This window comes from Acartia tonsa, chromosome 12, assembly GCF_053477335.1.
Source record: "Acartia tonsa isolate MP-2025a chromosome 12, ASM5347733v1, whole genome shotgun sequence".
NCBI lineage: Eukaryota > Metazoa > Arthropoda > Copepoda > Calanoida > Acartiidae > Acartia > Acartia tonsa.
Window position 1 is genome coordinate 13,549,404 of NC_137271.1, and position 288,358 is coordinate 13,837,761.

Here is a 288,358-nt window from a genome sequence, read left to right on the forward strand (position 1 = left end):
ATAAATGGGCGAACGCAGCGCTTTTCAACAAAAAAAGTGTTTGAAAAGCACAGCTACTCTATAACTGAGGGACAATATAGGCCTTATCAAACAAATTTAGAGAATTACATATCCTTGTTTATCATTACTGTTTTTAAAAATTTAAATGCCCTACCTCACTTCCAAAAATGTAAGTTGAGCCTATAAGAATAAGCACAGTTAATTTTATATTAGCTTTGATAGTGATACTAATAAATTAATAATTAGAGTTGCAATTAAGGACCTAAATTAAAGCAAGGGCATTTATTATTTTTATCAACGTATTTAAGATGAAATAATCCCAGTGGTATTTCTAAAAGGATAAGACAATGGATGATAAATTGATGTACATCCCCAATGATTTTACACAAAATTTCCCATACTGTACAAATACAATTAGTGGTTAAAAAGTTTGGACACAATGAATCGACAAATAAAAAATTAAATAAGTCTCCAAAGAGTTAAGCCAAGAAAACAACATCATGAAACTTTGGAGACTAGTATAATATACAGCCTAATGTCCCCTCCCTTCCTGAAATTCATGCATACAATTTTTGTTTACAACTATCTCGAATCTATTGACAACATAAATTTAAGAAAAATACCCAAATTAAGAAAATTTTCACCCCACCCAATTTGCCAAAATTTGTTAAAATATGCAAAATTATTTTTATATTGCAAATTATTTAAATAGATATAAAAGAAACTAGAATAGTTATTTTAGTATTTTGGAAATATTTTCCCGTAATTTCAATATTACGAAAATGCGATATATATATATATATTTATTGTTGTATTTTTGGGCAAAAATGTACGAATTAATGTATAAACAAGGATGACAACATCCATAAGAAGCGATTAACAAAAATAAATGAAAGCATTTAGAAGGAGAAAAAGAAAGAGAAAGAAAAACATACGATTACGAATTAAAATAATTAGGTCTATATCTTTTGTTGTATAATTAATATACTGACAAATCTTTAATAGTAGCTGTGGCTCAAAACTTTGGGTACTTTTATTAAATTATGTTTTGTTGATTCCAAACTATGAGTATTAAACTTTACAACCAATAAATTGAATCTAAAAAAAGGGGAAATTTTGTTAATCATTGGTGATGGAAATCCTTTTAATGTTCATTGTCCAATCCTAAGCTGATCCTATAAGGAATTAAACTTATCTTTAAAAAATATATCTATTCTTTTAAATCTATTTAAAATTTGTATTTTTTAAGTGGGTGTATTAGAAGGAAAGGTCTAATTTATGTCTTTTTTTAAATAGGAGTGTTAATAAACACCTTAACCCTTTAATATTTATTTTTAAAAGCGAAGCTTTTCTATAATTAGGGTCGGTCCGTCAGTACGTCCGTCACAGAGAGTTAGCTCTTTTCATTAATTTAAACAGGTTAGAATTGTCCTATCGATTCCAAACTTTGAATGATGATTCCTATAGTAGTTAGGTACAATTTAGAAAGCGTAGCAACTCTTTAAACAATACCAGAATGTCCGTAGGTCCATTTTAAACATGTCGATTTTTAACTTTTTTGACAACATTTTTTTGTATGTTAAAATTATCCGATTCTTCTGATTTTGTGAAAACTGATTCCTATTACAACAAGGTAAATGTTATAAGCAAAGCATCTCTATAAACAAGTCCCAAAAATGTAAGTATGTCCTTAAACAGTACCATCTATTTATGCAGTTTTGCAACAAATTTTCTTAAAACATTGTTTGTACTGATGAATTAATATTCTGCTAATTCAGTTCTGACAATCTACAAGTGTTAATGTTCGTTTGTCCTTCTATTTCAGAGCTTCGCTTTTATGGCTGTTGTCATCCTTGTTTGTTCTTAAATCAGCTTAAAAACCTAAATCTGATTTTCTTTTAATTATTTTCCATTATGTATGGCTACGAAACCGACTAATATTCGCTGGATTACTGAAAAAACATCGTATTAAAGACAATTTTTCCACGAATATTAAAAAAAAATCATAAAATTTATAACAGTTTTGGTTTGCATTTGGGCTAACAATTTGCCTGCAGATTTTAAGTACTTAGACAATGAACAATAAATTGGTTTACACCTTAATTAATAAACATAATAATTAGCCCTTTTGTAGATCAAAATAACAGGAAGAAAAATTTAAAAACTGAAGAAATTTACATTAATTATTATTAACAGGAACCTTTTAAATTAAACTTTTATGATATTTGGAAACTATTTTCTCTTAAATATTGCTAATATTAATCCCTGTCACCCTGGTTTTCACAAATTGTTATCTTTTCTGGAAAATTTATTAATAATGAAAGGTCCAATTTTCTACCATGATTTGGAATTTTTGTAAATTTTTTTTCAAAGATAATGGGAAAAAAGAGAAAGAAGAACAATATGATGTGTGTCTATGGTTGTGTGTGTGCGTGTGTATCGAAGGATCTCATTAATTACTGAACCGATATGGTTCTCCTTTGTAGTGTAGCTTCTCATGGATCTAGGGAAGCCTGAAGGTTTAAATTAAATTGGGGGCAGTACCACCATCCTCCCAGGAAAATCGACACTAGAACAAACGAAAAAAAAACTAAAAAAATAGAATCATAGAAAGTAAGAAAAGTTTCTAAAAAATCATAAAAATGAGGGATTATCTATCTCTTTTTAATTTTTTTTTATGACGTAACATAGCAGTTTTTTGAGACACTTTGTCCATCTATACTTCAAAAAAGAGAAAACAAAGTAAAAGTAAAAAATAGATAGAGAAAAAGAAGAAAAAGCTAAAAATGAGATAATTATCCCCACCCCATATAGAAAAGAATGGGGGAGAGAGCTAATTGATTTTAATCATGAGTAAAGATTTTTATCACTACAGGGGGCAAAAAATAGGAGAACAAGGATGACAACATCCAAAAAGCGAAGGCATCAGTACAAACAATAATGTTAATAAATTTGTTGCAAAACTGCATAAATAGATGATACTGTTTAAGGACATACTTACATTTTTGGGAATTGTTTATAGAGATGCTTTGCTTTTAACATTGTACCTTGTTGTAATAGGAATCAGTTTAAGTTTGGAATCGATAGGACAATTCTAACCTGTTTAAATTAACGAAAAGAGCTAACTCTCTGTGACGGACGGACGGACGTACGGACGGAAGGACGTACGGATGGACCGACCCTAATTATAGAAAAGCTTCACTTTTAAAAATTATCAATAGAAATGCTAAAAGGGAGGGACATTGGCCTGTTTATTATTTTAGTCCTCAATGTTTTATAAAAGCTCAACTAATTTTGGGACATTATAGAATTTTGATTGGTTGGTTCATTAGGGTGAGTTTCCAAACGTTTCAACCACTAATCGTAATCTACAGAAGAGGTAATTTTGTGTATGAGATGATTGGGATGTACATAAATTTATCAGTCATTGTCTTATCCCTAGATCCCTGTATATAAATGCTACCCAAACAACAAATTTTAAAGTTTTATTGATTCTCCTCAATTAGGGTTTGTATGTATCTCTTTTGTCAGTCCTTCCCTAGAAACACACACACACATATATATATATATATATATATATATAATATATATGTAGAGTGCAAAAAACTGTTTTAAAATGCAATAATACTTATTTATCACATTGTGTTTAGTTTTCGGATATTAAAATGAGAACTGGTTTTAATCTTATAATTTTATTTTGATATTCATGGAAAATTGTTTTAGTACTTTGTTATACATGATTTTTTAGTTTGACTGAGAACTGATTTTAATCCAGCGGATATTAAATGGTTTCGAAGCCATACTGGTAAAAAACTTTAATAATTCATTAATGGATTTTTCTCGTATTCATTCGAATCCGGTGGATAGAAACCGGTTCTTATCCATACGAAAAAACTATGTCTAGCATCGAATTATATCCAGCTTTCTACGAATATAAAAATGTACAATCATAAGATTAAAACCAGTTTTTTTAGCCGGTGCCTTCGGCACCTCGGGGCTAAAAAACTAGTTTTAATTAATCTCATAATTGTACATTCTATATCCGCGGAAAGCCGTTTATAATACAATGCGAGAAATAACTATTATTCCCTTTCTGTTTTTAGCATAATTTAAAGGGTTTATGTCTACTATAAAAGTGGTGATGGCTGACAATATATACTTGTGTTGACATAATAACGACACAATTTGTTGATTGCGCACACCGCTCTTATTCGTTAGGGGGGCGTTGGGAGGGAAAGTTTTCATACCAGAATTATCAACCTCCTTTCGCACGCTCATTATCCCTAAAACTGCGTGTATGCGCTAGCCTTTAAAAGCCGTAAAGATTCGTTAAAGAAAATTGATGAAATCTTGTCGAAGATTTTTAGATCATTAGCTTTTCGATACCATTCATTAATTGTAAAAAGGATAAATATCTAGTTATTTCTCGCATCGTATTATAAACGGCTTTCCGCGGATATAGAATGTACAATTGTAAGATTAAAACCAGTTTTTTTTAGCCCCGAGTAGCCGAAGGCACGGGCTAAAAACTGGTTTTAATCTTATGATTGTACATTTTTATACTCGTAGAAAGCTGGATATAATAAGATGCTAGAATAGTTTTTTTGTATGGATGAGAACCGGTTCCTATCCACTGGATTTGAATCAATACGAGAATAATAGTTATCACATCCGCATACATCAAAATGAAATTTATAAGATTAAAACCAGTTTTTTTTTATTTTTATTTTATTATTTGTGGAAAAAGTTTCCAAACGTTTTAACCAATAAATGAGGACTAAAGTAGCAACCTAAATTTCTCATGTCATAATATCCAGGTATATTATATCTATTCCTACTTGAAATCTTTTTTTCTCCTTGTCTACTATTTTTACAAATCTTTCAACAAAAGTTTAAAGTATGTCTATCTTACCAGTTCTGCCATTTGTTATTTTCAGCAGCTCTTAGGGCTCAGCAGCTGCATCATACTAATGCTGTAGGCTTGCAGCTATTATAAGGGGTACCATGGCTGCATTATAATTGGGTTAGCGCCAAAAACACCGGATGATATCCGCTGCAAGCAAAAGGTTATCTACAGCCGCATCCTAGAAGGTATATTATCAAAAATTCCGCAAATGCGCCGCACTATTATTTAGCAGTTGCCGCACCCTGCCCAACTTCCTTGACCAATGTTTCGTGTTTTGCACATTCGTTATGCTAAATTATCAAATACTACTTTCTACCACGGGGATGGGGTACTGGATATATAATTACTTGTATCCCCTCCCTTCCTACTTGATTAACGTACTGGCCAATAAATGATGTCCATGTTAGCAATCCAAACTAAAGACAATTTTTCTCTTTCTCATAATATCCATATATATTATATATCCATTGATGGGGGTAAAAAACATAATAAGATTTTAGTTTGTTCCTAGTATTGGCTGTGCCTCTAGAGGCGTCTAGGGAAACTTCAAAGAGAGAGGGGAATGCGAACCCACCATCTTAAATATAAAATAGTAATTTTAGTTATAAAATTATCAAATATTTTTTTTTTTTTTTTGGGGGGGGGGAGGAAGTTTTTTCAGGGTTGATTTCTCTTATCCCAACATAGATAAAAAAAAACATCTTACGACCAATTGCGATGCATTAGTGAATACGTACAAACTTACGCTATAAAGAGTAGCTAGGATTTTAAAAAGAAATGAAATTAAACCTACAGAAAAAAGTAATTTAAAAGAAATGAAATTAATATATAGAGCCCAATTACAAAACATAAGATCTTTAAAAATCCTAATATTTTAGCTAGCACAGCTACTCTATGATTAGGTACTATATGTATGCAAAGAGAGAAGGGACAATGGGCTGTTTATCACACTAGTTCCTAAAGTTTTATAACAACTTTTTCTTATTTGTTTGCTTAAGAACTTTGGGGACTTTAGTGAATTTTGATTGGTTGATTCCTTAAGTTGAGTGTTTAGACGTTTCGACCACCAATTTTAATCTGCAGTAATTTTGTGTATAATTATTGAGGATGTTCTTTGATTGTTCGGCCATTTTCTTATCCCTGGTATGTACGTCCGTCTCTTTTTTATCTTGGTTTTCTCAGCTGTTTCAAAGATAGACTACACAAACTTGTACAAAGATTCTTAGCATCTGCTTGGCCTTATTTTATTTTTAGGAGCTTCGTTATTTCTAGATGTTGTCATACTTACTTGTTTATTAATGAATTTAAAGATTTCCATTTTGACAACTTATTGAGCGATGTTATATTCAGCGATTGATTGATAATACCTATCAAAATATTGGTTGCTTGTTATTATCTGGGTTACAAATGGATGAATTTAAACTTGTTATGTAAAAATTAAGTAACTTAATTGCATATTACTCATTAACAGATCATAAAATTAAATTGCTTTTATTACAGAAAAGAGAATAAGTATTCTAATAAAAATACTAAAGCAGTACAGAATAGTTATTTATCGCATCGTGTTATAAACAGCTTTTGTGGATATTAAAATGAAAAACTATAATATTTAGACCAGTTATGTTGGTCTCGAGGGGTAGATGACCAGGGCTAACAAAACTGGTTTTAATATTATGGCTTTTATTTTAATATTCGTGAAAAATTTCTGTAATACAATGTTATGTATTTTTATTCAGTTTGGCTAAGAATCGGTTCTAATCCAGCGGGTATTAATCGGTTTCGGAGCTATACTGAAAAAAGTATATATTAAAGATTTTCAAAATAAATTGATATGTAAAAAGAACTTGATTACATTTAGGACTACCTAGATAACCAATACTTTGATTGTAATATATAGGTCAAGGCATCTGATTTGCTATTACAGTTAAAGTAACGCACCTAACAAAGCAGCAGTATTTGATCACTGAGAAATATTTTTGAATCCAACTTTTTTCTGTCAACTAGAGGTTTCAACAAAGGCTAGAAAGCACCGCGTCAGCCACCCGTAAGCCTAAAAGAACACAGCCTTTTACAGTTTTAAAATCAGATGAAAGTCTAAAACTAACCATAATATACAATCCCTCTATTCAAAACAAATATCAAAGCATTTAAACGGGTTAAAATTTGAGGCTTAGTCGCGGCTGACGCATGGCTGCCGAGCCCTGATTCTAACTACTCATTAATTTAGTTGAAATCTTGTTTTTATCCTGTTCAACTAATTGTTAAGCAGAAAAATTATCCATGTCCAAATTTTTTCTCGAATTATGACCTTAATAAATTATTAATTAGTTTTTATGGCAGAGAAATTTTGTAGAAAAAAGAGATAGAGAAAAAAAGAGAGGTAGAGAGAAAAAAAGACAGAGAAAGAGCGAGGTAGCTAGCTAGATAGATAGATAGAGAGAGAGAAACAGAGAGAAAAGAGAGAGAAAGATGGGTAGATAAAGAGAAAGATAGATAGAGAGAGAGAGAGAGAGAGAGAGAGAGAGAGAGAGAGAGAGAGAGAGAGAGAGAGAGAGAGAGAGAGAGAGAGAAAGTGAGAGAAATTATAAATAATTAGAAGTCTTTTAAATTATAGAGTAGCTTCGCTTCTAAAAACAGGTAAAACTTCAACTACAATATGCGCGCCTTTTTTTAGACATCTTATATTTCATTTCTAATTTTTGTAGAATTATTTCAGAGAATATTTTGAATAAATTTGCAGAAATCTCAAGTTTAGAATTTGTAATATTTAAATTTTGATGGTTTATCTCATTTTCACAGATTTTATAGGTCAGGATTTTCTCATAAACTATAAATAATGGTGTTACCACGTTGTATGTAAAATTGCTATTTTAGAATCCAGGGATGTTAAAGGATAAGACAATGTACAATTAAATTATATACATATACACCACCAAGTATGACTAACAAAATTATTGCTTCTGTATATTATAAATATTGGTTGAAAAGTTAGGATACTCCTAGTTTGTACCAAACATTAAAATTTTATAGACATTCTCAAATTTCCACAAAAAAGTTCCACAAAATAACCTAAAACATGCAGGGCCTATTATGAAGCTCTCATTAAAGCTAGAATCTGAATAATCCAAAATTCTAATTCAAATGAGACACGATGTTCATACATCGATATGTTTATAGTTTAAGATCTGACAAACTGCATATTTGATAAAAGCTTCGTATGGCATTGTGTAGGTTTTCCATAATTATTTTGAAGAAGGATAAACTTTGATAAACCTTATACAGTCCGTCCTTATTTACCCTATCCCCCCCTAAAAAAAATAATTTATTGAATCAAACTTTATTAGTAGCTAATTCAAGGGGGTGTATCTTAAACCAAAAGTAGCGAATTTAATAGCGTGTAAAAGGAAGGTTTATCTTACCAAAAAAAGTTATATACCCTCCTACACTCAAAATTTTCAAATGCACTACGCAAACTCCTGTGCACACCACTAAGCTAATCTGATTGAGAAAAATTGTTGCTATGAAATTATTAAGATATCTGAAGGAACACCAAATAATAAAGAATAAATTGGGCTACGTTATAGAGCAGGAACTTGGGAAAACTATTCTGAAAAAATCCTCACATAATTTTTCTGCCAAGATCATTAAGATTATCCAAAAAAAAATTCTTAAATTTACTATTTACCTCCTCCCATTCCTTCAAACTCACTCACAAAATTATTAACAAACTACCAAAAAATTTTGTAAAGGAGTTGGTCTAAATAAAATCATGTACCTACAAAAAGTTTCTGACAGACAAACGAACATTTGGATATGTAAAAGTAGCTACACCATACTTAAAATGATTTGACTAGGATGAAAGCAATGAAAAATGAAATATTGTTCCTTAGAATAAAAAATTCAAAAAGCAGTGAATAAAAAAGTTAACACAAAATAAAACTTTTTGGTTATTTAGAACAATATGTAGTGCATTTTTGTATAGAAAAACTCTTTTATCTTATATTGGTCAATCAAAAATACGACCAAAGTTATTATGACTAAGTTCTAAAAACAATTTTTTGAACATTTAAACAATTTTTTATTTCTATTTTAGCATTCTCTCATAGTCCAGGATTTTATTTGCCTTTGTTTTAAAAGAGGTGGAGGGTGAATACCTCCCAACCTTTTTTTGGGGGGAGGATTGGTTATTTTTTCTCATGTTTATTGGAGAGGCCTAAACCTTTCCTGAACCAATGTAAAACATGACTGAAAAAAATAGTGCAATAGTCAGTCTAGACATTTACATTGCAATATCTTAATGTAAAGGCAACATATTTATCGACATCATTCATACTTATAGGAAAGTTCTACAATTTTATTTCAATCAGAAGCTGATGGCAATCCTTACAAAAAAAAATTTTGTTAGTGATTTTATTTTTGGGTTACATAAATGTGAAAAGCCCTGCTTGGTTAATGCCCCACACTGTTACAGCATGACCAGGTTAGAGCTTTCCATTGAGGCTGATAAACAGTGTTACTGTTTATTACAAGAAACAATGTTTTTAATCTTTTAATTTTTATTTACTATCTGAGGAAAATTGTCTTTACTGTAATAAGATAAGTATATTTTTTAAAGTTTTCATATTCTCAATATATATTGGTTTTACAAATCCATTTTACTGGCAGTAAGTTAAAATTGTTTATAAAAATTCTAAGCTAAAATATTCATAAACAAAACAGTAATTCAACTTTACAAAGATTACTTTGTATCTGCCATAAATGTTGCAAAATTGTTTGCAAATTGATAGATTTGTGGGTGGAGGTTGGTTATATTTTTACAATACTTCACACCCACTGTGTAAAAAGAAACAATTTTCTAGAAGAATGAGTTTTCAAGACAAAAAGTGGAGCAAATTGTGTGGTATAAATTTTTTTACACCATGCAAAGTGTTAAATTGGTTCAAGCAAAATTTGTTAAAAACAAAGCTTTTCTATAATTAGGATCGGTACGTCCGTCTGTACTTCCGTCTGTCGGAGATAGATAGCTTTTTTGTTAATTTAGGCATGATAGAATTGTCCTATTGATTTCAAACTTTGCATGGTGATTTCTGTAGTAGTTAGGTACAATTTAGAAAGCGTGGCAACTCTATAATCATTACCAGAATGTTGGTACGTCCATTTTAAACATGTTGATTTTTCTACTTTTTTAACAACAATTTTTATGTGATCTAATCATCCGTTTGATCTGTTTTTTGGTATATTGATTCCTGGGACAACAAAGTACAATATTATAAGCAAAGCAACTCTATAATCAAGTTCTAAAAATGTAAGTATGTCCATAAACATTATCCTGTATCAAGCAGTTTTTCAACAAATTTACTTACAATTTTGCTTCGACTCTTATGCTTTTATATTCTGATTTTCAGTTCTGAAATTATACAAGTGTTAATGTCTGTTTGTCCTACCGTTTCAGTACTTCGCTTTTATGGATGTTGTCAACCTTGTTGCTGCAGATTTTTTTTATTAAAAGTGAGCAAAATAAGATTCCTTTTTTGTCAGGAAAATACAAATCATATTTGATCATTAGAAATATTATAATAAATCAATAATCATGTGTAGAGAGTTAAAACCATTATTGTACTTTCTTTATTATATTCAAGGTTTTGCAAATACTTTGACTATAAATTATCTTAGCTGGATCTTTAAATCATTTTCGTGGTGAGCCAGATCGGGGTCAGCCGAACCCCTCGGCTCACATCGATCTGGCTCACCACTAAAATGATTTAAAGATTCAGCTCTTAATTTGATTAAGGACTTTCCAGTGTGGCTTCCAAACTGATTAATATCCACTGGATTAGAACTGGTTCTCAGCCATACTGAAAAATCTTGAATTGTATCGTATTACAGACAATTTTCTAAGAATAAAACTATAAAACTAATACTTTTAAATGCTCAGGGATAACAAAACTGGTTTTAATCTAATAATTTGTATTTTTAAATCTGCGAAAAGCTGTCTATAATACATAAAATAAATAACTATTTCTGATTATGTACTTAAAAAACCTAACAATTAAACTAATTTGTGCATTAACTTATATCCCAGGACGGAATTAATACCATAAAAAAACCTAGTTTTTACCACTTTTATGGTAAAATTTTACCAGCCTATACGATTTAAAAGGTGGTAAAATTTTACCGTAATCGTGGTAAAAACACTTTTGGTGGTACTCTGTGACGCTTTTTACCAGCGATTTTTACCACAATTATCGGTAAAATTTTACCAGATTTCCGGTAAAATATTACCATTTTAGGACGCAAATTTATACCAGATTTTGACCAATTTTTACCACTTTTTTGGTAAAATTTACCGCAAATTTCTGGTAGATTTTACCGAAAAAGTGGTAAAACTGTTCAACACCTGGTAATATTTTTGCCCTAAACTGGTAAAATTTTACCAGAAATAGGGTAAATATGGTAAAAATTTACCAATAATTGTGGTAAAAACGGGTGGTAAAAATCACGAGAAAGTGGTAAAAAACGACCTTAATTATAGAAAAACCTCGCTTGTACACAAAACGCAAAAATAAAAAAAAATTGTTTTCATTATTATCTTTATTGATTGAAACAACACTTAAACATATTTTTCTTGATTCTACTGCTCTGGCCGCGAAAACTGTTGCGCAACCTCCTGGATTTGCTGGGCACCGGCCCCATTCGACCTCGGTATCACTGATATTCAACCTGGAATAAAATTGCTCATTAGTTAATTAGATAATTACAGGGATATAAAGGGATAAGACAATGGCTGATAAATTGATGTTCATCTCTAATGATGATACACATCGTTACCCCTTCTGTAGATTACAATAAGTGATTGAAATGTTAGGACACTCAACTTAATGAACCAACCAATAAAAAATCAATAAAAGTACCCAAGGTTGTTAGGCCAAAGAATAAGAAAATGTTATTTGAAAACTTTGGGGGCTAGTGTAATTTACAGCCCAATGTCCCATCCCTCCCTACTAAATATCTAATCTATAATACAAAGTAGAACGATGTCTGTCCGTCCGTCTGTCCGTCCGTCCGTCCGTCCGTCCCAAAGATAAAGCCTATACTCGCTGTTTACGCAAATGTGTCAGAACTTCCCCCCCCCCCTTACTCTCACACCTAAATTTTTTCTTTTGAAAGCAAAAATAAAAGTGTGTAGGTTCGACTCCCCCTCTCCCCCCTCATTCATTTCCTACAGGCATCTTGACACGTGGCAAAAAAATCAGCAAACTTATCTAACTAAACATCTTTGAAAACGCAGAACGAGAAAAAATAAAGGGAAAGCTTACCTGGAAAACATAAGCAGTAACAACATCCCTGGCTAACAAGAACATGCTGTGTCCATACTACTCGGCATCATAACAGGGAACCCGATCTTGTCTGCCTCCGCCTTCAAGGTGTCCAGGCTCTGGTCCTCTCCGTGGTAACCGTGGATTACAGGTACGTTAGCGGCTTCCATGATCATCTAAAAAACAGGTTAAATATTAGAAAAATTGTAACGACAGACTTCTTTTAAATACACAGTTGCTTTTCCTAGAGCCTACTTGTGTTTCGTCTTAAAAGAGGATGGTTGGAGGGTTTTTACCAATGAAAATATTCGAGGTCATTTTTCCAAGAAGCGGTGTCATACCCCCCCCCCCCCCGCCAAAAAAACAGCATAAACATTCCCTGAAAATTATGGAAGACCAGAAGATTGAGATCGTACAGGACAAATGAACAGACATCCTGTTACTCCGGTATAGTATAGAGTGTTATTTTTTTCTACTTGAAATCAACCAAAATAAGTTCCTGAGTAGCTACTCTATCATTTACCTTAGATGTAGACTTGATACCCATATCTCTAATGGCAGTGGACGGTGGACCAACAAATATAACTCCTTTCTCCTGATAAAAAAAAAAATTTAAATTAAAAGGTAGGTATCATTCTTATTAATATAATATTACATTCTTGAAATTAACCAGAAAAAAACGTAAGCAGTACAGTGGCGTGCACAGGGTTTTTACGGGAAGGGATGTAATCTTAGAGGTTTTTAAAAAACGGGGGGGGGGGGGGGAATCTACATAATTTTAATTTTAAGGGGTGTGTTGTCAACCCCATTCCTCACACTAATGACCGTGGACAAGATAATGAACGAAATATACATATATAAATCCCCAAATATATTGAACAAAACAACACCTTAGATTAGTTCAGACACTGCTAGTTTGAATGAACCAATCAAGATTTAAAGTTGTGAGCTAACGTGTTTATAAAACTTTGGGTACCAGTATAACTTCCAGTCTAATATCTACTCCCTCCCTGCAGTCAAATGGAAAATATTACCTGTCCAGGGATATAAAATACACGTGGATATTATTAATGACATATCATGGAAATTTGTTGTCATGAATTTAGGTTCCTAACATGGACTTCATATATTGGTCAGATCGTTTACCCAGAAGGAGGTAAGGGGGTGTTGTAAGGGAGGAATAAGGGTGTATCTTTATTTTAGCCCGCTGTGAGTACCGCTTTATTAGAGTACATGAAAAACTGGTGTAACATCCAGGTAATAATATATCCATTTACCCAAGAATCTTAAGGGATAAGACAATGGTCGACAAATTGATGTACTGTACATGTACAACCCCATTGATGATACACAAAATTACCCCTTACATAGATTACCTTTTGTGGTTGATACGTTTGGACACTCAACTTAATGTACCAACCAATCAGGGATCACTTAATCCCCAAAGTTGTTAAGCCAACGAATAAGAATACGTTATTATAAAAGTTTGGGGACACGTGTAGTTAACAGCCCATTGTCCCCTCCCTCCCTGCATTTACCTGGCAAAGATTAGCAAACTCGACATTCTCGGAGAGAAATCCATAGCCAGGATGTACAGCATCGGAGCCGGTTTCCGCCGCAACCTAAGATAATACAGTGTATGGTCAATAGTAACTAAGCCCCTAGAGGCCTCTAGGGGCACTTGAGTTAGTGGTGAGTTGAAATAGATCCCAACATTTTTTTATTTTAGTTTCAATAGAAAAAGTAAAAAAAATCCATCTTAAGGCTTAAATATGATCAGAAAATAGAATAAAACCAACTCAGGACCTATGTGATGCCTACCTAAAATAGAGAACCCAATCGGATCAGTAGTTATTTAGAAAAAAAGTCTTACTGCTTTATATAATAGGATGATGCATATAAGAGTTATTTTAAATCTTAATAGGTAGATTCTTCCAAGTTTCAATTTAAATTATCAATCACACCATTAAGCAAAAAACAACACCCATTTTTTTTGCAATGTGAAAGGTGTGGGGAGGGGGGGGGGGGCTGGGAAAGAGCCGACCCACTACCTTGAATTTTAATTTTTCAAAGTTTTTAAAAAATAAAATTTTTGGGGTAATTTTTCTTAGGCCTATAAAAAAATCCATGTATAAATTAAAACCTTTCCGAGACATACAATAAGCTTCAATGTAGAGGAGAGACGTGTACGTACGCTAGATATTTCGCTACAAACGAAGACAAACAAACATCCTGTTACTTTTATTTAAGGATTATTTTAATCAATCAATTCTTGTAATGTCCATCTAAAACTAATACCTAACAGTATAATGTCAGAGATATAAAGGGATAAGAAAATCTTTAATAAAGCAATTAAAGAGATGGTAGGCATTTAAAGTTAGCAAATTTGGAAATTACACTAATATATTTTGTTTATATACTAAATTGTTTAAAGTAAAAAGGTTCTTTGTCTTTAGCTTAAGATTTCGATAACTACTAAACCGATTGAGTTCTCCTTTATAGGTAGGAAAGCTTCTCATATGACACGGAATGGTTTTAGACTATATTTCTGTCCCCTATCTATCCTTTTTAATACAGAGCCCCTAAATGCTAGGGCCGCAGCCGCTAGCAATATCTAAACTAATCTTAAAATTTAAAATTTTACCTTGGTGGAGGGGATCTACCACCCCCTCTGCCACCACGTCCTCTGAAACCACCCCTGTCCCCTCCACGGTCTCTGCCTCTAAAGCCACCCTTATCACCTCCCCTTCCTCTAGAGCCACCTCTGTTATTTTTAAATGTTTTCATTTTGAAAAAAAAAAATTCGATGATTTTTAGTAAGTATTTTGGAAGATTAATTTTAAATTTTTTTATCTTAGGTACTGCTGTTTTATTAGCGCAGCAACTTTATAACAAAACTGTACGTCAGTCCATGGCGAAATTACAAAAAATGCATTGCTTTTAAACGTTACATTTAATAAATAGGCCTACCTAAAGATTTTCTAACTTTTACTTTTTAAAACAAAAACTTTCCTAGAGTAATGTGGGGGGCTGCGTCTTTCATACCTATCCCCGCCCCCACCCCGGCCTCTACCTCTGTAAGAACTGCGCCCCCTATCACCTCCGCCTCCACGTCCCCTGCCTCGTCCCCGGGATATTTCCACTCTCAGCCGTTCACCGGCATATAATGTACCGTTCATTTCCTTAAAAAATAAAGTGAAGTAAAAATAACTTCAAGACCTGAAGTTTGTTTAATAACAATAAGGTAAAAATAAATCAAAACAATTCCCTATAACTTAAAAATACCTCCTACCCTTGTGGAATATTCTAAACCCTTCTTGATCTCCCTAAACCTAACTAAAAGCAGTAGTGAAAGTTTCAAACAAAAAATTCAAGTAATGAAAAGGTGAAGGCAAGCCTTGACTTTTAAGGGGGTGGCAACACCCAGCCATTTTGTTGTAAAGAAACCAAAATATTGTTTGTATTATTATACAGATCTACAAAGATAAATATAAGCTGCGAAACTTTTCTGTAACTTACTTCTTCAACTGCCCCCTATGTTTCAAATGCTGATCTGAGGTCTTGTTTCTTTACAATCTAAATAAAAGAATTTGTTATAATCAAAAACTATAGGTATGAAACTAAAAAAATACGACAAAAGTAGAAACCTTATACTTTTTAGCTAGACCAAAATAATCAGTAGGTAACAAGTTTGAAATAGATAGGACAATTCCTACATGCTTGAATTAATGATAATAGCTATGAGTTTCGTCCATACAGACCGGCCATCCAACACTAATTATAGAAAAGCTTCGCGTTTACAAAAAACATAATTCCCTTCCACAAAATAACAATGATAACGTTTATGAGAGTAAAGCTCTCAAATAAGACAGTGGGACAAACGGAATTTTGTTGGTAAAACTTCAAGGATTTTAAGGGATAAGGCAATCCCCGATAAATTGATCCACATCATTAATGATTATTAACAAAATTACATCTTTATAATTATAATTTTTTTTTCAATTTTTTTCAATTTTGTACCCCCCCCCCCCCCCCCCCCGACTACCGACGAACAAGTATTTTAGGTTAGGTTTTAGGCTAGGGAGCCGAGCGCTGCGGCTAGGCAGGCAAGGATAATACCACCTACTCTAATGAATGTAGAATATACGTGGATATTACGACAGGGGGAAAAAATTGTCGTTATTTTAGCTTGCTAACATGAAATTCGTTTATTGGTCAGTTTGTTCAACCAGTAGTAGGGTAAGGATTGGGTTTAAAGAAGGGGGGTATCTTTATTTTAGCCAGCTGTGAGCATCTCCTTATCAGAGTAAATGAAAATGTGGTACAACATCCCAGTAATAATATATCGATTATTTTTATAAACTTTAATGGAAAAAACATTAAAAAAATAATATACCTGTCTAGCTAACACTCTGGTAAGGGTTTCCATAGTCTTAAACCACTCCCGGATTAATTCTTCCCATAAAGTTAGTCCACTCAAAACCTAAAACAAACGAACTTATTTTGACAAGTAGAAAAGTTGGTGGAAAAATAATTCATCTAAATTAATGAAGCAAAAATTCGTCCCCAAACTTCATTTTTAATTCTTGATACAGATTTTAAAGGGTGGGGCTTAAAGGGTGTTAACTCCACTCAACCCGTAAAACCCCTTATTTGTTTCCCTTCAAAATTAAAAAAAAATATATTAGATTACCAACCTCAAACCTTTGAAATCCCTCATTTTATCCCTCTTAAAATTAAAAGCTTGACGTACAATCAACCATTGGTTGTCTTTAGGACGATTGGCAAATAGATCTGATTCCTGTACTGTAGAACAAATAAAACATTATGGAATGGATATAGAATATACGTGGATATTGATGACAGTGGAAAAATTGAAGTCAATTTAGGTTGCTAACATGAAACTCATTCAATGGTCAGTTTGTTTATCCAGTAGGACGGGACGGAATGGAGTAAAGGGGGCGAATTAGGGTTATCGTCATTTTAGCCCACTGGGAGTTTTACTTTATTAGAGAAAATAAAAATCTAGTGTAACATCCAAGTAATAAAATATCTATTTCTGCAGGTTATCTTAATTATAGTATAGCTAACATTACCTCTAGAAACTGATCCCAAAGTTCACAGGACACAACAACATAGAGATTAGCCTTGATCCATGTGACAATGAGGGTCTGGAAGATGGCCTGGGTCAACCTTCCTCCAAGGGTGTCCTCCCTGATAAGCATAGATAACTATTAACTAAAGATCTAAGAACAAATTAAATATAAATAGGCTATTTTTATTTAAGTGTGTAGGTAGGTATAAAGTATACTTTTTATCTAAAAATGGTATTTTTGTCTCTGATTTTATTTATCGCGTCGTATTATAGACAGCTTTCCGCGACTGGTAAAATGAGAAATTTTCAGATCAATAGCAATTTTGTTAGCCCCGAGGGGCCAAAGGACTGGCCTAACAAAGCTGGTATTGATAATATAATTTCTAGACTATTGTTCATAGAAAATTGTCTGTAATACGTAATTTTTCAGTATGGCCCAGAACCATTTTTAATCCAGGGGATATTTATCGGTTTCAAAGCCATACTGGAAACTCTTTGTTTTCAAATTTTTCAATATTGAAAAAAAAATTTCTAAGAGGATAATACCAAAAAAACAATTTAATGGACATTTTATATAATACGAAAAATTTCTTCCTTTCCCTGTACCTTATAAAAATCGTCGGAAAAAGCCGTTTTTTAAGCAAACAAAAGCGCGTTTTGCTCTATCTGTGAGATATTATGAATAAGATAATGTTAAGATGAGAAAAATTTACGTTCACAGTCCCTTTAAAGACACAATACCTGTAATAATAATGTACAAACTTTTCAACCACTAATAATACCCTGGCCTTTCTAATTAAAGCCTAGGCAGAGCAATGCTGGTTAGCTCAAACGTGTACCGTGGTTTCTGTAGAACTGTTCTTCTGAAGCCAATACAGGGTTACGAAAGTTTAAATTGATGTTTTTTTTTTTTAATGTTAATATTAAATGTAATATAGTTTTGTAATGACATATAAAATATATATTCGATAGAATATAAAAAAAATATAGTGCATTCAATATTAAAAAAAATATTTAAATATATATATAGTTGTTAACCATATATGATCCATATAAGAATCTATTTCCGGCCGGGTTCTTAAAAGATATTGCCGCGTTTTTTCGACATTTTTTAAGCTATGAATAACAAGCGCGACATTCGCGAAATCTAAAAGAGTATACAATGATTTATTTAATTATTTCGCTTTTGATGGTACGGCCTTCATAGAAAAAAAAAGATTATCTTCAATCCATTTTTGCTGCATATTAATTAATGCATCTTTTTAGAGCTGTGTTAGACATTAGAAAAATTGCTAAAAAAATAATTTAAAATTCAGTATTTTTATGTTATATACTCTGTTTGAAATTCTATCGTCAACGTTCAATCAATCAATGTCTAAAAAACGCCGAAAAAATGTGGCATTCATCTTTTAAAAACCCATCTCGGTGGTATTTCCGGTTGGCAAAGACAACATAAATATAGAAATCATGAAACATTGTTGTTCCACAATTTTGCCACATTTTTAAACATCTTGCTTAAAAAAAATCTTCCTTGTAAATTCTACAAATTTAAATATTTAGAGAAAATTGAGTAGTAATTTACTTCTTGATTCAAAATATTTGATTAAATTGAATCAAAACTAATAATTATTTTTGGCACTCTATATTCAAATAATCATAAGCTTATCCATAGTGCGCATGCGCGCACAGAGGTGCCATAAATTTCAAAACTTAAAAAATAAGTTTTGTAGCGAAATTAATTACTCTATAATTCGAAATCTCTGTCTTTCTTTTAGAAACATTCAGGGGAATATACGAAAGCTTATATTTATATTAAAGATGAAAAGTCGATAAATTCAAATGCACACGGCACATCTGCGTAAACACACCCTGGATTTTTTTTCTTTTAATTTTAATTCGTATGAAGCTAGCTCAAATAAGTAAATATTAAATTTGATATATTTTTGATGATGCGGGAGGATGTTTTAAAAGAAATGATGAAATAATTTTCAAGGTTTTAAAAAAAAGTTAGCTTCTTTTATGCGAAAAAATTCAATAAAAAGTAAAAATTTTTACCAAAAAGTTGGTCAAATTTTACCAAGTTTTTTTTTTTGTTAAAGTCCAAAAATTTGGACTTAGCCTAAAAATTTACCTTGTCAATTTTTACCAAAAAGTTGGTCAAATTTTACCAAGTTTTTTTTTTGGCAAAGTCCAAAAATCTGGACTTAGCCTAAAAATTTACCTTGTCAATTTTTACCAAAAAGTTGGTCAAATTTTACAAAGTTTTTTTTTTGGCAAAGTCCAAAAATTTGGACTTAGCCTAAAAATTTACCTTGTCAATTTTTACCAAAAAGTTGGTCAAATTTTACCAAGTTCATTTTTTTTGGCAAAGTCCAAAAATCTGGACTTAGCCTAAAAAAATACCTTGTCAAATTTTACCAATTTTTTGGTAAAAATTGACCAAATTGCGTTTTTTTGTCTAAGTCCGAAAATTCGGACTTAACCTGAAAAATAGAGTTGTAAAATTGACCACATTTTTGGTAAAACTTCCAAAAGTGGTAAAATTAAAAAAAAAAAAAAAAATTTAAATTTAGGCTTCATTGTATAGAAGTCATTATTTTAAAGTACTACAACTGATTATGAAGAGCTGTTTTTTATTTAAAACACCAAAAACGGGTTTTTTTGTTTCGTCAAATTTTACAAAAAAAATGGTAAAATTTGACTAATTTTTTGGCTAAAATTTTTGCTGGTAAAATTTACCACGAAACTGGTATATTTTACCAGGTTGACCAGCTTTACCACTTTTCTGGTAAAACGATTTTTTTTTCTGGTATTTCGTAGAACCTGGGATCAGACCTCCTTATATAATAACATTGTACTGAAATGATTTTAATTGAATTATGCCAAGTCTCAAGCATTGCAATTAACATTTTTGGCACCTAGTAATAATAGATAATAGACACTCATACACTTGGTGCATATAAACAAGAATAATAAAGTTAAGCAGGAGAATAGCTTTTTAAAAATCACTTTATAATTTTTTTGCAATATATGTTTTGTTATTTTTGCAAAACAGTTTTAAAAAGAAAAAGATTAAAAGTATTTTGGCGGAGGTACACAGGAATGTGATGGTACCCTCACAAAAAATCTTTCCTGTATCTATGAGAAGCTACATTGTAAAGGAGAGAACCATATAAGTTCAGCGGTTAGCGAGATCCTTCGGTACAGACAGATAGACAGACACGGATCATGATACTTTTATGCGAAAAAAAACAATTTGCTGGTATCCAGGTCTCTATTAAGATTCAAGAACAATATGAATATTCAGCTACGACTAAAACAGAACAATTATAGAGAGGCGACGCATCTAAAAAAAAATGAAGACATATTAATTAACTAACTGATATGCATATAAAGTTATTCTTAGCCATTAGTATACTTAACATAACAAGGATGACAACATCCATAAAAGCAAAGCTCTGAAATGGAAGGACAAACGAACATTAACACTTGTAGAGTGTAAGAAATTAATAAACTGAATATTAATGCATATGTCTATACAAAATTATAAGTAAATTTGATGCAAAACTGATTAAATACATACTACTGTTTCAGGACATACTGACGTATTTAGGACTTGATTATAGAGATGCTTCGCTTACAACACTATACCTTGTTGTAGTAGGAATCAGTATTAAAATAATCAGATGAATAGGATGATTTAAACATTAAAAAATTTGTTGTCAAAAAGTAAAAAAATATCTTCTTTTAAATGAACGTATGGTTTTTCTGGTAACGATTATATAGTTGCAGCGCTTTCTAAGTCGTACCTAGCTGTTATAGGAATCAGCATGGAAAGTTTGAAATCGATAGGAAAATTCTAACCTGTTTAAATTAACGAAAAGCGCTAACTGTAACGGACGGACGTACGAACCAACCCTAATTATAGAAAAGCTTCGCTTTGAAAAATGTGTACATTCTTATTGATAATTCACATTTCTCGAAGAAATTTTAAACTTTTATACAAAATAAGATAGAGATAAGACAATGAATGATAAATTGATGAACAACCCTAATTACGATTACAAATTACAATTTCTTTAAATTAAAATTAATGGTCGAAAAGTGATGACACTGAAAGTTTTATAACCCAATCAAGATTTAATAAAAGTACCCAAAGTCTATTAAGCAAACAAATAAGAGAGTGTATTTTAAAAATTTTTATTAAAAAAGGACCTAAAAACAAAGATTGTTAAATAAAAGGGGGAAGGAAGCGAAAATTGACTTTGACTCACTTAAGGTCGGAAATTCATTACCAAACAGGGGAAATGCACAAATTTTTTTAGCCCTCTATCTCTAATGGGGACTGATTAAGGTGCGGCAAGGGGTCCGACTGTTAAGGGTTAAGATGTTACTACTCAAAAATCTACATAGAATGTAGGGACCATATTTGCACTAAGAGTATAAGTATATGTACATAAGCGGTGTGTTGCAAATAATTGCAAAAATTAGGGTCAGACATGCATGCATAAAATACCAGAATAATTCCCCAAATGGATATACAATAAGTGGATATTATGAAAGATTTTTGCATATACTGATAAAATATCTAATACTAGCGGCTACGCCCCTAGAGGCCTCTAGTTGCACTTTAAATGTTTAGTGTTTTGCAATGTTGCGGTGAAGTCTCTAAAAAATTGCTACGATACTTTGCAATGTCACGTAGGAGTCTCTATTCGAGGGGGAAAAAGTTTCGATTTATTGTAATTTCTCTTAGGAGGGTGGTGGTACCCTCCCCCAAAATAGTTATAAATCTTCCCGGGACCTATGAGAAACTACCCTGTTAAGGAGAACCCGATCGGTTCAGCGGTTAGCGAGATCCTTCGGTAAAGACACACAAACATCCTGTTACTTTATTATAAGGATAACGATAATACCCTCCACCCAGCCCCCATCCCCTCCCCTGATCTTGGAGGAACGTATTGACAAGTATCTAAGGACTATATTAGCAACCTAAATGGATGACAAAAATTCTCTTGTCACAATATCCATGTATTTTATATCCATTATTCCCAACCACCTCTTCCACCCCCCCCCCCCCAAGAACACTTTTCTTTCTGCCTTTACCATTTTTCTCCCGATCGCCCCTTCCCCCCCCCCCCCTCAGCTAGACCACTTTTGCTAATGAGTAAGAATCTTATTACTTCCCTTTTATAGTTATTATTAATGCAAGTGAAGGGGAAGGGGGAGGGGGGATAGGAGGGGAGGTACTGTGCTTTAATTGTGATTCGTTGGTTCCAATACTAGTAGTGTCCAAACTTTTCAAACAATAAATATAATCTACAGAAGGGGTAATTTTGGGGACGTACATCAATTGTTTGTTCATTGATTTCATTATCCCTTAAAATCTAAGCTTTTATCCTTTTCCTTAGACTGCCCCCTCTTCCTCTATATCTCTGTTATAAATAATAAAAAAAACACCCAACCTCACACACTGTCTACACAGGCTACTTGGCATATTTCTAAATAGATTATAATTACAATTAGAGCCAGCGTACCCAGCATGTATATTGTATAGGCTTTGTATTCAAAAGGATAGGGAGAGGGCAGAAAATAGTATAAAACCTTCTACAGGACTTTTATTTTAAAGGTAGAGAGAGGGCGGAAAAATAGAATTAAATTATCTCTAGGATTAAACCAAAAATTAAAATGACATCTGTAAAGATTTTTTTAACAAACAATTCTAATTCATTATTTATTAAAAATAGCTGAATTTTGGTTTATTAAAACATAATGTTTTTAAAAACATTTTAGATCTTTTCTAGAATCTTGTGATTTTCTCAATAGTGATTATAAACATTAACAACAACAAAAAAATAATACTAATACAAACTCTATTTTTATGTCACTGTTTCTCAAGGATCTTAATAGATAAGTCAATGGACGATTAATAGATGTAAATTCCCGATCATGCTACACAAATTTTCTGCTTCTTTTATCAAAATATCGGCTACGCCACTAGAGGCATCTATTGGCACTTTAAATGTTTTTTTAATAATACAATACCTATCTATGTTGCTTTCAAGTCTCTATGATACCTTGCAATGTTGCGTTTCATTTAAAACTCTTTTTTGGGTTATATGAATCATTTAGAGTCCTATGTTCCCTACATCACTAAAAAGTGTCATTTAATAAAAAAAACTTTGTATAGAATTGAGGAGCGCCGTGCTTTAAACCCCACACATAGTGTTTCCCCTGAAATGTATGAGTTACCATAAACAAGCAATGAGATATGAGCGTTATGGGGGGGGGGGAGTTTATAAGAGGAAGTGGGTGCTCATTGCTCATTCTTCCATCCCTCATCATCATAACACAAACACACACTCTCTCTCTCTCTCTCTATCTCTCTTCCTCTCTCTCCTCTCTCTCTCTCTCTCTCTATCTCTCTCGCTCACACACACCTGTTTGTTATTCACCTGTTTTACGTAGCGACGATCAAATCTCCCCCCCCCCCCCCCCTCCCTCTCAACACATGCACGCACACCCCATTATTGTAAGGACTCAAATATGTGCGTGGGTGTGTGTGTGTGTGCGATGAAATGAGGAATTCCTGTTTCGTATTCTGTTACTCCGACGGTGTTTAGCGCGGATACCGCCCGGTTATAGTGCGAAATCGCCGGGATTTCTCGCACTTGCAGCCCTCAGTTGCGATTGGTTTTTCAGCCTTTCTGTTAAAGTCAGTGAAAATATCGCAATTTTTATACCATTTTAAGTGCAAAATAAATTATTAAATAAAAAATAAAGTTACAATGTGAAAGATATTATTAAGATTATTAAAATATGTGAATACTAAAGCAAAAAATAATCAAAAAGTTAATAATATAAATTATGTTAAGTTATAATATAAAGTGCAGAAGGACAGTAAAAATGTCCTTTTTAAATCTGTTGTGGTTTTTAATAATTAACGTCGAAGCATTTAATCTTGAGCCTCGGATAGCCGTGGTTAAAAGGTAATTAAAACTTTTTTTAAAAACTAAGAAGTTTTATGTATAGAATATCACAACTTAGATTTAAATAAGAAAGATTTAATTCTCGATTAAAACATTAAATCCTTTTATATAAAGAAGTAAGCATTTTTGTCTGAAGCTTAGATCTCAAGATCTAATGAACCGATTTGGTTCTCTATTTTAAAACGCCTATGGTGATTTTAGGCTCTTATTTCAGATTTAAGACTCGGGATGGTTCTAAGCTATTTTTTTTTATAAAATATCAATATGTATTTTAATCAAAATAAAAGTAAGAATTATTTTAAAGTCATATTTTAAGTAATAACTAACTAATAAATTCTCTTTTGTTTCTCTTATAGCTGTGATATTCATATCTTAATAAAATTCATGACATAAAAATGTTCTAAATTGTAAAAAAATAAACAAAATAAATATTTAGGTACTAAAATTATAAAGAGGAGTGGGGAGTTGAATCCCATAACCCCCTCCCCCAAAATATTTATAAACCTTCTCGGGACCTATGAGAAGCTATCCCGTTAAGGATAATCCGATCGATCCAGCGGTTAGCTAGATTCTTCGGTACAAACAGACAAACAAACATCCTGTTACTTTATTATAAGGATGGTAAAAATTCAATTGTAAATAACTAAGAATTAATCTATAATACAAAGTAGAACGATGTCTATAATATAAAGTAGCTTGATGTCTGTCTGTCCGTCCGTCCGTCTGAAGATTAAGATCTCGGTAACTACTGAACCGATCGGATTCTACTTATCAGGGAATGTACCTACTTGGCCTGTGGTGGTTTTAGGCTATTTTCTTGGGGGGTGGGACACCCCCAATCCCCCCAAAAACAAAAAAATTCCCCCCCATTTTTTTTGTAGGAGATATCCTTGGTCCTTTTTTTTGTAGGAGATTTCCTTGGTCCTCATTTTTTTTACGAATTTCACCTTAACTTTTTTTATCATCTCTTGGGGCACAGCCCCTAGAGGCTAGGGGCGAAACCGCTAGTCTTTAATAAAGGAATAAGTACATATATATAAATATTACCAAGATAACAGACAACCGACTGACGGACTGACAAAGTGAGCTGAATCTCGACAACATTTATCCTTATATGAAGGATGTTTGTTTGTCTGTGTGTCTGTACCGAAGGATCTCGCTAACCGCTGAATAGATCGGGTTCTCCTTAACAGGGTAGATTCTCATGGGTCCCGGGAAGGTTTATAACTATTTTGGGGGAGGGTACCACCACCCTCCCAAGAAAATGACAAAAAAATAAAAAAAAATTTAATATATGGGAGACTTCAACGTAACAAAAAGAGGTATCGTACGTAAAGAATTATCGTAGAGACTTTAACAAACAAAAACATTTAAAGTGCCACTAGAGGCCTCTAGGGGGCGTAGCCGCTAGTCTATCTATATTGGAATAATAACAAAGAAAAACAAGGATGACAACATCAATAAAAGTTAGGCTTAAAAATCAGAATGAAAACAATTACTCTCTTGACGATTATAGAAATAATACGTTTCCTAAATCATACCTGACTGTAATAGGAATAACCTTGCAAAATTTGAAATCGATAGAACAATCTAACATGTCTAAATTAAAGAAAAGAGTTATCCGTTTTAGACGGACAATCCTAATATTGAAAAGCTTCACTTTTAAATATCATATTTACATCTTTGATAATTTAGTTCAACAGACCGACGAACCAAGTGAATTAAAAACTAGAAATAAGCAAAAGATTTAAAAACATTTTTCTTTTAAAGCTAAAGCTTTTATTTTAACATCTTTTCGTAAATCATACCTTGCAAGAAATGTGCAAAATAATTGTGGAAATGACGTCATTCCTTTATTTGCAACAATTAAACTGGAAAATTGGCTTTCATCTTATTTTTCTTTAAAATTTAGACAGAAAAACAGGACAGACAGTGATTTGAATATTAATGAATGTATTATTACTTGAATGTTGCTTCAGATTTTCATGTACTCTACTAAAGTGATAGCCCCAGCCGGCTAAAATAACGATACCCCCCATCCACCCCCTATACACCATTCCCTCCTTTCCTGCTGTATGAAGGAACTGACCAATATATGAGGTTCATATTCAGGACCTCAATTGGTTAATGTTAATGTTAAGAAAAAAACTTTTTGCTCTTCACCTGGCTGGATCTATATATCAGTCATGAATAATCACCATATTTAAAAAGTCAGTTAATTATAGTCGTCCTCTATTAATAGTTAATGAGAGGGTTGTTCGATGACCCCCCCCCCCCCTCGACTGTTGAGGGTTAAGCTCGACAGGCGCAATTAATTTGCAAATAAAATTATAAAAAATTTTAAAAGCTTCAAAACGGCTGCAAGTCAGCAGCTTTTTTGCGGCTGCCAAAACCTGGTTCAGGAGGCTGGTTAACCTCCATAAATCTTTGTTAACATTGTTTAGAAATTACTGAAAACTTTATGTCTCCATTGTCAAGAATTAAAACATAGACAAACAATTTTTGTACATTGGAAATCATCAATAAGATCCAAAACAAAATTTTGTTAATACATAAGACAGCTTTTTGGACGATAAAATTTAGCAAAGCAATGCATTAGCCTATCAATCATACTATTTATTACTGATTTATATGCGAATGAAGTGAAAAAATAATTGCGTATTCATATGAAAATCTGTACACTTTCTAAACAATATTATTACCGGATTGCTCATTCACTGTTTTCCAATTGGCTGCTTAAGAGAGTATGTATCTTTATTATATCCATTAATTTTAAAAGATTTTTCAAAAACAATCTACCAAAGGCCAAAATTAACACATATAGGTACATACAAATAAAAATGTAAATATTTTTGGAGAGGTCTAAGATCTATATGAAGTGGTAAACATACTACTTAAAAAACAGCCTAAAACATTAATATTTTCTAGATTTCTAATCTTATAACCATTTTTAATCAATGTTTGGACCATATGGACCCATTATTTTTGTGAATGTGTGTGTGTGTGATATAGTTTGGGTGCGAAAGAAATGCAAAAAGGTTAAAAAAATAATAATATCAAAATCCTACAAAGGACAAATCAAAAGCTCCCTTGGAAAATAGATATTTATTTTTGGCTATAACAAGGTAACAACAACACTATATTAGAGACTATTGTATGTAAATAAATCACTAAAAATGACTTCTTCAATAAATAAAGCGTATGGACTTTTTCTACATTTCCTGGTATAACCAATGGATGGTCGCACATTTTTAGATAAGCTGCTCTGATTACAAAAAATCCGGCAAAATATTTTATCAACATATTTTTTTCTTGGCAGATTTTTCTATTGCTTTTTCGCTGTTAAGTTAAGATGGTATCAAAAAGGCCTTTTAAGTTTTTCTCAGGATGTTATCAAGAATTATTGCCACAATAAGGCTTACTACACACAGGGAGGGAGGGGACATTGAACTATAAATTACTTGATACCCAAAGTTTTAAAATTAAAGTAATATATATAGAGTGATAAATAGCTATAAAACCATTTTCTTTTTTCAAAGACCCCTGACGCTGCAGAAGGTTGTTTATTGATAGAAATTTTGCTTTCTCACTTAGCTGCTAGAAAGCTCATAAGCTGTCATTGGAATAAGATTTGAAGGAACTTCACTAATTAATCAAAACCACCGTATATTTTGGTATAAGGATTTGGGGGACCTTTATTATTAATTAAAGTCATGTGACCTAATGTACAAGAGTTAAAACAATTAAATCAAAAGATTTTAGTGTAAAACTATTTGTAAATAAGAGTATAAGAATAAGATATTGTTATCGACGACAAAAAATAAATGTTTTGCCTATTTTTTGTAAAAATTTAGAGCATATTTATCATTTAAAATCAATGCTATATTTTCAAAAGTGTTTCCATTAATTTAATTGTGTTTTGTAAGCAAAACCTGTTTTTTTATTATTTGTACTGTGTAATTTTATTTGAATATTTAATTCAAAGATAGCAATTTAAAAAAAAAAATAACCTAAGATGAATGTCGGAATTTTCTTATTAAACATAATAATGTATATATAATTAGAATAGTAAGACCTTGAAAATAAGCAAAAAATTATTATATGATAATTATCAGTAAATCTAACAGAATTTAAGCGTAATTATCAAAAAGCTAGCTTCAAAAAATAATAATACATTTTTTATTCAAATACTATATAGTACATTCTAACAAGGATGATGATATCAAGTTTAGCAACATTTAACAAATATGTCTTTCAAAAAACAGTTGATTTATTGAATGAAATATTGAAAATGTATATAGCATTTTACAGATTTATATGATTTTCAGGAATTTAAAATAATTACATTCATTTGGTAACTGTAAAAGCAGAGTATAGCATGTATAGTGTCATAAATGAGCTACAATTTGAAATAATTTACATATATTTATTAGGATGTAATATCCTTTTATAAAAAACAAATACAATTGATTTTAATTACAAGTTCATTGAAAAAAAATCCGGACTTTCTCATGGATAACAAAGTGAATTATAGAGTAGCTTCGCTACTAAATATGACATATACAGACATTCGCTCTGGTTCAGTTCACATTGCTATGGACAGTTAAACTATTTAGGAAAGTTGTAAGGAAGAAAGTTATCTATCTAGTACTAAGATAAAGATTTAAAAGCCTCCTAAAAAAAGAAATATATTTTTAAAAACAAATTAAATCTATAGTGCTGTTAACTTGAACTTTAATATTGTTATTATAAAAAATGGAAATAATCTCTACTTTCCGAAATAATTTTACTCAAGACAGCTTGTAATGAAATTACTATCCAGATGTTTACGATTTTATTTTTTGACAACGCCAAAATTGTTTTTTTTTTACTTTATTAATTTTAAGATATTTGCATTAACTATAAAGGACAAACACAAATACATAATAAATTTTATAGTTAGGGTATTGTTTCTAAAAATTAGAAACCCTGTATAAAACTCAGCCATTTTAGAGTCTAAGCTGTCAAATTTCTTGAGCAATGGGATTGTGTTGGTAGGTCTTTGCGATAGTTCTATATAGTCATGTACCCTTGCTCCCTCTATTCTCTAACTTTATTGTTTTAAAAACCACGTTACCTCAAATCCTTGTATTTTGAAAGTTATTATTTCTATTTTTGATTTGTTCATTTTATTTTTTCATTGTATTTGATTAAATCATGTAATTGCAAATTATATATATTTCAAGGAAGTTTTATCATAGTTCTTGGGACGGTTTTAGGGTATTTTGATATCCTCCCTCACATACAAACTTACATAAGAACAAAATTGTCCTTGTTCTCCTTATATGCAAGTGAACCCTATTATTTTGCTAAAATAATATGGGTACTAATTGCCGTTTAGTTATAGTATTTTTAATAGCGAAGCTACTCTGTAACTAATATCTAAAAAAATACCTAATAGTAGTTGAATATCCACATGGATATCCAACTACGATTGAGCTTTTATTTTCTCTTGGGAGGGTGGTGGTACCCTCTCCTAAGATATTTATAAATCTTCCGAGGACTTATACAATGTATCGGTTCAGCAGTTAGCGAGATTTTTTATTGTAAGGATTTCTTTAAATAATTATTATAGGTTTACAAAATAACTTGGCTATATGGCTTATTGGCAAAAATCAGTCACGTTAATAGTAAGAGTAGGGGGCAAAACATTGGCCACTATCCGTTTATATTTTGATAAGTTGATACAAATATGACCACGTTTGTCCTTGTTTTTTTTTTTGTGCAAAATAATGCACATATATAGGCAAGCAGCCTAGCAGCCCTCATTATAGACAATTTTTACAAAATTTAATAGGACCGCAATTAGGGGATTATGGATTAAGTAAGCCATATTAACCAAGGGGTGGATACTTAAGAGTTCTGAGCCGCGGCCTTAGCGTAAGGTTTAGCTAATCCGTTAGATTCTGTGGTTTAAGGCTAAGAATTTATTATTTAATGCTGCTATTACAGGCGTGTGGTAAGATAACTGCAGATAAGTTATAAGTATCTGTTACATAACCATAAGATATTTTTAACATCCGCTCCATGTTACGTCACTAAATCACTAAATCCAGTATATTTTTTAACATGGCTATCCTTTTTTTATTTTTCACACTTTTATATAAAAGCCCTAACATCGAGTGTGAAATTTTAAAGGGTTTAAAATCATTTTTACCAATGCAATGTGCTAAAAATATAGTAATAGAGTAATTAGTTAAATAGGTAAATAAATGTATGAGAATAGATATATAATCCAGACAACTACCTGGTCTGGTCTAATTTGATGAGACTCTTTTCGTCTGGTAGCAAATTGCTTTCTGTTCTTTTGTAGGGACTTGGCTGTGTTTATATTTACGATGCTATTAGCTTACTTCAAAGACCCAATACATACATATACCTCATGCCTTCTCTATTATTTTACTTTAATAAAAGGTAGATGATTTTTTAAAAAATCATTAAGGATAGATTGATGGATAGATAAATTGATAGATGGATGGAAAAACTAATAGATAAGTTGACAGATCAACTTGAAAATTCATTGCTAAACGCGTGAAAATAGTTAAATGAAAGATTGATAAATAGAGAAATTTACAAAATATATAGATAGATAAATACAAAAAAATAGATAAATAGACACAAACTGACCCTATTTAAAGCATATGATAAAGCAACTTTGAAAAAATTCACAGCTTAAAATGTAAAAAATGTTTTAAAGGCAGTTAAAAGTTTTTTTATATCTATCTAAGATTGACTCACAAACAATTTACTGTTTCCTTCTTTGATTTAAAGTGATCTTTTTTATAGTGGGAGAGGGGAAGTCGCTTTCAATTTTAGTTTTAAAAAGAAAAAGAAAATAAATTGGGTAGGGTCATTAGGATTCTCTTGAGAGGGTGGTGGTACCACTCTCAAAATAGTTACAAACTTTCCCAGGACCTATGAGAATCTACATTGTAAAGGAGAACCTTATTAGTAAGATCCTTCGGTGCAGACATACAGAAAGACAAACGCACGACATGTTACTTTTATATAACAAAAATTATCATGTAGATAATAATATTATTTTTTATTTATTTTAATGATCTGCTTCTAAAATTAGCCCTTTTTACAACATATATTTTTTAGTTGGTGTTAGTAAAGTTTTCGTGTGTTTATCTATTTTGATTTGCAGTTTTGATAAACCCTAAATATGTGCATATATCTAGTAGAAAGTAACGTTCTTAAATACCAGCAAAAGATTAGAATTTGGGGGTGGGGATAAATAAAGCGGCCACTAACGACATAATAGCGCCATTTAAAGATACTCTAGCTGCATTCTTTATTGTTTAAGTTGATAGCTATATGTATAAATCAAACTATTAAATTGAGCATTTTTTTATTTTTCTAAATAAATATGTATTGTTTTTGGTAGTATTGAAAAAACGTTCTAATACGCGAATATATGTAGCAGATATTTATAGCATTTTAATGAGAAGGGAGTTTGCGAATTTTTACACATATTCAACCTTAATTTTTATACTTTGGCTGTTGATAAGCCAAAAATATCTCGCAAATTCTTTAATCAAAATCCAATGATTGACTGTTTTTATCTAAAACTATTGAATTGCTATGGTTTCATTACCATAGGACCATTTCAATTTACATCTAATATATATTAACCGTCATTGTAATATACAAATGTTAACACACTTGAACCAATTGTAGAATAGCTTTGCTTTTCAAAAGGTGAAAAATAATTGAAATTAAAGCATATCTAAAATAAATTATACGGCACTATCCTTTCTTTATTGGATAAAAACAATTTATACCACCCTTAATTTTCTGATTCTTTAAAATTAAACTAGAATAATTATATTCATAAAAACCTCAGCAATAGCAATTTAGACACTTTGACATTTGAGCTATTTGCATTTAGTTGGTGCTGCAATACTAAAGATATATTTTAGTATATTAGGATAGGTTAAGGCAGGATTCTCAAAAACCCTGCAAGGTTAGAGCACCCCCCCCCCCCCCTTAGCAGTTAAGCCCAAGATTTTAAACATTAAAGAGGATGGTTTTATTTGTTTATTACATTGTACTATGTACAGCTTTCCGCGGATATTAAAATGAAAATTAATTACAGATTAAACCAGTTTTGTTAGCTTCTGAAAGTCGAAGTCTTTGGCGAACAAAATTGGTATTAATTGTATAATTTTTATTTAATATTCGTGGAAAATTGTCTGTAATACAATGTGTGTGTGTGTGTAGCCTCGGCACTGTTCATCATTCTGTTAATAATTTCGTCATCAAGTTCCATCCAGTTTTAGAAATGCTGTAACAGCAGAAGGTTTTTTCCATAAGTCGATAGGTTTAAGATTTGTTGGTTTTGCCGGGCAGTTGAAAAGATGTGTGACATCATGTGGGGAGGTATTACAGTTGGGACAGTGATCATAAGCGGATTCTTGAATTCTATACAGATAGCTATTTAATTTTCTTGAAAATCCACTCCTTAGTTGGGCGAGACTTGTTCTTGCTTTCCTTTTCAGGTTCAGTTCACTTTTGTGAACTTCTGGAGGTCGGGTTCCAAGGACTCGATTATTTGAATATTTGGAAATGCATGTTTTGACTACTTTTGTGTGTAGACGTTTCAGACCTTTTTTATAAGATGGTTTGTTGGTGATAGGAAGGCATTGGCGGACATTTGACTTGAGATCAATAGCAGTAGACTTCATTTTACGTTGTGGTGGTGGTCTATCAAGGTGTTTCTGTCCAGGGTGGCCGGGTAGGTGCATGGCAAGTACATACTGTTCAGTAAGTAGCATAGCATGATCTTTCATGGGTAGAACTTTAGTTTCTTGGTGTAAATGATCAATACTAGACATGACCAGGCAACCTGTTGCTATCCGTAGGGCTTTGTTTTGTGCAATTTGTAGGTCCTTCCAATTGCTGTCGCTAATGATTGGGCTCCAGACAGGGGTGCCATATTCTAGAACACTTCGTCCGAGAGATTTATAGGTAAGAATAAGATTTTCTTTTTCTTGGCCCCAATCAGATCCAGCAATGGCTTTCATCATATTAATCTTTGGTTTATATTTATCTAAACTTGCCTGAATATGATGAGAAAAATTAAGGTGAGGATCAAAAGTAACTCCAAGGAGTTTTGGGTGTTTTTCAAGAGGAACTAACTTATCTTTAAGGAAGATTTGTGGATGGTAGTTGGCTTGTTTCCTATCAGAGGTAAACAGAGTGACAGTTGATTTCTCTGGGGAGACAGATAATTCTCGTTCATCTAGATATTCAAGAAGAGACTTCATATAATCATTCAGTTTTAGAGATAGTTCATTCAGATCAGTTCCAGATGTATAAACAGAAATATCATCTGCATATTGGATGATCTTGATACCTGCAGGTGGTGATGGAAGTTTAGACAGGTAAAAACTGAATAAAAGGGGTGAGGTTACAGCTCCCTGTGGTTCTCCTGTTCTGATGTTAGTTGAGGCCGATTTCTTGGTCCTGAATTGTACTCTTGATTGTCTACCTTTTAAATAACAGTTAAGCCAACGTTTTACACCTTCAGGAAGGGAAGATGCATTCAGATCTTTAATAAGTTTATCCAGCGATACCATATCAAATGCCTTTGATAAGTCAAGCTGGACTAATATTGTACGATCAGGTGGAAGATTTTTGTTGAAACCTTGAGCAACAGCCTCGGTAAAATCATACAATGCAGTAACTGTAGAGTGATCAGATCTGAATCCATGTTGAAAATCTGGAAGTTCAAGATTGTTTGTAAGGGTAGGTAATAGCAGGCGTTCCAAAATTTTAATTGCAGGGCAGAGAAGGCTGACAGGTCTGTAGGATTTGGAATCATCAGGATCTTTTCCAGGTTTAGGGAGCGGGATTATAATGGAGGATTTCCAAATTGCAGGAATCTTGCAGGTTGATGAAGAGAGATTGAAAATTTTTGTAAGATAGGAAATTCCATTTGGTCCTAAATGTTTCAGGTGTAAGTTAGATATTTTATCAGGTCCCAGGGCTTTGGAAGATTTACTCTGTTTAATAGCTTCTTTGGTTTGTTCAGCTGTATGAGTTGGATGATCATTTAAGTTATTTTTTCTGATATCTTTGGTGATCTTTCTACTCTCTTTAGAGCTTTTATGGTGAACAACTGAAGAATATTGCTTATTAAAGAATTTAGCTATTTTTGATGGATTGGAGATATATTTTCCTTTAAATTTTATTGGTTGATTTCCTGATTCTTGATTTTTGCCATTTATTCTTTTAAGTAATTTAAAGAGTTTGGTAGAACAGGAACGATCAACTTTTTCAACTTCTTGCTTCCATTTTTCTTTTCTGTGGTTTATTACCAAATCACTGATTTCTTGGTTTAAAATCTTGATGTTATCAGACATAGGATCATTATTTCTTAACTCGTCTCTTTCTTTAATAAGAGCTGCGGCTTCCCTAGGTACTTCAGGATAAACTGTTTTAATTCTGCCTTGAGGTATGCATAGATTAGATACTTTATTAATAATTTTTCTAAATTTCTTTTCCCCTTGATATACATCTTCCAGATCCTCTAATTTACTAAATTCTTCTTCGGTTAATGATGAAAAAGTTGCCCAATCTGCTTTATTAAAATTAACAAATGTTCTTCTATTACTGTACTGTTCTTGGAAATCTGCTTGAATTTTTAAAACTATAGGTAAATGATCAGAGTTTAGTGCGGTTATTACATCCCATTCTATCACAGGTAGGAGAGAGAGACTAGCTAGACTAATGTCAGGTGAGGTAGGTTGACCAGATGTAGGTAATCTTGTAGGTTTATCACAGTTAAGAGTTCCAAAATTTGAGTTGGATATATCTTCAGAAAGTTTTTCTCCTCTGGTGTCTTTGATGGTTGAGTGCCAGAGTGAGTCATGAGCATTAAAATCCCCTAAAATGATGGCATCGCCCAGAGATAGGATTCTGGAGAAATCTGGATTATACCCAGGAGTACAGCTTGTGACTGGGGGTACATATACATTTATGATGGTAATGTCAGCTATTTTAATTCCTGCGGTTTCTATATGGAGGTCAGGTGGTGAGTCAGGTAACTTTTGGTATTGAATACTGTTGTGAACAATGAAGGCAAGTCCACCTCCAGCATCCTTTGTTCGGTCCTTTCTTATTAAAACATAATCACCAAGATTGGGGAGGGTTGAAGATTCATTAAGTTTTGTTTCTTGTATTGCTGCTATTTTAATTTGATTTGCTTTCATAAATGAAATAATTTCTATAATTTTACTTCTAAGCCCATTACAGTTGAATTGAAGTAGTTTGAAACTGTCCTTGACAATATATGGAGTTTTACTTTTCTTGACGCATTTGGAGCATTGCCAGTTAGATGACCATTCTTTAACACTTTTTAGTTCACTACAATTATTTGTTTTTCTGACGTGGCACCATCTGTGACACTTGGAGCAAATTACTGATGGAGAGGCCCAGGTAACGTTTTGAGGACATACTGCACAAGGGAATATTTGGGGTCCAGGATTAGGTTCAATTCCAGCCATAATTAGTAAAAGTCTAATTAATGTTGGAGAGGGGTGTGAGGCAAAAAAGAAAGTTCAGAAGTAGGATGGCTTGATGACGTCCTTGATGTTGATGACGTTGAGTGCTGAGGAGAGAACGAAGAACTTTGCAGCCGGGATGTTGGTTGACTGATAGGTGCACCGCGGATAGGCTTCTTCTTGGCACCTGTAATACAATGCTATACATAATACGTTTTTTTTTAATATGGCTGAGAACCGGTTTTTATCCAGCGGATATTAATTGGTTTCGAAATCATAATGAAAAAAAATATTCCCTACTTTCAAAAATTGAAATTTTTCTATCAATTATTAGATTATAGCCTGAACTGTAAAAATCCTTATGGCTGTTAAAAATTATCATGCTTTATTTATACTCAATCATTAAAAAGAAATTAAAGCTATAGTACAAAATTATACCTAACACTGCAAGTAATTCATTAGATTTGACAATCATAATAGGCTATTTATATTTTTAAAAATCTTATTGGTTTCAATCCTTTTTCTATACTGTCAGATAGGGAAGGTACATTGGGGTATTGCGCTAGTCCCCAAAGTTTTTTTTAGTTTTTGGGAACTATTATTAGATTTTGATTGCTTGGTTCATTAAGTTGAGTATCCACACGTTTCAACCACTAATTGTAATCTACAGAAAGGCTAATTGTATCATCAATGTACTTCAATTTATCGGCCATTGTATTTTCCTTTTAGATTCCTGCTATCCTGTTCTACTATTAGTTTACAGCGATTTTAATTGTTTTGCTCAGACAATGTTTATTGCTCAATTTGCTTCTAAAATTCTCAATAACACTGGAATTAATAGTAACTTAATTGATAAATTTATTGATTATTTGATGCTCAGTAAAAATAATGTCCACTTATTTCGCATTAGTTAGATATTATAATTTACAATATTGTATTATCATGACATGATAATTATACCAAATATTAAATGTGTTTAATTTGTTTCATTGAAATAAATTTTAAAACAACAACAACTATTAGTTTATAAAAATACTTCTCCCTCCCTTCCAACCAACCTTTTATAATAGTTTATAATAAGATTACTAAAAATACGGTCAGTCAAAATATCTTATCGTATTTCAAGCCTGTTTCTATGCAGGAGTAGGTGGGATAGGACAGTAGACTAAAAAAATAATCATCTCTCCAACTCTGGATAGTATAAATGGAAAGTATGAAAAGGCTGCATGATGAATTATAGACTTGGTAAACTTTGATTGCACGACCTTTGTTTTACAACATAAAGAACATTGATTAGTTTTACCGTTTATGAACCAAGGCATTCCCCATAATTCTATATTTTATGCCTCGTATCTAAAACAGTAGATATATGTATTAACAGAAAATGACAAACTAAATTTAAATTTAAGTGGTTAATAACAACTTTTAATGAAGCAATATATTCTTTGCTTTATCCATGAGTGGCTAAAATAAAGTTTTAAAAACGATTGATTTTAAACAATTAAAGTGTTCCGTTTCAAAGAATAATAAATTAGATATTTTATGATTTTGGAAAAATAAACAATATTTAAGATACTAGCGGCTTCGTCCAAAGATTATTGGCCTTTCACTTGGCCTAGAGAAAATCTTTAGGGAATTAAAACTATTTTACATGATGGGCTTTACATAATTTGAGCAAAATAGCTTAAAACCTGCCAAGTTTATATTAAAAGCTTCCTTGAAATTACAAGCCTGAATGTCAAGCTGTTTTAAAGGATCTACAATAATAATAAAAAAAGATAAACAAATAGACATCTTTTTAAACAAAAATTGTAAAATTTTACTTTCCCAAGGGCTAGGGACGAAACCCATAGAATATATACATTAAAAGTTCTTAAGTCAGGTTATAATTAAGCTAATGTTTTTAAATAACAGATTTTAATAATTAGAATTCTTATAATATTTATAGTATTTAGATTGTCCATGTAATTTTATTTTTTGTTGTATAGTTTCTATAGACGTTTGTCTTGTTTGGCCTAAAAGAAACTTTGAACCTTACTATTTTATTTTGCTTTATATATAATTTCTTTTAAAACTGTGCAGAAACTAAGTTTTTTTCATGACTTTAAAGACGTGGGGAAGTAAATTATAGATTTGTGGCCCTTTAGGAAATTCCATAGTCCAACCATTTTTCATAATTCAATTAGTGCGAAGTGGTACTTTTTCACTATTACAGTGGAGTGCCCATAATTCCGCAATTAAAAAAATCTTGAAGCTTTAATGTAACATAAATCACTTCTGCTATAAGTTTCTAATATTTTGGTTTATATATTACTAGTATTTTCTGAGATCTTTAGCATTAGACAAAATAACCCTATATCCTAGCATCTAGGGGCTATATATTCGAAGGAATATGAAATGTCAGAAAAATAGCCTAAAACCATACCCAGACTTATTTCTAAAAACGAATAGCCTAAAACCATCTCAGGGTATGTAGGAAGCTTTACTGTAAAGGAGAACCATATCGGTTCAGCGGTTAGCTAGATCTTTCGTTACAGACAAAAAAGCATAAAACACTTTATATATTAGGATATATCCAACACTGCCCTATATCAGAGACTTTAGAGGTGATTTTTTAACACCCCTTATTATTTATTTGCTAGGTATTAAGTTTTTTTTTTATGAAATATGCACACCCAACATAGCAGGCAGTAATTTAAACTGTATATTAGTAGGGGCCACCTAGGTGGAGTAAAATAAGGTTTGCAAAAATAGATTATAGTAGTTTATACGTTGATATTATGATAGGAAAAAAGATTTCGTCAATTTAGCTTGCTTACATGGAACTCTTTTATTGGTCAGTTCGTTCATACAGTAAAAGGGTAGGAGAAAGTGTAAAGAGGGTGGATGGTGGGTGTCGTTTTTTTAGTCAGCTGCGATTTTCAATGGATATTAGAGAACATGAAAATTTGGTGTAACATGCTTTTTACCATTTAGGATGGGAACATTGGACTGTGAATTGTTCTAAACTACTGGTACCCTGATTACTACAAATATAATCTATTATTCGTTGGGAAAAAAACAAAGGGTTTTACTGTAGATTTTAAAGAAAAATAGCCTAAAACCAAACTGATGAACGAGATCTTAAGAAGAATATCTTACCACAATATAGACAGGGTGTATTTTATCATAGTAAAGTCGTACTTCTAATATTTTAAATAAGGACGATCAAATTATGTACATGTAATAATAATATCCTTAATATAAAAGTAATATGATGTTTGTTTAACTATCCCTTCTTATCGAAAGATAACAGTAACCACTGCACTGGACCAATATTGCTATCCTTTACATTGATACTATTTTAGTCCCTGGAAGGTTTTAACCTATTTCAAGGGATTGTACTTTCACCCTCCCAGGGAAAAGCAAAAGATTGAGAAAGCAAATAAAAGAATGACAATAGATAAATAGACACAAACATAAAAACACCCCCCCCCCCCCCCCCAACACACACACACAACCAAACAAACACCCACACACACACATACACACACACACTAAGACACACAAACGCAATCGCACACAAAAGGATATTTTTGCCATTACTATTATTAAAGAAATTGAATGACTTTTTTCCTTTAGTTCCCCTTGAAGTTATAAATGACCTTTTTTAACCCACCAAAAATATAAAATAATTATGGAGAAAAAGCTCTTATGAAACATATTTGGATAAACTAAAATCAGTGTAAGCCAATATAATTGTATTCTTTAATGGTTAGGAGGGGATGGGGGGAAGGATTCCATGTTTTTGGGATATTGCCTCTAAAATCTGTAGAAGGGGTCATGAGAAACCCATTTTAGCCGTGGAAAATAATTATTGCTACCAACCAAAAATATTAAAAGGGGCGTTCATGCGACCCCGCAAAATTTTAAAAATAATCTCTATATTTGAAAGAAAAAGGCACTTAAAATGAAATACTATTTGTAATTTAATTTATTTCGTTTTCCAGTATAAAAAAAAATCATGTGTTGCTTAATGTTACAAACAATTTTCATATTAAAAATCATAAAATTTATAACAATTTTAATCTTATAATGTTTCATTTTAATATCTGCGGAAAGCTGTCTATTTTACGATACGATAAATAACAATTCCAAATCTATATAGGAGTTATCGAGAAATTATTATATTATGAATATGATGCTATTATTATTTTTTTGCGGTATTGTCAAAAAATGTAGCTACGTGCACGGAAGCACGGTAAAGATAGAATCAGGGGGGTCTTTTGCACACATTTTTTAAAAGGTGCAATTTCCTTCTACGTTCAGTTCAAACTTTTATAACCCAACCCCCTTCCCTTTTCAAATTTTTCAGTATATGTAATGAGTAGGAAAAATGCACATTTTTTTCCAGTTAAGTTTCGAAACCGATTGATATCCGGTGGATTAGAACCGGTTCTCAGCCATACTGAAAAATTATGTATAGCTTCGTATTACAGACATTTTTCAAATATTTTTCTTCTACATTTTTGAAAATGCTTAAACTGACTATAACGGAGGGCCTTTTTTCCAGACGAAGTTAATGAAAACTCTCATATTTTTACTCATTAAAAGCGCAGAAGTTTAAAAATATTGCAAATTATTTTTGCGACAACAGTAGTTTAGTTTTAAATAGAATTTTAGCAAAGTGCAGCTTTATTTTTAATTGTTCTTGTAATTTATATAAAACTAAAAATATAAATTCTAAACCACGACTGTATTTTTAAAAAATGCCTTTTTTTACAAATCTTAGAAATGTTAAAAGAAAAACAATTTTTTTTGTCTCTAACATCCCCTTCAAAATGATTGAGTATTACTAATTAAAATGTATCATTATTCTGCATTATTAAAAGAATGTCATTTATTGATGTAATATTTTTAGGTTCAAGAAATTAATATTGAATCCTTAGATCAATTTAAGTTTAGAAAATTTAATCATTAGGTTTTTTTCTTAATAATAACAATTGTTTGTATATAATTAAAGTATGTAATAATTATTTATCGCATCGTATTATAGACAGCTTTCAACAGATTTTAAGATGAAAAATTATAAGTTGAAATCAAGTTATGTAAGCCCTGAGGAACCGAAGACCCTGTTATACGATGTCTGTAATACGATGATATATATGATTTTTCAGCATGGCTGAAAACCGGTTCTAATCCAGCGGATATCAATCGGTTTGGAAGCCATGTTTTTATTTTTACTCTATGGCGTAAATATTAAATAAAAACATCCTTCTGTCAAGAAAAATATGTTCATACGATACAGATAATAGATATACATCAGCAAAAACAATGGATATATTATTACTTGGATGTTGCGCCAGATTTTCATGTACTCTGATAAGGTGATGCTTGCAACTGCCTAATATAACGATACCCAAGTCCACCCCCTTTACCCCATCCCCTCCCCTCCTATTAGAGGCACCTACTGACCATTAAATGAGGAGCATATTAGCTAGCTAGAATGACGACAATTTTTCTCATGCCATCTTTATGTTATTGCAAGTTATTTTTGGTTGTTTTGATGAAAAAAATCGGATAAAAAAGACAGTCATGTTTCAGTAGTAAAAAAAATAGATAAAAATCTTTGTCATTATTATCTTAAGATTAGAATTTTGGATATTTTTTGAAAATAATCAAAATAATAAAATCGTTTTTTAAGGCCTTAATGATTTTCAAATTTTAGAATTAAAACTCAGAGAAGGGACAATCTCTTAATATTGTTTATTAGCTACCAGAAGCATAATTTGACAAACATAATAAATTGGAAAAATATTAATTTATTGCTATTTTTTAAGTCAAGAAAAAATGATAAAAAATAATACAATCCAAACCTGTTTAAACCACCCGTCCAAAATTCAATTAAAGTACTAAACCCAACGTTTTTGAATGAGAGAGCATGCTTAAAAATTTTGGGTACCAGGGGGATAGTTTACGGTCCAATGTCCTCTACCTTCCTTTGTTAAACTAAATATGTTATAAAATACCAATTTCCCAGCAACATATGCTTGTCTTGGGTGCCGAGCCATGTTTTCCCAAATTTCCGTATGTTATTTTTAAACATAATGGTAGAGTGTTGAAAATTTAATTTTTATCTGATCTTTCTAACTTAGATGGTTACTTAATGGTTAGAAATAAAAATAAAAGCCCCTAGATTTATCATTTCGTATTATAGACAGCTTTTAGTGGATATTCAATTAAAAAATCATAAGATTATAACCAGTTTTGTTAGCCCCAAGGGGCTGCTGGCCCGGATTAACAAAACTGGTATTAATTTAGGATTAGTAAATTAATTTAACAACGGAAATTTTAATTAATAAATCATAAATAATGAACAAAAACTTGAATGCATTTCCAACTCTCTAAGTAGTCATGGTGAGAGTTATAAATGTTATTTTTTGTACCGAATCGTTAAACTTTCTGAACATTTGGCCCGTTAATAAGCAAATGCATTCTCCGAACTACTGGTATTACCTTCACGCGTCTGACTTAATGTTCTTGATAGCTAGAATCTTCATTTTGCAGCTTTTAGGTATAAAATGTTCGCTTGTAAAGATATCCATTAGACTATAAAAGTTTTAAAGATTTTTAATCAATATAATAGATTTGAAATCTGCATAAAATTTTAAGGATTTTTTATAAAATTAGTTTTTTATATAATTCTTTATTTAAAGGCGCAAATACAAATTAAGTTAAATAATTTTGAGATCTGTGATTGGTGGATTGAAAACTATCTGCGCTCTGATTGGAGAAGCTTAAGTGACGTACATCATTCAACCAATTAGAGCGTAGGTAGTTTCCAATCCAGCTATCCTATTGGTCAAAATTTATTAACTTAAATCGTATTTGCGCCTTTAAATAAAGAATTATATAAAAAACGAATTTTATAAAAAATCCTTAAAATTTTATGCAGATTTCAAATCTATTATATTGATTAAAAATCTTTAAAACTTTTATAGTCTAATATCCATCTTTCTTATAATACGTATTTCAGTATTTTTTACTCTCTATATAAAGCAATTAATGTTTTTAATAGTTATTTCTCGCATCGTATTATAAACGGCTTTCCGCGGATATAGAATGTACAATTATAAGATTAAAACCAGTTTTTTAGCCCCTAGGTGCCGTAGGCACGGGCTAAAAAAACTGGTTTTAATCTTATGATTGTACATTTTTATATTCGTAGAAAGCTGGATATAATACGATGCTAGACATAGTTTTTTCGTATGGATGAGAACCGGTTCCTATCCACCGGATTCGAATGAATACGAGAAAAAATGTTATTGATCTTTAATTAAGTTTTAGTACTTTTTTTATATCGGACAAGCTTCATAATCAAATCAGGATATTAAGGAACTGGATTAAATGCGATAACGGATGTACATTAAGCTATAAAAATTGGAAAGAATTTTAATGAATATAATAGATTTGAAATCTGCATAAAATTTTAAGGATTTTTTTTTATAAAATTCGTTTTTTATATAATTCATTATTTAAAAGCGCAAATCCAATTTAAGTTAATAAATTTTGACCAATAGGATAGGTGGATTGGAAACTACCTGCGCTCTAATTGGTTGAATGGTGTACGTCACTTAAGCTTCTCCAATCAGAGCGCAGATAGTTTTCAATCCACCAATCACAGATGTCAAAATTATTTAACTTAATATGTATTTGCGCTTATAGATAAAGAATTATACAAAAAACGAATTTTATAAAAATTCCTTAAAATTTTATGCAGATTTTAAATCTATTATATTCATTAAAATTCTTTCCAATTTTTATAGCTTAATGTACATTCCCAATTATGATGAACAAAACTACCCCTATTAGAAATTAAAATTATTGGTAGAAAATGTTGGACAATTTAGTTTAAACCAACCAATCAAGGTTTAATAAAAGTACCCAAAGTTTTAAGCCAATCAGTGAGGGAACATGTTTTTAAAACTTTGGTTACCAGTATAATTTACAATCCAATGTGTCCTTCCTCCCTGGTTTTTATTAGTAAGTCGGTAAGAAGTAAATCTGTGAATAAATCCATCAAACTATTGGCATACCATCAAAAGAGAATTTAATAAAGCAAAACTCTTTTTATCTTAGTAAGAGAAAGGGAAAAGTGTTTTGAAAAATAGAAAGGAAAAAGAAAACATTTGTAAATTTTCCTCTCTCTATCATAAGGCTTAAAAAATATCTAGTTCTAATAAAACAAGGATGACAACATCCATAAAAGCGAAACTCTAAAATCGGAGAGAAGGACAACCAGGTAATAACTCTTGTAGAATGTCAGAACTTAATAAGCATTAATTTGTAAGTCTGAACAAAATTGTATATTATTTTTTTCAAATTTGTTTAAATACAGGATACAGTAAAAGAACTTACTTTCATATTTATGATTTGATTATAGAGATTATAGAGAGGGTAGAACGATGTATGTAAATAATATTTTTCTTTTAAAATTCTGTTACTGTCAGCTTGTAGATAACGCAATAAAGGGGTTGAAGATTAATATAACCGACATTGTCATTTCCCTCCGTAAGAAAAGTCTAGAGAAAATCTGATTATAAGCACTATGAAGTAAAAACTTGAACATACAACATTATTTATAAATCCTACTTCACATAATAACAGATAATCATTCTTAGAATTAAACTATTACTAATGTTCACTCATTTGTTGGCTTGATAACTTTTGGTACTTGTATTAAAAAGTTTCAATCCACAGGAAGAATATTATTGTCAAATATTCGTCCGTTGTCTTATCCCTTAAGATTTCTGCTAATATAGAATAGAATATACAAATATGTTGAAAAATAGGGTAGGAGGGTACATTGGAGTGTAAATTACACTAGTACCCAAAGTTTTATAACAACGTAAGACTATTTGTTGGCACAAATATTTTGGGTACTTTTAGGGAATTTTCATTAGTTGGGTCCCCAAGCTAATAGATAAAATGTTTCAAAAGGAATTATTTTGTTCATAATCTTTTGAAAATATATTAAATTTATCGTCCAATGCCTTGTCCCTTATAATAACTTTGCAGCATTAAGTTAATAACTAGATACCTATATACCATCTTTGTATTTTTGCTTTGCTGCTAAAACAGTGTTGTACTTAAACAAGTTTAAAATAATTGCTCAATTTCTTTGTTAAAATATCTATCCTAATGTAAAAGGTTAGAAGTCTGTTTTAACCAATTATAATGGCAAGTATTTTTGAAAAGCTTTTAATTGACAATGAATGATTTGCCGTCAATTTAGCTAATTGGACTTTATTGGTCTTTTCGTTTATCCAGTAAAAGGGGAAAAAAGTGGTTATTTTAGCCAGCTGCAAGCATAACTTTATCAGAGTAAAAAATCTTGTGCAACATCCAAGTGATAATAAATCGATTGATTCTCCTAATTTATCAAGAAGTTATAATTAATTCATAGTTAACTGTTAAATTAAAATTAACCCTTTTTTAACAACTTGATTTCAAATTTAAACAGACTTCTCGTTTTTCATGCCTAACCATAGTGCAGTTTTAAAATAAAACAGATTTTACTTGTCCAAAAATTTAGGACAGAGTTTTTAAAAATAACAAGGACAATTTATGTTTATAAGTAGAGCAGTAATGATAAGGTAATTGTAATACGATGAAGAAAATAGTTACTTATCGCACCGTATTGTAGACAGCTTTCCGCGTATATTAATATGAAAAATTATAAGATTATTCTTATGATTTATTTAATATTCGTGGAAAATTATATGTAATACATTGTAATATATGATGCAGTATGGCTGAGTACCGGTTCTAATCCAGCGGATATTTATAGGTTTCGAAGCCATACTGGAAAACACGTTTACCATTTTTGCAAGTAATTGTAAAAAATCATCCAATACGATGTTTTCATATGTATCGTTGCTTTCTCTCATACCTGTGTATGGACCATTCAATCCTCCGCCAACCCCCCCCCCCTCGCATTTTTTCAAGTTTAAAAAAAAATCATATTCTCTCCATTATTATGGGGCTCTTCCAACTTATTTATATAAATAGCATGAATAAGACTTGCGGTTCCGCCCCTATTATCTAGGGCGCGCTTTATTCAAAGGGAAGATGGAGGACAGAAAAAAAGCCTTAAACCATTCAAAGGATCGAATCTAAAATTAAAATTAACTGCGAAGCTTTCCTATACAGGAGAACTCAATCTGTTTAGTAATTTAGACAAAAAAAACTTAGTTCTTAAAATAAGATGAAAAGGGTTATAGAAAAATTTTAAAAACTGACTTTTTGTGTCTTCATTACTTTGAATATTTTAATATCAAATGTACAGATCTTATGGTAAGAAACAAACTTTACTCATTTTTTGGGGCTATTTGATTTTGTTTATAACAGAGAAATTCAGGATAATATTTTGTACAGAACATATCTTTTCTCAAGTTTTTTAAATATTCTTTTAAAAGATTAATTGTCATCGCAAACAATGTACATAGTAGAGTCTGAGTTTACCAACCATTTTTTTTATCAAGATGTCCAGTTCATGTTTCAAAACAGGTCCTTTATATCTCAGCTGATAGTAGAGTTAGAAAGACTGTTTTAAACCAGAATTTTTAAGGTTGAAGTAATTTTTCTTCCATTGTCTAATCTTTTTAAAAGTTAGATTTTACATAAACAGGAATAACACCGTCCATAAGAAATAACTAGGGGAAGGAAATAGATAGAGCAAATAACATGAATTTGTTAGATTCCTATGAAAGAATAGAACTAATAAAGTTCAAGGAGTAAACATGTTGCTAAAAACAGCGCAAGATAGAAAATGATAAAAAAAGTGTTGTTTTGTAAAAATTTGACCAACTTTTTATCTCCAAAAATTGTCGCAAAATTTTAACTTCAAACTTTTCACATTTAGGTATAAGTATTCTGAAAAAATCTTATAAGAAGTACATATAATTGTAAACATCGACAGTGAAACTAATCTGCAGTCATTTACAAGGGTGTTTTGTCTTATTGTTGGTGGGTCATTGTGGTGGCCAAGGGGCATAGGTTAGAACTATTTTTTACGGAGATGACTTCTCTCAATGAAACAGTGATTACATTGCACGACATTTATCTTGAAGACCTAAATAATTAGTTGCGCCTTTCTGTTTACCAAGGCATTCTATTCTCTAATATTTTTTTCAAGTTTGGGTGAAAAGTCAAACTGGTTTATCTATTATTTTGCTTAAGTCTCTATGAAGAAATTCAATTTGTTTTTTTTTTAAAGAGTTTTTGTTTGTTTCCTCGAACTTAAGATTGTAAAAATGTAAATTTTGGGAGGATGGGTTGTTATCAGAAGTTTTCCATTTCATTTAAAATTGGACCTCCTTTAGACCAAAGTGTTCCAAGACAAATAAAATTATTTTTAGATGTAAGACAAATGTTTTACATTATTAATAATTTTCTTCTCAAAAATTTTAGCCATGAATTCATGACATATAGCATTGGAGGGGGTAAATATTAGAATCTTATTTTTGTAGTGCAAAAAAATGTTAAATTGCATTAAGAACTTTTAGTTGGTTAGCAATATATTTACATTATTTTGAACAAATATTTTTTTTTAAATATATTGCCGTGTACCGTTCGTCCAACTGTCCAAATATGTTATCCAAATTTGGATTAGCTCAGCTTCTATGTAAGATAGTTGTCCTAATTTTCAGTAGATTCTGAATATTATTAGCGAATATTCTGCTTTTACTGCGCTATGTATGGAAATTTTCGTTCTTTATATTTTTTGGAAAACAAATTTTCGTGAACAAGTACAAATTCTAAAAAAATTGTGTAATAGAAAAATGGCATCTCTAAAACGGGATTATATGTTTTTATAGCTAATCTTGATGGCACAAAAGGCAGTTTTTACTTTTTTACAATCCCTAATTTTGCCAACAAAAGCCATGGTAAAAGCATGGCTCTACATTATAGCCAAAAAAGTTTTTTTTTAATCAGCATGTTTTAAATAGATGTACGGACTTTTTGATATTGATTATAGAGTTCATACGCATTCATACCTAACTGTTATAGGAATCATCATTCTAAGATGTATAAATTAACAAAATGATCTAACTGTTACGTAAGAACGTATGGACGAACGTATCTGTCCCAATTATAGAAAAGCTTCGCTTTTCAAAACAAGGATGACAAATGTATGGGATATTTTATCAATAAATCGAACAGAGAAACAAACATTAATAATTGTAGAGTAACAATGCTTTCATTAAACCAATTTTTGTTTTTGTTGTAAAATGCTAAATTTTACACCTAATCAGAAAAATTGTAGTTATAAAGAAACGTTAATATGTAAAACAAGTTACCTACCTAAATATTTATATTTGTAGCAATTGCTTTGTAAATTTTAATTTACTTTCTCATTTTGTTCATAAATTTTTTATTGCTTTTCTTTAAAGGAAACCATATTGGCTCAGTGGTTACCGAGATCCTTAGCTACATACAGACAAATTGACAGATGGTAACACATTATAATGTCACATTATAATTAGGATTAAAAAAACTTGAATACAATAATCTTATATTATTAAGATTACCATTATCAATTAAATATCTAATTATCTTTTTTTCTATTTCAGAGGACGACCCAACAGTTATTTCGGCTACAGTGTGGCCCAACATCAGATCCTTGATGGAGACAGGAATTTAACAATGAAAAAACTAGTCAATTTACACATTGATTTTTTAAAATTTTTAAGCTTGATGTATTATAAATTTAATATGCCCTATTTAAAGAAATGCAGAATAATAAATGCAGAAATTAGTATTTTTAAAAATCTTCCAAATTTAATGTGTGTAGTGTGTCTTCAATTCTGCAAATGTATCATTATGAAATCAACTGAATCACAAATAATAACAATGAAAACTGCTTCCCTCTTATTCTACTTTTGTCAATAAACACTCCTTTGTTTCACATTGCTATATTAGATACAATTATACAAATGAGATTGTGTTATAATACAATTGAAATGTATAATTGGGGGCATTTAAGGCACATCCCATTTTAATTATTTTTCAGTTATTTTCCTTGAAGGTTGTTTACAAGATCTTATACATACAGTCAGAAAAATATAAAGACAAACATCTTGGAAATCAGAATGGGCTTCATATGATTTGTTTTATGAATATGAAACAAAATTTTAAATTTTCTTTCCCATAAAAATAACCTTGGATATAAAAGATTTAACAATCATGTAAATTAAAAAGCTTTGATGTCATAAAAAGAAAATAAACTAAATTTTCTTTTTGTTTGGCCCAAAATTTTACTCAAAATCAAATTTGATCCCAATTTACTTTTTGATTCTTTTTATCTTTTTTTTTATTTGAAAGTATCATCTTTGTTTGAGCTTATATTTGCTTGCAACTGAGTCCAGTAATAAAGTTATTCTTCGATTTAGCAGATTTTGTTTTCAAAAAGTTATTTGTAATAAAGAAATAGTTTGATCAAACTGTAGTTTTAGGATACTTTTTTTGACTTAAGGGCAAGTTTTAGTCCATTTCAAGAAGTTAAGGGTTAGGAGGGGGTAGGGAGTTAAAGTTAGGATGTTTAGTTTATTCCTTATGAGGTTTTATTGTCTGCCTGCTTTACTTTTTTCAACAATTTTTCCATAAAGTTTTTTTCAGGATAAAAAAACTGATTTTTTTTTCATTTTTTGACAATCTTAATTTTTTGTCAAAATATTTAGATTGTTTTAACACAATTATAAAATACTTTTTGTTCATACTGTAGGAGCACCCAGTCAAAATGCAAAATAATTCTTTTTGCAATTTAATTGATTCACAGAAAATGGCGTTTTTTCATTGAGGCCAAATTTTTGTCTCTTTAGATTTCTTTTTTATAGGTCTTATTGAATAAGTAACACAAAGATTTCAGTTTAGCTTAAATGATATGCTTGATTTTTGTTTCTTTGTAGCTTTTCTAAAAATATACTACCATGTATAGAAGGGTTTGTAGCTTATTCAGCCCTGGAAAAACTAAACCAAACCATACTCCATTTAAAATTAGAAACTTCCCAAAATTTCAGCAAAAATCTAAAAGTAAATATTATTCTTGATGAGTAAACGCTGTTTTACTGTGCTTTTTATTACAATGAAAAACTTGCTGATTTTTGGAAACACCCTAAAATCTTATCGTTTTTATGTTTTGGTCAAATTGGAGTTTTTGTTTAAAGCCTTCTTTAATTCTTTGCCTCAAGGTATACAGTTAGTTAAGGGTTTATGGACAATTTTTATAATAAATAAACAGTTACATCCAATGATCCAATCTTTATTTAAAAGTAACAGGATGTCTGTCTATCTAACTGCGTGCACCTAAGGATCTTGTAAACTGCTGAACCGATTTAGAGTAGGGTACCTCCACCCTCCCAAGAGAAATCACCTCTAGAAAAAAATGACCCTCTCCCAAAAAAAATTATATTGCAATATTTTTAATATAGCAAAAAGTTTTGCTGTCTTTTAAGGGGCGACTATGACTTTTGGTTAATGTTTGCACGTTCATTTATAACCATCTAAATCATCTCAAGCAAGACTAAGAGATAACGGCAACATAATAAATTATAGATAAACTACGCTACATTAAGAAATGTATAAATTAAAACCATAAATACATACCAACTTAATATGAAGTATACAATTTTTTTCTACAAATTATTGAACTTTTAAAAGATTTGTTGACATTTTAATGCTAAAAATGTTTGGTATTTCATACACTGCACTTTATGATAGACATTGGTACCTAAAAACTATTTTGTCACCATTTTAGCTGCAAGTTAAAGCTTGCTGATACAACAATTTAGAAAACCCTTAAGTACAAGTGGTAGGATGTCTGTCTATCTGATTTCGCAAATTGTAGTAAAGCTTCTGGTGTTCCGAGTACTTATATCTATTTTTACGGAGCCATTGAAAAATCCACCCTCTTACTTAATCACACCTCAACTCTAAATATCCTTAATGTCCTCTACTTGTGAAACGGATAGTACGACAATCAAAAGCAACTGTCTCTTTACTTCTATAAAAGTAGCCACAAACATAATAAGACTCAAACAATGGATTCTATACTAGGGCAATGAACACTGAATGGGGTATTCCTGTCCTGATTTTTAATTTTCATTTATTTCCCGGCTATGATCATTTATATCCCTGATATCAAGTTTCTTTTAATAATTAATAAAAATTCGAAAATCTTCCAAAAAAAATTAAAAATCTTCTAAAAATGACTACCTCCGGGAAATAAATGAGTACCTCCGGGAAATAAATGAATATTTACATCCACTATTTAAGGGGTTGTTTATATGGGAATGAATATTTACATCCACTATTTAAGGGGTTGTTTATATGGGAATGATTTTTTCTATAATTCTACTCTTTGGTAGTTGATAAATGTTGGGGAGAGATGAATTTAACATTCCTTGCTTATAGACAGGAGAAAAGTGGGCACAGGTGTTTTCTTATAAAATAATTGACATAACCTATGTAGTTGTATGTGGTGTTCCCATCAATCCAGCCAAATTAAATCATCAGAATAGCAAATTTTCCGCTTTCCTAATTAATAACTACTTCCTTTTATTGTAAAACTGTTGTCTTTTTTGCGTGTTTAAAACATTTTGCAGTAAATCTAAATTATAAAAGTGATTGTACATAGTTGTACATGTGTTTATACAAGCAGACAATATAACACTTTAGCTAAATTTAATATTTCAGTTATGAAAATAAATTTGTTTTTTTCAAAGGGACGTGATATTTTGTTTGTCTTTCCATTAAGCTCTAAAAAGGTGTTTTTAAGTTAAGGGCAGGTTTTTAGCTGTTTTTGGACAAGCATACACAAAGAAAATATACTGTTGTGCTAGATTAAAATAACTAAAAATAAAGTATTATAGACAGCTTTCTGTGTATATTAAAATAAAAACTATAAGATTTTATTATTTATACGTGGGAAATTGTCTGTAATACAATGCTACACATAATTTTTCAGTACGGCTTATATTTGGTTCTAATCCAGCGGAAATAAATCGGTTTGGAAGTCATACTATAAATTATGTTATTTTCTTTCTTTTCATATGTTTTGAGGAAACGTTTTGACATAAAGGCAGCTTTAAGTCAACTTTTTATTGACTGTGCGGCTTAGCAGTTTGTACGCTGCACATACGGGCAACCAGGGGATTTTATTCACCACCCCCAAATCAAGTTTTAATCATTCTATGAGTATTATTATATCCATATTACATCAGATTTCAAAGGAATCGTAAAATTACGCTTTTTAAGTAAGCTTTCTAATGCCTGGAAGTTAAGAAATGCAAAAAATTTCTTACAGAAAAAGGCATATTTTGTGTGTTTCACCAACAATTTTAAAAGTATTATAAAATCTCTTAGAATTAACGTAATTAGACAAAATAACATTTGTTGAGTCATGCATTACATGTATATTGAGAATATATAAGAAAAAAGCACAAATTGAAGATATTAGTCCTAAATAATTCTAGTTGAAGTCAAGATTTTAGTTTATTTTTGTTTGTTTTAAAATCAACATTTAAGTAGACAGTATCAGGAAACATGTTTTCACCGGGTGCCACCGGCTAAAAAAGCGATATTTGATTACCAAAAGACATATTATAATCGCCAGTACTGGTTTCATTTACCCCCCCCCCCGTGCCCCCGTAGGGGTTTTTAGTAAAATTGAAAATAAAGAAAAAAGCTAATTTTTTTACAGTGCAGTGTAATAATGTGATTGCGCTTTTGTGTAAGAGCAAAAAATTAAAATAGACCAATGCGAATTTGAGTATAATTCTTACACCTTTCTGATCGTTTTCTGATCTATTCACATGATCAAAAAATTAATCTTACCCTAAAATTCTTATGTTTTTTACTGTTTTGTTTTATCGTCACTGTCCTCTCTATCCTAGTTGATGTTAAATTACTGTTTACTACTTTCTAATAAATCATTTTCTGAGCTGGATCTTTAAATCATTTTAATGGCACCCCGATCTGGTTCACCACTAAAATGATTTAAAGATCCAGCTCTGTCTTGTTCTAATGGCTAACAAATCAGGGATCTAAAGGGATAAGACAATGGCCGATAAATTGATGTTCATCCCTAATAATGATAATCAAAGATACCCATTCTACGGATTACAATTAATGGTTGAAACGGTTGGTCACTCACCTTTATAGACCAATCAATATTCAGTTAAAGTCCCCCAAAGTTATTAAGCCAACAAATAAGAAAACGCTATAATAAAACTTTGGGGACTAGTGTAAGAAACAGTCCAATGTCCCCTCCCTCACTGCTAACAAATACTGTAATGGCTATAAACAAAGGTATTCTGCTATTTTGCCCAAAAATAATAAAATCATTTTCGTTCATCATTGATTAATTTGTGTTATTAGATTCGAAATATCGTTGAAAAATAAAAGAATTATTATATGCATTTATTATCTTTGAAAAAAAATAACAATAAATTATTAAACATTAGAAAAGAGAATATTTGGATCTTCTCTTTAAGGTGTCGTCTAAATCTATTGAATACTGAACCCCAGGGAGGGAGGGGACATAGGGCTGTTTATTACACTAGTCTCTAAAGTTTGAAAATAATGTTTTCTTATTCGTTGGCTTAACAACCATGGAAACTCTTATTAAATTTTGATTGGTTTGTTCATTTAGTTGAGTAACCAAACGTGTTCACCAGTATTTGTAATCTACAGAAAGAGTCATCAATTTTTCAGTCATTGTCTGACAGAACTCCCCTTCCCCTTTATTTCATAAATTAATTGAAATAGTTTTTCTTTGCCCTAAGGAAGACACTATCACCCTATATCTCCTTACTATAGTTCATTTTTGGTCAAAGTTTAAACTTAAAGATCCCCCCATTTGTTTTAAAGAAATAACACATAATTTTGTCCATATTTGGCGTATTTCTTATAAATTATGTGGCCTTAGAAAAGCTACATATTATTTTTCAACGGATTTTATGCATTTTTTTGCCTTGGTTTAAGACATATGGGACTAAAATGCGCTTTTAAAAGAAATTCATAATCATGAACAATTGGTTAGTGCGTCTAATAGATAAGTATAACTTTCAAGAGTTGAATTATTCTGCTGTTTAAATATTTATAAAATGTGAACAAAATTAATATTTTAATTTTGTATTAGTGTATTATGAAATGCTAATTGCTATAAAAATGTATTTTTTTTAAAGATCTTATTATTAGATTATTTTTAGAAATTGAGCCATTTAGCTCCAAGTAGAGAATTTGAACACCTTTTATCATATAAAAATGTCCACCTTCCCCCACCCAATTTAAAAAAAAAATAGTGGCTTGTTTTGTGCCACACCTATGAATTGTGTGTGTAAAATTATTTGCAGACAATCAAGCAATAATTTTACTACAAGCAATATTTTTAGTAGCGAAGCTGCTCTATAATTGTTCGTGTCTGTCTGTTTCTCTGTAATGCTGTTCTTCTATGTTAGGTTCTCCCTCCTATTTAGATTTTGTTCTCCTTCTCTTTTTTTCTCCTTCTCATTTTCTCTCCTTCTTTCTTTCTCTCTCTCTCTCTCTTTATCTCCCTTTGAATATTCTTGTATTAAGCTTCGCTTCGCAACCAGTGAATATTGTTATCCTTGTTACTTTTAACTGTTAGGTACATGGTCAAGAATTTAGATGAATAAATATTAGAACGAAAAATGAAAATTTTGATCTCCAATAGACAATTTGGTTAACTCATACGTATCTTTCTTATTTATTAGCAGATTTTTAGGTTTACAAGAGTTTTCAAAATGTCGTCAATTTAGCTTGCTAATATGCAACTCATTTATTGGACAATTCGTTCATCCTGTAGTAGGCTAGGTGATGGTGTAAATGGAGTGGATGGGAAGTGTTGTTATTTTAGCTAGCTGACAGCATTACTTTATCAGAGTACGTGATAATGTGGTGCAACAATCAAATAATAAAATATCGATTAATTTAATATACAATAACAGCGTCAGAACAATTGTCCTTGTCTTCAATAAAATATGTAGAATGTATGACCTGTCTTTTGTTAACTTTTTTTAGCGAAACTAATTTTTAAATTTTTAAAAATGTTTAATTTCACACAACAAAAAACACCTAAAAACCAGCCAAATTTTACCACTTTTCAAACAAAGCAAAATTTTGATTTTTGGAATAGTAATAAACCAATTAGAAACAACGATGACAACATCCATAAAAGCGAAGCACTGAAACGGTAGGACAAACGGACATGAACACTTATATAGTTTCAGAACTGAATAATCAGAATATTTATGTATAAGAGTCGAAGCAAAATTGTAAGTAAATTTGTTGAAAAACTGCTTTATACAGGATAATGTTTATGGGCATACTTACATATTTAGGACATGATTATAGAGTTGCTTCGCTTATAACATTATACTTTGTTGTCCCAGGAATCAATATACTAAAAATTAGATCAATCGGATGACTAGATCACATAAAAATTTGTTGTTAAAAAAGTAAAAAAAATCAACATGTTAAAAATGGACGTACGGAAATTTTGGTAATGATTATAGAGTTGCTACGCTTTATAAATCGTACCTAACTACTTAAGGAATCACCACGAAAATTTTAAATCGATAGGACAATTCTAACATGCCTAAATTAACGAAAAAAGCTATCCGTTGCGGACGGACGGACGGACCGACCCTAATTATAAAAAAGCTTCGCTTTTAAAAAGCAAGGTTAAAGTTATGCCCTCTAGCACTATTAGGAGTTAAGATAACAGGGCGAGGGGGAGGGGGGCGTTCAATAGTTTAAGGAATAACATTTGACTATTAATTTTACTAGTTCATAACATTTTAATCGTAGGCTTAAAAACTTTAAGTACTTAAAACTTGATTGGTCGTTAAAAACTCTAAAATCAATAATTTACGGAAAGACTATTTTGTTTATCATTATTTGGGATGTACATCAATTTATCCGTCATTATCTTATCCCTTAATGTCTCTGATAACTAATAACTATATGTATCTATTTTATTGTTACCTTAGTAGATTTACGGATATCTAACCCTGCAGGGCTGCAAATCAACCTAACCCTTTCTCATTGTTAAAACTGTAACAGATTGACGTCAGTAGCGCTGGTGGGGGCTCCAGTTGATAACAGCGGTCAACCAGGAACTAACAGGTACACATTATAACTATTTATCAATCTTTCTATCTATCTATCTATCTATATATCTATCTATCTATCTATCTATCTATCTATCTATCTATCTATCTATCTATCTATCTATCTATCTATCTATCTATCTATCTATCTATCTATCTATCTATCTATCTATCTATCTATCTATCTATCTATCTATCTATCTATCTATCTATCTATCTATCTATCTATCTATCTATCTATCTATCTATCTATCTATCTATCTATCTATCTATCTATCTATCTATCTATCTATCTATCTATCTATCTATCTATCTATCTATCTATCTATCTATCTATCTATCTATCTATCTATCTATCTATCTATCTATCTATCTATCTATCTATCTATCTATCTATCTATTTATCTATCTATCTATCTATCTATCTATCTATCTATCTATCTTACTAACAAATATATTTTAGACTTTAAACTCCAAGTAACTATATTTTATTTGAATTCTATGTTTGTATGTATGTGTGTCTAAGAGTTAAAGAAATAAAGGAAAAGTTAAATAAGCTTGAATGAAAGGTTTTTAATTTTTTAAAAATTTAATCAAAGCAAACAATAACTCTTTTGATTATATTGTACTAAATCGTATATTCTGTTTTGTGATTTGTATTTGTATCAATTCTAAGCTATTTCATTAGATTTGACTGTTAAAGAAATTCTTCAATGTCTTTATGAATGACAGAGTATGACACTGAAGTAATTTATCGTCCATTGTCCTAATCCTGTGTCCCTAGTGAACGGATATATGATATACGTGGATATATTGATAGGGGAAGATTTGTCGCCAATTTATTTCACTGATATGGACCTTAGTTAATGGTCGGTTTGTTCATCCAGTAAAAGTGGTAAAGGTGGTATCGTTATTTTAGCCAGCTGAAAGCATCACTTTTTAACTATCAGAGTACATAAAAATCTGGTTCAACATCCAAGTAATAATATATTGATTCTCTAGTGTATGGCCACATAGAAGATATCAAATGTGGGATTAAAAAAGATTATCCAGTCCAAATAGTAAATATATTAAGTCAATAAGAAATACAGAACATGTTGGGATAGGTCAATGGACAATAAATGATTCTCATATGAGAAATTATGTCTTTGGTATCTTGTAACCATAAAGGGAAGAGATATGTGTAGATTTAATCCAGGATCTTGAGGGTCAAGACTATGGCAGAAAAATTAATGTACTTCCTCAATGATGATACACAAAATTATCCCTTCTGTAAATGACAATTATTGGGTGAAACGTTTGGACACTCAACTAAATCAACCAAACAATCAAAATTCAATAAAAATTCACAAAGTTGTTAAGCCAACGAACAAGAAAAAGTTGTTATACAACTTTAGGGACTAGTGTAATAAACAGCCAAGTGTCTCGTCCCTTCCTGAGATTTAATAAAGCTATAATATTCCTTCCCTGATAAAACATGGTCTTTATTCAAATATGTAAGAGAAATGAGAATCTACATCACTTTTTCCCTCCGATATTACACATCTACCCTAGACATAGCTAGACAAGTAATTAAATAATTTAATTCATAAAAAATGTCTTATTTGGTGATTTTTTGATAATATCTGCCAAAAATTTTCTTCTTTCTTAAAGAATTTCTCTTAGCTTTAGTATATTTTTTGTCGAATTGTAGATAGATTCTTATTGCTGCTGTACTTATGAAAAACTTTCCTTTGTTAATGTAAAGAATCGGGCTTTTTTGCAGGTTTGAGTGCACATATGTTTTATAGAACTGTCTAATTATTTAAGGATTAGGGTCATATAGAAAGGGGAAAAGCTTCTTATGAATTAACTAGCGCCGTAGCCTCTTGCATTTTGGGGATCTAAATTAGAAGGTTAGCAAAGACAGAAAAATAGCCTAATTTTTTTTATCCATAGAAATTTATAATGACTTTTTAATCTTTTTTTTTTATAATTTTTGACATATCTTCAAACAGCTAACTATAAAACAATGCAAGAAATATATTTTGTTAATTCACATATGTTTAATTTATAGCAGAAAATTATTCATATAAGAGTAAGATTAAATTATGAATTTAAGTCGATTTTAATTTGGGTTTATGCGTAATACGTTGGGATTGGTCAACTATCTTTAATATTTTGAATAATATTTCAAGTATGAACCGGTTTTCAGCTATACTGAAAATCATGTATAGCAACCTGTATATCTATCTATCTATCTATCTATCTATCTATCTATCTATCTATCTATCTATCTATCTATCTATCTATCTATCTATCTATCTATCTATCTATCTATCTATCTATCTATCTATCTATCTATTTATCTATCTATTTATCTATCTATCTATCTATCTATCTATCTATCTATCTATCTATCTATCTATCTATCTATCTATCTATCTATATATTTATCTATCTATCTATCTATCTATTTATCTATCTATCTATCTATCTATCTATCTATCTATCTATCTATCTATCTATCTATCTATCTATCTATCTATCTATCTATCTATCTATCTATCTATCTATCTATCTATCTATCTATCTATCTATCTATCTATCTATCTATCTATCTATCTATCTATCTATCTATCTATCTATCTATCTATCTATCTATCTATCTATCTATCTATCTATCTATCTATCTATCTATCTATCTATCTATCTATCCATCTATCTATCTGTCTATGAATATTGCAGCAGTGCGTATAAAAGATTTCCCTCGCTATATCTAAGCCTATTATTAGGCATTATTTAGGCCTTTGAGTCATAGACTGGTTATAACTATAGATAGGATCATAGGATATAAACAAATTTCCTAGAGGCCTCTAGGCGCACTTGAAGGAAGCGGTGGGGTGGGGGGAGCAACACTCTAATTTTAATCCTAATTTGTTCTAAAAAACTTGGTGGATGTTATTTTTTTCTTTGTAGTTGTAAACCTTCCCAGGACACAAGAGAAGCTTGTAAAGGAGAACCATATCGGTTCAGTTGTTAGATACTGTTCAAGATACTTCGGTGTACACACATAGAAACAGAAAGACATCATCCTGTTACTTTTATTTAAAAATACGTTTTTTTTTCAGGTAATATTAAGAAAAATTGGATGCAATACAACTGTTTAAATAATGGTAAAATTTTGCTATAATAAATGTTACTTTTCTACTCTATGTTGATTTGTTATCAATGGCGAATTAATTTAAATATTTTGATATCCTTACTATGCACGTATGTATGTATGTATGTATATCTTAAGGAAGTTCATTGATTTTATACAATATTTAATATATACCTATAATACCTAATATATGGGAGAAGGGAGAGGGGTAGATAGCAGGGATATAAAGGGATAAGACATTGGCCTATAAAATGATATACATTTCCAATGATGATACACAAAATTATCCTTTCTGTAGGTTACAATTTGTGGTTGAAACGTTTGGACACCCAACTTCACGAACCAAGCAATCAAAATTCAGACCTCAAAGTTGTTAAGATAACGAATAAGAAAATGTTATTTGAATACTTTGGAGACTAATGTAGTAAACAGTCCAATGTCCCCTCTGAATTATTTGGATAGATTGAAGGATTTATAGATAGACAGTAGAATAGACAAAATTGTAGGAATAACTAGATAGAGAGTGAGAGAGAAAGATAGCTAGACGAAAATACTAGATAAAAAGATAGATTTTTAGAAAGATAGAAATAACAAATTTTTGCAAATATTTGAAGAAAAAAAGAAAGATAGATAGATATTGAGAAAAATAGAAATATGTCTAGATGGTATGGTTGAAAGATTGTATATTGATAACCTATGCAATTACCCCCCTGCCCCTCTGATCTAGAGTTAAAGGGCACTACACTACCCCCACCCCCACCCCCACAACGAGAGTTAATATCACCCCTATTTTTTTCTTCACGTCCCGCCCCCTTTTGCAATGGGATAGGAATGGGTAATAGGAAAAAATAAGGGAGGGAGGGGACACTGAGCTATAAATTACACTGGTATTCAGATTTTTTTAACTACGTTATCCTATTCGTAAGCTCAAATACTTTTGGTACTTTTATTGAATTTTGATTGGTTGGTTTTAAACTAGTAGTGTCCTCGCTTTTCAACTAATAATTCTAATAAATAGATAGATTCATTAGTTATCATCATTGGGGATGTATATACATTTATCGTCCATTGTCTTATCCTTTAAGATCCCTATTAATGCAGTTAATTTAATTTTTTTTGTTTTTCTTAACAAATGTCATTATTTTACGCTTTGCATGCAAACGATCTTGTTTATGCAATACAGTCAATATTCAATTTAGCAAAGACTAGTGGATACGCCCATGAAGGTCTCTAGGGGCACTTGATGGGGGGGGGGGAGGGTTAAATTCAATTCCTCCCCCTTTTTTTAATTCAAGTTGAAAAGAAGTAAAAAAAATGGGAAGTGGTAGTAATCTCCCAAAAAATGTCAAAACCTACAGAAGCTACACTGAGGAGAAGAACCATATCGGTTCAGCTATTAGCAAGATTCTTCGGTACAGACAGACATACAGAGATCCTGCTACTTTAGCAAAGATATCAATTTTTAGCCCTTTAACAGGTTTGAAGTAACAAATCAACAAAAAAAACTCTGTTTATAGGCTAAGGTATTCCCCTTAGTATTAATTTGAGGTGCATCAAGACTCGAAGACACCCCACCCCAAAGAAAATTAGTTGTATTATATGTTAACCATTGCAAACTATTAATATGAACCTATGTCAAAGGGTTATTCAGTTTTTGGCGTAGGAATTTATCATTTAAAGGACAGTCGGACTTTTATTTTTTATTTTTTTTTAATTGAAAAAATTCATCCATAATAAATATGTATTGCATTGTATTACATACAAATTTCCGCGTATATTAAAATGAAAAATTACAAGATGTAAATCAGTTTTGTTAGCCCCTAGGCAAACGAAACTGATTTTAATTTATGATTTTTATTTCAATATTCGTGAAAAATTGTCTGTAATACGATGCTATATATGAATTATGGCTGAGAACCGGTTCTAATCCAGCGGATATCAATCTTTTTTAAAGCCATACTGGAAATCAAGTTATAACTCATCTAAAATTAATATTCAATATGTCACTTCTTATCTAGTACTAAGTTTTAAAAGCCAGTTAATTTTATCTTCATTTTAAGATAATTCCTATTTTAAGAAATATTTCTACATTTAATATATCAAACATTTTTTTAGAATTTTAAGTTCTGTAATGTCCTTTCAAATAACATGCTACATTTTTAAATTCAAATATTTTAACAATTCAAAATTGGTCAATAATTGTATTTTAGATGTATTTTTAGTAACGTTGTAACTACATACTCAAAAATTTATTAAATTAAATTTTTCATACTGTTAATATATTAATCAACCTTATTAAAAAGTAACAGGATGTCTTCCTATCAGTGTGTACAGAAAGATCTCACTAACCACTGAACCGATATGGTTTTCCTTTACAATGTAGCTTCTCATTGGTCCTGTTTTATGTTTTATTGTTCATAATTATTCTTCCTCCTTGAGTCTTTATACAAAATTAAAAAGATGCCTCTCTTTCTGTATGTACTTTAGGATCTTGCTAACCACTGAACCAATATGGTTCTTCTTAACAGTGAAGCTTCTCATAGGCCTAGGAAAGGTTTATAATTAAACCATTTTACCCCAAATTTGTTTTTCAAATCAAAATCAAAAGTTGAGGGTTGCTCTCTTTTCATTCTTCATTTCTTCATGCGCCACTAGAGGCATCTAGGGACGTAGCCGCTAATATGTTATGAAATAAGACGTATCAAATTCATGGCTACCTAGAGGTGTATAAAAAGCTCCCCTGGAACTTGATTGATAATATGAAAAAGGTGCATGATATAAAATTTTCTATAGAACACTAAAAAAACATATTTGTATTAGAATAGTTATTTCTTTCATCGTATTATAAACGGCTTTCCGCGGATATAGAATTTACAATTATAAGATTAAAACTAGTTTTTTTAGCCCCGAGGTGCCGGAGGCACCGGCTAAAAAAACTGGTTTTAATCTTTTAGTTGTACATTTTTATATTCGTAGAAAGCTGGATATAATTCGATGCTAGACATAGTTTTTTCGGATGGATGAGAACCGGTTCCTATCCACCGGATTCGAATGAATACGAGAAAAGCTTTTCTTTAATGCTCCCCTTTTTTATGTTTATCTTTGTCTGTCTAAGAGGCGTGCATAGGGTTTTGCCAGGGGTTGTTGACACTTCCCTTCTGCACGCTTATGCAACTGCTTTACTATTTAGTTTTGCTTACTCTTGTAGAGCCTATGAAGAATCTTAAATGTCTTCTCAGTGCTTTCACACAAAGTGTCTGTCGAGCACTGATAATCCCACTCCCTTATCTTTAAATAAATTGAAAATAATGGAAGGAGGGTAGTTTTTTCCAATGCCTAGCCCCTTTGGTTACCCAGCTAACCTGAACTAAAGTAATGAAGACACAAACAAATATAATAATAACTACTTCTTCACCTTTATTATCAAATTATTTTAAATATAAAGTGGGGAGGGGAATAAGTTCCAAACAGAGTATATTGTGTGAAAGCGTTTTACTTACCTTAATCTAAACGTATTGTTGACTTACTTGTTTCTAAAATACCCGTCCGGCGTCCTTGTAGAGAAGCGTGTTTTAAATACCTTTCTTATACTTAGAAGAATAAGAAAAATACACATTTAGCAGAGTTAATTAGTCTTAAAAAAAAATTTCCCTAAAATTTTTAACAAAGCCATTCTTGAGATCTTTAACAGGATGTTTATCTGTAGCATAGGATCTCCTCTACAGTAAGCTATAAAAATTGGAAAGAATTTTTATGAATATAATAGATTTGAAATCTGCATAAAATTTTAAGGATTTTTTATAAAATTCGTTTTTTATCTAATTCATTATTTAAAAGCGCAAATCCAATTTAAGTTAATAAATTTTGACCAATAGGATAGGTGGATTGGAAACTACCTGCGCTCTAATTGGTTGAATGATGTACGTCACTTAAGCTTCTCCAATCAGGGCGCAGATAGTTTTCAATCCACCAATCACAGATGTCAAAATTATATAACTTAATTTGTATTTGCGCTTATAGATAAAGAATTATACAAAAAACGAATTTTATAAAAATTCCTTAAAATTTTATGCAGATTTCAAATCTATTATATTCATTAAAATTCTTTCCAATTTTTATAGCCTACTCTACAGTAATGCTTCTTATATGTGCAGGGAAGGTTTAAAACTATTTTGGAGGAGTGCACCTCGACCCTCCAAAGAGAAATCCTACTAGAAAAATAGTGTTTTACGTTTCCTTTTAATTTAAAATTATAATCATAAGTGGAGTGTCGACTTACCTCTCCCCTTAGAAGCCTCTGTGGACGGAATCACTAGTTTTTAAAAATTCGATTCTAGTGTTTTTAGGTTAAGTAAGCCCTCTCAATATTAAATCTATCCGCAGGAATAAAAAACTATAATTATTTTGCACTATCTAGCCTGTGCAAAATTCTATTGAACCCGGCCTAAATGTTTGTCTAATTAATCTAGCAACTTTTTACAATAATAAATACAGGGCTAAAATAGCGAGGGATAGGGAGGACTTTTCGAAAAAGTGAAATAATTACATGAAAGTAACAGGATGTCTTCCTGTCTTTGTTTCTGTGTTAGCGCTAGGGGGTTAAAGATTTGGCCAACCGGTGGTCTGACATGATTCACCTCTTCAGTAAAGCTTCTTATAGGTCGCGGGAAGGTTTTTATCTATTGGGAGGGTACCTTCACCCTCCCAAGAGTATTCCCTTATAAATGCCTCTAGTCAATCGTTTTATGAACATTAGTAGTAAAAATGTTATAATATATGCAGGGACATTGGACTGTAAATTATGTTTACACTCAAAGCTTTAGCAGGCTCTCTCATACCCCTTAAAAACTTTGGGTACTTTTATTAAATCCTGATTTGTTGGTTTGAAAATGATTAGTTTTTACTCTTTTTAATCAATAACTTTAATCTACAGATAACTCTTTTTGTTTATCATCATTGGGCATTTACATCAATTTATCGTCCATTATCTTATCCATTAAGATCCTTACTAAAGTGTGAATTATCATCATAGACGTCCAAGGGTCGGGGGTAAAGTGGTGTTTACCGCCCTCAAACTTTGAAACCCCTCAAATTACCCCCTAAAAAACTTCTCAAATCTTCGAAAATCCTCATTTTACCCCCCTTAAATATAAAGCTTGGACATCCCAGTCAGTTTTCACTGCTATGGTTCGTTTATGATGATTCTTATCCGTGTGTAAAAGCAAACATGGTCGTGATACATCTGTCTGAGGGGGTATTATACACGAGGGCTTTTTACATCAGGGGGTTATATCCAGCTAAACCTAGAGGTATTCTGTTGACTTATAACTCTAGTGGTGCCTGTCGTCTATATTCTTATAGCCAGTGATATAAAGGGATAAGACAATGGTTGATAAATTGATATACATACCCAATTCTGATAAATTAAATTACACTTTCTGTAGGTTATAATTATTGGTGGACAAGTTTGGACAATAAAAGGTTGTACTAAACATTTAATATTTTTAAAGTATAGACGTCCAAGGGTGGTGGTTAAAAGGTATTTACCCCCCTCATACTTTGAAACTCTGCATTTTACCCCACTCAAAATTTAAAAATACATTTGATTAACCCCCTCAAAACTTTAAAACCACTAATTCTAACCCCCTCAAAATAAAAAGGTTGGAAGTTTCTTCTGTGGGTACTAATATAATTCCAGTGCAATGTTCCATCCCTCCATTTCTTGAGCTAAATGAGCCATCCAAGTTCATTTAGCCATGTTATTTTAAATGTTAATGGCACAGAATAATAACGACATCTGTAATAGTTATTTCTTTCATCGTATTATAAACGGCTTTCTGCGGATATAGAATGTACAATTATATGATTAAAACCAGTATTTTAGCCCCGAGGTGCCGAAGGCACGGGCTAAAAAATCTGGTTTTAATCTTATGATTGTACATTTTATATTCGTAGAAAGCTGGATATAAAACGATGCTAGACATAGTTTTTTTTCGTATGGATGAGAACCGATTCCTATCCACCAGATTCGAATGAATACGAGAAAACAAATTAAAATATAAAAAACAAGGAAAATTTTGTCCATTAATAGTGCAGCAGAAAAACAGAAAACACGACCTTTTTCTTGAAGTCCTAAATATGCATGGTTATAAGTTGCGCCCACAGGGGGAGAACCCTGTCCTGATTTTGTTTTGGGTCTTAGAAATCAGCCAATAGCGTCGAAAATATAAATAAAATAACAAATAGCAATTTGCTACCAGACGAAAAAGGTCTCCGCCACTTGGTATAGGTAGTTGTTTGGATTATACATCTATACTTATACATTTACTATCATAATATCAAAGCCCAATACTAAGGTTTTACGATAAATTTATATTAATGTGTTTAAATTAAATTTGATGTAAAGAATGATCAAATTATTTCTACTCTATTTATTTTTTAAATCCTGTTTTTTTTCAATGGTCAGCTTCGCTATAACTATAGTCAGTCCGTTCGTCTGTTTGTCATTACATCACTCCATCAGTTACGAAACTTTGCTAGGCTAGTTAGAATTTTAATAACAACTGGAAAATATCAATTGATCAAAACTCTTTTTCTTTTTTAATTTACTTAATTGTTTTCATAATCTAAACTGTTGTTAAAATGACAGGGGGATAATTGTCGTCAATTTAGGTTGCTGATACGGACATCATTCATTGGTCAGTTCGTTCATCCAGTATGAAGATGGTGAAAGGGGGAGTCTGTTCTTTTAGCCAGCTCCGAGTTTCACTTTATTAGAGAACATGAAAATCTGTTGTAACATCTAAGTAATAATATATTCATTTTTGTTAACTTGTTATTGATGCGCTACTTTTAGACAAACCATCCTTGATTAATAGATAGATGGATATTTAGATTTATAAATATAGTTTGTGTTTGGTTTATTTGTCAATAAACATTATTTCTGCTCCATTAAATTTTTAATTCCTGTTTATTTAGTAGCGCAGCAGTTCTAAAACTAGGTTTATCCGTTAGACCTTTTTATCACTAATTGCCAATGCCTACCAACCTTCCTGGTATTACTAATATAAATATAAGTGTAACTAACTTGATAGCAAATTTTTTTTAGCTGAAAGTTTTAAAACATGCTCCTTTTTCCAATTCAACTTTTACCCCAACAAGTTTAAGTTAACCAATTGTAGATTGGGTTTTATAATTTTTTGTGGGGAAGTATTATTTTTATTAGTTCAGTTTCCTTTCTCTCTAAATCTCCCCCCCCCCCCCCTCCAACCAATAAATTTGGGATACAACCCAGATCAACCTACAAGTTAAAAAGTCACCCCTCCCCCTAACTGTAAACTATGGAGGGTGTGGAAAAAATATTGGCGATACTATCCTGAATCTCATAACTAAAAATTTAAAATTAATTTTAACTTTTGGCAAAATCAATCAAAAGAATTGTGTGCTACTACATATGTTGAAATAATCAACAATAACATTTTGATCAATATTAATTAAATTTGAGTGATTATTAATGGTTTGGACACCACACTACTACTTAATTCAGTCAAGATATTTTTCTATGTCAAGAATAAAAACTCTTCATATGAGATTTTTAACATTAAAGTAAAAGAATGGAGAGGGCATGAGTTTTATTTAACAATACCCACAGGGTGGGGACCTTGTACCAATTTTACATTTTGTCTTTGAAATTAGCTAATAGCGTTAAATAATAAACAAAGCCGAGTTTTTGCAAAAAAAAAAGCAGTTTGCTAGCACACAAAACGGGTCTCCACCTATTGGTCCAGGTAGTTGTCTGGATTATACATCCATACTTATAGAAGAAAGGGCAAAAAATTGTTTTAAAAGCTTATTTTTTTATATTGAAAAATACATAAAAATACTTGGAATTATATCTTGTTTACCAGCAAATTGTTAATCTACAAAAAAGTCTTAGCTATGTTAAGGAACGCCGTGAAAATGGACACACTGATTTATATAAAAATGACCGTTTAAGGAAATTCTTAATTAAGATGTTGCGACCATGAAAAGAAGGTTTATGTCTGGTTCATTAGGCTTAAAAATATAGAAATATTATATGTTTGAAATTTATTTAAAAATGATTGATTTTTATGTTTTAAGGGTAAACTAGAGCAGACAAATAGCCTAAAACTATCTGAAAACTTGAATCTATATATAAAATAGACTAAAACATCCTCTGGGCATAGCTGCCCTAAATTAGAGAACTCAATTGGTTCAAAAGTAATCGAAATTTTAAGCTACAGAAAAAAAAATTACTTATATTTAATAGGATGCTCAAATGGACAATTTCCTTAAAAATAGTTGTAGACATTGTATTATTTCGCAGTTTGACAAAATCGCATCGTATGATAGACAGTTTTCCATGTATATTAAAATGAAAAATTATAAGATTTAACCAGTTTTATGATTTTCATTTTATTATTCGTGGACAATTTTATGGTTTGGAAGCCTAAAAATATATTTCTTGTGCCCAAAGAACTAGCCCTTGTGGCTTCACTGAAATGTCAAGCATTGAAAAGATGTTAAGAATGGCGGAATCAATCCATCATTTTTTAGTTCAGTATCTATCTATCTACATAATTGTCCATCTATCTATCTTTCTATTTATCTATTGGGTTAAGAATGGCGGAACCAATTTTTCATTTTTAGAGTTCAGTATCTATCTATCTCAGTATATGTCCAGTATCTATCTATCTTATTTATTTATTGGGTTAAGAATATATTGAAATCTTTCTATCTTTTTTTATTATCTATTTGGTTAAGAAAAGCGGAATCAATTCTTCATTTTTAGAGTCTAATATCTATCTATCTACCAATTTTTCCATCTATCTATCCTTCTATTACTGCACTCGAAATTTATTTCGAAGGGGATGGGGGGAGCAATAATACATCCCTCTCTTATTTTGAAATTTTGAGAATTGGAGAGGTGGTTTCTTTTATTTTGTTTTGTTTATTTTCAAATATTCAAATTGGTTCATCGGTTAAATAGGTCTTTAGAATGACAAACAGACAAACGGAAAGACATCCCAAAATTGTCTGAGAAAAAATTAATTATCTTCCATTGTGCTATCACTCTATATATTATTAGGTATTTACAATCTAAACCGTTCTTACGGGCTACTAGTTTTTAATCTATTTAAATGGAGTTTCCATATTTTTGTGAATTTTAAATACTGCAATGCTGCTTAGTCCCTTTACATTTAGGGCCCTAATTCATAGGTCGTGCAATTAAAGTACCTTTTAGTGAAGCTTTTGATATTTATGATGCTTTCTTATTGTATAATCAACCCTTTCATTGAACATCCTTTGTCAAAAGTTCTAAAATATTTTTTTTATCAGTTGTGTCGAATTATTAATGGATTATATGGGATAAGACATTAAACTATATTTTGATGTACAATCCCAATTCTGAATATAGATTCAAACTATTGGTGAAAATGTTTGACATTGTTTAGTATGTACAACCCAATCAATATGTATTTAAAAGTATCAATAGTGTTTAAGCCAACAAATGAGATATAGTGTTTATAAAACTTTGGATACCAGTATAATTTACAGTACAATGTCCCCTGCCTCTCTGCTACTATTTTCAAATCATTTATGCTGTTTTCTAGTATTGTAATATTCACTGCATTGTATAAACCTAATCCTCTATTGAGATTGGTCAGTATAAAGGAAAGGTATGCTCACATGGGATTTTTATACAGGGATAGAAGGGATAAGACATTGGTTTATAAATTAATCTTCACCCAGTTATTTCTTTGTAGAGTCATTCTTTTAAAGTTAATATTTTTTGGACAAATAAAGAGTTGTAGATTAATTATATTTCTAGTATTCATTTGAATCCGGTGGATAGGAACCGGTTCTCATCCATACGAAAAAAAATATGTCTAGCATCGTATTATATCCAGCTTTCTACGAATATAAAAATGTACAATCATAAGATTAAAACCAGTTTTTTTAACCGGTGCCTTCGGCACTTTGGAGCTAGAAAAACTGGTTTTAATCTTATAATTGTACATTTTATATCCGCGGAAAGCCGTTTATAATACGATGCGAGAAATAATTATTCTAGTATGGCTTCAAAATTGGATTAGAACCGGTTCTCAACCATATTTTAAGATTATGTATAACATTACATTAAAGACAATCTTTTAATAATTTTAAAATTAAAACCATAACAAAACACTATCCTTCATTTTAATATCCGCGGAAAGCTCTCTGTAATACGATGCGACTAATAACTATTCCTTTGTCCCTGATAAACAAGGCTTTTTAGGATAAAAACTTGGGTGGAGCATTTTATATCATTCGTTGAAGGACCAATTTTAAGAACTAAACTTTTGTATAGTATAAAAAACAATAACAATTAGGTCTTTGCTCATTTAAAATTAACATACGTTTAATTTCAATATTTTATGTGAACATGATAATTTCAAATTTGAATACATGAATTTATATTTGAAAATAATGTACATCATATTAATATGTACCGTTGGTCATTTATTCTTTTGAAATGGGCCTTTAAACATGCTTTATAACATGTTTTATTAAACTTAAGTTTCATGTATAGGACTTATTTTCTTAAAATCTACTATTTATTTTATTACACTTTTTTTACTTGTACAAGAGGTGCAGGGGGTGAGTTTGTAAGGGGGTGATTACACCCACATGATGGTCCACCCCCATACACCACTATACACCCACTTTGACAGGGGTATACTCCCCCCCCCCCTCCTTTCTCAATGCAGTCAAGGAATTTTTCAAATTATAAAAGTCACACCCCTCTTGAAATTTTTTGGCCCCGGCAAAACCCTGTGCACAACTGTGTGTCATATTATTTTTGGTATTAAAAATTATTTGAATTTAATCTATTTTTATTGTATATATGTATGTAACACTACATACAATATTAGTGTTTTAAAAATGAAGCAAAATAACTTTTTAAATAAAAAAGCTTTGTATATATCCTTCCAGTTTTGATTAAGTTTAGACTCATGACTAATTGTAAGAAGTTTTAAAATAAACAGAATTTGTACTTCTAGGGAGGAGTATCCATCCATAGATATGAGAGGGGTGTCCACAATCTTAAGGGGATGTCAAAACTTTGAGTGCGCTTCACGCAACCTCTCTAGCAAAGTCCTTTGCACGCCACTATTGATAAGTATAAGTTTAGTAATCTTTTATTGACCTTTCCTTATACTTAAGATTTACTTTTATTTAATTTTTTTTGGAATGAAATGATTCTTTGAAAGCCATATTTTTGTTGGTCAATTAAAACACTCTGCGCTAAAAAATATATATGAGTACGGACAGGCCTTTTTTACACAGGGATGGGGCAATAGACGATAAATTAATCGTCTGCCTAGTTCTTAGATGTAAAATTATGTCTTTGGAGCTGATACTCATTTGGTCGTTGTAGGTGTCTACTTCCCTTTGAGACAAAAACAATTGGGAGGGGCTATATTTCTCCTTTTCAATCCACTAAAGGTTCACAGGCCCCCTTACAATGTACTATGCACGCCACTTGGGAGAAGAGAGGTTTGTAGATTAATTAAATCGTCATTTTACTCCCTTTTTCATTGCCTAAAAGTTATAGAAAATTATAGAAGCGAATGAAAAAAGGTAAAACTATGATTTATTTGCCCTTGAAATATCCCTGTCTGCCCTGGCCCGTCTTAACAAATGTGTATCTATTAGCCAAGTTATTTGTGGAGCTCGACGGGGCTCCTCAAAATAGACCTAACAATTTAGACCAAAAATCAGACCGCTAGATGTCAGGGCATTGTTATGTTTTGCTTTGCTCTTTGAGTCATTATACACAGGTAAGAAGCAGGGCGAATGTAAGGATCTAAAGGAAATAAGACAATGGCCGTAAAATTGATGATACACAAAATCCCCCCTTCTGTAGATTACAATTATTGGTTCAAATGTTTGGGCACTCAACTTTATGAATAAAAATTCATAAAAAGTCCACAAAGTTGTAAAGCCGACTTATAAGAAAAGGTTTTTAAAAACTTTGGGGACTAGTGTAATAAACAGCCTATTGCCCCCTTCCTTCTAGCCTAAAAACAGTAACCATTCTTTAGAATTATTAGGGCAACAGAACAAATATTCTTAAATCAAAGTTTTACTTCAAAAAACTTTTTAACCGTATCTTCGTATTTTTGGGATCTTAAGTAACAGGTCTATTATATTTATTTGTATCTGCGTGTGTGATGGAATTTCAATTCACAATGGTCTAAAAAGTTAGAAAAATGGATTTTTTATGAACAACTTATATTATTGTCACTTTTTTATTCGTTTGCTTAACAACTTTGGAGACTTTAAATGATTTTTAACTGGCAGTTTCATTAAGTTGAGTTTCCTAACGTTTAATCACTTATTGTATTCTACATTAGGGGTAATTTTGTGTACCATCATTGGGTATGTAAGTAAATTTATCGTCCATTGTCTTATCCCTTTAGACCCCTATATTTAAATTTACTGTTCTTTTACTTTTTGCAACTGTCATTAATATCTTATTAAAAACCTTGATAAATTTGGTTATTTTTTTTGTTAATTTTGTCCGTTGTTAGCTCATTGTGTTATGTTAAAACATTTCAATTTAAGAATTTAGAACTAGATCTGACCACCTTAGTATCCAGGGAGGGAAGGGGACATTGGACTGTAAATTACACTGGTACCCAAAGTTTTATAATCGCGTTATCTTATTCGTATGGTACTTTGAACTCATAGTTGGTTGGTTTTCAAATTATCAGTGTCTAAACTTTTCAACCAATAACTTTAATCTGCAGAAGGTATAATATTTTTAACATCATATGGACTAAACATTGATTTATTATCCATACATAGTTTGGGATATGTTTTAGTTTATATTTTTATTATCTATCTATTATCTAACTACAATAATATTTAAGAATTTATTATGTAATCTAAGATGATAAAATATTCATAAATCATTAAAATCTCATTTTATCAATTTCAGGTTTGTTGAGAAAAATGTTGAAAAAGGAGATAAAATAGATAAGAATACATAAAGGATAGGGATGGAACATATGTAGAATAGTTTTGTATTGCATCGTATTATAGACAGCTTTCCGTGGATATCAAAATAAAAAATGATAAGATTCAAACCAATTTTGTTAGCCTCGAGGGGCCGAAGTCCCCGACTGTAAAAACTTGTAATAATTTTATGATTTTATTTCAATACTTTTTAAAAAATTCTCACTAATATATACGATACTATAAATGATTTTTTTAGTATGACTGATAACCTCTTATAATCCATCTATTCTATAATAATCGGGTTTGAAGCCATACTGTCAATCATACATTTAATAATTTTCTTGATAACAATTATATGACAATCCTTTAAAATAGTTATAAACCTTCTTAGGACCTATGAGAAGCTACATTGTAAAGAAAAACCCTATTGGTTCAGCGGTTAGTGTGATCTAACGGTATTGAAACACACAGAAATCCTGTTACTTTTTAAAAATATTTTATTTTTTAGAAGATTTTCCCCTCCAAATAGAAAAATAAAAGATTTGTATCAGATTAAAATGATATCAAATTAACGAGAGAAAAAAATCTTGTAAAAAAAATCAAAATCTTTTAGGCAAATGATTATCTAAAAGAATTATTCATCGTATTATGGTCAGTTTTCTGCGGATATTAAAATGAAAAAATAGAAGATTTTAATTTTTTTGTAATACGATGCTATACATAACATAGATCAGGTTCTAATCCAGCGGATATTAATCGGTTCAAAGCCATACTGCAAAGGATCATATATTAATTTAAAAATCATGATAAAGATTTTAAATTTTTTACTAAAATGAGGGGAATACATTAAAAGTAATAAATAACTACCTACATAAAATTTTAAATGTTTTAAAAAATTAAAAAGATTATGTTATCAATTTTAATATGAGTTTTTTAGTGTTAATACTCTATATTAAGTGCTCGTACATTAGTTGAAAACTGTCATTTTTGAATACTAGAATAACGTTTTTTTTATATTATAGACGGATTTTAAAAGCAGAAAACGGTCAAACAGACAGACAGTGTGTGGGATCCTAAGTTTTATCGGACACGCGTAAAACATTTTCTCGTATTCATTTGAATCCGGTGGATAGGAACCGGTTCTCATCCATACGAAAAAACTATGACTAGCATCGTATTATATCCAGCTTTCTACGAATATACAAATGTACAATCATAAGATTAAAACCATTTTTTAACCCGTGCCTTCGGCACCTCGGGGCTAAAAAAACTGTACATTCTATATCCGCGGAAAGCGGTTTATAATACGATGAAAGAAATAACTATTACTTTTTTACACAAAATGCTGTTAGCTTGTTATAACTGCGCTACTTTTGGATAAAAATTCCCATGTTCTAAAAATTACTTCCCGTTTATGTTTAACATCATGTTTAGATTATTTTAATGGCATATATTTCATTTAACAAGGATGACAACATCCATAAAAGCGAAGCACTGAAACGATAGGACAAACGGACATTAACACTTGTATAGTGTCAGAACTGAATAATCAGAATATAAATGTATAAGAGTCGATGCAAAATTGTAAGTAAATTTGCTAAAACACCTGCTTGATACAGAATAATGTTTATGCACATACTTACATTTTAGGACTTAATTATAGAGTTGCTTCGCTTGTAATATTGTACTTTGTTGTCCCAGGAATCAGTATACAAAAAATCAGATCAATCGGATAATTAGATCATATAAAAATTTGTTGTTAAAAAAGTATAAAAAATCAACATGTTTAAAATGGAAGTATGGACATTTTGGTAATGATTATAGAGTTGCTACGCTTTCTAAATCGCACCTAACTACTGCAGGAATCACCATGCAAAGTTTAAAATCAATAGGACAATTCTGACATGCCTAAATTAACGAAAAAAGCTATCTGTTACGGACGGACGGACCGACCCTAATTATAGAAAAGCTTCGCTTTTAAAAATAGAACAGGTCGCAGGGATCTAAAAGGATAAGACAATGGCCAATGCATTGATCCGTAATGATGAAACACAAAATTACCCCCTCTGTAGATAATAATGAGTGGTTGAATCGTTTGGACACTCAACTTAATGAACCAACCAATAACAATTCAATACAGTCCCAAAAGTTGTTGATCTAACGAATATAAAAAACGTTATTGTAAAACCTTGGGGACTAGTTCATAAACAGTCTAGTGTCCCCTCCCTCCCTGACAGGTTGACAGACAAAGATTTAAGCCAATCTTCTTAAACTTTAGAATACGTGTTTTAAACAGTGATAAGCAGCCGCGCGTCAGCCGCAACGCAACCTCAAATTTAAACCTGTATGAATGCTTCGAAAATTTTTAAAAAGAAGCATTCGCACTTTTGGTGCAAGTTTAGACTTCCAGCTGATTTTTAGAATTGTAAAATTTCTATGAGGCTTACAAATAAAAATTATTTTTATAGTATGCATATTGATTACAATAATTTTCTTAAATTCTTAAAAATTGTCGTTTGACTATACCCAAAACTATTTTAAGATTCTGTCTATACAATTTCTATCATTTAGAATTTTCACGACATAATATATATATATTTTAGTGTTCTATCATTGTAATTAAAAACTTGATGAAATTAAAAGTAAAAGGCACTAATAATGATATGAAATATATTTGGATATTATGAAATGGAAATTTTTTTTGTCAATTTAAGTTGCAAACATGGACATCATTAATTGATCAGTTCGTTCATCCAGTAGAAGGGGAGGGGATAGGGTAAAGAAGGTGAATGTGGTTAATCGTTATTTTTGCCAGCTACAAGTTTCATTATATTATAGTGCATTTAAATCTGGTGTAAGGTCCACGTAATATTAAATCCCTTTCACTAATTTACATTTGATGTTGCATTTGCTTTCCGAATAGCTTTATACCTATGGAAAGTTTTAAGAATCTGCACTGCTGAAAATATGTTTTTTTTAGTGGGATGGAGGGAACACCTTTTATTATATGTTTTCTTTAAACACACACCTGGAAGCTTTTTCCACCTGTAAACAGGGAGGGAGAGGACAATGGCATTTAAATCATTTTACGTCCCTTAAGAAATGCAGAATACAGGATTAATTACATCTGTTCTGCTTTTTTGCAATTTGTCAAATTCTATGACTGGTTAGTTTTAAAACCTTGTTGTTTACCTTAGTGGCGTGCACGGCAATTCATCATGGGGATGTAAAACTTTGTAGGGATAGAAAAAGGGGGAAAGACAGTTCTTCCTAATATCTTGTTGGCAACCCACTACACCCCACCCCTCTGCTATATACATGTTTTGGTTTACCTTTAGATGAAATATATCAATTTTTTGACAATACCTACTAAAGTAGCTTATATTTAAATCCTTATATAAACTTGATCTGTGTCTGTCTGTACCGAAGGATCTCGCTAACCGCTGAACCAATACGATTATCTTTTACATTCTAGCTTCTCATAGGTCCTATAAGGTTAAAAGGTTTTGGGAGAATGAACCACCATTCTTGAAAAAAAATTCCCCTATTTTTAAAATTTTCTTTTTGAAACGAAAATAAAAAAATGTAGGTCGAATTCAACACCTTACCACCCCTTGGCACCTAGATGTTTCTAGAGGCGTAGCCGCTAGTAGTAGAAAAAGGACGAACAGGACGTTTATTTAAAATGGGTTAATTCTTAGCTGTTGTGTATATAATCCTTGGCTAGGGGCGATAAAAACCCCATAAAAAAGCTATTTTAGACGATTTTTTTACTAGATGAAAAACGAACCTCTCTATAACTTACTTTGCCTGTTATAAAGATTAAAGATATCCATAGTCTTTCTTTCTTTTCTCTCTCTCTCTCACACACACTCTCTCTCTTTCTCTCTCTCTTTCTCTCTCTCTCTCTCTCTCTCTCTCTCTCTCTCTCTCTCTCTCTCTCTCTCTCTCTTTCTATCTCTATCCCTTTCTTTTCTCTCTCTTTCTTTTTCATTTTAAAATTTTCATTATTTGCTTTGTTTTGCTATTAATTTACTTACTTCTGAGCATTGTTGTCCTAGGTTTAGTACATGTGTACCTATTTTAGGGGCTTCAAAGAAGGGGCTAGAAAAAAGGAGGGTTAGATCAATGGTAGAAAAAAACAGGACAAAAAAGAGCCAAATAAAAAACTTTTTAAAATCAATAATTGAATATAAACCATATCTATAAATTTTTAAAGGCTCTTTCTTCTGTATGTTTTTTTTAAAGTCCCTATTTTTTATGGGTAAAAAGCACATTAAAATAATCTGTATATCTGTTTTAAGACATTTTATTGGGTTATAGATAAAAGGTAGAAGAGGGAGATAGATAGAGAAATGCAGAGAGACAGAGAGAAAGCCAGAGAAGGGGAGAGAAAGATAGAGAGGGGGAGAGAGAGAGAGAAAGAGAAAGAGAGAGGGAAAGAAAGAGAGAGGGAGAGAGAGAGAAATAAAATGACATAGATTAATTTTTATTTGGTCTTTTTAAGTGTTTTGAAATTGTCCTTTTGCCCTAAAGCATTGATTTTATTATCATTAGATAAAACAGAAATAACATAAAGAGACTCAGGAATTGGACAATGGACTCAAAGAAGATAAAGTATAGAATAGAATCCAGGTAGAAGATTCTGCCTGGCTAGCCTGAAGTAAAATTGGAACTTTTGAAAGACCAAAACGGCTACAAGGCTGTTAGTAAATAACATGATTTCAGTAATTATTCAGAAAAAATATTCAAAATAAATTTCTTTTCCAATGATTTACTAAAAGCCATGTAGCCAAGAATCCAGCTTCCTCTTCCCTATTCACAATGGATTAAAAATTAATTTAATGTGCATATTAAGCCTTAAAAAAATAAATATGTAAGAAAATTTACAAAAAAAAATATTGGTCTCAGTATTTATATTATAAAACTAAGTTGCGCTCTTATGTTTCTTATATTAGATGTTGATACAAATTAAACTTTTCTAGTTTAGTCCAACTAGTCATTGTGATTTGTACTTTATCATTATTGTCTTTACTGCGCAAGTCAAAGATTCCTTCAAATTTCCCAGAAATATTTAGGGTTTTCATTTCTATTCCTCCTTATTCTATGAATGGACTATAAATTAAATACAGGGATCTAAAGGGATAAGACAATGGACGATAAATTGATGTACATTCCCAATGATAATACACAAAATTACTCCTTCTAAAGAATAATTAGTGGTTAAAACGTTTGGACACTCAACCCACCAATCATAAGTCAATAAAAGTCTTCAAAGTTCAATAAATCAGACTGTCAGAAAAACAAACGTCGTCAATTTTGGAAAAAAATTCTCGATTTGGACATACTTACATACTGAAACATAATACAGAGATACTACGCTCATTGGATTATTCCTAATCGACCTAGGACTGGCATTTGTTATATTAAAAAAGTTTAAGTCAAAATACTCAGAAGCAGGGTGTCGGAGCCGTATAATTTTGATGCGGCTCCGGCTCCTACCTTAAAATGAATATATCAATTTTTGTTCATTATTGAATTTGATAAAATAAAATAATAATATAAAATATTTTGCTTTTATTTGATTAAAGCTATATAAAAGTAGAAGGATGTGTGTCTATTTGTTAAGTAACAATAGTATTTCAGTTTATTATATGGAAATAGACCGTTGACAAATTATATCATTACTTTTAAAATCATTTTTGGTAGTCTGGAGCCGGAGCCGTTTTTAACGAAAAATACGGTTCCGGCTTCACCAAAAATGTTGCTGCTCCCGGCTCCGGCTCCGAAACACTGCTCAAAAGTATAAAGCAATTTGACAACGTGCTTTACTTTAAAAAATATAAACAAATTTAAGCTGCGCAACTTATTGACTTACCTGTCCTTGTTTAAACGTAGTTTTAATGTGTTATGTCTACATTTTATTTCTTTATTACTTAAAATGTAAGATTATTTGATCTAAATATAAAACTTTAGATTTAGACAAATTCGGACAAAAAAAAGAATGACAACATTAATTGGATTTTGTACCAGATTTTCATGTACTGTGATAAAACGATGCTCGCAGCTTGCTAAAATAACAATACCCTCTTTATAGCGTCATTAACAGACATGGAAATCCCATGATCATTAATGGGTTACGTACAAACATTTTGAGACAAAAAATTGCACGAATTATCCGAAAATTGCAGATTTTATAATTACAAATCTGATGAAAATATTTATGACATAAAAACACGAATAATTAAATAATTATCACTCAATAAAAATTCAAATAAAAATTAAGTTTTTATAAAACAGACAATTTTTTAACTTTAGCAAATATAAACATAGGTTTTATCTACTATGGCTTAGAAACCGATGGTTATCCGCTTGATTTGAACCGGTTTTAGCTATACGGAAAAATTATGTATAGTATAGTATTACAGACAATTTTTCTTGAGTATTAACAAAACTGGTTTTATTATTAAAATATTATTTTGTGGACTATTATGAAATGTCCGTTTGACCGTCCGATTAACCCTCAAAGACAAACTTTTCATTGAGAAGAGAAATTCCTTGGCCCTTAAACAGGTTTAAATCAGTTAACATTATCATACAGCGCGGCGGTTTAGTTGTTTGTAGTGCAACATTTTAACTGTAAATTTAGAACATCCTCTATAAATCTTGAATTTGAAATCGTAGACTCATTAAAACATCAACTCTACATTTAAAATTGTATATGAGCGAAGCTACACTATTTAAGGTTATGCTTGTTCGTCACTACGCGTCAAAGTCATAATGTCATCAGTTCCTATAAATCTACGCCAAGTTGATTCATTTTAAGATTTTATGTCTATTGAAAATTTAAATTATTTATGAAAAGTTGAAGCAATTATTGAAGATCCAACAAAAATTGAAAGTTTTATATCTCTTTCTTACTCTTTCAATGTTTGCTAGCCCCAATTGAGGCCTCTAGTCGCACTTTAAATTTTGGGTGGTACCTTCCAAGGACCTATGAGAATCTACCCTGTAAAGGAGAACCATAAAGAGTTAAAGACTCTAGGGGGCTAGGTGTCGCTTCGAGTACTAGACCTCTCCACGCACCCTGGAACATACATACAATACATATGATTGCGGCGTAAAGCGTCCAATCACCCATCAGACAACCAACTCTCTGAGATGCACGACCTTTGTCTGAGAAGTCTCAACTGTGCATGGTAGCGAGTTGCACCTGTTTTGGGCCAAGGCATTCCCCCCACTCTAACTATTTACGTCGCGCATCTGACTTAGTAGCAGTGGGAACCATTTTTAACGTCATTAGTTACGACGCGGTGTCGGACCGAGATTCGAACCTATCACCTTCCCGACGACGAGCGGATGCGCTACGTGTTGAGGAGAACCATAGAGGTTCAGTTGTTCCTTCGGTAAGGACAGACAGACAAACAAACATCCTGTTACTTTATTATAAGGATATATCTCTCTCTCACTCTCTCTCTCTTTATGTTTCTCTCTCTCTCGCTTTCTCCTCATAACTCTTTCACAAATCTTGCTCAATATAAATGTTAAATAATAAAAAGTCGGGGTTAGACGATTTTTTATGCCTAAATATTACAATACAATTTTATCATATGATGTGCTGTTATTGTAATGATATATTAATGTGACAAAACGACTATCGAATTCTACTAAAATATGAAAGTGTTTGGGGGGCTTAAAAATATATGTGCTTTTACAAATAGACAATATTAAAAATAGCAAAAAAAAGTATTAATTTTAAAATTGATAATTTTAAGAAGAAAATAATTTATCTATCTACATTATCTTTTTATGAGTCTTAAATCTTAGTTTCTTTTCGTTTTAATGTTTTTCTTTATTGATGGCTATAACAGCATGCTATAATACACTGAACCACGGCTACTAAGTCAGGTGTCTGACATAAAGTGAGAAAATATAGAGATTTCATTGGCCCATAAACAGTCATTTAATAAAAAAATAGTTAGTAAGGAAATCAGTGGCGTGCACAGCAATTCACCAGGGGGGTGTGAAACTATTAAGGGGTAAAAAAGGAAAGGGAAGTATTTTAATTTCAAATTTAAGAGGGGGTGGGGGGGGGGGGGGGAGTGGACACCGCTACTGAAGGTATTGTAAACTAATAAGCCTTCAATTATTTGCTATTTTTTGAAATTTTAGCTGATTTTTTGAGACTCGACTTAAAAAGTAAAATATCTAAAGTATAATGTATCACGTTTATATTAGTGTTCCCTGTTTCCCGTCATAAAATAAAGTTTTAAATAGCTGATATTGTACATTAGTTAGTTTGTTAAATATCTTGAAGATCAATTTGAACCTATTTTGTCTGAATATTTCTATTTCTAATAAATTCCATAAAATTATTACCCCCGAGTAAAGGGTATAGATTAGAATTAGACAACATAACAAAAATACTTTTGTCCTTATAATTTTAATTTTAATCTAAAAAACAGAATTTTAGATATGAGAATATTTTAATATTTTATAAGACCCTGCCTTAAGTTTAGAATTTAATCTGTTTTGGCTATTGCATACCAATTTTTAGTTATTGTGTGCGGACACTACTCTCATAATTTGATCCGCTTATTTATATAACTTTTTATTCAAAGCAAAATATAGGCTGTTACTTTTAACCTCAGACACTAAAGGGTTCATTTAATGTTTACTTAAATTTTTATATGACCCGTTCTATAGGGAGGAAGGAGAAATTTGGCTGTTTGTTACAGCAGTACACAAAGTTTTATAATAACGTTTTCTTATTCGTTGGATTTAAAACTTTGAGAGATTTTATTTAATTTTAGTTGGTTGGTTCATTAGGTTGATTGTTCAAACAACTACTTGTAATCTACAGAAGGGGTAATCTCTCTGTCTCTCTCCCTCTCTCTCTCTCTCTCTCTCTCTCTCTCTCTCTCTCTCTCTCTCTCTCTCTCTCTCTCTCTCTCTCTCTCTCTCTCTCTCTCTCTCTCTCTCTCTCTCTCTCTCTCTCTCTCTCTCTCTGTCTCTCTCTCTGTCTCGTCTCTCTCTGTCTCTGTCTCTCTCTCTCTGTCTCTCTCTGTCTCTCTGTCTCTCTCTCTCTCTCTCTCTCTCTCTCTCTTTCTCTCTCTCTTAAAGAATAGCCCTATTGCTCTAAAACTGATATTAAAAGAAACACCTTACTTCCATATAAAAAGGAATAAAAGGGATTAATTATTTTTATGAAATTTTTTTTTAAAAATATGGGTCTTCATAATCAATGTCTGTTTGCTTGTCCATTTGACCTTATTATTTTAGGTTTAGTTTAGTGTTAGAAGAACCCTGCAGAGACAGCAACCGATAGAAATAGGTTCCCGCAGGGTTAGAGGCTATAAATATGTTTTCTTCAAATTCTTAAGAAAGGGGAGGGGTATGCCGAGAGTCCGTCTATAGGAATGAACAAAATTACCAAAATATTTTTAAAAAGAATCTACAATCCCTTCTTTTCCTGTTATCGTTATCAGGATAAGATCAATGGGCGGAGAAGGGTTGAAAAAAGTCGGGTTTGATATTTATTTCTTTAGTTAGATTGTTGTTTATTATTATTAGGGCTGAAATAAGTGTGCTCCCATTTTGAAGCTCCTCTTTAAATTATTTTATTTACATCCAAAAAGTTGCTTTTTTACGCTGAATCAGAACCGGTTCTAAGTCCTACTTCATGTAATTGTATCGTATTACAAACAATTTTCCCTTTCGTGACAACGCCTTTTAAGAGTAGTATTCTCAAAATGGCTTTTGTTAGGTTATTTTAGGTTAGGAAGAAGAAAATAGAAGAAAATCTAAGGTGAAAATACAAAGAAACGCCCCTTAAGAGTTGTCACAAAAGGGACTATACCCCAATTTTCTATGTAACATTCAATAAAAAATCTATGAATTATTCCCTGTTTTATTAATTCATTTTTTTTTATTTTACTATTTGCAGAAAACTATTTCTTGTAGTTCCCTGGTTATAATTGTCCTTGTTTGTAAAAGATTAAGAGAAGTGTATTTGTAAATTTATTATACTAGTATTATATTTATCTTTCTCTATTTATTTACTTCAATTAAATGGATAAATAAATATACTAAAAATAAATGAATAACATAAAAGGAAAGAGAACCTGAAATTCAATGCAGCTTTTTTTTCGGGAAGGTTACTGGTTTGAATCTTGAGCTGGCTGCAGCATACTAGTGATGTTAACAATGTTCCTGGTTCTAGTTTATCATATACTATAGCGGCTACGCCCCTAGAGGCCTCTATGGGCCCTAGCAAGGGGTGGGGGAAAATCGATCTCCATCTTTCATTTTAGTTTTATAAAGAAAAAGTATTAAAATGTCTTGGGAGGGTGGTGGTTCCTCCCCCCTAATAATCATTTAACCTTTCAATGGCCTATAAGAAGCTTTACTGTAAAGGAAAATCATTAGTTTAGCGTTTACAGAGATCCTTAGTACACACAGACAGACACAGATCATGTTACTTTTATATAAGGATATCATATTAATAAAAAAGACTTTTTGGTGTGCTTTGACCAATAAACAGTAGAAACTAATTGCTAAATAAAAAAGCGAAAATTTTCACAAACGAATTAGGGCGAAGATTATTTTATTATCCACTAGCGGCTTCGCCCCTAGCCTCTAGGAGCTATGCCCCAAGAGGTTTTATAAAACTAATTTTTGGTGTTTTAGATTTAATTTTTTTTTTTTTTGGGGGGGGTATTTTTCATTTTTTTTTTTTTGGGGGGGGGGGTTAGGGGTGTCCCACCCTCCAAGAAAATAGTCATAAACCTTCCAGGGACCTATGAAAAGCTACCCTGTGAAGGAGAACCCGATCGGTTCAGCGGTTAGCGAGATCCTTCGCTACAAACAAACAGACAGACAGACAAACATCGTTCTACTTTGTATTATAGATTGTGCTATGCCTATATCCCTGCGAATAATACATATGGCGGCTAATTTTAATTTAATTTTACATCTGGATCTAAATCCCTTTTTTAAATAGTGCAGCTACTCTATGACCATTTTGTCTTTTGGAGCGTTTGGTAACTTTATCTGGACTTTTTTACTTACCTTATGCATTAATAGATTTTGACTATACGTGGATATTACGTGGCGGAAAAACTGTCGTCAATTTTGGTTGCTAACATGGACATCATTTATTGACCAGCTCGTTCATCAAGTAGGAGGAGAGTTAATTGGGTAAAGGTGCTGGATGGGGCAGGGGGTACGTTATTTTAGTCTGCTTGAAGTTTAATTTTATTAGAGTGCATGATGGTCTATTTATAATATCCAAGTAATGATAAATCCATTTATTTATTTGTACTTTATCACTGGCAATTTATTTTTCTTTATTGCATTAAACTTTGCTATGCTACTTGTAAAAATAACTGTTCTTGTTTTTTTATGCATTAAAATATAATTTTATGAAAATATTTTTTTTATTTAATACATACTTTGCAGTTTATTGTTTTTGCTTTAAAAAAAAAACAGTATTTTTATTTGGACTCGCGAGAGTTTGATTCTTTAAAAAAAAGTATTAATAATTTAGCTTTAGAACAGATCACCAAATTTTATTTAGATGTCAATGTTTTATATTTTACCTAAGAGAGCAAACATGCTCAAAAAAATTGTAATGTCTGAAAATAATAAGTAAAATTCATTTTTTTTTTGTTTGTGGGTTCAGAGGGGGAGGTAGGTTGTGCTAAAATTTCGTAAAGGTGTGAGTTTCAAGGCTTAAAAACAGTAGTAGAACGATAATATTCACTAAATATGTGTATTCCTTATCGAAAAGAACTATAGACAAAATATTATCGTTCTACTACTGTTTTCAGCCTTAAAACTCACACTTTTACGGAATTTTAGGACACATTACAAACTTTACCGATTTTGTATTACTTTTGAGGAACATGATTCTAGTTACGTCATATTTTTCTTTCCCGAAAAAGGGAAGGGGGAAAGAAAAAATAGGGAAGGGGAAAGAAAAAAGAGGTGGTAGAAAAGGGGTTTTTCCCCATCTCTTTTGAAGAAATTTTCTTCCCCCCTTCCCTTTTTCGGGAAAGAAAAATATGACGTAACTGGAATCATGTTCCTCAACAGTAATACAAAATCGGGAAAGTTTGTAATGTGTCAATTTTAGCACAACCTACCCTTCATGCTAGTTAATATATGTGTAGATGATCACTTTAATATATCCTTATGTGTTTTAAATAAGTTTATTCAAAACAGAAAAAAAATACATTTAGCAAAATTAAGTTCTTACATTGTATAATGTAAAATCCTGACAACTACCTGGTCCAAGTGGCGGAGACCCTTTTCGTCTGCTATCAAATTGCTTTCTTTTCGTTTGTAGGAACTCGGCTGTGTTAACTACATTCTTTTACTATAATCATTGAATAACGTATTTAGAAGCTTTTGTTTAAGTAGAATGTTTAAAGACACACTAATACACAAAGTGAAACTTAAATGCAATTTATTTCACAGATTTGATATTACTGTAACTCAGTTTATTGTTCTTTACTCAAAATTGATGTAAACTTGTTTGATAATAAATTTGGCCAAAACTTTGTCGAAAAGCTTACAGAACATACTTTTTTCAACCTAAGATGCTTGCATAGGCACTTTACAAGCCCCAAAAATTCCATTTGAAATAATGTGAGCTTTTATTTGGTCATAATATGAATACTTTCTATTGCAGTTTTGTATGAAATGAACGGCTAGTCATTTTCATGTAATCTGTATACATAACACCTATCATATGGTGTGCTTTCAAGTAAGCAGAACTGTAATTTTCATAATAGCAACTTTGCAATTGTAGATTCTTTATCAAATAAAAGTTTAAAAAAACAGTAAAATGTGGTACAGTAGAAATGGAAAAAGTGTATAGGAGAAAAAATTAATGGATTAGAAGTTAGAACCAGTTTTCAGCCAAACTGAAAAATAATGCTTCGTATTGTATTACATTCATTTTTCGATGAATATTAAAATAAAAATCTTAAGACTAATACCAGTTTTAATCTTATAATTTTTTATTTAATAACCGCGGAAAGCTGACTAAAACAGATATCTACATATAAATAGACTGAAGAGGGTATGTCCAATTTATCAAAATATATTTCAAAATTAGAAAAAATAACTGTGTTACAATGAATTGTTGTTGGATTATTTTAATAATTCGCTATTTGTAGATACTTGTCTATTTCGTAGAAACCTAGTGTAATGACCCTGATTTAAAAAGCAGCACTCTGAATATAAATTGGACCTTTATCCTAGTCGTTAGGAAGGTGTTTTAGGTGTTAGGGCAGAAATATAAAATTATAGTCTAATTGCCTTAAATTAAATAAGTTTTCTGATTAAAATTAATTCACAATAAATTTAAAAATTGTAAAATAGATATAATTGTCCTTTAAATCTTTAAATTTCCTATGTATATTGTATATACAAGTTTTTAATCTTTGAATTAAGGATTATATTCATAAATTTTTGTGGATTTTAAGAGAGTAATTGAAGTAACACTTTATAAAGGGAGATTCCTTCTCTTATTTTTTATTTTAGTAGCGATGCAGTTTAACATATCTGTATGTCCTTCCTCTATGGTGGTAGTGGAATTTTCTTAGCGGCTATTTAAGACTGGTGGCTATTTTTCCAGACAGTTATGTGAAGTAAACTTCTGATATTTTGTTTGATGATTCTTATCAAAACTCTTATCTAAAACTCGTTTTTTCTGTCCAAAATATTATAACAAAACAACATTAAAATTAGGCATTTTTAATAAATGATTTTTAAAATCAGACGATAAATGGAAATACGAATAGCAAAATAAAATAATTGACTATCCCTTTAAAAATTACCCAATTTAAAGTGTAAGGGGTTGAAGAAATTTAAATAATAAGGAGTGGGGGTGGGGTGTATCAACCCTCACCTAAAGTATCAAAGACTAATTAGAATAAGATTGGCCGTGGGGCAATTTTGTGCATGCATACTAGATCAAATAAGCATGGATATACAATAAATTGTACTTATCCCCAATTCTTTAAAAAGTGAAAAGTGTTGCTTCTAATATTTTATGAAATTAGGGGAAATTTTCGAAAGGTTGGTAATTGTGGACTAAATTGAATTTCATTGTCCTTTCCCTTCTTCAATTGAAACTATTTAAAAGCAGAAACTATATGGTAAGGCATCTAAGGAAACAATTATATCGTGCCTGTAAGTTGTCCACCAATGAAATGATTTCCTTATATTATACCCATATAGTTTTTTTTATTTTCGTTCCAAAAAGAAAATCAGGGAGAAATTTTGTTTTGGTAATGTGGTGGTATATTCTCCAATTAGCAGGGTTCGGAAGCCGCAGCCGCAGCCTCAGCCTCAGCCACCATCAGCCGCGCGGCTTACGAGAAGCCTCAAAATCAGCCGCGCGGCTTCCTCAGCCACCCAATAAGCCTCAGCCTTAGTCGCAGCCGCGCGGCTTAAAGAAAACATAAGCCACTGTAAGCCTCAGCCGCATTCAGCCACTGTAAGCCTCAGCCACTGTAAGCCTCAGCCACAAAACTCCAATTCAGCCACATTAAGCCTCAGCCGCACTAAGCCTCATTCAGCCAACGCCCCTCTAAGCCTCAGCCGCAATCAGCCGCGCGGCTTATAGTTGGGGAAGCCTCAGCCACACTCAGCCGCGCGGCTGTTAATAATTTGAAGCCGCAGCTGCACTCAGCCGCGCGGCTTCAAGAAAGCCTCAGCCGCAGCTGCAAAGTTATGATTATGCCGCAGCCGCAGCCGTGCGGCTTGATATTTGTAAGCCGCAGCCTCAGCCGCAGCTTAATTTTTTAAATTCAGCCGCAGCTTTGACACAGCCGCGCGGCTGAGATATTGTAAGCCCCAGCCGCAGCCGCAGGTGTTAAATTAGTACAAGCCTCAGCCGTCAATTCAGCCGCGGGGCTTAATTTTCATTTAATTTTGTCTGTCTGAAGCTTAAGATCTCAGCAACCACTGAACTGACAATGTTGTCCTTCTCAGGAATCCTTTTACTACAGTAACAGGATGTCTATGTGTCTGTGTATCTGTGTGTCTGTACCGAAGGATCTCTCTAACCGCTGAATCGATCGGGTTCTCCTTAACAGGGTAGCTTCTCATAGGTCCTGGGAAGGTTTATAACTATTTTTTTGGGGGTGGGACACCCCCAACCCCCCCAAAAAATTAAAAATCCCCCCCCCTCAAATAAAGAAAAAAATTTTTAAATTTTTTAAACTTAAATTAAAATTGAGGGGGGAGGCCCCCCCCCTAAAAAAAAAAATTCCCCCCCCCAAAAAAAAATTTTTTGTTTACTTTTCTTTAAAAATTTAAAATAAGAAATTGGGTTATTAAATTTGACTCTCTCTCTTCCTCAAGTGCCCCCTAGAGGCCTCTAGGGGCGTAGCCGCTAGTTATATATATATTGACATTGGATGGTTTTGAGCTAATTTTGGGGTGGGGGTCAGACATTTCCATCGCCCAAAAATAATTTTTTAAATGTTATACTTTTAAATTTTTTTATATTCTTTTATAAAAATTTTATCTTAAGTTTTTTTTAAAATTACAACATAGAAACTACCATCTCGAACAACTACAAAAAGTTTGAACCTGTAATGTAAGAGCTCCAGTAGCGCAATCAGTTAGCGCACGGTTCTTCTACACTGTTATGCCGGGGTTATAAGTTCGAATTTCACCAGGAGCAATACGTTTTTGAACGTTGATACTTATGAATATTATTGAATACTATTTATAGGGTAACTGCCCTACTGACGTTTGCCTAATTTTATTGTTTTTAAAAGATACAAATTTTTCAGAATTTACTTAATATTTACTATGAATTTGTATTATCTTAAATTTTTTTTCTTGTACAAGTGGCCTATTTAGCTCAATGGTAGAGCACTCGTCTTGTAAACTAGGGACCGTGAGTTCAAACCTCACAGGGGGCAATCAATTTTTGTGATACTCAAGTTATATAGTAGCTTCTCTATTATTTTTCCGTTTAGGTACGCAATACTTGTTATATATAATTAAGCTTCTCCTACTTAGATATTTCTTCAATTTTAAATGTATTTAATACGTTGTGGTTGATGAGAGACACTGAAAAAGTTATGCAAAAAAAAAGATTTGTATGGAGAGTTATTTTGTCTGTAGATTAAGAATTCGATAACTACTGAACTAATGAAAACTTTTTAAATTGCCTTTTCCAAGTTTTTGAATTTTTTAAAAAACTAAAATTAAAACTGGTGGGTGCTCAACCAAACTCCCCCCTATTTTCCCATAAAAAAATAATAAAAGTCACCCTTCATCCCCCCAAATTTTTTTTTCTTCTGGGATTCGAACCCGGATGATAGATGGTTCAAAGCTGTTACCGTACCAAAAAGCTATCAGAGCTCCAATATTTCAAAATGAAAATTTGTCTTATTTTTAGATCATTAAGTATTATGATGTCTGTTTGTTTGTCTGTCTTTATGTTTGTACTACAGGATCTCGCTAACTACTAAACCGATATGGTGCTCCTATTCAGGGTAGTTTCTTATAGGTACTGGGAAGGTTTACAACTATTTTGGGGGAGGGTACCATCACACTACCAGAAAAAAATTGCCTTAGAAAAAAAATTAAACATCACCCCAAAATTAAAAATGGGATTTACTCGCCCTGGCCCTCCCCACCCAATAAAAATCACCCTACCCCCCAAAAAATTATTTTAATTCAGTTCTTCTTTTTCCAGTACCTATTGTTTAGTATTTTTTGTAATAACTTCATAATTACATTGTCATTAAGATTATGTGACATAAAAAGTTAGTCATAAAAATTATACCCATGAATAATTGTAATAAAAAGCACTTTTGTAAAAAAAACATTTTTCATAAGAGGTAAGTTTTTATGACTAATACATTTATTGCAAGTGTACATATGATAAGCATTTTAAAGACGATTATTTTTAAGACAAATTTAACCTGCGTACCATGGCTCAACATGTAGCGCATCTGCTTGTCATCATGGAGGTAATAGGTTCGAATCTTGGCCAGACACTGCGTGAAAACTGAAGACGTTAAATGGTTCCTACTGCAGCTATGCCAGGTATGCAACATGTAAAGTTAGAGTATGAGGATTTCCTTGGCTCGTAAACAGGCGTAACTCATTACCATAGGACTTTCTGGCAGGTAGTTGGTTGCTGGATAGATGTCACTTAAATTGGAAAGAATTGGTTCCCCTTAATTATCCAAGGTTCAACAAGAAGCGCATCTGCTTGTCATCAGGGAGGTAATAGGTTCGAATCTCGGCCAGACACTGCGTTATAACTGAAGACATTAAATGGTTCCTACTGCTGCTGTGGCAGGTGTGCAACATGTAAAGTTAGAGTAGGAGGATTTCCTTGGCTCATAAACAGGCGTAACTCATTACCATAAAACTTTCAGGCAGGTAGTTCAATAAAAAAAGTTGGTTGCTGGATAGATGTCACTTAAACTAATACAGAAAAGGAAAGAATTGGTTCCCCAAGGTTCAACAAGTAGCGCATCTGCTTGTCATCAGGGATGAAATAGGTTCGAATCTCGCGCAGACACTGCGTTATAACTGAAGACATTAAATGGTTCCTAGGTGCCTGGTGTGCAACATGAACAGGCGCAAAGGAAAGATATAATTCCCCTTAGTTATCCAGGGTTGTTGGACCTTGAGTTAATGTCATAGAAACCCTCGACCGTGGCTCAACATGTAGCGCATCGGCTCGTCGTCTGGGAGTTGATAGGCTTTGTACTGCATCATAACTAAAGATGTTGAAATAAATTCCTACTGCTAAAAAACTTGTATAAAACTTTGGGTACCAGTATAAAACTTTAGGTATCAGAATAAATTTTTGTCTATTAGTATAAAACTTTGGGTACCAGTATAAAACTTTGGGTACCAGAATAAATTTTTGGCTATTAGTATAAAATTTTGGGTACCAGTATAAAACTTTGGGTACCAGTATAAAACTTTGGGTACCAATATAAAATTTGGGTACCAGTATAAAACTTTGGGTACTCGTATAAAACTTAAGGTACCAGTATAAAACTTTGGGTACCAATATTAAAACAAAATTTTAGGTATTAGTATAAAATTTTGGGTACCAGTATAAAACTTTGGGTACCAGTATAAAACTTTGGGTACCAGTATAAAACTTTGGGTACCAGTATAAAATTTGGGTACCAGTATAAAATTTGGGTAACTGTATAAAACTTTGGGTACCAGTATAAAACTTTGGGTACCAGTATAAAATTTGGGTACCTGTATAAAACTTTGGGTACCAGTAAAAAACTTTGGGTACCAGTATAAATTTTTAGTACCAGTATAAAACTTTTGGTACCAGTATAAAACTTTGGGTACCAGTATAAAACTTTGGGTTCTAGTATAAAACTTTGGGTACCAGTAAAAAACTTTGGGTACCAGTATACATTTTTAGTACCAGTATAAAACTTTAGGTACCAGTTTAAAACTTTGGGTACCAGTATAAAACTTTGGGTACCAGTATAAAATTTGAGTACTAGTCTAAAACTTTGGGTACCTGTATAAAAACTTTGGGTACCAGTATAAAACTTTGAGTACTAGTATAAAACTTTGGGTACTAGAATAAAACTTTGGATACCAGAATAAAATTTGAGTACTAGTATATAATTTTGGGTACTAGTATAAAACTTTGGGTACCAGTATAAAACTTTGGGTACCAGTATAAAATTTTGGGTACCAGTATAAAACTTTGGGTACCAGTATAAAACTTTGGGTACCAGAATAAAACTTTGGGTACCAGTATAAAATTTTGGGTACCAGTAAAATTTGGGTACCAGTATAAACCTTTGTGTACCAGTCTAAAACTTTGGTTACCAGTAAAATTTGGGTACCAGTATAAAACTTTGGGTTCTAGTCTAAAACTTTGGGTACCATTATAAAACTTTGGGTACCAGACTAAAACTTTGGGTACCAGTATAAAACTTTGAGTACCAGTATAAAACTTTGGGTACTAGAATAAAACTTTGGGTACCAGAATAAAATTTGAGTACTAGTATATAATTTTGGGTACCAGTATAAAATTTGGGTACTAATTCTGAATCAAACATTTGAAAAAATCCTGCTGTCCTCCCCCCTCTTCCCTCCACTCTTATTCTCACAACCCCTAACCACCCTCAACTCTCCAAAAAATGTCCTAGAATGCATTTAAAAAATCCAATTTAGCCGAAGCCTCAGCTGCAAAGCTTATTTTATAATCAGCCATAAGATCAGCCGCAAGGCTTAATATTGTATTCAGCCGCAGCCGCATTCAGCTGCGCGGCTGAATTTAATTCAGCCACAGCCTCAGCCGCACGGCTTTCAGTAAGCCGCAGCCTCAGAATCAGCCGCGAGGCTTAATTATGTTATCAGCCACTCTCAGCCTCAGCCTCACTCAGCCGCGCGGCTTAATTTTCCAATCAGCCACTGTAAGCCGCAGCCGCTATGAGCCGCGCGGCTTTCAGTAAGCCGCAGCCTCAGCCACAAATCCTTCAGCCACTGTAAGCCTCAGCCACCCTCAGCCACTGTAAGCCTCAGCCACCCTCAGCCACTGTAAGCCTCAGCCGCTCGAAGCCTCAGCCACAAAATTCCAATTCAGCCACTGTAAGCCTCAGCCACCCCAATTCTTATTAAGCCTCAGCCGCATTCAGCCGCAGCCACTCTCAGCCGCACTAAGCCTCAGCCACTCTCAGCCTCAGCCACTTCCATAACTTTAAGCAGCCGCAGCCGCAGCCACAGCCGCAAATTAGGATTCAGCCGCAGCCGCAGCCGCGCGGCTGATAGCGCGGCTTCCGAACCCTGCCAATTAGCTTCAAACCTTTCGAGAACCTATGAGAAGCTTTAACGGAAAAGAGAACCCTGTCGGTTCAGTGGTTAGTGAGATCCTTTTATGAACATAGACAGTTAAACATCCTATTACTTTAGTATATAGAATTGTTTAATTTTATATAAATTGCTATGAGCCCAAAATAGTTCTTGTTTCAATAAGTTGTTACATCCATATGTTTATAAATCCACTATATATCTCCTCTACGTACACACCCTACAAAGGGATATGTGAGTAGCCCGAGGAGGACCTAACTATTGCCCGCAGGTCAGATGGGCATAATTGCACCCAGAAAGGTGATTAGATTTCATTTTAAATAAGAGAATAGCTATTACTTTTGAAAGGGGAGAAATATGCCGGTTTTCTTACAATATACAACCCTCATTAAAAGCGAAACTTTCTATAATTAGGGTCGGTTCGTCCGTTCGTGTGATATATAGAAATCTTATGATTATTCAAGTCTTTCTGGTTTTAAGAAATATATCAAGCTGCCTTGGAAAGTTAATTTCCATTGGATTAGTTGTAAAAATTTTTATCGAAATACATATTTTAAGAACTTTCTCGTTCACTCTCCTGCTATATTCTCTCTTTCTCTCATTTTCTTTATATAAACCTTCTCTCTTTCCATTTTTATAATATCTTAAGATTGCTTATAATACCTAAATTTTATGATAAATTTCATATATAATCTTAATGTACATTTTATAGATAGATATGCAAATAAGTATAGATATAGATAGAGAGATACATAAATAAATAGAGAGATAGATAGATAGATAGATATGTTCATATGCACATATAACAAGATGGATTAACGAAACCAATAGATAGATAGATACATAGATAAATAGATAGATAGATACATAGATAAATAGATAGATAGATATGTCCATATGCATATAAATCAAGTTGGATTATCTAAACCAAATCTGATTTGCTATCTATTGGTTAACGTGCTCCCATGACTACCAAATCAAGGAGGGTTAGTTAGAATCTCGTTAATCCTTATATTAAAGTAACAGGATGTTTGTTTGTCTGTGCCAAAGGATATCACTGACTGCTGAACCGATACGGTTCTCCTTTACAGTTTAGCTTCTCTTAAAGGTCCTGCGATGGTTTATAACTATCTTGGGGGAGGGTACAACCACCCTCCCGAGAGAAATCGCAAAAAAGTAATATGTTATACAAAACTATTTTTTTTTTGTAAACAGCTGATCAGAGGCCTCTATATATATAGCTAAACGAGAACGAATTCATCCAAAGGAGCCAAGGTTTTTGCAGAAAAAAAATGTTTAAAGAGTTTGATAAATAATTTTCATGTAGAATTATTGTTTAACGACTTTTTCCCTTTTCTAGGTATGTTCTTTCAACGATATTCAAATGGAAAAACTTCACCAAAACCAAGATAGAATTGGGATTTTTCTTTTCATCGCCCCTTCAATTTTTATATGCCCTGGCAAAACCCTGTGCACGTCAATTTTCATAACAAGTTAGAGACATAATGAAATCACCCTAAAAGTATACAAAACAACATTTTAAGAATGCTAGCGTTACATAAACAGTTACATACTTACAGACATTCATAGTGAGGATAGCAAAAATATTGTAAAAGATATTTATTGCATTGTATAACAGACAACTTTCCGCGGGTATTAAAATGAAAAATTTAATAGATATCAACTGGTTTGTTAGCCCCTAGAGTCAAAATTACCGGATCAATTTCGTGATTTATAAAAAATTCCTGGAAAATTGTCTGTAATTCGATACGATAGATTATTTATCAGTATGGCTCAGAACCAGTTCTAATACAGTGGGTATTAATCGGCTTCGAAGCAAACTGGAACTTGATAAATCCTCTAATTTGTGGGTTGTTGTGAAATCAGAATTAAGTACGTAAGAAATATAGGTAGAGATACCAGGGAGGGGGGGGGGGGACATTGGGCTGTTTATTACACTAGTCCCCAAAGTCTTATACTAACGTTTTCTTATTCGTTGGCTCAACACCCTTGCGGACTTTTAGTGAATTTTTATTGGTTGGTTCATTTAGTTGAGTATCCAAACGTTTCAAACTCTAATTGCAATCTACAAAAGGGGGTAATTATGTGTATCATCATTGGGGATGTACATTTTAAGAAATCCTTCGTGAAACATAATCATAATTGTACCCAAAGTTTTACCAATAACTTATCTCTTTTGTTTGTTCTAAAACTTTGGGTACAATTATTGAATTGTGTTTAGTGTGTTACAAAATAGTATTGTCCTTACTTGTTAACCAATAATTATGATATATAGAAGAAGTTTAACATCATATAGGATGTATATTATTTTATCGTCCATTGTCTTATCTCTTAGAATCCCTGATAGGGAGGAGAGGATTAAGATATGGGTGAAAGTAGCGTCACTGTGTTTCAGCAAAATAATTTTATTCAAAACTAGAGGCTATTCCTCTAGAAGCCTCTAGGGACAACTAATGTGAGAGATACCCTCCCCCAAAATAGTTTAAAACCTTTCTGGATCTGTAAGAAGCTTCATTGTAAAGGAGAACCACATCGGTTTAGTGGTTAGAAAATAAGCTTATTACTATATATAATAGGATAAGAAATTTTACGATAATTTATTTCAATCTGGTTCTATTTTTAATTATTATCTAAATTGTTTAGGGGTCGCTTTTATTTCAATAATATTAATTATTAGTTGCCTGCATTCCCTTTAATTTTTTATATCTTTTTAGTTTTTATATGAGTATTTATTAAGATATCCTAAGATATTGGTTTATTGCGACAAACTTTCACAAAAAAAAATTGCTGTTAATCCCCATCAAACTGACAATTGTACTAATTCATTTATGAGGGTTTCTTTCTTTATACATGATCATATATTGATATTTATCAAAATAAATTCATTTAAATGAGAAAACAAAACGAAGAATATGCAATTTTGATAAGAATGTAATATTAACGTGTTTATATGGACAATGGACATTTATAGTATATATAAGCTTGAATGTGCTTGAATTTGCCAAAATTCTTAATGAGAGGTCTAGTCTTATGTTTATACGAAACAACTAATAAGTTATATAATAAATATGACAACATTCATTAAGGCAAACCTCTAAAATAAGACAAACTAATATTAACACTTGTAGAGTGTCTGAACTGAATAAGCAGAATATAATTGCATAAGTTCAAACTAAAATTTGTTAGCAAAACTGTTAAAATAAAGGATAAAGATCTAAGACATAATATAATTTCCAGGACTTGATTATAGAGATGCTTCGCTTATTTTGTACTTTTTTGTCCGAGAAATCAGTTTTTCAAGAACAGATGAATAGGACAATTATTTCACATAAAATACTGTAGTCAAAAAAGTAAAAAAATAACATTGTTAAAATGAGTAAAGAGATGTTACTCCTATAACCTACTAATACAAGAATCACTGAGCCAAGTTTAAAATCGATAGGATAATTCTATCGTGCTTAAATTAACGATAACACTTTTTAATCCAATGTGTAATAAATATATTGACTTCATTGTCTGTACATAAGCCTACATATAAGTATGAAGAATAGATACTCAATGATTTCAACCATATTTACTCACACCCCTCAAGAATGGGGAGATATGACAATGGCCGTGAAATTAATCTTCCCCAAAACTCACACTTTTTGCATATAAGGATAATGAAAGATTTTATAAATACCAAAAATTTATTGTTGAAGTAATTTTATAGGGTTGAATTTATGGAGAAAGTTAAGTTACTTTCAAATGTCCTTCCTTGCCCCTAATTATTCCTTCATTTCATCACATTTTTATATGTCAAAATTCATGGTAACCTTTTATGTGTTTGTCTACCCCCCCCCCCCCCGTGATAACACTTTGAAGTTGGTTCATTAGGTACTTGGGGGGGGGGGGGGGGGGAATTGTGATTTTATCCTATACCAGGAGTGCTTGCTATCCTTTATAGCAGCTAAGTAAATGGAGTAAAGGGATAAGAAAATGAACGATAAATTTAAATATATACCCAATATTGATGATAAACAAAATTGCCCCTTATCATATTATTGGTTATAGCCACTACTACATAGTTTGGAACAAACTATACAAAATTCAACAATAATACCCAAAGTTTTAAGATTACGTGGTTATAAAACTTTGGGTACTTTGAAATATCCGACTCCAAGTCTCTGTTCGTGAATGTGATTGTTCACAAATGAGCACAATGCATAAAATTATTCATACCAATCAACATTTTCTAGATATGTCCCCACAATAAAACAGAAAATAGAATTATTCATACCAATCAACATTTTCTAGATATGTCCCCACAATAAAACAGAAAATAGAATTATTCATACCAATCAACATTTTCTAGATATGTCCCCACAATAAAACAGAAAATAAAATTATTCATACCAATCAACATTTTCTAGATATGTCCCCATAATAAAACAGAAAATAAAATTATTCATACCAATCAACATTTTCTAGATATGTCCACACAATAAAACAGAAAATATAATTATTCATACCAATCAACATTTTCTAGATATGTCCACACAATAATACAGAAAATAGAATTATTCATACCAATCAACATTTTCTAGATATGTCCACACAATAATACAGAAAATAAAATTATTAATACCAATCAACATTTTCTAGATATGTCCCCACAATAAAACAGAAAATAAAATTATTCATACCAATCAACATTTTCTAGATATGTCCACACAATAATACAGAAAATAGAATTATTCATACCAATCAACATTTTCTAGATATGTCCCCACAATAAAACAGAAAATAAAATTATTCATACCAATCAACATTTTCTAGATATGTCCACACAATAATACAGAAAATAGAATTATTCATACCAATCAACATTTTCTAAATATGTCTTCACAATACTACGATAAAACAGATTTTGAAAAACAAGGAGTAGTTATTTTTCGCATCGTGTTTTAGACAGCTTTCAGCGGATATTAAAATAAAAAATTATAGGAATAAAACCCGGGTAACTTAACTTAATTTTATATTTGTTATTTTAATATTCGTTGAAAACTGTTTGTAAAACGATGATATACATGATTTTTCAGTATGGTTGAGAACCAGTTCTAATCCAGCAGATATTCATCTGTTTCAAAGCCATGACAAAAGGGAAAATATATATGCCTGTCTTCTTTATCTACGATGTTTTAACCCTGTGTTGCTACCACGTACTCAATATAACCTAACCTAACCTCACTTAAAGTAATAAACAACTAAAATAAAATTTTAAAGGGGTATTTCTTTGCTCAATAGGGCACTTTGAGGGAATGACCTGTTTTACTGTAATTGTTGCCAATAAAGAAAAAAAAATATGTTACTTTGTTTAAACTTTTAAAATCAAGAATATACATAAAATATGTTTCAGAGATCTTTTGTTGCTTTAATATTACAGTAATTTAACAGTGTATGCGAAGTATTAACTGTACTGTAACAACAGGATTAGGAAGGACCAGAGAAAGCGGCCTCTGAAGAATTATTAGCCGGCTGTAGGCTTTAAATAATATGTTATTCACACCTATACATAAAGTATTATGTGCAGGTATACAGGCATGGGACAATGGGCAGGAGATAATTCTTCCCTCTGAAGAAACCTAAACATTCTTGGGGCCATGGGGATACTTGATTTTCTTAGTTCCTATTTAAGATTTAAGATGGATGATTTTTTTGAAGATTCTATATATCAATAAGCTTCCAGCATATATTATACTAGGTTCGTTGGCATGTCGGTTATGCTTCAAAAGATATAAATAGTTACCTCGTGTTATTTTCTCCTTTTATGATCACCAAACGTTACGTTTGTCCATTTTTTTGTGCTTAACTATTTATGGATGTTGTCATCCTTGTTAAATTATAATTATTGTAATTATTGTATGGGTATTTAGGATTGTATATCATTTTTGACTCAATTTTATGATTAAATGACCTAAAAGTTAATATCCTTGTCAGAGAGGATTTTTTATGTTTAAAATATATCAGCTGATAAAATGCTCCTCAAGTTTTGATAATATGATTAACAAGCGGCTACGTCCATAGAGGTCTGTAGGAGCACTTGAGGTGGTAGAGGTTTAATTCGACCCCAACATTTTATTTTAGTTTTAAATGGAGCAACCAACACCCCATTTTTAGTTTTACGAAAATCTAAATATTTAATGGTGGGTTCATTTTTTCTAGAGATGATTTCTCCTGGTGGGGTGGTGGTACCCTCCACCAAAATATTTTTAAAGCTTTCCCTGGCCTATGAGTAGCTACGTTGTAAAGAACCATATCAGTTCAGCGGTTAGAGAGATCCTTAGGTACAGACAAACATCCTGTTACTTTTATATAGGGATTTCTATTTGATAATTGATTCTATCTCCTTGCAAAATGGCCATTTTTGCGATGATGATAACACAACACTATTGTTTTCTTAACGGGGCACCACCCTTCTTCTTTACAGGGAAGCAAGGGATGTCCAAACATTGAGTAATTAATTGTTCGGACTAGTTGCGTAGACAGGGTTTTGTCAGGAGGATGTAAGCCTCAAGGGGATGACAAAAAGATAAAGGCACTCCTTAAATTTTTAGATATTAAGGGAAGGGCATGAATGATTTGATAATTTATAAACCGTTGTCCTATCCTTTTATCCCTGAAAATTATACAATATAGTATACATGTATTATATTGCTTTTGGAATTCTAAAAATGTTCTTGATATGTTTAAGATTGTCATTTAAATTTATTGCATATTGCAAAAAAATAGCATATTCAATTTAATAAAATTATGATATTGCACAAAATACAAATCATAATCGTAGTGGATTAATAAAAATGCTATTGTCCTATCTCTCTCACTTTTTGATGAAAACCTTTTAATAATGTTTTCTTATCACTTCTTTTTGTCTAATTTTCTTGTGATACAAATTTTAAATATTCGTTTCATTCCTAAACATATGTTCTTAGAAATATTTAAGAAGCTTCCCTATAAGTTATAAACTGTTTAACAGATAGACAGACAGACTTACAAACAGACTGGCAGACAAACAGACAGACAAACAGACAGACAAACAGACAGACAAACAGACAGACAAACAGACAGAAAAACAGAAGACAAACTGCCAGACAAACAGACAGACAAACAGCTAGACAAAGAGCTAGACAAACATGAAGACAAATAGAAAGACACACAGACATACAAATAGCCAGACAAACAGACAGACAAACAAACAGACAAACAGACAGACAGACAGACAGACAAACAGACAGACAAACAGACAGACAAACAGACAGACAAACAGACAGACAAACAGACAGACAAACAGACAGACAAACAGACAGACAAACAGACAGACAAACAGACAGACAAACAGACAGACAAACAGACAGACAAACAGACAGACAAACAGACAGACAAACAGACAGACAAACAGACAGACAAACAGACAGACAAACAGACAGACAAACAGACAGACAAACAGACAGACAAACAGACAGACAAACAGACAGACAAACAGACAGACAAACAGACAGACAAACAGACAGACAAACAGACAGACAAACAGACAGACAAACAGACAGACAAACAGACAGACAAACAGACAGACAAACAGACAGACAAACAGACAGACAAACAGACAGACAAACAGACAGACAAACAGACAGACAAACAGACAGACAAACAGACAGACAAACAGACAGATAAACAGACAGACAAACAGACAGACAAACAGACAGACAAACAGACAAACAGACAGACAAACAGACAGACAAACAAACAAACAGACCAACAAACAGACAGATAAATAAAAAGATAAACAGAAATACAATTCTAGATAAACTGACAAACAAACAGACAGACAAACAACAGACAGATATGCAGACAGAAAATCAAGTAGAATAATGCACAATATGGCTATGCACTCATGTATTTTATTGTTCTTGTTAATATACATATTTTGATCCCATTTAAACTCTGAACCTTTTTCATTACATTTGATCTCGCTTGCAAGTTAAGGATATGTAATTAATTTCCTCCCAAAGGATTATAATAACAAAATTTTTTAGTTTTTTTCTCGCTAAAAATAATTTATCTTTCTCCATTTTCAATTTTTTCTCTCTCTCTCTTTTTCTTTTTTTCACTAGTATATAGAGGCATTTTATTTTATAGGGGGGATAGGTAGATGGCAGAAAATAGTCTAAACCAATCTCAAGACTTTATTTTAAAGTCAAAATAGGGGTTTGATTTAAGCTGGTAGTTTCTCCCAAAATACCTATCGGGCTTAAAACCCCTTCGTTACTCATTTTTAAATAAATTGAAAATAAGAGAGGGTTAGTTTTTTTCTTTATGCCTAAAACCAATTGCGCCTATATATGCGATGCCCTTACCCTGCTGGTCTACCATATATAGTAATATAAGTTAAGATAACCAAACCTTAGGTAAAAAAAAAACACGAAAGGCATTCTCTCTTATTTTTATATTTTTCCAAAATAAGATGCCGATTAGAATTATTGAATTATAAGTGTTTCCAAGCATAGATCTCGACCGAATATGCAAATTTAAATATCGATCTATCTATCTATTTATTTAACAAGAAATAGTTATTTTTCGCTTCGCTTTCTGCGGATATTAAAATGAAAAGTTAAAAGATAAACAGTTTTTTTAAGTATGGCAGAGAACCGGTTCTAATCAACGGATATTAATAGGTTTAGAAGCCTTACTGAAATATCATTCTAAAATGCATTGATTGAAAAGAATATAAAAAGAATGGGAGAAAGCAATAGTGATATTGAAGATAGTTAATTAGTAAAATAGCAAGATAGATAAACAACTATACGTCACAGAAGGGCAAAGTAATAGATTCCAATACACAGTCAATTATAGAGTAGCTTCGCAACAAAAAGATGGTCTATTTATGCAAAATAAGGTACACTTTATATCACATCATTTGATCTTATGTCCTAACGAAACAACAAAAACATGAAAGCTAACGTATAGTAAACTTTATAAGTTGCTATAAAACAAATTAAGCATAAAATAATATTTATACTTATTTAAATTATTTTTTTTCTTTTCATTTTAATATCCTCAGAAAGCTGTCTATGATCCAATAAACCTATTATAAATACTTAATAATATTTTAGTATTTTAATATAATTTGATTTTTTTGTTTGTTTTAATTTTGCTCTCATTTAATTTGGTTGAAATTATTGATAACTGTTTTATCTTTCTTTCTCTCCCTTCATCTATCTCTCTCTCTCTCTCCCTCTCTCTCTCTCTCTCTCGCTCTCTCTCTCTCGCTCTCTCTCTCTCTCTCTCTCTCTCTCTCTTCTCATTCCTATATCTTTTTTTTATATCTTTCGTATGTCTTTAACCCCTATTCCAATTTCAAGCATAATTTTTAGATACATCTTTCAACAGTGTAAATTCATTCCTGCGAAAGTTTTTAAAAAGCAAGCCATAACAAAAAAAACTATCTGGCTGAAATTAAAATATAAATTCATTTTGGAAGGTATTGTAAGCAAATCGCAGATCATTTATTTAGATTTAGTACATCAATCTAAACGCCATTATAATAACGTTTTCTTATTCATTTGCTTGAAACGTTGAGGGCTTTTATTGGATTTTTTGTTGTTTGGTTCATTAAGTTGGGTGTCTAAAAGTTTCAACCACTAATTGTATCTACAAATAGGGTAATTTTGTTTATCATCATTGGGGATTTATATCAATCGTCCAATGGCTTATCCCCCTAGATCCCTGCTGGCATGTAAGACATGATTTGGTATGATGCACGATTTAAGCAAAATATGGGAAGAACAAAATTGGTGTTTTCTTAATACGAAAAATAAACGCGTGTGATTTTAGCTAAAACAGTAAATCACCCTATAGATTTTCTGGCTTGATATAAAAAAACGTTGTGCAATTCGGGAGGGGGAAGGATACATAGCCATAGACATCCCCAAACATAGCCAAGGAGGATACCATTGTCAAATTAGTAAAGTAAAAGAATAGAGGGGGCTTGAGCTATATTTAACTCTGTCCATAAGGTGGGGACCTTGTCCCGATCTTGTATTGGGTCTTTGAAATCAGCTAATAGAATCGGAAATATAAACACAGCCAATTACATGCAAGTAATTTGCTAACAGACGAAAAGGTCTTTACTACTTTGGTCAGGATTACACATCTATATTTTTATACTTGTACTTTTATTGTCAAGTTAAACAGTCAGCGGTTATAAGGGGATGAGATTGTTTTATCATCCCTTGTCCTATCTCTTTATCCCTGGCATAATTGAAAGAGAAATATTTAAGTCATGATATGCCAAAAGTTGCACATACACACACACACACACACAGATACGCACACATACACACACACATACATACATACATATCTTTGCATAGAGTTGGGACACTTATTCTTATGTGGATTTGAATTGAATCTTGTAATTTTTGTCGAGATAGATTTTCAAATAAAAATATATAAAAAAAATTACATACCTATAAAACGGTTTGGCTGTTAGAATATTCAGGGATCTAAAGGGACTAGACAATGGCCAAATAATTGAAATACCTCCCCAATGATAATACACAAAATTACCACTTATGTAGATTATAATTAGTAACGTTTGGACATTCGACAATTCGACAGTCCCCAAAGTTGTTAAGCAACTAAAAAGAAAATGTGATTATAAAACTTTGGGGACTAGTGTGATAAACAGCTCAATGTCCCCTCCCTCCCTGCTATATTCATTATACGATTTAAATTGATGAAAATATGTCTGTATTCACTTGCATAGATCACTTAAACTTAAAGACTATAGTTCCGCTTAAACAATTAGACTTAATTTTTATCAAATTGATTTTTCCTAGAACGAACATGTAAAGAAACAGACTGATAGACCGACAAAAAGAGAAACATACAAACAGTCAGACAAAGTAAATTATATGGAAGAGACAGACAAAATGAAATATAGATAAACCAATAGATAGATAGACAAACTAAAATGCAGAGAAACAGTCAAACGGAGAGACAAAAAAACATACATAGATAAAGACAGATAGACAGACAAATAAACAGACAAACTAACATATAGAGAAACAGATATATAGACATAAAAAATATGACTTAAAGAAAAATAAATAGATAGACAGACAGATAAAGTGACAGATAGACAGGAAGATAAACATACATATAAACAGACAGATATATATACATACATTATACACTGTATACAGTCAGATAAACAGACAGATATACACTGATAGATAGACAGATAAGCAGACAGATATACAGACAGATACATAGACAGATAAACAGACAGATAGACAGACAGACATATAGATATACAAACAAGCACATATTAGGGAAACTTACAGATAGACAGACAGATAGATAAACTAATATACAGAAAAGATATACACTAACAGACAGCTTAACAAGTTTAAAGATAAATCGAAAAGAAAGATAGACAGACTATAATTTTAAAAACGGATGTATTAAATTATAGAGTAGCTGTACGACATAAAAATGATTTAAGGCTCGTGTCTTCCAAAGAACTTTTTTCAACATATGATGTTCATGATCTAAAAAGCCTTTTGATGTCTGTTTTTTTTTGGTGGAGGGTACAGGGTGTCTGAAAAAAAAATAAAAGACCTAGAAATTTTGATCGTATATGTAGAATGTAGATCTATCTGTGTCCCTAAAGATCTCTTAATTGGCTTAAGTAACAAGTCTTTAATTTTATTAAAGGTTTATGTTAGCTTACAGGTTTCAGGCCATTTACAAGGGTATTTCAACGGTAGATAAAAATAATTATATTTTATTAATATAAATTCTTGTTAGTTATACGGTCACGGAAAATAAATTTTTGGTCGTTTGATAGAACCTACATTTTGGAGTAGCTGCGCGCCACTAAAAATCTATAAAGCACACTTTTAAATAGCCACCCTGTACGTTTTTTGCATACATATATGCTATTTATGTTAAGAAAATATGAAAATAATGACTCTTAACTTACATTAGAATCTGTTTTAATAATGGATATAGTATACGTGGATGTATTGACAGGGGAAAATTTGTCGTCAATTTAGCAAGCTAATATGAACCTCATTTATTGGTCAGTCGTTCAACCAGTAAGAGGGGACGGGATTGGGTTAAGAGGTGGAAGGACAATATAGTTATTTTAGCCAGATGTGAGTATCAATTTATAGGAGTTTATGTAAATCTGGTGCATCATCCAAGTAGTTATATATCGATTGTTTCAATGGGTTAACAGTTTTAATTTTCATTAATGCTTAAAATAAACAACAACAGTAACAGTGAAAAAGCTATATTCGAAAAATAGAATCTTTTAAAAAATCTTTTGATTATCATTTAAACCAAATTATACTCATATTTCAATAGCATGTTATAAAACTATAATCAATTAGAGAAGCTTCTCTTAATTTAAAACGTGCCTGGGAAACGTGATTTTCTCGGTTGCTGTTTGCGATAGACAGCTGAAATTTGTTGTGTAGATTTCTTTTATCAAAGAGTATCCACAATTAACTTGGTCCGTAGTCTGTCAGTTATGCTACAAATGACCAATACATATTTTATGTAAATAAGTTTCATCATTTTTTAGGTATACATTTTTGTATGACACTGAACATCTGCTTTATAAATGCTTTTGTCCATTTGTCCATCCATAATTTTTTATGCTTCGCTGATTAGTGATGTTATCATCCTTGTTTTAATATTTTAATTTTTCTTTCAGAACTGGTGTGTTGTGGAGTTGTCCTCTAAGCCAACGAGAAGATGACTGTACACCACTAAGGTAGGACAGACACACTTGGTGAATTATAGAGTAACTACTCTTTAATACCTAGCTTAGTATGGACGTTGGTCGCAAGCTGCTGATATACTACTGTTCATTCAAAATTATTTTTAAGGGGGTAGGAAAAAAGCATAAAACTATTCCAAGTCAAAATCTCAAAAAAAATCTAAAACCGTCACTAACATCCCTATGTTAAGGTTCCCTAACATGGAGAACTCAATCGGTTCAGTATTAAGCAAGATATTTTCGATAACTTTTCTAATCAATATTATACGTATTGTCCAACTGCATTTTAAAAGGATTAAAATTAGAAGAAGTTGTACTTTTCTTATTGGTATAAATAAATCTATCAAAACAACTTTAATTATTTTTTTAGATCTGTAGTACCTGGTTATAAAGAGCCTCCCAGATATGATGAAAACCTGGATGACCAGTGGCTTGGTGTGTCGGTCAACTCACAAGGACCAGGTAATTGAATATTTTGTCTCTATCTATCTGCCTACCTGGAGGACTAGTGGCTTGGTGTGTCGGTAAGCTCACAAGGGCCAGGTAAAATTGAAAAAAAAATTCTATCTATCTATCTAATTTTCTATCTGGATGACCAGTGGCTTGGTGTGTCGGTCAACTCACATGGGCCAGGTAAAATTGAATATTTTGTTTCTATCTATCTGCCTACCTGGAGGACGAGTGGCTTGGTGTGTCGGTAAACTCACAAGGGCCAGATAAATTGAAAATTTTGTTTCTATCTATCTATCTAATTGTCTATCTGGATGATCAGTGGCTTGGTGTGTCGGTCAACTCACAAGGGCCAGGTAAATTATATATTTCTGGTTACAAGGAGCCTCCAAGATATGATGAAAACCTGGATGACCAGTGGCTGGGAGTGTCGGTCAACTCACAAGGGCCAGGTAAAATTGAAAATTTTGTTTCTATCTACTTGTCTACTTGGATGACCTGTAACTGGAAGTGTCGGTCAACTCACATGGGCCAAGTAAATTATTTATTCCTAGTTACAAGGAGCCTCCAAGATACGATAACTCATGGATAACTCATCTATATCAACATATAGGACCTGGATACTCCTGGGGCCAGGATTATTTATACATAATTATAATTTATCGTAGGAAAGAAAATGATAGTATGTGCCCTGCCCATTGATATGAACGCATTGGACCTGGATACTCCTGGGGCCAGGATTATATAGACCTAATTATTTTTTATCTTAGGAAAGAAAGTGATAGTATGTACCCATCGATATGAACGTGTAGGACCTGGATACTCCTGGGGCCAGGATTATATATACCTAATTATTTTTTTATCTTAGGAAAGAAAGTGATAGTATGTGCCCATCGCTATGAACGTGTTGGACCTGGATACTCCTGGGGCCAGGGACTCTGCTATACATTATCACAGAGCTTAAAGTAAGTATATTATTTACTCTTTAATATACTTTTTTTTCACAGATAAACAAATCAATCTTTTTCTGTCATGTAGCAATTAAATTTTTTATCATTTTTTTTACTAAAAGCCCTGTGATTTAGACAAATTGATGTAGAATAAACGTGGATATTATGACAGGAGGGTCTGATGTCGTCAATTTAGTCTGCTATTTCCTATGTTATTTATTGGTCAGATCGTTAATCAAGTAGTAAGTGATGGGGTGGAGGGGGGGGGGGATTGATGTATCGTAATTTTAACCCGCTACAAGTTTCACTTTATTTGAGTACATGCTAATCTGGTGTAATATCCAAGTAATAATAAATCCATTTTTAGACACGAAGAAACTTGGGAGCCATGTGCTGGCCGTGACACTTCCGCTGCCCATGAACAGTGGGGATATTGCCAGGTACTAATTTCATTTTCAAGAGTTGGGGATTTGTCAAACAAGGAAAAGTATGTCCATTAGTAGCGCAGGAATAACATTTTTATGAGAAGAAATTTATACTAGAAAAAAGGTGTACCTTAAAAACAAAGAAATTTATTTTCTAAATCTTGTTTAGATAGTATGAACTACTAACTTTATTCTAAGGGGTAATTTTGTTTTACATAATTTGGGCCCCAATAGTTTTATGATTTAGTACTTAAGATTAATTACTTTAATATTTATCTTTTTTGTAATCTATCTGATTCTTTTAAATATAACTCATTAATAATAACATTTTTATATAAATTTGTGTTATATATAACTGTAGTTTTATTATTAAATTTCATATTTTTAAATATCTGTATAATTTCATATAAGAAGAAGGACATTGAGCAAAAAAAACAATTGTCGAAAAACATGATTTTTTTTGCAAAGTTATGATATGCACATGTTTTTAGCCAGGGTTAAGGGATGATTAATACTAAAAAATCTAGCAATAAAGATGTTCCCAGTATGGCCTCTAAACTGAAAATAATCCGCTGGATTAGAACCGTTTCTCAGCTGAACTGACAATCATGTATGGCATCGTATTACAGACAGTTTTCTACGAATATCAAAATAAAAATCATTAATATTAATACCAGTTTCATTATTCCTGAGGGTTTTAATATCCGCGGAATGCTGTCTATAATGCGATGCACTAAATGACTATTACTGATTTTCCTGTATTTTTTGTCGGGAAACTATCTCTTAATCCCTGAGTTAAAAACTATTTGCAGAGGATTTCTTTGCAAAAAAAAGATTACAAAGTATCACGAAATAACAGGACTTCTATCGGTCTATCATTCTTAAAATAAATATGTTAATCTATTTATCTATGATATATCTTATAACTTCAAATTGGTATTTCTAAGATCTTATTATCTATCTATGTACTATATCTATACTATCTTTTTTTATATTATTAATTTTCAATTTTTAATCTATACCTCTATCTACCTATCTATTTTCTAATTATAGTCTATTCTTGTCATATCAATTATAAAATTTTCTGTAAATAATTATCTATCTATCCATCTATAATTCTATTTTCTACTGATATATGATAAATTAACATGAAACATGTGTAGAAAAAAAACATATAAAAACACGCAAAGGTCATATACAATTATTATTGTTTTTTGCGCATTTTTTGCACAAACAATTTAGAGAAATTTATAGACACCTAAATATGAAGGCTTTACTTAAAAGTGCAGTTTTTTTTATAGGAACAAGTTTTTAAAACAAATTAATAACTATGTTTCGATTAACGCACCTAGCCTCTTGGGGCTTTGCCCCATGAAATGAGAAATCAAGGATAGTGCACTGTATGATATGCCATTACCCAACAAAATAGCTTAAAACCACCGCAGGATCAGTATCTATATTACCTGAAAAGTAGAGCCGAGTGGCAATAGGTTCAGCGGTTAGGTTAGGCTACTGACAAACAGAAGGACGGACAGACGTACAGAGACCATATCTATAATACAAAGTTGAATGATGTCTGTCCGTCCGTCCCTTAAAATCTTGGTAACCACTGAACCGATTGGATTTTACTCTTCAGGAATTATACCTACTTGTTCTGTGGTGGGTTTAGGCTATTTTCTTGGGGGGGTGGAACACCCCCAACCCCCCTTCCAAAAAAAATCGCCCTTTTTTAAAATCAGTTTGAAATTCGTGACTGCATCCTCAATTTCTTTTCTTTATTAATTACCTCTTGGGGCAAAGCCCCTAGAGAATAGGGGCGAAGCCGCTAGTTACTTTATATAAGGATAATTGTAAATTAAACAGTTTTGTAATTTATATATTTTTAAAGATCTCAAGGGGGTTAAAAGTTAACAAGGATGGCATCATTCATAACATATAATTTATTTGACATAATATCTTGAACAATGTTTACTAGAAATTTTAGAATTCTGTCTTATGTAGCAGCAGAGTAAATCATTTCCCATATTACAATAATTTTTGGACGAGCGGACATACGGTATGATTTTAAAAAATAGTCGAATATCTTTGATATCAGCTGAGTAAATTGCAGCTCCCCTTATATAGAACATACAGACAAAGTGAGTTATAGAGTAGCCAAGCTTTGTAAAAGATTAAAAGGTGAAATTAACACTTAACCCTAAAAATGACCCTATATGCTCCTTTTTTTTCTTTTTTATGCATACTAATAAATATTTTTTAAATTATAAAAACGTTGTAATAATGCAGTTTTACTATTTTCTGCTTAAACAGCACTTTTTGTTCTGTAAGTTGATTAAATAATGTATTTGTGTTCACGTCAAGCCATGTGACAAACATTATTTTTAAGGAACTCTTTTCTTTTCGGATTTTACCGTATTTTATTTGGGGGGTCAACCCTCCCAAGGGGCGTTTTATCTTGGGAAGTTTAAGGCGGTGCTCAACCCCAAAATAGTTATGAACCTTCCCTGCACCTGTAAATGAGAACCATATCGGTTCAGCTGTTAGTGGAGATATTAAGCTACAGACATCCTGTTACTTTTATAACATATGAAAAAGAAAATAGATTAATTTTACTCCAAATTTATATGGTCATAATCTAGGAATTGATCCATCTATTCTATAGGTATAGGAACAATAGATTTCCCTTTATTTGAAATCAAAATTACCAGGGCTCGGCACTCACACATCAGCCGCGATTAAGCCTCAAGTTTAAACCCGTTTGGAGGGTTCAAAAATTATTGTATAAAAATTGTAAAAGGTTGATTTTCCTGAGGCTAACGTGAGGCTGCCAAGCCCTGAAAATTACTTACTCCTTCTACCAAAAAGATCACTATTTCAAGAATTCCCACAATTGCTCAATAATTTCAAAACAGCCATTTATCATAAAGGTAATCCCTAAAAAAAATAAAGTTTTAATCTTAAGGATAATTAAAAGGAGCAAGAAAGCCCCCCTCCCCCCCACTATATTTTAATTTTAGGGGGGTATGTTAAGATATATGAATTTAGAATGGGGTTCAATAATCGTTTATTTTTTTAAAAATAGCTTTTTGTTCAAATTATTTCGAGTATTGTTGAAACACCAAATTTCATTTCCCCTTCACATTTGTGTCAAAATTAACAATAGAATTGTCAATACATTTTCAAACTTTGATAAATATTCTACAAAATTGAATTTCAAAAGCATTGGCATGTGAAAATATAGTAAGGTTAGGATGAAAAAAATGGGGGAAGACTATTTACAGTCCATTTTCCACTATATAATAGGATAGGATAAGTAAAGGCTATATAGTGCAGAATTAGCTACCAATATTCTTGTTCTACTTTTTGTTAAAGTTCTTCTATGGGTTAAGGTTAAAAATTCACATGATATTTTAATTTATTTCAGGGACTTTTTGATAAACAAGCAATGATCTATTAAAATGATCATTATTAAAAAAATGTATTATTATACAACATTTTCTTAGAAATTTTTGGGAAAACAAATCTATGATTATCAGTAGTAAAATCTGTGTATGGAAAATCATCCATGTCTATCCATGTCGACATCTAGATAATACATTGACAAATAATATGTCTTTGTGGGTTTGTGTGAGTGTGTGTGTAAATTATTCTTGAACAATGAAGAAATTTTCAAATCTATAATACAAAGTAGAACGATGTCTGTCTGTTTGTCTGTATGTCTGTTTGTCTGTGTGTCTGTTTGTTTGTAGTTAAGGATCTCGCTAACCGCTGAACCGATCAGGTTCCCCTTTACAGGCTAGCTTTTCATAGGTCACGGGAAGGTTTATAACTATTTTCTTGGGGGGTGGGACACCCCCAACCCCCCCAAATAGAAAAAATACCCCCCCAAAAAAAAAATTTTTCTTTTTAAAACTAAAATTAAAATAGTGGGGTCGATTATCCCCCCCCCCAAAAAAAAAACTTCCCCCCCCAAAAAAATTTTTTTTTTAAATTTTTCTTTTAAATCTAAAATACGAAAAATTGGTTTGATTAAACCTCTTGGGGCAAAGCCCCTAGAGGCTAGGGGCGAAACCACTAGTTCTCTAATAAAGTAAAACACGCACGCAATGGGCTAAAATAACAATTTACCCCTTCCACCCATTTACTGCATCCCCTCCCCTCCTACTGGATGAGATAACTGATTAATACATGATTTCCATGTTAGCAAGCTAAATTGAGGACAATGTAATATCTTTTAATGAAGATTTCATCCAACAGTACCAAAGCTATTTTTATACCCTTAACTTTTCTTCTATATACTTGAAAAAAACACATTGATCACGTAAAAAATCGGTGATTTCACTCAAAATACCTGTTGAGCACTGACCCTAACCCCCCCCCCCCTCCATTTTTTTTCAATAAATTGGAAATATGGGGGATATGGGATTGTCTTTTTCCTATACTTACACCTATATAATATTACAAAACCAGCTCTCAAAAGATGAACAAACAAACGAAAAACTATTCCCCTACCCACCTTCTTTCCAATTGTTTCAAAATAAGGAAAGAATTGGGTTCATTGCTCAAAAGGCAACTTAAGGTAAACCACCAACCATGTAAGAAGGCTTGTTTGTATGTATTTCTAGTACGTCTTAAACACTTTAATTAAAGCATAAATTTTATCTAGGATATATCTGCCTTTGGTAGCCTTTAAATATGCTCTATTATACTGTACATTTCTTACAGAAGAGAAAGATAATTCCGTTCTATCTTATTTTTGATCAAAAATGTGTTATTTTAGTTCATTTATGAAGTGATAAAAAGTAGCTCTAACAGATGGGCATGTTCCTTCCATTTAGCCAATATTGAAAAGAAGCAAAATACCTATTACTTTTTTAACACCTTTTTATTTTAAAGTAAGAATGTTTTTAAGACATGAAAATATATTTCGATTTTAGCAATTATTTCAATTTATTTTGTCTCTTGTAGACGGGAATCAAACTATATTTGCTTGGTCGGTATAGACTCCTAACACTCCTGAAATTATTTAATTGGGGGGGGGGGGGGCTATTCATTTTATCAAAATATTCAACCTATATATTGTCTGTTTTGTGTTAACATATTTTGTGATGTTTTATGGAGATGTTAAAACACTCCATTAGATCAATTGAAGATTAAGACGGTATTTCTATAAACAAGGATAACAACATTCACAAAACATTACACGAGTTGTATTATAATTATAGAAAAAAAGCATCAACCGAGTCATAAAACAAAATTTTCAAACTTCTAAAACCTATGGTTTCTATTACTTGAATAGATTAAAATTAAATATAGCTTAAAGATTTTCAACATATATGCAGTGTTTTAAATCAATTGGACAATTCAATATCTTATAAAGTCAATCACTGAATTTTTGTGCATACATATTTGTCTCGCCAGACTACTTTTTAATGACACTTAAATACATATCTAATAAAAGGAGAATTTTATGCAAGTTGAATCAACTTTCCTAATATCTTATTTCAATATGTATGATGAAATTGATAATAATTGTATATTTTTTTCATTGCCCTATAACTGTATACTAATTATTGGTGAAAAAGTTTAGACACTGTTAGTTTGTACAACCTAATCAAGATTCAAAACGAGTTTTTAAACCATGAAGGGGGCAAAGGGCAATATAGTTTTAAATTCATTGTATATGCCCCTTCCTAATTTTTTCTTTCAAAGCTACTGCATAATGTAGTATCGTCATCATTCCTTCATCCAACGTTAAGAAAAATTATTGTATTTCTTGATTATTGATTTACTGCGCTTCTTATGAAAATATTTTTCTTGTATTCATTCGAATCCGGTGGATAGGAACCGGTTCTCATCCATACGAAAAAACTAACTCTTGCATCGTATTATATCCAGCTATCTACGAATATAAAAATTTACAATCATAATATTAAAACCATTTTTTTTAGACCGTGCCTTCGGCACCTCGGGGCTAAAAAACTGGTTTAATCTTATATTTGTACATTCTATAACCGCGGAAAGCTGTTTATAATACGATGCGAGAAATAACTATTCTTGTTTTGTTAAACTTTAAAATAGTTTTACTCTCTTTTTTATTAGGCGATAATTTTAGTAAATGTTTTATTGTAATTTTTATATCTTTTATTGAAGTACAATAAAATTGAATAATGTAGGTGATATAATGAAATGTTTCAAAATTGTAGAAATGAAAATAATTGTCTTGCCCCTTGATCTACATTCTACATTATGTAATACCAGGGAGGGAGGGGACATTAGGCTGTTTATTACACTAGTCCCCAAAGGTTTATAAAAACTTTTTCTTATTTATAACATTTTAAAGAACTTTTGTTAGATTTTGATTGGTTGGCTCATTAAGTTAATTGTCCAAACGTTTCAACCACTAATTTTAATCTACACAAGAGATAATTTTATGTATTATCATTGGGGATGTACATCAGCCATTGTCTTATCCCTTAAGATCCCTGTGTCCTATATAAAAAGTAATATACAGAGTAGCTGCGCTCCTTAAAAAAACGCTGTTTAAAGCCCATTTGTACAAAGATAGTGTAGTAATAATATGATTATATTTTGATTTAATGCCAGTTTTAAAAACTTTTTCTACAATAGTTTAACAGTTTATTGTTAGGCTAGCTCATGTAAAAATGCTACTGTTATAACGATTTAGGAAATAAGCCATATTTTGAAATTCATACATATAGCCAAAATGGTGCTTCAAAAATATAGATTTTTATCACTAATTGTTCTTCAGTATTTATTAAGCTATAATAATTGGAAAGAATTTTAATGAATATAATAGATTTGAAATCTGCATAAAATTTTAAGGAATTTTTATAAAATTCGTTTTTTGTATAATTCTTTATCTATAAGCGCAAATACAAATTAAGTTAAATAATTTTGACATCTGTGATTGGTGGATTGAAAACTATCTGCGCCCTGATTGGAGAAGCTTAAGTGACGTACATCATTCAACCAATTAGAGCGCAGGTAGTTTCCAATCCACCTATCCTATTGGTCAAAATTTATTAACTTAAATTGGATTTGCGCTTTTAAATAATGAATTATATAAAAAACGAATTTTATAAAAAATCCTTAAAATTTTATGCAGATTTTAAATCTATTATATTCATTAAAATTCTTTCCAATTTTTATAGCTTAGTATTTATGTTCATTTTTCTTGTCTAAATTGCTAATTTGTATTTGTTCAGTTGTCTTTAACGGATGTTGCGCCGCTAACATCTATTGTAGGAAGGGTAGTGAAATAGCCTAAAACCATCACAGGACTTAACTTTGTAAATGAAATAATAGTTTTTTTCGTATGGATGAGAACCGGTTTTTATCCACCTGATTTGAACGAATACGAGAAAATAAATGATTTTGATATCTATCTGTAGCTGTCTTACAATAAAGAACTCAATCGTTCAGTGGTTAGAGAGATCTTAAAGAACAAGAAAACCTTACTATTTTATATAATAGGACTATAGCAGAATAGTTATTTATAAACAGTTTTCCGCGAATTTTCAGTGTAGTGAGAACCGGTTCTTTTCCAGTCAATCCAATCGGTTTCGAATCCCATTCTGGAAAAGTTGTTATTTTGTAGCAAGTTATGTGTTGATGATATTATCAAAATCTCAAGGCATTTCATGCTGGGACCTTAATGTAATAATAGATGTAGTATATATACAATATACATGGAGAAATACTACTTCATAATGAGGCGTTAATATTAGAGAAATACTATTTCGTAGTAAGACCTTAATGTAATCATAGATATAGTATATATACATAGAGAAATGCTATTTTACACGAGAACCTTAATGTAATCATTGATATAGTATATATACATAGAGAAATACTATTTCATATTGGGACCCTAATGTTATATTAAATACTAGCGGCTACACCCCTAGAAGCCTCTAAGGGCACTTAAGGTAGGAGAGGGAAAAGTTGACCTCATCCCATTTTAAATTTGAGTTTCAAAAGAATAAAAAAATTTTTTTTGAAGACACCCTCCCCAAAAATAGTTTAAAACCTTCTCAGGACCAAAAAGAAGCTTCACTGTAAGGGAGAACAATATCGGTTTAGCGGTTAGCGAGATCCTTCGGGACAGACAAAAACGCTTCCTACTTTATATAATAGGATAGCATATATACAGTGTGTTTTTTTTATGAGCCCTTTTTTGAAAGCAATTTTACCCCACTTATAGTTATCAGAATTTAATGATTAATGGCTTATTTTCTTTGTTTTTTAAGGGAAATTATGAAACAACCAAAAAAAATTACAGTTTTTGTTGAAAAAGTACAGTAAAGTTGAAAATTAAAAACTTAGGTGACAACATCTAAAAATGGTTTTAGCGCATTTTTCTTATGCTCAAAATTGGATTTTCAGTAGTCGACTTTGGGGGGCCAGTACTTTCTCCCTGATTGAGATATGGCCTTCAAACTTTGACCTATTCTAGAACATGTCCCCAATAGTATCTGTATAAATTTATAGCTCTATATCTCAACTTTGAAGCGTTTTGCAGCCATTCTTGCAAAAGGTAGAATATTTGAACATAAGAAAAATGCGCTAAAACCATTTTTAGATGTTGACACCTAAGTTTTTAATTTTCAACTTTACTGTACTTTTTCAACAAAAACTGTATTTTTTTTGGTTGTTTCATAATTTCCCTTAAAAAACGAAGAAAATAAGCCATTAATCATTAAATTCTGATAACTATAAGTGGGGTAAAATTGCTTTCAAAAAAGGGCTCATAAAAAAAACACACTGTACATAGAGAAATACTATTTCACTTTGGGACCTTAATGTAATAATAGATATAGTAAATTTAAATAGAGAAATACTATTTCATATTGGGACCATTATGTAATACTTGATATAGTATATTTAAATAGAGAAATACTACTTCATGTTAGGACCTTAATTTAATAAAAGTAAATGTAGATAGAGAAATACTATTTTGTACTTTGATTTTAAAGTAGCAGTAGATTTAGTATTTAAACACAAAGAAATACTGTTTAAACTGGGACCTTAATGTAATAAGAGAAATAGTAACTATATGTACATTATACATAGAGATTTACTATTTTGTACTTTGATCTTAAAGTAGCAGTAGATTTAGTATTTAAACATAAAGAAATACTATTTTATATTGGGAACTTAATGTAATAATAGATACAGTATGTATAGTTAATAGTTATACATAAAATACTATTTCATAGTGGGACATTAATGTAATAATTGATTTTATTTAAATAGAGAAATACTATTTTATACTTAGATCTTATTTTGATAACAGATATAGTAATTTTACATAGAGAAATATTATTATAGTGGGTCCCTATTGTAATAATAGGTATAGAATACAGGGTGCGGCACATAAATCCTGACATTTTTTAAACGGCCATAGCGTCAAAACTACTTGACCAATCAGGACGTTTGACCCCTTTATAGAAAGCTTAGGTAATGACCTTTTAGCACAAAAAAATCTTTGGACGAAGATGGACGTGTACACCGAGCTGGCCGCGCATATGTTCAACAAGGCAGATTCCAAATGTGCCGGTGGTTTAATGCGCAAAATCACAAAACGTAGGATCCGACAGGGAAGGAGTTGGAATCTTGACCCCAAATTTTGTGAGTGTCTTAGGCTCATTGAGACACACATTTTGCCGTGTTTAAATCCATTTTAGCTTTATACTAGCCGAAATGAGGTCGATTTTTCAAGATTTTGAGCCTTAAGAAATCACAAACAGTAGGGCCCGACAGGGAAGGAGTTGGAAATTTGACCCAAAATTTTTTTGTGTGTCTTAAGCTCATTGAGACACGCATTTTGAGTACTTAAAGTCCACTGTAGCTAAATCCTAGCCCAAATGAGAGCAAAAACATTGATTTTGTCAATTTGGCGGTTACTCATGTTCCTAAGGAAATGTGGCCTCCCAGCAGCCCGATCTTAATTCAATGGACTTTTGGGCCTGAGGCTACTTTGAAGCATGCACCAATAGATGTGCCCATACCACAAAGACCTCCCTCATTGCCACTATCAATGAGAACTACGCCAGCTTGGACAGGTAAATTTTGACCTGGACCTGCCGGCGGTTGAGGAGGCCGGTAGAGGCGGTGATTGAGGCTGGCAGCGATTTTGTTGAATAATCTACTAGTCATATACCTATTTTGCTTCCCAGTTTTTAAAATTCAATAAAATCTTTAAAATTGACGATTTTATGTTCATTTGTTTAAAAATTAGAATTTGTCCGGACTTATGTGCCGCACCCTGTATATTCATAGATTTTACACTAAGATTTAAGTGCAATAATATATTCTGTATATTAAGACAATTAGATTTCTAAATGTTCAATACGTATATTTCTACAACTATTTAATATATCCTTTACATTTAAGTGCAAATGACTAGCTACCACTTTGTAGGATTAACTCAGATTTTTTTGACTTATTTGTATTTGTCTTAAGTTGCATGCCAAATTTAAAAGAAACGAAAAGAGCTCCTAAACATGCCTTTAATTTGATGATATAATGGTCTTATCAAATTAAAACATTAAATAAAATGTTGGGTTTTTTTTACTTTTCTGAGTAAAAACTTTAATGATATACACAAAATTAACATTTTAGTAAATTTTTCTGTGAAGATCTTTCTTAGTGTTATTCAATTAAAATTTTGATTAGGTTATGCTTTAGCCAAGATATTAATACATATCTGTTACTCTAGCGTTTAGTGTTACGCTCTTGCAAGTGGTCTGTTGGTTGATGGGATCGAATCCTGTATACAATGCGTGAAAAGTTAAGACAACTCCCCCCAAAAGCAAGGACCCCTGGCTAGCAGACGAAATTGAATTTAATTTGACTAAAGTTGCGTGACATCTGTATAAATTTAAATATGTCTAGAAGATACAGACAAACAAAGTGTGTGCAATCAAATGGTTAGTTTCTGTTTATATTTGCATTTAAATTACAATACTTGCCAAATAAGAACAAATTAATTTATCAATAAGGGAGGGGTTTATAAGAGTAATGATAACAGGAAGTAGGGACTGATAATTTTTAAAAGATTTCATTTATTTGTGAAAATACTCAGGGATACAGGGATAGGACCATGGAGACAAATTAATGTAGAATTTTGGCTCGGTTAGCTATTCATTATTAAATAAGAATTTATATCAATCAAACTGCTATTGTTCTAGGATCCTCCCTTATAGATCCCCCTTAAACTGAAATGTTTAAATATTTCCCCTTTTTTGGAATAGGGGTAAGAATTCTAGAAATTAAAAATGTATTGTATATTGTACAGAAAGGAGACATTATTCTCCATGTTTTTAATTGCTTTATTATTACTTGGATGTTGTAACAGATTTTTATGTACTCTGACAAAGTGTTGCCCCCCCCCCCCCCAAATCCACATTTTTAACCCCATCCCCTTTCCTCCTGCAGGAAGAACAAACTAACCAGTATATGATGTATATATTAGCAAGCTAAATTGACAACAACTTTTCACCTGTCAATATATCCACATATATCCTATATCCATTTTGTTTTTACATAAATTGTACCTATCTATGTTTTTTAATTTTATTACTTTAATTGCCTAATTTTTGAATGAATTCATTCGAATCCGGTGGATAGGAACCGGTTCTCATCCATACGAAAAAACTATGTCTAGCATCGTATTATATCCAGCTTTCTACGAATATAGAAATGTACAATCATAAGATTAAAACCAGTTTTTTTAGCCGGCGCCTTCGGCACCTCGGGGCTAAAAAAACTAGTTTTAATCTCATAATTGTACTTTCTATATCCGCGGAAAGCCGTTTATAATACGATGCGAGAAATAACTATTCCAGTATGGCTTCGAAACCGATTTGTATCCGCTGGATTAGAACCTGTTCTGACCTATGCTAAAACATCATGTATCGTATCGTATTACAGACAATTTTCTACAAATAAAATAATTTTTCTGGCTCTGGCCTTCGGGCCCTTAGGGCTATCAATACTAAAATCAATCTTTTTTTATTTTACCAATCGTGGAAAGCTTTCACAAGATGCGATTAATAACTATTATGATATCTATTTAACAATACAATATTTGTGTGATGTATAGTCCCTTTCTTCCTGACTTGAGAGCAATGTATGTATTTTGTATATTAGCTTTTAGTCTTTGTGTCATCGGTTTCGGAGCAAGACATTGCTCTGCAACACGACACAGACATAAAAGTGAATAGTTGTCTTTATATTAATGTTATTATTATATGTTAACTTTGTATTGAATTAATACACTTTATAAGAATATTAAGCTGTTTGTTCTTGCTATTACTATACGTCATTTTGGCGCAGTAGTGTAGTACGAATCTATAGCTCAGATTTTCTTTTAATTGTATTATTTCTTTGCTTTTGGTTTTTGTTCAGGATATTTGTAGTGACCAGGATGGACATTTCTGAATGGAGGAAGATGTCTCAGGTGGAGAAGGATGAGTACATGATTACTTTTTGGGGTACGGTCAAGAATGAGATTCATGCTATTGGGACTAAACTTGATAATGTGGCGGCGGAGCTGGGTGGGCGTATAGCGCCACTGGAGACGAAAATTCAAGAGTTGACGGATAATGTTGATACTAATGTTGCTGCGGTTACTGGACTGGCTACTCGGATGGACGATTTAGAAGATCGTCTTAATAAGGTGGTGGAGCCTAGTGTTGATAATGATATCAAGACTGAGAATGTGACTGTTGTGGATGAGTTTATGACTGGCCAGCAGCGAATTCTTGAAAAGATTGCCCAGCAGAATAGTTTGAATGACCAGCAGAATGGTTCGAATACCCAGCAGAATGGGTCGAATAACCAGCAGAATACCCAGCAGAATGGGACGAATAACCAGCAGAATGGTTTAAATAACTCTATGCCGTGGCAGAGGACGGCTGGTGGATCTGGAGGATTTGGAGTACCAGAGGAGAAGCCTAAATTGTTTGCTAGTGGTTCTCGAACTATTTTTGGTGGAATGCAAGATGCTAATGAAAAATTTTATTTCCTTGAACAAGAAAGTTTGGTGGTGTTGCCAACACTTTCTATGGACAATTTCAAAGCTCCAATTGCTAATGAAAAATTTTGTTTCCTTGAACAAGAAAGTTTGGTGGTGTTGCCAAACAGGTTAGGGGGGGAGAGTGTATAGGTGGAGAGGACCAGGTAACAGTCAAGGAGATGGTGAACCAGGTCGAACCTCTGGAGGAGGAGAGACATGTGATGCTGGACCAGGTCGAACCTCTGGAGGAGGAGAGACATGTGATGCTGGACCAGGTCGAACCTCTGGAGGAGGAGAGACATGTGATGCTGGACCAGGTCGAATTCCTGGACCAGTTATGCTTAAAGAATGGAGAGAGGGTGAACCAGGTCGAACCCCTGGTGAAAGAGAGATATGTGATGGTTAAGAACACCATGTCACCATTCTGTCCATTGAAGGACACCACGACACCATCCTGTCTAGTGAAGGACAACATGTGGGTGGAGGACACCAACATAATGTCCAGGGAAAGATATGTGCCGCCCTGGACATGTACTATGTTGGTGGAGGACACCATGAAAGGGGAAAAGGTGCCGCCCTGGACATTGCAGGACAACATGTGGGTGGAGGACACCAACATAATGTCCAGGGAAAGATATGTGCCGTCCTGGACATGTACTATGTTGGTGGAGGACACCATGAAAGGGGAAAAGGTGCCGCCCTGGACATGTATCAGCAGGGAGAGAAGGATAGACATGTGTTGTTAAAAAATTATCCTTTTATAGTTTGTTTCTACAGGGAGACAGTTGAGTATTGTTAAAAATTGTTAAAAATGTATTCTCTCTATCCTTTTATAGTTTGTTTCTACAGGGAGACAGTTGAGTATTGTTAAAAATTGTTAAAAATGTATTCTCTCTATCCTTTTATAGTTTGTTTCTACAGGGAGACAGTTGAGTATTGTTAAAAATTGTTAAAAATGTATTCTCTCTACAGTTTATTCCTTTCTACAATTTGCAGGGAAGCAAGGATTACATGTATTTCTTTCTATAGCTTATTCAGGACAGACGTGTATTGATTAAACGAGTATTTCTTTCTACAATTTGCAGGGAAGAAGGATTTTCTCTACAGTTTTGGATTGTATCAACAGGATATACATGTACTACGGCCTACGGCGATTTGACGGCGGTGTGGCGGCGATCGATTTTTGTAGTTTTGCAATTAAGATATCTATAATTGAATAAGTATTGTATCTGATAGATTTGACGGCTTATAAAAATGTATAGAAGTTGTGCTTCTGGAAGTATTTCTATTTAGGAAATAAAACTCGCAGATGTTATGTTGACATACAAATCATAGATTATTTGTGGAGCAACTTTTTCTAGAATGAACGAAAATTTATCTGCTATTGTTATATCCCTGTATATTACTGATCTTACTCGATTTTTTGGGAATGAAGGTCAATTTATTTTCCATTGTTGTATCCATTGCTAATAAATGTAGATCTCTGATATTATTCGAATTAGTGGGATAAATGTTAATTTATCTGCCATTGTGGTGTCCATGCATAAGGTTAGAATGTATAACATATAATTTGGAAAGCGCTGACATTGTTTAAATAATAAGAAGAGAAACGAAGCAACTCTATAAAGTTGTGATGGAAAATAATTTGATTTATGGTAATTATTTGAATTCTGGAAATATAACATTTTGTTAACTATTGAATACGAGTTTATGAGATTATGTTATTATGAAAATCAAAATATATGCATTTATTTTTTTTTGTGTTTTGTTACACTGGAATTGGATATATTTATTTTTGTTTCAGACTATTGTGGTGTCTAACAGAGATAAGAATAAAAAAAATGGAAGATGGATTAATTTCAACGAAAATAGGAATACAATTTTGTAAAATTGTTAATGGAAGAAAATTGATTTTATTAAATGTTAATATCGTGATTTTATGAAAATTGGATAAAAATTTGAAATTAGATACTTTAAAAAGTATTAGAATTTTGATGAAAGGCTGTAAATTGTTTTAAAAGTTGAGTCAGTTATTATGGTTCTAAGTATTTAATTTTAAAACAATTATATTGCGGTTTATGTATAAATAAGAGTAAAGCTACTCTTAAGCTTATATGAATGGAAACAGAATATTTTGAATATGGTTAAAATGTGCTATGAATAATAACGATTGTACTTGCGTGAAGATAGATATGTGATCCTTGATCTGTGATATATTATTCATAGTACGAAATTTCTATTATAGATAGAACAGAAATTTTGTTTGTTTTGTTTTTGAATTTACGTTGATTTGGATTGATACATACTTGTCATCATGATCAGTAGAATGTGATATTTGATATTTGATATTTGATTAATGGGCGGAATTTTTGTGGATTTAACTAGATTTATTTTAAACAATTAAATGGCGATTTAAGATTGGAATGCATAACTCAGCAAAAAATTTTTAATGAAGCAAAAATTGTTATTCAGTATTTGATATGATGTGAGATAGAGAGAGAGAGAGAGAGAGAGAGAGAGAAAGAGAGAGAGAGAGTGAGAGAGAGATATGTGTGTGGAATTGGATTGTACAATGGACATATTATATGTGGATTAATTATGATATGTGTGCAAAATTGAAATGTATAATGGACATATTATATATATATGAATGAATTATCGGAAATATTTGTATAGTAGGAAATGAATGATTATTGGAAATATTTGTATGGAGAGAAGAGAAAACTTGTTGATGTGTGTACAATGGATATATTATTTATGGATGTTTGTTGAAAATAAATCGGAAATATTTGTATAGTAGGAAATGAATGTTATTGGAAATATTTGTATGGAGAGAAGAGAACACTTGTTGATGTGTGTACAATGGATATATTATTTATGGATGTTTGTTGAAAATAAAACTTTGTGCAAGTTTTGACAAAAGATCTGGTATATATAGGATTGTGTAGGGAAGAGATGTCTATTGTGTATATCTATATCCAATGATGGGTGATGCAATATAGATTAATACTAAATGTGTTGTGTAGACTTGGTGGTTAAATGTTGCAAGTTTAGTTTGACCTATATATGACTTCTATTGAAACGTTTTCGAATATGATGTATAAACCAAGGATATTAATATTCATAAAAATGGAGCATTAACACTCGTATAGTAAATGTTGATATATGATTTATATGATATATGATTTTATTGTAATGAGGATATGATGTATAAAAACAAAGATGACAGCATCCGTAAAAACGAAGCAATGGAATGGCAGGACAAACGGACATCAACACTTGTATAGTGTCAAAATTAAATAATCAGAATATACATATAAGATTCAATGCAAAAATTGTAAGCAAATTTGTTTGTAATAAACAAGGAAGACAACATTAATAAAAGCGAAGTATTGAATGGTAGGACAAACGAACATCAACACTTGCATAGTGTCAGAACTGAATAATCTTTGTAAAAACAAGGAAGACAACATTAACAAAAGCGAAGCATTGAATGGTAGGACAAACGAACATCAACACTTGTATAGTGTCAAAACTGAAAAAATAAGTGCATAAGAGTCGATGTAAAATTGTAAGTAAATGTGTTAAAAAAGAACTGATTGAAACAGATTGATGTTTTACTTACATTTTATGAACTTGCTTATAGAGTGGCTTCGCTTATAAACCGCTTAACACGTAGCACATCTACTTGTTGTTGGGTAGGTGATAGGTTTGAATCTCGGTCTGACACTGAGTCATAACTAACAAAGTTAAAAATGGTTCCTACTGCTACTATGTGAGATGTGTGACGTTAAAGTTAGATGGGGAAATGTTTTCTTGAAAAAGGTTGTGCATCTCAGAGTGTTGGTTGTCTGAAGGGTGATTGGATGCTTGACACTGTAATCATAAAGTATTGTACTTTGTTGTCCCAGGAATCAATATACATCAAATCAATCGGATAATTAGATCATATGAAATTATTGACATCGCAATCATAAAGTATTGTGCTTTATTGTCCCAGGAATCAATATACATCGAATCAATCGGATAATTAGATCATATAAAATTATTGGATAATTAGATGTTTTAACTGCTTCGATTATAATGTTGAATTTTGTTGTTCCCGGAATTAGTATACAATCGGATAATTAGATCATATAGAAATTTGTGGTCAAATCAACATGTTTACAAATGGAAGTACGGACGTCATAGAAATGATTATAGTGTTGCTACGTTTTTTAAATTGTACCTACCTGCTGCAGAAATCACCATGAAAAGTTCGAAATACAAAAAGTAGATAGATGTAAAGTATGGATGGGCGGACCGAATCTAATTATAGAAAAAAAACAAATATATCAATAACACAGGGTGGTGAATCAAAATGGTCATATGGATGGGCGGACCAAACCTAATTATAGGAGAAGAATTATATAAATAACACAGGGTGGTGAATCAAATGGCACTCAAACTTGAAATTGAAACATTATGTGTTGCTCAATTTTGGATGAATCAAATTAACGTGAATAGATGTGGGCGGATTTCAATCTATTTAAAAACTTGGAATATAATGAACGTATTGCGAAAGTTTTGGTGGATCAGAATAAAATGGAAAATATTGAGGGGTGGATTGAAATCTACTAAAACTTGGAATTATAATGGATGTGTTAAGTTTTTGTTTAAGCTTAAATTTTATTAAGGACACTCGATATAGAATAGTATATATTGCGATTTAGTGATGTTGATTCAGCAAAATTATTTATGAAGCTTAGAATTTCATGAAGCAAAATTGTTATAATGCATTAGATATTTGAGTGGAGCTGTCTCTCTTCATGGAGAAGGGGGGTGGGCAATAATTTGGCAAGGAAAGTTTGCACTGTCTCTCGAAGTTGGTATGCGCAAGGTGGGGTGGTGCAGAGAGGTAGCAGCAATGATGAGCAGGAGTTGGGCGTTGTATGCGCAAAAGTTGAGCTGCGCAAGAAAGTGCTCTCAGGTAGAGAGAAAAATAGTTAGTTGTGCTTCAACTTTCAAGATTCTAATACATAAAAATAGTTGTGGATGATATAAGTTATTATTCAGATATTTCATTGAATAATTAGGTAAATTTTTTACTGTATTAGACTAATATATTGTATTAAGAATTATTTTTATGTTGCTCGATTATTGACAAACATTTGATTAATATTATATTTCTTAATACATTTTTAAGAAGACATGTTGAAATTTTATTTGTTAAGTGATAACATTTAAGTATGGCATCTAAAATAATTGTATTATGTTTTAGATTGGTCGAAAAGAGGAGTAGTTGTGGTGGTTGAGATACAGTATTACCTGTTGGTGAGTTTTAGTTTGTTAAGATTTTAATGATGTTCAATATTGATATACATTTGATTAATGTTATATATACTAATACATGTTAAAGAAATTATTTTATTTTGTTGAGTGAAAATGAAATATGTATTAAATAAGTTTTGGCATCTAAAATGATTGTATTTTGTTTTAGATCGGCCGCAAGAGAAGTAGTTGGTGGTGACTGAAATTTAGTTTTGAATTTGGCCATTGTTTTGTGTTGACATTGATATTATTTGAGAGTGGAGGCTGGTACATGATACACTTTGATCTGACCGATTATATGTTGAATTAAATGTTGGTGGAGAGAGAGTGGAGGCACATGATACACTTTGCTCTGACCGATTATATGTTGAATTGCTGCTGGAGAATCTGTTTATAGATTAGATGTGAAGTCTGTTGAAGTTCAGAATGCTAAACAGGAAGCTAAACAGGAAGCTAAACAGGATGCTAAAACTGTTCTCAATAATGCGGTCAAGAAGCTTGGAGTATCACCAGGAAGGTAGATATCAAGTTCAAGGTTCCTGTATTCTCTGGCAACTATAAGGAGATTTAGTGATCATGAAAAGTACCTGAAGCTAACAACTGAGTGCTTGCACAAAACTCCAAAGGAAGCCTGTGCTGGATTGACAACATATTTGGAATGTATGGAGCTGCTGTTTATGGATTTACTAATATTCTGTCTATTGTGCAACAAAATATGTTTCCTCATGATGTACTAGAGCTGATGATGTTACAGATTAAATACTTGCAAACAATGATTGATGAAGCTATCTTTGAGCTTGAATATGATATCTTGCAAACAATGATTGATGAAGCTATCTTTGAGCTTGAATATGATATCTCTATATATGGGAAGACTATTACTGATCTTGGCAAGAAGAGTCTTAAATCAACCAGTAGTGGCAAATCATATGCAACTAATGATAGTACTGGTGATAGTGATGATCATAATCCTACTGAAGCAAGTCAATCTGTTGATACTGTTGTTGCAACCCTTTCTCAACCTGTTATAAGTACTCCAATCAACAGTCCAACTGCTGCCAAGGAGAAGAAAAGTAATTTAGATTTATAGATTGCTAGATTTATAATAACTGTTGAAAAGTTTTGAAGACTTGGAGGTGTTAAATTTAAGCATTTAAGCAACAGTTGTGGATAATAAGACGTCGGAGAGTAGTTTTGAAGCTTAATTTGAAAATTGAGGATTCGTATGTCAAGGATAATGAAATAACATTGAGTTAAATGAAATATGTTGATATTGTAACATTTTGAACAGATGTGCACAGTGTGCCAGATTAACGTAAATAAATGCACAGTGAGTCAGGTAGATACAAAGAGTTAAACGAATTATGTTGATATTTATTTTGAACAGATGTGCACAGTGTGTCAGGATGATGCAAATAAATGCACAGTGTGTCAGGATGATGCAAATAAATGCACAGTGAGTCAGGTAGCTACAAAGAGATGTATTTACAGTTGTCAAAATGAGAAGTATTTAGTTGATAGATAATGATATACAGAGATATACACCATGGGCTAGAAGCTATTGTGAAGTTGTGCAGAATTTTAAAATAGCATGCATTGTATCTTAAATATATTTATGACTGATAAAACGGATATTTGTAAGTTGTTAATACAGTGGGCAGTCAAAGTATAATGCTGGTTAGTGAAATTTTAGCTGTTCTAAAGAAGGCGGGGCTTAAAGTTGATGTGGCTGTTGTAGATTTGACTGCCAGGTTGGATATCTTACTTGTCAATAGCTGGTGTGTTTGTCGATAGTTAGTATTGAAAAACAAAATGGATCAGATTTCGAATCAATCTATGGCAAAGGTTTTGGTTGCTTTTGTTCGGCTGCAGTTTTCTCTGTGTTTGTTGTTTCTGTTCATTGTTTTCAACGTTATCATTGGTTGGAGTGTCGACAGTAGCATCATTGTTATAACGAAAATCATTGGCAGTTTCTGTATTTTGAATGACATGTCGATTTTTGGAATCTAACAGAGATGTTAATAGCAGTTATTGTGGTTGTCATTATTAGGCTTAAGTCATGCCTGACTATGCAATAGATATAATCTCCTGGATGATAAATGTGAACAGCAGTTCTGATTTTTGATCTGAGACCTCAAACATTTGGCAGGTTTGGTTACTAGAATGGTTGAGTTAGATGCTCGGTTGGCTAACCTGCAGGATCAGCAACGTATTTTGAATCAGGAAAGGGTGAATTTTGGGAAGTAGTTAGAGTCGATGCTAGAAAGGATTTGATCCCAATTTTTTGAAGAGATTGGAGGCTTCTTGTGGTGGAGGTGAATGGCTGTTGTGTTGTTTGAGAAAATCACAGTTGCTAAGTGGAAACCAGTTTATAACTAAGTTTATAACTAAGCTAAGGTCAACTGGTATAGTTATATCGTCTGTGGTGTTGTAGCATTGGTATGGTTATGTCATTTGTGAGATGTTGATGGATTGATGGATAATGATGGATTGATGGATATGAATGATACTACTATGGTTGGTATGGTTATATCATTTGTGAGATGTTGATGGATTGATGGATAATGATGGATTGATGGATATGAATGATACTACTATTATCAAGAAAAATCTGGCAAAAGAAAATGAATATTATGATCAAGAATAATTATAGTTTTACTGTGTATTAATTCATATTTTATTTTATTTTTATGTATTAATGTTTAAGTATTTGTTGAGGCAGTAGTAGTCTCGAAAGGTTTAATATTAATGCTTTTATAACAATGCATCTCTAATGACATGTTTTTAAATCAATGCATTCTGATGGTTATATGTTAATCAGTGTTTTTATTTATCATGCATTTATAATAACTATGTTAATCAATGCATTTCCAATGTTTATGTGTTAATCAATGCATTATATGTTAATCAATGCATTTTTCAATGATTATATGTTAATCAATGTTTTTTTAAAAAAAAATAAAAAAAAAAAAGAAAAAAAAAACACATAAAAAAAAGGAACATATAAAAAACATAAAAGAGTTCTAAGGAACCAAAACAAAAAGAAAAAAAAATGTATATGAAATGTTTAAAGATCTGGAAATAAAATAAAAAAAAAAAAAAAAAAAAAAAAAAATTATGGCAGGTGTCATACCAGATCAATTATTATCTATTTAATAAGCATTCAATGCTACTTATAATATATATGATAATTAACATGTAATAAACATATTGTTATATTCAATCTGAAATATTACAGTTTTGAAATCCATGTTCCTGTTAAAGCCAGGGAGAAATGTGATGTATAGTCCCTTTCTTCCTGACTTGAGAGCAATGTATGTATTTTGTATATTAGCTTTTAGTCTTTGTGTCATCGGTTTCGGAGCAAGACATTGCTCTGCAACACGACACAGACATAAAAGTGAATAGTTGTCTTTATATTAATGTTATTATTATATGTTAACTTTGTATTGAATTAATACACTTTATAAGAATATTAAGCTGTTTGTTCTTGCTATTACTATACGTCATTTGTGTCTATACTATCTATCTATCCATCTATCTATCTATCTATTCATCTATTTAAGAAGTTATATAAGAATGTTTAGAACTATGTTATATGATTGATAATCTGTTGTTATAATATGCAAGAATTTAAGTGTTTTTTCAAAGTCACCAAAATCCCTCCTAAAAAATAAGGATAATTTGCAAGGAGGGAAGGGAACTTTGGGCTGTTTATAACACTAGTCCCCAAAGTTTTATGGGAACGTTTCCATATTCGTTGGCGTAACAATTTTGATTATTCATTGGTTGGTTCATTTAGTTGAGTGTATAAACGTTTCAACCACTAATTCCAATCTACAGAAGGGGTAGTTTATAGGTATCATCATTGAGATGTACATAAATGTATCAGCAATTGTCTTATCCCTTTAGATTACTAGATTAATTGTGTATAGTATAGCGTTTATTAGATCTTACGGAACACACACACTTACCTCCCAGTACTTTAGTATATAGCATCGTAAAATAAAATAAATCATAACCAGCGGAAAAGTTAAAGGCAAAACAATTTTAAGAAATTTAACCTACATATGTAGCTAATTAATATATTAAATAAACATATAATATGATTAATGATATGTGATTACTTATTTTTCAATGAGTTATTGCATAACAAGAAGAAATTTATCCATACGCAGCGCAGCACTAACAAGCTAACTTTCATAAGGTTCATACGTTTATAGAGTGTAATAAAAATAGTCAATGGGTTTATTATTACTCTAAAAAAGTGAAACTTTTAGCTGGCTAAAATAACTACACACTCTCTCTTACTGGTTGAACGACTAACTAATAAATGATGTCCTTGTTTTCAACTTAAATTGGCGATAATTTTTCCCTAATATCCACGTACATTCTACATCTATTATAGAGTCACTGCGTCAAAATTAGGAAGCCCATAGAAATAACCTAGATAAGGAGTAGCTGCGCTTCTATCAATCTTAACAGGGGATCTTTAATACAAAGCTTCCTTTAGGTCCAGGTGGCCTGCATGGGAGAGTAACATAGGAACAATATTCCCTTTAGATTATCTATATATCTATCTATCTATTTGTCTATCTGTATGTCTATCTATCTATCTATTTTTATATCTATATATCTATATCTATATATCTATCTATCTATCTATCTATCTATCTATCTATCTATCTATCTATCTATCTATCTATCTATCTATCTATCTATCTACCTATCTATATATCTATCTATCTATCTATCTATCTATCTATCTATCTATCTATATCTATCTATCTATCTATCTATCTATCTATCTAGGCTGGTACAAGTGCTATAATAGCGGATGACGACACAGCTCTGATTGGAACACCAGGTATTATTTTTTTATTGAAACTTTTGTCTGACTTGGTCTACTTTTTGTTCCTACATCCATTGGCTGAACAACTTTGATTATATATATTGATTGCTGGAAAAAACACTAGCAAGTGTTTAATTTTATCAAAAATGTCTTATCCTTTAGAATCCTTGGCAGAAAGATACAATTGAATGAAGAAAAAAACTAGAACAGGGCAAAAAAATCAAAGTTTAATTTTAAATATAAACTTTTAAGTTCTAGACTTTTCTTGATTTAAGGTACGTCACTTCGTCCATATCTTATGAATTAATTGTTTCCCCTGTAAGGAAATGTCATAATTAGGGATTTATTGACAATATCTGCACTTAAAATGAACATATTTGTCCTTGTTTTAAATTGTTAATATTCTTGTAGTACTTTGTTTTTGGCATAAATGTCTATTTTTCTATCTATCTATCAACACAGGGAGAGAGGGGACAATGGGCTTTTTATTACACCAGTCCCCAAAGTTTTATAATAATGTTTTCTTATTCGTTGGCTTTACAACTTTGGGGACTCTAATGAATTTTGATTGGTTGTTTCATTAAGTTAAGTGTTTAAATGTTTCAACCACTATTTTTAATATACAGAAGGGATAATTTTGTGTATAAATATTGGGGATGTACATCAATTTTTCGGGCATTGTCTTATCCCTTAAGATGCCGGCTATCAACATATGTAGTTATCTGTCCGATAGTTTTTGCTTTAGAAGATTCTCTGACAAAAAGCATACAGGTCATCCACAAACAAATACACAACATGTTACTCTGGTATTTTGCCAATTTAGATAGGTAGATAGATACACATAATTACGATACAAAATTATTGATAGTCTTGAATGGACAGAAAAGATAAAAATTAGATAGATGGACGGTTACATATAGAGTCAGAAGTATATATTAGGATATATAAGTTGGAAGGAATTTTGATGTTAGGGGGAGATTTGAAATCTGCATCAAATTTTAAGGATTTTTTTTATAAAATTCGTTTTTTGTATAATTCTTTATCTAAAAGCGGAAATACAATTTAAGTTAATTAATTTTGAAATCTGTGATTAATGGATTGAAAACTATCTGCGCTCTGATTGGAGAAGCTTAAGTGTCGTACATCATTCACATAATTAGAGCGCAGGTAGTTTCTAATCCACCTATCCTATTGGTCAAAATTAATTAACTTAAATTGTATTTCCGCTTTTAGATAAAGAATCATACAAAAAACGAATTTTATAAAAAAAAATCCTTAAGATTTGATTTCAAATCTCCCCTAACATTAAAATTCCTTCAAACTTATATATCCTAGTATATATATTTAATAGATAGATGAAAATATAAAAAGTTAATTTAAATGAGTAAAAAGATTAATATATAGATAGACTAATCCTGATATAAAAGTAGCAGGATCTGTGTGTGTGTGTCTGTCTATATCGATATGGTTCTCCATTACAGTGTAAAGAGAAATCGTATCTAGAAAAGAAATACCAAAAACTATTTCAAAGTGCCGCAAGAGGCCTCTAGGGGCGTAGCAGATATTTAGACAGGTGGATAGAAGGACTATAATGATAGATTGATAGATAGACTGATAGATAGATTGATTTACAGATAGAAAAGATGGATAGATGGACAAATAGATACATATAGATAGATAAACATATTGAATTAAAAAGATTAATATACAGATTGATATAATAATAAATAGATTGATTGATAGATATATAGATAGGTAGATAAATAGAAATCAAGATAAAAAATGGATAGATCGACTGATCATTAATGATATACAAACAGATAGATAGATAGATATATAAACTGATAGATAGATACATACATAAACTGATAGATAGATAGATAAATGCTAGTTTGTTTAGACCACAACCCTTGCCAAGTTTCAATCAGTTTTTGCTATATGGTTATTCCTCTCTTGCCCTTTCTAGTTCCGGAGCTACTCTGTGAATCTGTTCGTCCGACAAAGTTTTTGCTATATGGTTATTTCTCTCTTGCCCTTTCTAGTAGCGGAGCTACTCCTTACTTAGGAAGAATATGTTAGCCCGACTACATTTACAATACATTTATAAGAATAGAGGTATATTCCTGACAACTACCTTTCCCAAAAGGTAGAGATCCTTTTCGCCTGCTAGCAAATAGCTTTCTGTTCTTTTGTAGGTAAAGGACAAAGTCCCCGCTCTGTGGGCAGAGTTACATATAGCTCATGCCCCTTCTATTATTTTACTTTAATACATTTCCACAATAAAGTTAGAGAATAGAGGGAGCAAGGGTACATGACTATATAGAACTATCGCAAAGACCTACCAACACAATCCCATTGCTCAAGAAATTTGACAGCTTAGACTCTAAAATGGCTGAGTTTTATACAGGGTTTTTCATTTTTAGAAATAATATCCTAACTATAAAATTTATTATGTATTTGTGTTTGTCCTTTATAGATAATGCATATATCTTAAAATTAATAAAGTATAAAAAACAATTTTGGCGTTGTCAAAAAATTATAAAATCGTAAAAATCTGGATAATAATTTCATTACAAGCTGTCTTGAGTACAATTATTTCGGAAAGTAGAGATTATTTTTATTTTTTATAATAACAATTTTAAAGTTCATGTTAACAGCACTCTAGATTTAATTTGTTTTTAAAAATATATTTCTTTTTTAGGAGGCTTTTAAATCTTTATCTTAGTACTAGATAGATAACTTTCTTCCTTACAACTTTCCTAAATAGTTTAACTGTCCCTAGCAATGTGAACTGAACCAGTGCGCATGTCCTTGTATATACATCATATTTAGTAGCGAAGCTACTCTATAATTCACTTTGTCTATCCATCAGTCAGTCCGAATTTTTTTTCAATAAACTTGTAATTAAAATCAATCTGTATTTGCCTTTTATAAAAGGATTTTACCTCCTAATAAATAAATGTAAATTATTTCAAATTGTAGCTCATTTATGACACTATACATGCTATACTCTGCTTTCACAGTTACCAAATGAATGTAATTATTTTAAATTCCTGAAAATCATAAAAATCTGTAAATTGCTATATACATTTTCAATATTTCATGCAATAAATCAACTGATTTTTGAAAGACATATTTGTTAAATGTTGCTAAACTTGATATCATCATCCTTGTCAGAATGTACTATAGTATTTGAATAAAAATGTATTATTATTTTTTGAAGCTAGCTTTTTAATAATTACGTTTAAATTCTGTTAGATTTACTGATAATTATCATATAATAATTTTTTGCTCATTTTCAAGGTCTTACTATTCTAATTATATATACATTATTATGTTTAATAAGAAAATTCCGACATTCATCTTAGGTTATTTTAAAAAAAAATTGCTATCTTTGAATTAAATATTCAAATAAAATTACACAGTACAAATAATAAAATACAGGTTTTGCTTACAAAGCTCAATCAAATTAATGGAAACACTTTTGAAAAGATAGCATTGATTTTAAATGATAAATATGCTCTAAACTTTTACAAAAACTAGGCAAAACATTTATTTTTTGTCGTTGATAACAATATCTTATTCTTATACTCTTATTTACAAATAGTTTTACACTAAAATCTTTTGATTTAATTGTATTAACTCTTGTACATTAGGTCACATGACTTTAATTAATAATAAAGGTCTCCCAAATCCTTATACCAAAATATACGGTGGTTTTTATTAATCAGTAAAGTTCCTACAAATCTTATTCCAATGACAGCTTATGAGCTTTCTGGCAGCTAAGTGAGAAAGCAAAATTTCTATTTATAAACAACCTTCTGCAGCGTCAGGGGTCTTTGATTAGGGAAAATGGTTTCATAGCTATTTATCACTCTATATATATTACTTTAATGATCTATTTATATAAAAATATGCATAAATAGAATCAAACGAACAATCTGCAGAGAGTTATATTCTTTAATAATTTGACAATTACTGACTACAAAAATTGAAACAATATTATTGCTTCCTGTGTTTCTTACATATGTACTTACATATCCTTGTTCAATGATTTAAATCTTCATTTATCCTCTTCTCTCTATCTCTCTCTCTCTCTCTCTCTATCTTTTTTTCTCTCTCTCTCTCTCTCTCTCTCTCTCTCTCTCTCTCTTTTCTATTTTAATTGATATAACTATTGAATTGTTGATATTTAATGTAAAATGTTTTTCAATGTTTTCGCATGTATGTATGTGAATATCTTATAAACAGACCTCCATGCTAGATGGCTGAGTAAGAGCTCTTATTTATTTGCAACCAAAATTTGAAGATAAACTGTCGTAAAATCATTAGTTTAAAACACTACAGGGGGAAGGACCCTGTGCCGACTTTCAATTGGGTCTTTGAAAATCAACGAATAGCGTCGGGAATATTCACACAGCCAAGTCGCTACAAGAAAGCAGAAATAAATTTGTTAGCAGACGAAATATATAACAGGGGGATCCAGGTAGGTGTCCGGTTGTACATCTATACTAAAGATTTATTGTAAAATTACTTAATATCCAAGATTCTCATTCTTATTGTCTTATTGTTCTTAGAATTATATTCATATCATTAAAATCAGGAAAATGTTGTAAAATTCCAGCTTACAAAAATGGATTTGTTTCTTTAATCCTACACCAGATTATCATATACTCTAATGAAGTAAAACTTGTAGCTGGCTAAAATAACGATCCCCCAATCCATCCCCTTTACATTATCCCCTCCCCCACCCACTGGCCATTAATTGATGTCCACGTTAGCAACCTAAATTGACGACCATTTTTCCCCTGTAATAAAATAAACGTATATTCTATATCTATTCTTACAAAACTTTTCAAAAATTAAATTTTTGTAGGATTTTATAGTTGATACTAAGCCATGAGGAAGGCCTAATTATCAGGCATTTCATGCATGACCAATCCGTATATTGCAATCTTAGACAAAATATTTTAATAAATTTGCAGATCAGACATATGAACATGTTTAAATTTACGTCCCAAATGCTGGAGACATTTTTTGTCTGCTAGCAAACTGCTGTTTCTTTTTTTAGGTTCTCGGCAGTGTTTATATTTCCGCCGCTATTAGATGATTTCAAATACCCAATACAAAATCGGGAAAGGGTAGACGCCCTCTGGGCAGATTTATATATAGCTCATGCTTAAATTACTTAAATTAACAATATACCAATTATAAATGTTTTTGCACACTCATTATTTAGTATTTACGCTGATAAAATGATAAAAAATACCTTTACTTTTTATTGAAAAATCTAGGAAATTATTAGTCTATGCAATATACCAAGTTCCTTAGGTTCAAAGGGGTCAATGTAAATCTGATCACAGTGACATCAAAACAACCAAATAAAACTTAATAATAACAGCAAAAGAGTATTTTTCTACAAGTAGAGTAGCCAGCTTATTGATTAAATCATCCTTATTAATTGGCCGATATTAAAGATTAATAAGATTTAATTCAGGTTAATTATTTATTATTGTCTAATTTAAGAATTAACATTTTTATGTGAGCACTTTTGTTATTATGATAAAGTAACCTAGTTTAACATTTAATCATGAATATAAAGAAAACTATTATATGCAAAAATGTGGGGATAGTACCATGGAATATAGATTATTCTTCCTCTCTATACTTCCTAAAACGCATTTATACGCGAGATACAATGGATATATTATTATTTGGATATGACACTAGATTTTCATGTTCTCTAATAAGACATAGCTACCCGCTTTACACAATCCCCTCCCCTCCTACTGGTTGAACGAACTGACCAATAAATGAGTTCCATGGTAGCAACCTAACACAGAGATATTAAGGGATAAGACAATAAATTGATGTACATCCATAATAATGATAAACAAAATTACCCCTTTTGTAAAATAAAATTATTGGTAGAGAAGTTTGTACAACTCTAGTTTAAACCATCAAATCAAGAATTAAAAATATAAAGCTTTTGAACCAACGAATGAAGCTTTGGGTACAAGTATAATTTACAGATCAATGTATGTCCCTTCCCTAACTATAAGGTACAGAAATAGGAAAATGTAAAAAATTGGACTTTTTCTCTTAATTATATTCACTTTTAAAATGCGTGTATATTTTCAATCTATTCAACAACGTATTTGTCATTTGGTTGGTCTATCTGTCTATTTTAATTAAAGGACAAATACCATCGGGGTATGCATACAATAACTCAAAAAAAATTTACATATCTTTTCGACATTAAAAGCATTAAAAGCTTGGTCCGTATAAGTATTCTTTCTCGCCCCTACCCTCTGCCTTCTACTAATGGATGTAGAAAATACGTGGATATTAGGACAGAGAAAAAATTGTCGCCAATTTAGGACTTTAATATTGATATCATTTATTGGTCAGTTTGTATATAGAGGGGAGAGTATTGGCAAGTCTGTTATTTTAGCCTGCTACAAGATTCAGTTTCTTAGAGTACATGATCTTCTTGTGTAAGATCCAAGTAATGATAAATTCATTCTAATAATATTAGCTGATATATAATATTGTGTTTATTGTAAAAACATATGATACATATTTCACATTGTTTCCCATACAACAGATTATGACAGGGAGAGAACAATGGACGATGAGTTAATCCTAGACGTTCAAAGATAGGGGCAAAGGGATGTTTACACCTATAAACTTTGTGTCCCCTCATGTTACCCCCTGAAAATTTTAAAAATTCATTAGATCATCCCCCTTAATCCTTAAAACACCTTCATTTTACCTCCCCTCCTTGTACGTCCCTAGAGTTAATCAATCATTTATTTGCCTTTGGTAGCTTATAATTATTTAGAAAAAGGAAGATTGAAAACTATAGTAATCGCAGTTTTTTCTCCCTAACTTAATCTTATTATGACTAACGACTGCGCCTCTAGCGGAAGCAAGAGCAGGTAAACTGCTTAAAACCATCCAAAACCTTGAATTTAAAACTAAAATAGCCTTAAACCATTCAAGGGCCTCTTTAAAGCCCCCCTAAAATGTAGAATGCATGGATTCAGTGGTTCAGATCCCAATGAACAATCAAAGCTAATTACCTTACTAAACATCTATGGTAATTTCTATAACAATAAGACATCTTGATATTCGATATTTTTTATAGTCTTTTGGTCTTTTGTCTCCCTTGTTGAGCATTGCTTTTATGATTAGCGTCTTCCTTGTTTTGATAATCAATAGTTATTTCAATTGTTTGCTAAATTTGTTAAGAATAAATATTTTTTAGGTCCCTATACGTGGAGAGGAACAATTTTTGCCTTATCTACTTCAGACGTAAGTTTAACTTTTGTTTTATTAGATTAGCTACTCTATAACTAACTTTGTCCGATCACCCGTCTGTCACCAAAGCTAAGGACAACAATAATTCTCGGTTTTAAATTTTAAAGTGTAAATATTTTGTTTTAAAATGAAATTAAGAACACTTTTTTGGGAGTGGGGGTATTTTTTATATTGGAGAATTATCCTGGGAGTGTAGAGGTACCCTCACCCAAAAATAGTTAGAAAGCTTTCCAGGACCCTTGAAAAGCTTCATTTTAAAGGAGATCCATATCAGTCCTGACGGTTAGCTAGATCCTTCATTACACACTGACAGATAGACTCAAAGACATCCTGTTACTTTTATATAAGAATTTTTCTACATATTTTTTTTAGGATTTCCTATTCCGTGACAACAGTCACTACCACTCCCCCATCACCCCCCAGAACTCCCCAGTGGATAAATATTCCTACCTGGGCATGTCGGTGGCGGCTGGAAATTTTCTACCCCCCGCCAGGTTAGTAGTTAGGACTCACAGGCAAAGGTTGCAGAACGTTGTCTGTTAGATAAATAGATAAAAGATGGATATATAGATAGACATACTAATTTTAAAAAATTAATGATTTTTGATATTAGAGAAAAATTTTCATTAATACGATGCTATGAATAATTTTTCAGAATGAATAGATTGGATTGGGGCAGATGGATTGATAGAAAAATAGATTAAATGATAAATAGATAAATAAAAAAGCTATTAATTTAGGAGCTGTGGCGAATATCTAAGCTATGCAGCCGGAGCCCCGAGGGCTAATTCCACCGGACAGGTACATATTCTCCATTCTTTATTTATCTAGTTTCAACGTCTACACGAGAAAGACTATTTTTCCCTAACAATTCTACCATTAGTAAGAAGTGTTGTGTTGTGTTCAAATTCGTAATTTACATAATGTTATTATGGTTATTCTGTTCTACTATTGAAAATGTACTAAAAATAAATTCAAAATTTTAGGTGATCATTTTTGTGAAATGTCACTCTGAGTTGCTGAGCGTCCAGCTGGTTCTTTCTGGAGATACTTTTGCTTCCAGGTATAGTTTAAAAACTTCCAGGGACTTATGTTAAGATTTCTTAAAAAGGAGAACGCAATCAGTTCATTAGTTTTTAAAATTTGAAGCTTCAGGCAAAAAATAAACATTACTGCTTTACACAATAAACTAGCAGCTACGACCCCAGAGAACTCTTGACACTTGAAGTTGAAGGTGGAGGGTTCTATATCAAATTCCCACCCACTTTTCAGTTTAGCCTGAATAAGGAAAAGTAAGAAAAATTTTAGTTTTTTCTCTTGATGACACCATACCTTCACCCAAAGAGTTTTATTTTCCCATTACCTATACAAAGCTTCACTTTATAGGAGAACCATATTGGACAAGTGGTTAGCAAGATCTCTAGCTTCAGACAGACAAATAGACATCTTACTATGTATTATAGATAGAAAAATTATATTACTAACAAATCCTCTTTTATTTTAGTTTTGGGTACACACTAGCCAGTGCAGATGTAAACAACGATGGATATTCTGATCTTTTAGTGGGGGCTCCATTCTATCATTCTAAGTAAGTCTTTTTCGTGTCTATCTATCTGGAGTTTTTTTTATAGATCTCTCTATACATACGTATTCATCTTTATATGTATTAATTGATTGTTTCAATTTATTACTACTAGCGGAAACGTCACTAGCCTCTAGGGGCTCTGTTTTCAATAGGGATGGAAAATGGCCCAATCTCCCCAAGATCTAAATAGCCTAAAACCATACCAGGACCTTTGTAAAGCTTAATAGGTTAGTGGTTATTGTTATCTTAAGCTTCAGTCAGAAAAGCTGTACTACTTTATTTAAAATGATTGATAAAAAATCTATCTATTTATCAATCCATCTATCTGTTTTGTTTGTATATCTATCTATCATTTAATTCATGTTTAATTATATTCATTGATTATGCTATATTTTTTATATGAAACCATCCACTATCAATTTTAGTTTTAAAAAGAAAAAAAAATTGGTGGGATGGGGCGTTTATTTTTGGAGGATGGATAAATTCTCCTCCAAGATATTTATAAATCTTCCATTGACCTATAAGAAGATTAATGTAAACGAGTATTACATTGGTTCCGCAGTTTGAAAGATAGACATCCTGTTACTTTTATATCAGAATATATTAACTGTTTCAGGGATTATGGAGGGGCAGTGTACTTCTACCAGAATTCTGGAGGCCGTAGAGGACTGGATCCACAGATGCCTCCTCTAAAGCTGGTGGCTGGAAAACCTGAATCCAGGTATATTATTTATTGACCGCTAGTTGTCTGGAAGGCCTATGTAGCCTAATCATCAAATATATTTTTATAAAAAAAATCTTCTAATATTAAAAATCTACCAAATCTTATTTTTTTAACTCTTCTATGATTTTAGAACAATTTTCATTAAATTTACAGACTAATTTGGACAAAACAGATGATTTCTCCATACTTTTTCGTTAGTCCCGCGGGGTTTTTGGCTCCTCAGGGCTAACCAAGCTGGTCTTAATTTATGATTTTTAATTTAATATTTGTTGAAAATTACAATTGATTTTTAATAAGGTTGAGAATCGGTTTTGAAGCCATACTGGAAATGTATTTGCCTTCCTTCATATGCACAAGCTAACCAGATCAAAATAAGCTACATGTAACACGACATGACTCTTTTACTTTTTAGGTTTGGCTTTTCCATCTCTTCTGCTGGTGATGTCAACTCGGATGGTTTTGAAGATATTGTCATAGGAAAGTTTACACATTTTTTTATACGGCGCTATTTTGCATTTATACTTTCTTGTTTTATGGCAGCATGTGTTCTATAAGGCTTACTTTTCCAGTTAAAGATATTCTAGTATCTTTAATCTTGGCAGACAGACAAACATAAATAAAACTTTTTAACTCTGTGATTTGTGTTTTATAAATATTAGGTTTAAATGTAAAAATCGTTTTTTCTTTAGGCAATTAACTATTTTCATAAGTAGATATTTTAGAGAAGGGCAATGGACGTTAAATATAATCATGATAAATAAAGTTACCCGGCCTGTAAATTGAAATTACTGGACAAGAATTTCAGACATTGTCAATTTTGTCAAAACGAATCAAGATCAAATAAAATTTCTAACATAATCGATAATGGTACATAATTTGATAAAAAGATTTGAACCCCAAGAATTGAGGAACGTGTTGAAATTATAAAACTTTTTGGTCCTGTTTAAGTTAAAGACTTCTATCACAAATAAGTGTTAGAACTTGTCGGTGGGTTACTAAAAACTATGCTGCAAAAGTCAGAATCTTATACATATGCTTTAAGTAATTCATCAACCATTGTCTTATCCCTACTTTTTTTCCTGATGACTTTTCTAGGCTTGGTCTTGAATTTCTTGTTTTCAATCCGCCCACGCTAAACTTAGTTTAAATTGCACTAAAAGTGTTTCTTCACTTTAGCATTTTTTTATGTACAGCATATTTTAGTAGCTACTCTGCAAGTCCATGGATATTAAGGGATAAGATAATGGACTATAACCACCCTCCCTTTAATTTAAAAATAAGGTTTGGGGGAGCAGATTTTTTCCTGTGCCTTACCCTTGCGAGGGGGAATAAAACTGAGGGGCCTATAATTCTATCTATCTATACCTGTGGTGTCCTAACCCTGCGGGGCTTCATAGTACCCAATATAACCTTACCTAACCTGACGCAAACTTATAAACAATCATTTTCAACTTATTTTAAATAATGTGAGAGGGGATGGGGGTAACAGGGTTTAGGCGCCAACAAAATTAACCCTCCACAGATTAAAATTATTTGACACTGTTCTTTCGTAGATATGTAGGTAATAAAAGAATTCAGTTTATGGGAACACCCAAATTGTTAGGAGATGATTCAGTTGTGGAAAAACAATTGGCTATTAGAAAGGCTTTCTATTTTAAAGCTATTTGCTTTTTTTAAATTCAGGGATATAATTACAGTAAATGAGAGATAAATTTTACTGAAAGATTAAAGGTAAAAATAATATAATGTTGAATAGGCTAAATCTAAGCCTAGTTCAGTACTTATGTAAAAGTAACAGTATGTCTGGCTGTCTATGTGTTTCGCTAACCACTGAGCCGGTATGGTTCTTCTCTACATGCACTGTATCTTCTTATAGAATAAAAAAGTGTTATAACTATTCTACTATACTACTGCTGCTAGTTTGTAAGGCGCGTGAAATTTATAGTAAACAGTCCAAAAAGGGTGTATCAACATTCATCTTAAGATAAAGTGGTTTACCCCAAATTTACTTAAACTTTATGCAAATCAAATATTGTTTTCTTTGGAATATTGAACTATTTTAAAATTTTGACTTGGGTAAAATAGTTCTACTTCAGATGAACAATCTTCTGTCCCTTTCTAATATTGATAATTAATTATATCCAACTTACGCTTAATGACAAAACCTTTTTCTGTTAGTTCTAAAATTTAAAATCAAAGTTAGTTGAGGCTGTAAAGTCGCTAGGGAAAGGCCTTTCCCCTATTTAAAATGTAGATAATAATATCTTTTGTAAGACGTAGTGTGGTTCCATTAACGTCATTACAACAAGAGGATGTAACACCCTTCACGCTAAGTCTTCAAGTTTACAAATAAAATAGTCAGTTTCACTAGGATTTTAAGGGATACGACAATGGGCGTTAAATTGATTTATTTAGCAATAATTATGATTAAACAAAACTACCTTTTTGACCTTTAAAATATTGGTGAAGACTTTGTTTGTACAATTATAATTTGAACCTCAAATCAAAAAGCAATAAAAGTATCCAAACTTTTTAACTTTGGGTACCATTATGATTTATAGTACAATATCCCCAACCTCTTTAACGCCAGTAACCCCCGTGGCTAAAAGCATATAAAGTTTGATCGGTCAACAATAGTTTACTTTTTTATACCTTAGAGTTCAAATATTTTTAGTGTTCATAAACTGCAGGGCTCGGCAGCCGCGCGTTAGCCTCCAATTGAAACCCATTCGGATAATTTAAATTTTTTTGGAAGAGGGGGATTTTCCATATTTGGGTCAGGTTTAAACTTTTATTCCAACTATTTTTTAAAAGGCTTACAGGCGGCTGACGCGCGGCTGCCCTGCCTTGCTAAAATTTAATCTTATCACAAAATGTAGCGAGTTTTTTTTGTTTGTCCGTTAAGATATCACATATTAAAGAACCGTTTTAGTTCTCCGTTTTAGAGAAGCTTTTCATAGTTCCATGGATAGATTTAGGCTACCTAATTTTGATTTTAAGTCATATGGAAGTTTTAAGTTATTTTTTGCTCCCTTCCACCTCCTTCAAAAACACAGTTCAAATTTCCAGGAAAGTTTAGTTTAATCCCAGGCAGGTTTAAAGCTATTTTTAAGGGGGTTGTGTTTTCTAAAAAAAATCAAAACCCGCATCCAATGAAAATAAGAAGAATTGCAGAGTAAAGACTTATAGCTAAATCTATTTTTTTCAATATATCACAAAAAGTGTTCCTTTCAAAATTATCTAAAATATTTGCTGATATTGTCTGTATTGTATAAACATATCTTTTAACATTTTTGACAATAATTTTATGGGCTTTTTTATGTTGTATGTTTGTATGACATATTTTGAATTGAAAATTATATTTATTTTCCCAAGTGGTTTGATATAACCCCCTTTATTAGTAGTAAAGCTACTCTATAATTGTTATTTCTTGTCCACCGTTATTGGCACCCTCCCTTTTTTCTTCCTTTTTTCTCTTTTTTTCCTGTATCATTTAGTGTTTACCATAATGTTTAGCTTAGAAATTTACGCAGCTGCGCTTCTATTGTATGTTATCATCGTTGTTTAATAACAAAGATATTCAATAACTGACTATCACACAAAATGTCTTTCAAATTAAACTCTCAGACATACATACGAATATGTGTTCTAAAAGTTTTGCTTTAACTAAACTTACCTATTTATTATATTTACTAAATATTGAACAATTATTATTGCATTACATTTTACTGTTCTTTTTCTTATCATAAGCTTTATGTTGGACATAATTGTACATTTTCAACTGGTAGACTTTCAACAAATGGGAAATTATTAAGAATTCTGTTTGAAGTTAACTTTTTGTGGTGTATTGTGTTTTGAATGCTGGCCGTTACAGACTAACAAACATACAGATGGATGGACACACAGATAGACAGACAGACAGATAGATTTTAAATTGGATATAGAATTTACGTGGATATTATGACAGAAAATCTTGTCGGCAAATTAGTTTGCTTACATGGACATCATTTATTGATCAGTTCGTTCATCCATTAAGAGTGAGGGGATTGAGTTATTTTAGCCAGCTACAAGTTTCACTTTATTAGAGTACATAATAATCTGGTGTAATATCCAAGTAATAATAAATCCATTGATACAAAGCTATAGAGAAAGTTGGGTTGTTATCAAGTAATAAAATTTACATATTTTTTCTCAATGTAAAATTTATTTCATACAAAAATGAAAGAAAGGACAGTTAATCTGAATAGTAAACATAGAATAAGGAGGAATAGAAATGAAAACCCTAAATATTTCTGGGAAATTTGAAGGAATCTTTGACTTGCGCAGTAAAGACAATAATGATAAAGTACAAATCACAATGACTAGTTGGACAAAACTAGAAAAGTTTAATTTGTATCAACATCTAATATAAGAAACATAAGAGCGCAACCTAGTTTTATAATATAAATACTGAGACCAATATTTTGTTGTAAATTTTCTTACATAATTATTTTTTTAAGGCTTAATATGCACATTAAATTTATTTTTAATCCATTGTGAATAGGGAATTCTTGGCTACATGGCTTTTAGTAAATCATTGGAAAAGAAATTTATTTTGAATATTTTTTCTGAATAATTACTGAAATCATGTTATTTACTAACAGCCTTGTAGCCGTTTTGGTCTTTCAAAAGTTCCAATTTTACTTCAGGCTAGCCAGGCAGAATCTTCTACCTGGATTCTATTCTATACTTTATCTTCTTTGATAGTAAACAGGATAATTTGGCCTTTCTTTAAGATTTTATTTATGGAAAAAAGGATTGGGTTTCAAAGGTTTGAGTGACACCTGCCAATTAATATGCTTTGTTGCTTAATCTAAAGTTCTCTGAAAATTCACGGAACTGAGCTTTATCTTTCGCGATTAAAACCTGCTGGATTTAAACCGGTTTTCAGCCGTACTGAAAAAAAACATGTATAGCATCGTATTACATTTTACGAAAATGGCAATAAAATCATAAAATTAACTCTGGCCCCTCGTGGCTAACAAACCTAGTAGTAATTTTACAATTTTTAATTCAATTTCTGCGGAAAGCTGTCAATAATACGATGCGATAAATAAATTAATAATAAATTTTGTCTGTCTTGTTCTATTATTTGTTGTTTTTTCACATCCCCCATTTTTTATGATTTTTGCAGCTGACTTTTTATTTCTTTGTCGCGCGTTAAACGATGTCTTTTAAACTTGGTGTTGGGAAAACCCTGCAAAAAAGTGTTTTAATTTAGCAAATTTATATCCTTCTTTTGTTCCACCATTTAAAAAAGGGTTACTAAAAAAATATAATTCTTTGTTAATTACAGTTTCAAATATACAAATACTTTGCTGTTCTACAAACTGAAAAAATCACAGAATTCAAAGGAAAATTGGCTATTTTGTTAGTGTATGATATTGTCTTAATTGTATAAACATATTTCTTTGAACCCTACATATGATAATAGAAAGATATGATAGTTACATAGAGTACTGCTGTCAGGGTTCGTCCATAAACTGATGTTCGTCCATAATGATGATACACTAAATTACCACGTCTGTAGATTAAAATTAGTGGTTGAAACGTTTGAACACTCAAATTAATAAATCAACCAATAAAAATTCCCTAAAGTCCTCAAAGTTGTTAAGTTAACGAATAAGAACACGTTACTATAAAACATTTGGGACTAGTGTTATAAACATCCCTATGTCCCAGGGAGTAAGGGAGGGGACAATGGATCGAATATTCATTTTTTAGGAGTCTCAGACTTTGGGGACTGGCTTAAAGGGAATGTGCAAGAATTTAGCAGTTTCTGACTGAGTTTGGGGACTTGCGCATAGAATGCCGCTACTCGTTTTTTGTTTTGAATATTGCAGACGGGGAGAAGGGATAAGGGAAGTGGGGGGAAGGGAAATAAACACTCGTTGTGTTAGTTTGGAATGTAGCAAACGGGGAGAAGGAAGGTGGGGGCAAGGGGCAAGGGAAATAAACAGAATAAAAAGGGGCAGTCATATTCTTGCTAGCAGCTGGCCGTGTCCAATAATTTTTTAATATAAAAATCACACCAAAAGACCTCAATATATTTCATCAAAAACAAGTTGTGATTTCACTTTACATGACGCTATGGAAATCTATTATTTAATTAACAATCCCTTTATAATTTCCTACAAATTTATTGGATTAAACTGGATTTCATGCCCTTTCTTTGATAACTCTTATATTGAATTAATTGCTCATTGTCCCCTCCCTTACTCCCTGCCTATGTCCCCTCTCTCTTTCTCTCTCTCTCTCTCTCTCTCTGAAAATATTTCATGTATTGATCACCCATAATTCATTATGAATTGTAATTTTGTCGACTATATAGCATTAATTAAAGTAATAGTGGTTGACATCAATATACAGTTATAGAAATTAATTTTTCCCTCTTTTATTATCTTCTTTAATCAATTCTACTAGAAGCCAATATCTTCTATATTACCATATTTTATTAAATTAAGATATTGCTAACTGTTGGAGACCGATATGGTTCTCCTTTACAGTAAAGCTTCGTATATGTCCAGAGAAGGATTAAAACTATTTATAGTGAGGGAACCTAATCCATTCAAGAGTAATCACCCCTGAAAAAAAATTTCCCCCCATATTTTTTTTATTTTAACATTTTCTATTATTTAAAATTAAAATTGAGGTTTTATCCATTTCTGCCCCTTCCCTCCTATTTCAAGTGCCCCTAGAGGCTTCTAGTGGCCTAGCAGCTAATATGACAGCAATTAGTTTTACAGAAAGCAATCTGTCGTGGATATAAATCCCCTCCTCAAAAAAATTTATGCCCTCTAAATTATCCAAATCTATTATGACGCGCTGTAAAAATTCACCTAACAATTGTTAAATGTGTAGTAAAAAAATCTCAACAACAAATAATCAAAGGATTTGTTATTTGTGAATTATTGTTCATCTTAAAATGTCCATCCATAGCAGGGAGGGAGAGAAGAATGGGCTGAAAATAAACTTAATGGTACCCAAAGTTTCAGTCATATTATATTATCTTATTAGTTAGCTTCTAAACTTTTGATACTTTTAGTTAATTTTGATTTGTTTGTTCAAAAATTTCAATCTACAAATGGGTAATTATACTTTTCATCTTTGTATTGAAGATGTGTATCAGTTTTTCATCCATTAGGGTCATGTAAACGTATCGTTAAATTATTTTAAGAAATTTTTCACACAAAAAAATCCGATGTATATCAGAGCTGAATCTTTAAATCATTTCAATGGTGCGCCAAATCGGGGTGCGCCGAATTTCAGCCAATCACAGCGCGGCATTTCGTAAAATGCTGTGTTCTCATTGGTGGAAAGTTGGCTCACCCTGATTTGGCGCACCATTGAAATGATTTAAAAATCCAGCTCTGTAGTAGCAGTCGAAAAAAACTTTCAAAAATTTTAAAAAATAAAATAGCAATAATTTACATAAAAATGTGTAACTAACTTACAACCAATAGGCGCCCCTTATGAGGATGAGGGTGGGGCCGTTTACCTGTATCACGGCGGATCTGGCGGTCTATCCAGCAGTCCTGCCCAGATCATTAAGGCCTCGCAGCTGCCGGGCGTTCAGCTCAAGTCATTTGGCTACTCACTTTCAGGTATGGATGAATAGAAAGGAAGATAGATAGTTTTGGATGTATACAAAGATAAAAAGAGAGATTTAGATAGAGCACAGTGGGATCCAGTGGGACATCCAAAAAATTTAGAATTGACTTTTATCTATCCTAGGAATTAATAATGGCTGTATGTAGACAGCTAGAAAAGAAATTTTAAAAAAATATTCATTTTTGGCGGATTTATGCCATTTTTAAAAAAGGTAGTGAAAAATTTCTTTTCAGTTTTGATGATTTTCCAGATTTTTTTACACAATTTTTTCAAAGCAACAAAAAATACATTTATGTTCATCTTATGAAAATAATTTTTGATTGAGGTACTTTTCAGATACCTGTACCAATGTCTGATTAAAGAAAAATTTTTAAAAAATATTTTTTTGGTGGTGTAAATTGACATTTTGTGAGAAAATTTCACCAAAAATATTAAGATTTTTAATCCCAAAAAATCAGTTTTCTCCAGTTTACCCAAAAACGGCCAGGATGCCCCGGGTTTTGCAATGATAATATTAATATGCAACATGTATTGTGTTTAAAACAGTTTTCATAACCTGGGGCCTCCCGGCCGTTTTTGAGTAATTGAGCATTTTACATTGCATGGTTTGAACAATTTTGTTCTTGTTAATTTGAAATTTTTCCTCGTTAGAGGGGGAAGGAGTCATTTTAGAGCCCAAAGTCATCTCTGCAATGTTTTCTAACTTTTTGAGGCGGAACTTTCTTTACTTAGGCATTATTTGCCTCCGGCCAACCGTTTCGCCGTTATTTGCCGCCGTAGGTGTGATTTTTAACGATTTTTGCCGTTCTCGCGGTTTTAATGGACATTTAAGGGAACAAGGAGTCCTTAAAAAAAGATGACTTATAAATACTTTTATTTTAGCAATTAAATTTGCTAAATTTCATGTGTTCTGAAAAAAATTGTATTTCTAACTGGTTTTGGTTCAGCAGAAATTCAAATTAAGGGATTAATTATAATATTGCAAAAACATTATATATGCGTCTGAGAGAGATAGAGAAATATACGTTTGAGAGAGAATATAATATAAGCAATTATGTTTATATTCTTATACAAACTTTAAATGAAGATAGCTAGACTTAGAATAAAGGTATTAACACAAAATCAAAAGTGTTTTGAAAATTATGTTATTGTTGTTTATATCTGTAAAAAAAACATTAGAAAACATGCCTTATTAGTGTCCTATTTTACTTATACTGGACCTACCTAAAAATGCCGGGACTCGAAATGGGTGCACCTGACGCTATATTCATGTTCACAAACATTGTTTGCATTGAAGAAATATTTACATAGACGTTTATTTTGTTAAAATATTCCTATCCTAACTAAAGTTATGAAGGTTTATAGATTTTTTAAAAATAGGGTAGCTTCGCTCCTCCAAAACCGCCAGACGTACTTACCAAATGCACATTAGACGTTAACAGGAGCAAAATTTATGTTATTTTTGAGTTAAAGCAAAAGAAATTACATCATTTCGTCAAATACAAGCTTTTTTATTGATGTTTACTTTTGTCTACCCTTAATGTCCCGTTTTTTGGCAAAAGATCCCACTGTGTAGAGAGGGGATAGAGATAATGAGGGGACAGAGTGAGAGAGAGAGAGATCTAAAGAGAAATAGAGAGGAAGGGAGGAAAGGAATAAAACAAATTAGAGAAAGAAAATAAAGAGATAAAGGGAGGGGAAGATAGAAAGATAGATTGAGAAAGAAAGAAAGGTAGAGAGAGATAGAGGGAGACTCGATTTGGATCAAAATACTATTTGACTTGATGGATTAACAAGACAGATAAATAGACATTATCAAAACTACCTATTATTTAGGTGGACTCGACTTAGACCAGAATAACCATACAGATATTCTTGTGGGGGCATTTGAAAGCGATGCTGCCGTTATAATCAGGTAAAATTTTAGCAATTATTTGTATTCCAAACAATAATGTCCATAAGTAGCGCAGCAATAAGATAATACCATATTTCTGAAAGTAGAACACAAAAAATTTGTTCTCTAAAAATCATTTTATAGTTCATTTGATTCTAAATACGTCATTTTATAGACTTACATACATGACTTATTTTAGAGAATTAAACATTTTAGAAATAAAATTAAAAAGTCATGTGGAAACAAAAGACCGACAGACAAGCCAATAAAGTAAGCTCTGCTGTTGAAAATTTACTACTTCACACATATTTAAGTTTATTTGTATAATCTTAAACTTGAAATAATTTTTAATCTAAAAGAAAGTAAATCTACATTAGTTTATGTGATATTTAAGTAAAGGAGACAATGCTAATTTTAAACTTACAGGGTGTTAGCATTACTGACAAGTGGTCATGTATGACACATTAATTATCGACTGTCGACTTCAATTACATCAAAGTTAACATTGCTGATATATTATCGACATGCATTAACGTAGATAATAGATAGTAACAATAATACGAGCGACGAAATTTTAATACAATAGAAAATCATCCGCTGACTGCTATCTTTTAATAAAAATAAATTAGAAAAAAGGCCCTTTCGCTCTAAAAGTTGTACATATTCTATCCAATAATGTGAACAAATTGTTCCTGCACTGTGTTACCATTGGTAAAAATGAACAATTGTTTATTTAGAATTTCTATATTTATTGTTGAAATACAATCATAACACAAACTTTAAGATAAGCATCACTTCTATATAACAAGGATGACAACAAACATAACAGCAAAGCTCTAAAGTCAAACGGTTGGGCAAACGAACATTAACACTTGTAGAGTGTCAGGATACTTTTTAAGGATATAATATAGAGCTATCCGTTATGGAGAATAGACAGACTGACGAACGGACCCTAATTAAAATAATAATCACCCCTACAAACATAGACGTCAAAGAATGGGGGTCAAGGGGTGTCTGTCTACCCCCCCCCCCTCTCAAACTTTGAAACCCCTCATTTTTCCCCCTTAAATTAAAAAAAATACCCCCTCAAAACTTTAAAAACCCCTCATTTTACCGCACTCAAAAAGAGCTTGGACGTCCTTGCCTAAAAATGGGGTATTCCTGTCCAGTTTTTTGTTTAGGAATGAATATTTCTTACCCGAGGGAATAAATGATGGACCGATAGGTCATCATTTATTCACGAGGGTAAGAAATATTCATTCCTAAACAAAAAACTGGACAGGAATATCATTCTCATTTAAACAAAAAACTCATTTTTTATGCTAAAATGTGGTTTAATTTTGGTTTTTAAATTTCATTTATTTCTCTGGTATCTTTTTTCTTTCTTTTAGTAATTAATTAAAATTATAAAATCTTCCAAAAAAAATTAAAAATCTTCTAAAATCATACCAGGGATATAAATGAGATACCAGGGAAATAAATGAATATTTACATCCACTATTTAAGGGGTCGTTTATATGGGAATGTAAATTTTAAATAATCACCCAGTATTTTAAATTTTAAAAGGATGTTATATTTATTTTAATGTTTATGTTTGACATTTCTGCATTTTATGCGATAATAGTGCACTTAGGTAGGATAAGGGAGTGGACAATGGCCGATTAATTTATCATCTTTCTACCTAATTAAGATTTATACTTGTTAAAGTTATTGGTTAAAAAGTTTGGGCACTTATTATAAAATAAATTGAAAATAAGAGGAGGGTAGTTTTTCGATGATGATTAAAGTCCCTCAACAGATTATGACGTCATACGATAGAATAGCCAATGAGAGGCCAGTATACACTGTAATTGACCAATGGTAAAATTTATGCTGGCCTCTCATTGGTTATTTTATCGTATGACGTCATAATCTTTTGAGGGACTTTAATCATCTTCTAGTCTTTCGTTTTTTTAAAAGCGAAGCTTTTCTATAATTAGGGTCGGTCCGTCCGTACGTCCGTAACGGATAGCTTTTTTCGTTAATTTAGGCATGTTAGAATTGTCCTATCGATTTCAAATTTTGCATGGTTATTCCTTTAATAGTTAGGTACGATTTAGAAAGCGTAGCAACTCTATAATTATTACCAAAATGTCCGTACGTCCGTTTTAAACATGTTGATTTTTTTACTTTTTTAACAACAAATTTTTATGTGATCAAATCATCCGATTGATCTGATTTTTTGTATATTGATTCCTGGGAGAACAAAGTATAATGTTATAAGCGAAGCAACTCTATAATCAAGTCCTAAAAATGTAGGTATGTCCATAAACATCATCCTGAATAAAGCAGTTTTCTAACAAATTTACTTAGAATTTTGCTTCGACTCTTATATATTTATATTCTGATTATTTAGTTCTGACAATATATAAGTGTTAATGTCCGTTTGTCCTACCGTTTCAGTGCTTCGCTTTTATGGATCCTTGTTTATATATTATTTTAGGTCAGGTAAGGTTAGGTTATTTTCAGAACTGGGTAGCCCACCGTAGAGTTAGGGCCCGTAAGGATTAGTAAATGAAAAAACTACCCCAAAATTTTTAATTTTTTAAAAAAATACGGGAGGGGGGTGAGTTATTGCTCTACAATAGAAAACTCATCAGATAGATAGATATCCAGCCTTCTTCTTTTATAAGAATTTTATTTTTTTAGATCTCGGCCAGTAATTGATATAACAACGTGGTTTGGTAATAAAAATCTTAAGGTAAATTTTATTTTATAATTTTTATCGTTATAAAAACAAAAAAGGTGTTCTCTATAAAGCTTCGTTACGTTACCTCTAGTCTCCTTCTCGTCAACATTTATTATAAACTTTTTTTGCTCGTTGGCTTGACAACTTTGGGGACTTTAATTTGATTGGTTGGTTCATTAAGTAATCTATAGAACGGAAATTTTATGTATCATCATTGGGGATGTTTACCAATTCATCCGCTATTTGCTTATCCCTTTTGCGTTTATGTCAAAGTTTAGTTTAAATGATTATTAAAATATTATATAATTTTTAAATTAAATAATTTTTAGATAAATCCAGCAAACCCTGGCTGTGATATGGACCCTACTTCATCAGAGGTAAAATTTTGTCAGAATCGCATAAAAAAAGGAGGGAGTTTTGTTAAGTTTGAAAATTTTAGATTTTTACGTCATGTTTATAAATATTGAATTAAATAGCTGTGTCCGTCTGCTGGTTAATTAAATGAATATATTATTACTTGGATGTTTTACACTAGATCTTCATGTTCTCTAATAAAGTAAAACTCGCAGCGGGCTAAAATAATCCCATCCATCTCCTATACCCAATTCCCTCCCCTCCTACTGGATGAGAGAACTAACCAATAAATGAGTTAGCATAAACATGTTAGCAACCTAAATGGACCACAATTTTATCTTGTCATAATATTCACATATATTCTATATTTATTGTTATTTAAGACCTCTAAAACAGATGTTTTCATAGTCTTATGCTTCTTTTAGAAGCTTCCTGTTAGTATTTAATATTTGGTAAAAGTAATAAACAATAAGAATATAAATAATAGGCAGTTTTTGTGTTTGTCTGTCTTATAATATCTCAGGGAGTGTCCTTTTCAAGCACAAGACATAAATAAATCATCTTTATTATTTGTAATTTTACTGGGAAGGGGGGAGAAGACAATGGCCTCTAAATTATCACAAATATTTTCTTTCTCCTAATATTCACCAACTACCAAAGGCATAAATAATCTGAGGGAAGTAGGGATAAAGGGATAGAACAATGGACTAAAAAATAATGTCCCCTCCATTTATTCTAAACAAAATTACTCCTGTTGTAGTTGTTGAAAAATATAATTTCCAGTATGGCACCAGGTTTTGATTAATATCCGCTGGATTAGAACCAGTTCGCAGCCATATTGAAAAAAAATAAAAATTACAGACAATTTTCCTTGAATATTAAAATAAAATTCATAAAATTAATACCAGTTTTGTTAGACCGGGACTTCAGTCCCTCAGGGCTAACAAAATGGTTTTAATCTTAAAATTTTGCATTTCAATTTCCGCGGAAAGCTGTCTATAATACGATGCAATAAATAATTATAATCTATTGTCCAAACCCTGTATCGTTAATGGTGATCCTAAAGACAAATAGTCACAATAAATAACACACAACTTTGGGCCAATTTAGACAGTATATGTAAAGTTATTTTGGTATGGTTGGTTGTCTGCTATTGTTTGCAATAAATTTGGCACCCTTCTAGGACATATTCAAGAACATTCGGTAGGGTTTATACAATGCAAGTTATATTTTTAGGGGTTAGCAAAAAGTTTTAAAACAATTATAAGTGCATCTTCTCTATATGTGATTCTTTGGTATTTTTATCTTTCAAACTGACTTTAAATAGTAAGAAATACTATTAGAAATTATATTGTTATAAAAAAGTTTGATAAAAAATGCTGCTTAAAATTATAAGATGGGTAAAGAATTTTATTGTATCATATTATAGACAATTTTACTATTCGCGGAAAGCTGTCTATAATACGATTCCTGTTAATATTTGTTTTTAATCATATTTCCTAAATAGATTATATACCAAAAAAGCTTATTTTTAGTAATGCTTTAACACTAATACACCAATCCTTAGTATCTTATGTACATGTTTTGTACAAGGGGTGTGGTTGAAATTTTTAAAAGCTAAGCTTTCCTATAATTAGGGTAGGTCCGTACGTAACGGATAGCTCTTTTCGTTAATGTTAGGCGTGTTAGAATTATCCTATCGATTTCAAACTTTGCATGATGATTCCTATAGGAGTTAGGTACGAGTTAGAAAGTGAAGTAACTCTATAATCGTTACCAGAAAGTCCATACGTCCATTTTAAACATGTTGTTTTTTAACTTTTTAAACGCCAAATTTTTATGTGTTAAAATTATTTGATTGGTCAGATTTTTGAAATACTGATTCCTTGGATAACAAAGTACATTGTTATAAACGAAGCATCTCTATAATCAAGTCCTAAAAATGTAAGTATATGTCCTTTAACAATATCCTGTATTTAAGCTGTTTTTCAGCAGATTTACTTACAATTTTGTTTTGTTCGACTTTAATACATTTATATTCTGATTAATCAGTTCTGACACTATACAAGTGTTAATGTTCGTTTGTCTTAACGTTACAGAGCTTTGCTTTTATGGATGTTGTCATCCTTGTTTTATGGCAATTTTCCTTAAATCGGCAGTACAACACCCATAAAGAAACCCCTTCCTCAATTAAAAGAAATTTGTTTCAATGCTTCTTTTAGGTCAGGTAGAGTCAAGTAAAGATTATTATGAGAGTTAGGCCCCCTCTTTAATGGGAATGCTTTGTTTAATACACAGGTGTATAAATTCCAATGTTTAAACATTATTTTTGAAAGAATAGGTTGCTTTAAGTCCTTTCTTAAGAAACACACGACATACAAACATACAAACATACAACTACTTTAAACAATTTATATTTAGGTTTGTTTTGAGCTAGAGTCTTGTTTCCAAATTAGAAACTTTCCAACAAATATTGAAACAACGAATATCAAGTATAAGATTGTGGCGGAGACTTTTAAAGGTAAATTTTAGTTTTTTTAGTAGCGCAGCTACAATTCGATTAAGATATGTTTGTACGTCAAATTGAATGACTATTTATATGTACTGGCGGGGGCTTGAGTGAAGGGGGGAAGTGCTGAAGTCGATCCTCATTATTCAATTTTAGTTTTGAAAAGAAAAAGTAGGTATAAAAAAAATTTCTAGGGGCAATTTCTATTGAGGAGTAAAGGAACCCTCTCTTAAAATAGATATAAATCTTCCAGGACCCATGTGGAGCTGCACTGTAAAGTAGAACCGTTTCGGCTCAGAGTGTAGCGAGATACTTTTTACACACATATAGACATCCTGTTACTGTAATATATGAATGAGAATCACTCTTTTTATGATGTTTTAAAATATATTTTATCTTACAGGTGGAAGGAAATTTTCAAGAGTCAGATTTGATTCAAGCTCTAAGGTATGTAACTTTCAATATTTTATATTTGTTCAATAAAATTTCTAAAAAGGTCAGAAAAATAAATTTTTAGCATAGATCTTGATATTTTTTTTTATTTTTGTCGACAAAAGGGCGTTTATCAAAAGTAGTCATGGCTTAAAGGTTTAAATTTGTCTGGAAGAAACATCAAGCAATAAAAATAAAACTTCATTTTAACTAGCCTAAATTTTTCCGAAATCGTAAATTTTTGAATTGTTTAGTTTTCATGAAATTTAATAACTTTTTTTAGGAAATTACTGATACAATGGAGAAACGAGTTCAAGTCAGAAAACACAATCTTGATGGATGCTTCAAAGAATTGGTTTATCTTAAGGTATACTTTCATAACAAATATGTCTACCAATAGATATATTACGCTAGATGGTTAATCAGCAACAGTTATCTGCCCATTTTTAAAAGGCATTTGCATATATTATTGTTTATTATTAGTCACATATGATTAAATTCCTGCAGCCTGTCTTTTTTACTGTCTGTTTGTCTATAACTCTTATTATATTTCTTAAAATTGATCAATTCGCCAGTTTGTGTGTCTTTTCCGCATATTTGTCCGTTTGTTTAACTTCTGTTCATCTATTGTTTTATGTACAATCCTAAAATCTGTCTATCATCATAAATTTATCTTTTTTTAGGAGGGAACTGTAGATATTAGAACACCCATCAAATTTCTTGTTGAATATTCTTTAGGACAGGTAAATTTTTTTCACATTTTTAAGATAATGTTTCAATTTTTCCCATAGATCTTAAGGAATAAGACAGGGGCCGATAAATTGATGAACATCACCAATAAACATTAACAAAATTACCCCATCTATAGATTACAATTAATTAATGAAACGTTTGGACACACAACTTAATGAACAAACCATTCAAAATTCAAAGAGTCCCAAAGGGTGTTAAGCCAACGAATAATAAAACATTAACAATAGACTTTTGGGACTAGTGTAATAAACAGCCCGATGTCCCTTTCCTCCCTGGATTATGTTCTTTTTTCATAAGTAAAAATTAATGTCAGTAAAAGTTTGTACTCATTCTTATAATAGCCAACATTAGAGGAAAAGTAATAAGTGAAAATCCTTATACTAAAGTAACAGGATGTCTGTGTGTTGGTACCGAAGGATCTCGCTAACCGCTGAACCGATCGGGTTTTCCTTAACAGGGTAGCTTCTCATAGGTCCCGGGAAGGTTTATAACTATTTTGGGGGAAGAGAAATCGCCCCTGGAAAAAAATTACCCCTCCCGAAAAAGAGACTTGAACGAAACATAAACCAATTATTTCTCTAATAGGATATTTTAAATTTAAAAAATTTAAAAACATTTAAAGTGCCACTAGAGGCCTCTAGGGGCGTAGCCGCTAGTTATAAATGAAGTAACATAGCTAAATTTTATACAACTTATACTATACTAGTGGCTACGCCCCCAGCTTCTAGGTTAGGGCCATTGTCTTCCGAGATCTTTGGCTTCGGACAAAAAAGCCTTACCACGTTAAATATAATGACTTCAGAAATAAATAATTACTTCACTTTAGTTGTTCCATTAACCAATCCCTTAATCCCCAAATAAAAATGTGACCACTCATTTACTAATTTATAAAAGGTAGAAATGACATAGCATAATCTACAACTTTTAAAAGTTTAAGAGTTCTTTAATTCAAGAAAATTACAGTCATTTTTCTACTTATGATCTATGAATACTATGTTGTTATACATACCCTGCAAAGTTATTTTAGAAACCAATTTTAAAGTCCCCTTTTTTGACAACTGACATTATTGTAAAGCTTAAAATCATGGCAAATTGGTAATGGGTAAATAGTAGACAGTTGCAATTTTGACTTGAAAATAAAAATAAATTAAGAATCATAGATTTTTTAAAATTTTAAAACACAATAAACTTACTTTAAAAGAAAATATCTTAGGCTGTGAGATCACAATGCTATTTTTCTAAAACCTAACACTTATATAAAATGCTGTAAAATATGAAAACATTCATTCAAATTTTAACCTTTTTTTAGGATGAACCAAGAATTCATGGAAATCGGATGCCAAACATAAATCAGGTTTGTAAATTCTTTATTGATAACAATGAACAGAGACAATAACTCTAAATTTCGACAGCAAACAGATTAAAGTTTTTAATCAATCATAATAAAAATGTAAATATATGATAATATGATATGATATATTAAAGAAATGAAAATGTATAATAGGGTGGGCCCATTTCACCCTTTTTTTAGATTTTACTGTTATCATAAGTTGTGGAAGTCATATGTATGTATGATAAGCCCCATTCAAGTTTCAAAAGTGACTTGGCTCTTATGGTTTCCGGCGCGCGGGGGGTATAAAAAGTGCCCACCCCCTTATAAAACTAAAAATTCAAATTCCTTCAAACACAGGCATGTTGCATATCAAAATGACCGCATTGAAATGCTGATTACGAATCTGAAAACCGTTTTGAAAAATATTGCTCCTAGTTCAAATAAGATCTCATTAAGTGCCTAAAAACAGCTGATTTAGTCAAAATTGTTCATTTTGGTAGGTTATTTGAAAATTATTTCAGACTAAATCAATATTTTTCAAAACGGGTTTCAGATCTGTAATCAGCATTTCAATGCGGTCATTTTGATATGCAACATGCCTGTGTTTGAAGGAATTACAATTTTTGGTTTTATAAGAAGGCGGCCATATTTTATACCCCCCGCGCACCGGTTGTTTTTGGATTAAAAAACCTCTTTCAAGTTTCACAGAGTTTTATATTGGCCCAGTAACCCTTGTCAATGTCTACTTATGTGAAATTCCAAAATCGACCCACCTTAATGTATAAATAAAATATATTGATTATATATCATATATTTTATAAAAGCGTAATTTTTTTGTACATTTTTAGAATACCTACCTCTGGCCCCAAAGTTTAATAACAATTGTAAAGTAGAGTCATAAAATAAATCAAAGAAAATTGGCCCCTTTGTATAAAATATTGAATTTATGAATGTTTTATTAGAACCCGATACTTTGTAACATAAATCTTTTGTATAATTCTACAAGATATAAATCAATTTGGAGTAGAAAATTGTTATTAGTTAAATCACTTTATTTTTAATGAAAAAAGGATAACATACTGCTGAAGTAATCTAGAATAAAACTTAGATAATTACAATGCAATGGGTCATTTAGCATATATAAGTTGTCATTTTAAACCTATAAATATTTTTTTAGTATCCAATCTTGAACATGAAGGAGGCCAGCAAGGAGCTGGAGGTTCCCTTTCACAAGGACTGTGGAGATGATGAAGAATGTCAGTCCAATTTAGGTAACTATGTTTCAACCTTACAGCTAAACTTTCTTTATCTGCTGTTTTTATATTTGACGATAGTTCAAAATGAAATTATTTTAACATAACAATTTACAGTTTTAAGAAAATAAACTAGCTAGTAATACCATTCATGTTATTAGGTTAAAATACCGATTGTAAATTGATTTTAAAATTGATTTTGTGTATGAATTTTCTTTGCTAAACTATAACATTAAACTTGTTCAGATACTATATTTGTATTATTAAAGGGGAAATAAAACAATTTTAGGATCAAGTCAAGCTGAGTATGCCAATAGCCTGTTTTGGCACACGCTACTTGACTTGGGGGAATATTGGCATACTCTACTTGACTAGGGGGAATATTGGCACACTCTGCTTTACTTGGCGTAATATTGGCATACTCTGCTTTACTTATCAAGATATGCTTTTTCTAAAATTTTGAAATAATTTATGTATTTCTAGCTGCTCCACCACGCCCCCCCCCCCCCCCCTCCCTCGAGGCTTCATTGAAGCAGTCCATCGATTAGTGAGATATTTTATTTTGAAATTTTAATGGTTTTAGGCTAATTTTCGTAACTTTTCTACTACATGGAATAGCTCCTTGATGCTAGGGACACAACTGTGCTAGTTTATATATTTTACGTACATAAAGTAGTAAATTTGTAGGTTGAATTATTATAATATAAATCTAAAAATATGTTAAATTCATCTTTTTTTAAATTTTTTTTTGTCATGCTGCTTTTTTTGATAAACTATTGGCATACTATGCTTTACTTGATGAAATATTGGTATACTATGTTTTACTTGGGGGAATATTGGCATACTCTACTTGACTAGGGATAATATTGGCACGCTCTGTTTTACTTGTTGCCATTGGCACACTCAGCTTGACTTGATCCCAATTTTATAATATAAAGTAATAAAGTCTTTTATCTGTAGCTTCAGATTTTAATCTGAAACAATGGGTTTACCGGTTTAGAAACGCTTCAAATAGGTCTTGGGATGCTTTTTATGCTATTTGATCTTTTAGGTTTAATAGAAAACCCCTAGATCCTAGGGGTGCATCCACTAGTAAATCATATTTTCTTACTAAACATATGTTTCTTGACAAAAAAAAGTTTCAAGAATATATTTTTTTAGTTGGTGAGTTGATATTGCTTGGTGAAGGAGTAATGGACAATGAATTAATTCTTGGAGAAGGAAGAGAACTATTGGTCAATATCTCAATATCTAATACAGGTAACAGCGTAAAAACTTTTCACATTTTTGTCCTAAGTTTAGGTATATTATGGATTCTGTATTGAACTTTTTGATTGATCAAAAAAAATTTCATAAACTATAGTGTAAACAAAAAATTCTCAAATTTTCAAAAAGTTTCTTTGGCATTTTGAAAAATTACCTATAATTACAAAATTGACATATTATCAACATTTTGTCAATTTATCTATTGTTCAATTTGTCATCGCCTAGTATAGTTCATAAATCATGGGTATGTATGGGTGTTGGTACATTTGTGCTAACATTAAAAATAGCAACTTTCCCTTAAAATCTGAACAAGATAAATTAAGTCCATATGCAGCGTACCAATTAAAACATCAAGATTGCATGATAATTAAGAGTTTTAAGGAAAATGTTTTTTGCAGATGTTGTCAATAAATTAATAACTTTTTAACTTTTATATCTATGATGTTATTGTTCAGCAAATATCATTTTTTAAATTCTTCAATGAACAAGGAAGTCTCTTATCTTTTTAAAATTTCTACAAGCCTAAAATAGTCATTATAAAACCAAAACCTTATTATTAAAGTAATTATTGATTGGTGGAAATGTTTAACGCAAATTATTTTCAACTTTATAGAAACACTTTCCCTAAATTTATTAGTGCTAGCGCGAAAACAAATGCCTGATGAGTTAGGTATTTATTGAAACTCTACATAAATCATATGCTAATTTATACATACATGTTCCTTCCTTACTGCAACCTTGAAATTTGTCGCATTTTTTTATTATTACAAATGACTATATCAAATTATGCGTATAACTATAAGTTATTACTTCAAAATTTAAATAAAACAATTTAATTGATTAAATTTGTAAATCTATTTTTAAATATTTTCCAGTATGGCTTCGAAACCTATTTTTATTTGCTAGATTAGAACCAGTTCTCATCCATAATGAAAAAATTATGTAAACGTCATATTACAGATAATTATCCACGAATATTGAAATAAAACTCATACAATTATAAATGTTGATTTTAATATCCGCGGAAATATGTCTATAATACCTCTCAAGTTTTAAGTGAGTGTATATGTATGTGAAAGAGTGTATGTATGTATGTGTGTGTGTGTGTGTGTAGTTTAGGGTAGTGTGTGTGTGTGAATTGATTGATTGAATTGTTTGTTGTTAGAATACACATAATTTAGCACTGCTAAGAAATAGTTCCAAGAGTGTGGCATTTTATAACAAGGTTTTTATTACTAATTTTAAAAATATTTTGGAGTGGAGAATATAGAGACAAAAATATATAATAAGAAAAGGAGAGAGATAAAGAGAAAGATGGTGCCCAACAGATATAGAAGAGAAAGAGAAAGGAAGATAATAAAATTTAAAGAGAGAGAGAGAGAGAGCTTAGAAAAACATATACAACAAAAAGAGAAAATATAGAGAAACAAAGTAAGTTAAGAAAATGATAAACTATGAATAAGAATAGAGAAAGAGATAGAAAAGTAAATAAAAGTGTTAGCGAGAATGAAGGAAGAAAGCAAGAAAAGTTAAAAAAAAAAATAGAAAATAATGTTGCTATTTTTAAGCCACATATTAAACAATGAATGTATGTTCTAAAGTTGTTGTCTGAAGGGGTGCAGAGTCAAGAATTTAGATCCCCAAGGATAAAATGGGGAATTTATCAGGGAGGGAATGGCCAGTGTAGTACCAAGAGTGTTATAATCATGCTTTCCTAGCTTTAGCTTAAAAACTTTTGGTACTATTATAAAATTTGATTAACTGGCAGTCTCTGATTGTTTCAACCAATAAATATATTCTACAGGAAGGGTTATTGGTTTATAATCAATGGGGATGTATGTCAATTCTAGTTTTAAGCTATTTTATAGCGGGTTCGGACTTCTGCGGGGCTCTCTTTTCTTAAATCTTAACCTAACCTAACATGCAATGTGTTATTTATTAAAAGTTAAGGGTTACTGTTTTGAAATAAGTAATCAATTTCTTAACTTTATTTTTAGATTCCTTGAAGTATGTGTATTTGTGCGTATGTTTACTTATATCCTTAAAATTATAAGTGCATTATATAGTTTGAGGGTTTAAATATTTCTCCCCTTTTTTCAGGGAGGGAGGGAACAATGGAATTGATAAACCTTAACTCCATTAGTTTAAATAAAGATATTACTTACATTCTTTTTTCACAAGTGGCTACTAAGTTAAGAGGTATTATTGAAAAAAAAATGTTTATACTGTATCAAAGCTAAACTTCTCTAAAAAGAAATGTGAAACGATTGATCCAGTCGTTTACGATATCTTGGCTAAAATACATACAAACGAATAATTAATTTAGTATATAGGATGTTTTAAATAAGAAAGTAATTGATATTTAATATGTTTGTCTAATTTTTAACCATCTTTTCTTATTAATACAACAAAATTGAGATATATCGCTAATGCTATGATAGAATAAATTGAAATAGAAACCCGGGCCTTCGATTCCTCGGTGCTATTAAAACTGATAAAAATATTATCGGAAAGCTGTTTATAATACGATGTGAAAAATAAGTAATATTTAGATTTTAATCTATATATATAAGCATACTTATTTTATAGTAAAACAACGTTTTTTACTTCAATTTTATTTATCTTTAACTTAAAGTTTCATGCTTTCGCAATCTTCAGAAAGATACTTAAGCATACTTAAGTATTAGCAGTCAGACTGCTTTTTGAATGCTTTTTAGTTTTTATATTTTTTATATTTTCTTGTTAATTTATTATTTTCTTTATTTTTTTTAGGAGAACCAGCTTATACTGCTTCATTAAACTTAAATTATAGGTAATCTTTTATGTTAATTGATAGACAGTTAGATTATTAATAGATTGGTAGAATAAAAGTTGATAGAAGAATAGAGATAAATTTAAATTTGCAATAGATTGATATATTCTGATTAATATTAAAATAATTTTTTATTCTAGATTGAAAGTCATTTTAGATCGATAGACTAATTGATAAAATGATTTCTTTATTAAATAAATGGATAGAGTATAAGATTAAAAAATAAGTAGAATGTTAAGCTGATAGATTATTTAATTGATATAGTTAGTGAGAAGATGAATAAAAGTACTGTAGATACAAATGTACATAATTATAAATAGATAGATATATTGATAGACAGATGGATAGTTTAAAATTGAATTATAGGTATCATTTTTCATTGCCCACTTATCATTAACTCAGAGATAAAAAGAACATTTTATAGGCCTAAAAATAGTACTGAATTAAATTTGTGTGTTTTCTATAGGTAGCGTAGCTTACTTTAATCTTAGGTATGTATAACTGTCCGTCCGTCTATGGCAAAATTGGCGTTATTGACCTTGTTTTCTTACATTACTGAACTATATTTTGCTTAAAATTTAAAAAGCATTGTTATGAGAAGTAATTTTTTAAAAACTAGCAGACACGCCTCTAGCGGCATTTTTTGGTATGGTAATTTTTTTCTCGAGCTATTTGTCTTTGGAGGGTGGTGGTACCCTCCCCCAAAAAAGCTATGAACCTGCCCAGAACCTATGAGAAGCTACACTGTAAAGAAGCTCTTTATCGGTTCAGTGTATAGCGAGATCCTTAGGTACAAACAGACAGACAGAAAGAGATTCTGTTACTTTTTTAAAAGGAAAACTTGTAAAAGTTAACTTTACTATTGTTGTGTTTTAACAACAAAAACATTTTTCTTTGTCCAAAATTATTACCTAACTTAATGGGTAAACAAATTAGAAAAAAAGCGAGACAAAAAATTATGATGAATCTTAACACAGTGGAAAAAAAATCTTAGATTTTCAAACAAATTAATAAAGAAAATTCAATTTCAAAACTATTTTTTTACTTTTTTTTATTTTCTGGTATTTGAACTTAATGTGTAGTCTTTATTAGGACTTTGAAAACGCTAAAAAAAAAATTTTCGAAGTATTATAATTTTAATTTTTTTTCTTTTTTTAGGCCATAGTGCGCCTATCCTTTTTCTTTATTGTGACTTATCAGCTATGACATATTGATTTTTAAATAGCCCTCTCAAAATACAGAAATATTAATTCATTGATAAAAAAAAGTAGAATAGGGCAGACAAATATTTGTGATTTCAGAGTACATAAAAATCTGGTGCAACATCCAAGTTATGATATAATAATTATTCCAACTGACATTATGGCTTAAATTCTTTAGAGTATCTTAAAAGTTAATAAAAATGTGCAATTCTATAAGTGTCCTGTACATCAATTCTTAACTGTTATTTTTATTTTCAGCGATGCTTTTCAATATGTTGGACGTTCGGACGGTGTACAGGATATTTTCTGTGATCTCAAGCTGAAGGGAACTATTAACTGTAATCTTGGAAATCCCTTTCTCAGGAGGGAGGAGAAATTACAGGTGAAGATAGATAGATAGATAGATAGATAGATAGATAGATAGATAGATAGATAGATAGATAGATAGATAGATAGATAGATAGATAGATAGATAGATAGATAGATAGATAGATAGATAGATAGATAGATAGATAGATAGATAGATAGATAGATAGATAGATAGATAGATAGATAGATAGATAGATAGATAGATAGATAGATAGATAGATAGATAGATAGATAGATAGATAGATAGATAGATAGATAGACAGACAGACAGACAGACAGACAGACAGACAGACAGACAGACAGACAGACAGACAGACAGACAGACAGACAGACAGACAGACAGACAGACAGACAGACAGACAGACAGACAGACAGACAGACAGACAGACAGACAGACAGACAGACAGACAGACAGACAGACAGACAGACAGACAGACAGACAGACAGACAGACAGACAGACAGACAGACAGACAGACAGACAGATAGATAGATAGATAGATAGATAGATAGACAGTCAGACAGTCAGACAAACAGATAGACAGACAGATAGACATACAGATAGACAGACAGACAAACAATCAATACATAGACATGCTAAATGTGTAAAATATTAATATATCCTTTTTAAGTTCAAATTTGTGCCCGTATATTCTCCGAAAATGAAACAAGATGTTACCTTTGCTTTGGACCTGGAAACCTCGTCAATAAATCCTCCAAGGAACATTTTCATATTGATAAATTAGTTATAGAGAAGCTACCTAAGGATCGAAAGGGATAAGGCAACGACGGAAAATTGATGTACATCCCCAATGATGATATCTTAATTTATTATTACAATTACTGGTTGAGACGTTTACACACTTAGCTAAATGAACCAACAAATAAAAATTAAATTAAAGCCTCTAAAGTTGTTAAGCCAAAGAATAAGGAAACGTTATTATAAAACTTTAGAGACTAGTGTAGTAAACAGACCAATGCCCCCTCCCTCCCTGGAAACTACGCTTCTATTAAATCTATTAATCAGGGAGGGAAGGGAGGGAAGGGGCAATGACGGATAAATATTGCTCTTTCCTTTCCTCTCAATATTTACAAGACTTTTATAAATAAAGAATTTGTAGTAAGTTAGTTTTATCGTTCAATCGTGTGTCTGTTTGTGTATGTATAGTATTATTTAAATTTCGCGACAAGTGTAAAATATGAAAACGAAACTCTTCAACAGTGCGGCTATCCGCAGCAAGCCGCTGAAAGTGACTCAGCGGGCAGAGGTCAGCCTACGCGGCTCAATACGTCCAGAATATACACTTTATGGCGGACAGGTAGGAGGATTTTTAGGGATGTAAGTAAAGGGATAAGACAATGCAATGGCCGATAAATAGATTACATTCCCTTTGATGACACACAAAATTACCCCTTCTGTAGATCAAAATTAGTGTTTGAAATGTTTGAACACTCAACTTAATAAACCAACCAATCATATTGAGGTAAAAGTCCCCAAAGTTATTTAGCCAACGAATAAGAAAACATAATTATAAAACTTTGGGGACTGGTGTAATAAACAGCCCATTGTCCCCTCTAGCTTTGATGTTTTTGCTCGTAGCGCAGCTACTCTACAAATGTTGGTCTGTCAGTCAGTCGGCAATGCATTTCAAAATCGAGATCATTAATTAAGTAAAGAACCACAAAAATACTATTTCTAAAAGGGAATATATGTTTGGTTTTTAAAATTGTACAAAATCGAACATTAAATAACCACATCGAGTCTTCCTTTTTGCTCTCTTACATTATTATGGTAACTTAAATAATCTGAGTGAACGATTAACGTACGACAGTCCTGAACTATAAAGTAGCTGATCTACTTAAAAGGATACATTATACATACTAAACCTTTTTAAAAATAGCATAACTCTCCATCATAACTAATTATTCTTTTCCTTAGTGCTAAATTTTTTGGATCATTATCCCTTGCAGAAAAAAAACATAAAAATCATTTGAGTCTACGAGTAGCATATTATTAAATTAATTCAAATATCAGAAAGTCGAATTTTAATAGGTTGGTTTATAACAATTTTTTATTATTATCCTTATCAATAAAGTAATAAGGTTTTTCTATCTGAAGCTAAATATTTGGATAACTAAAGAACAGATTGAGTTCTCTATTTTTGGGAAGCTACACAAAGGTCCTGTATTTAATTTTTTTAAATTCAAGTCTTGGGATAGTTTTAGGCTATGCTTATGACTTCTTTTTACTTACCCATAAGAATGAACAACCCTTAGATTCTAGACTCGCATCTTCTAGTTATTATGAGGTTTTTTCTTCAAGGGGTATTTTGTCCGACATAATTTGAGTTATATTTCCTTTTAAGTTGTGTCAGCCAGTAATAAAGAAGTAGATAAAAAATAGTTGTGTTTTTTTAATTAAAATGGTAATGTTGATTAATCCTCTTTATTTTTGTCTAATAAAAGCTTGCTAACCACGGAACCGACATATTTCTCCATTTAAGAGATTCTTTTAGTTTTAATTCTTAGGGCTATTTAAGGCTATTATTCTGCCCTCTAAAAAGTCTAATTGTATATTTTCGCCTGTTTCTTAAGACCTCATAAACAATGAACGGTAAAATAACCTAACCCTACTTCTTTTGTATAAATCTTTTGGGAGTAAATAGGGATTGTAGATTAATTTAACCACAATTGTCCTCTCCCTTCCTGCGGCATGTTGATTTAATAAACCCTTCTCTTGAGAATACCCCCCCCCCCCCAAACTCTAAAATGTGAAGATATAGGGAGGAAGAAAGGGTTGTATGTCAATTTAACCATCATTGTCATTTCCCTCCCTCCTGTGGCATGTAGATTCAATAAACGCTGTAGGACTCTTCCTCAGGAAAAGCTCAGTTTTTATACAAAAATATTTTGTCTCCATTTTTTTTGTTTATCTCAAGGCATAAGACAATGGACGACAAATTGATGTACGTCCCCAAATCATCTTTCTGTTGAATGATATTGTATGTTTGAACCATCCAATCAAGGTTATTTAAATGTAAAGAATCCAAGGTATTGAATCTATTCCATGCATAAGATGTCATGTTGATAAAACTTTGGGTACAAGAATAATTAGACCAATATCCACTTACTCACTATGAATAAATGTAACGTTGTAATAATAACATTTAGGGCATGCTTTTATACAACATTTGTGAAAAAGCATGGATTTTATTTTTTATATTTAGGTAAAATGGGATGTCAGAATTTTTAAAATTGTATCTTTCATTTTATCTTATTTTTTAGAATCTCTCCCCCCCCCCTCCCCCCATGCTACAATAGGCATAAAAATATTTATAGACAATTGTCCTATCCTTCCATGTATCTTACAGTTAAAACATGAGTATTCAATTTAAATCAAGTTTTAAAAATGACTCAAAATAATTTTTACCAAGAAAGAGACACTTATTAAAAAAAAGAAATCAATAAGGATTAGATGGATTAAAAAGAAACTTTAAATTAGGGACGTCCAAGCTTTTTATTTGAAGGGGGATAAAATAAGGGGTTTCAAAGAATTTCTGGGGAAAATGTAATGTGTTTTTAAATGTTTGAGGGGGATAAAATGAGTGTTTTTGATGAAAAGTGAGATATTATTGACTTTATATAAATGACCACTCATATCAACCATATGACGCCACTTTGATAATGAAGAGATAATTTTTAACTTTTTTTGTTATTATAACAGCACAAAAATTGAGATTTAAGGCGGTATTTGTTTTCTTCCGTTGATATATCCCTGTCTCAATTTTTTCTTGAACAGACAGTGTGACTAATTTAAATTTAAAAACCGGCATCGCATCCCTTTTATCCTTTTAAAACATGAAATGTTCGGTAAAAACGGCTTACAAATAAGAAAAAAGGATGATTACGTCCAAGAGTTGCAAAGCTTTCTTAAGTGATCAGCTAGAGGAATTAGGACATATTATGAGAGAAAAGGGGAAAATTTGTGGCCAATTTAGTTTGCTAATATGGACCTCATTTACTGGTCAGTTCCTTAATTCAATAGAAGGGAAGGGGATGAGGTAAAGGGGGTGGATGGGTGGTATCGTTAGTTTAGCCACTTTATCAGAGTACATGAAAATCTTGTGCAACATCCAAGTAATAATTTATCGATTATGCCGTGTTTTTGTTGTGTACTTTTATATGCTTCTAAATAATAGGCATGGAACAAAAAGGTAGAAGATTGAAAAATTTTCAATTGTACTAACACTGTATTCAATCATCGAACTTTATGTATTGTCAATTATACAGTGGCCTGTCTCTATGAATATTAAACAGACAACCGACTCTAAGACGGTATGACTGCAATACTTTTATTGAATTGTATTTTGTACCTGTGTCATGCGCATAACATAGTAGCAATATATCTTTTGTACTTTTGTGTAATATTGTCTGTAAAGTGTAAACACCCTAACACATGAGCAATAACACTTTCAGATTTAATTTTCATAGTTCCCTATAAGCTAGGGATGAGACAATGGCAGTTAATTTGTTCTACAACCCTTTCTTACTCCCAATATTTACAACATAAAAAGACATGAGCAATAACACTTACAGATTTAGTTCCCTTTAACTCGGCCAGGGATAAGACAATGGCAGTTAATTTGTCCTACAAAACTTTCTTCCTCCCTATTTTTACAAGCTAAGAACCAAGAGCAATAACACTACCAGATTTAATTTTCATAATTTCCCCAGGTAGGGAGGGGACAATAGCAGTTAATTTGTCCTACAACCCTTTTTTTCTTATTATTTACAAGAATAAATGTATGTATAAGTATAGATGTATAATCCAGACAACTACCTGGCCCAAGTTATGGAGACCCTTTTTGTCCGCTAGTAAATTGCTTTCTGTTTTTAAAAATACTTGGCTGTGTTTATATTTCCGACCCTAATGCTGATTTTGAAGACCTTGTACAAACTGGACAGGGTCCCCTCACTGTTGACCGAGTTATTTATAGCTCATGCCCCCTCTATTCTTGCATTTTAATTTTACCAGCTTAAAACATATGAGCAAGAACTTTTATGAATCATTTCAATGTTTAGTGTCATAAAATTACTAATCACATTAAAATTAGTTTTGCCTATATTTATGTAAGGGCCTTAACAAGAAATGCCTATTATATTAGTCATTTATTTCTTGTAAACTAAGGTTTTTAGTTTCGCATTAACTGAAATCTTCAGGGATACGACTATGGATGATAAATTGATGTTCATGGTTACTCCTTAGATCATAATTGATGGTTGAATTGTTTGAACAAAGAAATAAAGATTTAATAAGGGTAACGAAAGTTTGCGAGCTAAAGATTGATTAAAGAACAAATTAGCCGCGCAACGTTAAGATTAAAAATTCATCAAATTTTGAAGTTTAGATAGATATACAATCAAAGTAAAAGAATAGAGGGCGTATAAGCTGGAGATCCTTAAATATCGTATGATCTTTGAACATAACCAAGTCCCTACAAAAGAACAGAAAGCAATTTACTAGCTGACGAAAAGGGTCTCCACCACTTGGGGCAGATAGCTGTCAGGATCGTACATCTATACTTACACATTTATTGATATAAGTACAGACGGAGTTAATTATAAAGTATCTGTGCTACGACTCAGAGAGGAGGGGGACATTGGGCTGTTGATTACACTAGTCCCCAAAGTTTTATTTTAACGTTATTTTATTCGTTGGATTTACAACTTTGGGCACTTTTATTGAATTTTGATTGGTTGGTTCATTAAGTTTAGTGTCCAAAAGTTTACTAATTAAAAGTAAATTACTAATGGTAATTTACAGAACGGGTAATTTTTTAATCATCATTGGGGATTTACATTAATTTATTTGTGGTTGTCTTATCTCTTTAGAACCCTGGCTACTCCTATGTATTAGATTTACCAGATGTATTTAAATTGTAAGAAGTTTCTCTATCTCTTATCATCTTTATCTATAACCATCCATAAAGAGATAAGTAATAAGAGCTTTTGAGATGTTCTAATACTAAATGTATAATCCAGACAACTACCTGGCCTAAGTATTGAAAACCCTTTTCTTATGCTACCAAATTAGTCCTTCTTCTTTTGTAAAGACTGGTATGAGTTTAAATTTCCGACGCTATTAGATGAACCTAGTAATAGTGTCTAACTTTTTATCTTTGTGACGTAACAAAAATCTATCTCTTTTTTAGGGGTTTCCTTTCCCACCTCCCCTCTCATCCTTCAATTTTTTTTACGTCACAAACATAAAAAGTTAGACACTATTACTAGGTTCATATTAGATGATTTCAAAGACCTAATACAAAATCGGGAAAAGGTCTCCGCCCTGTGGGCACAGTTACATATAACTAGTGCCCCCTCTGTTCTTTTACTTAAATATTCTTAAATATATTAAATAGTTCTTATTGCATTATTAGAAAAGCTTTATATAGAACAGGAATATTAAAATTAAACATGAAAACGGTTTGATAACTTTGGGAACTTTTTTATATCTTGAGGGATGTTTGTAGTCATTTTACTGTCCCAAAATCCCTAGTTTTACTTACCCCAGATGTCTTTACTAATTTCATACCATCCACATTCACGTTTATACGATATAGATTAAATTAGGTATAAAAAGTAGCAGATTTTCTAGCATAAACAAGTTGTTTTCATCTATAACCAAGAACTAAATTAATTCGATAAAATAATTGGTAACTTCAGCTGTTTTTTTGAGATTTTAGGGGGCAACACATCGTAGTAAAGACGACCTTTCATATTTTATTTTTTATGTTTGTTTCGCTTGTTTTCTATATCTTATTCCCAGGGACGTTTTTAATCAATTTTTCCCTTGAAACAATAATCAACAACCCTTTCTTTCCCTAAAATATTAACAAGCAATAAAAGGCATATTTTTGGATATTTAAGAATTTCTGGAAAAAATATCAAATCCCTACAATTTATATTAAAAGGAAGGATCAATCGAGATGACACCCTAATATAACTTCTAGAAAAATGGCTTAAAACCTTCTCTATAGATCATGAACAATAAAATAAGGCGTTTTATTTATCTTTGAAGCTAAATATTTAAATCCGGTGTTACAAATAAACGTTGTCTTAACCCCTTTCTCTTGATTTGAACTGATTTTATCAGATTTTTGTAAACTAGTTTATGACCACCGGAGCGTTTCTTTCAGGGCGGGATATTTCATCTCAAGATAATTTGTTTTGCATCCAACTTTTACAATAAATGTTTGGTAAAAATTACTATCAAAAATAAAAAAATATTAGGGGTAGGGGGATTACTTTAAATTCCATTCCCGCTTAGGATAGGACATTCTGACTTAAATTAGATTATATTTATACTATTCAGATCGATACAACACTATAATCTTAATTTTTAGAGAAAAGTTCGATTATATTTATATGTCGTTAATAGTTATTTCTTTCATCGTATTATAAACGGCTTTCCGCGGAAATAGAATGTACAATCATAAGATTAAAACCAGTTTTTTAGCCCCGTGGTGCCAAAAGCACGGGCTAAAAAACTGGTTTTAATCTTATAATTGTACATTTTTATATTCGTAGACAGCTGGATATAATACGATGCTAGACATAGTTTTTTCGTATGGATGAGAACCGGTTCCTATCCACCGGATTCGAATGAATACAAGAAATATATATAGTTTTTTACTTCTTATTTTTATTTGTTGTAAAAAGAAACAACGATAAATATAACCAAAGATTTTTTTTTTTAATTATTTTCTCATTAAAATTACAAACTTATGAAGGATTAAATCACCATTTAGAAATTTTAAAAAGTTTTAGATAAGTTACGGGGCCGGTGGAGTTCTTAAGTTTACTTTTTTTCGAAGGATAATACCTTAATTCTATACATAGACCAACAAAACCAAAATATATTAACTATAGAGTAGCTTTGCCTCTTTAAAAGGGCGTTTTTAAACAACATTGCTTTCTAATATACTATACTACATTTGTTATATTTACACAATACAGCATTCATTTGTATTTGGAGGGATATTGTACCAGAAGAACAACTATGTTGCCGCAAAAGAGCATCAATTTATACCAATTGCTATAATCGATTACTTTGATGTTGCACCAGATTTTCACGTAATCTAAGATGGCTAAAATATCGATACCCCCTATCTATCTCAATTAACACATCTACTCCCCTCCTATGGTAATACACAAACTAACCAATAAATGGGGACTATATTAGCAACCTAAATTTACGACAAATTTTTCCTTGTCAATTTATTTACGTATTCTATATCCATTATAGTATCGTCTGTAATATTTTGCTTTTTTGTTTGTTGGTTTGAATAAACAACCATCAACATAAAAACATTCTTAAGAAAAATAGTAATTTATTCTTAGTTCAACACAAATTTTGAGATGAACTTAATTCCTAAATAACAATTAAAAAATTCGAAAATCTTTTTGATTTTTAAAACTTAAAAATAGAGGCAAAATTTTGCCTATGTTAGCTGATAAATATTAGAGGGAAGATAATGTTGTACATAATAATATATTAATTTATTAATCTCATGGGCTACCTCCCCCCCCCCCCCCCTCCTTAAAAAAGGAAATTCCTATAAGTGAGTTAACAAAACAAAATTGCTATCAATTGTATGAATTTTATTTTATTATTTGTGGAAAATTGTTTATAACACGATACTATACATGATTTTTAAGTTTGTTTGAGAACCGGATATTAATCGATATTGAAGCCATACTGGAAAGATAGATTTATCTTTTATTGACTATTCCATGAATTTATGCACAAATACATACCGAATAATATATGAATCATCTTGGTTGTGCTACTTATGGACATAATTATACTTGCTTATGAGTCATTTTCTGGGAAGGGGGAGAACCTTCCCCGAACCTCACATGATATTCTACATATTAAGGGGAATTGTATTCAAAATAATATTCCTCCAATAAGTTAACATAATTATGACAGTGAAATTCTATAATTTTAGAAAAAAAATTAAAATGTCTTTTACTTTAAATAGAAAGTAATTTTCTCAATTTCTTGTCATTATTCTCAGATAGAGAGGGGACAATGAGCTGTTTAGTACACTAGTCCCCAAAGTTTTATAATAATGTTTTTTATTCGTTTGCTTAACAATTTTGGGTACTTTAGTAAATTCTTATTGATTGCTTAATAAAGTTAAGTGTTCGAACGTTTCAACCACTAATTTGATTACAGAAGGAGTAATTTTGTGTTTTATCATTGGGGATTAACATCATGCAATTTATCGGTCATTGTCTTATCCCTTTAGATCCCTGAATAATTCTACTGATCTTTTTATCAGAATACTTGTCCCTGTCTGTTACATATTTGTTTGCTAACCACCCACCCACAAAATGATGCTGAAAAAACAGTATTCGGGATAAGACACTAAATGAAAATAGTTATTTCTCGCATCGTATTATAAACGGCTTTCCGCGGATATAGAAAGTACAATTATGAGATTAAAACTAGTTTTTTTAGCCCCGAGGTGCCGAAGGCACCGGCTAAAAAACTAGTTTTAATCTTATGATTGTACATTTTCATATTCGTAGAAAGCTGTATATAGTACGATGCTAGACATAGTTTTTTCGTATGGATGAGAACCGGTTCCTATCCACCGGATTCGAATGAACACGAGAAATATATATAGTTCCTTATTATTGAATTTTTAGTAAAAAAGCCCTTTAATAAATCACTATGTCTGTCTGTAAGTTCGTAACGCATGTGATTTTCTCGGATGCTATTTAAGATACAAGGCTGAAACTTCTTGTCAACATTAAGGGGCATATTTGAGTCATAACATTCATTGCTGTCAGACTGCTTTAAAACAGCTTTTACAACCCTCAAAATATTTTAGTCCCTTAAGGTGTACAAACCCCCGTCAAAACCCTGTGCACGTTATTATTATATTACTTATCTTTATTTTCAGTATCATGCATCTAAGGGGGAACTATTTATTGAACCTTACTCAACCTAGGCTAACATTTTTTAAAAGGCTTCACTATTATTTTGCTCTCTTAAAGTAAAATAAAGTAAAGGAGGGAGGTATATATAGACCACAACTGTAATAAGAGATTTTCCTATATGTTAAATGCCTTGTAGCTTAATTGTTCACCATATATAGGCAGAAATGACATGCTATAAGACAGATTGGGAACCTGAAAAAAAACAGCGAATTATTTTGTCAAAAAAGTCTAATTTTAATGGATTCTTAAAATGACAATTAAAGCAATATGAAGCACAGCAATCCTAATATAAAATGTAGTCTAAAGCTTAAGATTTCAATAACTTCTGAACCTATTAAAATCTCCTTTTTTGGAAGCTTTACACAGGTCCTAGAATAGTTTTAGGCTATTTTCTAATGTCCCATTTTACCCCTTAGAAAACAGATTCCCGAGATGCTAGGGACGAAACTGCTTGTTATACCTAAATAAAGAAAAAAAATCCATGTATAAATACAGTAAATTTGTTACATAATACCTATGCTTAGGGAAAATTTTTTTTACGATATGAATCAAAATATAAAGTAAGATATACCTCGTTCTAATTAGTAGAACCTTATAAGTAATGGCATTAAACACCTTTAAGAGAAAAAAATCAACATAGATATTTTCTTTTAACAATTAAAATACACAAGAACGTTTACATACAATATTTAATAAAAGCAAAGTTTTGATATTTCACAATTATCTGTAATGCATGAACACTAAGACAGATGTCTACCTCATTTTAACTCATCTCTCTTTCTTTATCATCCATATTTTTTCTTGAATAAAAATGTTAACACCCATGCAGGCTATTGTCTTTTTTAGGAGCGAAGTTTCTTCATAAGTTAAATTTTCCATACGTCAGTATGTCCATTGTATAGTCAGAAAGTGAAATATCCCCCCTGAAAAGTGGGGATAGTTTATGTAAATGTTGTCATCCTTGTTCTATATCTGCTTTATTAGGAAGTATTTAAATAAATACCCCCCAGGAAAGTGGGGATAGTTTATGTAAATGTTGTCATCCTTGTTCTATTATCTGCTTTATTAGGAAGTGTTTAAATACCTCCCTGGAAAGTGGGGATAGTTTCTATGAATGTTGTCATCCTTGTTCTATTATCTTCTTTATTAGGAAGTGTTTTTATAACCCCTAGAAAAGTGGGGATAGTTTCTATGGATGTTGTCATCCTTGTTCTATTATCTGCTCTATTAGGAAGTGTTTAAATATCCCATAGAAAAGTGGGGACACTTTGAATGTATGTTGTAATCCTTGTTCTGTTGTCTGATTTATCATGAAGTGTTTAAATACCCCCCAGAAAAGTGGGGATAGAGTATATGTATGTTGTCATCCTTGTTCTATTACCTACTTTATTAGGAAGTGTTTAAATTTCTCCTAGAATAGTGGGGATAGTTTATATGTATGTTGTCATCCTTGTTCTATATCTGCTTTAATAGGAAGTGATTAAATACCCCCAAGAATAGTGGGGATAGAGTATATGTATGTTGACATCCTTGTTCTATTTCTGCTTTAATAGGAAGTGATTAAATACCCCAAGAATAGTGGGGATATAGTATATGTATGTTGTCATCCTTGTTCTATCCTCTTATTTATAAGGACTTGTTCAAATACCCCCCCCCCCCCCCCGAAAAGTGGGGATAGTTTCTATGAATGTTGTCATCCTTGTTATATTATCTGCTTTATTAGGAAGTGTTTAAATACCCCAGATAAGTGGGGATAGTTTCGGATTTTCATAAAGTAGCTATGTAAATTGCTGTAAATCACCAATGATGATACACATAATTATTCCTTTTGCAGACTTTAATTATTGGTTGTAAAATTTGAACATTCAATCAAAATTTAATAAAAGTTCCCAAATTTGTTAAGCCAACGAAAAATAGAACGTTATTTTAAAACTTTGGGGACTAACGTAGTAAAAAGCCCAATATCCTCTCCATTCATTCCCCTCTACCAATGTTAAGCTACCAATTGCAGAAACTATTTTTAGAAGATTAATTTTTAGTGGTTTATACCGAATCCTAAACAACTTGCCTGAATTTAAAATATCTAAAACATGGTTTACGTGATTTACATTGGAATGGTAATTAACTAATTACTATTTAAAACATGTGTGTGTGTTTATGTTTTTTTCTCGTAGTGATGCTACTCTATGTTTAACTTTGTTTGCCCGTCCGTTGGTCTGTCAGTCCGTAATGCTATAGGATTAATCCATGTAAAAGTTTGAAAATCATTTGTAAACAGACGCAACCCATTACCATGTAAAGTTAAAACTTCTAGACAAAGGCCGTACAATTAAAGGAATGGTTTTCTGTTGGCAGTTACTGAACCTAATCTTCTTACATTTGCCCATCTTTAACCATTTTGAAGTAATTGTACAACATTTCTCTTTAAAAATATAGTTTTTACACATATTAACTTGGTAGTATAAAATGTATGTAAAATGCTAAACATAGAAAAATCTCATTTAAAATATTTTTAGTTCTAATTAACAGCAAAAAAACTAAGACAATGGTTTGAAATGTTTATTAGGACATTTTATGACTGCTTTTATGGTTTAGAATATAACAAAAAAGTGTGTAATTTTAATGAGTTTTAAACCATCTTTTTTAAAACTGGCATATTTTTTTATACTAGGTATTCCTAATTTAAAAAAGAAAATACTTGATGGTCTGGCGAATCTTCAAATTTCAAAAAAACATCAGATTGTTATCTTATATATTATCTGAGTATGTCATTCACCTATTGATTGTCCATGGAAAAAAAAAATAAAATGTTTGGTCGTCTATCTTTATCTACAGCCGAGAAAATTTTAAATTATAAAGCCGAAGCTTCAAGTGTTAGAAACAGATAAACATCCTACTACTTTTATAATAAGATAATTATTTTTCAGATTGTTGGAGAGAGTTCTGTGAGGACAATACCAGAAGTTGGAACAAAGGTTTTCCATACCTTCCATCTCATCAACGATGGGCCCTGGCCTGCACATTCACTCAGGGTTAATATTGACTGGCCCTACCAGGTAATGATGGGCTGTGGCCTGCACATTCACTCAGAGTTAATATTGACTGGCCATACCAGGTAATGATGGGCCCTGGCCTGCACATTCACTCAGAGTTAATATTGACTGGCCATACCAGGTAATGATGGGCCCTGGCCTGCACATTCACTCAGGGTTAATATTGACTGGCCATACCAGGTAATGATGGGTCCTAGCCTGCACATTCACTCAGAGTTAATATTGACTGTCCATACCAGGTAATGATGGGTCCTGGCCTGCACATTCACTTAGGGTTAATATTGACTGGCCATACCAGGTAATGATGGGTCCTGGCCTGCACATTCACTCAGGGTTAATATTGACTGTCCATACCAGGTAATGATGGGTCCTGGCCTGCACATTCACTTAGGGTTAATATTGACTGGCCATACCAGGTAATGATGGGCCCTAGGCCTGAACATTTACTCAGGTACCCACCGCAAAAATAGTTATAAACCTTTCCAGGCCCTATGAGAAGCAATCCTTTAAAAGAGAACCATATAGGTTCATCCATTTAGCGAGGTCCTGCGGTACAAACATATGGACAAACATCCTGTTACTTTTTTATAGGGATTATAACTATTATTATATTTTGAATTGGCACATAATTTGTTTAGGTTGAAAACGGTATGACCCAGGGAAAATGGTTGCTGTACCTGACAGATCCTGTAGAACTGGAAGGACCTGGTATCTGCTACCTTAACCCCAAGCATATCAACTCTCTGGGCCTTAGAAGGTAAGCATTATGAAAAAGTGTTTTGATAATGGCAAAGACATTACCCCATAATGTATTAGGTACTATTATGCCTTATGTATTTTATTTGTTTACTATGTGAAGCCAACAATTATGGTTATGTTCGTTTCCTGCGATACATGTGTTTTATTCACGGATCAAAACGTTTTGCATCCAGTGGAAATACAATCTAATATGATGATGATGAACATGTTTTTTGAATTATGAGCAATTTTAAGTTTAATCTCTTTAATAATCAATTTTTTACCACTAGTGTCTTCACCTGATGGGGACGAAGTAAGAGGGCAATAATAGACTAAAACCATCCCAAGTATGAAATAGCCTAAAACCAATTGAGTGGTTAGTGAGATCTAACTGACTGACAAAAAGACTTACTACTTTATATAATTTTAGAAAAAGCGCTAACCACATGTATCAAGAGCCACCACCAATACAGCGCAGCTACAAGAACAAACCAATCTATGTGGAGCGACAAACCAACCGACCCTCAATTTTTGAGGATGTTTCAAAATTTTCCACTTCTTATAATAGTGTAAATAGTGAATATAGTTATAAATCAGTGAGCAGCTCTAGTTCTAAAAGTTCGCGGATTTTTGAGAAAGAAGAAACTTCAAGTTATCCGCGGTTTGGCGGAAGCGGTAGCCGCGTAAAGCGGGCGACCGAGCGGATTGTGGAGCCGGAGTACATCCGGGATGCGGAGGGTCGGTCGCAGCGGGTGGTTGTGTTTGATTGCGGCCGCGCCACCGCCAAATGTTTGACTATAACTTGTGATATTCCGAGGTGAGTAAAAACAGATTTTAGGGTTCCAAAGGGAAAAGACAATGGGCAAATATTTGATGTTAGCTAACAGAAAAACAAGATTACCCTTTTTGTAGGTTGAAATTATTGGTTGAAAAGTTTTGACATTGCTATTTGATATAAACTAGTCAAGATGTAAGACAATTGCTTTAAAAATTGAAGTGCAATATCTTCAATTTTGATTGGTTTGTTAAAACTAGAAGTATAAAAAATTTAACTGATTTTCATTTACCCCAAGATTGATTTCTCGCATCGTATTATAAACAGCTTTCCGCGGGTATAGAATGTGTAATTGTCAGATTAAAACCAGTTTTTTTAAGCCCCGAGAGGCCGAAGGCACGGGCTAAAAAAACTGGTTTTAATCTTATAATTGTACATTTTTATATTCGTAGAAAGCTGGATATGATACGATGCTAGACATAGTTTTTCCGTATGGATGAGAACCGGTTGCTATCCACCGGATTCGAATGAATACGAGAAAAAAAATTTCTCAGTTGCCCCCTATCCATGCAATTTTCTTTAACTATTATCCTGCTGATTGAAATATGATTTTACAAAATTCCTCCCTCTAGACTTTTCCCTCGGTTGTATGTTTATACAAAACACACAATAAAACAAAAATAGATGTAGAATGCGTGGATATATTAAAAGGGGAAAATATATCGTCAATTTAGATAGCTAATATGGACCTCATGTATTGGTCTTTCATTCATACAGTTGAAGTGGAGGGGAAGGCGTAAAGAGGGTGGTAGGGGGAGGGGTAATGATATTTTAGCCAGCTGCGAGGATCACTTTATCAGAGTACATGAAAATCTGGTGCAACATCCAATAATTTATATTATATCGATTACTACACATACTACACAATCAAAAATAAAAGATGAATTTTCTCCTAACAACTGAAAATTCTAATTTCAACATCTTTAATTACAGACATGGGGACAATTAGAATTATAGAGTAGCTAGAACAAACATTGCTCAAAATATATTTTGCAGTTTTTTATGCATTCTATTTTCCCTCCCATAAACCCCCGTTGGTTATTATTTGTTTTAGTTTAATTTAATGATTTTAAAAAACCAATACAAGTTTCTATTAATTCTTATCAAACAAACATTTTTATGGGGGGTGGGGTACATTAATAGTTTCTTCTGATACAGTGTCCTTTTTTTTCCTAACCAAATAAAATTTTTTAATGGGGGTGCAACCCAAATTATGGTATATGAAATGCAAAATTTACTCTAATTGTAAAGACTAAGGGCTTTGAACCAAGCAATGAAAATCTCAAAATCTAGGGATCTAAAGAAATTATTAATATTCAATTTAATTGGTGGTTTGGACACTGTGAATTTGTATGAACCAATCAATATCTAGTACCCAAAGTTTATAAGACAACAAATGAGAGATTGTGTTCATCAAAATTTGGGTGGGTACCAGTATAATTTAAATTCCAATGTCCCCTCCCCCCCTGTATAAAAACTGCATCTATCAATCTATCCACATATAATATCCAATTAAATTGATCTATCTATCCACATATAATATCCAATGGAATTAATCAATCTATCCACATGTAATATCCAATGGAATTAATCTATCTATCCACATATAATATCCAATGGAATTAATCAATCTATCCACATATAATATCCAATGGAATTAATCTATCTATCCACATATAATATCCAATTGAATTAATCTATCTATCCGCATATAATACCCAATGGAATTAATCTATCTATCCACATATAATATCCAATGGAATTAATCTATCTATCCACATATAATATCCAATGGAATTAATCTATCTATCCACATATAATATCCAATGGAATTAATCAATCTATCCACATATAATATCCAATGGAATTAATCTATCTATCCACATATGATACAGCAAAATTCTTCATTCCATTAACTAAATGATGAAAAACAATTAAGAACGCTGGGAAGTAACTGGGACTATTAGGTACAAAAGTAGCACTGCAAAAGTATAAAATTTGATTTATAGTGTAGACTGTTAGTACCAGGAATAAGGTATAACCAACAAGCGAAATAAATCTAAAATAATATTTGGGGGGCAAATGGAGAGGTCGTCAATTTTACGCCCCCCAACGACAGCTGAAAAACACACATAAGTTTCGTGATTTTTTCCAAATTAATTTCATTGTTGGTAGAAGCTGTGTCAGTACTAGTTCTAAAAGCGACTTTGCTAAAAAAATCATAGTTATTGAAACTTTTATTTAGTGGTGGGGATAATTTTTGGAAACTGTAGGTATCGCACCCCTCGCTTAATAGCCTTAAACTTGCCTTGAACCATTACTAAACTTCCCTGAAAATGTGAAATGATCTGTCTATCGGTTACGTGATCTTTCGGAACATGCACACAAACATATTTACATACATCCTACTACTTTATATAATAGAATTAAACACAAACATACAGACAGACGAAGAAATAAGCCATAGAGTAGTTACTCTTCTAAACAATCGAAATAAAATTAGGGGAAGAAAGTTGGAGATTAGTTGAAATCTTTTGGGTGGAACCTATTTTAATTTTCTAAATTTTTAGGTTTATTTTAAAATTGATTCCTATAGTTATTCAAAATATTAGCATTACATAATGATAACTTCCTAAATAAGCTTTCTACTCTAATGTTATTGTTTTTAAAGAATTTTTTCTTTTATTTACAGCAATGTAAATGAATTGCTAGGGTATTATCCCATTAAAATTATTTGAACCTCTCCTCAACTAAAATTATATTGTTTTCTTTTAATAGTAATGTTTAGGGAGGGAGGGGTCATTTGGCTGGTTATTACACTAGTCCCCAAAGTTTTAAAATAACGTCTACGTATTCGTTTGCTAAACAACATAGAAAGTCGACTTTTACTGCACTTTTATTGGTTTTATGTCCAAACGTTTCAATCACTAATTGAAATCCACAGAAGGGGTAATTTTGTATATAATCATTGGGGACGTACATCAATTTAACAACCATTGTCTTATACCTTTAGATCCTTGGCTTAAAGATCAGTCAGGGATCGTAAGGGATAAGACAATTGACGATAAATCAATTTACATTTTCGATGATGATTGTTTACCCGTATTTCTTGATTTCCTGAAAATAAAGGACTGGGGGAAATGGGTAAAGTTGAGAGATCTAAAGACATAAGACAATACTCGATAAATTGACGTATATCCCCAATAATGATACACAAAACTACCCATTCTGAAGATTACAATTAGTGGCTGAAATGTTTGGATACTCAACTCAATGAACCAACTTATCAAAAGTTCCCAAAGTTATTAAGCCATCAAATAAGAAACGTTATTATAAAACTTTGGGGACTAGTGTAATGTAGGGGGAGCATAGATCCTTTTTAAATTCAAGGGAAATTATTGAATTGCCTTTTAAAGGTATTGTTTGAATAATGTAAAGACGGGGTCAGTAACTTTTAAACATAAATTTTTACAAAATTATACAAATAAACAGTAATTTGATACAGGGAGGGATGGGACACTAAAGTTTTATGTTAACATTTTCTTATTCGTTGGCTTAAGAACTTTGGTGACTTTTCAATTAATTCAGATGGGGTTGTTCATTAAGTTTAGTGTCCAAACGTTTCAACCACTAACTGTAAACTACAGAACGGGTAATTTTGTCAATCAATTTATCAGCCATTGTCTCATCCCTTCAAATCCCTGAATTTAAAAGGATAGTACACCTGAAGAAGATATTATGTAAAAAAATTTTCAACAATTAAAACACCTATTTCAAAATTGAATTATATACTTTTCTATATATAAAAGCAAAAGGATGTTTGCCTGTCTTATGTAGCAAGTGATATCGCTAACTACTTCACAGTTAAGCTTCTTGTAAATCCAGGTTTATAACTAGATTTTGGTAGGCTACCTCCAACCTCCCAAAACCGGTAATGAGAAATAACCCCCAACCCCCCCAAAAAATTAAAACAAAAATGGCAGGGATGGAATATTGGACTATGAATTATACTGTTCCTCAAATATTAATTCGTTAGCCAAAACTTTGATGACTATTATCAAATATTGATTTTCACCAATGATTTTAATCTACAAAATTGGTGATTTTGTTAATCATAATTGAAGTATACATCAATCTATTGTCTATTGTCTTACCCCTTAAGATCCCTGCATATTATCAAGAAATAAAAAGAATCGTACTGCCAGGTAATCAATAATTATAGATTACCCGCGCTTTTTAAAAAGTTACCTAAAATTAAAGAAATGGATTTAGAACAGAAGGATATAGTGAGAAAATCTTACAAACTCTGATAAAAATGTTTCTTTAAGCTGGATAATATAACGATATCCCCCCCCCCTTCCCCTTATGATTCTACCCCATCCCCTCCCAGGACCATGGAGGAATGTATTGACCAATAACTGAGGACCAAATTGACGACAATAACTTCCCAGTCACAATATCCACGTATTTTATATTCATTATTAAAGAAGCGGTCTTATGAATTAATGACCATTCATCTGAAGGTGTTAAACCATTTCCGCGCCGTGGTAATACATTATCAAATTATCAGAACCGCATATGAAAACAATAGCAAACTACCCTTTCCTTTTTAAAAAAAGATTTTTTATAAGTATGGTATATCCGAGCGAACGTAATGGTATGTTATCATTAATTTATTAAGAAATTCATATTGTTCTATCGATTTTAAACTTGACATAACTATTCCTGTAACAGTAGAAAGCGTAACAACTCTTTAAACGTTACAAGAAAGTCCGTAGGTCAATTCAAAACAGGTTGATTTTTTCACAATAATGCTCAATGTTGTAAGTGAAACATCTAAATAATCACTTAAAATAGAAGTATGAACACAACAGTATCCTATATTTGAATAATTTTACAACAAATTTACATGCAATTTTGTTCAGATTTAAAATCTATATTCTGCTAATTAAGGCTGACACTCTACAAAATGTTTGTTTGTCCTACACTCTGATTTTAGAGCTCCGTTTAAATTGATGTTTTTCCTTCCCGTTTGTATATAAGAACGCAATGTTGATGAGAAGATAAACGGTAGTGCATAAACACCTGATTTAAAATTCCTAATGTTATTATGGCCAATTTTAATGGATTTATATAATTAATGGATAATTATGAGGAGACTAACGGATGTGCAATAATAATTATAGAGTAGCTTCTCTACTATTTATAATTTAGAAATGAAGTAGCCTAAAACCACCCTCTAGAACCTATGTAAAGATTTATTATTCATGAATAAAATTATCTGACTTAGCCATTCTTTACAAGCTTTTATCCATTTATCATAAAATCCATTGTTTAAGCAGAAGTTAAAAGAATGACCACTGCTGAAAACTGCTTTAAAGCCCATCTTTAAAACAAATTAGTTATTATATTTCATATACAATAGCAGTATAACCAAAAAATTTCAATATAGGGCCTTTCAGATAGGGATAGAACAATCGACCATAAATTAATCTCCGCATGTATAAAATCATGCCTTTGGTAGCATATAATTTATTTATTGTTCTCTACTTCGCTGTCTAAAATATTTTTATTAATGCTAGTTTTTGACATAAATATAATTAGACAATATAAAATAATATTTTTTTACTTTTTATGCATAGTTGAATTTACTAAATGCTGTAAAAGATTTTTTTCCTTATTTGTTAAGTAATGGCTGCTTTAAAAACCCTTAATTAAAACCCTCAAAATTTTAGAAAATACATTAGCTTACCCCCCCTGAAACCTTTGAAACCCTTAATTTTACCCCATCAATATAAAAAGATGCATAAGATGTTGGACTCGAACCTGCGCCGCTTCATTGTAAGAACATTAAGATAGTTATAAATCAAAGTTTACAAAGCTTGCTGTCTTGCGATGAATGATTACCCTAAACTTACAGTCCAACTTTACAATGGAACTATTATATACAGTGGATGCGTGGATTTTTTTCTTAAAGACATAAATATCTTCTAAGGGATGTTGTAATCGATTCCCCCTCCCCCTTAAGTGTATATGATAAAAATAGGAAAATAGCCTAAAACCATCGTAGAACCAGTAGCTTCATCTCCTAAAGAGTAGAGTTCAGCGGTTACCGAGATCGTAAGCTTCAGACAGACGGACAGACATCGTTCTACTTTGTATTATAGATAAGAATTAGAATTTTGATACTAAACTCAAAGGCTTGCTTTATAGGAAAACTTATCTTCTCCAAGAGCTTAACTCTAAAATAGATATAACTATGTCTTTTTATAGGCCCTTGAGTTTTTTTTAACAATTTTGACAACTGTTCTTTATCCATTTAAATTAGTTCCATCAAGTTGTATCAGGATATTTTTAACTATAGATTAAGGTCCATTTTTAAAGGGAACCTTTTTGAATTAATTTTTTAACGCAAAAATAATTTTCCAATGAGGAGTAGTCATTTATCGCACTGTATTATAAATAGTTTTCCGCGGATTTTAAAATAAAAAATATATAAACCAGTTTTGTAGCCCCGAGGGGCTAAAGTCCAAGGATAACAAACTGATTATATCATTAATATTATGATTTTTATTTTACTATTCGTGGATAATTGTCTGTAATATGATGCTATACATGGTTTTAGTGTGGCTTAGAACTGGTTATATAACATTAGTTTATCTTATTAACAAACTTCGTTCAAAAATCAAAGTAAAGGAATGTCCTATTATTTTATGTAAAATTATGCATTTTTCTTTCAAAACTTCCTTATAAACTCATCTTTAGAACTATTTATGTCAAAATATTTTAGGATAAAAAAGGACATTGGAAGTGATTTTAAGGAATAAGACAATACCCGATAAATTGACGTACATCCCCAATGATGATACACAAAATTACCCTATCTGTAGATTACATTTAGTGGTTAAAACGTTTGGACACTAGTATAAAAAAAGCCCATTGTCCCCTTCCTTTCTTGGAGATTTAACTATAAATCATATTGGTCCCTAAAGTTTTGTTAACTCGTTCTCCTATACGTTGGTTCAAAATTTTGTTGATTTTTATCTTGATTGAGTTATACAAACCAGTATTGTCCAAACTTTTCCATCAATGCAATGTTATTAATCTACATAAAAGGTATTACAGATTTTATTGTATTTTTGGTTGTACATTTAAATCATTGTTCATTGTCGACCATTATGACTTCGAAACCGATTAATATCCACTGAATCAAAACCAGTTTTGAGCCATAAATGTATAGCATCGTATTTTCCTCAAATATTTAAATTACAATCATAAGATTAATACGAGTTTATTTAGTCCGAAGCAAAAAAAACTGGTTTAATCTTTAAATTTTAAATTTTGATATCCGCGGAAAGCTGTCTTTAATACGATGCGATAAATATCTATTATCTATTTCGCATTTAAATTATCTTTTTGGTTCTAATAACATATATTTCAAGAAAAAGTAATGTTTAAATCTCATAAATAACCACAAAGTAAATAGTTATAATCAAGGATGACAACATCCAAAATAAAACTTTTGAAAATAAGTTTATGTAATTGTAAATGTGCTTTTACTCAAATCTAATTAATGATCAACAAATAATTTGTTCAGTCAGCTATACTAATGGATATAGGTTATAAGTGGATATATTGACAGGGAAAATTTGTTGTCGATCCATCTTGCTAATTTAATGGACAGTTCGGTCATACAGTAGGAGGGGAGGTCATGGAGTTAATGGGTTGGCAATTTTAGTCAGCTGCGAGTATTACTTTATCAGAGTACATGAAAATCTGGTGCAACATCCAATTAATAATATATCAATTGTCATACTACTTTACATACTTAGCCAACTATTGAAAAGTTTTGCTCGCAAAAAAAAACCTACTCATGTTAATTATATGTATAGTTTTACAATAAATGTATATCCATCCCTTTTGGCAAAATAGTATGCCATTTTTATTTCGCATATATAGGATGTTCATTCAATATAGACAATAGAAATTTTAGCAAAAACAACAACAAAAAATATTTAAAATTTTTGAAAAATAGGAGCGATTATATACATAGATAGTGCAGCCTTAACTATTAATCCAATGTTAATTTTGTTATTGATAAATTACATTTTAAAGCCCATAGCGGCCTCTGGAAGCATTTGGAATAGGCAATAATTGTTGGGAGGTCATTTTTTTCTAGAGGTTATATGTCTTAGTAGGGTGAGTACCATCACCCAGAAAAGTTATAAAACTTCCCAGGACTACTAAGAAGCTAAACTGTAAAGGAGAACCATATTAGTTCAGTGGTTTACGAGATTCTTAAGTACATTAAGACAGACACCACAAATAGATGGATAGTCATCCTGTTACTTTAATGTATGGATTATACAATCTACATATTTTCGTATCGTTATCATGCTACCTTTCAATAAAAAAAGTCTTTGTTTTGTAAAAACACCTATAGACCACCTAGCTAAAAAGAAATAATTACTATTGAAACAATATCTATATACAAGAAAAAGTTAGATTTATAGACTTTGCAAAAAAAAAAATTTTTTGGAGGGGATAAAATGAGAGGTTGAAAGGTCTGTCCTCTCTAGGATGAAACATTTTAATTACATTAATACCCAAAGTTTTATAATACGCTTTCTTATTCGTTGGCTCTAAAACTTTGGGTACTTTTATTCACTTTTAATTGGTAAATTTATAAACTGATAGTGTCTAAACCTTTAAAACTATAATTTTAATCTAGAGGAAGGATAATTTTGTTTATTATCATTGGGTATATTTATAAAATTTTCTCCCATTATCTTATCCCTTAAGATCCCTGCTTCATCACTGCTTATTACGAATTTAGTTTTCCTTCTTATATATGTTAATACATTGCAGGCAATATTACAAATTAGCTGTATTACACCTTACTATTATTTCTAAAATCAGTATTAGTTCAATGGATATATTGACAGGGAATCATTGTCGTCAATTTAGGTTGCTAATATGGACCTCATATATGGATTTGTTCGTAAATGAATGAGGTAAAGGGGGGTTGATGAGGGTTAGTTTAGCCAGCCGTGAGTATCGCTTTGTTGTGCAACATCCAAGTGATTATATATTGATTACTTGATACTAGTGTTCTTGTTTAATTTTGTACCTATATATATGATTAAATTCTGTTAAAAATTTGCAAAATATTGGTCCAGCTGTTTTGAATGGGATATTAGTTCTTTTGTTGACCGCTAGAGGGCAAAACAACTAATTACTCCCCAATTAACTTGTAAATTATAACATTAATGATTTTTTCGGGCATATTCAAACACAGTAATAATAATGATATAAAATCCAGTTCGTTCATCCAGTATGAGAGAAGGGATTGGGTAAAGGGGTGAGTGAGGGCGCGGTATCGTTATTTTAGCCAGCTGCTAGCAATACTTTGCAGTGTACATGAAAATCTGGTTAACATCCAGGTAATAATAATATATCGATTATAATGTACAATTTTTTTGTAAACACTCCTAAACTTTGATAAATATGACAATGAATGATGTACATGTTCTAACTAATAATATGACCGGTTTGTTCCTTCACTGTGTTACTGATTAGGGATCTATATCTATAATGTTTAATCCTAAAAAATGGGCATAAATTTTTATTAGAAAACTTATCTCTCCCTATTTTTGTATACTTAAATCCTTTGTACAATTTTATTTGAGTAATTGAAATACATTTTTATATACTCTTAGCCTCTAGGGACAAAGCCTCAACATTTATGTTTTGTTTTGTTTGAATGTCTATTAGGTAAAGTAGATTACCTCTTATCAAATAGCTTCAAACCTGTCCTAGACTGATGCTAAACTTGTACGAAGATTCAGTCGTTTAAGAGATCTTAGCAGAAATGAATAGCCCTATAGAAAAAGCTGTCTGACCAAGTTGACAAAAAACTTTAGACGTAGAAACTAATATATTTTTTTCATAAATTCATTTTTGTTCTTTTTCTAAAAAAGTAACTAAACAAGTTTTTTTTTATTCGTTGAAGAAACAAGCATCAAAAGATCCATAACTAAAGCTAGCCAGATAAACTTGCTAAAACAATATTTTAAAAATATTTTCAATAGAAAATTACATCATAGCGGTTTCGTTCGTTGCAGGCAAAGAAAAAGGGTTTAAAACTAAAGACTTTCAACTTAAGTAGTAGGAGTGGGGGGAATGGCTTGACCCAAGAACCTCTTAAAGGCAAATCTATTACAATCCAAGGGTGACAAGAACTGACAACAAACAAGAGAATAAATCAGCGTACGGATACATTTAACTATAGAATAGCTACAAATAAAAAAATATAACTAATTGACTTTGACTAATATCTGACTCAATTTGAGCCTTAATGAACTTCAATCATGATCCTTGTCAATATCAGGGAGGGAGGGGACATTGGGCTGTTTATTACACTAGTCCCCAAAGGTTTAATATAACGTTTTCTTATTCGATAACTTAACAAATTTGGGTACTTTTATTGAATTTTGATTGGTTGGTTCATATGTTTACTGACCAAAAGTTTCAACCACTAACTATAATCTACTAAGTAATTTTGTGTATCATCATTGGGGATGTACACCAATTTATCAGACATTGTCTTATCCCTTTAGATCCCTTGTCAATACCATGGATAATGGACAACGATAAATTAATATTGCATACAATTATTATGTAAACACAATGAATTTATATGTATAGATTTATACTCCATACAACTACCTTTTTCTTCAATGACCCAAAAGATTGCAGGAAATTTTGGCTTAAGAAATGTTTACTTTCTCACTGAACGTTACAGGCTTACACTTAAAACTAAAGAAATCGCCACATTTTTAAAAGTTTTTTCTTAGGACAGGGCTAAAAAATGTTTAAGTTACAAAGCATATGCATTGAATATGCAGAAAAAAAAACACATACCACATTAGTTTCATATTTAGGGCGGTGTTTTCAAACATAAAAATAACGTGTAAAAACTCGGCTTTTAAAAGAATATGTTAACAAATTTTAGAACAGGAACGAGGTTCCGTTTTGGCAGGTATTGTGAATAAATCACTTATTATGATAGTTTCGTATTTAAGCAATTTTATTTTTAAATGTTTTTTTTTAAATGTTTTTTTTTAAATAAAGAAACAAACGTTAGACAAAAAGTGTATTACATAATTAATGAATACCTAACTTGACCTTTATTTTTATAGAAAGAAAGACCAGTTTTAAAGACTTTTATTCAATCTAAAATTGGAGAAATATTTGAGTTTAAATATTTTCTCAGCTATGTAAGAATGCCGGTCTTGTTTAAGTTCCAGGGTTAAAGAGACATGTTTCCGGTATGGCTTAGAAACCGAATTATGTCCGCTGGATTAGAACCGGATCTGGGTCATACTGAAAAACCATGTATAGCATTGTATAACAGACAATTTATCACGATTGTTAAAATAGGAATCATGAAATTAATACCAGTTATGTTATACCGGACCTTCAGCAGGTTTTAACCGTATATTTTTTCATTTTATTATCCACGAAAAGCTGTCTATAATATGATGCAATAAATAACTATTATTATTTCATTGATTTCTATCTCTATAAATATTACAAATTTATTTATTTTTAACTTTCCTCCAATTTTTGGAAAGATTGGCTTTTAAATTAAAACAAAGTAAGAAGTAGAAACGTATTCAAATAATAATAAACAATTAGATTATTTCGTTGCTTAAAGCACAACTTCTCTATGAGAAGAAATTGGACTGTAGATTTTACTGTTTGATACTTTTTTCATTAGCTGGCTCAAAAACATTTGGGACTTGTTATGAATATTAATATGATAGTTAAAACTAGCAGTGTCAAAACTTTTCCACCTATTGTTTAATCTATAGAAGGGGTTAATTTGTCAATCACAATTGGAAGTGTACATTAATATTTATTTCTTCAGAAAACATATCCTTGTCTCTGAGGAAAAAAACAATTGATGATTGGTTTGATATCATTTTTCTAGATCTGGGTTTTCCTAGATTTTTCTTCGGATAATGGCATTCTTAATGGTCTTCAACACTTAGCTTAAATCTTTTTCTCATGAAAACATTAATTAAATTCAACCTTTTTAAAATAAACCAAAAACTACCTGTTTTTTAGTTGAATTGAAACATTTTTTTCATTTTAACGTAAAAATTGTGAATCATAGTTATTTATAACAGCATACTAAGCTTTTTGCTGAAAGTGAAATGAAAAATTATAAGCTTTCAGGCCAGCTAAACTGGTATTAGTTTATAACTGTTGTTTTATTATTCTTGAAATTTAGTTTTTAATACCATACGATACATGGTTTTGAAGTATGCCCCAGAACCGATTCTAATCCAGCGGAAATATAACGGTTTCAAACAGCGTTGCGAAGCCGTTTGATTTTGGTGCGGCTCCGGCTCCAGCTCTGCGGAGCCGTCTGTGATGATGGCGGCTACGGCTCAAGCTCCGGCTCCGACCTAAAATCAAGAAAAAACTCGACATATATTTTTCCCCACGTCTATGTTTGACTTTTGAAGGTTTTAAAACTTCATTTTTTGATAAAAATGGTCTTGAAAAACTTAATAGGGGCATTTGCACTGCACATGACAAAACAGAGTTATCAAATAATAATTCATAAAATTCTCTTTATTTATCTAGTCCGGAGCCGGAGCCGTTTTTAACAAAAATTACGGTTCCGGCTCCAGCAAAATATGGCGGCTCCATGGCTCCCGGCTCCGGCTCCGCAACACTGGTTTCAAAGTTAAAAAGCTGTACCTATAGATTCAGGGTTAGGTGGCAAATTTACCAAATATATTAAAATACAAAAAATTATTTCAGGTTGAACCAAGGAGAACATGCGATTATTAGGCTGAAATCAAGAGTTTGGAATTCAACACTTGTAGAAGACTATCCTAATATAGGTAAGGTTTTTAAACATATTGAAAAAGGATAAAAATAAGTGGATTAAATTTTAAAAAGTTGCCAATTTGACAAGAAAAAATACACTAAAGAATTACAAAAAAATTAAAACAGGTTCAATGATTGAAAAATCTATATTCTGATTAATTTCAATGGTTCCTTTCTTACTTAACCCCCCTTGGCTGTATTATTTGGTGTATAGGGGTGTAGGTTGTATCCAACTCCCTTTAATTTTGCAGGATGACAGATAATTATTTAACAGCAGAATAAAATACAGAAAATAAGATGTAACTTTTAATTTTTAGATTCTGTGATGATAAATGCTGTGGGCCGAGTGTTGCTCCCTGAGGAACTCCTTGATAATCAGAATCCTGACGATGACATGGTCACTGTCAGTGTTATTGCCTATCCTGATGGTCTTGGTGATAATGGTTTACAGGTAATCAAAAACAACTTTAGATTTTGAGCAGATATTGAGCATAATCCTATAAATTTATATAAAAGTAACAAGATTTCTCTCTGGCTTTGTGTATGTCAATCTGTCTGTGTGCACTGAAGAATACAGTTTAGCTTCTAATTAGCCCTAAAGGTATTACCACCCTCCCAAAAGAAGAAAAACTGCCCCCCAAAGTTATTTTTTTCTAGATCAAATTTATAGTGGGGGAGGGTCGACTCTTCCTCTTCCCTCCCAGAGGCCTCATTTAAAAATAAGTTAAACAAGAAAATAGAAAGATACTATAATTTTGATAATTATTTAAAAGGTTGAATAACACACGAAAATGAGAAAATTGAAGAGAGAGAGAGATACAAGGATACAACGATTGATAATAAGTTCATCCTAAATACTTTAATCATTGGGGATATACATCTATTTATCTACCATTGTCTTATCCCTCTAGATCTCTGGTTTATTACACTAGTCCCCAAAGTTTAATAATAATTTCTTCTTATTCGTTAGCTTAACAACTTTGAGGACTATTATTGAACTTTGATTGGTTGGTTCATTTAGTAGAGTGTCCTAACGTTTCAATCTCTAATTGGCATCTACAGTAGTGATAATTTTGTGCATAACCATTGGGATGTACATCAATTTATCGGGTTATTGTCTTATCCCTCTAGATTCCTGTGAGAGAGAATTTCATTTGTAAGTTTAATTAAGCTCACCATCATTTTAAGACAGGCTATTTATTTCAAACCAGGGAGGGAGAGGACAATGATGGTGAAATCAATCTACAATACTTTTTTACACCAATGTTAAGTCAAAATGTAACACAGAAAAATTATTTATTTTTCCTATGCTATACCCCTGTATACCTGAATCCAACCCAAGGGCATACTACGATTTTTTTCGGTAGGGGTTTAATATTTAATATTTCACTTTGGTTTTCTTTTACAATATAAAATGAATAAAGTAAAATGAAAACAAATGCATGAAAAATTCACTGCAAATGACATTTTATTCATTAACTTAAATTTTTTTATATTTATGTTTCTAAATCAAGCAAACTCTACTTTAAAAAAGACAAAATAAAGACGATAGTTTATTCCTTTCGTTGAAGTCTTTTTTTCAAGATTATTTTATGCTAGCACCTATAAATGTTAAGGTCTGCATAGGCTGCAAGGGCTGTAAAGGATGCTACCGAACCTAATTATTATCTATTTTTCCGTGATCTTTTATTTAACGAACTTTGTCTTACTGTGCATTAATGAAGTACGCCTGTTTACGGGCCAAGTCATTTCCTTTATTAACGTCTCTAGTATGACGTCATATGGTTCAGGCTTAAGCCCGTTCTTTTCTCGATGGTAAGCGGGCACTCTACCAGATAGATTATTGCCGCGGGTTTAACCTAACCTTAAAACATATTTATAAAAAATTTGTTGGAGGGGAGTTTTAGGTTTTGCAACACTAATATATTGGATGTTGCCGAATTTCCAAAGATAAATTTTCTAATAGAATATTGGATATATAATTTATCATTATCAATCTGTAATACATGTCTAACAGTAACTTAAAATTGATTTATTGATGCCTATTTAGGATTTTCTCCTATTTGCTTCGCTTTATATCTTTATTTTTATATCTTCTTTATCTCTCTCTCTCTCTCTCTCTCTCTCTCTCTCTCTCTCTCTCTCTCTCTCTCTCTCTCTCTCTCTCTCTCTCTCTCTCTCTCTCTCTCTCTCTCTCTCTCTCTCTCTCTCTCTCTCTCTATCTATCTATCTATCTATCTATCTATCTATCTATCTATCTATCTCCCTCTCTCTCTCTCTCTCTTTCTCTCTCTCTCTCTCTCTCTCTCTCTCTCTCTCTCTCTCTATTTTCTCTCTTTCTCTATTTTCCTCTATTTCTCTCCATTTCTCTTTTAATATTGTATCTCCTTTTCATATCCCTCTCTCTTTCTCCATCGTTTTCCTTTGTAAATATGTTACTTACTTTTTTCTTTCTCTCTCTCTCTCTCTCTCTCTCTCTCTCTCTCTCTATCTATCTATCTATCTATCTCCCTCTCTCTCTCTCTCTCTCTCTCTCTCTCTCTCTCTCTCTCTCTCTCTCTCTCTCTCTCTCTCTCTCTCTCTCTCTCTCTCTCTCTCTGTATTTCTCTTTCTCTCTCTCTCTCTGTATATTTCTTTCTCTCTCTCTCTCTCTTTGTATCTCTTTCTCTCTCTCTCTCTCTCTCTCTCTCAATCTATCTATCTTTCTCTGTATCATCGATCTTTATTATCTATCTTTTATCTTTCTATTTTTACATATTTTGTTTTTATTTTAGGGTGTCCCGATTTGGATAATGGTAACTGCAATAATCGCCGGGCTTCTCCTTTTAATAACCATCACTCTCATACTCTGGAAATTTGGATTTTTCGAGAGAAAACGAGTTCAAGATGTTACACAGACAGCAAAAATTGGCAAAAGAGCGCCTTTGCTCAATGGCCATGATTATATTTCTTGAGAAAAAAAATGATGAAAATTAGCAAAATATAGATTTTTAAAAGAAATTTACCAGTGACAAATATATACTTATTAAATTACTAAATAATTCATACTGATGAATGTTAAAAAAGAAGTTTTTTTTATGAAATATTAAAAAACAGACTATAAAAGTGATCATAGTATAGTGAAAAATGTGAAAAACGGGCATATTAAGTGGTTTTGAACAATTAATATATTAAGAATTTTTTTGTGAATTTTTTTTTACATCCAGTTACATGTTGTGATACTTTAGTGAGAAATAATATTACTAAAAAAGTGCCATTTTTATACTTAATTATATTTGTTCTGTTTTAGAATATACAACATTTTATCGCATCGTATTATAGACAGCTTTCCGCGGATATAAAAATGGAAAATTAAGATATTCGTAGAAAATTGTCTATAATACGATACGATACATGATTTGTTTTGGCTGAAAACCGGTTCTAATCTAGCAGATATCAATCGGTTTCAAAGCCATACTAGAAAAATATTCAGCAACTATGGATGTTTTAGGTTGTCCATTATTATTAAGGGTTTTTTAGCTGGTTAATCTTAATGTTTTCGCTTCAAGATAATTTTTTTCCAAACAAATAAAGATTTACTCAATCTTATTATGTTTTTTAAAAAGATATTTTTCTGGTAAAAAAAATAGAAAAATGGAAAAATCGATATATAAATACTTAGATGGTGCACTAGACACTGACTAAAATAGCAATACCCATCCCCTTAACCCCATCCCCTCCTCACTACTGTACTAACAAACTGACCAATAAATGAGGTCCATTAAATCAAGCCAAATTGACGACAAATGTTACCCTGTCAATATGTCTTATACAAAAAAAACTCTATTTAATTTTCATCCTTGTTTATAGGTTAAATTATAATATTTCCCTGATATTCTGTATTTAAAAAAGTCAATATATATTTTATTTATGAGCCTTCCTATATTATACTCTGATTACTATCTTTATACCCCTTATACTGGTTGATATACAGTTATTTTACATCTTTATACCTCTCTTATTCTGGTGGTTATAGACACATTTTACTTTTATATAATATATTCTTTTGTTAGCTATTATTGTAAAAATAAAACTAATAAGGGCAGATTTAATCTATTTGAATTTATTAGAGGTGAGTTAATTTTTCTTCCAAAATCCCATCATTTCTATGATTTGGGAATTCATAAATTGCCACCCTCCACTCCCTACCCGTCACCAACTCTCCAACTCAAAATACATTTTGATTGTTTTAAACATTAACTTGTTTTCCCATTAAGACCTCAGTATAAAGAAAAATCAATTAATAAATCCAGGTGGTTACTAAGATCTTAACTGACTAAAAGACAGACAGACAGACATGCATACATCCTAACAACTTCTTTGTATTTAAAATTTTGCAAGCAAGAGTAAATATTTTGTAAGTTAATTATGTAGCCCCAATTCTTAATTACTTTCTTCACCATAGTATCATAAAAAGGATTCGTGACTCACTTATAAAAAGTATTTTTATGATACCTAAAAGTTCATGCTACGCTACTTATAAACTCTGGATTTTATAGGAGCGTAGCTACTCTACAATTTATGTTTCTGAAGTGATTAGGCGACGCAGGAAGGGAGAGAAAATTAGAATAAATATTATGTTGGTTCCCAAAGTTTTAATAAAAAACGTTAGTAAATTTGCTTTCAAACTTTGGGTACTTTTTTAAAATCTTGCTTAGTGCATACTCGCATTGACCAACTTTACCCACAATGATTTTAATCTATATTAAGGGTAATTTTGTTAACTATAATTAGGGTTGTTCTGTTCACTAATTTATCTTATTTGGTCTTATCCCTTAAGATCCTGATTTTAGGTAAATGTATAAGGATATTAATCATTAGTTTAATTGTCATTGCCACTCTAATCCTTCACCCATGAATATTGTCATCCTTGTTATTTTAGTCCAATTATCACGTATGAAAATATTATGGTGTTTTTTCAACCTAACCAATAGTTAATTAGTCAAAATAGCAAATATAATAAAGAAATGAAGGATAGATAAAAAGAAATAAAAAAATACATTCAGTAAAAATTTTAAAGGTTTAAAGATTTGAGAGAAAAGAAGGTATGGGCAGAAAAATTAATGCTTTAAATAACTTTAAATTTTGTTATTTAAGAATTTTAAATTAACACCCAAAATTTTTTTTATGTCGTGTGAAGTTATTATAAGCACAAAAAGGATATACTAACAGTTCATAAGGCAGTTCAAAAAGGTACCTTAACTTCTCCTTTAAATTTTGATTAAACTGTAAAAGTATTTAGGACTTATATTGGATTTCTTCATTAAGTTTTTTTTCCATCAAAAATACATTAATATTTAGGTAAAAATCTCCTTTTAAAAACATCCTTTGTTAAGTATTAAAATAATAACCAGCTAAAAAACCTACAATTTAATGGCATATTAAATTTTAAATATTTCTTGAGTCATTCCTTATAAATTTAAATTATATTTAAAAACTAAATTTTCCTTTTGAATTAAAAATTAAACTATATTTTAGAAGTTTATATGATTCTATTGAATATATTTTTTGTACATAATTCTTTATATGAAAATAGCTGTTCAGGGTGCTAAATTCAGTTTTTTTGTTTGATTTTTTTGCAGTGTACTTTTCATTTTTTTATGATATTTTTGTTTTAATTTGGCTTCTATAGTATTCATTTTTATCCTTTTTTAATTTCGGCTGTCTTACGTTAAATGGATTTTAACTTTATTGTTTATTGTCTAGTAATAAATTGAGATCTATGACTTGTTTGAAAAGTACACTGTTAAAAATCCTAAATAATCTCATATTTTATTATTTTTTGTCTTTTTTTTGCCTACAATTACTAATATTTCTTGTATAGAAGAGCTTAATAATTATCTCTTAGTAATGATTTATATAATTAAAAGACTTTTTGAAAAACAAACTTTTTCTACATCTGAAAAATTGTTATAATATTCTTTTTGATTAAAACCAATTCATTTCAAATATTTTTATGCCAATAATAGGTTTCAAGATTGTAAAATTGCTCAATTTTAAATAATTAACATTTAATTATATAAAAAAAAGAATCCTTAGTACTTTTTTAATGAATTTAACCTAGTCAAAAAATTATTTTTTCTGTAAAATAATTATTATGTTTTAGTAAAAAACTAAAATTTAAAGACTTGTGATTTTTGTATTAGATTATTTTTATTCTCAATTTGTAAATTAAATGAAAATTCATTCTGAAATAATAAATATATGAAAATTATTTTTATGTTTTTTTTATATTTCTTTTCTCTTTTTTTAAGTGAAGCTTAATGAATTAATTATTGTATGAAGCTTAAGATCACAGAAATTGCTCTTCAGGCTAGCTTTCTAAATGCCCTTGGGTGGTTTTAGGCTATTTTCTTGAAGCTAGAGATGAACAAACTGGTAAATTATAATAAGAGAAGTTGTAAGGATTTTTGTCAGAAGCTTACAATCTCGAAAATTACAAATTACTGGTCCAAATGGGTGGTTTTAGGCCATCCTTAAATTTGGACTAGGGGCAAAGCAACAAGTAATTTATATTACAACAGGGATGACAACATCCATAAAAGCGATGCTTTGAAACGATAGGACAAACGGACATTAACACTTGTATATTGTCAGAACTGAATAATCAGAATATAAATGAATAAGAGTCAAAGCCAAATTGTAAGTAAATTTGTTGAAAGACTTCTTGATAAATGATAATGTTTATGGACATACTTACATTTTTAGGACTTGATTATAGAGTAGAGTTGCTTTGCTATAATATTGTACTTTGTTGTTCCAGGAATCAGAACAATCGGATCATTAGATCACATAAAAATTTGTAGTTAAAAATGGTTTAAATTTGTAGTTAAAAGTGGTTTAAATTTGTAGTTTAAAATGGACGTACTACCAGACATTCTGGTAATGATTATAGAGTTGCTACGCTTTCTAAATCGTACCTAACACTACAGGAATCACCATGCAAAAAATGAAATCGATAGGACCATTTTAGCATGCCTAAATTAACGAAAAAAGCTTTTCTATAATTAGGATCGGTCCGTCCGTGCGCGTCCACGGACCGACCCTAATTATAGAAAAGCTTCGCTTTAAATAAAATAAGATATGAAAGAATTAAATGGCAAATCAAAAAGTATCCCTAAGGGTGATAAAAAATTTGAATGCTTTATTTTGGTCCCTATCATAACAGCAGAACCTTAAAACCTTTAAAATACCATAATAAAAAGAGTAATACAAGTTTTTTGATTAGAAAATCTGTAGAACAAGGACCCTGACGTCCAATAAAAAGAGGCTTTGAAAAAAAACATGTGCATGTTGTTGTTGGATGGTTATGATTTTTTATTTGACACCTTCTTTAATTATTTAAAGAGGGTACATTATAGAGGTGAAAAATCCCTTTCAGGGGGATATAGATAGTTCATATGTTGACTAGATATGTACAAAAGATTTACAGGAATTTTCTGATTTTCTTGTCTGATTATTTTGGAAATTTAGTACTTACTTTTCTGACAGGGCTCCTATTTTGGATAGACAAGAATATAGATTCGTGCATAAATATCTAGCCAATAGCTAACAGGGACAACGGATATTGTACCCAAAGAAAAACTTATTCGTTGGTACAATTTTAAGACGGACATTCAGAGAGGGAGAAAAACAAGGTTTAAAGAAAAATGTATTATTGAAAATGATTTATTAGTATCCCTTGTGTCTGAGCCATTTGAACCTACAGCTACCAGTGTATATCTATAATACAAAGTAGCTTGATGTCTGTCCGCCTATCTGTCCGTCCGCACCTTAAGATCTCGGTAACCACTGAACCGATTGGATTCTACTCTTCAGGGAATATACATTAGATCTTTTCATGAAAATACTCTTTTTCGAATTTTAGTCTTCTGCTAACCTAAAAAGTTACTTTAGGAGCCTAGAAATACATGTACAAAATTTCAGCTCTCTATCTCTACTGGCGACCTAGCGCCAGGCATGTAAAATATCAACAGATAACGGTAGCACGGCGGTTTTAACAATATCTCAGCAATGTGCAGGTTTTAAGCTCTTCTGCATATTTCAATTTAAACACATAAGGGCAAAGATATATTATCCCAAAAATCTTTTGTCAAAGTCTACTCTACACCTAGCGCCAGTCAGTTTTCTAAAATCATGCATTTTATACCTGTGAAAATAGAAATCGCCAGCGCTAGGTGTAGAGTAGACTTTGACAAAAGATTTTTGGGATATTATATTTTTGGCCTTATGTGTTTAAATTGAAATATGCAGAACACCTAAATTCATCTTCCAAGCCATTCTCTAGGCATTTTAATTTTTTTTATGAAATAACGGAATTTCAAAACTGCCCTTTGAAAAGGCCTAAAAAATATCTTTGTTTGTCACTTTTATCACTGCTTATAGTTACAACTTATTAAGATATTATGCCCAGTTAAAAAAAATCGGCGCCTCCAGCACCAAAACCGGCAAAAACTGGCAGTTAAACTTCTGTGCCCCTACTTGCCCCCTCTTCAGTAAACAGTAGTTATCTCAAGAAGTAAAAGAGATATCAACACACAGAAAGAAAGCTTTTTAAATAAAACTGAACTAAGTAACCTTTACACATTTAATTTTGGGACTTTCCTTCTAGGCGCTTGTGGAGCAAAAGACCCACCAAAACACTAATAATATGAATTCTGAGCTTATTTTTAAAGATATCAACCGGATTTTTTTTTTGAAATCTTTTGTTACCAAAATTGAACTCAGTAACATTTACAGATTTCATTTTTAAACTTTTCTTTTAGGGGCTTGTTTGGCAAGAGACCCCCAAAAACTAAAAATATGAGTTCTGGACTTATTTTTAAAGATATCAACCTAATTATTTTTGAGAAAACTTTTTTTACATAACCAAACTCAGCAACCTATACAGATTTCATTTTGGGACTTTCCTTCCAGGTGCTAGTGGAGCAAAAGACCCCCCAAAACACAAAAAAATATGAGTTCTGAGCTTATTTTTAAAGATATCAACCTGATTTTTTTAAAGAAAATTTTTTAAATAAAACTGAACTCAGTAATGATTACGCATTTCATTTTGGGACTTTTTTTTGAGGGGCTTATGGAGCAAATGACCCTCTAAAACACAAAAAATATGAGTTCTGAGCTGATATTTAAAGATATAAAACTGATTTTTTTATAGGAAACTTTTTTAACATAACCGAACTCAGCAGGGGCGTCTAAGCATTTTTTTTGGGGGGGTGCACCCCAAAATTCGTTTGGGGGGGGGGTAATCCCCACTTTACCCCCTCTCTTGGACGTCTATGAAACTCAGTAATGTTTACAGATTTCATTTTAGGACTTTCCTTCTAGGGGTTAGTTGGGCAAAAGACCCCCAAAACTAAAAATATGAGTTCTGAGCTTATTTTTAAAGATATCAACCTGATTTTTTTATTTTGAAAACTTTGTTAACATAACCAAACTCAGTAACATTTGCTGATTTAATTTTGGGACTTTCCTTCTAGAGGCTTGTTTGGAAAAAGACCCCCAAAAACTAAAAATATGGACTTATTTTTAAAGATATCAACCATTTAGGAGGGGTAAACAATTTTGAATACCCCCCCAAAATAAAAAATCTCTAACAAAAAAAAATCAATATTTAATAAAATTTAAATTACCCCCCCCCCCAAAAAAAAAAAATTTTACCCTGGGGGCAAATTTTGTTTACCAACAGATTTACCCCCCCCCCCCTCCAAGCAAATTTTACACCCCCATCTAAAAAAAAAGCTTGGACGCCCCTGCTGAATTTGGTTATGTTAAAAAAGTTTTCTTTAAAAAAATCAGTTTGATATCTTTAAATATCAGCTCAGAACTCTTATTTTTTGTGTTTTTGGGGGTCTTTTGCTCCATAAGCCCCTCAAAAGAAAGTCCCAAAATGAAATGTGTAATCATTACTGAGTTCAGTTTTATTTAAAAAATTGTCTTTAAAAAAATCAGGTTGATATCTTTAAAAATAAGCTCAGAACTCATATTTTTTGTGTTTTGTGAGGTCTTTTGCTCCACTAGCACCTGGAAGGAAAGTCCCAAAATGAAATCTGTATAGGTTGCCGAGTTTGGTTATGTGAAAAAAGTTTTCTCAAAAAAAATTAGGTTAATATCTTTAAAAATAAGTCCAGAACTCATATTTTTAGTTTTTGGGGGTCTCTTGCCAAACAAGCCCCTAAAAGAAAAGTTTAAAAATGAAATCTGTAAATGTTACTGAGTTCAATTTTGGTAACAAAAGATTTCAAAAAAAAAATCCGGTTGATATCTTTAAAAATAAGCTCAGAATTCATATTATTAGTGTTTTGGTGGGTCTTTTGCTCCACAAGCCCCTAGAAGGAAAGTCCCAAAATTAAATGTGTAAAGGTTACTTAGTTCAGTTTTATTTAAAAAGCTTTCTTTCTGTGTGTTGATATCTCTTTTACTTCTTGAGATAACTACTGTTTACTGAAGAGGGGGGCAAGTAGGGGCACAGAAGTTTAACTGCCAGTTTTTGCCGGTTTTGGTGCTGGAGGCGCCGATTTATTTTAACTGGGCATAATATCTTAATAAGTTGTAACTATAAGCAGTGAAAAAAGTGACAAAAAAAGATATTTTTTAGGCCTTTTCAAAGGGCAGTTTTGAAATCCCGTTATTTCATAAAAAAAATTAAAATGCCTAGAGAATGGCTTGGAAGATGAATTTAGGTGTTCTGCATATTTCAATTTAAACACATAAGGCCAAAAATATAATATCCCAAAAATCTTTTGTCAAAGTCTACTCTACACCTAGCGCTGGCGATTTCTATTTTCACAGGTATAAAATGCATGATTTTAGAAAACTGACTGGCGCTAGGTGTAGAGTAGACTTTGACAAAAGATTTTTGGGATAATATATCTTTGCCCTTATGTTTTTAAATTGAAATATGCAGAAGAGCTTAAAACCTGCACATTGCTGAGATATTGTTAAAACCGCCGTGCTACCGTTATCTGTTGATATTTTACATGCCTGGCGCTAGGTCGCCAGTAGAGATAGAGAGCTGAAATTTTGTACATGTATTTCTAGGCTCCTAAAGTAACTTTTTAGGTTAGCAGAAGACTAAAATTCGAAAAAGTGTATTTTCATGAAAAGATCTAATATACATACTGGTCCTGTGGTGGTTTTAAGCTATTTTCTTGGGGAGTGAACCACCCCCCCCCCAAAAAAAATCCCCATAAGGATTAGGAGCACTTATAGAGCAAAACCATAAACCTCACTTATAATTTTGCCTTTTTAATAGAGAGGCAAAGCCCCTAGAGGCTAGTGGCGAAGCCGCTAGTAATTAAATATATAGATTGAAAGTCGAAATAGAAATATAACTACTTTTATCATAAGGTAAAAATGTGTTAACAAGTAAAATGAATTTGAAAACCGTTTTGGTTTAAAACCGTGATGTGCACAGGGTTATGAGGGAAAACCTTGAAGGATGGAAAAAAGGGGGAGTAAGTCATTTCCTATTCAATGCCTCCAATCCACACGCTCATGGTTTAAAGGGGTTAAAGAACTAAAAGAAAAATATGTTGCTTTAACTTACATCATTTTTTAATGTTTTATAGGATTTAAAATTAATTTTTAAAATATTGCAAATTACAAATTAAATCTCTAAAAGAATCTTCATAAACATTTTAAAATTTAAAAATATGTGCCTAGAATATGTGTTAATCAATAATTAACAAAAGTGCTCAAAGTCTATAAAACTTTGGATAATATCTTAAGAAACTAAAAAAGATGAGTAAATTTAAAGTAGGATCTACTGCAGTTCACGGTAAAATATTGCTGTTAAGCAATATTTCCAAAAAAACTATGAATTTTAAAGGCTGCTAGCTGCCAAACGGCTGAACGTACAGATCATGCCTGCACACTGTTTTAAGCGGCATAAGAAGGCCTACAAATAATCTGTAATAGTCATAAATCAATAATGCATGATTATCTCGCAGTGCAGAGAAATGCGCGAAAAAGACCTATTTTCTTCAGTGATGCTTTCCCTGTGCATAATTGGATCTTGGCTATTCCAGATTATTTGTAGGCCTTCTTATGCCGCTTAAAACAGTGTGCGGGTATGATCTGTACGTTCAGTTGTTTGGCAGCTAGCTACCTTTAAAATTCATAGATTTTTGGAAATATTGCTTACCAGCAATATTTTACCGTCAACTGCAGTAGATCTAATAAGTAAAAATACATAGATGGAGAGGCATAAATTATGTAAAATATTGATTGATAGATAGATACAATAAAGAAAAATTTCTTGAATTTTATTTTCGTCAGGACTTTGCCTGCGGCTAAAAATTCATCCTTATGCTATCAATCAATATGTTCGTTCAAAACCACAGAAAAAAATGTAAAATTTGCTTTAAATCTCAGCAACAGCTTTCGCTTGACGGATTTTCTTTTAGTAATGTCAACTTTTGTTAATTGTGTCGATTTAGATATTCTGTAAATTAGATCTGTAAAAAGCTGGTCAATGAAAGTCATAAATGGGCTCTGGCCACTTATTTGTCGACCCAGGTAAGAAGTATTTTAATATTATTAGAATAGCGTTGTGTTGATATTATTCTATGTTGGATGTTGCAAAAGATTTTTATTTCAATAAATTGAGGCTTACAACTGGCTAACTTAACGATACCCCTTCTCTCCTACTGGATTAACGAACTGACCAATAGTGCCTCATGTTAGCAACCTAAATGAACGACCAATTATACATTATCAGCCAACTAACAAAAACAGAAAAAAATGATTATTTTGCTAAAATGTAAAATATCCTGTATTTGAAAAACACTGGAATAAAAATTTCCAAGTATGATTATACATCATTTAAAACTATATCCCCCCTAAACAGACCAGCCACTTCAAAACACACTCCATTTTTATCCCGTGTTCTTTAAGATCTTAAAAATGGCCTTTCTAACATAGGGAGTTCAGTAGTTCTACATGTAAATATTGTACCTTGTTGTCATAGAAATCATTAAACAAAAAAATTTAATGATTTTTATTTAAAATTTAGTCAAAGAAGTTCCATTTATAGATGTTAAATGAATTGATGAAAATAGTAATTTTGAAAATAAGATAAACACATATTTTACATTTACTCTGTTGTTAAAAAAAGATTTAATGTATCTCGTTAACTAATTTTAATCTATCTTTGTAAATAGTAAGAATATAATTTCTCGTATTCATTCGAATCCGGTGGATAGGAACCGGTTCTCATCCATACGAAAAAAAACTATGTCTAGCATCGTAATATATCCAGCTTTCTACGAATATAAAAATGTACAATCATAAGATTAAAACCAGTTTATTTTAGCCCTGAGGTGCCGAAGGCACCTCAGGGCTAAAAAATTTAATTAAATTAAAATTAAATAAGAATTATATTTAAATCATACTTGGAAATTTTTATTCTAGTGTTTTTCAAATACAGGATATTTTTTTTATAATTGTATATTCTATATCCGCGGAAAGCCGTTTATAATACGATGCGAGAAATAACTATACTTACGCAATACATTTAAATATTAAATTTTCATAATATCTCATCATATCCTATTCTTTAATTTTTTTTAAAGAGAAGCTTTTCTATAATTAGGGTCGGTCCGTATGATCGTCCGTCAAAGATGGATAGCTTTTTTCGTTAATTTAGGCATGTTAGAATTGTTCTATCGATTTCAAACTTTGCATGGTGATTCCTTAAGTAGTTAGGTACGATTTAGAAAGCATAGCAACTCCATAATCATTACAGGAATGTCCGTACGTCCATTTTTAACATGTTGATTTTTTTGATTTTTTTAACAACAAATTTTTATGTGATCTTATCATTGGATGATTATCATTTGATTGATCTGATTTTTGGTATGTTGACTCCTTGGACAACAAAGTATAATGTTATAAGCGAAGCAAGTCTAAACATTATCCTGTATCAAGCAGTTTTTCAACAAATTTATTTACAATTTTGCTTCGACTCTTATACATCTATATTCTGATTATTCAGTTCTGACACTATACAAGTGTTAGTGTCCGTTTGTCCTACCGTTCCAGTGCTTCGCTTTTATGGATGTTGTCATCCTTGTATCTACCTATTCATGTATAATTTTATCTATCTATCTATTTATCTCACTTTCTTTCTCTCGTCTCTTTATGCATAATTTTTCGTCCTTCTGTCCTTCATATAAAATTATACGTTTATACAAAACAGACAATATCACATTTGAGCAATAGCTAAGTATTTTTGCCATAAGGATATTGTATTTATTAGTTTTGTTACATGGATGTTGTACAGTGAAAACTTTGTCACAAATATTTTGTTGGCTGGAGCATTTCTAGGTTACTGGACAAAGTGTCTCAAAAATCAGCCATGTGACGTCAAAAAAATGAGTGATTATCCATTTATTTTTTAGGGGTTTTCTTTCCCACTTCTCCTCTCATCTCTCTCATTTTTATGACGTCACATGGCTGATTTTGAGACACTTTGTCCAGTTACATTTCTGTTTCTTGTTTTTATATAATTTATTTCGAGTTAAACATGAAACAAACTATGAATTTATAGATACCAGTTACATTTCTAGTAATATTACCCAAGCCTTTTATTTTTGGGCTTTTGGGTAGAACAAACTCAATGGGGTAATTCAACTTTAGGGGAAAGATGCCGTAAAATTTGAAAATTTTTAACTTATTTTGAGAGGGGGGGGGGATTAACCAACCAAAACTTGTTGGGGTTGGGTTGGAGTGAGGAAAGAAACCACATTTTTGTGTAAAGTGTCAAAACTTTACCTGATTTTTAAAAACTAATGGCTTTGAACAATGAAGGGAAGCGCAATTTTATTTTGTGGATGGGATGAGGTTTTCAGAGGTTTTTTTTTGTTGGGGGGAAATAGCTTTTCTGCAGACGTAGAGTCGCTATTCTAGAATAAAATTTCTGTTGGTTTGTATTCTGCCTAAGCGTATAAAATGTCCTGTATTCTAAAAATGTTATCAGACCGACGCGGTCCTTAGTTCTCAACTAACGAGCTGCGGGTGTGTCTACAATAAATCAACACTTTAAAAGAGTAGCTTGTAGAAAATTTGCCGGGGGGAACTTTTTTAACCCTGACACCACTGTATTTTATTACTAAAAGAGCATAAAACGGCAGATTTACAGTAAAATGCCGATATAGATATCAGTCAAAATGTCTCTTGACTAATATAAAGCGTCCTTGAAATTTGGATACTAATTGGTCCACACGATGCGATAAATAACTATTTAATATAAAGAAAGTATTTTGGTGGTTTTAAAGGTTAACTTTTTGGGTAAGCAGATTGATCGTTAGCCACATATACAGAATACGCGTTGGAATTATAATGGTTCTATAGACCTTTCTCATTAGTGAGTAAGGACACTAGATTAACTATAGTATAGTAGAGTGGATAATTATTATTCTCTCTCTAGTTGGAATAATAATAGTTCTATAGACCTTTCTCATTAGTGAGTAAGGACACTAGATTAACTATAGTATAATAGAGTGGATAATTATTATTCTCTTTAGTTGGAATTATAATGGTTCTATAGACCTTTCTTATTAGTGAGTAAGGACACTAGATTAACTATAGTATAGTAGAGTGGATAATTATTATTCTCTCTCTAGTTGGAATAATAATAGTTCTATAGACCTTTCTCATTAGTGAGTAAGGACACTAGATTAACTATAGTATAATAGAGTGGATAATTATTATTCTCTTTAGTTGGAATTATAATGGTTCTATAGACCTTTCTTATTAGTGAGTAAGGACACTAGATTAACTATAGTATAATAGAGTGGGTAATTATTATTCTCTCTTTAGTTGGTAGTATAATAATATTAATCTTCTCTCTCTAGTTGGAATTATAATGGTTCTATAGACCTTTCTCATTAGTCAGTAAGGACACTAGATTAACTATAGTATAGTAGAGTGGATAATTATCATTTTCTCTCTCTAGTTGGAATTATAATAGTTCTATAGACCTTTCTCATTAGTCAGTAAGGACACTAGATTAACTATAGTATAGTGGAGTGGATAATTATTATTTCTCTCTGTAGTTGGTATTATAATAGTTCTATAGACCTTTATCATTAGTCAGTAAGGAAACTAGATTAACTATAGTATAGTAGAGTTGATAATTATTATTTCTCTCTCTAGTAGGTATTATATTAGTTCTATAGACCTTTATCATTAGTCAGTAAGGAAACTAGATTAACTATAGTATAATAGAGTAGATAATTATTATTTCTCTCTCTAGTTGGAATTATAATAGTTCTATAGACCTTTCTCATTAGTCAGTAAGGACACTAGATGAATAATTAATATTATCTCTCTAGTTGGAATTATAAGAGTTCTATAGAAATTTCTCATTAGTCAGTAAGGACACTAGATTAACAATAGTATAATAGAGTGGGTAATTATTATTATCTCTCTAGTTGGAATTATAATAGTTCTATAGACCTTTCTCATTAGTCAGTAAGGAAACTAAATTAACTAAAGTATAGTAGAGTGGATAATTATTATTATCTCTCTAGTTAAAATTATAATAGTTCTATAGACCTTTCTCATTAGTCAGTAAAAACACTAGATTAACTATAGTATAGTAGAGTGGATAATTATTATTTTCTCTCTAGTTGGAATTATAATAGTTCTATAGACCTTTCTTATTAGTGAGTAAGGACACTAGATTAACTATAGTATAGTAGAGTGGATAATTATTATTCTCTCTCTAGTTGGAATTATAATAATTCTATAGACCTTTCTCATTGGTCAGTAAGGACACTAGATTAACTATAGTATAGTAGAGTGGATAGTTATTATTTTCTCTCTAGTTGGAATTATAATAGTTCTATAGACCTTTCTCATTAGTGAGTAAGGAAACTAAATTAACTAAAGTATAGTAGAGTGGATAATTATTATTATCTCTCTAGTTGGAATTATAATAGTTCTATAGACCTTTCTCATTAGTCAGTAAGAACACTAGATTAACTATAGTATAGTAGAGTGGATAATTATTATTATCTCTCTAGTTGGAATTATAATAGTTCTATAGACCTTTCTCATTAGTCAGTAAGAACACTAGATTAACTATAGTATAGTAGAGTGGATAATTATTATTATCTCTCTAGTTGGAATTATTATAGTTCTATAGACCTTTCTCATTAGTCAGTAAGGACACTAGATTAACTATAGTATAGTAGAGTGGATAATTATTATTCTCTCTCTAGTTGGAATTATAATAGTTCTATAGACCTTTCTCATTAGTCAGTAAGGACACTAGATTAACTATAGTATAGTAGAGTGGATAATTATTATTCTCTCTCTAGTTGGAATTATAATGGTCCTATAGACCTTTCTCATTAGTCAGTAAGGACACTAGATTAACTATAGTATAGTAGAGTGGATAATTATTATTTTCTCTAATAAGGACACTAGATTAACTATAGTATAGTAGAGTGGATAGTTATTATTTTCTCTCTAGTTGGAATTATAATAGTTCTATAGACCTTTCTCATTAGTGAGTAAGGACACTAGATTAACTATAGTCTAGTAGAGTGGATAATTATTATTTTCTCTCTAGTTGGAATTATAATAGTTCTATAGAAATTTCTCATTAGTCAGTAAGGACACTAGATTAACTATAGTATAGTAGAGTGGGTAATTTTTATTCTCTTATTAGTTGGAATTATAATAGTTCTATAGACCTTTCTCATTAGTGAGTAAGGACACTAGATTAACTATTGTATAGTAGAGTGGATAATTATCATTTTCTCTCTCTAGTTGGAATTATAATAGTTCTGTAGACCTTTCTCATTAGTGAGTAAGGACACTAGATTAACTCTAGTATAGTAGAGTGGATAATTATTATTATCTCTCTAGTTGGAATTATAATGGTCCTATAGACCTTTCTCATTAGTCAGTAAGGACACTAGATTAACTATAGTATAGTAGAGTGGATAATTATTATTATCTCTCTAGTGTCTTTCTCATTAGTCAGTAAGGACACTAGATTTACTATAGTATAGTACAGTGAATAATTATTATTCTCTCTCTAGTTGGTATTATGATAGTTCTATAAACCTTTCTCATTAGTTAGTAAGGACACTAGATTTACTGTAGTATAATAGAGTGGATAATTAATATTCTCTCTATATATATGGTATTATATTAGTTCTAAAGAGAGTAGGTACACTAAATTCACTATAGTATAGATAAGTGGAAAAAATTAAGGGGAAAAAAGTAGATAGACAGACAGACGGCTGACTTGTAGAATAGTTGAAAGTAAAATTTAATTTGTTATGCACTATAAACTTACAGCTACCTATTATAACCTAAGTAAAAGGAAACTACGTCTTTTAAACATCGTTTAAACTAGCGGCTACGCCTCTAGAGGCATCTAATGGCATTTAAGGTAATTGGAAGAAAGGCGGGGATGGGGGGGGGGGAAACCCCCCACTTTCAATTTCCAATGTAATACAAATAATTAACTAAATTGAAGAATAGTTATTTATCGCATCGTATTATAAACAGCTTTCCGCGGATATAGAAATGTCGAGATGCCGAGAGCCGGTTCTAATCCACCGGATATTAATCGGTTTCGAATGAATACGAAAAAGATATTACAACAATATAAAAACTACTCTTAATTTAAATAGTATGTCGTGTGTCACAGTTATTGTCTGTCTCTTATTATCTCAGAAACAACAGAATTAAAATTTGAAATTTTAGTCAAGTTTTGGGCTACTTTGATATGTTTAAATCAAATCAAATTCAAACAACTTAAAACGTCAGAGTGTCCCATTACTTATCATATACATACACACAAACATATAATTAACTTAACATTAATACTTCATGTATTACATTAAAAATAAATGTTACCGCCAGGTTTCATTTAACATTACTCTTTAGAATGTAGTAATTTACTCTTTATCTTGACACTTAATTTTGACAAAATAGAAATATTTCACTTTGATTTGAATTAAAAATTCCTTGGACTATAAGGCCCAATGTTGAAAGCGTAGCTTATCTATAATTTCTTCCTTCGCTTTTATGGATGTTGTCATCCTTGTTAATATCAACTGCTAAGGCCGTAGTTTAAATGAAACTATGGTATGCTGATTAATGAAATGATTATATTAAAGCAAGAATGCTTCTTAATATTTTGGGGAGGAGGGAGGGGGGATGGGCTTGCAAAATTAGGGAGATCTTAAGGAACTAGATAGTGTTTCTACAATGGCACAAAAGTAGAACAGGGCAGACCGTTCCCGACTTCAATTGAATCTCATGTTTGGCCACTTTATTGAACTCAAACTTCGGTCCCTCAGGGCTAACAAACCTGGTTTTAATCTCATAATTTTTTATTTTGATATCAGCGGAAACCTGTCTATAATACGATGCGATTAATAACTATTCCGCTGGTTAATAACTAGTTTTTAGACTCTTGGGGCTAATAAAACTAGTTTAATTCTAAATCCGCTGAAAGCTGTCTATAATAGGATGCGATAAATAACTAATAATACACTAAAAACTTTTTGTTGGTTTTGAAAAACCTAAATTATGAAGTTAGTACTTAAATTTACGATTTGCATCAAGCCAGTCATAACTTTAATACAAGCCATGCCACAAATAAGGATTCGTAAAATTAAATTGCATTAGAGGATAGATAAAATTTTACAAATTCGAGTTAAAATATAAGATTAACAAATAAATGAATAAAATAAGCTAAAACATAAAAAAAAAGTTTTATATCCTATCTTGATAAAAAAAAAGTAGCAGGGTCTGTTTATAATAATTTTTGGGTAGGGTACCACCACCCTCTAGTGTCCTAGACGCCTCTAGAGACGAATCCGCTAGTTGTTACATAAACTATAGGTTTCTTTGTTTGATATTTAAGATATCTCTAACTTCTGATTTAATTGAATTTTCTAATTTAAGGTAGCTTAACATAGATTCCGGTATGGTTTTAGGCTGTTTTAACATTTGGAAAATGTGATTAAATATAAACAAAAAATCTTTGTCTGCTAGAATTCCTTTCATGCTGAACGAACTATTCTGTCTGATAGACCATCTAGGAATATATATATATATATATATATATTTTCAGAATACTTGCATATCTATCTATCTATTACTTTAATCGATATAATAGAGGTACTAAGAAAGAGAGGTAATGTCTGATTGAGCCAATAGGAGAATCGCATCGGTACATACATTTAATCTCATTGGTTGAAATTGTGTACACATTTTATTACAAACGCATGTTTTTTTTTCATTTCATACATAGATAAAAGTCAGCTGTAAACAGTATATTTTCTTAGTAGAAAGCTTTGCGGAATCAAAATTAATTGCCTAAAAATTTCGTTTTCAATTTGAAAGCTTTAAACACAGGTGGATTCTTTTTTTAAAAAGTTAGGCTGGCTACTCGCTGGTGAGGCAAAATTATTTTAGTAAAAAATCCTCCAAAATCGAAAACAAAAAATTTACAAAAATTTAATAAAATCTTAGAAGGGTTATTAATATATGATTTTGTTTAATTTTTGTAGATTTTTAATGTGCTTTTGGATGATTTTTCACAAAAATAATTTTGCCTCACTATCGAGTAGCGAGTCTATCATTTTTTAAGAATCCAAATCAGCTTGAGTCAAAAGTAAACAATACTTTTGTCTGCTAGAAATGTCCCTTCTTAGATTTGACAAAAAAAGGGTTCAGAATATGCTTCTATTCTTATATTTCTATTATCGATATATCGTTACTTGGATGTTGCACCAGAATTTGATCTACTCTAATAAAGTGATAATTACAGGTGGCTAAAATAAGCACTCCTTTAACCCTATCCCATCCTCTCATACTAGATGAATACACTGACCAATAGTTCAAGTCCATATTAGCAACCTAAATTGATGACAAATTTTATCCACGAATTTTATATCCATTATAACTTTATTTAATGTATTCACTTACGTATACTGTATCGCCTTTGATAATCATTGCTTCAAGCATTGTAATACTTAAGACAATTAAACATTCAACAATATTCAATATTCAATGTGTGAAGCTCTCAAAGCCTCTATAAGATTAATACCAGTTTTGTAAGCCTGGGCCTTCTGCCCCTCGATCTAACAAAATTGGTTTTAATTTTATAAATTTTCATTTTAATATCTCCGGAAGGCTGTTTATAATATAATGCGATAAAACAATGCTTAAGTATGATGTATGGATCTTAAGAGACAAGACAATGGAGAATGAAATTATACATGCCTAATTATGACTAACAAAATGACTTCTTTTGTAAATTTAAATGAATGGTTGAAAAGTCTGGATACTGCTAGTTTAGAACTAACAAAATAAAATTCTACAAAAGTAAGATAAAATGTTTATAAAGTTTAGATACCAGTGTAATTTACAGTCCAATGTCTCCTCCCTCCTTGTGAATGATATCATACTTGTGCAGATATAATTATGAATCATAGACATGTGTACAGGTGTATTGTATATTCAAAAGACAAAGAAACCCATATTACAGGCATATCGAGGGTCTTATTTTGTACAGTATATATTCTGTACGCATTGAATTTTCTCGAGTTCTCGATTATTTTTAAATATGAATTGAATTAAAGCAACAGATTTATAGTATAGCTGTATATACATAATTACCTTCCCAACCTTTTTCAACTACCTTTTTCGTCTGCAAGCAAATTGTTTTCTGCTACTTGACTGTGTTGATATTTCCGTTACTATTGGTTGATTTTCAAAGACCCAATTGCGATAGGGAAATACAGTTATTTAACCCTTTCCCCGACTAGTGTTTTACTCTAATATTAAAGCATATGAGTTTCCTCTTAAAACATGGACGGGATTAGAATGTCCCTTTAAAAAATGATTAATTATGAACATGTATTGATGTGTGGCAAAAACTATGATGAAACTCGTCTTTACCTTCTATATTAGACATAAAATATTTAGAGGTTTTGTTTAGAGCATCGTAGGTAAAGACCTCACTATGCACTTTGAGGAAAAGCATTCTAAGTTGAAATATCAACATAAGAGCAAAACACTAGAGAAGGTAAGGGTTAAATAACTGTGTCTCTCCATCGCACTGTCCTTGTGCCCACTCACTATTGGGTCATTAAAAGTCAACCAATGTTGTGGTGTGTATTAACACAGCCAGATAGCAGACGAATAAGGTCATTGAAAAAGGAAGGGAGGTAGTTGTCTGTATACACATCTATACTATAGATTTGTTATATCAACAATTCGACCAAATGATTTTGATGACCAGTCTAATATTACTCAATTAATATACAGGGTGCGCCACATATCTAGGGACTTTTTTAAAACTACCATAGCGTCAAAACTACTTGACCAATCAGGACGTTTGACCCCACTATAAAAAGCTTAGGTAATGACCTTTTAGCACAAAAAAATCTTTGGGCGAAGATGGGCTCGTACTCTGAGGTGGCCGCACTTATGTTCAACAAGGCAGATTCGAAGTGCGCCGGTGGTATAATCTGGATTCTCAACTAGGGCCCACTAAATCGGACCTCAGCTCATCTGTAGATGAGCTAGAGTTATGCAACTTGCTGGGAATACTGTTAGATACATAAGTAAGACACTAGAAAAGACCACAGCTCTTTATCTAAAATGGCTTGGCTTTAGTACTCCGGCAAAGTAAAACGTGGCAGATTTAAAGATGTCAAAAACGTCAAAAATCGTGAAAATTTCTCATTTCTCGACGTCAGAGACCCATATGGAACTTAAAACTCATTTTAGACTATGAATTGCGCTGACAACCCTAGATGAATCTTCCTGCCATTTCCAAAAAGGTATAGAACGTCGTTCTAGCACAACTGTGGTCCATATAAGAGCCTCCGTGTCAAAGGGTAGCTTGAAAGTTGGGTGAATTTGGATCCTGCGGTTACTCACATTCCTAAGGAAATGGGGCCTCCCAGCAGCCCGATCTTGATTCAATGGACTTTTGGACCTTGGGCTACTTTGAAGCATGTACCAATAGACGTACCCATACCATAAAGACCTCCCTCATTGCCACTATCAAGGAGAACTTCGCCAGCTTGGACAGTTACATTCTGACCTTGGCCTGCCGGCGGTTGAGGAGGCGGGTAGAGGCGGTGATTGATACTGGCGGCGATTTTATTCAATGATCTAATAGTCATAGACCTAATTTGCTCCCCAGTTTTTAAAATTTAATAAAATCTTTAAAATTGACGATTTTATGTTCATTTGTTTACAATTTAGAAAAAGTCCCTAGATATGTGGCGCACCCTGTATATTAGAAGGGAGGAGCTAAATATTGGTAATATTCAGGGATCTTAAGGGATAAGACAATGGACGAAAAGTTGATCCAAACATGGAAAACAAAGTTGCACCTTATGTAGATTAAAATTATTGGTTGAAAAGTTTGGGCACTTCTAGTTTGAACCAACTAACAAAGTTTAATCAAATTCTTGATCCAACAAACGAGGGAACGCGTATATAGAACGTTGGGAACGAGTATGATATATACTTTCAATGTTTCCTGCCTTCCTAGTAATATTAAACCAATAATTACCTATAACACTGCACTAAAGCAATGAAGAAAAGAAACTACAAGAATTCTTCCAGCCAAACCCATTAGCTACTAATTTATTTTCCACTAGCGGCTACGCCCCCTAGAGGCCTCTAGGGGCACTTGAGGAGGGGGGAGTCGAATTTGATAACCCAATTTCTTATTTTAGATCATAAAAGAAAAAGTAAAAAAATATTTTGGGGGATGGAAATTATTTTTTTTGGGGGGGGATATTTTTCATTTTTTGGGGTTGGGGGTGTCCCACTCCCCAAGAAAATAAACCTTCCCGGGACTTATGAGAAGCTACCCTGTTCAGGAGAACCCGATCGGTTCAGCGGTTAGCGAGATCCTTCGGTACCGACACACAGATACACAGACACACAGACAAACAAACATCCTGTTACTTTAGTATAAGGATTGTCAAATCCCTACTTACTAGTTATATTGTAAAAAATAATCAAGTCACTTTTTTTGCATGCAACTATTAAATAAATTTTTGTTAATTTTTATAGAAACTTTTAGCATTCATCCACGCGTATTTAAAAGAATAATGGAGTAACTTTTTTGCAATCAATTAATCAATCGATCCACTTTTGGTACATATTTTTCATTTCTATTTTATATAAGCGAAGTTTCAAGAACACATTAGAGTGTTCATATTTGCAGATTTAAAAGAAAGATAGAGTCACTCTTTTGCAAGTATGTAACTAATTTATTCATCCATCTAGTTTTGTTTTTTTATTTTGCATTGAGATACATAGTGAGGGAGGCGAAGCTTTATAGAACCCTTTAGCATTCATCCACGCGTATTTAAAAGAATAATAGAGTCACTTTTTTGCATGTAGCTAATCAATTAATTAATCTATTGTTCGTACACATTTTTGTCTATCATATTTTTATTATCTTACAAAGGTTGAAGTCACGAAAAAGAAACAGTGAAATGGCATCTGAAAAAAAATTTTAGTTAATAATAAATGTATAAGTATAGATGTACAATCCAGGTAACTACATGCCCCTAGTGATGGGTTTAGGCTATTTTAGTTTTTTTTCTGTCGAGTTTATAAAAGCAATTTTTTTATATATGCGAAAAAGTTGCAATAGCACGTCAATTGGTGTTATAGAGTAGAGATAAAATAAGCAGGGAAAATACTTTTGTACAAATGGATATAGAATATTACAATGGATATATTGACAGGGAAAATTTGTCGTCAATTTAGGGTGCTAACATGGACCTCCTTTATTGGTCACTTCGTTTATCCAGTAGGAGGGAAAGGAAATGGGGTAAAGGGGTTGGGAGGGGGGTTATCGTCATTTTAGCCAACTGAGAGCATCGCTATATTACAGTACATGAAAATCTGTTGCAACATCCATGTAAAAATATAGGGGGGAAAGAAAAAAAAGGGAAGGGGAGAAGAAAAAAGAAATGGGAGAAAAGGGGGTTTTCCCCATTTCTTTTGAAGAGATTTTCTTCCCCCCTTCCCTTTTTCGGGAAAGAAAAATATGACGTCACTGGAGTCGTGTTCCTCTAAAGTAATACAAAATCGGGACAGATTGTATTGTGTCTCGTTTTTTGTACAGGGGTTAATTTCCTATTCATAATTTCTCATGGGGAGGGAGGTGGTATCCTTTCCCAATTAGTTACAAAACGTTTAAGAACGAAATGCTTCATTGCAAAGGAAGGCCTTATCGGTCCAGTGGTTAGCAAGATCCTTCGCATTATTAAAGACAGACAAAATAAACTAAAGTATTTTTCTTTAACGATCAAAACAAATACTAATTTTTTTTTTTTAGTGGTTATTTGCCCTTATATTTTAAAACTTACTAACATAAATGGTCTACTGAGTGTCTGTCATTTGAAGACACTATTAAAAAGGAACCTCGTAAAAGTGTCGAACTATGACGTCAGAAAAAAATAACAATTAACCAATGAGAAGCCAGTATTCACTGTAATTGACCAATGGTAAAATATATAGCGGTCTCTCATTGGTAAATTGTTAATTTTTTCTGACGTAATAGTTCGACACTTTTACTGGGTTCATTAAAAAGTAAATAAACAAGAAAAGTATATTAAAATGGCTTATACAAGCAGTAAGAAGATAAAAGGTATTGGCCACTTTTAATTATTTTAAATTTTTTGTTTGGGGTCATTTTTTTCTAGGGGTGACTTAACTTGGGAAGGAGGTGGTAAACTTTAAAAATAGCTACAAACCTTGAGATGCTTCTATGAAAGGAGAACCATATCGGTTCAGCGATCCTTTGGTACAAAGACAGACAGACACAGATCCTGTAGTTTTTATTTATAAGGATTATAAAACTTATAGCAGTTATTGTCTATGTCTATGTACCTCTTAATTTTCATACTTAATTGTAAAAAATCCATTAAATTTAGTGGCCAAAAAGCAATGCCACAAAAAGAATCCGGGAGATCTTAAAGATTTGTTCAGATAATAATCATACCATTAACAAGAGGTGACAAAAATAACAAGGTCCCTGAAAAATGTACAATAAACAAAAATAGACACAGTTGCACTTTTGTCATTTTTAACGTATTTTCTGCTTTTATGTTGGCTTAAAGGATAATCGTACCATTTACAAAAGGTGACAAAATAACAAGGTACCGTGCAAATGTACAATCAACAAAATGAAACTTGTTGTATTTTTGTCATTTTTAACTAATTTTCTGCTTTTATATTGGTTTTATATTATCAATACCATTAACTGGAAGTGACAAAAATAACAAGGTACCGTGCAAATGTACAATAAACAAAATAAAACTTGTTGTATTTTTGTCATTTTTAACATGTTTTCTGCTTTTATATTGGTTTAAATAGTATTCATACCATTAACGAGAAGTGATTTAAATAACAAGGTCTCCAAATGTAAAATCAACAAAATGAAATAAACTATTTGCCTAATGGGGGGGAGGGAGTACTTTTCCTTCCCAAAATGAATTGTAAACCGTACCTAGACCTTTAAGAAGCTTATCTGTAAAAAACATCCTCTTACTTTTATACATAAAGATAAGTTTCATATTACATTCTTAATAAAAATTTCATGATAAGGCGCAATTGAATAATGTATTCATGTTGGTAGTCAGATAAAAATAATCCAATTTTAATTGAGAAGCCATAGGAGGCACAACTAGATGTAATTTAATCTACACCAAACTAATAATCTATAGGCTTATAGCATTACATAGATCCAAGATTATAATTATTTACATTTTATTCATCCTAATCTGGTATAAATAGCAAAGCTACTCTATTGATCAATCTGTACGTTCATATGGGCTCTAAAAAGGGGAGGGAGGAGACATTGGCATTGAGGGAGTGGACATTGGGCTGTTTATTACACTATTCTCCAAAGTTTTATAATAACTTTTTCTTATTCGTTGACTTAATAACTTGGGGACTTTTATTGAATTTTAGTTGAACCCAGTAATAGTATCGGACTGATTATGACGTAAAAAAAAAATTAGCCAATGAGAGGCCATTATTGACCAATGGTAAATTTTATAGCGGCCTCTCATTGGCTAATTATTTTTTTTACGTCATAATCAGTCCGACACTTTTACTGGGTTCATTTTATTTGGGTGATTCATTAAGTAAAGTGTCCAAATGTTTCAACCACTAATTGTAATCTAGAGAAGGGGTAAATTTGTGTATTATCATAATTGGAGACGTACACGAATTTCTCCTATTTGTTGGCTCAGAAACTGTGGGTACTTTTAATGAATTTTAATTGTTTTTTTTCAATACTATTAGAGTACAAAATGATGATCTTGTTTATTTTCATTTGGCATGTAAACTGTGAACCAAAAAAATAGGCAAATCCGAATTTTCAGTATAGCAGCTCTATTATTCATTTGAGATGAGTTTACTGTAAATATAAAATGTAATGCATCTTTTGTTTACAAGTTTCAACTGTTAAATTTTTATAAATCAGCACCATTGAAGCACAAGATCTCAAAAACAGCATTAAGGGAAATTCTGGTGAACCAAAAAGATATGCAAATCCAAAACAAATCAATGGAAATGTGGTATTCGGCAACTGTGAGCCATGCCTATGGCAACCCTGACCTGGGTTCGGGGAAGGGCCAAGGGCCCTCCCCCGAGTCCTGGGGAAGGGGTCTGCCGACCCCCTCCCTATGCCTAAAATTAATGATAGATTCTGACAGCCTTATTATAGTTAAGCTGTATTGTTAATTCCCCCCACCCTTTCCAGGGATGGGGGATCATTATTGCCCAAACTGACTATTGTATATGTATTATATTGATTTTGTTTATGATTATTTATTCCTATCTGTGTAGTTATTGTTTGTTGTATATAAAGTTAGTAATCCTTAGACCCTGAATAAAGAAACAACTGAATAGACTCTGTTTATTATTTAGTGATTGCTAGAGAAGTGTAGCTTCTCTATAGTATAGGTGTCCACGTCTGTTCACACTGCCGTAGTCATTTGAACTCTGGTGTCTGCCATTTATCCTAGGCGGATACCACAGAAAAACGATTTTTCGGCACTTTTCTTCTCTTTTAAAGATTGATTCTGATAAATTAACAATTTTTTAAGGGATTTGTGCATTAACTATTATGAAATATAGTATTAAGTAGAAATTAATATTTGAAAAAAAGAAATTCGACCCCTATCACTTTAGAGGACAGCTGCTGACCCCTGCTGATGTAGCTAAATACATGTTAAATAATGATAAAGGTTTTTTGATGTGTAAAAAAAATCCATTTTATGATGCTCATACTGGTGGTGATGGTGAGCTAAATGTTATCCAAGTACATGCTTATGATGACAACTTGTCTTTTAACCTATGTACCATTTTTTGTAGTAATAGCAGCCTCCAATGGAGCCTCTAGACACAAAATATAACCAGCATCTAAAATCTACTTTATTTACCTTATGAATTGGAGTAATTAAAACTGCAATTTTTTTCTTTTTTAATACTGCTTGGCTGGAGGCAGCTATGACTACAAAAATTGGACTATAGCTGGATTGGTTCAGCGTTTAGTGTAATCCTTTGGTGCATACTGACAGACACACACACACAGATTCTCGTACTTTTTTATAATGATAAGATTAATTAAAGTAACCATCAAATTCATTCATCATGTATTTGAAAATACATAGTATTAAAAATGCTTACATGGTATATAGAAAACAAATTATTGTATTTTAATTTTAGACTAACTTATATGATTTAATAAGTAATTGATGAACCAATGATATTCTAGCATTTTGTACAACCAACCAATAAGATTGCTGGAGTGCAAAACAATTATCCAATGAGAGACTTCCACATATTGTCTAAGCTGTGACAGCTTTAGTTGTAACAGCAGCAGATGGAGCGTTGGAGGCAGGATCTTCAGATTTACAGAATGAAATATGTTTTCTGAAAAAATGATCATTACTCATCTGAGAAATATGAGTCATGTGCTTGTAAGATCTCACAAATGTCCAGGTTTTAATGTCTACAATATTCAGTTAGGTTTTTCAGGTTTTTTGTAAAGTTTGGGCTAAAGTAAAGGGAATGTGAGTCAACCCCCAGAAAGTTACATGTTTACTTCAATTTAAAGCTTACCCCATTGCTTCTCTGAACTTTGGATGTGAAGCAGCAAATACAATGGGATTCAAACAGGATACAGTCTTGGCCATCATGGAAGGAAGCTAAATAATCATTAATTAAGTATTTTTACTTTATAACTGTTCATGTCATAAAAAACATATTGCATCTTGGTAATTAGTTTAAGATAAACAATCAAAGTCTTATTGAGAATAGTTATTTCTCGCATCGTATTCTAAACACCTTTCTGTGGATATAAAATGTACAATTATGAGGTTAAAACCTTCGGCATTTCAGGGTTAAAAATCTGAAGTGAGTTCTTAAAAAAATTTGCCTCACTAAAATCAGTTTACCCACTAAAATTAGTGAGGCTCACTAAAAATTTAGAGGGGATATTTTTGCCTCACAAAAATTTTAGTGGGGCAAACTGATTTTAGTGAGGCAAAAGTTTTTTTAATAATTCACCTCTGGTTTTAATCTTCTGATTGTACATTTTTAGATTGGATAAAATAGTTTTAAAACTGGATTTAATACGATGCTAGACATAATTTTTAGTATGGCTGAGAACCGGTTCTAATCCACCGGATTATAATCAGTTTTGAATAAATTAAACCTGTGAGATAACAGGACCCAGGTTCTTTCTGTTGCCAAACTGACCATACATGCAAACTGCTGCATATGGGCTCCAGGTAAGGTACCATAGTACCACATTGGTCACTGCCACCTTGGCAATCTTTATCTCTGCTGATTCCTAAATCAAATTAACAGCTTAGAATTATATCACTTTCTAATTTATGGGAAAAAATTTAGAAAATAAACACTGAGTGATGCTTTTTCAATGAATATAGAATCAACTAGGCTTTAATTGAATTCAAGAAACCTACCAAAGAAGTCATGAGCTAATACAAGAGTGTCAGGCATAAATTACCTCATTATTTTTATCATTACGTAGAGATTCAACATTCATTTTCTTAGCTTGTTCTTTCATTGCAGCCTCATGAGCCCAGACAGCTTTAACAATGAAGGTGTAGTAGAACAGGATGGCAAGAAGGGGGACAGCATAGCAGAAGGAGAATATGAAGATGGTGTATGATCTAAAATGCATAACAAATAATAAACACTTAAAATATAACTATAATAATAATAGCTTTCACAAAATTCTGCAAAGTTGTGAGTAAGATTCCAGTCAAATGCGCTTATTAGGTCAAACTGTTTTTAAATATGCTATGCGTTTGGTCAACATTAAGAACAGTTAGACTTGATAATTGCATTTGACTGGAAGCTTGCTCACAATATTTACAGAATATTGCTAAAGCTACTATTTCCTTTAATATCAACTTGTTGTTGGACAAGTCTGATCGGTACATGATTTGTTAGATATGACATCAATAGTAACTATGAGATAATTGTTGTTTTTATGCTTACTTGTTTTCCCAAGTGTCAATAGTGTATTCAAAACTGCAGGTTACAAACAGTCCCTCAAGTGACCACCTACATACATAGAAACTTTAATAAAATTCATATAAATTACACTTGCTACTAAAAAAAATATTTTTAAACAAGGATGACAACATCCATAAAAGCGAAGCGCTGAAACGGTAGGACAAACGGACATTAACACTTGTATAGTGTTTAAACTGAATAATCAGAATATAAAAGTATAAGAGTCCAAGCTAAATTGCAAATAAATTTGTTGAAAAATTGCTTGATACAGGATAATGTTTATGGACATACTTACATTTTTAGGACTTGATTATAGAGTTGCTTTGCTTATACTATTGTTCTTTGTTGTCCCAGGAATCAATATACCAAAAATCAGATCAAACGGATGATTAGATCACATAAAAATTTGTTGTTAAAAAAGTAGAAAAATCAACATGTTTAAAATTATTAAAGGAATCACCATGCAAAGTTTGAAATCGATAGGACAATTCTAACATGCCTAAATGGCGAATAAAAGCTATCTATCTCGGACGGACGGACTGACGGACCGACCCTAATTATAGAAAAGCTTATCTTTTGAAAATCAATTAGAAGTTAGTATATTCCTACTTGCTCCACATTTCAAGTGTTGGCCAGATTAGCACAGCAACTGGATAGCCCCAACAGAATATGATAGCTGCAATTGCCTAAATATTTAATTATTGGTTGACCTAGTAAACTTGAATAGGATCAGATACAACATGAGATCATATTTAGGTATTTATCTAAACCAAAACTGGCTTATGAAGTCAAAAATTACTTGAGGCCTTTTTTGTGCATGTATTAAAGGTTATACTTATATACTAGTGTGGTGGGATTTGTTTCATTGGGTACCTAATGCATATTTTAATTTATCATAAAATAGAAAGAAAATTCTTTCTTACCTTGCAGTTAGTCAAGGGTTTGCTTGTAAAGCCTCCTACAATTGTATTATACCTGAAATAAAAAAGTATAGAAACTGATTCATGTCTAAATTTAACTTGTTTAAACCTCCCTATACATTTTATTCCTTTTTAAATAGGTATAAATTAGAGAACTGACATTTTGATAAATGCTATTTAGATATAAATGCTACTGGTATCACCACTTTAAAGGCCAAACAACATAAGCAAATAATGCTGGAACCGTCAGGTACAAAACAGTTTGAAAAGAAATGACTGAAGTATTAAAGGTGGTGTTAGTTACAAGTTACAACTCACCAAATATCTTTTTGATATTATGTTAAGTAATAATCATCTTACCTATCATAACCGATAAAGACCAGTGTCCACAGGGAGCACAGTCCAGTAATACCACCCCACAGACCATACTGGATACACCAAGTTTTACCTGGAATATAATTTTGCAATTCTAGTCTTATACATTTGATGGATAACTATTCTCCCTCCTAGTCATACATTCTATTCAACTATTCAATTCTTAGTTTACAATTCTGTGTTCATTCTTATTTTGGGTAAGAAATAGTAGATTGTAGTTGTAGCCATTGTACTCTCCCTTGCTATAGGTATATTATAAATAGATTATTTTTGTTTTTAATTAGAATACACATAAAGGAATAGTAGCTTTTGCAAAACTCCATAGAGTTGTGAGTTAGATTCTAGCTTATTAGGCCAAACTGTTTCTAAAAATGCATTTAATTGTAATAAGTGTTTGGTCAACAGTTAGAACAGTTAGACTTATAAGCGCATTTGACTAGAAGCTTGCTCACAATTTTACAGAAAATTGTTAAAGCTTCTATTCCCTATTTATGCCCCTTTTGTTTATATAAAACTAGCGGCTTCGCCCCTAGCCTCTAGGGGCTTTGCCCCAAGAGGTTTGATCAACCTAATTTTTCGTATTTTAGATTTAAAAAGAAAAAGTAAAAAAAAAATTTTTGGTGGGGTATTTTTTATTTTTTTGAGGGGTTGGGGGTGTCCCACCCCCCAAGAAAACAGCTTAAAACCATCACAGGACCAGTAGGTATTTCCCTAAAGAGTAGAGCCCAATCGGTTCAGTGGTTACTGAGATCTTAAGCTTCAGCGGACAGACGGACAGACATCGTTCTACTTTGTATTATAGATGACTATAAGGCTAAGATGATGAAAATTATATATTATGAATATGCAATATAAATAATGATAACACTGAAAAAGTAATATAATTTTTAAAAAAAGAAATAGTAATGGAATCAGATTTGTATAAAGATCTCACCATACATCCAGAAGTTGCTATAGAAGATGTTGAGAGTTAGAGGAATACCATTGCTGATGATCATGACCATGTCAGAAATAGCTAGGTTTAAAACCAGCAAATTTGAAGGTCTTCGCAGAGATTTTTCCTAAAATATTATTTAAGACTTATCCACTAATTTGTTTTTAATTTCCATTTTTTTGTGTATGTAACTTTTTTGTGGTTAAGAAGATATCCCACATATCTGATTTTAGATAATAAAAAAGAACTGCCTTTAAAAAAAAGGGTGCATTTTTTCAGGGGAAATTTAAAGTCTCTAAGTAAAAAATTGTGGTCATAGGAGGCATTTGCGTATTGCTGGAGACCTGGAGGATCATATCTGGAACCTGAAATTGACTTGATTATATTTTTCAGATTAGGATGTACAACAATTTTTAGTCTTTTGGAAACATAAATTGCTTTGTTTAGGTCGATAAAATATTTGGGAGTCATGTTAAGTCATTGGTCTACTTTATATTTCTGACTAGCAGCTACGCCCCTAGAGGCCTCTAGTGGCACTTTAAACATTTTTTTATATTTAAAATATGTCTATGTTGCGTTTGACGTCTATGTTTGCGTTGAACTCTCTTTCTAAAGTCGAGAACGTAAAAAAAATCGATTTTTTTGTGATTTCTCTTGGGAGGGTGGTGGTACCCTCCCCCCAAATAGTTGAAAACCTTCCCAGGACATATGAGAATCTACCCTGTTAAGGAGAACCCGATCGGTTCAGCGGTTAGCGAGATCCTTCGGTACAAACAAACAGACAAACATCCTGTTACTTTAGTATAAGGATTATGGATACATTTTACAAAAGAAAAGTGAAGATGCTGTACTTATTGGTGCAAAAAATGAGGACAAATTTCAAATTGTTTTGGCGTGTGACGTCATACCCCCATCTCTTTTCTAGGGGGTTTCTTTCCTCCTTCCCTTTTCTTTCCCCTCACTTGTGACGTAAATAAACAGCCCCGTCAAATCAATTTAAAAATTGTCCCCATTTTTTGCACCAATACGTACAGCATCTGAAAAATATAACAACAGACATTCATACTGGCCTTGAATGTTGCAAACTTTTTTTTAGTATGGTCTCGAAACCGATTTATATCCGGTCAATTAGAACCGTTTCTCGGCCATACTGAAAAATCATGTATTGCATCGTATTACAAACAATTTATCACGATTTTTAAAAACAAAAATAACAAAATTAATACCTGTTTTGTAAACCCTGACCTTAACTGTTTTTAATCCATTAATTTTTCATTTTATTACCCGCGGAAATCTGTCTATAATACGATACAATAAAAAAAATCTTCTCACCTTTATATACAGATACACTGTGCAGCCATTACCAATAAGATTAATACAGGTTAGAACAGCAAAGAGAATGCCCACAAGGTCCACTATGAATGGATGGCTCGGAGGTTGGGATAGCCAATGCTCATTTGATAACTCTGCTATTTCCTATAAAGGAAAAATACATGGAAACTTAATTGAGTATTTAGATAGTATAGTTATTTCTTTCATCGTATTATAAACGGCTTTCCGCGGATATAGAATGTACAATTATGAGATTGAAACTAGTTTTTTTAGCCCCGGTATGCCGAAGGCACGGGCTAAAAAAACTAGTTTTAATCTTATGATTGTACATTTCTATATTCGTAGAAAACTGGATATATTACGATGCTAGACATAGTTTTTCGTATGGATGAGAACCGGTTCCTATCCACCGGATTCGAATGAGTACGAGAAAAGATTTTCCAGTATGGCTTTGAAACCAATTAGCATCTGTTGGATTAGAACCGGTTCTCAGCCAAACTGTATATTTTATAGATCATTTTCTACGAATATTGAAATAAAAATAATAAAATTAGTTAGCCTGGATTTTTACTATTAACTAATGATTATTTGATTTGTTAGAAGTAATGGAAAAACATGGCTTTATTGACAGGGGATGAATTGTTGTCAATTTAGCTTGCTAATACAAAACTCATTTAATGTTTAGTTCGTTCATCCAATAGAATGCTATGGTAATGGGGAAAAGGGGTGGATATTGTTATTTTAGCCAGCTGTGATCATCACTTTATCAGAGTTAATGAAAATCTTGCAACATCCAAGTAATGATATATCGATTTTTGAAAGTTAATATTCTTGTTAGGTAAAAAAAACTTACTTTTGGAACAATATCTCGCATTGTAAGGCCATCTTTATACCAGAGCTTATAATATGTGTCCAAATATGCCACTTGTTTATCCATTTTTATATAGCCTGAAAATTTATTAGATTTTTTATTCTTAGATGTATGCACATACATAAAAAGAACAACAATAATAAATGAATATTATACACATTTCTATATACAGTCAAATTTTAGTGATCTAATTATTCTATATAAAAAATTCTTTCCAGCAAATGGCAGTTTCTTAGCAGGTAAGAAGTGTGCAGTTATGTGTATTCACACATTGTTTTCATACATGCCATATAAATGTTCTTTCTAATACAGAACATATTGAGGTATTAATAAATTATCTAATTTGACTTTTCTTCAGCTTTTTTGCAAAAGTAAATAAATTTGTTTCAAAATGAAAATTATTTAGAAAAAAAACATTGTTTTCTTGTGAATTACACTAAATAGAATACATTAGTTGTAATCAAATGGGATAATGAAATATTGTTTAGAAATTGAATGGCAAAACTTTTCATGGGATAATAGATAACTTTTTAACTATATTTGAATGAGTGTTGTACTTTGGGATCTTAAGGGATATTTTTCATCCAACGAATAATATTAAATGTTATAAAAATTTGAGTATCAGTGTAATTTCAGGGAGTAAGGGAGGGGACAGTGGGCAATTAATTCAATTTAAAAGTATTTGCTGAAAGACCTTGAAATCCAGATTAATCCAGATAATATGGGGGAAATTTTAAAGGGAGAGTTAATACAATACAGAAAACAATAAAATAAGAAGAAAGTTCCAATAAAAAAGCATTCATTTGAAAATCATATTAACATCACATCAGACTGACGTAACCATTATGTAATTAATAACTAGAAAAATCTCTCTCGAACCCCTTCAACCCATAACCCAAAATTTAATTCGATTCTTAGATTGTTTATTAAACAAATATCACAGTTTTTATCTATGAAATGATATTTTCTGGAGAGAAAAAAATTGTTAAAACCAGGCACATCATAACAAATTAAGTTTATTGATACTTGTCTGCAATTTTCCAAACTAAAAATCGAGTTATCGGCATTCTGTGCGCTAGTACCCAAAGTCAGACAAAACTGCTAAATTCTTGCACATTCCTTTGAATCCAGTACCCAAAGTCTGAGACTCCTAAAATTGAATATTCGATCCATTGTCCCCTCCCTTACTCCCTGGTGTAATTTACAACCCAATGAATCATCCTTCTCTGATTGTATTAAGATCTTTCTCTTGGATGACAACATCCATAAAAACAAAGATTGCAAACATTTAAACTAAATAAAGTTAACAATTAACAATGTTTGAAATAATCCAAGTCTTTAGTAAGGTCACAGAATGAACAACTATCTTTGAAAACAAACATAAATTCCTAACAAGGGGGTCATTAAAATACATATACCTTAATGATAGAAAAGCTTTGCTTTTATGAACAAGTTGTTTCTCTGAGGAGAGAAGAGATTGAATTAATGTAAATAATTGTGTGGTAAATGATTTTATATCTTTTATATCCTATATCAAGGATAATACAATGAATAAGTAGGCCAGGTTTTAAATATATTTTTATTTCCTTATTTAAAAGCACAGGTCTTCAAGAAAGAATTGTCCTACATTAATTAAACTAATAATACTATTTTATTCAAATTTTCATATCTAATTTTAAAAAGTATTAAGGTTTTTTGTCTGTAGATTATGATTTCTAAAGTTACTGAACCGATATAGTTCTCCATTTAAGGGAAGCTTACCATAGGTCCTGTAATAGTTTTAGGCTATTTCATTTTTAGATTCGCAGAGGTCCCAATATGGTTTTAGGCTATTTTTCTGCACTACCTACAACTTAGTTGAAAGAGCCCCTATATGCAAGGGGTGAAATCGCTAGTATTACTAAATATCTTGAAGACCATATTGAAAAATATCGTTTCTTTGACCGCCAATTACCCGCTGTTTTTTATATAAAAAAAAGTATGTTAATAACTAAGCTGGTTAATTGAGAGGATTTAATCAAACTTCTTCAAATTATGCAAATATTTTGGTACTATTTAAAGTTATCTATCGTTATTGCCGTTTGTAACGGTAAATAACGGTGCCACGGCGGTAAATTTAATTTAAATGATCCTGAATTATAGAATTAACAACTTTTAAGTGTGTCTTGATCTTTATTATATTTTCTGAGTTAGGAGGGGGGGGGGGGCATTTTATACCCTGCCCCCACCCCGGAATAGGATTAAATTGTAAACCATAAAACCAAAAAAAACAGGTAAATAATGTTTAAAGAAGGGTAATATTAAATCTTAGGATAAATAGTATTCTATCAATTGGCTTCCTTACATTTTTTATATAAGATTTGGTATTGTTATTAAAAAGCCAAATTACTCTAATTTTTGTTTTTAATCTAGACTGCGTTATACTAAAGTTATTTAAGTTATTTAAAGGTTCCATGATGCTATTTCAGGTAATATTTAACATGTAAAGTTAGGACAATAACTGTACAACTACCTGGATCTAGTGTTGAGAACCCATTTTGTCTGCTAGCAATTTGCTTTATGCTCTTTTGTAGCGACTTGGCGCAGTGTTGATATTTCTGATGCTATAGGCTGATATAGACCCTATTGAAAGTCGGCACAGGGTCCATGGGATGGGGACATACAGTTATTTAACCCCTTCCCCTTCTATTGTTTTATTTTCAAGTTAGGACACACAGACAAACTTATAGACTTTTTTTATTTATGTGGCTTCTTCAGGAATATGCTTTGATTATTTGTTGTTGTTGTAAGGAGCTTTATTATTAGGGTTATCTCTCACAGGGGGGGGGGGGATTGATTTACTCCATGGTTAAAAAAATTGCCCTGGACTAACACTAAGCTTCCATTAAAATTGTTGATTGAAAAGTCAAGCCATTTACGAGAACTTAGTAGACAAGTGTTACTTTTTAATAAAGAATATAACATAGATCAAATATGACAATTTGATTTGTAATTTTCCATTATGGATTCGAAACCGATTAATATCCGCTGGATTAGAACCGGATCTCAGCCATACTGAAAAATCATGTATAGCATCGTATTACAAACAATTTTGAATTAAAGATCATAAGATTGATATTCGCGAAAAGATGTTTATGAGACAATGAGATAATTAACTCTACTTGACTATTGGTAACACCATCTTAAGCTACAAGTACAATATGTTAAAAATATGTTAATATCTTCCTTGCAAGAAAGGAATGACAATTTCATTCTTATACAGGAAAATTTGAATTTCGTTTTCTTACTGATTTTAATTTTTATCTTACTATTTATGATTCTGTCAAATTGACCTTTTTTTTCTAATTGACCTAAAAGAGGTAAAAAGCACATATCAAAAAGTACATTTCTAATGCAAATTAAGGTATAATCCAGACAATCCTTGCCCAAGTGGTGGAGACAATTTTTGTTTGCTAGCAAATTGCTTTCTGTTCTTTTGTAGGGACTCGGATGTGTTTATATTTCGATGCTGATTTCTTTGAAAATATGGACAAACTCGGGACACATATAAATTCAGCCGTCTATCTTATACTAGAGTTGGCTCAATATAACTATATCGCTATTGGCTAATTTTCTATAAGTATATATCTATTTCTCAATAAATCAATTTTCCTCCCCCGCCATTACTATCTAAAAGAAAGAAGTAAATATTTATTAATTTAATTGATTTTAAAAAGATTTTTTCAATTATATTTTTTCACATTACCATCACCAAAGGGTTAATATGATTAAAATTTTAGTTTTAATATTTTAACACAAAGAAAGTGTCGCCACAATCGAATTCTTTTAAAATACAGTTTTCTTAGATTTACACTATTTTTTATTTATGAAAAAAGGATTAAATACTTCAATGTAATTCAAATATCAACATGAAGTGAAAAACTTAATTCATTCCATAAACAAATAGAATAAAGGTCTTATCGCTTTGGTCAATGAGAGTTTAATAAAGATTATTGGAGCACTATGAGTTTTGAACACTTTACCATTGGAAGACTCGAGCTCATTTATAGACGTTTATTTACTAAGTATATTTGCGATAACTTTTATTTAATAGATTCTTCCAATTTTTAACATTTACAAAACGGCCTGCATTATTGCTTCAAGATCCATGTCAGATCTATATAGGAAATAAATGTCTATATATGAGCTCAAGTCTTCCAAGAAATAAATGTGTAAAACTCACAGTGCTCCAATAATCCATAATAAACTCTCATTGCCCAGAACAATACGACCCAATATTTTACTTTATTAAGAATAAATTCATCTTTTTTATTTCATGTTGCTATTTACATTATGCTGAAGTATTTAATTACTATTCTTAAAACAGAAAATTTAAATTCATAATATAGTAAATTTACGAAAACTTAGTTTTAAAATAAATTGATTCTAGCGCCACTTTTAATGTGTTAAGATTTACAAACAAAAATTAAAAACATTTTAACCCGTTCGTGACGGTTTTATAAAAAAATATATATTGGAAAATAAATTCCATAATTTATATTGCATTTTTGAAAGAATGAAAAAAACATTATTATAAATACGTATCTGAAGATCAAACAAAGAAAAATGGAAGAAAAAGCAAGTGTGAGAGAGAGGTTTAAAAAAAAGAAAGCGCTAAGGCAGAATGTTATTACGTTCATAGTATCAAAGGCTTTGATTATAAAATAAATAACTAAAATCAGCCAGACAGAAATTCTAACATAAGTAGTTGAACTTGAAGTAATCTTTATATGCAAGTTAATATATTTATATTTATTTTCTAATATTTCCCCTGTGAATATACAGTGACCCCCCCCCCAAAAAAAAAAAGGGCATAGGAAATGTCAGGGAAATTTTAACAAAATTCATATTATTTAAATTCTGAATAAAAAAATGCATACCTAGCGGATGCGTACCTAGCATCCAGGGGCTCTGTAATTAAAGGGGCAGAAACAGGCTAGAAAAAATAGCTTAAAACCATCTAAAAATGAAATAGCCTAATGCCCTCATGGGACCTATTTGAAGCTTACCTAAAATTGAGAACCCAATCGCTTTAGTAGTTATCGAGATTTTAACCTTCAGACAAAAAACTTTATATATTATTAGCGTTTGCCCCTTTATTATCTACGGACTAGAGAAAAAGCTTAAACCCATCCAAAGACTTAAATCTAAAAATTAAATAGCCTAAAACCATCACGGGACCGATGTTAAGTTTATATAAAATAGAGAACCCAATCAGTTAAGTAGATTAGATATTAAGAATGAGACATTGAAATCAAATTGACAATATATTTACAAATAAAAATATTTTTATTAGTTATTTAATGTTGTATGTTGTAAATCATACAAAACTTGAATAGAAGATAAGATAATAAAGTCTTCCCTGGAAATACTAAAAGCTATACTGACAGACCGACGGCATATAAAGGGAAAAAATACATTTTTAATTTAAAATTAAAGCCGTCTATCTTTGATAGCAGATGAAGAATTATGTTTTACCCTCAGACGGACATTTCTAATTATAGAGGTGCTTAGCGTAAAAAATATATTTAATAATAATTAAGCAAGTGAGGTTTAGGGTGCTTTCCCATATCGAGTACATATCAAGCAATGAAAATACACTTCCAAGAAAATAGATTTAAACATTCCCGGGACCTGTAAAAGAGAACCCGATCGGTTCAGCGGTTAGCGAGATCCTTCGCTACAAACAGACATACATCGTTCTACTTTGTAATATAGGTAAATTGTAAATTAGAAGGGATAGGTTTTTCCCATAAGCCTAATTCTTGCAAGGGGTTCTAACCCACCAAAGTTTACACTTTATGTGCCTCTACTCTTGATAGGATTAATTATAAGAATTTCTAAGAAATTTTAAAGCTTAACAAGGATGACATTATTTATAAGTTCTTAGTAAAGCTAAAAAACATGGAAAGGTTTACAATAGATTTATACAATATCTTTGATAGTAGATGCATATCAAAGCTTTCCAACAGACGGACGGACAAAGTAAGTTATATACTGGATGTTCATCAGTATGGAGATGTTTTTTTTTAATTCCAGCCATTTATCTTTAATAACTGAAGAGAAATTCACGTTTACTCCTTTACGGTTTCTTACTGACAGACAGACATTTCAATTAGAGTACAAAGAAACATATGATAACATCCATAAACTTTGTGAAGTTAATAAAAATCTAATAAGATAGACAATGTGGTTAAAACATTAGATTTCAATAGAAATATATACAGTAAACTTTAAACATACATCTCTAAAACTATAAAATCTAATTACTAAACCTTTAGCATAATGGACTGACTGACAAAGATAATTGAATATATGATGCTTTTTAGTCAGCAAAATCCTCACAGACAAATGTGCTTTCTATTTTTATTTTAAAGTAAACCATGATTCTGATTGTGTACCAGACAGACATATAAAGTTCATGTAAGATTTTCTGCTAAAATATTTTTTAGTAGAGAAGCTACTCTATAATTTGAAATGTCCTTCTGTTTTTTTCTAATAACTCGGACCCTAAGGCGGCCTAAGGCCGCTTTCGTTACTAGTTTCCTATATAGATCTGTCATGGATCTTGATGCAATAAAGCAGGCTGTTTTGTAAATGTTACAAATTTGAAGATTTCTTTAAATAAAAGTAATCGCAAATATACTTAGTAAATAAAGAATGTAACGTTTTGAAAGAAACGTAATTAGGACATTTGGAATAAAAGAGTAGATTTGCTAAAAAAAAGATATGTAAATATTTTAAAATCTATTATAAAAAATTTCACTTAAATGAATATTATACTTATATCCTTTTCACATTTTTGCGCTTTTATAACTATTTAAATTCAATTATAAAACACAAAAATTACAAAGAAAAGAATTATTTTAGTTTATTTGATTTTAGACTTTATAATTTGTGTTTTTATAAATATTATCCTTAATATAAATGCGCCAACCGTTATTCCAGTGCTCGGCGTTGAATATATATATACACATATATCAACATTAAAGTAAAAGAATAGAGGGGGCACTAGCTATATTTAACTCTACCCACGGAAAGGTGATTCCCAATTTTGAATTGGGTCTTTAAAATCAGCTAATTTCGTCGGAAATATAAATACAGCCGAGTCCCTAAAAAAAAAGGTAGCAGACAAAAAGGATCTCAGCCATTTGGGGCAGGTAGTTGTCTTGATTATAGATCTATACTTATACATTTATTATATAAACGATTAACGTCAGAATTATGGAAAATATTGATCTGTCTCCCATTACCTTAGCCATGCCCTAATAATTATGTGATGCTATACATGAAGTGCTTGTTGGGGTTCCTGTTCCATACCCCTGCAGGGTCTTTACCTGAGGTGCACTAACCCTGTATTTCACTATTACTTAACCAAACCTGATAGTGATAAACAAACAAACCAAAAACTACCACCTCCAAATCAATTTATTATACACTTTTTTAAGGAGGGGGGGGGGTTTCAGTGCTCAATAAGGCACTTTAAGGGAAAACGCTAATGATGTCAATGCAAAGGGGAGGCCGTTAGAAATACACTAAATCTACAAGTATAGATATATATCTCATACAACTACCTGGCCCAAGTGGCGGTGACCTTTTTCGAATGCTAGCAAATTGATTTCGGCCCTATTTTTTAGCGGCTAGGCTGTGTTTATATTATGTGTATATTGGCTGATTTTTAAAGACCAAATTGGAAGTCGGTACAAGGTTCCAATCCCGTGGACACTGTGCCCCTCTATTCTTTTACTTTAATATAAATGCTACGCATTAAGATATATAAGTTGGAAAGAATATTAATATTAGAGGGAGATTTGAAATCTGCATCAAATTTTAAACTGTTTTTAACCTATTTTTAAAACGTATATAAAAAATATACTATGACACCAGTAAAATCAGACTGCAGAGCCTAAATTTGAATTAAGTCCCCAATAAACTTTTTTGGGGGGATTTAAATATTAATTTTTACTGTTGCCGTGGTCATTTTGACCCAAGCAAAAGGTCTTTTTTTTATTTGGGTAAAATTCGTACCTTTTAGAGTGTTTTGCTTCATAAATATTGTATTCTGGTATAGAGTAAAATTAGGCCTTATGATTTTACTATAAAAATTCACTAAAAAGTTAAATCTTTACAATATACCAATGAATTAACATTGACATGTTTGTGTTTGTTCACCTATTTTAAACACATAAAAATTGGCTGTAAAGGGTTAAATTTGATGACAAGATGACATGATGTCAACAAATGTTTATGCAATACAACAAAATTGTTTTTGACACATATACAAATATGATATAAAATAAGATTATTCAAACTTATTTTTTTTAAATATTTTTAAAAAGTATGTATCTTTTAGGTGTATAGTTTTCATTCTTTTCATTTTAATTAAATAAAAATTATCTAACTACATTGTAAATAGGTCACTTTGTGAAAACACTCTTTCGGAAATTATGAATTATTGAAATGAAACAAGAAATCGTATTGGTTTAACTTTAGCATTATGCGTTTTATTGTATTATGTTAAATTTTTTACTGAAATTGATTGTTTTAGAAAAAAAAATATTTCCATCAAACAGAGTAGAGTTTTTTTTTTTTATTGTATTGATATAAACTGAATCATATAAAATTGTTCTGTAAGAAACAATTTAACCCCAAACTAAAAGTTGCTTTTGCTTCCGTCAAAATGATCACAGCAACATATAAAATTAATTTTTAAATCCCCCCAAAAAAGTTTATTAGGGACTTAATTCAAATTTGGGCTCTGCAGTCTGATTCTACTGGTGTCATAGAATATTTTTGATATATGATTAAAAAATAGGTTAAAAACAGTTTAAGGATTTTTTTTATAAAATTCGTTTTTTGTATAATTCTTTATCTAAAAGCGGAAATACAATTTAAGTTAATTAATTTTGACATCTGTGATTGGTGGATTGAAAATTATCTGCGCTCTGATTGGAGAAGCTTAAGTGTCGCACATCATTCAACCAATTAGAGCGCAGGTAGTTTCCAATCCACCTATCCTATTAGTCAAAATTTGTGAACTTAAATTGTATTTCCGCTTTTAGATAAAGAATTATACAAAAAACGAATTTTATAAAAAAAAATCCTTAAAGTTTGATGCAGATTTCAAATCTTCCTCTAACATTAAAATTCCTTCTAACTTATATATCCTACTACACATCCTAAAATCTAAAATAACAAATTTAAGAATCAAAATAAATGTCCTAGACTAACGTGTAATAAACAGAATTACTATAATCCCCTGTTTCACATTAAAAGGTGTTTCTCCATATTGACAAGGACAATTTTTCAGATAAGCTTTTCCTGTGCATCAATTCATTCAAACTGTTTCAGATTATCTATTCGCCTTCTTATGTCGCTTATAACGATTTGCGGGCATCGCATGAATGTTCAGCCGTTTTACCCCTAGCTACCTTTAAAGATGAGAGATTTTTGGAGATTTACCATGAACTACACTAGATCCTAATATTATCTGTTTTTTATCCTCTCCACTTCCTTATGTTTTTTCTCTAAAAACTTGAAAAGGTTTTGAATTTTGTTTAGAAGTCCAAACAGCTCCGCACAAGTGGACGTAGTCATCTTTGTTTTTATCAAAATTGTCCCCGGTTCCTGATACATTTAGGGCCTAATTTTAGGTAATTCGCACTACATTAAATTAATCTGCCCAGACAACGTTCATGTAAAACAGTGATTATTTTGATTCAGCAAATTTTCTTATTTTAATTTATTTTTGTTAAAAATCTCTGTATTTTTTGCAAGAGTCTTTCACATTCTCTTTCGCTGTCTTTCTCTCTCTCTCTCTCTCTCTCTCTCTCTTTCTTTCTCTCTCTCTCTATCTATCTATCTATTTATCTATCTATCTATTTATCTATCCATCTATTTATCTCTCTATATTTATCCATTTATCTCTCTCTCTCTCTCTCTCTCTCTCTCTCTCTCTCTCTCTCTCTCTCTCTCTCACTCTCTCTCTCTCTCTCTCTCTCTCTCTCTCTCTCTCTCTCTCACTCTCTCTCTCTCTCTCTCTTGCATCTTGTTAATTAATTATTCTTTTTTTAACATAGCTAGAAAAACTTGAAAACACGTCTTTTTTCACTTTTTTACATTTTTCTTCATAAAAACAGAATAAAGATAAAAATGAGCAATAAAGACATTTTTACAATTATTTAGTCTAATCGCAATAGAGGAATAGAATAGACAATTACTTTTACTAATTGATTGGAAATTGAACTAAGGTCTTTTAATATATTTTCTCGTATTCATTCGAATCCGGTGGATAGGAACCGGTTCTCATGAATACGAAAAAACTATGTCTAGCATCATATTATATCCAGTTTTCTACGAATATAGAAATGTACAATCATAAGATTAAAACTAGTTTTTTAGCCGGTGCCTTCGGCACCACGGGGCTAAAAAAACTAGTTTTAATCTTATAATTGTACATGGCTCATTATTTACGAAAAAAACATTTTTCTGCATGAGGTCTCAGATTTTGATAAAAACTTCCAGTCCCCTTCATTTGGTCATAAAACTAAGGGCTGGGTGATTTTTAACCTTTTTAATCCATTTAAAGTCCGATTTTTCGCGCATTTTCTCACTGTGGTGTTTTCACAATGAAAAAAAGGCATTTTTTCACGATTTTCAAGTTTAAATTTTTACATTAATTTTCAACTTACATACATGTTTTATATATCAAATTAATCCCCCAGATGGGTACAATATAGAATTTGTCTTTAAAATCACAAAAATCATGAATTACAGGGTGTCCCAAGAAAAATGTCAAAACAGGTTTTTTAAACTTTTGACACTGTGAGGAAACGAATTTTGCCCATTTCTTGCCTTGAGAGTGAATATCATTCATTTTACAACACATATGAAGTAAATTTGGCGTGGTAACTCCAAATTTGGACACCTGAGAAATTTTTGAAACACCCTGTAAAAGTGATTTTTGCGTCTGTAGAGCTAAAAATTGGTCCAAATTGATTATTTTTTTCAAATTAGCATACAAAGTATCTAAGTATGTTAGGCCATAGTGTTTTCTGACCAGATTACAAATTTTTATATTTTTTGGACACCCTGTATTTTCAAAAAGATGAGAAAATTTTTTTTTTGTTTTTTTATTGTTTTTTTTCTTTTTTTAAGTTACCTAAAACTGTCATATAGATACAGATTTTGACTAATAACAATAATATTTGCCTATTTACAAATTTACACACTTTTAGGACACCCTGTGCATGTTTTTAAAAAATGGTGGTTTTTGCCCCTTTTTTGGGGGAAGGAGTCGTTTTAGGACCAGAGACTATTTCTTCATTTTTGAACAATTCTTTAAGGCACATAATCTGTTATTTATACATCAACCGCCTCCGGCGAGCCGTTTTGCCGTTATTCACCGCCAAAGGCGGAATTTTGACCTTTTTTACCGTTCACGAGGTTTTAACGGGCATTTTTGGTAAGAAGGCGTTGATTTATCAAGATCACTCTAAAATACTTTTATTTAGACTATTTTATTTACTAAATTTTATGTGAAGTAAAATTTTTTGTATATCCAACCCATTTTTGTCAAAAGGAATTTTAAATAGACGTGATTTATGTTTCTTTTATTACTAATGTTATATCAATTATTAATATTATATTCACTTCATTCACTTGTTTTAACAATTGAAATCCATCTTGACGAAAAACGGTTGGATATACAAAAAATTTTACTTCACATGAAATTTAGTAAATAAAATAGTCTATATAAAGGTATTTCAGAGTGATCTTGATAAATCAACGCCTTCTTACCAAAAATGCCCGTTAAAACCTCGAGAATGGTAAAAAAGGTCAAAATTCCGCCTTTGGCGGTGAATAACGGCAAAACGGGTTGCCGGAGTCGGTTGATGTATGAATAACAGATTATGTGCCTTAAAAAGTGGTACAAAAATGCAGTAATAGTCTCTGGTCCTAAAACGACTCCTTCCCCCCAAAAAAGGCAAAACCATCATTTTTAAAAACATGCACAGGGTGTCCCAAAAATGTGTAAATTTGTAAAATAGGCAAATATTATTGTTATTAGTCAAAATCTGTATCTATATGACAGTTTTAGGTAACTTAAAAAAACAAAAACTGAATTTTCTCATTTTTTTGAAAATACAGGGTGTCCAAAAAATATAAAAATTGTAATCTGGTCAGAAAATACTATGGCCTAACATACTTAGATACTTTGTATGCTAATTTGAAAAAAATAATCAATTTGGACCAATTTTTAGCTCTACAGACGCAAAAATCACTTTTACAGGGTGTTTCAAAAATTTCTCAGGTGTCCAAATATGGAGTTACCACGCCAAATTTACTTCATATGTGTTGTAAAATGGATGATATTCACTCTCAAGGCAAAAAATGGGCAAAATTCGTTTCCTCACAGTGTCAAAAGTTTAAAAAACCTGTTTTGACATTTTTCTTGGGACACCCTGTAATTCATGATTTTTGTGATTTTAAAGACAAATTCTATATTGTACCCATCTGGGGGATTAATTTGATATATAAAACATGTATGTAAGTTGAAAATTAATGTAAAAATTTAAACTTGAAAATCATGAAAAAATGCCTTTTTTTCATTGTGAAAACACCACAGTGAGAAAATGCGCGAAAAATCGGGCTTTAAATGGATTAAAAAGGTTAAAAATCACCCAGCCCTTAGTTTTATGACCAAATGAAGGGGACTGGAAGTTTTTATCAAAATCTGAGACCTCATGCAGAAAAATGTTTTTTTCGTAAATAATGTGCCACATTCTATATCCGCGGAAAGCCGTTTATAATACGATGCGAGAAATAACTATTACTGTTATATTAAACAAGGATGACAACATCCATAAGTAGCAAAGTATTAAAAAATGGAATGGACAAACGGAAAAAGTACGTTACAGCGCACATGTTCAGTTGTCATAACAAAGATAAAAAGAAAAAGATCAGATGCGCAATGCGCTTTTGTCATAGTAATCTTCAATAGCAACCGAGAAACTGGCATTTCTCCCATAGCGTTACGGACTGAAAGATTGACGGACTGACAGACAGACGGACGGATGGACAATAAAGTAAAAACTCCTTAGAGGGTAGTAGCGAATCAACTAAACTAAACTAAAGGGATAAAACAATTGCCGATAAATTGATGTATATCCCCATTAACCCTTCTGTAGATTACAATTAGTGGTTGAAACGTTTTTACTCAACTTAATGAACCAACCATTCAAAGTTCTATAAAAGTCTCCAAGATTATCAAGCCATCAAAATAGAAAACATTATTATAAGACTTTGGGGACTAGTGTAATAATGTCCAATATCCCCTCCTTCCCTGGCAACTAATACAAAAATAATTTTAATATTTTTCTTCGGACTACTTTGTCCTTGTTGAAAGCGTATCAAGTTAGAAATGATATATAGACCCGTGAAAGAAATATAAAGGCATAAAAAATGACGTGAAGAATTAGTGAGTTAGACCTTTCCACGGATACGAATATACATTTTCAAAAACAAATTGTAGAATAGAACTACTTTTTCTTTCCAGAGAGGGATCAGACATTTATTATAGAAGTCCCTAAATTTTTATAATAACGTTTTATTTTTAGTTGGCTCAACAACTTTGGGGACTTTTATTGAATTTTAATTGGTTGGTTGATTAAGTTTAATGTCCAACAATTTTAACATCTAACTGTAATCTATATAAAGGGTAATTTTGTGTATCATCATTGGGGATGTACATCCATTTATGGGCTATTGTTACATTCATTTTAGGTTCCTGTATTCTTACAGTTAATACAGTTTTAAATAACTATGAAACTGTAATTGAAGAAAACATAAACTGTTTAAAAGAAACCAAAGATGTTTTAGAACTAATTAAAGTTTGGTAATTGTAGAAAAGTTTACAAAAAAATATTATTTTATCCAGAAAACTATTCGCAATTTTTTCTAGTTCTTAAATTTAATGGGATCAATGTTTGCATAGTGACCCATTATGAACTAAATAAAATGTAACTTTTTTATAAATAATGGAGAAAAAACTCGAGAATCCTGACACAGAGAAAATACTCAGGAATTATCAGATCACTTAGTTAAATCGAACTATGTTAATATAATGGAGAAAAAAATGGTAATACATGATTAATTTTTCAGTGCGGCTTCTTACAGATTAATATACACTGGATTAAAACCAGTTCTCAGTCAAACTAAAAAATAATGTATATTATTATATTACAGGCAATTGACAATATTCTATGAATATTAAAAAAAAAATTATAATACTAGTTTCATTAGTATGGGCATTTTGCACCTCGGCGATTAGCAAAACTGGTTTTAATCTTTTATTTTAATATCTGTGGAAAGCTGTCTATAAAATGATGCAATAAACATATATTATAGGTACTAAAAATACCCAAGAATTATGAAATAACTGGCAAAATATGTAGTGCATCTGCTTTGTGTCAGGTAGGTATACAGGACAGGATATACTACAAGATTTTATTTAGGGTGTAACATTACAATAAATCTTGCTTATGGTGTGCATGATCATATGATCAAGTCCTAGTCGTGCATGGTTATGAGTTGTACCTGTTTTGAGGCATTACCCCTATTCTAACCAGGGATCGGAAGCCTCACGTAAGCCGCGTGTAAGCCTCAGTGAAATCGTGATTTTATCACTATAAAATTCAGCTGGATGTATAAAACGGCTCTTTAGCAGACAATCCTTCTTTCTTAAATTTTTGTTTCTGCTCACAAGCAGGTTTAAAACTGAGGCTTATGCGCGGCTTACGTGAGGCTTCCGATCCCTGATTCTAACTATTTCTGTCACGCTCCTGCAGTAGAAACAGTTATTAATGGCGCAGTTTGAGCCAAGATTTGAACCTTTCCAATAACAATCATATGCCCTAAGTGTTAAGCCACAGTTGCAAATCAGACATTTAAATGGTTCTTACTGTAAAAATGTCAGAAGTATGACATACATGACATACATGACATACAATCCTTCTTTCTTAAATTTTTGTTTCTGCTCACAAGCAGGTTTAAAACTGAGGCTTATGCGCGGCTTACGTGAGGCTTCCGATCCCTGATTCTAACTATTTCTGTCACGCTCCTGCAGTAGAAACAGTTATTAATGGCGCAGTTTGAGCCAAGATTTGAACCTTTCCAATAACAATCATATGCCCTAAGTGTTAAGCCACAGTTGCAAATCAGACATTTAAATGGTTCTTACTGTAAAAATGTCAGAAGTATGACATACATAGTCAAAACTTAGGCTTTAAAAATACACCTAAAATCCATAATTGATAACTATTACTTATCATTAATTTGAAGAAAAAATTTAAATAGTAAATGCCAAAATAAATAACTTTTTTTCTGAATGAAACAAGGATGAAAAAATCATAAAATATAAAAATGTTTAGTTTTGATTTGCAAGCCCCCCACCCCCCCGTTAAGGGTTAAAAAAAGATATTTGAAAAACTGGATTGTTATAATTCTAATAAAATTACATTCATAAAACCAACAATTAAGGAGGTGTTCCGCATCTAAAAAATCTGAGGTCTGTGTCACGAATATTTCATAAAGTTCAGTTGTTAATGTGCAGGTTAAATGGGGTTTAATCCTATAATAGAGACGGAATTTGTTTGGGCTAATTTTCACATAGTAGCTTAATAACAAAACTATTTTAACATTTGTAATGCCTTTTTTGCTCTATCTATCTATCTATCCATCTAACTATGTATCTTTCTATCATTCTATCTATTTATCTATCTATCTATCTATCTATCTATCTATCTATCTATCTATCTATCTATCATTCTATCTATTTATCTATCTATCTATCTATCTATCTATCTATCTATCTATCTATCTATCTATCTATCTATCTATCTATCTATCTATCTATCTATCTATCTATCTATCTATCTATCTATCTATCTATCTATCTATCTATCTATCTATCTATCTATCTATCTATCTATCTATCTATCTATCTATCTATCTATCTATCTATCTATCTATCTATCTATCTATCTATCTATCTATCTATCTATCTATCTATCTATCTATCTATCTATCTATCTATCTATCTATCTATCTATCTATCTATCTATCTATATATCTATCTTTCTATCTATCTATCTATCTTTCTATCTATCTATCTATCTATCTATCTATCTATCTATCTATCTATCTATCTATCTTCTATCTATCTATCTATCTATCTATCTATCTATCTATCTTTCTATCTATCTATCTATCTTTCTATCTATCTATCTATCTATCTATCTATCTATCTATCTATCTATCTATCTATCTATCTATCTATTTATCTATCTATCTATCTATCTATCTGTCTATCTATCTATCTATCTATCTATCTATCTATCTATCTATCTATCTATCTATCTATCTATCTATCTATCTATCTATCTATCTGTCTACTCATATTACATCTTCTCTACATCTGTGCATCTGTCCCTTTTGACGTCTAGCTTTTGTCAACCTTTGATCTAAACAAATTTTATATGCATTCTTTACAACAGAAAAAAAATAGTGATGCATCTTTTAAGTTCTTTTCTCGTATTCATTCGAATCCGGTGGATAGGAACCGGTTCTCATCCATACGAAAAAACTATGTCTAGCATCGTATTATATCCAGTTTTCTACGAATATAGAAATGTACAATCATAAGATTAAAACCAGTTTTTTAGCCAGTGCCTTCGGCACCACGGGGCTAAAAATACTAGTTTTAATCTTATAATTGTACATTCTATATCCGCGGAAAGCCGTTTATAATACGATGCGAGAAATAACTATTCCAGTATGGCTTCGAAACCGATTAATATCCGTTGGATTAAAACCAGTACTCAGAATTACTGAAAAATCATGTATAGCATCCTATCACAGACATATTTCCACGAATATTAAAATAAAGATCAATATTAGATTAATATTCGCAGAAAGCTGTCAATAATACGATACATTAAAAAACTAAAACATACCTATTTTTACAAAATTTAAAATAAATTGCTCAGAAATAACTAGGCTATTTAAAATAAAAATAACATTTTAAGTTATTTATTGACAATACCTGCTAAAGTATACCATCCTGTTCCTATAAATGTTGTTTGCCTTTTTTTACATTTGTAATGGGAAATTTGTCGTCAATTTAGGTTGCTAACATGGGCTTTATTTATTGGTCATTTTGTACATCAGGATGGGAGGGGGTGGGGTAAAGGGGGTGGATGGGGGAGGGATCGCTTTTTAAACCAGCTACAAGTTTCACTTTGTTAGAGTACATAATAATCTGGTTGAAGATCTAATTAATAATAAATCCATTGCTATAAATATAATTGTTGACTGTATTGTAAAAACATACTTCAAAAATACTTTTTCTGCTCAGGACCTTAAGTTAAATAAAGTATTGAATTTCTAAAAGGGTTACTTCAAGGGAGTTATTATCACTTGGAGCTTACACCAGATTATCATGTACTCTGATAAAGTGAAAATTGTAGTGGGCTATAATATCGGTCGTCCCCATCTACTCCACCCATGGCATGAACGAACTGACCAATAAATGACAGGGAAAATAGCAACCTAAATTGACGAAAAATTTTCCCCTGACATAATATCCACATTTATTCCACTCTACATCCATTATTATTTCTTCATTTCATTTTTTTTAACCTAGCCACGAGTGAAAAATGAAATTGAAGTAATAGGACGTCTTTCTGTCGTTATGTCTGTACCCAAAGATCTCTGGAAGGATATGGCTTTTTTTCTATAGTGAAGCTTCTTATTGGTTCTAGAATAGTTTTAACTATTAAAAGGATTGACGGTAATATCGTCTTAATGAAAAATTAACACAAGCATTTTTTAATTGTTATTTTTAAACCTAACCAAAAAGAATAATTTTTTATTTTTTTTTTGGGGGGGGGTACAAAATCCCCGAATTTTTTTTATTTTTATTTTTGAAACCAAAATGATAATAAAATATCACTAGGGGCCTCTTGGGGCACAGACGCTAGTTCTAAATAAAAGCAATAAAAGCCATATAGGACAAACAATATAAATGTTCGATTATCCTATAAAATTATAATATATGTAAAGCTTCATTTTGAATATTCTATTACAGTTTTTATCTGTATTATAAAACATTTATAGATTCGTAGCACCTCTAGAAAATTTCGTTTGCCTTTCTTTTTTAGAATTTTTTTCTTTTTCAATTTTTTATAACTAGCGGCTACGCCCCTAGTTGATTCTAGGGTGGGATTGGGAAAAAACGACGCCTCCCATTTTAAATTTGAATTTTAAAAAGAAAAAGAAAAAAAAAATATTTTTAGTGAGGGTATTTTTAAATAACAGGGTGAAGATACCCTCCCAAAAAATAGTTAAAAACCTTCCCTGGGCATATAAGAAGCTTCACTATAAAGTAGAACCATATCGGGTCAGTAGTTAGCGAGATCCTTCACTACATACAAAAAAAAAGTTTACTTCTTTATAGAATAGGATAGCTATTTATTAAAGCGAGGCTTTTCTATGATTATTGCCGGTCCGTCCGTAACGGTGATCTCTTTTCGTTAAATTTAGGCATATTAGAACTGTCCTATCGATTTCATACATTTCTTGGTGATTCCTGTAGTAGTTAGGTACGATTTAGAAAGCGTAGCAACTCTTTATTCGTTACCAGAATGTCCGTACGTCCATTTTAAACATGTTGATTTTTTGCTTTTTAAAAGCAATTTTTTATGTGATATTATTATTCGATTGATTTGATTTTTGGAATAAAGATTCCCAAGACAATAAAGCACAATGTTATAAGCGAAGCATCTTTCTAATTAAGTCCTGAAAATGTAAGTATGTTCTTCAACATTATCCTGTATTTAAGCAGTTTCTCAACAAATTTACTTACAATTTTGTTTTGACTTTTATACCTTTATATTCTGATTATTCAGTTCTGCCACTCTACAAGTGTTAATGTTTGTTTGTCATACCATTTCAGAGCTTTGTTGTTTTACTGTCTTTGCACTGAATTACAACGGATAATACGTTCTTGTTTTATTCCTAAATTTGCATTGCATTGGTTGCGGAAAACTTATTTCAAATGCGCATAAGAAATACATAAACATACTATCTTTCCTTTTAAAGCAGTGCAACTACTATATAATAATGGATATAAGAAATACGTACATATATTAACAGTGGGAAATATGTCGTCAATTTAGCTCACTATTATAGACCCTGATTATTGATCAGTAGGAGGGAAGGGGATGTGGTGGATGGGGGTTATCGTTTTTTTAGCCAGTTGTGAGCACCACTTTATCATGAAAATTTTCAAAATCCAAGTTTATCTATTTCTATAAGTTACTTTTACCTGGTGGGGGGGGGGGGGGGGGGTATGATCGGTGAGATATCAGGGATTGAAAGGATAAGGCACTTAATCTAATTATATACAATTACTTTCATGTAGACCAGCGGTTAAGCGAAGGAAGGAAAGCCCTTTTTCAATAGAAAATGTTTTGTTTTTGTTGGGATTATTTTTTCAGGGGTGATTTCTCTTGCGAGGGGGGTCGAACCTTCCCCTAAAATAGTTTAAATCTTTCAGGACCTATAAGAAGCTTTACTTTAAACTAGACTAATATCAGATAGACAGTCACACACACACACACACACACACATACACACACACACACATACACACACACACACACATACACACACACACACACATACACACACACACACACACACATACACACACACACATACACACACACACACACACACACACACACACACACACACACACACACACACACACACACACACACACACACACACACACACACACACACACACACACACACACACACACACACATAGACATCCTTATACTTTTGTATTAAGATTACAAGTATAGATGGAATAGTTGGACAGTATTAGTTTGTACAACCCAATCAAGTTTTTATAACAACAAAAAACAACAATTTATGCTAATTAATATTTATAAAATTTTGAAGTTTGTGTTTCCTAGCCCCAAGAGATCATTATTATACATACACCTTTTTCAGCTCAAGTTTTCCAAGGAATATATGACTAAAACTCATAGGAAAGCCCTTCCCCCACACAACACTTTTACAATAGAAAAAGTAAATAATGTTTTATTTTTGTTGGGAATATTTTTTCAGGGGTGATTTCTCTTGCGAGGGGGGTTGAACCTTCTCCTAAAATAGTTTAAATCTTTCAGGACCTATAAGAAGCTTTACTTTAAACTAGACTAATATCAGATAGACAGTCACACACACACACACACACACACATACACACACACACACACACATACACACACACACACATACACACACACACACACACATACACACACACACACACACACACACACACACATACACACACACACACACACATACACACACACACACACACACACACACACACACACACACACACACACACACACACACACACACACACACACACACACACACACACACACACACACACACACACACACACACACACACACACACACACACACACACACACACACACACACACACACACACACACACACACATAGACATCCTTATACTTTTGTATTAAGATTACAAGTATAGATGGAATAGTTGGACAGTATTAGTTTGTACAACCCAATCAAGTTTTTATAACAACAAAAAACAACAATTTATGCTAATTAATATTTATAAAATTTTGAAGTTTGTGTTTCCTAGCCCCAAGAGATCATTATTATACATACACCTTTTTCAGCTCAAGTTTTCCAAGGAATATATGACTAAAACTCATAGTGCTCCAATAATCCATAATAAACTCTCATTGCCCAGAACGATAAGACTCATTATTTTACTTTATTAAAAATAAATTCCTTTTTTTTATTTCATGTAGCTATTTACCTTATATTGATGTATTTAATTTCTAATCATAAAAGAGAAAATTTAAATTTATAATATAATAAATTTAAGAAAACTCTGTTTTAAAAGAATTCGATTGTGGCGACATTTTGTGTGGTCAAATATTAAACTAAAATTGTAATCAGCATCATTAACCCTTTAGTGATGGTAATGTAAAGAAAAAAATATAATTTAAAAAATCTTTTTAAAATCATTTAAATTATTAAATATTTACTTTCTTTTAGATAGTAATGCCGGGTGAGGAAAATAGATTTATTGAGAAATAGATATGCATATAGAAAACTAGCCAATAGGGAGATAATTATATCGAGCCAACTCTAGTATTACATAAATGGATCCAACTCCAGTTCCGGCTATGGATCCACATGACTGATTAGAAAATGGATATGAAAATACGTGGATATATTGACAGGGGGAAATTTGTCGTCAATTTAGGTTGCTACTATTCTCCTCATTTGTTGGACCGTGCGTTCCACCATTAATAGTAGAGGGGATGGGGTAAAGGGGGTAAAAAGGTCACGATTGTTTCAGCCAGCTGCGAGTATCACATTATTAGAGTACATGAAAATTTGGTGCAACATCCAAGTAATAATAAATCGATTGATGAGAAGTGAATATATCTTTACTGAATAGTAAAATGGACAATTCCACACTAATTGATATTAAAAATTTTGCTAAATATTTCGGTCCTAGGACAAACGCAGGAGTCCCAAACGTCGGAGTGGACAAACGCAGAAGTGGACACTTAACCTAACCTAAACCATATTTTAGGTTTTTAAATGCCTAACCCCTGCGGGGGGCTTATTTGTATATTCATAGCTTAAACAAACCTAACCTGTATAGAAATACCTACTTATAATAATATTTTAACACTCCTGCGTTTGTCCACTCCGACGTTTTGGACTCCTGCGTTTGTTCTGGAACCAATATTTCCATTATAAGAAAGTAAAGAACTTTTTAATTTGGTGTCTCTGAACCAAATCTTACATATGATGCGCACTTGACATAGCAGCAGTAGGAACCATTTTAACGTCTTTAACTATGACGCACTGTTTGGTCATAATTCGAAGCTACCACCTTCCCGACAACGAGCTGATGCGCTCTGTGTTACGTCATAGTCGCGAGTTTCTTTTAAAGCGAAACTTTTCTATAATTAGGGTCAGTCCGTACGTCCGTCCATCACACACGGATAGCTTTTTTGTTAATTTAGGCATGTTAGAATTGTTCTATCGATTTCAAACTTTGCATGGTGATTCCTTTAGTAGTTAGGTACGATTTAGAAAGCGTAGCAACTCTATAATCATTACAAGAATGTCCGTACGTCCATTTTAAACATGTTGATTTTTTTACTTTTTTAATAACAAATTTTTATGTGATCTGATTTTTGGTATGTTGATTCCTGGGACAAAAAAATGTTTAATGCTATAAGCAAAGCAACTCTATAATCAAGTCCTAAAAATGTAAGTGTGTAAACATTATCCTGTATCAAGCAGTTTTTCAACAAATTTACTTACAATTTTGCTTCGATCTTATACATTTAGATTCTGATTATTCATTTCTGACACTATATAAGTGTTTATGTTCGTTTGTCCTACCGATTCAGTGCTTCGCTTTTATGGATGTTGTCATCCTTGTTTTTTACAACATTCACCTATCCATGTTTCCCTGCTTTAATCTCGTAAATAAGAGAATTTTCACTAATGAGAACATAAACAAGGATGTAAACATTGCAATTCAGTTAATGGATATATTATTACATGGATCTTACACCAGATTATCATGTACTAATAATATGAAACCTGTAGCTGGCTTAAATAATGACCCCCCCCCCTTATCCTCTCCCCTCCTAATGGATGAACGAACTGACCAACAAATAAGACGAAAATTTTTCCCCTGTCATAATATCCACGAATATTTTATATCTATTTATCCGTGACATTCATTATTAAAACAAAACATTAGACAACCTTAGTATCAACATAAGTTTAACATTCTATTGTCCGTTTGTTAATATTATGTCAACTTCGACCATAATTACCAAAGCAATAAATTCGACATAAACCCAGGCAATGATATTCTGACAAACAATTCTGAAGGAAAATTTTCCCACAACCCTCTTTCCCTTTTCCTCCCCTGCTTAAAAAGCAAAAAGTTTTTTTATGGGAGTGATTTTTTGCAAGGGCGATTTAGAAGTGTAAAGGTACCCCAAAATGGAATAGAACCTTCCAGAACATACAAGAAGGTAAGGAGAGCCAGATCGGTTCGGCTGTTAGCGAGATCTTTTAGTCCAACCACATAAATACCTTTTTCATCTTTGAATAAAAAGTATATGTATTAAAGACAAATCTAAAAGCTCAAAGGCAAAGTATAAAGAAAGAGGTAGGAAAAATATTTCTTTTAACAAGGATGATAATAAGCTAAACAAGATTTACAAGTAATTTACATGATAATTCTCCTTCGATTTCAAGACTTCATCCGCTTGTAAAGGGATGCGATATTCTATAGGGTATTAGTCTAGGAAACATCCAACAGACAACCAACACTTTTATTGCACGACTTTTATCTGAAAGTTCTAACTGTGTATATTTAATGAGTTGTACCTTTTTACGGACCAAGGCTTTCCCTTTACTTTAATCTTATGGTATACAGCAGTAGGTAATGTTATTCAAAAGGCTATACGTCAATATCGTACAGACAAACAAACCCTAACTAAAGAAAAACTTCCCTGAAAAAAATGTAAAATGATATATCCTTCATACTTATCCTACCCACCATCCCACCCAATTTACTCTTTCCCGAGGGGAGAAATTTATTTCATAGCATCCCATTAGTGTTAAAATAGATCCCTCAAAGGCCCCCCACCCTCTCTTATGAATTTAGTAGTTAAGCTACTCTATAGTTAAATTTGTCCGTCCATCTTCTATGGGGCGAATTTTCTCGACTACTATTTTCGATAGACAGCTGTTTTTTTGTTAAAATATCCTATATCAATGAGCATCCAGTATGTAGTTTACTTGGTCCGTAAGTCTGTTAGTCATGCTAAAAAAACATATAAATATTGAAATGAAAGTGAAAGGTTTCATGAAGTTTTCAATAAATTTATTCTTGGATTAAACATCTGTTAGTTAAATCCCCTTGTCCGTATTCGATTTTTTGTGCTGTGCTACTTATGGATGTTGTCATCCTTGTGTAAATTTACTGTCGTATATGTTTTCTAATTACGTGAAACATGCAGCGGGCTAAAATAACGATTACCCCCTTCCACCCACATTATCCAATCACACCCCCTCTTACTGGATGAACGAACTGACCAATGAATTAGTTCCATGTTGACAATTTTTCTCCTGTCATAATATCCATGTATATTTATATCCATTGACGTACATAAGTTAACGGAAATAATAAAAAGGAATCATATCGACAGTGACACGTCGACAGTATATCGAGTCCTTAGTCAAGGGAAACATCACAAGAAATTCCACAGCTCTATCTCAAACAGCATCCGAGCATAGTTATTTATCGCATCGTATTATAAACAGCTTTCCGCGGTTATAAAAATAAACAATTACAAGATAAAAACTAGTTTTGTTAGCCCCAAGATGCTGAAGTCACGGGAAATGAAGAAAACGGGATACATGATTTTTCAGAACCAGTTCTAATCCAGCGGATATAATTCGGTTTCGAAGCCATACTGGAAAATCTTATCCTTTGCTGAGCTGGATCTTTAAATCATTTTAGTGGTGAGCCAGATCGGGGTGAGCCGAATTTCAGCCAATCACAGCGCGGCATTTCATAAAATGCTGTGCTCATATTGGTGAAAAGTTGGCTCACCCCGATCTGGCTCACCACTTAAATGATTTAAAGATCCAGCTCTGTTAAAAAATGGTCCAAGAAAAACGCGCGAGGAAATTGTTAAAAAATGTAATGTGCACAGGGTTTGATAATTATAGATACACACAATATGAAATATCTATACTATACAAAAATGCATTGGCTTTAACAAAGGTATTAGAGGAAAAGTTGAGCATCTATTTTCCAGTATAGCTTCGAATCCGGTGGATTAGAACTGGTTTCCAGCCGTACTGAAAAATTATGTATAGCATCGTAATACAGACAATTTTCCATGATTATTAAATTAAAACCTGTTATGCCTTATGATATAGTTGTATACATATTTCAAAATACTTGTTTTCAATACTCACCTAATTTATTTATAACTAGCGGCTACGCCCCTAGAGGCCTCTAATGGCACTTAACTTAAAAACTAAAGGTTTTTTTTAGATAATACGTAACATTTCTACGCAAAATTTTTTTTGGATTTATTTCTGATTTCTCTTGGAAGGGTGGTGGTACCCTTTCTCAAAATAGTTATAAATCTTCCCGGGACCTGTTAGAAGCTACCCTGTTAAGGAGAACCTGATCGGTTCAGTGGTTAGCGAAATCTATAGGATGCTAGTCTAAAAAATATCCAAAAGACAACCATGATTGCACTGCACGATCATTATCTGGAAGTCCTAACTGTGCATGGTGCAAGCCATTCCTCACACTCACCAATTATTTAGCTCACCGGACATAATTTATTGGCCATTGTTTTATTCCTTTAGATCATTGGGGTTAACATAAGTACGTATAACCAATGTGCAGTTGTCCAAGGACTTTGATACTGTTTCTGCCCCACTAGCATTTAAACCTAGTAACTTTATTAAGACTCGAAAGTATAATTTAGATGCATAAAGAATATTTATAATATATATTTTACATACATATATATATATACTCATATTCCATGTGTTTGTTTCGTCGTTGTGCTTTTATTGAGCATCTACTCTTTAACTAACTTTGTCGGTTGGTAATGCTTTGAGGGACATTAGATGTTTACATTAATTTATTTGAGTATTACTTAATTTTTTCTAGGGGCGATTTCTCTTGGGAGGTTGTTGGTACCCTCCCCCAAAATAGTTATAAACCTTCCCGGGACCTATTAGAAGCTACCCTGTTAAGGAGAACCCGATCGGACAGCGAGATGCTTCGGTACAAACAAACATCCCTTTACTTTATTATCAGGATTGATTCTAGAGTATCCGCGACAGATTTTAAAAAAAAAGTACGACAACATGCTTTGTGAGTGAAGTATTAATAAATGTGTAAATATAAATTCATTGATTAGAATAATATAACTCTCCAAAACAGATCAAAGTAAGCAATATATTCAAGATTACAATATACCTGATATTTCAAATTTATTAAACTTGTAAACAAAATCTAACGTTTTCAATTTTTGACAAAATTTTTTTTTTAAATGGAAATTTACAAAAAATATATATTAATTTCTTGTTTTTTTTCCTTTTCTGTCAATAAAAAAATTGTTTCTTTTTAAAAACTAGCTAGATTTCTAAACAGAAAAGGTAACACCTAGCGGCAAAGATTTTAACTAATATTAATTTCGCACCTATAGATACGACGAAAAAAATTTAACCCTTTGACGACGAAATTATAATTACGTTTTTCTTTTATCTCATCATGATCGTTGTTTAGCCGTTTAAAGGGGATAAAATAATAGCTGCCGGAAAAAAGGAAGTTAAGATTTTAATAAAATAAAAAACGTCCGTAAAAGCGCAGCAAGTCTATAACAATTAGAAAAATACTCGTCATTAGAAATCAATTAGATAAGTAAAAAACATAAAATTTGTGAGCGACTAAGAACACAGTAATAGTGTCTGACTGATTATGACGTAACAAAAAAAATTAGCCAATGAGAGGCCACTATAAGTTTTACCATTGGTCAATAACGGCCTCTCATTGGCTTATTTCTTTTTGTTACGTCATAATCAGTCAGACACTATTACTGTGTTCAGCGACTAAACAGCAGTTAGAAATGCGGTCTGGCTAACATTGCTATAAAATAGTAAAACAAACAGTTGATGAAATCCAAACAAGCTTATACCTCTATATTTTACAAGTGCTACGTCCCTAGAAGCCTCTAGTGTCACTTTACATGTTTGTTTTTTTGTTGCGTTCAAGTATCTGCGATACCTAGCAATGTTGCGTAGGAGTCTTTAAACGTAAAAAAAATTCAATTTTTGAATATTTATCTTGGGAGGGTGGTGGTAACCTTCCCGAAAATAGTTATAAACCTTCCAGGGACCTATGAGAGGAATCCGTGTAAAGGAGAATCATATTGGTTCAGCGGTTATCGAGATCCTTCGGTACAAACATACAAACACACAGACAGACATCCTGTTACTTTAGTTATATGATAAATTCTAAGATAATCTTTTTGTGTTTAACTTAACTTTGGAAGTCATTTGGAAGTACGGGTGTACGGACTGACTCTGTTTTTTAATTAGCTTCGCTAAAAAGACATATAGACAATCAAAGAAAATTAAAGAGTACAAATATTGAATAGCCGCTAAACTAAAAAAAGATACATGGTAATGATATAAATATCAACTTTGTTATACTCAATATACTAAAAAGTTAAAAATTTAAGCTAATTTTGAATCTATAAGGATCTCGCTAACCACTGAACCGATCAGTGTAGCTTCTCATAGGACCGGGGAGGGATTATAACTATTTTGGGGAGGGTACCATCTCCCTTCCAAGAGAAATCGCCCCTAGAAATAAATTAACCCTCCCCCCCCCCCCAAAAAAAATAGATTTTTTTAAAAACTGAAATTAAAAAAAGGTGAGGGAGGTGACAACTCCCCCCTATAAAAATTTTAAACTTTTTTTCAAAATCTAAATTAATAAAAATGGGTTTTGAGATTCAACTCCTTCTCCTCAAGTGCCCCTAGATGCCTCTAGGGGCCAAGTGGCAAAAATTATTAAAAAATAAATAAACGTAAATTTACCCAATTTTTAAAATACAAGATCTGATTCTGCCAAATTCAGGAACCTCAAGGGATAAGACGTTAGTCGATAAATTGACATACATACCCAATGCTGAAAAACAAAATTCTCCCATTTTTAATATAGCTATAATTCTTCTCAGGACCAGTGAGAAGCTACATTGTAAAGGAGAACCGTATCAGTTCGGCGGTTAGCGAGATATTTTGGTATAGACAGACATAAAGAGATCCTGTTACTTTTACATAAGTATTGTCGGATTTTGTATATTTATTCAATTCTTATTACGATTCTTTTTATCAAACTATAGTTTCCCTTTTTAGTAGCGAAGCTACTCTATAATTTGAAATGTTCGTCTGTCTGTCTGAAATGTTTTAGGGGAGACGTGATTTTTCTCGGCTCCTTTTTAAGATAGACGCCTGAAATTTTTAGGGTTTAAATAAGTTTACATTCTTCATATTTTACAAAATTAATTAAGATATGTCAATTGCGGGGGGTGCTAGATCGATTCCTAGATTTTAAGTTTTCATGAATTACTCAACTCTTATTCAAGATAAACGGCTGAAATTTTCGAGGATCAAATAAGTTCCAATTCTTCATATATTTAAGAAGTTTCATCAAGCTTTGAAAATTTGTTAGGGTTCTAGTTCGATTTTTAAGTTTTCATGATTTTCTAGACTTCTATTCAAGATATACGACTGAAATAAATTAGGGATTAATTAAGTTTACATTTTACATATTCCCACAAAGTTTTATTAAATTTTGCTTATTTGTTGGGGTGCTAGATCGATTCCTTGATTATCAAATTATAAATTTTAAAAGGTTTCGTAATTAATTTTAATGTTTATTTTTTACGACACTTCTTTCCGGATGTCCATCGATAATTTTTTAGCTTCGCTACTTATGGACAGTGTCATCCATGTTTGCTGTTCTACTGATTTTCATTATCTTAATTATCTTTATTTGATTGTGATCAATGCTACTGTCAACCAATCACTCCATATGACCAGCCTTAACGTTTCTCTAGCTTGAATTAGTCTGGTCTAATTCTTTGATTATCACACACATAATCTACAAATTTGCAAGAGTACACTGGACTACAAATAAAACTGCATAGTTTTTTTTTGCTCTTTTATTCGTTGGCTAAAACTTTTGGGTTTATTAAAGGTTGATTGGTTTGTTTAAACTAGCAGCGCCAAACTTTTCAAATAATGATTTTAATCTATATGTTATGTTTATCGTCCACTGTCTTTTCTCTTTCTAAACAGTTCTCAAAGTTTTTAAGCTAAATAATTAGAGATTGTGTTTTAAAACTTTGGGTACCAGTTCCTCGCCCACTGAAAAATATGTTTTAAAAAGCCATATGTAGAAAAAGACTGACTTTGTTAAACAGAAAAAAACTGCAGGCATGGATTGGACATTGGGCTGCTTGTTAAACTAGTCCTCAAAGTTTTATTAAAAACGTTTCCTAATTCGTTTACTTTATAACTTTGGAGACATTTCAACCACTACTTATAATCTACAATCTACGTTTGGGGTAATTTTGTGTATCATCATTGGGAATTTACATCAATTAATCGGACATCGTCTTATCCCTTCATATCCCTGGGTAAACTCCCTAAAAAGAATTAAGCATTTTAGTAGGGTTGGGCCGGATACCGGATATCCGGCTGATTTATAATGCCGGATATCCGGCCGGACATTAAAAATAGCCCGAAATCCAGCAAATTACCGGATAACCAAATATCCGGCATTAGAAATCAGACAGATATCCGGTATCTGGAAAGTTTCAATATCCGGTATCTGTCCGGATATTAAAAATAGCTGGATATCCGGCCCAACCATAGTTTTCAGTACAAACTATTGAGAGGTATGTGTGACAACCAATTTTGCGTGGCAAATAATTGCGTGCAAACTAAACGCTAAGTATCATGCAATATTATTAACAACCCCCCTCAAAAATTGCAAGAAGATTAGAACTTTGTTTTCGAGGAGGGGAGGGAATATATTACAAAAGTTGAGATATCACAAAAGGTACCCAAAGTTTTATAACCACGTTTTCTTATTTTTTTGGCGCAAAAAAATAGGTATTTAATTAAATTTGCATGGTTCCTTTATGACTGATAGTGTTCAAACATCTATAATTTTAATCTACAAACTGATAATTTTGTTTATCGTCATAAGGTATACACAATACACATCAATAAATGGGGTATTCCTGTCCAGTTTTTTGTTTAGGAATGAATATTTCTTACCCGAGGGAATAAAGGATGGACCGATAGGTCATCATTTATTCACGAGGGTAAGAAATATTCATTCCTAAACAAAAAACTGGACAGGAATATCATTCTCATTTAAACAAAAACTCATTTTTATGCTCGTAAAATGTGGTTTAATTTTGGTTTTTAAATTTCATTTATTTCCCTGGTATACTTTTTCTTTCTTGTAGTAATTTATAAAAATTATAAAATCTTCCAAAAAAAATTTAAAATCTTCTAAAATCATACCAGGGATATAAATGAGATACCAGGGAAATAAATGAATATTTACATCCACTATTTAAGGGGTTGTTTATATGGGAATGTCCATTGTCTTGTTACTTAAGATACCTTACCATAATGTGTTTCCTATTCATATGAAAACTAAAACATGCTAGGATGAAGCCACACCTTCAATAACTGACCCACATCCCCCCTTCATTTATCCTATTTCGGTCTGCCCATCCAACCCCCCCCCAAAAAAAAAAAAATCTTTTTTCTTATATAAAATAAAAATGTTTTATTTCTCAAAAAAATATACTTTTAAACAGACGAACATTAAGTATTGCAGAGTAACAGAACTGAATATACAAAATATAAATATGACAAATTACGTATTACGGTAATATGAGAAAATACGTAAATTTGTTGCAAAACTTCTTAAATACAGAATTATGTTTAAGGACATACTGACATTTTTAGGACTTGATTATACAGATGCTTCGCTTATAATGTTGTACATTATTGTAATAGGAATCAGCACTCCAAAAATCAGATTAATCGGAGGACTTTATCACATAAAAAATTGTTGTTAATAAAGTTTAAAAATCAACAAGTTTAAAATGGACATTCTGGTAACGATTATAGAGTTGCTACAGGAACCATCATGCAAAGTTTGAAAACGATAGGACAATTCTAACATGCCTATCAATTAACGGAAAAAAGCTATCCGTAACGTACGTACGGACAGACGGATGTACGGACTGGCCCTAATTAAAGAAAAGCTGCGAAAATTTCTGATCATAGAGCGTCTACTCTATAACTCACTTTGAACGTTATTGAGATGAATATGGGATTTCACAAAAGTAAATAAAAATAGAACACAAACTTTTATTTTTATTTGCTGGCTTAAAACTTTGGATACTCTATTAAATCTTTATATTTTCAAAAGTATTTATATTTTTAGTCAATACCTTAAATGTAAAGTATTATTTTTTGTAATTTTGTTTATCATCATTGTAAATGTACAGTAATACACATGGATCTTAAAGGATGGGACAATGGCCGATAAATTGATGTAGTAAAAATGATAGACAAGATGCTCCTTCTGCCCGTCCCCCTGATTTAAAAGCCTAAAACCTTCCCCTATCAGTGTTTGACTTTCCTTAAACTTATTCCCCAGTAAGCCTACACCTCCTAGAAAATCTCTGACACGCACATTTATCTAAAGTAGTAAGGTTTTTTTTGTCTGTAGCGTAATATTTCGAAAACTACTGAATTAATTGAGATCTCCATTAAAAGGGAAGCTTTACAATGGTCCCAGGATGGTTTTTATGTTAATTTATTTTCAAATTAAGGTATTGTGATGGTTTTATGTTTTTTCCTAACCCCTTCCAATAGAGAGCCCCTAGATGGTGGGGCGCAGCCACTAGTCTTACATGAAATAGTTTAAACTATCAAGGAAGATTCATAAAAATATAATGTACTAAAAAGATGCAGTAATAAAAGCATCTGTTTAACTTTTTGTGCAGAAATCAGATTAGTAAATATTTTTCCTCTTTCTACAGTTAGGGATTTCAAATACAATCTATTCAACATGTATTCCTCTCATATTAGTTGAAAGATACGTTTTCAAAACTGTCTGACTCTTCAAACAACAAGAATAAAACTAGCCATATTAGCTAAACTTTCCTAAAAGTCTATCTAAACTAAAATTCTTTCACATTTGCCATATCCATCCCCTGAAGTTAGATTTTTGGAGTGGGGGACAGGTGAGAAACCTCCCCCCACCTAAAAATCTAATGTATTTGTAAGTAAAGTTAGAGACATTGGCTCAAAACTTTTAAAACATTTATATGTATTTATAAGAACATTTTTTTTTCAGATAAAATGTGGGAAACAACTTCAAGGTCCTTTTGTTTAAGTTTAGCAAAAGTATAATCCATAAAATTATCAAAAGTGTTGAGTTCAAGCGGCTTTCTTAGCCCAGCACGCCTGCCTGTCCCTTTTTTCCCCTGTTCATATCCCTTGCCCCCACCTCCCCTCTCCCTTTCCCTGTCGTCTGCTTTAAAAAGGGAGGTGGGGAAGAAGTGAAAAAGAGTATGGGAGGGGGGCCGTGTATTCCTAACTTTTATATTTAAAAACTACTCTCAGGAGATCCTAATCGTGCATGAAACATGATTTTGGGCCAATACATCTCCCCCCTAGTAAGATTGTGCAATACTTTGTACCATCAGCAAGTAGGTATCTTGTTTAGGTCTTTGGTATGACAAAGTTTTACGTTTTGATAGTATTGTTGTTTTTCAAAGTGTATTGTAACTTGTTACAGTTCTCTTTCTTATCCTGCATTAATATGTACAATAATCCATTTCCGCTTCCTAACTGAATAAAATATAAAGATAAGAAATTGTTTTTACTTAGAAGCCATTTAATTTTAATAAATCTTCTTGAATTCATTTATGTATTTCGTCTTGTACTATCTTACTTTTGTTTTTTGTTGTATGTACGCAAAGGACAGATAAATTGGTTCAGCGGTAACCAAAATCTTTTGGTGCAAACATACTGTCTCTTTTAATTATGAATATTCCAGCGGCTACGCCTCTAGAGGCCTCTTGGAACACGTAAAATTGTTTCTTTTTAATCTTGTTGAATTCAGCTATTTATCAAAAATAAAAGAGGAGAACGCTGGATAACCCTTACATGCGGGCTCCAGATCAGGGAGGGGGGGGGGGCTCTAGGACCATTACAACAATTTGGGAATTTTATTGAATTTTTATTAGTTGACTCTTTAAGTTCAGGTTTCAAACGTTTCAACCACTAATTGTAATCTACAGAAGGGTCCCTTTAAATTCATGAGTTTCCATAGCTTTTTTTTAAAAACAACACCACTGGAGGCTAGAGGTGTCGCTGCTAATACATAATTAAAAGTTGAATAATAAGATAGATTTACTTACGTGCAATTTTGACACCTTCCTTACGATTTTCGACACCCCTTTTAAACCAAAATCGAAGTATGTGAGCTTCAGGGAGGTGTATTATATACAGCAAGAAGGGTTTATTTTTATTGTTAAGGGGGGGGGCTAAGTATACCCCCGTAAGTGTCTACCCACTCACTCAAAAGTCATTAAAGTGTCACTAAATTGGTTACTTTAAGAAGAGGTAAGTGGCTTTTTTTATATCCACAACCTCCTTGACAATATCCACCTCCATAATGTTTCCATAATAAGGTGGATTGATACACCCTTCTTCTGCACGCCTCTGTTTACAATCCTAACTAACCATCCAATTTGTGTCTAGGTATCTGCTGGGTATCTTGTTAGATATCTGCCTACTATCTCTACCCAGATATTTGGTATAAAAGCCCCTACTTTACTATTTGATAATATCATTACAGGAAAAAGTCGCCCTAACTTAATAGTATTAACCCGCGAATGTAGCATAACATGTAGCACATTTGCTTGTTCTTCGGTAAGGTGATATAGACTCGTCATAGGCATTAAAATGGTTCCTACTGCTGCTATGCCAGGTCTGCAACATTAATAGTTAGAATAGGGGAGAATACATTAGCCCAAAAAAGGAGCCACTCATTAACATGCACAGTTATTACTTTCAGACAAAATTTGTGTATTCAAAGGGCTTTGAGCGTATAATCATGCGCTTAAGGAGCAAGATTTTGTTCAGAGATACACAAATCCTATTATATAAAGTAGTAAGCTTTTTTGTCTGTTGCGAAGGATCTTGCAAACTGCTGAACCGATATGGTTCTTCTTTGCAGTAAAGCTTAGTATAGCTCTAGGGAAGGTTTTTAAGTATGTAAAATAACCCCCGCTCAAAAAAATATCTTTTAACTTTTTCTTTTAAAAACTTAATTTGAACATAAGACTTTTCCCCCTCCTTAGACATTAGGTGTCCCGAGAGGCTTCTAGGGGCCTAGCCGCTAGTTTAAGATATCATGCATATCTTGTCCTCCATGTTAAAACTTATAATTTTTGTGTAAAAAAAACATAACAGACCCTTATTATAGAAAAGCTACACTTCTTAAAATAAAATTATTATGTTAGTTATTAATATTTTACATGTATAACTGCTAACCCTCAACCTACCAACATGTATCTAATTTATAATTATTTTAGATCGTAATTTTCATATTATACTATGTATGATTTCTTTCTGTAAAATGAATAAATCATTCCAACAACAACTGTGTATTTTTACAGGGACCTTTTTATTCATCACTGGGTGGTCGCTACGTCGGTTGTTTTTTGCAAGGCACTCTGTAACTAATTAGGGAAAACGAGATTTTTAGGCAAATTTCCCTTTTTTACTTATATGGTCATCAATTTTACCCATTTCTCCTTTCTAGCAGATTAATATTTTAAAATCAAATAGGACGGTGTTTTTGCAATAGTGGTGAAGTATTTCTACCCAAAATAAAAAAGTGGCTTCAAATAGATTAATATCCTCTGGATTAGAACCTGTTAGAACTGGCCTTACCAAAAAATCATGTATAGCATCATATTAAATACAACTTTCCACGAACATCAAGACAAAAAACATAAAATAAATTCCAGTTTTGTAAGCCCCGGCCTTCTGCAAAAATATTTTTATTTTAATATCTGCGGAAAGCTGTCTATAATACGATGCGATAAATTACTATTATATTTTCTGACAAAAATAACCAATTATTTGTAGGGTAGGATTGATAAAATTAGAATATGTTAGAGATGTTTCTTGGGAGGGGGGGGGGGGGGGGAATGTTTCTACGCTTGCAAAAAAAAGTATTTAGTTTGATAAAAAGTTTAGATTCCGAAGTGAAGTTATCTTTGTGACGGATTGCAAGTTTTTAGGGGGACACAATTTGTTAGTAGCGCAGATTCTGTATTCTTTGTGTATGAACATTCCCTTACATCTTATAACTAAGTAACAGGATGTGTGTCTGTCTGTTTGTCTGTGTAGTAAGATTTTTTTGTCTGAAGCTTAAGATTTCATTAACTACTAAACCGATTGAGTTCTCCATTTTAGGAAATATTAAAATAAAAATCCCTAGTGGCTAACAACTCTGGTTTTAATCTCATAATTTTTCATGCGATGCGATAAATAACTATTATCAAATAAGTACGAAAATATCTGTAAATATCTGTAATTGCACAAAAGTACAACATTTAATTAGGACATATTTTCTGATTGAGTTGGTAAGAAGCATCGCTATAACTATTCTAATATAATTGTTATTTATCGCATCGTATTATAGACAGCGTTCAGCAGATATTGAAATGAAATATTTTAAGATTTAAACTAGTTTTTTCAGTCCCGAGAGGCCGAAGTCCCGGGCTAACAAAACTGGATAAAATTTTTAAATTTTTATTTTATTTTCGTAGAAAATTTTCTGTAATACGATGCCATATATGATATTTCCAGTATGGCTGAGAACCGGTTCTAATCCAGCATATATCAATATTCCTTATCATACTGAAAAGGTAAAACCCGAAATCAGTGGCGTGCGAACCGAAGGGGGCATTTGGGGCAATCGCCCCCCCCTAGCGACCAAAACGCCCCCCCCTGCCCCCCCCTAGCCACCGCCCCCCCTGCCCCCCCCCCTAAATGTTGAAAAATGCCCCATTTTGCCCCCCCCCTGGTCAATAAAAATGCCCCTTTTTGCCCCCTACACTACAAAAAGCAAAACTATCCCAGTTTCACAACAGACAGTTACTACCTATTCATTTAACCTTACCAAATTTTTTAATTAGTGTAGAAATTAGGTTATAATCTTTTTTCACTGAACATAACAAACCAGGTAATAGGAAGTATTTTATTTTGTATAATATAAACTTTTTACCAAAGAAATTTTGTACATCCCCAATGATGATACACAAAATCACAAACCCTTATTTAGATTATAATTAGTGGATGAAATGTATGGAAACTCGACTTAATTAACCAACCAATCAAAATTCCATTAAAGTCCCCAAAGTTGTTGAGCCAACGAATAAGAAAATTTTATATGAAATATTGGGGACTAGTGTAATAAATAGCCCAAAAACCCCTCCCTCCCTGCATATTTGAAGAAAAAAATTTGCGCTTCGCGCCCTTCCAAACGGTTTCTGCTTTTTATCACATTGCATTGTATATTGTGTTTTTATTTCTTTAAAAACATGTGTAAACAACAAATATTTAATCAAAAAGTTATTTTATATAAAAAAGAAACGGCGTTGATATTTATCTAAGCCTTTTTCTCAACACTGTATGTCTGTCTATATGAATAACTATATATGATGTCATTTTATTTTCAGGATAAGTTTATCATTTTTATTGTGTACATACCCTTACAAAAAGACATGTTTTTTTATGGCAATTTTCATTAAAAACCATTAAAACTAACTACACTCTATATTCCTAACCTGATCAAATACGCCACTCTTGTTGTCTTTAATTGATTTTAGTTCAAAGGGGGAGTAAATATTTTAGGTGCGCTTCACGCACCGCCCTTATAAATCCTTGGAAACACCACTTAATCAAAAATTAACAGAGTTTTAAAGTGCCATTTAAAGAGGGTAGGATATGTTGATATAACTTTTTAGCTTCTCTATAATTCACTATGGCTGTCAGTACGTAATGCTAAGGGGGAAATGTGATTTTTTCAACTGCAATTAAAAATAGAAGGCTAAAACTTAATGTTAACATTCTAATCATTATGGAGTATGATTAACTATTAAAAATTCATGGAGGTTGGACTGCTTTTCAGGAACTTTTTGGCTATTTTTGTATCTTTTAAATTTCAGGTATAGTCCTTTTTGTGACATTGCCTCTTAAGGTGCATTTCGTCGTATTTTCACAGTAGCTTTTCACCTATTTATAGCTCCTGCGGGGCCAATTGCCTAACCCTGCAGGGAAATCACCTGACCTAACTTAACCTAGAATAACCATTTAAAAGCTACTATGAAAATACGACGAAATGCCCCTTAAGAGGCGTTGCCACAAAAGAGACTATACCCTATATTTCTAAGAGATTTTTAGTATTTTCAAGTAATTTTTTTGTGGATTATAATATTTAAAAAAATAAAATTTCTCGCTGATTCGAGCATCCAGTATGTAATTTACTTTGACTGTCATCACACAACATACAGGAAAAAGGATTTGTGACTTTTTCTACCTAAAATATATATTTATTTCAACAGATGCTCTTTAAATTTACTTGTCTGTATTCTTATTCATGATTTTTTGTGCTTTGCTACTTAAAGATGTTGTCATACAATAAATAAATATTTAAAATCAGTTTTACATATTAGGTTAATTTTTGGTAAATTATTTCCAAAATGAGTGTTTTTATCTCCCCCCCCCCCCCCCAAATTTTTTTTAATGAGGTTATTCATCCTTCCTGCTGATATTTTATAACATCCCCTTCCACCCATAAAAAATGTTTTGTGGTGGGGGGGGGGGTTAAATTATCTTCTGTACTTTTTTTTCAAAGATGCTTTCTAGCTCCCTTCCCTTCGGTCATTGCAGGGTGGGGAGAAGGGATGGGGGAGAAGGGATGGGGAAGAAGGGATAAGAACTAGAAGGCCCATAATCAAATAATCCAACCCCTTAAAACGCCCTTATTTAAAATTAGTATATATAATCAAAATGCCCCCCCCCCTAAAGCAAAGTGCCCCCCCGGGGCACTTTGATTTAGGGGGGGGCAAAATTTTACAAAATCTTCAAAATGCCCCCCCCTAGACAAATTGCTTTGCACGCCACTGCCCGAAATATATAAACTTTCAAACTGAAGATAAAAAGCAGACGTACAGAATTTAATCATAGTACAAATTACAAAAGATCTAAGATATCTGACGTACTCAAGATGTACTCTAATAGAACACAGTAATAGTGTCTGACTAATTATGACGTAACAAAAAAAATTAGCCAATGAGAGGCCGTTATTGACCAATGGTAAAATTTATAGTGGCCTCTCATTGGCTAATTTTTTTTGTTACGTCATAATCAGTCAGACACTATTACTGTGTTCACTCTAATAGTACAAAACCTTCACTTTTGTAAAAATAGCGAACTTATCTAAATTTTGAAGAAAATTAATGATTTTTCGTTGACCTATCCATAGTAAATAGTATCTTTGACAATATTGATTTAAGTGGACCATTTTTAGGTTTAGTACATCATTAAGAACACATTTGAAAATCTATAAACATTTATAGGTAAATTCCCTTTTCCTGAAAGAGAAATACTAAACAACCCTCTACACCGCCCCCCCCCCTCTTCCAGGATCGTCAACAGCTTTTTATTTTAAGGGGGTGGGGGTAAAGTGAGGGGTTTCAAAGGTTTGTGGAGGGTATAGTAATGTATTTTTTTTTTCATTTTGACGTCTATGCCCCACCCCCCCCCCCCCTTTCACTAATGTCATATAATATCAGCCTAAATAATCTACTATAAACAGCATTTCAAATTCGATGGCAGGTTGTCCAAGGCAGCTACCGAGCGTCGGCGATCGGCGGGTAAAAAGAAGAGGATTTTACAAAATATATTTATGTTTGTCAGCCGCCGGGATGACCCTGACAGGTTTGGTTGCGGCTAGTATGACCCTGACTGGTTTGCTGGCCTTCCATGATGACCCAGACAGGTTTGCTGTACTCCAGGAAGACCCAGACAGGTTTACTGTCCTCTAGGATGACTCAGACAGGTTTGCTGGCCTTCCAGGATGACCCAAACAGGATTGCTGGCCTTCTAGGATGGCCCAAACTGGTTTGCTTGCAACCCGGATTACCCAGACAGGTTTGCTGGCCTTCCAGGATGACCCAGACAGGATTGCTGGCCTTCTAGGATGACCCAAACTGGTTTGCTGGCAACCCGGATTACCCAGACAGGTTTGCTGTTTTCAAGGATGATGCAGACAGATTTGCTGGCAATTTGGATTACCCTAACATATGGTTGACTAGACAGGTTTGCTGGCAACCTGGATTAAAATGACAGGTTTGCTGGCCTTCCAGGATGACCCAGACAGGTTTGCTGGCCGGCAGGATGACGCAGATTGTCAGTTACTGACCGTTCAGGGTTAAAGTTACCCATTGGGTTTAGGTTACAACTTTAAATTAAGGTTGAGGTGTTGGGATGTTTTGATGGTATAAAAAGGGATTGTATATATATTTCTGTATAACTTTATCTCACAATACTTTGCAAAATTTAAGTATTTGGTCCAAAAGAAACGACAAGGAAAAGTATCAAAAAGAATAATTTATTGTACAAAACTCTTACATCATAATTAGAATAAAGGTAATATCATATAATCAACATATGATATTAACAAATTATTAATATATCAAGTATACAGTTTAAAAACTCTCCTTTAACACATATTTGCTACAAAAAGCCCTCCTTTTTGGGGGGAATAGCTTAAAGCCTGCGTTAACGGCCATACAGACGCACGGACGGACATACATCGTTGTGCTTTGTATTAAAGATTATCTTGAATGTTTATCACTGTTCTCTTGCTAAAATACTTTTACTTATTTTGGTAGTTTTTACTAGAGTTATTAACCAAACTTTACAAGATCTCCAAATGATGTAAATCCTTTTATAAAAGTAGCAGGATGTCTGTCAGTCTATCTATTTGTACCAAAGGATCTCGCTAACCGCTGAACAAAATGTTTCTCTTCTATAATGCAATGTAGCTTATCATATCGGGCCTTGGAAAGGTTTATAACTATTTTTAGGGAGGATAACACTACCCTCCCCAGAGAAATCGTTCCTATAAAAAATTTATCCCGCAAAATAATTTTCAAAACTAAAATTGAAAATGAGCAGGGTTCCATCCCCTTCCCCTCCTCAAGTGCCCCTAGAGGCGCCTAAGGGGCATAGCCGCAAGTATTGTTAAAAAGTAGTTTGGCACTGCTAGGATTTTATGATTATCGTTATATCCATAATAATTTTGCTAAATTTATACTTGCACTTGTGCCTTAATAAGCTAATTCAGCGATCAAAAATCGAAAGGCAGCACAAAAAAAACCTTTAAACCATAGTTTTACCTGTGCATATTGGTTTCTTGCAGGTTTCACAAAGATCTTTGTAGGAGTGTCCAATTTTCTTACAATAAATAAAGTTTTTATGAGAGCTCTAACATTTAACCATACATCCTATTACTATAGGATACAGAAAAGAAGCAAAACTTGATTTTTTTAAAAGGAGTAAAACAAGAGAAAAATGTTTGAAAGAATTTCAGTTATGTTTGGAACACTAGTTTTTCATTAGGAAGTATTTCAAAAGAATTTTGGTTTTATTGCTGTAGTTGAAAAAAAATCAAAATAAATATATCAGAAAAATTTGTAAAAAAAAATCTACAAAATTGTAAGCATAATGTCCCTTAAAAATTTACAGTCAATGGTCTCAATATTAAATTAAAACAATAAAGAGGAAAGAGGTTAAATAACTTTATGTTCCCATCATATAAACCCTCTGCTGAAAATCAGCCAATGGCGGTGAAAATATTAAGACAGCTACAAAAGAGCATAAAGCATTTTTCTAGCAGACGAAAAATGTCCACAAAATTGGATCCAGGTAATAATTTGGATTATACATATATATGAACATTTATTGGCTAAATCTTATGCTAGCCTGAGAGTTAGGGTTTCTTTTATCTTACATATTTCTTTAACTTTTACGCTGGGCTAGGAAATTTTATTTGATGTGGCCCAATCTGAATATCTTAGTCAATTAGGGAAAAGGACATTTATACAGTTATAGAGATAATATGCACATCTGGTAAAAAAAATATAAAATCATCCGTTATAATATGCAGCGCTAGTATTTTTTTTTTATTTTTTTGATGAACCATATCGGTTAAGCGGTTGGCGAGATTCTTCGGTAAAGACACACACATACAGAGATCCTATTACTTTATTTTAAGGAAATATCGGTTTTGAGAGAAAAAATCTACATAATTATAAAGATGCTACGCATTTAAAAGAAAAATTGTGGTCAGTTGAATTCGAGTTGCCAATTCTGTACACAGTTTCCTCGATGTTTCCTCATCCTATCTCAATATTTACTATTAGCTAAATTTATACATTATACATTCAAAAATTAATTTTTCATATTTAGATTTTTTTGAAGTTTTAAGCTTTTTTAACCAATAGTAAATATTGAGATAAGATGAGGAAATGCCGAGGAAACTGTGTACACAATAGGCAACTCAAATTCAGCTGACCTGCGCATCTTGTCCCCCATAAATTAAACAGATTTATTACTTTACCCTTCATTGTTGTCTTGCGAAACAACAAAAATCACGCTAGCAATTTTAAAGGTTTTTTTTATGATCTGCAAGATTTAAACATGTCATCAATTTATAAGGATACTAGCGGCTACACCCCTAGAAGACTCTAGGGGCTCTTAAGAAGTCGACCCCCTTTCATATTTTTTTTTCAAGAGTCAATTTTTATTAGTAGGGTTTAGGCACCCTCCCCAAAAATGCTTAAAAACCTTCCCTAGAACTATAACAAGCTTCACTGTACAGGAGAACCAAATCGGTTCAGCGGTTGGTGAAATCCTTCGCTACAGACAAAAAAACTTACTTCTTTATACAATAGGATATATTTCCAGTATGCTTCGAAACTGATGAGTATCCGCTGGATTAGAAATGGTTCTCGACCAAACTGAAGAATTATGTGTAGCATTCTATTACAGACAATTTTCCACGAATAATAAAATAAAAATCATAAAATTAATACCGTTTTTATTCGCCCGTGCCGTCGTGTCTAACAAAACTGGTTTTAATCTTATAACTTTTTATTTGAGTAGCCACGGAAAGCTGTCTATAATACGATGCGATTATATAACAAAGTAACAGGATACCTGTGTCTTTCTGTGTGTGTGTAGTAGACCGAAGGATCTCGCTAACCACTAAACCCATATGGGTATGCTTTACAGTGTACCTTCTCATAAGTCCTGGGAAGGTTTATACCTATATTTCGGGTGGGTTCCATCAACCCCAAAGAGAAATCGCTCTTAACCCCCCCCCCCCTCACCCCCCATTATTTGGTTGTTTTTTAATGACACCAATTTTTAGAATGTCATACCTTAAAACAAACAGGCCAATTTTTTCTTGCAAATTCTTGATTCACTTCACTCTGCTTTTTTGGCGCGATACTTTTCTATGTTTGGGGTCGATTCATTAGTCGTTTTAAAAAGTTTCCAGTGTGGCCTCGAAACCGATTAATATCCGCAGAATTAGAACCAGTTTTGTTCGCCCGAACCTTTGGAACCTCCGGGCTAAAAAACAATTTATGTTGTGTGGTTTGTAAAGTAAAAGATGTGAAAATAATAGAAGAGAGGGGAAGGAAAGGGCAAGGGAAGCGAAGTACATTATCTGCACTTTAAATAAAAATCAGCTTTCCCTGCTTTACAGAGAGAAGGACAGAAGAACAGACAGACACAAACAATTCTAGAATATTTTCAATGGAGTGTTTCAATGGATATAGAATATACGTGGATATTATGACGGGGGAAAATATTCGTCAATATAGGTTGCTAACATGGACAACAATTGTTGGTCAGTTCGGTCATCCAGTAGGCTACAAGTTTCACTTTATTAGAATACATGATAATCTATGTAATATTCATGTAATAATAAATCTATAAGTGTTTTACTGTTTTTTTGTCAGAATACAAATTCTGTCCTTATTTTATTTATATTTTTAGGTATAAAATTTCACTGCTTTTAAAATTTAAAAATATTTGCAGAAAAAAAATGGTTCTCAGTTACATTTTGCGTATTTCGTCAAGGAGGGAGGGGACAATGGGATGTTTTCTCACACTAGTCCTCAAAGTTTTCTTATCGTTTGGCTTAACGATCTTGGGAACTTTTATTGAATTTTATTTTGTTGGTTCATTTAGTTGAGTTTTCAAACGTTTCAACTGCTGATTGTAATCAGAAAGGGTAATTTTGTGTATCATCATTGGAGATGTACATAAATCTATCAGCCATAGTCTTATCCCTTTAGATCCCTGGTACATTGTACTTAACCAGGGAAAGTGATACAAAATTATTTTGTCCTTAAAGTCAGGGAGGGAGGGGACATTTGGACGGTAAATTACCCCGGTACCAAAAGTTATTGGTTGGCTTAAAAACTTTGGGTACTTCTATTAAATCTTGATTGGTTAGTTCAATCTTAAAGTGATCCAATTTTCAACCAATAATTTCAACTAAAAAAATCAATTATTCTGTTTATCATCATTAGGAATTTAAATCAATTTGATTGCCATTGTATTATTCCCTAATCCTTGATCTAAGTTAAAGAGAGTTACAGCAGTAATTTTATTTTCTAACTTTTACGAATGGTTTAACCTTAGAACCCAAAAAATGAACTTTTTTGCTTAAAATGGAAAACGATATGAAAATAAATAGAATAAGATAATAAATTAACTTGAGTTTATTCTTTTGAGTTTTTCAACTTTTTGTCAACGCAAAATCAAATATGTCCTTATTTTATAAATATCCAACCATTTACGTGAAATGGTAGGGGTAAAGAGTTTTCTCGTATTCATTCGAATCCGGTGGATAGGAACCGGTTCTCATCCATACGAAAAAACTATGTCTAGCATCGTATTATATCCAGCTTTCTACGAATATAGAAATGTACAATCATAAGATTAAAACAAGTTTTTTTTAGCCGTGCCTTCGGTACCTCGGGGCTAAAAAACTGGTTTTAATCTTATAATGGTACATTCTATATCCGCGGAAAGCCGTTTATAATACGATGCGAGAAATAACTATTATCCCCCTCAAACTTTAAAGCCCCTCATTATACCCTCCTCAAAAATGATAAACTTGGACGTCCTTGTATCAATCCATCTTTCTATCCTATATCATAAAGTAATTACATGTGTGTCTGTGTGTGTGGCTGTGTATACTGTATATGTCCAGTAGGATCTTATAAACAGCCAGAACTTACGCTTAATCATCTATGTATCTTTCTATCTATCTATGCAACTATCTATCTACCTATCTACTTAACTGTATTTATTTATTTAACAATATATTTATTCCTATTTATTTCTGTATTTATTTTTCATTTAGAAAATAGCAACCTATCTATCTTTCTATCTATCTATGCCACTATCTATCTTCCTATCTACTTAACTGTATTTATTTATCTATCTATTTATTCCTATTTATATCTACTTTTTCATCTATCCAGCTATGTATTTATCAAATTTATCCATTATTCCATTTATTTTTCTATCTATTCATATATCTATCTATTATTGTTATTATCTAAAAAAAGATCCTACTTTTTTATCTTTCTTTCTTGAATTCAAAAAGGTTTATGTATTTTTAAAGATCTTAGAATTTTAATCTACCATTAACAAGGGGACCTATAGATAAGCAATGACCTCATTTTTTTAAAGCGAAGCTTTTCTATAATTAGGGTAAATTCATACGTCCTTAACATATAGTTATATTCGTAAATGTAGGCATTTTAGAATTGTCCTATCGATTTCAAACCTAGCATGATAATTTCTGTAGTATTTGGGTAAGATTTAGAAAGCGAAGCATCTCTGATTATCCGTAGGTTCATTTGAAACATGTTGATTTTTAACTGTTTTGACTTTTGGAACATTGATTCCTAGGAAAATAAGGTACATTATTAAAAGCGAAGCAACTCATGTTCTATAAATGTTAGTATGTCCTTAAAGAGAATAGTGAATTTAAGCAATTTTGCAAAATAAAAAAACTTACAATTTTGTTAGTAATTAATAACTATTTTTATTATGTGTAAATGTTCGTTTGTCTTTCCAGTTAGCATTGGAGGTTGTCATCCTTGTTAAGATAAAACAAAATGCATTTCAATAAAACAGATAAGTTTTCTAAAATATAATTTTTAAACTAGAAAATAAGGGTGACAGAGAATAAGGCAGGGGGAAGACGAAGAAAAAAATCTGACGTCTTAAAAATGAGGGATGAGGAGAGGAGGAGTGGTAAAGAAAACCCCTAAAAAAGAGATGGATAATTCCTTGTTTTTGTGACGTAACATGCTGATTTTTTGAGAGACTTTCTTCGTCTTGGGCAGTGGACGATAATGTATGAAAATCTGCATTTGTCTTTCTGTTTTCCAGAATATATATTCTGCTCTTGTTGTAAGTGACTCAAGTTAAGAACAATATGTTCGTATGGCACTTTTCACTTTTTTAAAATTTAATACAATTCTTATCCCACTATTTTTTTTGTTTTTTTAGCGTTCTTTTATCTCTCTCTTTTACTCTATCTCCTTTTCTCTCTCTCTCTCGCTCTCCTTCTCTCTCTCTTTCTCTCTCTACCTCCCCCTTTTCTCTCTCTCTCTTTTTTTTCCTCTAATTAAATTATATACCTTTCTCTCGTTATCTCTTTCTTCCACTCTACATTTACTATTTTTCTACTTCATAATAAAAACTAGTCGTTTCCTCTATGTTGTTTGTCCTTGTTTTTGGTGCGATACTTAAGGACCCTATTGTCCTTGTTTTTTAGCAGCCAAGCTACTATATCATTGACTATTTCAGTCAGTCCGTATCGCTATGGGGGAAACGTGATTTTATCGGCTGTAATTAAAGATTTTAGTGAGGATTTCTATGACATATGTGCATCTAATATATACATTGTTTAGTCCGTTTTTTGTCGGTCATGCTTAAAAAAATATAAAAAGTCATTTGCTTTTTTGTTATGGGAACTGGACATCTTCTCTATAAGTCACTATCTTTGTTTGTCACTCTCCATATTTTGATTTGACAATTGATTGGGGTGCTAGATCGATCTCTATATTTTAAGTTTTCATGATTTTCACAACTCCAATTCAAGATAGACGGCTGAAATTTTTAGAGATTGAATACTTTCATGTTCTGCGTACTTGTATCAAGTTCTATCGAGATTTGCTTATTAGTTGGGGTGCTAGATCGATTCCTAGATTTTCACGTTTAAATCTTAGAAGGTTTCGTGATTTTTTAGTTTAGTGTTTTTTTATGAAACTGCTCTATAGTTCATTTTTTCCGGATATCCATCCATAATTTTTGAGCTTCGCTATTAATGAATGTTGCCATCCTTGTTTTAGTTGTAAATGAAGTCATTAGTATGTCAGAAATATTATTCATTACAAATCCATTTTAAAACAGATATCCTAAATAATGTTTAAAAGCGAAGCCTTTCTATAATTAGGGCAGGTCCATCCGTCCATCCATAAAATCGAAGCACCAAAACGGTAGGACAAACGGACATTAAACATTAGATCACATAAAAAAAAATTTTTAAAGTAGAAAAATCAACATGTTTAAAACACGTAAAGACATTTTAGTAATTATTATAGTGTTGCTACTCTTTCTAAATCGTACCTAACTACTACAGGAATCACCATGCAAAGTTTGAAATCGATAGGACAATTCTAACATGCCTAAATTAATGAAAAAAACTATACCTCTCGGACGGACGGACAGACGGACGGATGGACCGACCCTAATTATTGAAAAGCTTCGCTTTTAAAAATACATACAAAATCTTAAAAATTAGTCTACTCTCAAATATTCACGACGTTTGTAAATAATCATTCTTGCTAGTTTTACGTTGATAAACTTTTGTGACCTGATTTAAAAATAAAACATGGTCAGTTATTTTTAAGTTTGTAACAAGGATGAAAATTTTATTTATAGTCGATGTAATACAAATTATATTTCCGGAAATAAGCAAAAGAGACAGACAGACGGACAAAGGACGGCAGAATATATATATGTCCATTGGCCATAGAAATCTTCACATGAAATTTAAAAAATTCAATTTTGATAGCTCAACTAATAAAATTACATTTTAATTAAACATTAACGTACAATTGAATTTCTAGAATAGTTATAGACAGCATTCTGCGGATATGGAAAAAAATTATAAGATTTAAACCAAATTGTAAGCCACGAGGGGCCAAAGGCCAGTGCAGATATAACTGATTTTTATGATTTTTTTCATATTCGTGGAAAACTGTCTGAAATGCGATGCTATACTTGATTTTTTAGTATGGTTGAGAACCAGTTTCAACCTAGAAGATATTAATCATTTTTGAAGTCAAACTAGAAAACATGTCTCCACTCCTATATATATCAGTTTTTGAATCTATTTAATTTTTTATCTTTAAAACAGGCTTCCTTACATTCTATACTTAGAATAAAGTGTTTTAAGGTTTCAACAAAAATAATGTTTTCCTGTTTAAGGTTTTTTTTTGTCTGAAGCTAAAAATCTCAGAAATGGCAGGTCTGTTGAGATTATGGTTTTCTTAGAGCATTTGTAAATAAATAGTTTGGTTTTAGGCTACTTTTTCTAATTATAATTATTGAGGGTTTTATGTGAACTCCTAATTTTCCTTGCTTGCTTTAATACTTGCTTTTAGTAAACTGATAATGAACCCAAAACATTCTAGGACAAGAGTCCTGTTTGAAATCTTTGAGTGATTATAGATAAATAATTTAACGAAATTTGACCTATTAATCTACAATAAATGATACCAAGTTTATAAATAGTTAATATAATAATAGTTTTTATTATTTTATCCCATTAAAAAAGGAATAAAATATAAATTTTGAAGTTTTTTTATTGGGGGTTTTGTCCTGTCTATCAAAAGTAACCAGTACACTGATTTTAAATAAACATTACATAAGTCTAAAATAAAAATTATAATCGTGAGTTTTCACAAGGTTTTGATCCAGTAAAAAAAGTCATAAATGATGCATTTTTCGTTTTTTTTAATATAGGTTTTGTCCTATCTATGAAAAGTAACATGTACATTGATTATAAAAAATTTACATTTGTTAAGAAAAACAAAATAATTGGGATTTTTTACTTTAGAATTTATCTTATTTATTTAAAATTTTGAGGGTTTTTTTATTGGGGTTTTGTCCTATCTATCAAATTGTAAATGAATATAACATTTGTATAAGGAAAAAATAATAATTTAAAGTTTTCACTTAGGAGTTTATCCTGTAAAAATTACAGATTTTGAGGGTTTTTTTTATTGGGGGTTATGTCCTATCTATGAAAAGTAGCCGGTACAGTGATTGTAAATAAATATTACATTCTTATCTCCACCCCTTTCAAAATCTATTAGTGGAAATATCTTTTTCAACATTCTAGGTAGCGTGGCTTTATAAAAATTTACTTTGCCTGTCTATCTATTCCTTTACAAATTGTCATTTATTCGACCGTTTTGAAACCTGCAAATCTAATAATCAATATATCATTACTTGGATGTTGCACCAGATTTCCATATACTCTAATAAAGTGATACTACAAGCTGGCTAAAATAGCAATACCACACAACCAACCCTTTTACCCCATCCCCTCCCCTAGTACTGGCTGAACGAGCTGATTAATAAATAAAAAATTTACGTTTTAAAAGAACTAATACACAAAACTTGGAGAGTTCCTAAAAACTTCATTAAACCTTTAATGAAAAGGAGAACCACATCGGTTCGGCAGTTAACTAGATCCTTCGCTACATAGACAGACAGATAGACTGACAATCATCCTGTTACTTTTATTTTATAATTCTTTCTTGAACTGTTTTTTTCTTTTAAAAAATTGGCTTTTGAAAATAATTTATATACTGGTAATCTAATTGTTTATATTTTACTTTTCATAAGCTACGACACTAAAAACTTATACATCCTTGTATGAATTTTACATCTAAATAAAAGATAGTAGTATAAATGATAAAGATATGTTTTAATGAACATCTATACATCCTCATATAAAAGTAACTGTCTGTCTGTCTGTTTGTACCGAAAGATCTGCTGACCAGGAAACCGATAGGGTTCTCCTTTACAATGTAGCTTTTCATAGGTCCTGGGAAGGTTATAACTATTTTGGGGGAGGGTACCACTAATCTCCTCAAAGAAATCGCCCCTAGAAAAAAATAACCCCCCAAACTCTTTTTTACTTATAAAAACTAAAATTTAATATGAGTTGGTCAGGACTCCCCCACCCCATCACAAGTGCCCATAGAATTAGAGGCCTCTAGGGGCGTAGCCGCTAGTGTATAATTAGAGGACTAAATATCTTTTATACTATCTTTACAGTGAACTAATTAGAATAGTAAAGTGACATTGCATACGAAGTATATTGGTAGTTAAATGTTTTAGCCAAATTGACTTATATCACATTGAACAGTTATTTATAATTTTATTTTTTCTTAAAAATGATTGGACTAATGTTTTAAAATTTTCATGGAAGTTGAGTATTGGTCCATTACTTATTGTTGTTTATTATATCTAAAGGAGTTCAGAAAGGGGTTCATATTAATTGTATCCACCCCCGGTAAAACTATACGTGATGGATGCACCACCTTGCACCTTCTTAACAAGGGTCTACACCACTCAATAGTAAACCCCTCTACACAGTAAGTTGACAGGGTTTACACCACCCTGATACAAACCCCTTAAAAATCAAATGGGGTTACAAAATGTTTTAGTAATATTCAATGTTTTATTTAATGTTTTAGCTAGTATCCAAATTTTCCGGCTTATTAGAATATCCCCCGAGCAATGTGTATATGTTTTTGTTTATAAAAAGTGTTGAACATAGTTTTGGTTTTAACTAATTAGTAAAGAATTCATTCTGTAGCATACCTGAGCTTTTTATAAATATATCAGGAATGAAGGGATGGTAAAATTAATGTTTGATATATCCCTCGATATATTATTGATGTTGCAAAAGATTTCCATGTACAATAATGAACGAACTAATCAATGAATAAGAACATATGAATAAAAAAGTTTATGAGTTAGGGACGGACTGAAGGACAGACCGAAAGATAAAGTAAGCTATAGAGTAGCTCGCTACTAAAAAGAGAAAAAGCATAACAGAACCACCCCATTTGTTTATTTTTTTAACAATTCTGTCAATTTTTCCCCTTTTATGGGAATGTGAGTGTTTTTTTATTCATTTTTTAAGAATGGATTTACACCAGATTATCAGGTTTTCTAATAAAGTAAAACTTGTAGCAGGCTAAAATAACGACCTCTTCCCCTCAAACTGGATGAACAAAATGACCAACAGATAACAACCTGCATTGACGACAAATTTTCCCCTGTCATAATATCCACAGTAGCTAAAAAACCGCTTGTGGCTGATTGATTCTCATGGTGGCTTATTTTGGCTGATTTAAAAAATCGCGCAAATTGCGATGTAAGCTGATGGTTTTTTTTGCAATACAGCATAGTAGTTACTTCGCCCCTAGCATCTAGCGGCTTGGCCAGGAAGGTCAGAAAAATATTATAAAACCACACAAAGACGTCTAAAGAGCTTCCCTAAAAAGTAAAACCAATTTGGACTACCAATTTACTAAATATATTATAGGACAAACAGTGGCGTGCACAGTATTTTTCCATGGGGATGTAAATCTTAAGGGGGGCGTGAGAAAAAAATTGGCCGTTATATTAAACATTATGTTTAATATCAAGTCTTTAAAATTTTAAATTAAAATTTTAAATTTTAATCAACATTTTTAGATGATTTTGATATAAATACTTAAGCCATCCATAGTTTTCTGTACAAATGTATGAAATATTTTTAAGAATTGATCTTAGCTCTTATCAGTGTAAGTATGGGTGGATCCTTAATATTTATTCCTTACATCAATTACAATACTTTCAAATTATGATTAGCATCATTTCTTCAACCCATACTCAGGGTGTCATGGATTAGATATAGATATCCTCTTGAGTAGATCCAGTTTACAGCTTTACTGAAAAATCATATATACCATCGAGTTAAAGAGAATTACTCAAAAAAAAAGAGTATAACGCCACGTGGATATGTTGTCAGGGAAAAATAGTCGTAAATTTTGGTTCTTAGGTCATTTATTAGTCAGTTCGTTCATTCAGTAGGAAAGGTGGAGATGGGCCTAAGGGGATAAATATTAACATTCAAATATAAACATTATTATCAACTATACTCAGAGGTCTTATAAATCAGAAGTATAAGCTCAAGCCTTAAAGTCGAATGCATTTTTCTTAAACTGGTACCATGACCATTTACACGATCGTAATGGACATATGATTACATACATACAGTCAACCTTTTTAGATTAATTAGCATGTAAACAAAAAAACGGTAGAAAGAAAGAATATTCCATTATGGCTTCGAAACCGATTAATATCCGTTGTATTATAACCGGTTCTCAGCCATACTGAAAATCCATTTACAGCGAATTACAGAAATTTTTCAGGATAAAAATTCTTAAAATTAATACCAGTTTTGTAGCCTGGGCATTCGGTATCTCTTTAATCTTAAAAGTGTATAATGCGATGCGATAAATAACTATTATTTTATAACTCATAATGTCATAAGAATATCTTCATAATTTGTCAGTAATGGACACTTTTTATAAAAGTCATATGGTCGTCACGACATAAACAAACAATTGATATTGCATGTCGATAGAATGCTTCAAGTTTTGATAGGGATAGATCGACAAAACAAAGATGTCAACATCTATAAGTTGCGAGGAAAAAAAATTCGGAAATAGTCCCTTTCGTAACATCGCCCATAAGGGGCGATTCGTCGCATTTTTAAAATGGCTTTTTATAGGTTATTTTAGGTTAGGTTAGGTTATATTGGGTTGGGTGATTGCCCCACAGGGTTAGAGCCCCCCGCAGGGGCTAGAAATAGGAGAAAAGCTACTGTGAAAAATACGAAGAATCGCCCCATAAGGTACAAAAGGGACTATACCCAAAAAGTCTTACATGGATGGACAAACGGTAAAAGTGAGTTAAAGAGCATATGTTCAGTGGTCATAAAAAGAAAATAAGAGAAAAAAAAATAAAACGATAGAATAGCCTATGAGAGGCCAGTATACACTGTAATTGACCAAAATGGTACAATTTATGCAGGCCTCTAATTGGTTATTCTTTCCTATGACGTCATAATCTGTGGAGAGACTTTAATCATCTTTTCCTTGAGAGATGAGAATACATATATCGTTACAGACAGACATACAGACGAACATCTCAAGTTATAAAGTAACTTCGCTTATAAAAAGGACAAAAGTTTTGTGCTGTAGGTTTGATAATGGGCATGGCATGGCATGGTATGGTTGCACATTATTTTTCATTCAAAATAATATCTATAATAAGCCTTCAAAAAATAATACCTTTGATTTGCAGGAAGATAGGAATATGTAAATATACTAGCGTAGCGACATTAAAGGAAAACAATAGAGGGGGAAGGGGTTAAATAACTGTTTGTTCTTTACTTGTGGATCCTGTGCTGACTTTCAACTGAGTCTTTGAATATCAGCCAGTAGCGTTGGAAATATTAACACAGCTAAGTCGCTACAAAAAAGCAGAAAGCAATTTGTTGACGAAAAAGTTCCCCAACTGGGTATACGGGCAGATATTAAGATTATATATCTATTTTCATACATTTGTTGTTGTTGACTATTACAGTATTTATTTAAAACAGCCTAAAACCACCAAAAACAAGAAAAGTGGGAACTTAAATACTCCTAAAACCATCTAGTTTTTAAAAATTTTGAAAATGAAATAGCCTTTAACAATTCAGAGAGTTAAATTTGAAAAACAAAATCGCCTAAAATCCTTTTAGTATCCTCACTCAAATGGAGGAACCCATTGGTTCAGTGTTTTATGAAATATTCAGCTGTCTATAATAACTATTCTTTTATTCCTGAGCCATGGCTTGAAAACTAATGATTTGAACAGGCCCACAAACAATTCTTATAATGGAATGGATATAGGATATTCGTGGAAAATTTGTCGTCATTTGGCTTGCTATTATGGACCTCATTTATTGGTCAGGAGAGAGATGGGGTAAAAGGAAGGATGGATGGGAGGTATCTTTAGTTTAGCCAGCTGCGAGCATCACTTTATCAGACTACATGAAAATCTGGTGCAACATCCAAGTCATAATATAACGATAAATAATGGGCCGGGAAAAAAAACCTTCAAACGATTACGAAGCCGTCAATTTTATTTGTTTTGAATGATAGAATTTATAATAATGAATCTAAATATGTGTGTTGTTTAAGATATTTAAAACAGCTATACAAAGAAAATTAGCTTAAGGTTAAATTTTTTTTAGGTTTGCTTAATGTATATAATTACAATTCACCATAATTACTAATGAAAAAATATTCGTTATATTTACATACTATACCTTATGGGAGTTCAACAACTTCCATACCTATTATTTCAGATAACCCACCCTTTTTTTGCACGGCCTTTGTCTAAACGTTCCTAATGTGGTATGTAGAATCTACATCTACTTTAATATCTACATTGTAGATATTAAAGTAAAAGAATGACTGCCAACAGGGCGGGGACCCTGTCCCGATTTTATATTGGGTCTTTGAAATCAGCTAATAGCGTCGGAAATATAAACACAGAGCAGAAAGCAATTAGCTACCAGACGAAAAGGGTCTACACCACTTGGGCCTAGTCGTTTTCTGGATTATACATCTATAATTATACATTTATTATAGAAATAAATCTTTTAACGTCTTCAGTTATGACACAATTTTGATTGAGATTCAAACAATTATTTACGTTAAGTTGAATGGTCAAAGAAACCTATAGAGTAGCTTCTCTAAATATTAAACCTAACTGTCTATTGTATACAATGTAACAAGGATGACAACATCCATAATAGCAACAGTAATTCATGCAAATTCAGCCATTACAAGTTTTAAATTGATAGGACAGTTAAATCAGAGAAACTTTCTACCACCAGGATCGAAAAGATAATTTTTATAATAAATTTAGACAGTTAAAAACGATCCATCAATTTTAAACTTGGCATTATGATTCTTATAATATCGGATTATTGATCCGCAGAGCGATTAGGCATAATTTTATTAGCGAAGTATCTCTAAAATCAAGTCTAAAAGTGTAAGTATATCCATCTATTTAAAACAAATCAGATGTGTTGACTTTATATTTGTTAATTTTATGTTATGCTTCGATTTTATGGATGTTGTCTTCCTTGTTTATAACAACATTGGGGTATAGTCCCTTTCGTGGCAACGCCCCTTATGGGGCGATTCGTCGTATTTGGAAAATGGTTTTTGATAGGTTATTTTAGGTCATGTTAAATTATATTGGGTTAGGTGATTGCCCCGCAGGGTTGATTCCTGTGACGTAATAAAAATGAGGGATTCTCCATCTCTTTTTTAGGGGTTTTCTTTCCCACGTCTCCTATCATCTTCCTCATTAAATGACGTCACATGAATCAAAAGTGGTACAGATTGGGCTTCGTCAGCAATCGACCCTGAATTATATTTTATTTATAATGGACGTACAGACAGACATATAATTGTTGAAAAGTTGCTGAGCTTCTAAAAAAACGGCCAACCCTGAAAATTTTGATTGGCATTGCGAATTCTTTAATCAACTCTCTCTCTCTCTCTCTCTCTCTCTCTCTCTCTCTCTCTCTCTCTCTCTCTCTCTCTCTCTCTCTCTCTCTCTCTCTCTTCTCTCGCTCTCCTTCTTTCTTTCCCTTTCTCTTGTTCTCTCTCTCCCTTTCTTCCTCTCTCTTTCTCTTTCCCTCTTTCTCTTTCTCTCTCATTCTTTCTCTTTCTATCACACTCATTCTTTTCTCTCTCTTTTTCCCCCACTATTTATCTATCACTCTCTCTCTATATATATATCTTTATTTTATCTCTTTCATTTTACCTATCTTGGAAAAAACTTTTTCTTGTGGTTACCGTGATCTTCACGGACAAACAAAAACCCCACTACTATACAAATATATATAATTTATATATAAAAAAATATTTAATTATTTTTGCTTTTCAATATAAAAATGGAACCAGGTTCCATCAGAATAATGGATATACGTGGATATTGCGAGAGATTCTTGTATACCCTGACGAAATGTTTCTCTTAGCTGGCTAATATAACGATACCCCTACCCCCTTATGCCTTTAACCCATTTAAAATTCCTAAAACGTATGAAAAAGTAGTGAATTAAGTGGTAAACTCATGTTGTTTATGTTTATTCAATATAGAAAATATACAGGGATCTAAAGGGATAAGACAAAAGCCGATAACTTAGTGAACATCCTTAATTGGTCGTACATAAAATTACCCCTTTTGTAGATAACAATTAGTGGTTGAAGAAACGTTTAGACATTCAACTAAATGAACCAACCAATCACAATATAATAAAAGTCCCCAAATTTTTTTAACTAACTAACAAGAAAACGTTATTATAAAATATTGGGGACTAGTGTATTAAACAGCCCAATGTCCCCTCCCTACCTTGAAAATATGACAAATCGCAATAGCAAACGGTTTATGAGTTGCGTTTGTTTTAAGGCCAAGGCTTTCCCCATAAAAAAAAAACAGAATTGGCCAAGAATCGAACCTATCACCTTGACATCAACTCGATAATTAGTAATTGCTAATTTAAGATCATTTAGAAATATTTTTTCATGTGAAACCAATCAATATCCACTGGATCAGAACCAGCTCTCAGTCATACGGAAAAAAATAAGTTTAGCATCGTAATACAGACAAATTTCCACGAAAAAAATAATAAGAGCGAAAATATGTCTATAATACGAAGCGATAAATTGCTATTACTTATATTTCTCTGTTTTGAAAGTTGCTAATGGAGAGAAAAAGATATAAAAGTAGTATATAAATGCTAAATATATAAATGGATAGAATACTAAGTGTTTTTAGAGACCTGTATATAGTCTTTCAAATGTCTCTCTGTCAATATTTCATAAATAACTAGCGGCTTCGCCCTTAGCCTCTAGGGCCTTTGCCCTATGAGGTATTTAAAAAAAATTGGAGATACAACCACTAATTTCAAACTGATTTTAACAAAACAAGGATGACAACATCCATAAAAGCGAAGCTCTGAAACAGTAGGACAAACGGACATTAACACTTGTATAGTGTCATAACAGAATAATCATAATATAAATGTATAAGAGTCAAAGCAAAAATAGAGTTGCTTCGCTTATTAAATTATACTTTGTTGTCCCAGGAATAAGTATACCAAAAATCAGATCAATCGGATGATTAGATCACATAAAAATTTGTTGTTAAAAAAGTAAAAAAAAATCAACATGTTTAAAATGGACGTACGGACATTTTGGTGATGATTATAGAGTTGCTACGCTTTCTAAATCGTACCTAACTACTAAAGGAATCACTATGCAAAATTTGAAATCGATAGGACAATTCTAACATGCCAAAATTAACGAAAAAAGCTATCCGTTACGGACGTACGGACGGACGGACCGACCCTAATTATAGAAAAGCTTCGCTTTTAAAAATTGAGGGGGATTACTTTTTTTTGGGGGGGGGGAGAGGGTAATTTGTTTTTTTTCGGGCGATTTCTTTCAGGAGGGTTATGGTAAAAATAAACCAAATAAACATTCCTAGGACCTAGATCGACAGAAAGCGTTCTGTTACTTTTATGCAATTGATAATCTAAAGCTGGCCCGCTTGTATTGAACGTGATCGTCCTTATTTTACAAAGTTGAGATTATTATCATCTTTTATAACTCAGGATTTTCATATAAACCATTCTAACTAATCACCCCTCTATCAGGGAGGAGGGGGGAGGGGGTATTGGAATATAATTTATACTGGTACCCAAAGTTATTTTAAATTACATGACCGTAAAAAAACTTGGATACTATAATTAAATGGTTCCCAACCAGTTGTCTAAATTTTACTGTCAATTATTTTAATCTGTAGAGGTAATTTTGTTTGCCATGATTGGGGATGTATATAGATTTTATCGTTCATTGTCTTATCCCCTAAGATCCCTGCTATGTTTGTTATGCAGTTGAACTTGACCCATAAGCTGAAGAATGTATTACAATTGAGAGAGTAATATATCAGGAGAGATTTGTACTAGTTTATGACAGGTTTTAGGCTATTAGGTAGACGAACTTATAAGAAAGCATTGTTTGGTGATTTCTTGGCCATTTAACTGCACTACCTTTTCTGATAAAAAACAATGAATCTTGCTATAAATGTCACACGTCTTAAAAATATCTAGTTTTTGAAAGCGAAGCTTTTCTGTAAACAGGTCGGTCCGACCGTATGAAATGGTTAGCTCTTTTCTGTGTAATTTAGACATGTTAGAATTGTCATGTTAATTTTAAACTTTGAAGTTAAGTACGATTTAGGAAGCGCAGCCACTCTATAATCGTTTCCAGAAAGTCTGTACAGCTATTTAAAATATGCTAATTTTTATTTTTTTAAATAACTTTTTATGTGATATAACTATCCTTTTCATCTGAGTTCTTAGTCTGAATTTTAGACATAAAGTTTGAAAGTATATTTTTTAAGTAAGCTACTGTATCACATTAACATATTTATAAAATTTGATTACAGTCAATTTGGTCTTCTTTTTGTTCTGTACAAACACAAATAATTTAAATTTGTTTTAGATTCATTCTAACGAATCATTGACAATCTTACAATAAATTTATAGTATAGATTTTAAACCAGGCAACTACCTGGCTCCCCCTGTTAAGGACCTTTTTTGCCTGCTAGTAAATTGCTTCCTGCTCTTTAATACATACAGTTATTTAACCCCTTCCCCACTCTAATATTTTTTCTAATATTCAAACAATGACAACGTATACAAATCTGACAATAGTACAAACAAAGACGCAGCACTTTTGAAATATTTGGAAAAATAATTCTTAAACAATTGTGCCTTATCTTCCCAAGAATTAATATATCAAAAATCAAATTAGTTAAATCATCATGTTTGAAATAGATTTCTAAGCCAACTTGAAATTGAATCCTATATTTTTTACATAAATTAATACAGTAGACCCAAGCCTCTTTTTATACAGTACAGACAAAGTGCATTCATTTTACCATTACCTTAATTTTCCACCCTTTCTGTGGACCATTTGTAGGTTTATGCAGGGACTTATAGGGACAAGACAATTGCCTATAAATTGATGTATATCCCTAATTATGATACACAAAATTACCCCTTCTGTCGATTTTATTTAGTAGTATAAACGGTTTGACACTTATAAACTTAATGAACCAATCAATAAAAATTTAACAAAAGTCCCCAAATTTGTTAGGCGAACGAATAAGAAAACGTTTTTTTATAAAACTATGGTCATTAGAATAAGAAACCAATGTTCCCTTCCTCCCTGAGACCATTTGTAGGTTTATTGGCAAAAAATGTAAAATTTTCAGATTATTTACATTACACATAGACACACACACTGTTTTAGAGGGCTTACAAAATAAAATATTTGAAATGGTGATTCCTAGAACAATCCTTATAATAAAGTAACAGAATATATTTGTGTGTGTACTGAAGGATCTCGAACCGCTGAACTGATTTGGTTCTCCTTTACAGTGTAGCTTTCCATATGTACTGGGAAGGTTTGTAACTTTTTTGGGGAAGAGTACACCCCCTCCCCAACCTCCCAAAAATGAAGATTGGAGCGTTTTTACCCTGATTTGAAGAGTTTCTTCAAATAATTAGCTTTACATCTAGGAAAACCAAAATAGTGAAACCCTCTAAACCAAATATTTTTTAAAAAGAGGAGAGAATGGTATGAAAACTTGCAAATTTATGTAAAAATATTCTTACTAGATGGTCAATTTGTTAAACTAACCCAGTAGGACCTTTTCAAAGGGACAGTACATTGATAACAAAAAATATGTAGGAAATGTCCAATAAATTATTTTATTAATGTATTTAATAGGTAAATAAAGTAAAACAATAGAGGAGGAAGGGGTTAAATAACTATATTTTCCAACCACGAGGAACCTTTGTCGATTTTGAATCATCCAACAGCGTCAGAAATATTAACACAGCCAAGTAGCTGCAAAAGAGCAGAAAGCCATTTGCTAGCAGACGAAAAAGGTCCCCAACACTGGATGAAGGTAATTATTTAGATTATACATCTATACTTAATAAATTTATTAATTGAATTCACTGGAATTGAATTCAAAGTGTACCTTTAAATAAAAAGTATGTGATTCCATAAATGGATTTGAGTTAAGTTAAGTTAGCATGAGAAAATTTACATTTATTTATCTAGTTGTCTTTCTCTTTCTCCATTTACCTCTCTCTATCTATCTATCTATCTACCTCTAACTCTCTCTCTCTCAATATCAATCTATCTCTCTCTCTTTCTCTCTCTCTCTATCTCTCTCTCTCTCTCTATCTCTCTCTTTCTCTCTCTTTTTTTTCTCTCTCTATCTCTCTCTCACTCTCTCTCTCTCAATCTCTCTCTCTCAATCTCTCTCTCAATCTCTCTCTCTCTCTCTCTCTCTCTCTCTCTCTCTCTCTCTCTCTCTCTCTCTCTCTCTCTCTCTCTCTCTCTCTCTCTCTCTCTCTCTCTCTCTCTCTCTCTCTCTCTCTCTCTCTCTCTCTCTCTCTCTCTCTCTCTCTCTCTCTCTCTCTCCCTCTCTCTCTCCCTCTCTCTCTCCCTCTCTCTCTCTCTCTCTCTCTCTATCTATCTCTCTCTATCTCTATCTGTTTTTATCTATCTCTATCTCTTCATTTCTCTCTTTTTTTATCTATCACTGTCTATCTATCTCTATTTTTTTCTATATCTCTATCTACTTATCTACCACTGAATCTTTCTATTTTTGACCATATTTTATACATGTTTTTTTCACATCGGTGTGAGGTCTATAAATTAAAATGAACATAAATTTGAAGAAAGGACAAGTATGTCTGTAATTGGTTATTTCCCACAATTTCCCTATCAAGCACTGAATCCCCCTCTATTTTTTAAAATATAAAATGAAAATAAGAGGAATAATTATTGCCTATGCCTATTCAAGCCTTAGGGGGGGACCTAACCCTGATGGGCAACCCAGTACCCAACCTAACCTAATGTAATAGACAAACAAACAACCTTTTTAAACCTAATTATTATAATTCACTTGTTTCACTGGGTAACTTTATCCTTAAATCTAAAACCTTTTTTATTTTGTCCCTTGAAATAAAAAAAAGATTTATTTGGGAAAGAGAATAAAACACTGATTTTGTTTGGTAACACAATTTTATATCTTCAATAATTTTCAATGTCAAACAAAAAGGAAATTTTAATTTAAAAAATCTTTATCATTATTATAGTTTTTAGTTATTTGTTCGCAAATATGACTAAGAACAGAGCACGGGAATACTTGTTTTATACCAGGATGTCTGACTAATAGAATATTGTTCTACTTTACAGTGAAGCTTCTTATAGGTACAGGAAAGGTTTATGACTATTTTGGGGGAAGGGTAACAAGTTGTCAAGAAAAATCGGGAATGGTCCCTTTCGTATCATCGCCCCATAAGGGGCGATTCGTCGTATTTCTAAAATGACTTTGTATAGGTTATTTTAGGTTAGGTTAGGTTATATTGGGTTAGGTGATTGCCCCACAGGGTTAGGTAATTGGCCCCGTAGGGGTAGAGCCCCACGTAGGGGCTAGAAATAGGAGAAAAGCTACTGTGAAAAATACGAAGAATCGCCCCATAAGGTGCGATGTTACGAAAGGGACTATACCAAAAAAATCTACTCTTCCCCCCACCAAAAAAAATCCTCCCCTCCACCTTTCTTCAAATCTAATACAAAGCTCCAATAACAAGCATAGGCTTACTAAAATACACATAAAGACAGACAAACACACATCCTACTGTTGTGGTGCCTACATAGAACACCCACACACTCTTTCAATAAGAGATGCAGGGACATGACAATGGAAAATTTGTCTTCCTTCTAATTTCTATGCATAATTGTTTTTTGCTTGAAAATCTTGCCGGGAAGAATGCGTTGTAGATTGATTTGATTTTATCTTTCCTTTCCTTAAAATAAATTTTCAAAAAATGTTAAATCAGTGTTAACAAAATTTAGACACTTAAACACAAATAGGTAAGAAAATAGGTTGATGTTTCCAAATAAAAAATTACAGGGCTAAGGGTAAAGAAGCTTTTAGAGTAACTTTGCCGCTGTCTTTCTATTTAAAAATGTCATTGTTTAATTACAAACACTACTAGAATATTAAGCAGATTTTTTACGGCAGTTGTCCCATAAAACTACCAAGTAAATTAACGGATCATGGAAAGAAAACGAAGTTTCATCGTATTTTCACAGCAGCCTTTGAAAAGTTATTTTAGGTAAGGTAGGTAATTGGTAAAGATTGCCCCGAAAGGTTAGAAAATTGGCCACGCAGGGTTAGAGCCCCCCGCAGGTGCTAGAAATAGGAGAAAGGCTACTGTGAAAATACGACGAAACCTGATACTTCATTTTCATTCCATATGTGTCTATTTTTTTGCTGAATTTGATAAACAATCTATTATTTTATTTTCTATGCATAAT

The 288,358-nt window shown here is 31.8% G+C and overlaps 4 protein-coding genes across 6 annotated transcripts; 2 read left to right on the forward strand and 2 right to left on the reverse strand.

Moving 5' to 3' along the window:
• Positions 1 to 11,479: 11,479 nt before the first annotated feature.
• Positions 11,480 to 16,702, reverse strand: LOC145334343 (uncharacterized). Its single transcript, XM_080179771.1, has 8 exons — positions 16,619 to 16,702; positions 15,742 to 15,798; positions 15,235 to 15,404; positions 14,867 to 14,986; positions 13,761 to 13,844; positions 12,746 to 12,817; positions 12,223 to 12,398; positions 11,480 to 11,626 (listed from the first exon to the last, which is right to left on the reverse strand). The coding sequence occupies exons 3-7, from the start codon at positions 15,399 to 15,401 to the stop codon at positions 12,395 to 12,397; spliced, it is 447 nt and encodes a 148-aa protein (XP_080035897.1). The 5' UTR covers positions 15,402 to 15,404; positions 15,742 to 15,798; positions 16,619 to 16,702; the 3' UTR covers positions 11,480 to 11,626; positions 12,223 to 12,394.
• Positions 16,703 to 24,034: 7,332 nt separating this feature from the next.
• LOC145333023 (integrin alpha-PS1-like) lies at positions 24,035 to 194,783 on the forward strand. Its single transcript, XM_080178176.1, has 36 exons — positions 24,035 to 24,306; positions 48,470 to 48,528; positions 55,979 to 56,045; positions 104,830 to 104,889; positions 105,266 to 105,357; positions 106,214 to 106,310; positions 106,663 to 106,735; positions 129,888 to 129,942; positions 137,198 to 137,244; positions 137,623 to 137,744; positions 137,991 to 138,051; positions 138,237 to 138,313; positions 138,755 to 138,838; positions 139,452 to 139,556; positions 139,972 to 140,032; positions 147,058 to 147,202; positions 149,046 to 149,124; positions 151,792 to 151,843; positions 152,161 to 152,208; positions 154,607 to 154,706; positions 155,098 to 155,141; positions 155,410 to 155,493; positions 155,810 to 155,869; positions 157,189 to 157,233; positions 158,390 to 158,483; positions 159,627 to 159,725; positions 162,504 to 162,543; positions 164,004 to 164,127; positions 164,745 to 164,831; positions 165,333 to 165,431; positions 177,051 to 177,179; positions 177,815 to 177,933; positions 178,345 to 178,731; positions 191,587 to 191,669; positions 191,973 to 192,106; positions 194,430 to 194,783. Exons 1-36 carry the CDS (start codon positions 24,185 to 24,187, stop codon positions 194,607 to 194,609), a joined length of 3,414 nt encoding a protein of 1,137 aa, XP_080034302.1. The 5' UTR covers positions 24,035 to 24,184; the 3' UTR covers positions 194,610 to 194,783.
• LOC145333529 (uncharacterized) lies at positions 124,210 to 128,503 on the forward strand. 3 transcript variants are annotated; one of them, XM_080178686.1, is made up of 3 exons: positions 124,210 to 124,734; positions 125,026 to 125,078; positions 125,245 to 128,503. In XM_080178686.1, the coding sequence occupies exon 3, from the start codon at positions 125,734 to 125,736 to the stop codon at positions 126,163 to 126,165; it is 432 nt and encodes a 143-aa protein (XP_080034812.1). In that variant the 5' UTR covers positions 124,210 to 124,734; positions 125,026 to 125,078; positions 125,245 to 125,733; the 3' UTR covers positions 126,166 to 128,503. The 3 variants fall into 3 exon arrangements, with proteins under 3 accessions (XP_080034812.1, XP_080034810.1, XP_080034811.1); XM_080178685.1 differs by lacking the exon at positions 124,210 to 124,734 and adding an exon at positions 124,762 to 124,840; XM_080178684.1 differs by lacking the exon at positions 124,210 to 124,734 and having other exon boundaries at positions 124,748 to 125,078.
• Positions 194,784 to 220,362: 25,579 nt separating the features above from the next.
• LOC145333437 (compound eye opsin BCRH1-like) lies at positions 220,363 to 226,778 on the reverse strand. The gene is made up of 11 exons (XM_080178581.1): positions 226,688 to 226,778; positions 225,835 to 225,978; positions 224,503 to 224,629; positions 223,554 to 223,641; positions 223,197 to 223,248; positions 222,883 to 222,959; positions 222,256 to 222,321; positions 221,759 to 221,924; positions 221,444 to 221,581; positions 220,849 to 220,934; positions 220,363 to 220,659 (listed from the first exon to the last, which is right to left on the reverse strand). Exons 1-11 carry the CDS (start codon positions 226,769 to 226,771, stop codon positions 220,575 to 220,577), a joined length of 1,113 nt encoding a protein of 370 aa, XP_080034707.1. The 5' UTR covers positions 226,772 to 226,778; the 3' UTR covers positions 220,363 to 220,574.
• Positions 226,779 to 288,358: the final 61,580 nt, after the last annotated feature.

Excerpts from the sequence above, each read along its gene's own strand:
- LOC145334343 (XM_080179771.1), bottom strand. The coding sequence starts at position 15,401 with ATGAACGGTACATTATATGCCGGTGAACGGCTGAGAGTGGAAATATCC. Across the intron at positions 14,987-15,234 it reads AGCCCCCCACATTACTCTAG|AGGTGGCTCTAGAGGAAGGG; the intron begins GAAAGTTTTTGT and ends TAAAAATAACAG. Across the intron at positions 13,845-14,866 it reads GGTAGATCCCCTCCACCAAG|GTTGCGGCGGAAACCGGCTC; the intron begins GTAAAATTTTAA and ends GTATTATCTTAG.
- LOC145333023 (XM_080178176.1), top strand. The coding sequence starts at position 24,185 with ATGTTAAGTTATAATATAAAGTGCAGAAGGACAGTAAAAATGTCCTTT. Across the intron at positions 106,736-129,887 it reads AACAGTGGGGATATTGCCAG|GCTGGTACAAGTGCTATAAT; the intron begins GTACTAATTTCA and ends CTATCTATCTAG. Across the intron at positions 139,557-139,971 it reads GCTGGAAAACCTGAATCCAG|GTTTGGCTTTTCCATCTCTT; the intron begins GTATATTATTTA and ends TTTACTTTTTAG.
- LOC145333529 (XM_080178686.1), top strand. The coding sequence starts at position 125,734 with ATGTATGGAGCTGCTGTTTATGGATTTACTAATATTCTGTCTATTGTG.
- LOC145333437 (XM_080178581.1), bottom strand. The coding sequence starts at position 226,771 with ATGGATAAACAAGTGGCATATTTGGACACATATTATAAGCTCTGGTAT. Across the intron at positions 225,979-226,687 it reads TGCGAGATATTGTTCCAAAA|GAAATAGCAGAGTTATCAAA; the intron begins GTAAGTTTTTTT and ends TTTCCTTTATAG. Across the intron at positions 221,925-222,255 it reads ATTGACACTTGGGAAAACAA|ATCATACACCATCTTCATAT; the intron begins GTAAGCATAAAA and ends TATGCATTTTAG.